The 237,828-nt window shown below is 45.7% G+C and overlaps 3 protein-coding genes across 12 annotated transcripts; 2 read left to right on the top strand and 1 right to left on the bottom strand.

Annotated features, from left to right (window-relative positions):
* The first annotated feature begins 5,543 nt into the window (after positions 1–5,543).
* On the top strand, positions 5,544–164,325 carry LOC146551794 (AT-rich interactive domain-containing protein 1B-like). 6 transcript variants are annotated; one of them, XM_085258303.1, is made up of 22 exons: positions 5,544–7,482; positions 29,311–29,514; positions 48,061–48,237; positions 61,784–61,888; positions 113,576–113,873; positions 125,115–125,201; positions 129,006–129,179; positions 137,926–138,247; positions 139,158–139,298; positions 145,719–145,843; positions 147,323–147,426; positions 149,249–149,443; positions 149,991–150,206; positions 151,260–151,482; positions 155,231–155,372; positions 157,510–157,679; positions 158,510–158,642; positions 158,752–158,871; positions 158,982–159,057; positions 159,795–160,521; positions 160,814–160,944; positions 161,171–164,325. In XM_085258303.1, the coding sequence occupies exons 1-22, from the start codon at positions 6,238–6,240 to the stop codon at positions 162,953–162,955; spliced, it is 6,900 nt and encodes a 2,299-aa protein (XP_085114429.1). In that variant the 5' UTR covers positions 5,544–6,237; the 3' UTR covers positions 162,956–164,325. The 6 variants fall into 6 exon arrangements, with proteins under 6 accessions (XP_085114429.1, XP_085114428.1, XP_085114427.1 ...); XM_085258302.1 differs by having other exon boundaries at positions 48,058–48,237; positions 159,798–160,521; XM_085258301.1 differs by having other exon boundaries at positions 48,058–48,237.
* Positions 164,326–171,884: 7,559 nt separating this feature from the next.
* Positions 171,885–228,230, top strand: LOC146551793 (palmitoyltransferase ZDHHC14-like). 4 transcript variants are annotated; one of them, XM_085258241.1, is made up of 10 exons: positions 171,885–172,536; positions 173,123–173,417; positions 191,895–192,055; positions 207,365–207,517; positions 213,289–213,426; positions 217,111–217,159; positions 219,128–219,230; positions 221,046–221,155; positions 222,948–223,053; positions 227,238–228,230. In XM_085258241.1, exons 2-10 carry the CDS (start codon positions 173,176–173,178, stop codon positions 227,706–227,708), a joined length of 1,533 nt encoding a protein of 510 aa, XP_085114367.1. In that variant the 5' UTR covers positions 171,885–172,536; positions 173,123–173,175; the 3' UTR covers positions 227,709–228,230. The 4 variants fall into 4 exon arrangements, with proteins under 4 accessions (XP_085114367.1, XP_085114371.1, XP_085114368.1 ...); XM_085258245.1 differs by having other exon boundaries at positions 171,886–172,536; positions 227,283–228,230; XM_085258242.1 differs by having other exon boundaries at positions 172,535–172,662.
* Positions 228,231–229,801: 1,571 nt separating this feature from the next.
* On the bottom strand, positions 229,802–233,883 carry lgals8b (galectin 8b). 2 transcript variants are annotated; one of them, XM_085258247.1, is made up of 8 exons: positions 233,651–233,881; positions 233,378–233,466; positions 231,040–231,250; positions 230,844–230,963; positions 230,745–230,771; positions 230,574–230,662; positions 230,320–230,485; positions 229,802–230,237 (listed from the first exon to the last, which is right to left on the bottom strand). In XM_085258247.1, the coding sequence occupies exons 1-8, from the start codon at positions 233,687–233,689 to the stop codon at positions 230,088–230,090; spliced, it is 891 nt and encodes a 296-aa protein (XP_085114373.1). In that variant the 5' UTR covers positions 233,690–233,881; the 3' UTR covers positions 229,802–230,087. The 2 variants fall into 2 exon arrangements, with proteins under 2 accessions (XP_085114373.1, XP_085114372.1); XM_085258246.1 differs by having other exon boundaries at positions 230,745–230,963; positions 233,651–233,883.
* Positions 233,884–237,828: the final 3,945 nt, after the last annotated feature.

The raw sequence follows: 237,828 nt of genomic DNA, 5'->3' as shown, positions 1-237,828 counted from the left end.
TCCCAGGCTATTGAGAGAGCGCGCTCAGTATTCTGAGCCGGGGCCCCGTCTGATCTCCGTCATTGCCCCTCTAAGACATCATTGTGTAACAGTGTAAAAGCGGACGGCTTCATGGAGTGAAGGAAATATCAAGGAAGTTATTCATAAATATTAGATAAGATCAAAACAGCCGGTTGCTCTCAGACTTTGAGCTCCTGGGTCAAGTCATCCATATCTCTTTGATTTTTCTTCTTCCCCTCAGACTGAGCACGGAGGATTTGGCATGCATTGAAACTGTGACACCCCCTCCTTTTAGGGGCTGGAAACAGGAAAATGGGGAAAATGGTAGAGTCCAATTTTCTTATAATAAAGCACAAATCTACAGTTTTGTTTCATTTTCTGATCAACGCTTTTCATTATTCATAATTCTCTTGTTTTGATTACCGTCCCTAACTCACCGAGCGCCGAACCTGAGGAGATTAATAGGCAGAATTCTCCAAACTCTTCCCCCCCTTCTCCCGAGCTGACACAAATTGCTGAAATATCACTTTGATCATGCCTCCTGAACAACAAACAAAACACAAACCTAATTAGCCTAATTCAAAATCGTTCCAAATGCCTTTGTTTGTTATGAAAGCCTTCCTTCTCTCTGCCGTTGTTAAAGGTAAAACTAAGTTGGATGAGCATCTGTGTTTTACCTTTGGATATTTGCTGCTGTGTGCATGTGTGTGCAATTGTGGTTAACTCAGCAAACGAGGCCCCAAAAGTGTCACATGGCCTTTAAACTTTCAATTAGCAGAAGGAGGCAGAAACATTTCTACCACCTCGGTAAAAATCATCATCTTCTTCATCTTTTGCCTGCTCCCGATCCCGCCAACCCTCTGCATGTCCCCCTTCTCTACATCCATGAACCTCTGAGGTCTTCCTCTTTTCCTCCTGCCTGGCAGCTCCGTCCTCATCCTCCTTTGTCCTCTGTGCATGTCCAAACCGCTCAGCCTGATCTGTCCCTCTGAAATACTCATTTCCAATCCAGTCCTTGTCTCTCCAAACGATATCACATCATATCAAACAGAACATGAGCGTAGCCAGCAGGATGTCGACCACTGTTTTATGGTCAGCCGTGTTTTTGAGTTGTTCCTTTGGTCATTTTCACTATTGCCGGTGCACAGTCATACAGTAGAAAGTGTCAGTCACAGGGGAGCTGTGCCATTTGGGTCACAGGGACAGCAGTCTCACCAGAGAAGCACAGATTTCCTTTTCCCAGTGATCTCTTCCAGCTCATCCGAGTGGACACCGAGTCCACACCCACTGTCCTATTGTCACGGACGTGGCTTGCAGTGAACACAGAGTACGCTCTCAGTCTCCCCGCTTGAACCCGTGTGACCCAAGGCATCAACTATGTACATGTAGAAGAATATGATCATCACTGTGCCTGTAGTCAGATCACCTCCACCGTCAGCAGCATCCCGAACGTCCCCACATTTGGACACTGAGTCACTGCCAAGCTAGCCGAGAGATAAAATCTGTCCACTGAGTCCCGTGTCTGCCCCAGCGCCTCCTCCCGGCAAGACGTGTCCAAAACACCTCACCTAGGAGCTACTCGGGAGGCGTCCTAGTCGGACGCCCGCACATCTCGGTCGTCTCCTTTCAGTGTGGCTCTGCTCGGAGTCCATCTCTGAGTCTCTAGAGCTCATGAGCATAAAGGAGGGAAGTCTGTGAGTCTCCCCCCAGCTCATCCTGGACCCTTGTCTGGCTGAGAAATCATACGCTTCTTTGTGGTTTAAATGTTTTACCCTACATGCTACCAAAACATCATTCTTGAAATGAGAAAATGAGATGCACTTCTTTACAGTCAACCACATGAGTCGCCCCCTGCTGGCCATTAGAGAAAGCACATGTACACACTTTGATACAAATACCAAATGGAGGTGACTCAAACAGCGTAAAGTTTAACTGTAGGCCGTGCTAGTGAAATTACAATAACCTTGTACATTTATCCTCGAGTCAGGATGTGCTAAACGCACTATGAAGAGGCAAAGTGTTTGCCTTTTGCTCCTTCTTTAAAAGCTCACACATCCTGTCAGGGTCTGTTTGCCAGTGGAGATTTTTCTTTTTTCGGGGCAGCAATGCACCAAAACTATACAGCATTCAGCGTTACTACAAGCAGCTTGAAATCTACCTTGCAATGCTAGCGGATTAGCTCACTTTGCCTCGCTAACATATGCAATGACTGCCGGCAAGCTCTTCCCCATTAGGTTGGCACATCAAAGGCGGCGGGAGAAGTTCTTCACAGGCAGTTAAAAGTGGGCTCAGTGTGGATCTTGTAAATACCGTCTTTGAGTCGGTGCCTCTCGGGGGACACTTCACACACTCCTCCAGTCAGAAGAAGGGAGGGAGAGAGTAGCAGTGACAGGCATCAGAGGGGGGGAGTGGGGGATAGAGGTACTGGAGGGGGAGAAAGTGGGGGTGTGTTTCTGAGAGCCCAGTCCCCTGTCACCATCAGGATAGGATCTGCGGATGAAGAAAATCACTCTCTTCTACTCTCCTTTCCCCGTCTCTATCTCGCTCTCATCCGCTTCCTCCTCTTCACACTTCACATGATAGCTGACAGTGAAAGTAGAGCATGGCTGTTTTCCGTTTTCTTTTGAGTCATGTTTTTCATAACACATAAATAGAGCATGCGGTGTCCTGGGAATTCTATGATTCTGTGTTTCAGTATACAGGCGGACACAATAGCATCCACTCCTCTGAAGTGTTGTTGAAAACATTTTATCCATCATAGCTGTTTGTAGGGCTCTGGTGAGGCCCTCGACTCCGCAAGGAGCTGAAAGGAATAAGAGATGTGTTTTGTTAGCGGCCACACCAACACACACTCACACACACACACACACATGCCGTACGCTCCCAAGCCCGTCGTTGCCTGGTTTTGCAGAATGATCAATGCAAATTCTGTTATTTACCCAAGCCTGAAATGAAAAGGCTATGGATCAATTTGATGCACTTCCATAGGGTGTGCTCACAATGGCTGGCTGGCTTTTTGTCTCAGCTGCACCCCCCACCCCCCTTTACTCCTTAGCCATCTACCCCTCGTCTTAAACGCGGCGCCCATCTCCACATCGCTAATGCAAAATATACCACAGCGGTCGCTCTGATCTGCACAAACATTATGTGTGCATTCTCTCTCTGCACTCTGTTTCTTTCAAATACACCCACAGCGTGACACCAGGGCTGCATCTATCTTAGCCGTGCGTGTGTGTTTGTGTGTCTGTGCATACGTGCATGCGTGCGTTTCGGGCTGACCCACTTTCTGTGCTTGGCCAGGCTTGTGCTGCTGTGCTGTGCTGCTCTGTGCTGCTAAGGGGGAGATCCCTGCAGACTCGCCCAGAACAGGCTCCAGCTCTCCTCCTGACAGACACTCACCGTGGCATGTTATCCCCCCGTGGATTGGAGACCTCTGTCTCTCTGTCAGAGAGCCTGAGTGTGTGTGCGATGCAGATGCACCAACGAATACTTGCAAAAATGTATGCATATCGTGCAGAGACAGCAGCAGCATCCTTCTCCACCCACACACACACACACACACATGCTCAAACACACACATTCAAAGCACATACCATCCCAGATCTGTATATTTTTAATTCCATCCACCCTCCTCCAGCTCCTCCTCCTCTCTTCCCCGTGTTTGTCTGGAGTTATTGTTTCAATCTTGCTGCATCAGGGGGCCCCTGAAGGTTATAAATTAAACATAAATGCAAATGCGCTGAGCCATTGCCCTCCTCCACCTCCCTCCTCCTACACACACACACACACCCATCCTAGCCATTCAAACAGATCAGTGTGTCTGCGAATTAATAGGAGAACAGTGGGCTTTTTTTAATGAGTGAGAGAGGGAAATTACAGTTGCAAAGCCACAGCGCGGCACACCCAGAGCTGCAGCCGAGGCAACGGCTTGAAAAGCCGGGCGCCATCATAGAATATGCTAATGCCCCAGGTCCCCTCACTGTCAGTGGTGCTGTTGCTCTAGATGAGATCAGTGCTTTGATCTGGGACACTGATGGGAGCCACAAACGTCATGTGTGCAAAGTACGGCAAGCGGGAAGGATGGGGATGAGGCTCGTTCTAATCACACAAGGTTTCCAAGTCTGCATTTTTTTCTCCTAATACAAACTGGTACAGGTCCTTCCTGTCACCTGCACACAGGATGTAAACATGGCATCGTCTTTGTGCCTGTAGGTGCTATAGGCTGGGCCTGACCATACTGAATAGTGAAGACTCTAGAGGCTCGGAGTTGTAGCTTTTAGGCCCTGGGTATGGGCTCATAAAGGCAAGTGGCTGGTGAAGGTTTCCAGGGATGTCACTCGGTTTAAATTGCCTCCGTGAGCGAGCATCCAGGTGTAAAAGTGGGATTGGGCCTCTTGCTGTCGCACGCTATATTTATCGTGCGTGCATCGTGAGGGTGGAACCACAAATGTACACTTTTATGTGTTTTTTTCTTGTATCTTTAAACGTTTATATTTTTAACCTACAGCTTGTACTGACGCTGTACCTCCAGCAGGGGTCTTCCCATTGTCATGGACATGGCTGGTAGTGAATTATCCCACTCTGAACACAGAGTACACTCTCAGGCGGAGCAAACTGTGTCTCCTCGCTTGAACCCGTGTGACCCAAGGCATCAATTATGTGTTAGAAAAATACGAGCATCGCCGCGCCTGTAAGTCAGTCACCTCCACCGTCAGCATCATCCTCGGCTTCCTCACATTTGTTCCCACCACCAGCAGTCATTATCATTACCGCGGCCATCCTCAGCACAACTCTCATCTCCAAATCTCCCCCCCCCCCCCCCCCCCCACCTCTCTTTCATCCGCAGCTCCCTCTGTTGATCAAATGCATCTGATCTCATCAAAGCAGACCCTCTGCTCATTCAAGTCCCAGCAGACACCCTGGCTTCTTTACTAAGCACTATTTTACATTCATGTTTGACTACCATTGATGGGGTAGCATATCTTGTAGACTTTGGTTTCGTGTGGTCTTACATTGCAACCGGGGTTGCCCCCCCTCCTCTTTTTTTTGTTTTATTTCATTCAAATTTCAGACAAGTTTTTTCTGACAAAGTAAATCCATTAAAGGAAATTAAACAATGTAGACTTGTATTCAAATAAGACCCTGATGAGGAAGAGCTTTAATCTACACTTATATTCCATTCCATCCATATAGTTACCTAATCCTGTTTAATGCGGTTTCTATCTGCTGTCGCATCAGTTAGTCCTATAGATTAATAGTTATTACAGATTTCCTGGGTTTCCTGTTATTACGGGATTACCGTGTGTCTTTGTTGGAGAGGTAGTAGATCATTTAGGGTTGAAAACAAGACTGTGATGGGAACCGTGGTGGAGGTGTTGGGGCGTTAAAGCTGTTATAAAGTGAGCTTACGTTCTTATTCGGATGGCAACATTATTGCGCACCGCTTGCGGTTGCGTGTCCGACTGCTGTCAGAGCTGCAGAGAACTGGCTTGAGCCGAGGGACAGGGAGGGAGGGTGGGAAGAGGGAAAATCTGATCTGGATAATGGCGCAGAAACTCGCAAAGCCTAACTTCATGTTTCGTTAGCGCGCTCGTCTGGAGGGTCGCCGTGGAGTGGAGCAGCACGCGAGGACGTGATTTGTAAATTCATCCAAAAACGAAACAAACTTTGAAGTTAAAGGTCGGCTTTTCCGTCTTGGTTTCCTGATGTGCTGATAAATTAAAGCTAGGCGTTGTGATGACTCCGGGGGCATGTTGTGTATTGCGAGCACCGTTTTGGCACCGCGCGGGTCGTTTTTTATCCTGAAATCGATTCGCAAATTATTGTAAACGTGGAAAGACCGTTACGCGGCGTGCCTAATGGCTCGCTACTCCAGTCCGGATTTTCCATGTGAGGCACGCCGGAGCCCTGGAGGTGGATAAGCTGGTAGAGCCCGCTCTCTCTCATGCCATGCTGGGCCACAGGGGCTCCAGGAGACGCTGCTACACATTACTGAGAACCGGGATGGAGGAGAGGCGGAGGGGGGAAGGCAAAAAGTTTCTTTAAACCTGCCAGAGAAACTTTGAAGATGAAGCCTCGCTGACGCCACCGCAGCAGCAGCGCGACAGACAGGCGAAGCTTTTTCCGCGGGTTTTATTTTTGACCCCTGAGCTCGTGTTTTCTCCCCTCTGTGTTATTTTGTGCGCGCGCGGCTGGTCGGGGCTCGCTGTCACTGCGCGCTGAGATGTTGGAGTGACCATGGCTGCGCAAGTGGCATCGGCTCCGACCAGAACCAACAGCAAAAATAAGAAACTAGCCGGCGGTCTGGGTCCCGAGCTCAATTCGGGGAAATCCGGAGGAGGAGGTACAGGACAGCGAACGGGACCGATGCTGGCTGCTGGAGATGGGACTCTGAATAATGTAGATCATCACCGCCGGAACGAGCTCAGCATGGTCCATTCAACTTCCACGAGTCACGGCGCTCCGGACGGACACGACAAGGCTGGGAATAACCTCGCGTCCGCCACGGCGTCGACTAATTCGAGCCCTTCCTCGATGGAGTCGAGTTTGATCGCGAACCACAAGCTGAAATGTGCGGGGAGCGGAGATCCCCCTCAGTCTCAGCCACCGCAGCAGCCGCCGCCGCAATTCGGCCAGTTTGCGCCACATCAGCAGCGGCAGATCCAAAGTAACAACAGCGCCAATAACAACGGCCAGGTTCCCCGCGGGGACAGGAGCGCGGATCACCAACACCACAGCGGCAAAGAGAACCTGTTGGGGGGCCAGGAGGAGCCACAGCAGCAGCACATGACAGGGAAAGGTGAAGGGGAGCTCACCTGTAAGCCCTCCGAGAGGATGATGGCCGCCAGGTACGAGCACTCGAACTTGGGGCCACCGAGTAACAACTCCGAGTTCAATAACAACTATTACACTCCGAGGCCCTGCTACGAGCAACATGGCGGGCAGCAGCAACAAAGCAGCGGGATGGGGATAACGCACTCCTCGGCACATAACAGCATGGAGAACTCCCACGAAGCAGGGTACCACAACAGCCAGTACGGCCAGTATCCCGCCTACCGAGCGGGCTACGGCGGCGGGGGCTACGGGATGATGGGCCCCTCTGGATGTCGGCAACCTGGGAACATGATGATGGGCAGCAACTCCTCTGCGAGCCACGGCAAGTCTCCTCTGGGAGCTGCTTCGGCTGGCTTCCAGAGGTTCCCGGGACAAACCCAGCCGCAGCCACAGCAGCAGCAGCATCCCTCGGGGGCGACCCCGACCCTCAACCAACTGCTGACGTCCCCCAGCCCGATGATGCGGGGCTACGGGGGTGCCTATCAGGACTACAGCGGCCCTACGGCTCAGCAGCAAGCCGGCATGGGCCCGGGAAAAGACGTGGGGTCCCAGTATGGAGCCACTTCGGCCCACTGGGGAGGGCAGCAGAGGAGCCATCCACACGCAATGAACCCTGGCAACGCAACGCAGGGCCTCGGCAGGACGCAGGTGAGTTTAAGAAACTTGTGTGAGCCCCCCCGGTGTCCTCATGATGCTGTGTGTGTGTGTGAGTGACCTTTAAAATCGTGTTACATTGTTACATACACACACATACGCACAGACCTCTGACTGAGGCTTTAATATGAACAGTGGGAAGAAATCTGCGCGCATGTATTTCTTTCATGTATTCTTTTTTTTTTTTTTTGAAGACGCATTGGAGTTGCTTTTTTAAAAATTCACATGGGCTCATTAATAGCCCGCGTTCTGTCACCACAGCTTACATGTCCACACTGCAGTTGTGTACTCCTCAGTTTTGCAGTTTCATGCGCCAAACTAAAACCCGGCCGCGCTGGAAGGTTCACCTCTGTGCCGACGTGGTGCCAAATGCCCTGTTTTGAAGTGGTGCTGTGTTCGAAGCACCCGTGAAAAATTCACGTAGAAGATAACATGCTAACAAACTACAGCATTCGTCTGTTAGCTCAGTTGAAATGGCATCGGCCGTTGCGCCCATGGAAAAGGCGCCTGTCCTCCTCTGCGCGCTCTGCGTGGAGCTGGAGCGCTCCTGCGCGTCTTGTTTATTCCCTGTTCGGAATTTGAATAGTGGAGGTAAAGTAGCTAAAAGCTTTGTGTACTCCAGGCGTACAGTTGACACCCAGTCAGCCATCTGATTGGCTCCCTGTGGCCCCGCTGGGCAGAAGGCATTCAGGAAAAATCCGGAGGATTTCTTGCAGGGGTGTTTTTCCTGGAGTGGTGATGCGTTCGCGTCTTTTGGGAACATTGTGGCGTTGGAGACCTTCCAGTGTAATATTTGAAGTTTTTTGAAGGTTAGCTTGCTCTTGATCATTTCCATTATTTTTCTCCTTGCTGAGCAGACATGCAAAAGGCTGCAGTGTCTGCCACAACAGAAGAAAACACACGCTGAATTCAGTGTGGAACATTTTAAAAAATGAATTATTGGGCTAAATTTTTTCTGATTAAACAGAATTGTCAAAAATTGTACAACACTTTTATTTATTTTATTTAATTGCCATGTAATATATAATGCAGTATAATAATAGATATATTTAGAAATAAAAGGCTTTGCAGAAGCCCTCCTTCAGCTTTTACCCTGTAGCCCCTGAAGCTGTTGGATGCTCTTGCAGCTGAGGCTGAATGCTTTCCTCCTGGGGACATGAGCAGTGACAGTGTTGGAGACGGAGCAAGTGCCCCCCGCCCCCCAACATTTCTGCTGCCTGCAGACCTGCAGCCAGGCGAGGGAGTAGCTGCCAGTCGAGAACCCCGAACCTAAACATCATAGAGTTTCTCCAGAAGAGCCGTTATCGTGAGGTTGTTTTCGACGCACTAAATTATGCGCACTGCTGGATGGCACATCTGGACGACTGGAGGGCAAGGTGGCTGAGCACAGCTTATAGTGTCTGCCTCTCACAAAACAAAAGCAGTTCATTAGCCTACATTGTTTCAATCAAAGGCAATTTGTGTTAGATGCTGAGGAAATGAAGTGAATGTTTTAGCGTGGGAGGGATTGCTGTTGTGTTGATCGTAGCAAATTATGCACTGATAAGATGGTCACCAGAAAACTAGAGCAATTTAACTCTGTAACACAATAGCTAATTATTAGTGGCTGTTTGCATGACTTCTATTTATTAAATCGCAGACAGACAGATCAGTCAGGCGCATGAGCTTCATTCCTTCTGCATTTTTGTTCATTCTGACACACCACGCATCGAAACTCCTCTCACATTTACCAGTTTTATGTCGCAGTTTTCCACTCTGGGAGTAAGTGAGTGTGCTACTCTGTTTTTTCTTGACTCTACCAACATTTCAGCAGCGGTATATTCACGCTACAAAAGGCCTATGTTTAATTCATATTTGGAGTGGCAGCGGTGCTCTCCTGCGCGCTGTGACAGGCTGTGTGAAAAACGCAGAGCGGTGTAGTGCATAATACTGCCTCCAAATTGGCCCCGTGATATGACTGCGCCTCACTTCAGAGTGCGTTTGGTCGAAGCACGCCTCTGTCACCTGTTGGCACAGCTTCCCCTCTTTCAAATTCAATTTCCCTCCCCACTGCCTCTCTTCAGGAGCAAGCTGTGAACAAAACGAGTGCACCTCATTTACACTGCTGCCCCCCCCCCCCCACAACAACATCCCACTACAGTGGCCATTCACCAAACTGAAGGCTGTGTGTGTGTACAGGTGCGTGTCGACACTCCTGAAAATGACATTGAACCTTCTTTTCTAATTCCCGGGTTGCGTTTGATTGGAGGGCAGCTGAGCATTGTTGTGGCTGTAGTTTGAGATTTTCTGCTGGGATGTCTCCTCCTGTGTTTCTCTGCTGCCTGTGGTTCCTCCTCACACACACCGTGCAACTATTGCACCGCTACAACACCACATGCAATTTTAACGACTTATTTAAGTTTACGTCGCAAATAAAATTCTTTCTATCTCGTCCTATATGTGACGAGCATCCGTCTGTTGTCTCCTAATCAGAACACACACAACACACACAGAAGGAAAAAAGCAATTAGCAGATAATAATGAGGGCCTAGTAAGAGGGAGATAGTGTTGCTGAGATAATTACAGCAGTGACTCTTTTAAAATCTGACCTAATAAAACAAAAATTAATGGATATTTACAGTTTCCACTAATTTGTCACTATTATGCTCAGTGTTTTCCTTTGTGTGTGTTTTTCTTCTTCTTCTTCGAATTGAAATCAAAGCTCGGTAGCTCTGCGTTATCAAAGGCTCGACCGAATCCCATCCTTGGGTAATGTGCTTACCTTGAAATGATCCCTGCTCGCAGTGCTCTCCAGTGCATACTGTTTACATTTCTCTCTTATGAATTATTAGTGTGATACGAACAAAGACTTTATAATGGGAGCAATGCATCAATGTCACTTTGTATTATGCGGCTATCTCGGGGAGCCTTGTGCATAGTGATGGGCCTGAGTATGGCTGCTGGAATTTAATTTATGGTACATGTTCTGCATCAGATGGACAGCCCACGGGGTCTGGTCAGGAAATGGACACGCAGGTGTGTGTGTGTGTGTGTGTGGGCTTTGTGCTTTTAGATGTTTCTGTGTGTGTGGGTGTCCTTGAGTGTTTGTGTTTCTTTCCTCTGTTTGTATGTGCTGGCCGTGGCAGGCTGAAGTCCTTTCGTCAGCAGTAAGCAGTCCAACCTCAGCCCCCCCCCCGCCTGCCGTTTGTTTATGTTGTTTTGTTTACATCTGTCTCGGCCAGCCAGCGCGATGCTGATTAGCAACACTAGAGTGAAATTTTAATTTGCTCTGTTGCGTCCGATAAGGGCCTGCGCAGCATTTTTCATCTTCCTTGGATGAAACGTGGAGCCGGCGTAGGTAATTGGCAGGCCGGGGTTCTCCCTGGTCTACATGCGGTTTCCACAAAACACCAATTAATTCTGATCCTGAAAAATAATAAGAATAAAAAAAAAAACTGCCCAGTTGCATCACTGGATGTAAAGCCTGTGTATTATTAACCGGCTAATAAAATGATTGTACTTGTTTTTTTTCCCCTTCCGGCCCTGCTATGCATTCACAGCATCTCCTGGAGTCAAAGGTTGGTGAGTAAATGCCCTGAAGAAAGGATTTAATTACTGTGAGCGGGTGTTGATTTTGTGTCAGCTGTTTCTCAGCTCCGTCTTCCCCGAGCTGCCGGCGTCAGGGGGCGGCCGTGAAATAAAAAACAAAGCAGTTTTGGGGAAGACGGCTAATTGTTCATATGGGAGATTTGACACTTCGAGGTGGATGAAGTAGTCAGAAGTTCTGGATTTCTTTCTGAGGACTTGTTATTTGTTAGGCTTCACCTCAGGTTTGATGGACCAGACGCAGACGTATTAATGCCACTTGAACCATTTTCATTGTTTAATAATCGCAGAATTAAACACAGAGCTGCTGCAGGAGGCGTGAGGTCCTTTGGCACTGACATAAACACAGAGTCTGCTGCTGTCCTGTCTGCGTGTGAGGAGGCAGACGGCCCATAGGAAGGCTGCACGTGTAGAAATGTAGGCGATATCTGCTGTGAGTCACACGGAGGCCCGCCGACCTCTGTGGAGTTGGCCTGGCCGAGTTTACCGAGAGAATGAGTGTGTGAACTCTGGGAAATGTCAGCACGGTTCCAGTCGCCTCCCGACTTCAGCTTTATGAAAATGTGAAGAAAAAGAACTATTTCTGACTCGAACACACAGACACTGGGCTTCCTCTTTTCCTTCTTTTTTACTGTTGTGTATGTGAGGGGGGGCGTGGCGCCCCAGCTTCCCCCAACCCCGCTGCTCTGACTTTCAAATATGCTAATTAGCCACGTGCGGCTCTTGAATGGACGGACCCCCCGAGCACCACAGGAGGGGGGCTTCCTTCTTTCTCTTTCTTTCTTGCTCAGGAACATAAATGTAACTACGGGTAAACAGATACGTTGATGCACTTATTGCTTAGAGAGATGCTTCGTTTTGTATTTTCTCCTCTGTTGCTTTTCTGTGCCTCGCTCTCAGTAGCTCTGCAGGTCTCCCGGGGGACCAGCGGTCAGGCCAGAGGTATTTAGAGAGTAAGCGTGTCCTATCGAATATTTATACACAATCCTGAGCAGATCTGTGGGCTGCACACTCCTCTTCCCTTCTCCCCTCTGTGGGCAGCAGAAGAGGAAACGGGAAGCGTAGCCGCCGGTCCCTTCGGAAATGAGCAATTCTGTGATTGCTGCAATTAATGAAAATTTTAAGATACCAGCGTGACATTTTAAGATTCAAGTCTCCCTCACTTCCTTCTGTACAATAGAGCTAATGGCCCAACATTTCAGTGCAACAAAAGCAGAGGAGAGGAGGTTAATTGGCAGATTATCTTCAGTGTTTTCAGGAATTCAGAAGATTTTTGGTGCACATTATTTTCCCACTGTATCATGAGAATCCCCCTTTTTTTCTTTACCTTGAGGTTTGTCTTCAGCCCTGCTCATAGATACTCTGTTTATAATAATGTGAAGGTGAGAGTAGTGGATGCAGGCCTGCGTTTATTTACTGCTCAGGAAAAATGATTGGTTCACACACACAGTCTGCGCGTGTGTGTGTGTGACTTCATGTATGAATAGCGTGCTGCCACCATCCTCTTACCAGCCTGCGAGAAAATCATTATCATCAAAATTATCATCGCCGTCATCTGTCACTTTCCACATCAAAGCCTCTGCACTTCTCACTGTTTCCACCACACTGTAGGCTCTGCTCTCCAGTCACACATCTTGCTGTTTGGCTTGAGTTGATCCTAATCAGCTCTGGCATGGTGGGACCATTTGTTCAGCTAAAAAAACCAAAAAGCAAACACGGCCAGCACGGTGCTGCGTGTCGTTTGTGAAGGAAGACAGAAATAGGAAAACGATGCAACGCAGAGATGCTCCGAGTTTCTGGTTTTCCTCTCTTCCACACATGCGCTCGGCCTTAAACGTGCACTCAACCACGCGGATATATTTTTCAGAGCCACAGCATAATCTTGTCATCTTTTACCTCTCCAAACCCCAAATTGTGGGACTTTATAGACACTGGTCACAACAGGATGCTCTCGGTCACTCCTGGCTGAACTCTGCTTCATTTAGATCAATTTTCTCTCAATAATTTAGGAAGTCATTCACACCACATCCTCTTCTGTGCAGAGATGCATGCTCAGTGGCTGCACAACACAGATGCATACTTCGCACTGCTTGGAGCTGGTGTCTGTGGGATGAGAGGTTGTGTTGAAAATGTAGTTTGTTGTTGTGAGCGTGATGCAGCCGGACGTGTGCGCTCTACATTCCAGCCACTCCTTTGACACAAACCGGATGAACTGGATTAGATATCGACAACATGAGTGAACTTTATTTTGGTGTTTAAATGTCTTATTTCTTTAAGATGTTAATTCCTTCAAAGAATATCAATACGGATGGCGAGAGCATTTGTTTGCTGTGTGGAGTTAATCTCCCCGTGCTGCTGTGCCTGCATGTCTGTGCGTTTCTGAGCGTGTGCACACGCGTGCACGCCGCCCAGCTCGATGAACATCCGTAGTTACTGTTGGCTAAACATGCAAAGGTTACTGTAATGTCAGACACATGCCAGAGGGGAGCGTGGAATACCACATTAACATAATCCATAGAAGAGCGTCCCATCTATAAACACTGACGCGCCGGGCTGATCGCCACGCTGGAGCACGTGACCGCTCGCGCTTCTGCTGCGCTGCACGAGGCTGAAAGGAGAAACCGCAACACGGCCATTCTTCTCTGAGGGAAAGACCAAAGGTCTGAAAAGAAATTGCTGGCTGTCAGGCAAAGACTGGCATCTTCCCGGCTCACGCAGGCGGCGGCATAAAGATATTTTCCTCCCGTCTGACCCGCTGACCCCGCGCTGCACATGTGAAACATGCTGTACCATAAAATCTTCTTCTCATTCATTGAGTTATAACTTTATTTCCAGGTAATTTATCAGCATCAGACAAATATAGACGTGCAGAGTTTTATCTTTCCTTAGGAAGACCTGAATTGAGTTTCACTCGAGTGTCTTTAAGGGAATTTAAATACAGCTTTCCTGGGCATCATTATCCAGATATTCATAACTCTGTGTGGTTATTTCCTCCCCAGCAATAACTTGCCTTCTTTTAGAATCTCCCGAGATACGATTGCAACACAACCCCTTGACTAATATTTGAGGCGTTGAGTATTAATTAGGTGTTTTATGGTGGCTGAGACGTCCTAACGTGCTGCCCTCTCACCTGCCGGGGCGGGGTCCTGCACTGGGGGGGGGGGTTGTTTTGATAATTATGTGTGCTAAAGCCAGAGAGAAGGCTCTTAATTTATTTGGAAAATGCATTTTTATATTTACGGCTTTGGTCGGCGCTTTTAGAGAGCTATTGTTTTCATTCACATAACCCCGTTTTAATTAGTCTGTCTTTGGAAATCCCCTCTCTGTGTTGTGGTTTTAGTCGGACGCTGCAGACTCCCACAGCTCCCAGACGTTTCTCAACTTTTTCTTACACGCTGGCTTCGTTCCAAAGAGCCAAGTCATGTATGCAAACTGGTGCAAGTTCACGTTTTGTGTTTGAAACAGCCCGTTTATCTCTTTCTGCTCTTTTGTCTCTCGTCTTTTTCCCCCACAGTTGTTTCCAAAGTCTCTTTCTGTCGTTTGGATGCGAGTTGTGAGTGACCTTGGCTGGTGACTACACTGCCTACTCATTAAGTAGTAAAGATGAATGGTTTCATTATAGTGGGGGGAAAAAACGAGCAGGGCCAATTAGTGGTAATTAACAGCGGAGAGGGCGAGGTGCTCTGGAGGGCTCCCTGACCCAGACAGAAGGGGCAGAGGGCTGTGTGTGTGTGAAGGAAATGCAGGTATGCATTTGAGGAAGGCGATCATAGGCATGTGTGTGGACAGCAGGGACACAGAGTGTTTAAATGAGTGTATGTATGTGCAGTGCTGTGGGGACGGGCTTCTTTATGCCACGATTAGGAGCGTGAAAGCTAAAAGTGGAGTTTGGGGGTGTTGGAGAAGTGTGTGTGCTCCATTTACATCACAAGGCAAGGCTGGACATGCTTGCAGACATTCCTGCATGCTGACAAATGGGAAAATCACAGCACGTTTCAGCAATTAGAGGTGACGAGGTCAAGAGCCGGCAACACCTCTCCTTGACTTCTGACTCCCGATGTGATGTCACTGTCCCCCCTGCAGCCCTTCGGTGTGGCCGGGGAGCTTGTTAGGCAAAGGTCTGAGAATAAAAGGCCCTAAAATGCCAAACCAATACACCATCGGCACTAATGAACATTTTGCTGTGATTTCTTTCTTCTTAATTGGAGATCTTTTCTTTTTTGTGCTGATCTGCAGTATTTGAGTATCTCAGCATCAAGGAGAAACTCAAGGTTGTTCACAGTACACCATCAGAGCCTCTCCCTCTCTCTCAGCGCTGCGCTTGATGCGTTCACCCCGCCTACCTCTCGTTTTTTATCAGTTCCTGGGTGAAATTGTCACAGACATGTAATCCTTCGGGTGCCACTAGCTGGGAGACGTACACGTGAGCGTGCACGAAATGGTATTGGCGGACGAGGTGTCTAAACAGCAGGTAGCGTGGGGTCTTGTGTCCAACATGAAAATTCTGGCGAGTCGATAAAGCGGCGTTCAATATCCCCAGGAACGCGGCTGTGTTGTCACTTTAAGAGACATGTTCGAGTTGGCAGTTATTGTGAGAGCGCGTTTGTAAAGGCTGCAGATTTTTTAAGGTATTTTGCAAAGTGCTGGCAAAGTGCTGCTTTCAGGGCCCCTGAAATTGCAATGCCTGGCAAATGGATGGTTTGAGGAGTATACAATGTATTAGAAGTCAATTGTGCATGGGAGGGCCTATTTTCCATATCGCTAGTCGAACAAGTGCGTGTGTGAGTGTGTGTGTGCAGCTGTTGTGTCTATGCTTTTGTGATGCACACACAAACACACACACTCAGACTGCTCAGGCCCCGTCTCCCTGTTGTTGTATTCCCCTGTTGCTTCAGCGACTGCAGGCTCTGTCATGTGGAGGTTTGCGTGTGGTGGGGTTGAGGGGTGGGGGTGTTAGACTGTGGGGGTGACGAGCATCAGAAACCATTACCCGTAATGGCCTCATTCCCCACATATCCATTCCCTTCCCCTCTCTGACATTTATTTTATGACTGCTTACATATCAAATATTTAAATAAACAGAATCGGGGGCTTCGGCTGAGGTTTGCCCGGGGGTGACGGGTGGGAGTCGTGGCGGCGGGAGTAAAGGGATGGATGATGACTTTCATTTCCGAAACGAGGAAAGAAAAAAAACAGGTTTGGGGGGTGGTGTTGGTGGTGAAGGGTGGGAGAAAAAAGCAGCGGCGGCAGTGAAGAGGAAGGGGGAGGAAAAATGCTTCGCTTGGCTCCAATCAAAGCGTGGCGGAGGGCGGCGTGTTTTTTCGCTTACGCCTGGCAGCAGCAGTGACAGACGGCTGTGCGTGAGCCTTCGGGCGCGAGTGCTGACGTGCGTGCGCGCATTACTGCGGGGCTCATCCGTCAACGTTTCCCGGGGACGCGGGAGGATGTGGGAGAAGGCCCCGGTGGCTCGTGAAAAGCAGTCCGCTGTGCCGAAGCAACATGAGCTGTGTGACACAACGCAAAGAAACAAAGTGAAACGCAACTGTGAGGCCAGGTAGAAGGAAAGAAGGCAGGTAGAGGTGAGAAGGGGGAGGATTCGTCCGTTTCCTCGGAAGAAGAGGACGGAGAATGAAAGAGTAAAGGCACATGTGTGTGTAGACGTGTGTGTAGTGAATGAAGAGACAGCAGTCCTGGGTGCAGGCGGGCAGTCGTACGCTGCCTGGCGTCGGTGGGAGGCCCATTACTGTCAGGCTAATCTTAAAATAATTAATTGCGAAGTCGACGCTTTTTAAAGAGTATTGTAATTGAATCCTAAATTAGGCTTGGGAAAGGGGACGCGTCCTGCTTTGCTGCAAGGCTGTTCCCGTTCTGCAGTCATGTACACACACACACACACACACACACGAGTGGGTCGTGTGCAGGCGGGCAGAATAGGGGGAAAAAGACAACAGGCGAAGGAAATGCTAATGAAATGCATATTTGGGGAGAAAGGGGCCATCTATAATTTAGCTGTGCTCTTTGAATGTGAATGATGTGTGTGCAAGCGCTGTGATTTATTTTTGTTGTGCAGAGGGATAATTCTGTCAGAGTAGGCTTTTATTCTTGTAAACAAATGTGGGGAAAAGAGCAGAATAAAAGTGGAGTAATAAAGTAAACAGAATGGTATGAATACATTTAGCTGCTGGCATGAATAATTTGTATACGGGACGGAGGAGTTTGATGAAAGAGAGATGACAGATATGAGAGCCTCGATATCGCCTGATAAAATTTCAGGACGCTCTCTGATACGCTGTTTTCCGCCACTTGTTTTTATCTTTGCGTGATTTTGCGTGCCACTTCCGCACACGTGCAGATGCAGCTTGCGACGCCTCGAATCCTCCGAGACTCGAGGCCGCTCTTAAAACGGGCGGCTCGGCGTGCTCTCGCCTCCACACGCGGCTGCTCCTCTCGGATGACCCTCGCAAAACTGTCGGCTGTAGAACTTGAAAGCTCCCAGAAAAGGGTCTGCCCTCCATAAATGTCGGCTCTGCTTCATAAGTCTGGCACAGGGGTCAGGGGTCAGGGAAGGGGTTTTTGCCTGACAGTCGTAGAAATGAAGCAGCAGAGGAGCTTCCTGTTGTCACGTCACCTTCTTTGTTGCAGTGTAGTTCAGAATCAGAATCAGAATACTTTATTGATCCCTGGGGGAAATTATTTTTTGTTAGTTGTCTGCAGTGCTGTATTCCTTCAGCTTTGTTTTGCACGCCGGCCTCGCGAGCACACTGAAATTATCAGATTAAGTGTTGCAGTCAGTCAAGGAAAAACCGAGGAACCAGTCCAACCGCTCTGCAAACATGTTGGTCCTTGCTGCCGTTCACCCCGATGTGCACTTCAGGTTCAGCCGTATTTCTACCTGCATTAACAACACGTGTGTCAGAACTGAAACACAATGAAATTCTTTTGCTCTACATTCGAGAAATTGGCTGCGTGCGTGTGACAAATCAAACGCTCCTCGTGCTGTTTTCCAAATGTTTGAAACCCGTTCAACTCTTATTTGGCCCAGATCTGACAGCTCCAAACTTGGCTCAGAACATCCCATTTTCTCCTGGCTGACTGGGATGAATAACAGCAGAGAGGACAATATTGTGGTCTAGCTGAGCACGGCTGACTCTTCTGTCTCTGTGATCCCTCTATCAATAAGGAACACAGGCCTGTCAGAAGGCCTGCCAACTGTTTGGCTGTCCATGCAGGCTGCTCTCTACTCAACATCTGGACACAGATGGTACACACTGCTCGCACACATGCAAAATGCTTGCACACATTTTCTCGCTCATACTGGCAGACACTCGCCAGCATGCTGTGCACTTAGAGTTATACTGATTTGTGTGTGAATTCCTGCCTTTCCACACACACTCAAACATGGTTAGCACACGGCCATTTTCAGAATCCTTTTAAGTTGCATCCACAGTGTGTAAAGTCATATATATGGCGTGCAGCTCAGTACAAAGAACAGACAAACGCACACTTTCTTTCACAGATTTGGTCACATGGTGGAGTCCGTGTGTCGCAGCCAAGGATCCGCAGCCTCTCTTGGGAAATATGTACGCGTTCCTTTAATATGTCTGGCTCTTAATAAAAACCTGAGAGTTAAAGGTCGGTCAGGGTTTGGTGTGTAAAACAAGTCGCAATCGGGGTAGTTATTCTGGCTCGATCTGCTGCGCTCTTACAAATGTCCAACTTGACACAACAAGTGCAATTCAGCGGCTTTTTCCCCGTTTTTCATTCCTCGTGCAGCAAAAACAAAATGAAAACTCATTCTGTGCACACTCAGGAGTGCTGGAGACTTCACGTTGAAATCTAATTAAGGTCATTTAACTGCAAATATCGCTCAGTTTTACCAGTCACATGGTATTCATATGGTGCAGCCAGGCCATCGTAAACACAACTGCCCTGGGGCTTAGCAATGATGGGAGTAAATGGTGGAGTTCAGCTGGAGTCAGAGGTGTGTGTGTGTGTGCAGTCGGGCCATGCATCAGGGCTCCCACAGGCCTGGAGCCTCTCATTGATCGATCCAGCTCCCCCGCCTCATGTTCCCAGCCAACTTCAGTGATTGATTCCCAGTCAGAGCCCCGGAGATGGGAGGCCTGGCCTGGACTGACAAAGCCTCGGCCTCCCAGAGGGTGACCCGGAGGGGCCACAGGGAGGGGAGCCTATTTCCAGACTCGAGGAGATGTTTGGGAGAAGTCTTCCCAGCGAGGAGGAAGCACAGAGACTCGCATTCATCACGGGAGAAAATGAAGGCCACATCTGCTGGTGCTGCCTTGACCGCCGTGTGGGGAGCGAGATGGGGTCGTGCTGGAGAGTAGACATGCTGTAGGTGAAGGGGTTAAGAGGTACTGGTGTGGGGGGGGCTAGAACATTACCTTAGCACGCTAGTACACAATCTGTCATAGCTACACACACACACATTACCTCTGCAGACATAAACACGCCATGTTCCCATCCACGCTGAATATCGCCGCAGCTCCATCAGCGCGTCTCTCTCCACGTCACTTCACGGCGTTTGAGCAGAGGGAAAAAAATGATATGAAAATCAATTTTTTTCTAATTAACTTTGCACATTTCCAGCTGAGCTATCAGACGTGGGGACCTTGTGCGTCGTGCAGAGTCCGATAATGAAATCAATTAGGTTCAAATGGTTTCAGGTGACTTTTAATGAGTATTTAATATCTGCCTGAGGAAGGAAGGTCAGGATATCTGTTTGTTGTTTGTATTTGTGTTTTCTTGGGGGGGGGGCTTAAGTGATGGATCACCCGCAGGAGAAATATGGATGCTTCCACCCTGGGAGGACTGGGCAGTCCTCCAAAACAAACTGGCTGAATGTAAATCCTTGTTTTTAGTTGGGCAGCTCTTTAACTGCACCACAGGGATGACCTAGTTTCTGTCAACTTCCTTTTTTAGACGCTGTCGAATTGTTATCGCTATTAATTCCTTCACGAAGACGTTTTTGAGGCGCTACACCTGTGTGTCAGAAATCGACGAGGAAGCATCAGACAAGAACTCAATAATGTGAAGGGGGGACTTATTGTGGCCTTGCTTCACATGCTTTCATATTCATAATTTACGCTGCTCCCTCTCCTTCAGTGGCCAGCTTCCCAGCCTGTAGGAGCTCGTTAAGCTTTGCCTTACAGGGAAGACTAATGGATGGCAAAGAATGCCCCCTCAGGACCCTTTAGCATCATTTCTGTCGGTCCGCTCGCTTAGTATTCGCTTATGTAGTTTCACCCTACTCTGAGCACAATATCATGAATAACCATTGCTAATTCATAAACACACTTTGTGATACGGGGCCTCGTTCGTAATTATCCGAGCTGCAGAAAAGCAGTTTCTCTCCAACAGCATTCCATTAAAAAGGTGGTGATTTCCTTGAATAAGGGGGATTCTGGCCTGCATATTTAATGCCAGCATTTCCTTTGGGCACCGGGAGACGTGGGAAGCAAAAGGGCAGCACATTTACTCTAATAGCCAGGTCCTTTTTGAGAGGGGGGCGGATAGAGTTATTGTTATTTTGCTCCCTCCTGCCCATTTTTCCTCTCTTTCATTCGGTCGTGTCACAGCAGCTCTCCGTGGGGTTCTGCAGCCCGGCGAAGTTAGAGCAGCGCATTCCTCTCGTTCCACTGTGGCCCTGAGATGAAATGGGCTTTTTCAGCAGCCCTCCTCCTTCCCGGGGTCGCGCCAGGCACCGGCCAAAGACGTCAGTCCCGCCTGGCGATGAGAAAAGACTGGAAATATAGCAGACCTCCTAGTAATGCGAAAATAGGCAAGCAGCCCTGTTGGAGGTGCTCTTTCCTGAAAGCATTTGCATTGGGTCCAAAGCAGTAGCTGTACATGGTCTTACCTCGAGGCTTTTCAGTGCGCTCTGTGCCCGGTGAGAAGCTTTTTTTAAGGTGGTACGATGCTGATTTGTAGCATTTGAGCTTGCAAGCTGATAAAAACATGCTCAACACGTGAGGAGAAAAGGAATCTTGACCTTTGACTTGTGCTCTCAGCATAGTTGGTTATGGGCTGGCTCGTTTTTATGGGCCGATGGGTTTTTTCGTTTTTTTTTCCGTAACGGTATAAACACTGAAAGGCGGTGGATTGGCCAGATGCTAGGAGATGTGTAAAAATAACTCAGTTGTTTGGTGCTGGCTATTGTGGAGCTTCCACAGATTCAGTAACATTAGCAAGTGGTGGAGGCCAGCAGATGCAACACGTTGGCGGGTGGATGACGGAAAGGCAGGAGGAGCAGAGACCCGAGGCGGTGAACTGAACTTCAGGTAAGAAGTTATGACCTGCAGTAGGCCTGCACAATAAATCGAAAATTTATTGTCATCGCGATATCAGCCTGCGCGATGGGCCCATCGCAAAAGACGACGTAAACTGCGGTAATTGGGTACCTTAAAATGTTTACACACGTGCTTTAAAGAATTTACAAATCAAAGAAACCCCTTTATACATTTGACCAGTCGAATAGAGCCCTTCACGGCATTAACCAATCAAATGGATTAGAGGCCCGCCTCCTACGCAGGCGGGGAGCGAACAACGCTGCAGCAACGAGTCAGGCTGAAAAATAGTACCTCGCTTATTTGGAGGTACTTTGGATTTGATAAAGACGACATTCTCCAAACACAGGTGCTCTGCAAAACTTGCCGAACACTCGTGGCAACCACCAGAGGAAACACGACTAATCTCCACCATCATCTTCAACACAACCACAGAGAGCTGTTTGAAGAGTTGAAATGTTTTTTTATGGGAGCAATGTTTCAATGTTAAAGTGCACTTTGTTCTTACACTGCTAATACAGCAGCTTTCATTAAATAAAACTGTTGCAGTAAAACGGAAATTATGTATTTGTTTGTTTGTTTTTTGCTATTTATTTTATTGCAAGTCATATCGTTATCGCAGTATTGATCACAGTTATCGCACATCGTAGGTTTTCCTAATATCGTGCAGCCCTACCCTGCAGTCTATCTGGGTCAGATATGAACCAAGTTTAGGTGGAGTTTATTTTCGTTATGCTGACTTTTTACAGTCAGTTACAATAACTCGTACTGCGTGCTAGCTAGCATGACGGAGTTTCTATACAGCTGGGCGGGTGCTATGATGTTACTGATGTTGAACTTGTTTTATCTTATTTTATTTATAAGGTTAGTTATTAGAGTTTCCAACCGTCCCGTCTCGTATTCAGAGAAAAAATTACGCGTTTGGTGTTGAGGTGAAAAGAAACACAGTTTGTCCCGGACTTCAGCTACAATGAAAAAGACAAAGCTGGAGTTATTCTGTCTTTGCTGCACAGCTGCCTCTTCTTCTCTCATCCTCTCACCCTCCCTCTCCTGTTGCTACTTCAGTCATGAAACTGATCAATGATCAGCTGATCGGCTTTTCTCTCTCGTTTGTTTATCACTTTGCGCCAGAAAGAAGAAACCGGCAGATGTCGCATTAAACAACAGCAGCACGTTTGATCAGCTGTTGTTAGAATTTATTTAATATTACTTTCTAGTTTTAGCTGATGTTTGCTGGAGCCACAGCTGTAAAGCTGCTGGTCATGATGTCGGTTTGGTTATGTGATGAGAGGGAAACATGAAGATGAAACCAGGAGATGTCCTTACTGAACCATCAGAGCTGAGCAGGTGATGGAGAAACAGGTTTACATTTTAGGTGACATGAATGAGTTGAAGGGAAGTTATGAACTGTTTCTGAGCGACAAATAACACCAGGATCCTTTTTTATGTAGCTGACAGCTGGTAACTGTGCAGGGGCGGGTCTAGCAAAGTGTTGCCAGGGGGCCAGGTAGGGCATTAACAGGGAAAGGGGGGCACAAAGAAATACTTTCTTATTCTCATTTCAAATGTCTCGCTTTTAATAAATAATTATCCGAGTCTTACAACAAACGATTGATGCATATATACCATCAGAACAGTGAGCATCACTGTCACATCAGCGTTTGTTTTCATTCAAAGGCTTTATGATTTTTCCTATAATGGCGGCCGGTCTCTAGTCAAAACGCCCGGGACTATTTTATGTCCCAGTCCGGCCCTGGCTCTCAGCAGAACCCGCCCGTGTTCGCGTCTTTTTTCTCCTCGTTATGCAGTGAAAACCTGAATGATTCAGTCTGGGAAAACTGCACGCTGGCAGCAGACGCGGCTGGCAAATTTGCAGCGTGTGTTCTTTCACACATGCTTCCTTGACTGTTTGCAGACGATGGCATTTTATTTGTTTTCCTTCTGTAATGGCGTGTCGCTGGCATGTCGGCCGCGTCTCGTTTTGTCATCGAGGCTTTCTCTGTTTTCTTTCTCTCACCGCCGCTTCTTCAGCTCCCAGTCTCAGCAAAGGAAAAGGGCTCCGGCGACCCCGCGACCTCAATCTCACTTGAGACAGATGAAGCAGCCGCTCGCCTCCTCCTCCTCCCTTTCCTCTCTTCTCTTCTCCTCCATTCCCCTCCTCCCCCTTCTGTTAATGACGTCTTTGTGCCGGCCGTGACAAACACAACACTCTGCAACTTTTCCCGAAGCACGCGGGAGGGGGTGGGTTTGTTTTGAGCACTCTAACGCGTGCGTGCGAGCGCGTGCGTGTGCGTGGTGTAAATATTGGTGTCAATCGTGGAGGGCGCACCGATCGCTGGCTCCGAGGAGAGAGAGCTATTATGCGCGCTGCCCCAAACACAAAAGCCCGCCGGTCGGCCTCATAACAACAACCTCTTATCTGGCTTCTCTTTGTCTGCTTTTCTTCCTCGACTCACGGCACCATTGGGAAACATCCGCCGTGCGTGTATACGTTTCCCTCGCCTCCTCTACGGCTGTCGCGCCCTGCACCTCTCTCTCCTCAGACAATTTCATGCCTCTCATCGCTAGCCAGCCTTCACGCCTAGCTGCCTGTGCCGTACAGGCATATTGGGCTGAGGAAACGCAATTTGGCTCTACCTAGCTCCCCGCGGACCAGTACTGCTCTTCACACTGTCATTCGTTATGAGACTTTTTACTAACAAGGCGTGCGTGCTGAGATGCAGGATGAGATTGTGTTTCAGGACATAATTCAGTGAATTTCTAAGCGATGCGACACACACACGGGAATGCCAACGCGCACGCCGCTCAGCCGCAGTTCTGCTTTCAGGATGAGATGAATTGATAAGAAAGAAATGTCAGGGCTAAGTGTGGCGTTTTTTTGTCAGTGTTTCCTTCGATCTGGCATCGAAACGAGGCGATAAACTGATATTAAAGGCTGATGTGCTCCTCGTGGAGCCCGGGCAGGGAGGAGTTAACGGCGTGCTGCTCCTCTCCTCTCCGCTTGATGACATCAGTATTGTCTCTGCATCCATGAAATTAATTTTTCTAATCTTAGTCAGCAGGAGCGGGGGAATTTGCACACATTAATATGGAACTCGATCTGCACTCGCCCACTGCTGCAGTCTCTCTTCTTGTCTTTCCGCCTCCATCTTTTCTTTTTCCACCCTTTCCATTTTATTTTCTGTGTGCAGCAGTAGGCCCAAAGCGCGCTGGGTTTCAAGCCTGAAATGTGGAGCTTTGTTCTGGAGGCCTGGGCAACGCCGGGCCCCGCAGTGTAATAGGAGCTGGAGAGCGCTCTGCTGCACGGTGCAAATAAATAACATAAAAGACGAGGCTGATTGTCCCAGCAGACCAACCGGCTCTGGCTGCAGCGCGTTGATTCTCCGGAGGCCGGCGCGGCGCAGAGGATAAAGAGGATCCGTTGACAATAATTATCCTTATTTGTTTCTCCTCACAAATACACACAAGCTAAAACGCTTTCATTACGCAGGAATTAAAGCTGCTGCTCTGCACAAGTCCTCCCAACACAAACAGACGATAATCAATGATTTTCATACAGGTGCAATTTTTTTACAGTTTTCACATGGCACTGATTTTCCAGCCAAATAGGCCTTTACCCCGACAGCACCCACTGCAGCCCCCAGTGCACTGGGCCTGAAATGAAACGCTCCCATCCAACCTGCAGGAATGTGTTGCTCGAGAAAACGTTAAACCGCCAGATGATACGAGGATCGTAATAGTTCAGCGAATTGCTCTTTGATGGTCAGATAATTTCACAAGTTGCTGTGTCTCAATAAAGCAGCTTGTAGACCATAAAGAACATCATAAGAGGGAACACATTCTGCTCCACTGTTGCTTGGATGGAAACTGCCTTAGTGGAGATATTAGTGGAAACTCTGCAGCCCTGAAGGCGAGCGTCAGGAGCGTTCCTGCACCTGCTGAATAGGAAAGCGTATTTTTCCCTCTGTAGTTTGTTTTTCAGGTGAGGACGAGCCACGGCAGCGTGGACCTGTTCGGGCGTGCGTGCGCATTCCCTCACCGCGGCGGATAAATGGGCCAGTTTTCCCCAATAATTCCTCCATTTGAAATGGGACTGGAATAATAACCGTTTACTAATATTGTTTTATGTTCGTTTGATCCCAGTGTGTGTCTCATAATCCACATATCCGAGGCTTTTGTGTCGAGCGTTTTGTCTCTTTCTGATTAACAACTTAGCACATTAAAGCAAGAAGGAGTAAAATCATTTTCGCAACATAAAAATGTTGTCGATTGAGCTCAGAAAAGCAATTTAGCAGGTTTCACCCCACAGTAATTTCACCCATGTTCTGTTTTAATGGCTTTGTTTTGCAAAATAAAAAAATAAAAATAAAAAAAAACTAAAAAGCTCACGAGAGTCGCAGCGCTGGAGAGGAGTTCATAAATTGAATTTTAAATTTAGCAGTTGAATTACTATTGTCTCCCGTGCCGCCTCCCCCTCCTCCGTTGAATGGCATGCCCAGATGAACAAAGTGAAAAACACATTTGAAGAAAATAAAAAACAATTTCTGTGTATTCCCTCTAGTTTTTTATCTGCTGTCCCTCCTGGCACAAACAAGATTCACTTCGTGTCATTTTCATAATTTTTTTCCTAAGTACAGTCATTTCTCTCCGGGAAGGGAAAAAAATAACGTTTCAATTTGTCAGGAATGGTTGTCGTTTTTTGTGCCTGGTGCTGTGAGGGGAATCGTGGGCATATCTCTAGGAAAAGGCTGCAGTGGGCTGAAATCTCATTTAGTGGAACCTGTCATGAGAGCAGATTTGAGGCTCCGTTTGGGGAGGCGGAAAATACTCTTTCTTTTCTTTGCCCGTGGTAACGCCGTGCGTCGAAGGTGGACCGAGGTACCTGATATAATTTGATTGTGGCTGTTTTATTTAAGATCTCCCCCAAAGTGTGTGAGGAAGTTGGAGAGAGATGAGAGCGATGCAGCGAGAACACAAAGAGCCATCAGCAGAATCTGCCACTGTGTCTGTGTGAGTCTGTGTGTGTCTGTGTATGCCTGTGTGAGTCTGTGCTCCCAGCCCTGCTCACAGGGAGGCCTAACTCTTACGGAGACGTGTCGTCCTTATAACGAGGTGAGGAGGGCTCAGTCAGTAATCAGATTTTAATTTCACGTCTGATTTTTGGCCTCATGGGAAACAAAAATCAGGTAAAAAAAGAATTTTTTACTTAATTCTGGCTATAAAATGCAGACTCACTCCCCTTTTGGTTCACAAGCCAAGATGGCAGAAAGTGAAAGCGTTTGCAAGATCCGGCGAGTGGAAGTGGGTCTCCTGAGTCCACTGTCGCCCTGGCCTCTCTTCAAGGACCTGCAGTGGGCTTGCGAGGCAGGAATTAGACCCTAATCAGGACTAACGTCTGCACCCGTCATCATCACCTCTTTTACTATTTAAAAAATACAAATAATTGTAAAAAGACACATTTTGAAGGTGCAGAGCTGCACAGTGTTTATGTCCACAGTTATGAGCAGATATGAAGGTGCAAACCAGCGCAGTGTCCTCTGAAGCCGTGGATTATGTGCACGTGTGTGTAAAATCGAGTGTCCACTTCTCCGCTTCCAAAAACTCTGAGGTTATTTTCCGTCCTCAGTACCTTTGTAAGTGCAGCGTTTAATGTTTTTTGTACGCGTGCACACTTGGCAGCGGCGTGTGGGGGATTTATTTGTGTTGCGCTCAGCGTTTTTGGCAAACCGAGGACCTCTTGAGCTGGATTGGTGAACTGGATGGAGTTGGGGAGGGTGTGTGTGTGTGTGTGTCCCATATCACGGGTGGCACAGTGCCCTGGATTTTTCAGAAACTCGAGGACGTTTCATCGCTTAGTGCTGTCTGTGTGCTGTGGGTGTGCAAACATTCGAGCGGGTCATGCGCTGCCCTCCGCTCCATTATTTGAAACATATGACCGGCATCAGTTTGAGCATATCAACAAAATACTCGCAACAAATCTCCCCTTTGATGTTCAACTGGTTTAACTCTGTATATTACTGCGCTGATGCACTTAGAGCTAACTCTGCTTTAGCTGTATTGTAGTATTCTGAGCAGCTCACTCAGTCATGCTCTTTATTGTCTCTTTGAGCAATAAGAAGAAAAAGCATACAATACGATGAGTCAAACTTTTCTCTGAAAATGCTCCGTCTGTCAGTAAAAAAAAGATTTTTCTATCAGAAACATCTTAAAACTTGTTCTCCTCACAATGGTTCATAACTTTATTCTTCCCTAATGTTCTTCAGTTTAATGCTGGCAATCATTTTGTCAGATTAGATGTCGCGTTTCCTCTTCTGCTTAAATGTTTCATTGTCGATCCTTTCTGCTGGTGCACTCGGTGACTTCCTCCTCCCTCACACGGGGGATGATTCACTTAGTTTTTTCATGCACGGAGGAAGAAAAGCGAAGGGCAGCGAGTGTCTGCAGTTCATTATTATACTGTTACAAATCCGGCGATGCAGACCTTTGCAGGAAAGCCCCCCCTCCTCACACACCTGCTGTGAAATTACTTTAAGAGCGCTAACTTTCTCGCTCCCTCTTTCCCCGCCCAAACACAGTTTTATCACCCTCTCTCTCTCCCCTCCAAACTATTCCACGTGCACGCCTCAGTAGGCGCGAACGCTTTAACGCTGGACCGCCATAACTGTCCACGTAACCTGCTGAATAAAGTGCTCCCATCCCCTGACATGTCTTCTTGATATTAGCCTGGCAATATGAGGCAGCGGCAATTTCTCCTCCGCTCTAGACGAGGTGATATTGAGTTGGGGAGAAGGGAGGGAACTGAGGAGGGAGTTGGTGGTGGAAGAGAAAGAAGAGGCGGTGCGGGGGGGTCGGTGGCGGTTAGTTGGAAATGAGAGAGGAGAAGTGTGTGTGTGTGTGTGTGTGTGTGTGTGTGTGTGTGAGTGTGAGAGAGAGAGAGAGAGAGAGAGAGAGAGACACAGTAGGAACAAAGTGTCATAAATCACTCATGATCCTACGCGGCACAGACAAAAGAGAAGAAGAGGGAAGATAGAAGAAGTCTGCATTATCTGCCCAGCAGACAGACAAACACGCCGCTGCGGGTGACGGATTAGCATTAGCCTGATGCACTGTACCGGAATTTTCCAATGGCTCACTGGGACCCCAAACAACCCGTAAAAGGGCTCTGAAGTACTTACAATGGAATAAATTACCCTTGACATATTCTCTGTCCTGGCTTTGGTTTTCCTCTGTGCTCGTACGGGAAGCGAGCTCTCCAGGTGTGGCTTTGGAGAGCAGGGATTCAAGCTCGCGAGTTTGAAATGACCCGTCACAAAAGCTTGGATCCACGCCCCTGCACCCACAACCTTTACTTAAACTCGGAAGTACATAAACTCGACTGCAGTAATAGAATAACTATCGCTTTATCTGCCAGTTTGCTGTAAGCAGCCGTATAGCACGAGTCGTACGGTGGTTATTGGCACCGCGGGGCTCTGGTTGCAGGAACGCGGCCATAGGTTTTTATTGCCGTTGCCTCCTGTTGCTTTAAACAACATTTACAACACTTGTAAAAGCCTCAGAGACATTAAAACAAAGATACGAGCTTTTAGGTTTTAATTCAATCATTTTATTTTGGCTCTTTTCCAGCAGAGTTTTGCTCCAAATAGCTACTCAATACACATCTTTGCTTATTTAATTCCATTTGTTGTTCATTTATGATCTGTTGACATTAATTTAAAGCTTTCACTTGTTGTGCAATTATGAAATAAATCAGCGATGGCTGTGGTTTGGAGTGGTGCACTAAGTGGACTTCAGTTAGGGGTTCCAACTTGGCAGATAGCAGATGAATTAATTTGAACGCCTCTCGGGCAATTACAATGCACTGTCATGAATGAAGTATTAGCCAAAAACCAAATGCTGACTATGCATTAATAACCCCTCTTCTTCTCCCCTGCAGGTTTCCTCCATGGACTTCATGGCTATGAAGCGCTCGCAGCTGTACGGCATGGCCAACAATCCCTACTCCGCCCCGCAGCAGCCGGGGGCCGGACCCTATCCCCCCAGCCAGCCCTACGCATCGCCTCCCCCGCATCGATACCCGATGAGCCTACAGGGGAGGGGTCAAATGGGCATGGGTGGGATGCAGTATCCTCAGCAGCAGGTACGCAAACAAACCGGAGCACTGCATCTTTGCACCCGCGTTCGTCCTCCGGCGTGCATCGCGGATAGGTCGGCCCTCTCTGCAGTGCCGTTCCAGATATCACAGCTGCCTTTATAAGCGATATTGCAATGGGACATTTGCTTCTCGCACGAACATTATCCAACGATTTCCCCCTGAAGGCTTGGCATGTTCAATTTGAGACGCAGCCTAAAATACCAGGCAGCGCATCTCACACCCTGGCATGTGGTGGTGTCACTCCTGTTCATCACTCAGTTCCCGTTAGACTCCCACTGGAGCGAGATGGGTTTGATGCTGTGTGTGTGAGCGTGTGCGTGCAAGCCAGTTCTTTCTTAATGCTTGTTTGATGGTGCATTTGTGCACTTTGTTGTGCATCTCTATTTACTTTTGGAGGCATGTACGTGTGTGTGTGTGTGTGTGTGTGGAATGCTCTCTGTGTAGTAAACAGACGCAGCGCGGTCGGCCCACGTCACAGTCTCTGTGCAGCACAATAGGTCTGTGTTGGAGACAATAGTGCTTCTGTCTGCTTTATTGAGTCTTAAGTAAATCCCATTTGGACTGGTATGGTGTGTGTGTGTGTATTAATCTGCGTCCCTTTTATCTTTGCGTTTGTGTGAATGATACGTGTGTGCCACAGTTTTGGCAGAAAGTGAACTTCTTCGGTGCGTGTGTGTGCGTGCGTGCAGATAGCAGTTTAAATTCACCAGTGTAGTTTGCAGTGAAGCAGCAGTGCCGAGCACCACAGCGAGAGAGGGGGGAGCACAGTGTTCCCTGCTGTCACTGCCGGCTATATTTAGTCTGCCTGGTCTGTTGGTCTGGACTTGAACACCTCTCACTGGGCGAGCGAGCTTCCACACATAGCAAGAGAGTATAAAAAGAGAGAGAGAGAGAGAAGGGGAGAAACACATATTGACTAAAAATATTGTGCAATGTGCGTACAGGCAGCAGCAGAGGAGATGGTCCTGCACACACACGTTCACACACATTCTCCGACCGATCTTTCCTATTATGCAATGAAAATGTGTCATTTGAAAACATAAAAAATGTCTGTTTACTGTTGATCCACTCAGGTTGTGGGAGCTGCTCTCATTTGTCTAAATCCAGAGAAAGGCGGTCAGGGGTAATAAATTCTGATAAAACGATACATCGAGGCATCGATTTATATCTTTTTTATTATGTTTTGGGAGCTCTCGCACTGAGGCGGTGCTGTCCTGGGAGGTTAGCGTCAGCACTGCGAGACTTGGTCTCATCAAGGCCCGGGAGGAGTTTTGTAGCATGAAATGCAAACAGCTATGAGGGAGCGGGGGTGTGATGCCAATGCGTAATAACATACAGCCAATGACACACAGAAAAATACATCCCCGGTTGTGTTTTGTGATGAAATCCTCTGCTGGATTACATATGGGAGGCTGTGGTTGGGGTAGCAATCACTGCCTAGCATTATGGAATGTAATTAGTTCAAATAGAATTAGTTGTTCGCTCTGGCTATAGCCATGGGAACTGTGCTTCTAAAGTTTCTAATTATCTGGCTCTGGCTTTAAAAGCAGCACCGCTGCATTGCCTATCTGCTGCTGGTGAAATCTAGCTCACAGTAATGAGTTTGGAGGAGGAGGTTTAATTCCACTCTCTCAGATGAGCGTAATGAGCCTTACCTACAGAAAGGCGGTCAGGGGTTTGATCAGGGAGGAGCAGGGAGGGGTAAAAAAAAATGTGTACTGGAACATATACAGTGAATCTGTTCCTGAAGCGAGTGGTAATTAAAAATCAAAAGATGCGTGAATTGCACTGATGATGGACGTGATTGCATCTCTCAGCACGCCCTCTTTCCTAACCTCGGGATCAGCTGCAAACAGCAGTCCTGACTACAGCTGCGTCAGCGAGGGGGATTGTGGGTGATGTAAGACGTAGCGCACACAATCCCCCATGATGCATCGCACTTCGGGGCTGAGACCTCGGCTTGTCACAGCCAAGCTGCTGGGTTGTTGCCAGGCAACGTGACGTCAACAAAGACCTGCGTTGGTCTATCTCTGTGATTTCCCTGGGACTTGAGCGAGTGTGTGTGTGTGTGTGTGTGTGTGTGTGTGTGTGTGTGTCTGTGTCGGGGGTTTTAACACCAGACTAAAAGGTCTTCTTTGACTTTCTTTCATTATTATGATTAAACTCTGCAAAAAAATTAAGCCCCATTCGTCTTAAATATGAACTCCACAGTAATATGTATATTTCATCCTGTGCAGTTATTGGATATGTGTAAGGGCTCACCTCTATCCTTTGCATAAGGCTCACGTAATTAACCATTTTGTCATAATTTGACACATAATGGTTTGATTACTGGTGATGTTACTGGAATCTAATCTGTGGTACTGGCAGCGTGAAAGCACAGGTCGCTCTTGGACAGTTCAAGTCCCCCCATCTTCCCCCAAATTCATTAATTCACATGTCAATGAGTGAAAACAGTGTCCTCCTGTGCACGGTTAGATTTCCACTAATTACGGCGATAATTTTGTTTCATCATAGTTTTCTTTTTCTGACAAAAACAATCAATGCTTGAATAAAAACTAAGGCACGAGGACAAAAACCGTAATGAAATTTATTGACGCTGAATAAAAACGAGATGAAAACGTTTTACAGAGACGAGCTCCAATCACATCTAATGAAGCTGTGCAGAGGGCGGGGTGAATTTGGAAGTGATCCAATCAGAAGTAAGCTCCTGGTGTAGGAAGGTCGATGAGCACATTTGATGTTCCCCAGGAAACGCTTCCTGTTTCTCATGAAGACGCGTGTTGGGAAGAGAGGAGTTGATATGTTTGTAAACAAACTTTAGAATTTATTTTTTAGCTACTGAATCAACTTTAGTCTGCGATAATCTAATTATTATAAATCTAATAAATGTGAAAGAATTTAGAAGCCGAAATTATGACAAAAATGAAAAATTTGCTGTTAAAATTAAAGCTGATTAATAAGTCGGTGTTATTATTTCTGTTACTAGTAGTAATTTTGATAGAAATGTAACTATGTTTATGTGTGTTTGCATTTGCTATACAGATGCAATTAAAAAGGTGTCATATTTGCACAGCGACATTTAAACACACTTACACCTACACGCTGCACACACACACACACATTAAAAGCTTATGTGGAGACAGAGGTGAGAAGCTAAAAGCATATACAAACCCTTCTCTGAACATTCATGTAAACATCTCGACTCATCTTTAATCTGTTTTTTCACTGATGGAAGGTTATCAGTGCAAACCCACTCGGTGCGTTTTGAGACGAGTCGGTGTTTCCGTGTGACCTCGATTACCTGTTCAGGCCACGAAGCCTGATGTCAGGAGTTACCTCCGGCTCTGATATGTGCAGGCATGCCGATGCAATTGTGCGTGCACGTACACACACCAACACGTTGTTAACAATGCATTTCACCAAATTAAATTCTCCTCTCGTGGCTTCCTTCCTTAATCCAGCCACGGGAGGCGCGCACAGACGCCAGTCTCGATGTTGATGTCTCAGAGAGAAGGAAAAAACATCCTCTCCACCCCGACGAGCCTCCAGCAAATAAGCCTAGAACTTGCATTAGGTGTAGTTAGTGTCATGCTGTGTCTGCATGCGTGTGAGACAGTTTGAGTGTGTTAGAGAGGCCGAGAGACGGAGCGCGCATGTAAAGCAGCGAAGGACGTTTGCGTGGAGTGATGGGAGCCAGGACAAATATATCAGCAGAAGAAGGAGGGGAGGAAGGAGGAAGTAGAAGAAGGGGGCGGGTGTCTTGGGGATGACAGGAAAAAAATACGTCCGCTTGGTGGAAGTGGAATGAAGTCGAAACGAGGAAAGGAACGGAAAAAGAAAACTGTGCCGCCAATTCTAAGCGTAATTTCCTGTGATGTCAAAGTTGGCAGATGGAGAGGAAAAGGAATTTGAAGGAAACATTAGTGTTTGATGTGAAAAGAGGGGAGGAGTGATGTGGTGGGAGAACGAGCAGGAGAAAAAAATATCCTGGGAAATGAAAGAGAGTGAAAGAGAAGAAGGCAGGAGCGCGTGCGGGGGGTGAAAGTGTCAGCAGGTCAGGCAGAAACCATTACCAGTGCTGGCTGTTTGTTCCTTACACACTGGGCCAACTTAATAGAAGCCAAGCATTTAAAGTCAAGTGGAAATGTGGCTGACCCGCAACCTGTTCAGCACGCACACACCACAGCAGCTCCACACAAACAGTCTGTCTTTCAGGGCTTTTTATAGCTTTTATCACCACGCTCACTTTGCAGAGATTATTTTTTGGGCCTCGTCTTTGCACAGTAATCATCAGAGGGAAGAAGGAGAACAATAATGCATCAGTGTTCTTTAAAAAGCTTGGCTGCATTTCTTTCATCTGGGCAACAGCTGTGCACATTCCTAAATATTAAGCAACATCCAGAGACGGCGCGTCTCCGCTTTAGTTCGCTTCATTTGTCACGTTTATACAGCAGTGTGTCCTACAGCGCTTCTAAAAACAGCTGAAACCACAAAGCTAATGTGAAGCAACTGCATTTAATTTCATTTTATAAATACTTGTAGACATTCGAGCATTTATTGGAATTAAATCGCTGCACTGTAAACCCATAAAATAAAAAAAAGCCTTCCTGCAGTATGAAGTCAACTCAGATATTTTCATTTAATACGACATATTTCTTCATTTGCATCCTCCATTTGATTAAGTTAATGTAAATGAGAAATAATTAAAACGCACACTGTTTTATGTTAAAGAAAGGCAGCATTTATTACTCTCTTTTTAAATTAAAAAATAAGAACTCCCACACTCTGCCAGCATGACTTTTATAAAAGTTCACATGGCTCTCTGTGCTCTCCTGTGTGTGCTACGATGACGGTCGTCAAATCTCATTTCACATACAGTTGAAATACAGCCTGATGAGTTTAACAGAACAAACACACATCGAGCTAATATGACACAATGTGTTATAATAATGACAACACACCCCAACAAGTGTTGGATGCAGCTCTTTACAAAGGTGCCTGCACACTCGTGCTGCAGGCCTGACTTCAGTTCACGTGCACGAAGGAGGAAAACGGCTGAAGAGTTTGCAGAGGATGTGAAGACGGTTTTTAATTTTACTGCTTAAAAGAGCCAACTGAGCACGGGCCAGAGGCGATTATCCACTGCTGCTAACGCATCAGGTCTTTGCAAGCGTCTGCAAACACAGCATGCTAAGACAAAGCTTTGTGTTCATACTGGATCGATCACGTGGCGTTCGAGTCCTCGTTAGGACGAGGGGTCCTGCGTGGGGCCTTCAGTTGTGGTACTGCAGCTTACTCCCACTGTCCGAGGACGCGCTCGTGGAGAGTGAGTGGTTGCTCGCCTCTCGGTGCCCCCCACCTCAGACCTGGATGGGCTCCAGCCCCCTGCGAGCCTGATGCATCCATTATAATTAATGAGAAAATATTTATTTTCTATGTTTTGTCCTCAACGCTCACTCAAGCTTATGCTCATTTGTCTTCTATATACATTAATGTAACACAGAAGAGCAAACACTGTAATCATCTGTGAAAAGTGAAACCAACAGTAATAACTGCACGTTTACAGAATTACACTGCTGAACGGCATGCTGGGTAATGGCAGCTAGTCAAGTAGCTAGCCAGGTAGCATCCTCCATCGCTCAGCAGTGATGAAGAACAAAATAATAATCTGTGAGCTGCAGATTTGGAGGTTTTATGGCTTTAAATGATTCGTATGTTTTGTGATAACGTTGCCTCGCACAGTGACACCACAGTGACACGCACAGATGACGCTGAAACATGTAAACAGAGACGAAGACGTCTGAGCTGCAGACTTTGGAAGAATAGGCCCGAGAAGACTTTAATTCAACGCAGGAAAAAGTGTCAGCATGAAGGCCGACTCTGATTTTATTTCAAGGCCTCAGAGTCGATTATTTATCGTTTGTTTCATGTTTTTTGGTTTAAACTACTCAATTTACTGAACTTATTCAGGTTTTCCTGCTTAATGTGAGGCGAGATGCTGGACTTGTCTGAGAAGTCAGAAATTCATTTCAACAACGAAACAATTTTTTTTCTGTTCAGGAAGCAAATAACTGTAATTTGTTATCTTAATCAAAAAATAATAAAGTGTTTTACTGTTTATTTGTGCTTTTTTAAAATACTCTATTATCATAATTCACAGACAACAACAATAATTATGTTTTAACATTAGAAATATCATTTAGATTAAAGAGCTTGGACATGCTGGGGATGAAACATTAGCAGAAACGTGCTAAATATTTGTGGAATTTCCTGAACTGTTCATTTCAAGTGAAATCAGTTGAAGTTTCCGCAGCTTAGTTTATTTCTTTACTGTGAGTTTATTGACGTTCTTCACGTATCAAACTCACCTGTGTGTAATTAATCAAAGAAACGTCGGCAGCTTCTGTTTCAGGGTGGCTTTGTGCTCGCTTTCCAACTGCTGGAAACGGGAGGAAAATCCAGGATTGTCATTAATAACGCCTGTCCTCGTATGACAAGTCAGAAAGTCTGCTGTGAAAACGACCTAACACAGATAATACTTTAAGCGATCCATTAGTGCCAGGGTGAAAAAAGATTTTTTGGCTAATACATTCATACTTACACCCCCCGCTGCTTTAGTATTTTTGACTGAAAACATCTCAAACTGATGAAAGAGCTGAAGAACTGCAAGTTCTCACGTCGTGACGGGAATCTCAACTAGCAATTTATTAAGCGCGGACGTGCTCAGAGGTCAGTCAGTTAAAGTGACGTGCACGTGGACAACACAGGCGGTAACTGTGAGCCAAATACTCCACAGGTGTCGCATCAGAGTTAGCCAGTCTGAACTGAAGGCAGAACTATCGTTGTAAGGACTCCATCCAGTCACTGTTTCCTTCTGTCTCCATGTAGAGGCACAGACAGAGGGGGAAGGAGCGAGTTCATCGGTTACCCTCAGCCCTCCGTATGTCTTTTGCTTTCCCTCACCATGTTGCCGTCAAGTTCCACACAGACGCACTTTCTTTAACCAAAAGCTGCCGATGTCATTAACCGTTCACGTCCTGATGTGGAGAAGTCATCTGTCCGTGGCCTCACCGACGTCGAGAGAGAGGGCCACTCGGAAGCACTTAGGGGCCCCGGGTGTCTCTGGGGTTAATGCAGCCTGTGGTGCCGGCTCTGACGGATGGCTGGGAAGCCCCACTAAATCAGCCCCTCTGCCAGGAAAGATGGAGCGAGAGGAGGGGTGGGGTGCAAAGGGGACCACTCCAGCTTCATCACAGCCCTCCCTCTTTTGAAAAGCTCTTGAAATGTCGCAGGCTCCCCGCTAATGTCATCCACGCCGGTGCACATGACGCGCACTGTCTTTGTTCCAGCTCCTCCACCTTCAGACCAGCTCTCCACACCAACCCACAGGACCCCGAGCATTCTCACCTCACAATTAAAACAGGCATTAGGAGAGAGGGAACGAGGAGGAAGGGGCGTAAAGAACAGCGAGCCGGATTGAAAGAACAGGAAGACAACGATATGGAAAGGCTGATTAATTAAGGGTTCCTCTCTGGCTACAGAACAGATGAAGTTTCAGGATCAATTAATTAGCAAGCTAGCCTACGCACGTCAATGGCTCTAATAGCCTGCTCTCATTTGTAACTTTTATTACCCCGCTGCTGTGGAGTGGCTCTCAGCCAATCAAATGCCGCGTGGAGCCCATGCTACATGGTCATTAACTGGAAGGGGGTGGGGGAAAACCCCTCCCATCCAGAGTGGTTTAAGTGATGTTATCAGTTATGTCACTGTAAAGCTTCTATATGCTCTGTAGCACAAGAAAGATGGACTTGTGTCTACGCTCAAACACATAGCAACATGTTTTATCCACAGTTATTAGTGTATTTATATTTGAGCCTGTGGATTATACTTTTTCACAAACGCAGCTGTCAGTTATTTCTCGCTGTTGCATTAGTCCTCCATTGCTCTTGCTCAGAGAGGTGAAGCAATGTTGGGATTTGATATTATTTTGTGCTGAACGCGGCGAGCGGGTGTAAAACGTCACAAACGGTGTGTTTTTGAAAGATCCGGGCTCGGCGCTCTGAGTCTGCGGCGCTCTATACGTGCCTGCTGATAAGATAAAAGAGCCGGGAGATGAAAGCAGAGTGAAACGGAGGGAGCGCGAAAGAGAGGGAAAAGAAAGGGGATGCTTTACGTCTTTGCCGAGTTACAGAGGGATTAGTGGCTGCTCTAATTGGCTCACGGAGAATTCATCTCAGTTTCCATCCAGATTAGATAGATTCTTACGCAGGTCAAGTCTGGCATCTCACTTTCTGGGCTTCATTTGTACTGCGGAGTGCGGAAGTGCTGAGATGTGACACGCCGTCAACATCTGAGACAGCACAGCATAATAACGCTGTTACCTGGATTCGGCTGCTGCTTTGTAACAGGAGCAGCCGAAGATGGGGCCTGTTTGTACAGCCTGGATGTTAAACAAGCGAATAAACGTCCATCTAAGTTTGAATGTTTTCAAGAGAGCAGCTTTTAAAAATATATTTACTTATGTAAACGGTCAGTTTACCTCCAAACAAACTCAAACTCTCGGCCTGCTCATCCATCTCATGCTTTTGCTGCCTTCACTTAAATAGGATGTAACCAGAGGGCACAAATTAGCAGCAGCATTTCCAGGAATCATAACCTGGTTAGCCCCAAATAAGGAAGAGCTACAAAACTGGGATGGAGGAACTATTTTCTGTCTACATCCACCAAACAGAAATTACAGCTCAGCTCAGGGCCCCCACCAACACACGCACAGACACACACCATCAAAAGAGGTCAGCATCATGGAAACAGCTAACCCAGCGGCCCCCAACCCCTGGGCCACAGAGTGGTTTGGTCCCGGGCCGCGAGAGTTGAGGCTCAGGCGTGAAATGTATGGTTTTCAGGGTTTTTATCGGTTTTATCGTTAACTCTGTTTCCCTGGTGTGTTATGGATAAATCTTCTTTTTTTTGGTACCATTACCGGTTTTATTTTGTTGTATTTATCCGCGACACCTTAAAGGCCGGTCCGTGAAAATATTGTCGGACACAAACCGGTCCGTCTCACAAAAAAGGTTGGGGACCGCTGACTTAACTCATATATAACTTGGCCAGCATTTCACTTGATCCCTGGATGAGGCTGCTCGAAACGTTTGGTCTCTGAACATTTTTTCTGCTCTTGGATCTCTATGATGTCATAGAGAGGGGATATCCCTAATATGGTAGTTGTAGGCACACAACTATGGAATCCCGCAGAGTCCAAGAACAGCAGAGCAGGTGTCCTGTATTTGTAGTCTTTACACATTTTAAATAACAAATCACGCACCGTGAACTATGGCAGCAGGGAGACGGCGGCGTGCCTACGAGTGCGTTAGCGTGGATCGACTTCAGCGACATAAGTTATTAAAGGCACTGCGTGCTCGTCCTCTGAAGAGCCAATCCTTCCAAAAATGTCTACCTGCCCTTAACCCCTTAACCCCATCATCATCACGCCGCCAGTTCCTGATTGATCTGCGGCGCACAGAAGCGGCTCAGCCATCCATTGTGTCGCTGTCATTTAACAAGGCGGCGCCTCGTCGTGTCAGCATCCCGGAAAGACAGCCTCGCAGCAGGGGATGTAAAATACGAGTATAATCTCCTGAGCTCACGGTGACCGCTAATGGCGAAAAAGCGTTTTTTTCCCCCCAACTCAAAGCAACCCCTCCCCTTCCCCTCCACCTTCTCCTCGTTCAGATGTAATTGACATGACTCCTACACAAGTTCAAGCCTGTCATCACAGCAAGCGGTGAAAAATGAGCCGAGCCGGCGTGCGTCGGAATGATTGATCTGAAAGACGTTTCGGGGCTATTTTGCGCTCAGTTGTGATGTTTACATGTGTCGTGAGTCTTCTTTTCTTGGTAATTTCATGATGATTATTTTCTATCTGTCAGGACGGAGTCGAGTTTGAGTCTGAGCTGGTGTTATTTGGCGTTCCTTCTGAATTTCCAGTATAATCATTGAGAAATTCTGTGTCAAGACATCGCACCGATCTGCTTTTTATTTTGGGATAACTGGCTGCACCTCCCTCATTATCAGCACTTGAATCCTTTTCACTTCACCCACTCTTCGCCCTCCTCCTCCTCCTCCCTCGCTTATTTAGGTCCATGTTTGACCCTCGCTGAATCACATTTGCTTTTTTCTCACTGCCTCTTTCTCAATTTCCCCTCGCGTTTCTGTCTGTCTTGGCGTCAGATTGGGGTCAGGAGTTTAGTAGGTGAAAAACATTTGGAGCCGGTGGCGCAGGGCCCAGAGCCTCTCGCAAAAAAAAGAAAAAATGAAATAAATAAACGGCTGTTCACACACACATTACGGAGAGCATTAACCTCACCTGCTCTGCCTCTCCAAATGTCTCCATTACCACTCTGCCTAGAACAACAGAGCCACTGCTAGTCAGCCAGCAATAAAACGCCAGCGACGAGCGCTCCCTTTGTGCATGTTTTTTTTCCCCCATCAATTGATGCGAGCAGAAACTGAGAATTAGAGAGAGGGAAAAATAAAGAGGGGCAGAGAGCAGCCTTCAGAAAAGGATCCAAGATGGAAATATAAAAAAGCTCGCCGTGCGTCTATCAGTTGATGGCTACACTGTCTGCTCGCGTTCTCTCGCCCGTCAGAGCGATTTGATGCTATCAGCGGGTCAAGAAGTCACACTCCTTCAAAAGACGGGCTTATGTTTTCATTTGGGAAGAGAAAAATCTTGCACTATATGAAGTGCACTGTGCAGAAAAATGCCGGCGAATTCACGTGCCTTTTTTAAAATGAATTTATTTTTTGTATCTTTAATATTTGCTGGCATGGGAGTGCTGCATATCCCTCCTCTCCCTCAGTTTTTTCTCCCCCGGCACCCGAGGAATGAGCTTAGGTGTCAAGGGCCTCCCAGTGTATGAGGAGGGGGAGGAGCCAAAGACAGAGATCAAAGAGAAGTATGGAGAGAGAGAGATGGAGAGCGGCGTCACCTTGGGGGGAGAGAGATAGGAGAGCGATGACGAGAGCCATGATGCGTCCCCTCTCCTTCTCCCTTATGTTTAATCATGAGCCCGTTGGTGCTGATCCTCGCCTCCGACACTTTGCATTTCATTAAGGGACTCACCTTCGTTTGCAATTCACCGCTGGATGTGGTATTGACTCCGAGTGGCTGATCTTATCACCACACAAAGCTGGAGACACCGGTTGATTTGTTTTGGTCCGGAGTGGAATAATAAGCTCCTGACGGCTGCAGCCCGGTGCTGTTCTTTGCACGTCAGCCTTTTGCATTGCAGAGATGGCAGGAGGCGATATTCACGTCCTTGTGCCGCAGCAGAACGTGTGCACGGTTACGGCGCTTTAGACGTCGGCGCATCTTGAAAATGAGAGAAAAAGTCAAATTCCCGCAAAAGATCAGAGCCGAGTTTGAGTCGAAAGCATCAGCTGCACAACATGAAACAAAAGCATCTTTAGCTCGAGCCACAGGCAGCAACGAGCCGAGCGTTTCCAAAAATGACGAGATAGAGTCAAACAATTAGGAAATGGTGATTTTTCCTAAAAGTGTAGCATTTTCTGGAGGATTTCAACAACAAATAACGGCCTCTGAATTCTAATTTGGCTTTGTGATTCTGTGTGAGCATTTAAATGATGTTGAAATGTTTTTATTTCCACGTTAGAGAAAGCAGTCCTGAGAGTTATCCTGATACCGCTGCACGTTTTCATTGTTTTGACTGACAGATCTGTCAGCACTGCCATTTCTCTCGTACCTTTTCCCCGCTGTGCTCCCTCGCTGAAATTTCCTTTGATTATCTGCCATTAAGTTCGCTTTAAGACCTGCCGACCTGCTGGAGAATGTAAATATGGAAAAGGAAATATCCAATGTTTCATTTTGCGCTGTGTTTACAAATGTCATTATTGTAATGCAGCCAGCTTTTGCATAGTCACATTCAGTCTTTGAATGATGCTATGATTAACCAGCGTGACTGTAATTCAGCTGTGAAAAGGCCGTCGATCGTTAGAAGGTGCCAAGCATGCAGATACACTGTAGCGACTCGGAGGTGTTACAGAAGGGATTTGGAGCTCCGTGGAGTCGTTAAAGAAGACTTTTGTCATTTAAAAAAGGAAAAACGATGACCGCTGGAAACGCAGTTACTGCAGTTTTCATGCGTTTTCGTAGCCGGTCAGCCAGCTCAGAGTTGCAGGGCGTCTGTAGTCGATCCCAGTCACTCACAGACACAGACCATCACTCACTGTCACACCTGTGGTCAGTTTAGAATCACCAGTTAAACGTACAGGCCTGTCTCTGGACTGTTGTATGCTCACTTCAACACCGTGCTGACCTAAAGTGTCTAAAGTAATTTAGTTTATATTTGTATTTCAGACCAAACTGGGAACATTTCCTCCATATTTTACTTTCATTTTTATTCATTTTATACCTTTGAATTTTTGCTCTTTTATTTCAGTTACCAAACAGTTTTTTTTATTATTATTATAACACCTAGTTTTAGTTTATGTAGGTTAATATTATTAACTCTGTCTGGGACCAACCTTGATCAGCAGCTTTCATTATAGGATTAGGTTATGGTCAAATCAGTTTTATTGATAAATGATGTCCTGATTGGATGATGTGAGGCTGGTGCTGTGATGCATGTATAGATCGGAGGCCTCAGAGGGACAGCAGCCTGTTTGGTGACTATTCAGAATATTTATGCTGAATCCACTTGATTTTTTAGTTGATGGACACAATGCGTCATGCAGAGGAAATTAAGGAGTTTTTCATCCCAGAATGAAAAAATTAAAATTGGAGGCTGATGATGAAACGGCGCCAAAAACAACATTAAATATTTGGGAAACTGTTTTTTTTCTGTGGTATTTTTTATAGTTAAACTAATGTGATAAAGCATTTTCATACACTGATAGCATACTGGTGATACTTCACGTTTGCTCTTTGGTCACTTTATGATGATAGCAGCGCCTCGTTGAGCTGCCGCCCTGTCCAGCCTGTTGACTTCTTGCTGCTGTGCATCACATCCATCCTTAAAGCGTGCGCAGGCCTCGTATCCAGAGCTGTTCTTGTATCTGCCGTCTTGCTGCCCTTCCTCTCTCATACGGTTTTATCTTTATTGCTATTTTGCATTATCCCTATCCCTGCTCTCAGGCTCATCTTCCTTCCTGTGCTTTACTTTTTCTCTCCACATATCTGTGCGTCTGCATCGCTTTCTCTATCTGTCCCTCTCCGTCTTTATCACGTGAACCATCGCTTTATCTGTGGCTTTAAGTATGGCAGAGTGTAACACCCGTCCTCTATCTCCCCTCCGACTATCTATCCATCTCTGTCTCTAAACATCTTCCTTTGCCACTTTGTATCTGCTTTTTTTTCTTGCCGTTTCAGCCTCTGGTTCAGTCTTTTGTCAGCTCATCAAACTTCCCGCTTCTTGCAACACTTTTTAACTTTTCCATTTTAAGCAGCAGCTTCTTGGCCGACGAGCACAATGGCACGTGAATGTTAATGGCGAGCCTGTGATGTGCGGGCCTGTCAGGCCTGTCAGTGCGTGCGTATGAGTGCGTTTAGGGGTTGGGGTGGTGGCACCGCTTAGCGCTCTGGTTGGCTGAGTCCATCTGTCACTCAAAAATGGGCAACCTGTGGTCCCGGCCAGCAGCCACCCGTAGCGGCGCTTTGACAGTGTTATGAAAATTCCTGTCTATTGCTCATTGGCCCAATTGAATTACAAGCAGCGCCTTGTTCCGTGCAAGGTTTTTAAACGGCTGATTTAAGGCACATGTGCACGTACACACACACACACACACAGCCGCCTTGAATGAGGGTTAGCGCAGCTATTTATTCCCACCATTTGCAGAGCAGGAAGATATTGTCTGCCTTTTCATACGAGTCTTGTTTTGATAGATTTTTGATTGAGTTATTCTCAGTGTTTGCGCTCGTGTTTGTGTCTTTGTATCTTAATATGCCGCCAAGGCTTTTGTTTTCATCACACTGTTTCTGCAGTTTATGGTGAATTATTTGCTTCACAGGACGTCTATTCTGCGTCATTTCTCCCTACAGCACTTCACATCTGTTGTCATTTCATTACAGACATTTATTTGACACTGTGTGCCTGCCAAGACTCTGGATAAAGCACACTGTTATTTTGTCGGCTTCCACACACCTGAGTGGAGGGAAAAGGCAGAAAATGGTCTTATTTTCTACTTCCAGCAGTTATTTTTATTGTTGTAACCGGCAGCACAGCGAGTCTGTTTATCACCGAGCATATTCTCAGTCAAAGAGAATCAGGTTTCAGACAGCTGGTGTGTACTCAGCAGGTACAGTACATTCATACAGTCGAGCCCAGCAATCAAACAGAAGCTGCATTTGAATGACTCTCTCTTCCCTCCCAAAGCCACAGTGACAGGTTGCTACTTGTTAGACCTCCAGTCAGCCTGCTGCCTCTGTGTACTCATTTGACTGACTGTCGGCATTTCTGCCTCCTTCTCGTTTGGCTCTTCTGCTGCCTTCCCCGACTGTCTGTGTACCTGCTTGTGTTTTTGGCAGCAGCTATTCTCAAATGTTCATTTAACTACAGAAAATCTGTTTTTCAGAATAACCACCTTTGATGGCCCCATCTTATCTTAATGACCTTGTAGTACCACATCACCCTATTAGAGCACTTCGCTCTCACACTGCAGGCCTACTTGTTGTTCCTAGAGTATTTAAAAGTAGAATGGGAGGCAGAGCCTTCAGTTTTCAGGCCCCTCTTCTGTGGAACCAGCTTCCAGTTTGGATTCGGGAGACAGACACTATCTCTACTTTTAAGATTAGGCTTCAAACTTTCCTTTTTGCTAAAGCATATAGTTAGGGCTGGACCAGGTGACCCTGAATCCTCCCTTAGTTATGCTGCAATAGATGTAGGCTGCCGGGGATTCCCATGATGCACTGGGTGTTTCTTCTTCATTCAGTATGTATTAGTAGACCTCTCTGCACTGAATAATACTTGTTATTTTGTCTTTATCCCATCTTCCTTCTCACCCCAACCAATCACAGCAGATGGCCCCGCCCCTCCCTCAGCCTGGTTCTGCCGGAGGTTTCTTCCTGTTAAGAGGGAGTTTTTCCTTCCCACTGTCACCAAAGTGCTTGTTCATAGGGGGGTCATGTGACTGTTGGGTTTTTCTCTGTGTTTTTATTGTAGGGTCTACTTTACAGTATAAAGCACCTTCAGGTGACTGTTGTTGTGATTTGGCGCTGTATAAATAAAATAAAATTGAATTGATGGCGCTATAAACTCCTTGGCTGTACATTTAAACAGTGGGCTGATGTAGGAGCGGCCCATGCAGACGGCAGTGCTGCTGGTTAATGGGCGATCAGCTGGGAGAGCGGTGTTGTTGAAAGTAGCACATATTCTGCATTCGGTGATGAAAGAGGATGAAGAAACTCAGCCACAGCCATCCATCCATTCACAGCAATTAAAGCCTCTTACACTTCCTGTCAATGAAAGTCCACTGCTCGCTTTGCTAATGCTTGTGATACGATGATGATGATGTTGAATGAAGCACTTCTTGTGGAGTCTAATTCAGTCTTAATTCCTCTACAGACTGTCCAAGTGGCTCGCTGTGGACAGAGTGTGTGTTTCTGTGAACCACATGATACGTATCTGAAAAACATTTGTGTTAGTATTGATGTTAGCGACGTGCTTACGAAGGCTGCCTTAATAACTGTCACACTGTCCCAAATATTTCCAACATTGTTCAAACCTGTAAAATCTGCCACTTGTGTCGATTTGTTTCATCTATGAATCGATTGGTATCATTTCTCACACATGAATGTACGTTTGATTGTTCTGATCAGGATCGCAGGGACACCATACAGCTGACCTGAGCACATATATAACTATCTATCACATTATTAAACATCGTTCATTTACATATAAATGAAAAGAATGAATATGCATTCATATCAATTCTTGTGCATTCTCGTGTTTTTATGAACCTGATTCCTACCTGAGAGCACCACACAGGTGATCCCACACTTTTCCACGACATCATCCGTGTCCACACTTCATAATCAGTGCAGTGGAGGACAGTGGGCTATCCAAGTACTCAGCAGTACAATAAGAGCCACACTAAAAATGAACCATCGCTTTAAAAAATAAAATGTGCAGTTATTTAATCAGTTTGTTCACAGCACACATTTTGACCAGTCCTAGCAGGAGAAGCTGTAATAGCACTAATTACATTAACAGTGGTTTTGATCCATGTAAGGGTCTCTGTGAGCACAATACAAGGCCTCTAAATGATATGCAGCCACTGTTAGTGCTGTAATCAGCCGGGTAGCCTCAGATAAAAAGGAATGCACCTCGTAAAGCCTCACAGGACTCAAACTGTAAGTGTATTTACACCCTTACAGCAGCTTCCTTCTAATAGAAAACAAAGAGAGTTAGCAGTTGTGACACTGATGGGTCCAAACTGCATTTTTATATCCAAATTCAAAGACCAGACCGAATCCGGTGTAGTTTATTATCTGCTCCTTAGCTTTCCATCCTTTGTAAGGAGGGTATTTGTAGCACTAAGAGGATCTTTTCTGGAGGTGCGAACTGAAACACGCTCTCTCTGTTGGACCTGTTTTTCTGTGATTTGTCTGTCACGCTGCCCACGTCTGTCTGCTCCTCCGTCTATCTGTCACTGTCTGTCCGTATCCGTCGGCCTGCCTGTCATCGTATTTGTCTGAGGAGGAAAGAAACCCACCCGTGGTTGTCTGGTCTCGATCTCCATGGCGACCCGATCCTGACCAATCCCGGAACAGCAGCATTCCAGTCGAGACCCACAGTGTTACGGCGGCCTGTCATCACCGATCGCGGGATAGAGTTGCTTCTGCTAAGTCGGAGTGGCTTTGATCCACAGCTAATGGCGTGTGTGACAGACAGAGGGAGAGAGTTTGTTTGTATTTCTTACTTTAGCAAATCCCTGCGAACAGACGACTGTGCATTCACTTGAGTATGTTGGAATCAGATACTGTGTGTGTGTGTGTGTGTGTGTGTGTGTGTGTGTGTGTGTGTGTGTTTCCCCGGCTTGCAGTAATGAATCCAGTGGTGCTGTTGGCATGAGCGGGGCCATGCTATTAACCTCTCTGCCAGCTAGACTGATCTCACCCTGTCTGTCTGTCTCATCGGCCTAATGACACACTCACACACACTCGTGCGCAGAAACCTGTCCATCCTAATCAAATTTCCACTGAAGTGAATGGTATTCCACATTGTCCAATCATCTCCATTCAGAGAGTCAAAAAGCTTCTGCCGGTGCGGCGAGAATATTTCTTTTTTTACGACCCACTCAAAGGAAGGTACTCTTCAAAAGTGTTTGAAATGTAATAATCTCAACTGTTCCTCTGCAGCCAGATCAGATTTTAATATTTTTGCACCAGCCATCAGTTTTACGAGTGGGTTTCCTCGCTCACGAGAGTCACAGTAAAACTCCAGCCTTGCTTTTAATCTGACGAGGCAGCAGTGCGGCGGTTACGTCACGGTGGAGTCCCCTCTAACGCCATCCTCTATAAATCACTGTGAGTTTGAGTTTTACTTTGCCAAGCCTGCCACAGGAGATTTAAAGGGACATTTTAAACTTTAGGACTCGGGGCGCACGGCTTCGCTCGCGCCCCAAATTACAGCCTGTGTGCGCGTTTAATGAGTTTGCGGCAGAGCTCCTGGCGGAATAAAAATAAGCCACATGACATAATGGGGAAGAAATATGACATGAAACGTGCTGTCATATTGCTTCACCCGTGGTCGTAAATGTTGTTTAATAATGTGTGTTTATGTGCATGCGTGTGTGCACGTGATGAGAAAACCCCAGCCTCCATAGGAAATCCGCAGAGGAGCGAGGAGCACCTGGCGCTGTCTGCAGTCATAACAAATGACAAGAAGGGATTAAGGCTAGATTTGTATTTGTGCCAGCTTGTTACATGCATCCCCTGTTCACATTCTCTCTCATAACCACCATGTAATGCAGCATTGGCACTTGGCATGGCTTCGCCCTCCTGAGTTAGTTTTTTAACCGCTCTTGCTCTGGAACGCCGTGGCTCATCCGCGTGGCCCTCATTAAGGTCACGGCCTGGGACGGGGACTACAGTAATATCCGGCGCACTTCATCCCATCTGCGAGCTGTCCGAGTCGGAGTTAATGTAGAGAGCAGGATGCTTTGGCAAGGCAGAGGACATAAAGTTAGTGTTTTCTGCAGCGTGAGTTCATTAGGCAGAGCGCTGCTGGGAGGCGCGTGTCAGCCTGCTCGGAGCTAAATTAAGAGCCTCTCGCTGAGGGACAATCACATGAATTGGAAAAAAAGATAAGGGACAGTTTGTGTGGGATGCTTTTGCTTTTGGCAAATGTATGATTGACTACTGCAGTATGTTACCTGCCACCTGCTTTGATATCCTACTAATTGCACCTGGCACCCTCTCTGCATTGCTTTTAATTTAAAGTGAAAGTCTTGCTCTCAGTCCTGACCTTAATACCTCCCTTCTAACTGTCATGTGGTTGGTTGTTTCAGCAGGTGGTGCCATATGGCCAACAGGGGATGGTTGGGTACAGCCAGCAGCAGCAACAGCAGCAGCAGCAGCAGCAGCAAGGGGGGCAGCAGGGAACCCCTCCGTACTTCAGCCCCCCTCATCAGACTCCTCCAGGACCAACCCCGAGCTCCTACCTGCAGCCTCGGCCGCCACTGCAACAGGTACCAGCACACGGGCCCTAAACTGAGACCAGTGGTGCTTCCTGCAGGAAACAGCTGTGCACACGTTCACGTTTACATGAGGAAAAAATAAATAGTAGCCATAATTAATCAATACCACAAGGTTTCATCCAAATCTTTTTAATGTTTGAGTTGTGCTGAGATTGGAAAAAGCATCTTAACAGAGAAACCGTGTGTGTGCACATGTATTCATGTCTTTGTGGGGACCAAAAATGCTGGTCCCCACATGTTTGAAGATACAGTTGGGTTAGGATTAGGGAAAGCATTATGTCAATTAGATGTCCCACAAGATATGAAAACCCGAGTTGTGTGTGTGTATGCATGTGTGTGTTTGTGTGTGTGTGGTCCAGGCCCATTACTCTTTCTGTCACGATCCTGGGTCTTAGGACCCAGTGTTTTGAGTTTTAGTTCATTTTGATGTTCATAGTATGTTTAGCTCATTAGGCCTCCTATGTTGATTTGCTTATTAGTTCCCCCTTGTGTTTCAACCCATGTTAAGTCTCCCCTGCCCTTCATGTCTCTCTGTGCCCCCTCTGTTCTGTTTATGGTGTGTCTTTGCATGTTGGAGTTTCTTGTTTTCTGTCACCCTGCATTGTGCATTATGTTCTCATGGTTGGTCTTTTGTTACTCCCTCTAGTCTAGTCTCTTGTGTTCAAAGCTGAGTATTTCCCTCTGTGTATTTTGGTTCTTAGACCTCTGCCTTATGGTTTGTCTCTGTTTCTTAGTTGCTGTCTCCACTGTGTCTAGTTCGCGTCTCTGTGTGATACTTCCTGTTTTACTTTGAAGGTCCATGCCTCATGTGAGTGTTTCTAGTTTTGCGTCTCTGTCTCGTCCAGTCCTGATTTCTCCCAGCTGTGCCCTCCTTCTGTGTCTCATTCCCTCGTTATCCCTCTGTGTATTTAAGCCCTGTGTTTCTCTTTGTCAGTGTCGTAGTCTCCATCATAGCTGTGTGATTTTTCCCTGTGGCTCCTTGTGCTTTAGTTTTTCCAGTTTAGTTTATTTTGTATTGTTTTTCGTGTCCCACTCCACGCCAGCAATAAAGCTGTGTTTTTTGAGTTTACCTTTTGTCTCTGTGAGTTTGCGTTTGGGTCCTCTCCTGCCTGCCACACAGCCGTACTGTGACACTTTCGCATTATTCATGAGACATATTTTAGGTAGAGCTCACTCTCTGCGTTTTCAAATATTTAACTGTTTTCTCGAAGCACGCACACTGTGCAGAGACATTTGCATGCAATGCGTGTTTCGGAGATTGGACAATCATAGCTTATAAACACATATTGTATATTTTCAATGAGCACAGGCCTGCCAGTGCAAACCGAATTCTCAGAACAACAAAGGGCCTGTTCTGCAGATATGGATCGAGACGCGTCCTGCCAAGTTTTAGCGTGATGTTCTGTAGAAGATTTCCACTGGGAAGCTGGCTTCAAGCAGTTGTTTTTTCAGATTTGAGTGAAGTCTGCCCATGTGTTTCCCATCCACTCTGCAGCCAGAGGGATCTATCTATCAGCCCGCATGGAGTGACTCTGGCTCGCAGTGTTGCCCTGGATCATTACAGAGAGAGCAAAACAGACCAAAGGAAAGAAAATAAAACGGGACAAGACGGGAGAGATTACAGAAGAAGTGGACGGGAAAGGACAGACTGAAGAGGAGGAAAGAAGATCAGTTTGAACTGGATATGTCAGATTATGGAAACGGTGGTGCTGCGAGCCCTTCCGCAGGATCGTAGCTGATAAAGGCATTTAGTTGAATTCAGTCAGGATTGCCTAAAAAAAGAGCACTTCAGTGTGAGGTAAAAGGCTGAAGTGGCAACTAAAAAAGTACATAAAAAAGCGTGCATTAATATGGATTGAGCATTTCCAGTAACATCACAGTGCAGCTGCAGATATGTGGTGATGATATGCATGCAGCCAGTGCATGACTGAGCACTGCACACTGCAACACGGATCAGGATGCTTTCCCTCTATAATGATGCATGTTATCCTTCATTACAGAGAACATCCACGCAAAGAGACGTCATCCAGCACATGCACTGGATAGGCCGTTAGTAGTTGTTCAGTATCTGCGCAGGCTGACTGCCGTTTGGCGGCGGCGGTTAGCTGTTATACTGTCATTTACCGAAACGTAATTAAAACTTTCTTCGGCAGACTTGAACACCGAGCGCACCGAGACAGAATGCTGAGCAAAAAGCCATCGTTGGCACAAAAGCAGGTTGTCAAAAAAGGAAATCATCAGTGTTAGCATATAGTAATTTTCATGCTGAGTGAATGTTTCAGCCAGCGCGCCTTTTGTCTCACGCTGAAAACGCTCTTACTCTTGTTTCCTCACTTAACATGCTCACACACACAGACCGTGCAGCCTGCTGAGCAAACGTTAGTCACTCTAACTGGGAGCGGCTGAGATCCATGGCCGCGTTGACATTTGGTGACAGTAATGGTGTGTTTTCATCATTGCTGATCACACGGCGGCAATTGACCCACGCTACCAGGTAGTTCTGCTCGAGTCCTCCCATTGGCCAAAGCCATTTCACCTGTGCTGATAAGTCCCGTATTGGTTGCTATGCCAACTTCTGCGCTGACCGGGGAGCTGGTCTCCCTCTGTTTTTCATTGTTATGCAAGTGTGCTCCTTTAAGGGCAGGCGCACAAGCTTGTTACGGCTACATGAAAGCCTCGATACCTTCGGCAGCTTCCCACCATCTTTACCTGTAATCACGGCGCCCTTCCTGCGTGTTGAAACAACGGTGCAGCATTTAATGTTGCTTTAGCACAGCAGGCAGTGAGTCACCACCTCCTGGTTCCTGCCTGTCTGTCACACTAAAGACCCGGCTAAATTTATTCTTTCCATCTTCTAATAAGCTCCTGGCTTGGATGCAGTTATGTTGCAGCCATTTACAGACAGACTTTACATATTATTAGGAACAAAGTGGGCCTTTAGCATGTACAGGCATACATGTGCAAGTGGCCAAACATTTCCATTATTTCAGCAGTTTGTGCCGCAGTAATTACTGAAAATTCATAATATTGATCATTAAAAAACATGACATTTTAAACATAACAAAACCAAGCAAGCGCGGTGGCATTAAGACAAAGTTAATTGGTCATCGATTGAGCGAGAGAGGATTTTCGAGAGGGAAACAAAATACCAGGAAACACCAGAATAAATTTAAAGAACAAAGAAAGGCGGTCGCCGGCTTTGATTTTGGATCCGAGAGGTAAACACGTTTGGAAAATTGAACGTACGCCGCGAGCTCGGCCAAGATTACAAATAGGTTTTGCGTGCCTTCAGCTCAGCGCTGCATCGCTTTCATTTTTCTGTTCTGAGCGAGCGTGTGGCTTCCTGTCACTTTTGTACACTGTGTCTGCGTGTACACTAATCAGCCGAGTGCGCCGCGGCAATTCGGAGCTGCGAAAAGGTCAAATGGTGACCTTTGTCTGTGATTCTGGGCTGAAATGAGACATGATGCGAGCCGCACAGAGCGGATTACACGCATACGCGCCATCGCCAGCGCACGCCAGATTAGGATGTCATTGTGGTATTGACCCCTGTTTTTTGACCCCGCATTACTCTGAGAAATCCAAGCTGAAAAGTTCTTTATTTTGTTCTTCTGGCACTCTCCGCAGTTCCTTTCCCCCACTCCACTCCCATTAACCCTAGCCAGAGGACATCCTCCAGTTGATGGAACCATTCCAGCTGCCTTTGACACAGAATTTGCTCTGCAACCGACCGCTATTAGCTGGTTTTGTAACAAATCGAAGTGAAAACGCTGCCTTTCTTTGAGTCTATTGCACTGCTGTGACCTCATCTGATTGCTAGGAGCAAAGAAGGCTAAAAAGGCATTTCGAAGACATCAAGGCTCATACAAAAAGTAAAAATATATATATATTTTCCACCAGGGAAGGAGTGCGCTTTGAAAAAATAAAAGTGCATGTGCTGGTAGATTTTGAATGGCTGTTTGAGAAAGGCAGATATTTTTAAAGCCATGATTATGAGTAACAGTGAAGTTTGTCCTTTATTTGACCCTTGTTTTTACCACATGAACTTCTCGATTGTTCCTATATGAGCGTGTCAATTTCCACCAAATCCTGTGGGATTAATCCTCTTTAAAAAATCTAATTGTAACAAGAATTACTCCTGCTATGTGGAAAAATATTCAAAAGCCCGTTTTTCTGGAAGTAAAGTTTAAAGACGCCCTATAAATATGGCGAACCCGAGTGTTAGCGCCAGCTCCGTTGTGAGACAAATCACTTAAAGGAGGAAACGTGTGCCCTTTCTTTCTCTTGATGGCTGTATTACGCTTGACGCACGGCAGATTAAGCGAGTGATATTTTGTTACCGTGTTACACACTCTGCCTCATAAAAACGAAAATGAGAGCGCTATAATTTCAAGAATTTGGAGATAATTTTTTATGGCGTGTTTGCTTTATTGGGTAGTATACAGCACAGTGTGACAGGATAGACTGGAGGGGGTGAAATGCAACGTTGGCCAACTGCCAGACTTAAACTCCATAACGTTGTAAGGACACGGTGCAGGCTCTGATCAGCCACACTATTTAATGTTTCACTGAGGAACAGTGTGTTAAATTGATGTTTGCAGAGTAATTACATGCAACAGAATATAGGCTTGTTTAAACTCTATGCTGCATGTTCTATTCAGCAGTTTGTGGGTGACTGCTGGAGTCATCTGGATTTGACTGCTAGCCTTTGGAAAAGGAAGTGAGTGGAAAAAAAATACTACCCATCCCACTCTCTTTTGTGAAACTGATTCCAATTTCTCTGTTGACTGTTTCCCCTTCCTGCCTGAGAGTAGCCCCTGGGGAGGGATGCTTTAGTATAGATGAACTCTCAGCTGATTGGAGGAGACGCGGCCTCTTTGCAGGGACCTACATGGGAGGAAGCTGATTCATTGGGTTAGATGCTTTCTAGTGACTTGAGCACAACGGTTTTCCATCCGTGTCAGCTGTCAGAGCAAAGAAGAAAAACACGACCAGGCTTGCAGGTCTCCCTTTTAACGCACTTTCCTTCAGCTTTACCTTGAATTGGATAGTAACTGCTGCGTGTGTGCCTGCTGTGCAGCGTTGCGTCACTCATCAAAACTCTGAAAAGGTGAACAGCAAAACCTTGCGAGAGACGTGTATGCATCTGTAAAATATCAGAAGTAGCACAGAAAACTGGGAGACAGCCAGGTGGATGCAGATGTTATATTCTGACACCAAACTATATTTAAATTATATCTAAAGAACTCCCTGAGTGATTCTGCGTGTTAAGCAGTGCATTTACTTTCTTTTACCGGTTATTTTGAGCGTTGCAGAGTGTTTCTGTGTTTCCCAAAATACATTCAAAACAGGCAAGTCCAGCTTTACTGCTTCCATGGGAATTCAGAGAGTCGTAGCAGCCCGGTGCTGCTAATCCAGGTGCTGCACTGGATGAATTCGTTATCAGAGAGCGTGAGCACATCTGTAAAAGCAGACGTTTTGCCAGTTTGTTGCACTGAAGAAGTGCACATTCCAGCAAATTCCCCCCAAGGTCAGATTGTGCAACGCTCAGAGAAACTGCAAAAACCCAAGAGCGTGTTCGGGGTTAAAGTTCATGTCAGTACAATTAGAGCCTGAGCAGGTGTGACTTGTTTGGTAGGGTTGCTGGAGAAAGCAAGTTTTATCTGAAAGAACCACAAGACTGCAGGAACAACGACGACACCAGAGTGCAGATGTTTGTCTGTGATGAGGAAACCCAGCACCTCACACCAGCTGTCAGCACGGTGCAGGAGGGATGAAGATTTGAGTGGACCAGGACCTCCTCTGTATACCAAAGTGAGGCCATCAGTGTGACTAAAGCTTGGCTCAAACTGGGTCATCGACAGGACAAAGATCCCAGCACGGCAGCAAAGCTCCAACAGAACGACCAAAGAACAAAAGAGTCGAGGTTGAGAAAATAAGGACGAAGGAAATGTGTAAACATTTATTTGAAAAAGTAAAAACTGCATCTCGAGCAGAAAAACTAACCTTACAACCGCAAAGGAATCAGATTACTTTAATGCACCGTTTTGTAACACATTACACTAGATTTGCATACATGTCAAATTCCCACATACGGGTTCATCGATTGGGCCCACTTCCAGTTTGTCATTTCCTATTTCCTGTCTGTCACCTCTCTGCCCCCACCCGGCTACAGCAGCAGGCCCTTTCCCCCACCCTCCGCCACCCCCGCTTTTAATCACACCAGGTTAATTAAAAGGCCACGGTGCCTTTCTGTGGCCCCCCCGCCCCTCTGACTTTATTACCCCCTCGCTGTATACTTGCTCAGCTGCCTCACGAAACTCTTTCAATCACACGGAAATGGGAGCTCACCTTGGTGATGGCGGAGAGGTTGAGGGGAAGGAGAGGAGGAAATGAGAGCCGTGAAGCTGTGTGTGTGTGTGTGTGTGTGTGTGTGTGTGTGAGAGATTCAATAGGAAGTGACAGGAAAAGGTGTGCGTGGCATGGTGTGTGGGTGTGTGGGTGGGTGGGGCACCTAAAGTTCAATGTCATTAATTGGTCACCATTTGAATATTAAGTGAAGAACTCTGTTAATTAACGGGATATTAAAAGTGCTGCTGGCTGGAAGGGGGGGCGGGCGGAGGGAGGGGTGGGGTAGGCTGCGGAAATGGAGGGCATATGGCGAGATAGAGAGGAGGAGGAGAGAGAGAGAGAGAGCGAGCGAGGCTGGGCGCAAGGTGATAAGAGGGAGAGAGAGACGTCCGTGGGTAAAGGTCTGGCAGTGGTAATTTGCGGAGAGCTGCGTTAATTGTCATAACCTTTTAAATGGCAGAGTTTATCGGAGTCCTCTAAATGTCCCCGCATATCGCCACGGCAACCCTGGGCCTGCCACACTGTGATTGGCCACCGCTGACGAGCACTTAAGCTTGATGAGTTTTCAGCACGAAACTAAATGATAAATTTGAAAATATATATTTAAAGCACATACAGTATGTCAGCTCGCGTTCTTCTGTGTACGAGCATGTGTGACAGTGCGTCCGCGTGTGTTTGAGACAATGTTTTTAATTTAGTGTGCGTGCGTGCGGGCGTGTGGTTTTTTTCTTTTACCTCCACATTGACTGACACTCGCTAATTGCTCGGCCAGAATCCGCCAATGTTTTTTTCTCCCTTTTTTCCCTCTTTTTTTTTGATTTATGTTTGTTTTTGTACAGCCGGAGCTGCAATTCAAATGCAAATGAACGAGAACAGGAGAGGTGTTTTTGGAACGGTTAGGACAATCATAATGGCTCAGAAAGAAAGGGGGCCGGTAGTTAGCGGCACAGCACCCTAGGGGCCTCATTTAGCTGCCATTTGTTAGGAAATGCCGCTACATTTGTTCCTGGATACAGACTTCACAGACAGGGAGAAAAAGAGAAAACACCAAAAAAGAATGTCACAGTCAAAGTCGAGCTCGCCAACACGGTGGCGTTCCTCCGCGCTTCAGCAAAAGTCATGTGGGTGTACACCGGTTTGGGTGGATGTCCTCTTTTAAATGTGAGCCAAAGCAATTGAAGTGAATGGGCGGCCGGGGGTGGCGGTGACAGGGACTTGCAAAGACTGTATGAAGTGAAGATGGTTAAAAAGACTGGCTTTTATTTGATTAGCCTGTGTAGAGGAATAAAACATGAAAGCCCTGGCTGTGGCAGCTAGTGCTGTTAGCTGTGACATCACTCCTGGGGGAAGGCCTGTACACAAGCCGCGTGTGTGTCTGTGTTTGTATAAGTGAAACAGGAAAGCTTACTTGAGGCTGTGTGTGCACACGTGTGTGTCCGCGTGTGTGGTCCTCTCTTGTCGTCTCTTTGTGCTAAAGGTCAGGGGGATTGCTGAGATAGAATCCAATCTGAAGGACACAGCACTAGAACAGGTCCTGCTACAAATGGACCTATTAAGATAGACTTGTGAGCAGAGCGTGTGTGTTTGCATCAAGTATATAGGCGAGCGCACACACGTCGTCGCGAACGCAGCTATTTCCATTCAAATGGTCACCTTTTCCCTGATGATAATAACAGGCTGTATGTTGGAATAAACGTTCATCATTTACATGGACTGACAGTGACAAAAGCAGCAATGCATTTGAACTGCACGTGTAACAGCAGTGTCTTTCAAATATTCTAAAATGGATCAAAACATCCAAGTGTCAAGAAAATATGAAAGGCAAGAACATGATAACCGGCAGTGATTTGTCCCATTTTGTAGCACAGAGTTTGCTCTCACTGCTGATTGTTGCTTCAATTATAGTTCAGTCAGCCTGATTGGTGCGAGCGCGTGTGTGTGTGTGTGTGTGTGTGCGAACGCGGGGTGTTGAATATGGATGTCCTGCCTCCCTCCCCCACCTCCCCCGCCCCGCCTCTCCCGGGTGTGTGTTATGTTTTTTTTTTTTAAACCAACGTTTCCTTTGTTAACAGCTCAGACAAATGAATAAAAAAAATACTGTATTCAACTGTAATTACTGACATTCAAGACATTCGCGGACCAGCACGTCCTTAAACCTGAACAGCACAACAGTTTGATTGTCAGTGACTCGCAAAACAACACGAGTGCGGCTCAGTCCACGGCTGGAGGCCAGCTGGGTGATTGTGATGGTGTATAAATGACACACACAACTTTTACTCCGGGGACCAGTGAGGTGGTGGGTTTTCTCTCGTTTTGTGACTTGTTCTGTTCCGTTTATGTCTTTATTATTATTATAATTCATTTCTTTTTTATGTTAAGCCACAGGAACCACTTGGTTGGGTTTTATGAAGCTTCTCCCAGGTGATTTTTCTGCTGAGGGTTAGCGTGACCTTTGCATCACATGGTCTCACAGACTGACACAGTATGTGGGTGTGCATGTGGACAACAGAGATGCCCTGTCCTTGCTGTAATTTGGCTAGAGGTGGTGGCCAAATGCATGTGTGTGTGTGTGTGTGTGTGTGTGTGTGCGCGTGTGCGTGTGCGTGCAGAAATAGGGCCTCTCTCCTAAAGACATGCAATTAAGCTTAATTTTTAATGAATATTAATGGCATTAGCGTCAGATTTTGTGGAGATGTGCATTTGCTAAGGTGCAGGGGAATTGGGGGGGTAACTAATTTATTTGGTAGTCATGAGCAGAGGAGACGGGAAGAAGAGAAACAGGAGGTGTGGAGGTGATGTTGATGAAAGGAATCAGAGTGGAGGAAGGGGTGGTGATGGAGACGTGTCAGTGGGATGGAAAGATGGAAGCAGGAAGAGCGACGGATGAAGCACGAAGCAAGAGGAGGGTTGCAAATATAAACAGAGAGGAGGGTAGATTCTGAGTGAAGGTTAGCAGAAAAAGTAGAAATAAATAGAATATATTAGGGGAGGAAAGCAGAGTGGAAATAAAATGCTGGTGAGAAATCATTTTCCTCCCGTATTGAGCAGGCAGGGTTGGATTTGAGCAGGACACTGTGCTGCCCCCACAGCGGGCACGGCTGGCCCCACAGCGGGCACGGCTGGCCCCACAGCGGGCACAGCTGCACAGATGTTCACATCCATGTTATGTACAGCGTAGATTAAGTAAGCCACATATTTTCATCACGGCTCAAGAACGAATAAAAAGAAACAACGATCAAGACGGCTGTCAGTCAAAATCAGCTTCACTTAAACGCTTTGAATTTGGCTCTGCTCGCTCTCTGTTGTTTCCGCCGTGCCATCAAATAGCTTTTGCTTGCTGTCATACGAGCTTCATTGCTTTTTATTTTATTTCTTTCTTTCCCAAGACAGACAATCAAACTCATACAAGCAAAGCGAGGCAACATTTCACCTTGCTCCCTGCTGGAATAGAGAGTCGGAAAGTGTGCGGTGCAACCAACCAAAAAGGCCCGATACAACCTTCTTAAATGAGCTGTGAGCCGAAAAGAAAAGAAAGCGTAAGATGCGTGTCGTGATTACCGTTTGAGTGCGGCCTCCGTATGAGGCGGCATTTCGATATAGAAACAGAATAAATCCCAGGCTGGAATTTTTGCGAGTTACTTTTAAAAGCGCTCGAAAGTCTGGAAAACAAGTCGACGGCGCGCAACAGCCACGCGTTTCCCCGCTCGCCGGCTGACTCGCGCTCCTGAGTGGCTGGGATTAAGGTGGTGCTGCAATATTGATTTACGTCTGCATAAAGCCTCTCCGGCTCTATATATTACACCACATTCAGCAGTCATCTATTCAATCAAATCTAATATTACACTGCCTCTCCACACAGCTGTCTAATAGCATTTAACTCACAGTTTGATTCCTGCATTCCCTCATGTACTTCAAACGCTTGCCTTCAATATCCTTCGTTCGTGTCTACTATGCCAAGATGAAGTCTTTTCAAAAGCACGGAGGATGAATGAGCGTGTCTGCGTGTGCGTGTGTGAAGACAGGATTAGCTGTGGCCTTAGGCTTAAGGTATGGAGTTGAGTGTATTTTAGAAGCTTCTAAATTAGCTGGGAAATGGGATTTTGAGACAATGGACTGGAAAAAACTCAAATGAAAGGATGCACTCGCAGCACTCCTTCATTTGCCTCTGATGTTGTTCCGCTCTCACTTTTTTCCAGCCTTCATCTTTTTTCCTTTTCCACTTCTTTTGCGTCTCCTTTCCCCGTCCCTCCCTCCCTCCCTCTCGGTCCATATTACAGTTGACAGTAATGATGTAAGAACATGAGTGTAAACAGTAGTATGAACCTCACTTTGACCCACTTAAAACAGAAATCCCCCCGAGTATGCGCGCACACACTAGAGACTCATGCCTGAGTAAATATTGGAGTTGGGTCAGCAGCCGCTCTTCTGTTCAGTGTGTGAGCGTCTGTATCTGTGCACGTGTCCACCTCTCCCAAACCCCCGCTCCTCCTCCTCCCTCCTTCCCCGGGCCGTTATTTACCTGTGGAGGTGCGCTTGTGTCTAAGCTGGGTCTCTGTGTAATAAAAGCCTGACGTTTGGCGTGCATCCAGCCCTCCCTCCCCCTCGTGACAAACACGGGGGGGTCGTGCACAAACACATGGTTTGCCGAGGGCCCTGACAAGGAAACTAGCATGGCTTTCTTTTTAAAATAGCACCTCCATTCTTCGCTGTGAGCCTGTTGTTAACGTCTCCGTGCACACACCCACATCTGGGAGGACGCGTGACCCAGTGATTGGTCCCATCGTGCTGTTCAGGGGTTTCCCCTCCAGCTAAGGAGGGGTGCTGGTATGAAGCGATGAGCTGGTGGGGCGTGATCATTGCTCCGTGTTTGATTTATTTCGGGGACTGATTTCATTTTGTTTTTATTATTCCAGATGAAAAAAGCGACATCAGCCGCAGAGCATAGTGCTGTTGGATACTTTAGACTGTTTAAATGTGTTTTAGATGAAAAATAAAATGGACGCGACAGTTCAAAGATTTTGTTTCTACATTTAAAAGAACTAATTTATTTAAAGCTACATTCTGAAACAAAATATCCAATACCAGCACCGGTATCGATGCTATTGATGTTTGGATGGATCCAGTCACCTCTGACTGCAGAGTTGCCACATGCAGAGACACAATAATAAAAAACAACAACACAAGTTATCCATTAAAATTCTTGAAATAATCAGTCTCCTTTGTTTTGTCACCTACACAAAGTGTGAACATGTGAACTGAAACATATTGTTTAAAAATGTCACTTTGTGACGTTCTTATTTCGAGTTTCCTGTTTCCATAAGAAGCAATCAGTTACTTCATAATGCATCGCTTTTTTCAGTTGGACCGTTTCCAGTTTCGATTTTGAGAAAGTGAAATATGTAAAACTGTGAAATCAGAGGACAATCACAATCACAGCCTGTCAGCTGTGGAGAGGATTAGGTGATGAAATATTAACAACATGTGAAGCAGTTTGAGGGACATGAAGCAAAGCGACGCTTCAGGACCAGCTTCAGGAGCCGTACTTTAAATGTCTGTGGAGTTTATTCAGGAAACATCGGGGTGTTTAAAAAGCATTCGGCTGTTTTTGATTTGGTGCATTAGTGAAGAACTTAATCATTTAAATATGTATTTAAACGTGAGGCGAGCTGAGTTTAATTGTGTTCCACGTAGAATAAAAGGAAAAATGAAAGTGCTTCACTTTATATATAAAAGGCATCAAGGTAAAATAAGTAAGCATCAATAAGCAATGTATAAAAAGTCATTTAGGCAAACGGTAGAAGTTGCAGTGAGTGTGTCACCTTCCCTGTGTGCTGTTAAAGCAGCCTCCACACAGAAGCTTAAGAAACCAACTCCATATCAGATTTTCTTAAGGATCTCCAGACGTGCCGTATTATTCCTACATCATTTCTAGCCTGGATCCACAAGCGATTACACATTTAATGCTCTAATAATAGATCAATTTTCACATGATACATCTCTCGCTGTGGAGGATAATCTCCAGCTACAAAATCATATCACCTTTCTGACAGGAATATTGCCCACCTACTACAATATAATCACACAACAGATAAGAAATCAAACTGTGGGGAAAAATGGATTTTCAAAGTAAAATACCCAAAGACGTGTGTTTGCGTGCGGCGTGCGTGTACTGTATATTACGCGGGACTGTGCACGCGGGCACTTGTGCGTGATCTCTCGCTGTGTCTCGCCGATCAGTTATCATTAATCCTTCCACTCGGAGCTCTTTAACAAGTTGCTATTGTGCCGCAGACGCTTAACGTGATGGAGGAACGACCGTCGTGGTGAATGAAAAGAAGAGTGAGAGTGAAGGAGGGAGAGATGCAGAGGGAGGGAGAGGGCAACACCTCCGACAATGGCGAGAAAATTGGTTTACACTAGATAGGCTCGTGATTACAGAGGGAAAGAAAATGACTTGGATTGAACAATAGGAGTGTGTGCACGGGTGTGTGTTTGTGCGAGCGTGCGTATGTCTGGAGGATTAGTGGGTGGTTAGGCGAGGATTTGGTTGAAATGAATTGGTGGCTATGGCGTGCTGATGGGTGTGTGTTTGGATGCTTTTCCAGCCGCCTGTACTGTAACGCTCGCGCTCCCTGTGAAACGGCCTCTTTGTGTTCAGACTTGATCTAACTGGGAATGTTTGTTGCGGTCCTGCAAACCCAACGCTCTGCACACTCTCGCTTGCAGACTCTTGTCATCACGGCTGAAGACGCTCAATCTGTGATGTAACTGATACTTCAGCTCCAGGATACTCAGCGGTTTAGCTCGTGCCACCAGTATTAATGAGGAGAACAAAGATGTGTTGACTCAGTTTTTTCTCGTGTGCATTTAAGCAGGAATCCTATTTTCAACAAGAATCCACATTTGAATATCAGAGCGTGGTGGAGAGCGTCTCCCAAAGGCACGGTGTTTTGCACCTGTTGTAACAAGACTGCTCTGAAACGAGCACCTTTATGTGGCAACGTCCATCACCACCATCGGGCAAAGCGGGTGTTGAGTTTGTGCGATTCCGGTTTAGAAAAGCGGGTGGATACTTTGTGACAGTGCCCGAAAAGTAACGTCAACAAACGCAGAAAAAAATCTGTTATTTTTGAACCTTTTCCTCAGTGACACTGCGTTCCCTTCTTTCTTCTTTCTTTCTCTTTAGGAGGCCCAGCAGGAGAACTACAGCATCAGGGGTCCTACCCCAGGGAATTCTGGGAAGGCTAACAATGAGGATAACGTCTCCCACGACCGCCCCTCTAGTCTGCCGGTGAGTGATTGACAGTCGTGTGGACCAAAGTGCAAAAAGGCGCTGCTGCACAAAAGTCTCATCGTTCAGTCAAACCTCAAAGATGCATGGTCATTTTTGACTGCACGTCCAATCAGATTCTTCCACTCACCCTGTGACCTGCCCCTCTCTCTGGTGTCTCAGGGGGTTTGCTCATTTCAGAGCTCACGTCTGTGTTTTGACTGGCGTCCACGCCAAAGGCGTAAAGGCCCAGATGTGTCGCGTCCTGGTCTGTAGTGCCGTCCCCTCGCTCGCACATACGGCCACGAGCGCAGAAAAGCATATGCACCGACGCAGACGTTGCTTCTACGTGCACGACGCAGTCACACATGCAAACCCACAAGCGCTGCCTGCTGGCGTATGGGCGAGCTGAAAAGCATGGAGCAGGTTGGCCGGAGGAGTAATTGAGAAGAAATGGTGAGACCAGGCTGATCCACGGAGGGAGAGATGTGGGCTGCTCTAGTTTTTTTTTTTTTTTTTTTTTGGCCAACCTAATCGCTTTTTACTCCATCATCTCTCTCTGCTTGCAGCTCTGCAGCATTTTCAAGAATAGAATAAATAGACATTTGCAAATGGTTGCAAATATTGGCACTGCTTGAGGTGTGTGCAGTTTAATTTACTCGATACTTTGGAACAGCCCCAGGAACGGCAGAATAAACTGCAAGAAAAGCTAAATTAAGTGTCTGAACTTGAGTTGAGCCGTAATATTCTTGGTGCACGGACACTTCTGAAGTCTGTGTGTGCTGACGGTCTGCCCGGCCCTTTATTTGTCATCCTCCTCGTGCACACGTGTCCATAATGTGCTAACAGTATGTGGCCCGTTTTGTCTTTTTTCCTTCATTTTCACTCTCCCACACTCTTTAGCCTCCTTCCCTTTCGCTCTCTGTCTTTCTCTCTAAAGCAGCATCATGAAAGCGCTTTCTCCCCCCTTGTGCTATAATGAGAAATGGCCTTGATGTATCGGTGTGTGAATCCGAAGCGAGAGAGCGAGACGAGGCGAGGAGCCACTGCAGTCGCGGGGGCCGATCTATTTGAACCAGCACCACCATCACCCGGCGTTCCCTCACCACTTTAATCCTGGCGTTTTACCCCTCGGGTTCTCCGTGTGTTTTCACATCCCATCCAAAGCGTGTGGCTCGCCCAGATCCTAATCGGCGGCAAGTTTTGATGAGAGACACAGAGAGGGAGAGATGGATAGATAGAAGAGGAGAGAGAAATTGCTCGGCTCTTCCAGCAAGCTGTCACGGCAGAGATGGAACCGCTTTTTTCCCCTTTCCTCCCCTCTCTTTCTCACTCTCTCACCGGCATTTGATGTCAGATCTAAAGCTGCTGTCATCTTTTCCCCCCTTTCTCTCCGTCAGGAGGGAGGGAGCGCGGGTCGGCAGAGTGTCATGTTGTTGTTTTGGGACGAGGCTGCTGTGTGATGTGGCGGGATTTTTGAAGGAAGACCAAAGGGAGAAGTGCTTTAGTGACTTATCACAAATGCAAGTCACACTTCCCCTCGGGACTCGGAAAATGTATTGGAGATATGGAGCGCCTTGTATTCTGTATCGCTGTATAGTATCTGTATTGTTAATGTGAAATCACCGTCCCTTTAATGTTTCTGGTAGGTTGGGGAAGAAAGGGGAGCTTGCATCCTGCAGCTGGTCGTATGTGTGCGCTTCCACGTAGCTTCAGTCCTGATATTGAGTCACGCCTGAATGTGGGTCTCTGATTTCAGCCTTTTTGGTGTATTTAGAATAACACATTTAGCATTATTGCGTGTACCCGTTTGTATTTGCGAGGCAGACACTATCTCTACTTTTAAGATTAGTCTTAAAACTTTCCTTTCCTGACCCTGAATCCTCCCTCAGTCATGCTGGGGGGGGGGGGGGGGGGGGGTCCCATGATGCTGTGTGTTTATACACATCTCTGTATTTAATCATCAGTTATTATTAATCTCTGCTTCTCTTCCACAGCGTGTGAACCAGTCTGGTTCTGCTGGATGTTTCTTCCTGTTAAAAGGAAGTTTTTCCTTCCTACTGTCACCAAGTGCTTGGGCATAGGGGGACGTCAGATTGTCGTCTGTACCTCAGTGTATAAAGTGCCTTGAGGCGACTGTTTGTTGTGATTTGGCGCCGTATAATTAAAACTAGCCTTTTCACATTAGCTTTGGTTAAACTCAACCTGGTGAAATCAGAGCAAAGAGCATCCTGTGACCAGATGAACTTGGCCCATAATTCAGTGACCAGGAGCTGTGACTTGACTTTATGTGAAAGTAATTTAGTGCTCTTGTCTTTGGGTTTTTTTCTCCTATGTGTTGATGCAGCAGACGCCGCCGCCGAGCCTGCACAGAAACTTGATGAAATCGTGCTTCTCTCGGTTGAGTGTTGTCTTCTTCCAGAATTGTTCTGATTTCTGCAGGATGTGCGGGGCAATTACAGGTCAATAAATCGTGACATGTTTTTGGCTGACAACGTGTTAGAGGCGGCCCGCGTGATTGGCACAGGATGACATGTCATCTGCTGCCTTGTTATTTCCAGCTATGTGCAGCAGTCGAGGTTTTTTATTTTTTGCTATTGAGGGGGGGGGTCTGCATCTGTGTCAGCAGCCCTCTGCATCTTTCGCCTAACATTGCTAAGTCAAGCTGCTCTTTCCACAGTGGGCTGCCCCCACCCCAAATCCTCCCCATCCCTGTTCCAGTCACTTCATGTTCCCTGCTCTCTGGCGTTCCCCTGACAGCCTGCCAAGCTGCCGCGCAGCCTCCCATCCTCTGGGACATGGGAGAGGATGGCCACCCATGTGGAAAGACAGAGTGAGAGCTGGGGGTGGGAGGGTGAGGTGAGGAAGTGGGGTGAAGAGAATGCAAGAGAGAGAGAGAGGGAGGGCGTGAAGCGATGAAGTGAAACGTGGTTATCTTTTTGTCACTTGTTCGAGGTGAGGGATGTTGAATTCAGGCTATGAGGTTCCGGCAGCGGTGTGTTATTCACACTAGCGCGCGCGCACAAACACACACACGCACACAGAGAAACATTCTTGTAAGTCTTTCAGTGCTCATTTGCCCCTCCTTGACTTATTTTCCATCAGACAAAAGGGAAAATTCAGAAACACTATCTCTCCCTCTCAGTGCTGTCCACCTCGCCCTGCTCTGCTTTTCCGAGCGTTAGGTCATAAATGATTGACAGGGCACAGCTGGAGACGCCTGCACGCCTCCCCTCACTACACACACACACACACACACACACACACACACACACACACAAGTCTTTACTCGCAAACACACATTCGGCACATACTTTGATGCACGCTCTGTCCTCTGCGAGCCGTTTTCTGTGCGTGCTCTATCGGAGCATGTCAGTCAGGCAGCCTATACAGTATGTGCTCTCACTCTGGCTCTCCCTACTGCTGTGTTTTATTTTAGAGTCCCCAGGCAGGCAGACAGGCCAGCAGGCAGCGCACAGTAATGTCATCCAGCAGGGTTAGATTCAGCCTCCACATTAGTGCACGCAGGGGGGAGGAGAGGAGGAAAGGAGGCAGGAAAGCAACGAAATACAAGGGAGGTGAAGAAGAAAGGAGCACGGGGATGGGGGGAGAGGAAAAGAAAGGTGGCGCTTATGTGGAATAAAAAGCACATCTCTTATATTATGGCTTTAGATGTGAGGTTAAACGTGATGACGATGCAAATTATTCAGCATAAATCGATTGTATTTTATGGAGGAAGGTCTCGTTTTTATATGTTTACATGAGAACAGTGTGTGGGGAGGGGGAGGCAGGCAGACGCAGAGATGTTCCCTGGACCCTGCAGCCTATTCTTAGAACAGACAGCAGCACTGAAGGCCAGAGCAGCTCCCTGCCACTGCTGTGAGCACATAGCTGCTCTGAGAATAGGACAGCTAATCTGAAGCAGGTTTCACACTCTGAGGTACAGGAGATGGCTGAGGTCACACCAGCCTTCAACCTTTAGACCTAGTGTGAGTAGGAGTGATTGATAAGGTGTCGCCGTATGTGCCGCTCGTCCAACACTGCTGGCTCGTCCTATACGCTCCATAGGATGCCTACATGCCGCCGCGCACACGTACACAACCGTTGCTTTCACCTCGGACCCTGACTTCATCTAAAATGCAGACAGGCTATTTTTCCGCTTGTATGCCAACCTGTTTTCGTTTGCTCCTCATGAATCATTTAGCACGCACACACAGTTTCATGTACACGCCTGGTGTTTTTGATCCTCAGGAGCCGGGAACACGTGTTTTTCCCGGGGTTTACCATTCGTTCCCCTACGGCTCGAAAACACAGATGCACAGGAAGCGGAATTGATCGGTGGGGAGATTTCTGGAGGTCTTTCATCTTTGTACATCACCAGTATCGTGTTTAACCTACAGAGGACGCACCTGCAGTGGCATCTGAAGTCGGACTCACAGGCGTGTTCTTCATTTTTACTGTAAAGTAAAAGATAGAGAGGAGCCAATCGGCTTGCAACATCCATTTCAAATCTCCTCTGTGTCAAGCACGGAGACTGCTGAAGTGTCCTTTAGCAGGACACTGCATCCCAAGCAGCTCTCCTCAGCAGCTGACACTGCACTCTCATCCTCCTGCAGAGGACAGACACACTGAAAGACAATTTCCCTTTGGGGATCAACAAAGCATTTCTGCCTGCAGGATTTCACTTGTTTCTTATGGCAAAATTTGATGGCTGCACACTGCTCCACCTACGGGGAACTATGTTGGCCAGTGCAGGTTGTTAAACAAACTGGTAACACAAGGCTGAGCAGCAGTGGTGGTGGGGGGAGCTTCAGCTGCAGAGGAGGGCATGTTTATACCCAGCCACCCTTAACAGACTGGCTCACAGAAGCCCTGCACAGCAGAGTGAAGGGCAGATAGCAAACCTGTGCGCGCACACACACACACACACATGCTCACCTACCCCTATGCTCACACATACGTGCACTCCAAGTGCGTCAGGCTTTGTGATTTGAGAGTGAGAGGGAAATGGAGAGGGATGAACTTGGTTAAGAAAACAGCAGAGCGACTCGGCTGGCGCCTCTCCACCAACCTCTCCTACAGAGGAGGAGAGACAGGCAGAGGGGGAGATAAGTGAGGAGGAGGAGGGTGAGCGTGGACTGACCCTAGAAGGAGAGAAATGTTCCCCAACTGCATCTTTTTTTTAATCCTTTGCCCGTCAGTTTCCCCTCTGGCTGGTGGCTTTTGTCAAAGCTGATTTCCTCTAACAGATTTGGCAGAATAGTTCAAATTCAGGACGAAGAGGACGGAGAACAAGCAGCAGTTTGTTGTTTGGTCTCACACACAGTTCTGCGTAAATACTAAATACTACTATCTGCATGTTGTTAACGTCTGGAGCCCTCGCCGTTTGTCGTGCGTGATTTTCTCGAGCGTTAACACCTTCCAAACTGTCCTCCCCGTTCGTCCGCGGTACGGTCTGCGGCGTGACAGTGTGCGAAAGCAGACGCCGCTATATCAGCATGTCGACTGTAAGCCAACGTGACACTCTGCGTGCTTTATCGGTTTTGCTTGTCCTTTTTAGGTGTTACCTCCGACGTTGTTTTCTCAAATGCGAAGCGAAGCTCTCGTCCCAAACCGTCGACCGGACGTCACCTCGCTTCGGTCGTTCGCTCTGCGCTTGATTAAACACTTTTTCATACCGACGTCAGAGCACCAAACACTTCTCCTCAAGTGATGTATAGATTTCATTTTCGTGAGCCATTATGGCCAGATACACCCTTCTGGCACCGAGCCCTCCATTATAAATGGTGATTTTCTGTTACCACATTAATATTTAAATTAACTGTTAAAATGGCTTATTGAGCCAATCTGAACCGAAGATTGGAAACATCTATTTTATATTCATTAATAGTTCGGACATCTCCTGCCAAATGATATTTCAGTGAATGAATCTGGAAGAATCTCCCTCCCTCGGTGGATAGTGATGAGGCCTGAAATAAAAAATGTTGGGAGCTCACTGACTTTTGCCTCTTTTGAGCATCTTTGTTCTCACGTCCACCTCAGCAGAGGAAAAAGGGCAGAAAGTGAAATGAGTGTCTGTACTTGGAAAGAACAAGTAAAGGATGAAATCTTCTTTATTCCTTCCTTCCACCCTCATCTTCATCTATCGCCACATCTCCTCTCTCTAGCCTTCTGTCTGTCTGTGCTCCTCTTCTCCTTTCACTCCCTGTTTCCCCAGCCTCAGACGTCCGCTTCTGACATTTCTGGGTTTATTTTTACGTCGGGTCCTGGATGCCTGGACTCCCAGCAGGCTAACTAGGCAGGAGGGGGAGGAGGGAGCCAGCTGAGGAATGGAAGAGAGGCAAAGTGGAAGAACTGAAGGGGAGGGAGGGAGGGAGGGAGGAAGGAGCCATCAGAGGGGGAATAGTCTGTCATCACCATGGCTCCCTCTGGCTGTTGGGAGGCTGAAATTACATCTGACTTTGAAGTTTGGGGCAGCAGCATCGCCAGTGTTGCTATAGTGACGGGAAGAGTGAGTGCGTGCGGGTTTGTGTGTGTGTGTAAACTCCTCAGGAGGTTTATTATGCATGATCCACACTGTGACTAGTCCTGATGGCATTACAGTGCTGTTATTAATCTACTCTCATAAGATATGTGTACTTTAAACACATCCCCGTGCACACACAAACATATCTGCGAATTCATGCTAAGACGCATTCAGACGCGCACACACAACCCATTTCACAGCTGGATTCAAACTTCATGTCGTGCCTTTTAAAGATTAAGATAAAGTTTTTTCCTCTTATTATCTTTGAGAAGGTTTAGCTGGCTGCACACTGTGCTCACAGGCAAATGCACGCAAACACACACTCGCGCGCACACACACACATGCAGAGTTGTTAAGATTTGCAGATAGCAGTGTTTGGGTTGTTTAAGATGCTAATATTCTACTAAGATGTGGAATATTTATGAACTTCGTTTGGTCAAACTCGGTAAGAGAAGCGAAAAAGCAAAGATAGATGGATAGATGTATGAACAGGGTGCAAAATAATGTTCCATTAATGCAGAGCTCGGCTCTTGCTGAGGGCCCAGCGCCAATCTGCATCTCCCTACAGTCAGCCTGCTATACATTTTTCATGAACTCTGAGTGAGAATTAGCGACGGATTGCCTCTGCAAATTGCTTCTCCTTGGTCGGGGGCTGGTGGAAAGCACAAGTAAGAGGTAAGAGAGAAGCAACAACGGTGCAGGAACGAGAAGAGGTGGAAAACCAAAGGAGAATGAGATAATTGCGAGGAACGTGAGGAATAAAGCCGAGCTACTCCTCAGAGCCGAGCCGTCTGTGCCTGATTTCAGCACTTGTTGTGACCGGCGTATGCACGTCTGAGTCACCCTCAGCGTCCGTGTGGTAATGTGTACAAATCCAGAGCATAATACTAAATGCTTCTCAGTGGGACATGATGTGTAAAGGTTCCATTTCCAGGTTGTTTCTGGGCTTTCTTTTGGCCTGTGCACCTTATAGTGCATTGAGAGTATTGCCCACTTTCATTTCCCACTGGTGACTTTAGCTGCTAATGCCCCCAAACACTCGTGTGTGAGTCATCTCGTGATAAGCTTAGCTCTGTCATTTCCAGCAGAGTTGTTATTTATCACGATGACACCAGTAAATAATTGTGTTGAAAGAATAACTCGTGATTTTTAGGATTTAGTCTCAAATATTTTCAAATGTACAGTTTCCTGCACACAGACTGTGCAGGTGTGTCGGTCATATTCCTCTAACAGTGTCAGTATTATCACTTCACACAGTACAGCACGGACCTGGAAATGTGTGTGTCTGTGTTGGTTGATGAAAAGAAACACTGGACAACACCAGAAGGTGTGTGCGTGTGTGTGTGTGTGTGTGGTGCGTGCTCGGGGCCTATGATTGCTACTGTAATCTGCTGTCTCCTGCCAGCCACAGTTATTACAGTTGTCGATATGGTGCTCAGGGCTTTATGGACACAAGCAACGAGACTCAGCCTGGACGCTTGCCAGAGTGTGTGTCTGTGTGTGTGTGTGTGTGCTTCATATTTGCACCCTTGTGTGTGCGTGCGCGTGTGATCTTTTGCTCTGTGTGTTTGTAATTGAGCTCTCTGCTCATGTCAAGGCCAGTTCAACAGCGTGTTAATTGCTTATGTTGCAAAGCGTTAGTCCCAGCAGTATGTGCATGAGATCACGCATGTATGTATTTACTGTATGTGCAGAATGGGTAGACCAGCTTTGCTCGGACAGATTTTCTGTAACGAATGATGGAAAAGAAAGAAACACCACAGGAGACGTACGATTCAGTGTGTGGAAGGTTCAGGAAGAAAGAAGGCAGAATGTGGGAGAAAGATGGAGGTGGCGAGGAAAGGCGGGAATGAAGAGAGCACTGGGGTGTGGAGGGTTTTTTCCTCGTGGCATTGAGGCCTGTCTGATGTCTGTTCTTCAGCCCACTTCTGCTGTTTACTATCCTGCCAGCCTATTACTATCAGAGCTTGGCAGTGGGCTACAGTAGGGCTGAAACAATGCTTGTGCAACATTTGCTTTTGTAACACTGTCATACATTCGTAAGCGCGCTCACACTAAGGCGCACCACGAGGGTCACCGATGGCCCATTTTCCAGTCGCACTGCTCTTTTGCAAATGTACGACCATCTGTCAGAGTTGGCCAGACGATTAAACAAATCCTAGCTCTGTTTTTTTTCCTCCCCGAGTGTGTGCGACTGGGTTCTCTGCACATACCGGCAACCTGTGACCTCGGAGAAGCATGAAAATCCCCTCTGCCGGCGTGCTCGGGGCTTTTTAAGGCACGAGCCTCGTGCCCATCGCCCGTGTCTATTCTTGTGCTTTGCTGAGATGAAGCTCCCCTCTCAACAATGTGGAGCGCTTGAAATTAAGAAACATTATCCATTCTGTTCAGAGAAAACATCGTCTTTTTAATCGCTTCATTATGAGCTCCAATTCTTGGAAATTATTCTGTGAGTTCTGAGTAATGTTGGTTTTAATTGATTTTTATCAAAGTTTTAATTGATGCTTCTCTGTGGACTGAGTAATTGTTTTGGTTGTTTCATTATGTATTAAGTCCTCCGAGTCCACTTCTCCCATGTGACCTGCTGTGTTAATGAAGGACTGTGTACAAAAATGCCAAACGCAGTGGCAGATGGTAACTAAGACAACTAGCCGAAGCCTGAAACAATCGTCTTTCACTTGAGCGTTTACATTATACTGTATTCTGCTCCACCCTGTGAAAACTGCATATTCATAGCAGCTATATTCATAGTTTCCTTGCGCCGGCTCTGTTTTTGGAGTCGGCCTGTTGCAGATATGCGACTCTTGCATGTTGCTTTGTGTGCTGTTTGGTGTTTGGCAGTTGTGCAGGAAACTCCTGAGCAATAGAGTTTTGTGCTGAGGCGAATGGCAGAGTAGCATTTGTTACCACTTTACACCATCTTTAAATGCAGTTTTGTGAATCATTAGTAATATAATATTATAAAGAGTATGTGCAGCAGTATGGAGAAGGGTTAGGCTTCTGACAGCGCAGCTCTCAGTTTGGTTAAACAAGGACCTGACAGGTTTAAGGAGTCTGCAAACGTGAGATTCTTCAGAAGTTATGGTGACCAGGAGGTGGACCGTCAGCAGCATCAGCAGTAATGTGGCTGTTGTACCGGACTTATCAGTCGATCTCTGTTTGTGGTATCTGTATGTTAAAAGGAGCTAGCTGAACATCTTACTGGGAGGCCTCCTGGGAGTTATTTTTAAACCTGGGAACGCCTCAGTGTGCCACCAAATCCAAATTTTTATGTCCATTTACACAAAAAACTGCTGCGACCAACAAAGTTTACTGTAGTAAAATTACCTTGAGCACATTTTGCTGTCACAACAAAATACAATCAGCAGGTTCTGTTCTGCATCATTGCCACCCCTCCTGTTACATGTGGCCTAGTCATGGAAGTCCTAGCGTGACCTCTTGCGTGTCTCCCGAGGTGCTGAAGTGTTGATCCCGGAACAAAGAGAACCGGAGCGTCGGTGTGAGCGATGCCTGTGAGGCTTAAAAACGTCGCAACACGAAAGTGTGATCGGTTTGATGTTTGCTCTCTGCACAGTTTAAGGTCCGAGGGCTCTCATGTACGTGCAAGTTGTAGAAACATGCGATTCAAACATTGCTCAAGGAGCGTGCAGCATTTAAACCGGGCATCTTTTTAAATTTAGGATTTCCTGCACGGCGTTGAGTCTCGTGCTTTTGTCGATAGCGTCCTGTCGTCGTGTTGTCGCTCCTCGATTTGAAAGCGATCTGACCAACGCAAATGTCAGTTTATTCAACAAAACAATAAACGCATGAGAAGAACTCCAAGAAGATTAGGCGTCTCGCACATAAATCAGCACGCACATGCAAACACACACACACACATACTCAGTCTGAGTAATTTTGAAAGTCTTGTGATAGCTTTGCATAGCATTTGGGCTAATGGCGTGCTGCGTGCTTCCTCCCAGGTCGGTGCATCCATTAGCAACCATATTACTGCCACATAATGGCTTATTGGTTGTTGGGAAAAATTGCCAAGAAGCTGGGATGGGGAGAGAGGGAGCGAGTGAGAGATTAAAAGATGAAGAGAGAGAGAGCGAAAGACATAAAGGAAGCCTTCTCTAGCAGGGCCTCCGAATTGAGTTACAGCTGTTATGATTTGTCGTCTCTCAAGTCTTTTCCCCTCTCTTCTTTTTCATTTCTTGTTTCCACCCCCTTCTCTTTCACCCTCTGGGCTTTGGAAGGTTTTTATCTTTCTAATGAGCCGTTGATTCTTTTTTTTCCTGTCATTACCTCATTCGTTCTGGATGGAAGGCAATATTTGTCATACTGTCAAGCCAGTGTTTGCACCTAACCTGTGTTCCTCTGCGTGTGCGTGGACTGCGGCGGAGCGAAGTGGCGTAAAGTGTTTACGCTGCGGTTTTGGTTAGCGCGGGTGGCAGAAGTGGACGCAGGGATCGGAGGATTTTGGCACGGTGGCCCCGGCCCCCATGTTGAACTCCCAGCCTGGTGGGTGGATTGCACTCGACTTGATTGCTTTAATTGGCTGGACACAGTTGCAAAACACACACTCACACACAGGTGAAAGCAGTCTTTGCCGTGCACCGTATTGTTGTGATGTTTTGTCCTGGGAACGTGGGACTGTGCAGTGTTCAACTTTACATGAGTCATTCTGCTCCTACACGCTCAATATGCATATTATGTACACAGACACACACCTCGATCTCGCACATATGCATATACAAACAGACAGTTTGGAGTACGGAGAAGTTTAAAGGTGATCCTCGGTTATGAGATAATCTCATAAATATGCATTGCACTCACACACACACACACACACACACACTCACACACACTCCGGCGTGCGTGTCAGTCGTTGCATGAATGTATTCGGGCGGCTGCGCAGTGGTATCTCTGCACTTCCTCGCCAGCGTGGCTTGGGTAGCACGTGTGTTTGTATGCGTGTGTTGGGCGCGCGTGCGGCGGTTAAAACGGAGTGGAAATCAAATTCACCTTGAAGTGTCCTTCTCGCTCCCCTCGCCGCCCCCGTATTTTTGCCGTCGTCTTTGCTTTGAACACGCTGCAGCACTCAGTTCAAAGAGAAATGCCTTCTTGTGCGTGCGTGCGTGCGTGTGTGTTAGGAATGACGGCAGGGTTTGAGATGGAAAGAGGGAAAAGAGAGGAGGATCTGCTGCTGCACTCTTCTAACATCGCCCTCCCCGCCATCCTTCCATCATCAAAGAGCAGCCAGGCTTAGAGGAGCGCTCGTCCTTCTCCCGTCGCCCCCATTCCCAATTAAAAACAACCTGGGACAGAGGAGAAGGTCGACGGTGTGAGTCAACTCAGGATGGAGAAATCAGCATTCATTTGGGCCTCGGTGACCTTTGACCTCAGAATAAGCAGCAGGGTGGACACTGTGAGCGGTGCTCTGTTTTAGGAGTGGGGATTTTTAATCTAGTGATGCTCATTATCTCCCACTTTCAGCTAAAATGGAGCATTTTGTCATTTTAATTTAGCATTTTTATCTGCATTACTGTTGTGTTAGCACTTGCATGTTGGTATTAATGTATGCACCTCTGTGGGGGCTATACTTCTGCACGTGTATGCAGCTTGAGCTCAGACAGACACACACAGAATCCTGCAGCAGCAGTCTGTGGATCCTATTGGTGCATTTGACCTAAAGGTCACCCACTGGAAGCAATGACAGTTTCACATTAGCGCTCAATATGTGATATTCACTGTTGACTTTTGCAGGAGGATAATCAAACATGATTAATGTCTCCCGCGCTCCGTGTTCGACTGTCAGTTTCTGACAAGACGGATGGAGGGAAATCACAAGAAGTTGGAAGGATGTAATGACAGGGGGATAAAATACTGTTAGATGTTAGCAGACTTTAGAGATCTCAGGGTGTAAAGAGAAGGATTAGAACCAAGACACATTAGTTCGACAAAAGAATTATTCACATCAGCACCAGGCCAGATGGAGAGCGCGTTCCCCCATCTCTCCCGCTCTCTTTCATTCTCACTCCTTCTGGGTCCACAGAGGCTGGCTGAAGATGAGGAAGCAGCAGGGCAGGAGACAATAAAGGTCACCTCGTCATTTTCTTCCTCCTTCTTTCCATCTCTAAAATGATTTCCACTCAAACTCTTCGGCCAACTTAATTCTGGCTCCGTTATTGGAAGAAATGCTTAGTGTCAGAATAAAGACAGATTGGCACAGACACACGGGAAAAGTCATGAATCCGGAAGTGCTTCATTTGGTGGACCACAGCTTTGGTCTGAAATCAGACTCGGTGTTTCGTTTCAATCATGCACATTTAAGATCCAGGAAAATGTGAATAAAATGACAGTGAAACACAGGCACGCTGTATGCTTTCTGTACTTGTAAACAATCATTACTCTTGGCTTCATCCTTCCGTCTGGTGTTCTCATTTTCTTCCTCCTCTGTCCTGCTCTCCTCCTCTCTGACTCAGGATGGCTCATAAAGGTCAGTCCCAGCTGACCTTTTTAATGGAACGTCATTGATTTCTTTTTGGTGCGCTGTGGTTGGCTAACCAGAGCTGCCTCCATTTCCCACCAATCCCCTTCAACCAGGAAACCGGCCAGCCGGCTGACCCCGAGGTCATCCAGCTCCAAATAGCTTTTTCTGGAGTGCCACGGTGTGCTCCGCTCTATATTTCTCTCCTCTGTGGCTGCACGCCTCCCTGCAGGCTGCAGGAGGAGGTGAGAGAGGAGACGAAGGCAGACAAAGAAAAGGCAAAAGTCTTAAAAACACAAGTTTTCAGGACTGCTTTACGTACTCATGGACGTCCCACAGGGCTGATGTGCCTCTAGGGGCCTTCTGGCAAAACCAGGAGTCGTGTCAGTTCGTTTTATTTCTCTAGAAGATTTTATAAGAACGCCACGCATGCATGAAGGTGCATGCGCTCTCTCTCCATGCAGTGCTGCAAGTGTTTCAATAAATATTAAAGATCTCCATATGGAATCTAGTGACAATATAATATCAGGTTGTGGTCTGTCGTCCCTCTGGCAGAGAAACGCTACACTGTGCCTGGACCCATGATTTTATTAGACTATAAAGTTAATTGGCTTTTATGTGCATTGCATTACAGTATTCATTACGGTTCATATTTGTCCTGCCAGATGATATCAGCAACGAGGCTTAAGTAAGCAACATTTAGAGCGGCGTACATACCTGTACAAGTCACGGCACAGTCGGAGCACACCGATCAATGAACAGGTTGGACCTGTGGTTCTCCTGCAGTGTGATGTGACTGGAATCAATTTGCATTTGCTTTTTTCCTCCAGTCTCCTGATTAGAATTGATGCGCCTCTCTTTTTCAAGCATGCATGAGTATCTAGTATGAGTACAATCTAAAGGGGCTGCAGTGCTGCTTAAGGACCTTTTGGCAGAGTTGACCTTGGAGCCTTGACTCCCCGGTCGAAAAGCCGGTCTTGCTGCTGGATGATGAAAGAATTAAACAACCAAAGAAACCTTGGGTCAGATTCTGCTTATCATCTACATTGCGTAGCCACCGCAAGACATAAATTTCATCACGTGTCTGTGAGGGTCAGCCCAAAGCTTGTGAACATGCAGACCGAGAGGCAGCCTGAGGAGTGCCAGAAGCTGCAGTTCCTCACATGGCCACCTGAAGCTGGCAAAGACGTAAATCTGTCACCACAGACGCCCCGAAGTGCCCAGAAAATCAAACATCCTGGAGCACAAATCAGTTTTAGTCTCTATAAACTCACCGTGTCAGTGGAATATCTGTGATTTGAGCCCTTTGGAGCTTTTTAATGCAAATATCTGACAAATAGCTGTTAATAATTGTACTAACACCTGATCAAAGGAGTCTCTGCTCCTGCTTAGATGAGTGAAATTCAACTGTGTACTAGTATTGAAGTGATTAGCAGCTGTGTGTATCTGTGGATTCTTCCAGCCTGTGGATGGTTGGGATAACTTTGTGCTCCACCTGTTTGTACAAATATTGGTTGATGTCCATAACGTGATTGGCTGTTGCTTTATTTTGCACAGCGATGGAGGCTTTCATTTCCTTTGTATTTGATAAGCAAGTTTCAGTCCAAAGAAGAAAATACTTGTGCAAAATAACTGGAATATTCACTCCACGGCGGATGCATACTCTTGGTTTTGCATAACACAAATGAGAGTAATATACCTCGGTCTCTGTTTGCTTCTTTGCCCGCCAGTGTTTTCTTGCTCCCGCCCCTCCCAGCTCTGCTGCTGCTTCCTCCTGCAGAAAACGCTATCCTCGTGAGACGGCAGTGGCAACGCTGGCAGAAAATGTCCGAATGCAACAGCGTAAACAAACGGGCAGACAGCTCTCGGTCTTTCTCTGTGAAGTGATAATGTGTTCCCCACACTGTTTTTGTTCTCATGCTAATGAAGTGGACCGCATCGGTAATCACTTTCAAACCCTCAGCCAGGGAAAAAGTAGAAACAGCAAAACAAAGGCTCAAACAAAAGGATGCCGTGCACAAGTGGAAGTGCAAACACAAGTGGATGTGTGCGTGCAGGAGGGCTCTTGTGCGTGTTGTATTTTTACAAACCCACTGTTACTACACCGAGCACAATGGCTGGCTGCAGGGGGAGGTCAGAGGTCACCGGATTCAAGCTGCTGAGAAAAGGAACGGTAAAAGACGTGAATCAGCTGCAGAACTGATTCAATCTGATAATGTATGCATGCAAAACTGTCCAAACGATCCACTTCTCACTTTGTTGTTTTAGCATCGTGTTTCCCAGGAGGCATTTCGCCCTGCCGCCGTGGACGTCCACATAAAACCATCTTCACAAAAACTTTTTCTTTGATCTCATATGTGCTGATCGATGTAGCCAGTCAGGCTGTGTTTACAGCAATCACTTCTCTGAAAAATGTGCTCAAGTTTGTCTTTTCCGCTGTAAGTCCTCATCCGAGCGGCGGACAGCTGCTGCAGACGCAGACTCGCTTTACCTCGTTTACTGCGAAGAAATGAATTTAAAAGGCCGGTTAGAGCAGAGCGGTCGCTTAGCATCTGCTGTTATGGACCCCAAACTCACTTTAACTTCTCCTAAAAACAACCCATGGTTTTGTGTCAGTCTGGAGTGGGGATGCTTTGTCTCGGCAGCGTTGTCTTACTTTATCGTTCATGATCACAGCAATATCGTAAACCCCAGACAGCCTGACCTTTGACCTTTTTCACAAGCAGCCATCAAAACAATAAACTGAAGCTTTTCCTCTTCTTGTGCTTTCTGTAAATGTTGAACACTTAGAGGTGAAATAACAAAAGAAAAGCACCATCTCCTCTTGACTATATAAATGAAAGGACAGGTCCAATGGTGTTAGCCAGCAGGCCCATCTCAGCAGATGAGGGCACAATCTAAACTTTCATTTCCTGCTTGGGTTCTCTCTGGATACTTCCGTCATATCTCTGCTCGTGTTTTTCTTTCCCTGCTCTCGTTCTCCTCCGGGCTCACAGAGTTTAGGCTCTAAAGCTGAAACGCTGCCTCTCGAGAGCTTTTGTTTACTGCAGACCTTGGAAATTAGCATGTTTCACAAGGCGAAAAACATCGCTTTAAACAGTTAAATGTGTGCATGTGCATTACTCTCGCATGTGTTTCCCCACTTACATTTTGATCCTAAGTACATGTTGATGTATGCCCGTGTGGGTGTGTGGAAGGCATTATGCTGCAGTAACAAGTTATTGATTGGACTGAGCAGGAAATGCTGAAGCAGAGATGGAGACACACATGGAGTAATGAAAACACAATAAATGAATCAGTAGATGAAGCTGCAGCGGTTGTGCGTTTTGTTTTGTGCACGTTTGTGTGGTCGTGCTGTAGCTCTGCACTTTGTGAGGAGAGTCAGAGATCTTGTCATTGTTTGTTCGGCCATGTTGGCTCCCACCGGTCTTGCCGCTGTGTCCTTCGGTGTACACAGTTACATAGTTACTCTGTGGACAGAGTAGTTTGTTACACTACTCGTTTCTCGTTACTCATGTTACCAGTTAACCATATAAACCTGAGGCTGAGTGAAACACCCCCCGTTCCAATCAGGAGACACAAAGTGTTTAGTATTTATTTATATGAACCTTTTGTAACACAAGGTAATGTTGTGATGTGATTACATGAGTACCACTGGTCCATGTTGCAGCTGATCAGCTCTGCATCAGTGATTAGTGACAAAGGATCACAGCAGACATGTATTTGTAGTAAAATGTCAGTGTGGAGGGATTCAGTTAAAAATATTCATAACATTTTTACCTGTGAGGACCTGTTAGCAAGAAAATCAGCGGTGGTTTGTGAAATATTGATCAAGGCTGCTATTAACATTTCTCTCCTCAAATACATTTCAATTTGGAGTGACTTCAGAAAGAAATACAGAGTCATGACTCTCACTTCCTCTCACACGTGCACACACACACACACACACACCTGCTTTTGCTACTGGCGTGATGTTGTCGTCCCAGAGGTAATTAGACTGAAGCTGTTGCTGGCTGTGCTACAGCAGCTCAAATACCTGGACTGACTCTGCTACACCTGTCTGGAGGGAAAAACCGCGTGCGTGCACGTGAGTGTGTGTGCGCTTCCTACAGATGTAAAGAGTGTGTGTGTGCGTGCTGTTGACACGTGGTCGTGTTTGTCACCGCGGCGTGTGAACATGTGAACCCTTTCAACGATAACATGCCCGTGCGTGTGCGTTTGTGCGTACGCGTCGTCACCTGCCAGCACGCAGCTGTTTTGACATCACTCTGATCCCAGAGATAAGCCTTAACAACAGGAGCATATATGATCATCTTCTCTCTGACACACACACACGCGCACACGCACACACACACACGCGCACACACACACACGCACTGGTGTAGATGAAAGGCTAGACGTCTGGATTATAGAGAAGCTAACATGACAAGGCTGTTATCTGCTATGCTCTTTATGAATATCACTCGATGGTCTTTAGGATAGCTAGCACGGCTTTGATGATCGTTGTGTTACGGGAATGACATTTTGGCAGTTGTGTACACTGAAAAACACACCGCAACATAATGCACTAGGCTCCAGTACACACACAGGCACAATCACAAATGTAGGGATTTTCATGCAAGCTGTCGACTTTGCTCTCTCACACACACACACACACACACACACACACACACACACACACACACACACACACACACACACACACACACACTCTTTTGGGAGAGCATGCTGTTACATCTCTTGCTCTTTTCTCTTTTTTCTGCACACACACACACTCACACACACAGTACTCAGCTCAGGATTGTGCATTGTGAGCCGTGTGAAGCCTACAAAGGTTAGTTAGCTCGACCTCTGCGTGCTGTATTAAACCTGTATTTTTTATATCTGTTGGAAAGGTAGAAACACCAACGCTCACCAACTGGAGGCTAAAATTAGATCTGTAATTGGGTGATTTTTGGAAGGGAGTAATAAAGATATTCAGAGGAAGCAATGAAAGTGAGAGTGAATGCCCCCCCCCCTCGAGCGTTCTCCTTTCTGTTTATATCTGATGGACACGTGCTGATAGGATCTTCACCTATAAATGAACTCGCTCCGCTGTAGGACTGTTTCTGCTCTTTGACCACTCACTCCTCTGTTATTAGAGTTTATTTGTTTTACGACTTATTTGCAGTTAAAATATTTTTGATTTTCTACCAAAGCTTCCCTACTTTGCCCAGAATAAAATTCTGCTGAAGTTATATCAAACATAATACATATATATGTATGTTTGAAATCCATCCCATGTTCTTGGTTTAAAAAGTCAGATTTGAAAGCTTCTTCTGTATTTTTGTAGTAATGCAAACTCTAGCGCAAGCAGTGCAGTGACAGCAGGCTTCTCCTGACCTTCAAATGTACTCTGTCTCACTTTGCTGTTTCCACATCAGCTGCAGTGTGTATGGTTGCAAACAGAGAGGTGCAGCTTGGAGTTCATGCAAATGAGGCCATCCAAGGCAACGAGTGTGTAACGTGTTGAAAACTGAATGTTTGACATTGCAGTGAAAGAAAACCAAGGACCAGGTGCAACCTCACAACATTAAAGGTTTTACCATTAAAAAGGAGCAGAAACATTTTTCTGTGTAGATGCACCAATATAGCTTTGAAGCTAGCATGCTAACTAGCTAGCATGGCCCATACCACCTTAAGAGGTAAAAGTGAATATATGTAGTGTTAGTGCTCCTCAGAGGTCCTCCTCTAACCTTTAATCAGTAATATTGAAGGTGAGGGTCACTGCTACAGCTCAGCTGGCAGAGCATCAGCCCAACCTGACCAATGAAATTAAACACAGCCTCTTAGATGTTCTTTTATACCTAATCTGTGACTAACTTGTTGCCAATTAACCTAATTAGTTGCAAAATGTTCCTCCAGCTGTTTCTTTTTAGTGCCACTTACTTTTCCAGCCTTTTGTTGTCCCCATTCCAGCTTTTCTGAGACGTGTTGCTGCCGTCAAATTCAAAATGACACGTTTTCATGAAATAATAAAAAGTCTCAGTTTTAACGTTTGTCTTGTGCTGTGAACAAAATATCAGATTTGCTAGTCATTGTGCTCTTTGCAAATTTTGAGCATCCCTGCTCTTGGAGAATTATATTTTATACATCTTCCTTCTTTTTTCTGTCGGAAATATTTAGATTTTTATTTATTTTAATTGTATTTTATTTTTAGAAATTTCGATCCATTCATTTTCTTCTGCTCATCCAGTTAAGCGTCGCAGAGGGCAACCTATCACAGGGCGGTGTCTGTGTGACTGTGAAATAAGACAAAATAAAATCCAGTCAGAGGGACTGCAGGGTGGGCCCCACCTGTAGAATCCCCATACTGTATTTTCAAAGTAAAAGCCATCTAGAGCATCACACATTAAATAAAGCAAATTTTTAGTTTTGTTTTGAAATAAAATTGAACTTTTAGCCTTTGTGACCTCGTAGCTCGTTGCGGCAGTGCTGCACAGATAAATCATACAAATTAGCCCTTTAATATGAACCTGTGACTAAAATGATCCAGCTGAGCTCGGTCGTAATTACAGTACAGTTAAAAAAATTAGAGCTAACGAACCAAAGTTGTCTTTTACTGTAATTATAGTGCGATTGCTTTAAAAAAAATGTTCCGAGTGTAAAATTACTGTTCATACTGTCTGAATCATCCATCATCAAATATTACATCCAGTATATAGACAGTCAGAAAGAAGCAGGATGGATATGTGTGCACCTGCATGTTCTAATAAAAATGGAAAGCACACACATTTGGATGCACTTCTTATCACATCAACAAGTATTTCACACTTAATTGGTTTGGTTTAATTGGTTTAAATTATTCTTATTATTTTTTAAAAGAATCATATTATTTCAGATATTTTTCTAATACAACATCACGAACACACTAACGGGCCCGGCGTCACTGTGTTCAGATGTTTGTGTGGCTCTCATATCGTTAGCTTCATAGCATAAGTGCCTAAGTCATTGACTTAGTCAAATGACTTAGGCAATTATGCTATGAAGCTAACGATATTCAACATGTGTGTCGTTGGTTTGTGTGCAGGAGGCCTGATGCACAGCTCTCTGATTCAGCCTGGCTTAATCTCATTGTTTGTTTATGGTGCTGGAGTGTCTGTGTACATATAGTAGACCAACCCCCCGTGTGTGTGTGTAAAAATACACCAAGACTGACTTACCTCCTTCAAAATGCTAGATCAAGGATTTCTCTCAGTTCAATTTGGAGAAGACAGAAAGATGGAGAGAGCAGCCACGGAGAGAAAGCAAGAAAGCAGATAAAAAGGAGAAACTGCCAGGCTGTTTGCTCCCACCTGTCTCGACTTGAAAGAGTGAGAAGACAAAGCCTGGTAGACGCCTGGGAAGACTTGAAAAGGGGAACAAAAAGCAGGGAAGGAGAGGAAGAGGAGGAGAGGAAGAGGAAGAGAGCAGATTTGCGCGCAGCCCCAAAAGGCACGTTGGCGTTTGAAGCTGAAGCGCTGGAACAAGCAGTAGCATTGACTTCATAGAGAATCAGTCCCCGGGTAAACGACTGGAGTGGAAGGAGACGTTTCATACTGGGAGCGCTGGAAGGAAAGGATCGCTCATTAGACGCATCCGCCAGCACGGAGACACACACCCAGCCGGCTACATCTCAGGGATTAGAATATGTAAACAAGGCGGAAAGTTATTTTTCCCCAAAAAATCTATTGGAATAAATTAAGGTCAGATAATGAAATCAGAAATGGATTCTGATGTATCCGGTAAACTTTAGAATCATCTATACGAATTAGTCCCCGGTGCATTTCCATGTATTTATACACACTCAAAAAACATGTATTTTACTCTACATCTGTGTGTTTACACTGCAGACAGCTCTGCACTAATCATAATCATTTAATAGAATAAATAAAAGCCTCTCACAGCTTTCCCAGCTTGTTTTGTCGCTCGACTGAAGACGACAGCGTTCAACGTTTGGGTCTCTCAGGCCGTCACAGTGACTCCAGCCGCTCGGGTCTGTAGGTGAAAGTCGTCTATAGGAGATAAAGGAAGGAGGTGGAGTGTTATAATAGCGCTCCGTTTATTATAGAGGACAGCTTTCAGTGTTTGCAAGAAGTGAAGCAGGCGCAGTGTTACCAACGTGCCTGCAGGAAGTAAACAGTGTCAGCAGCAGGTCCAGTCAGAGGTCGTCGTCTGTTGAGTGTTGAGGCGTGAGCTGTTAAAGACGCTCTGGGTCTCCATCAGTGAGCGAGTCATGTTCTGTCTTCTGTTTTTATTGGTTCTTCTCTGCAGATGTGAGTTTGAGATCTTTAGATTTGAGAGCCAGCTTCATGACTCTCGCTCGGTCGTGGTACTTATCAAATGACTGTACGGCCTTCCTGCTTCCATAGGAATTAAGCGGGTCAGCACTGATCAGCAGCAGAGTCTGTAAAAGCAGGTGTTTGGGCAGATTGCTGAGCTGGAGCGGTCACGTGTGTTCATACAATACTGAGATCCAGTCAGGAGTGGGCGTCCCAGCAAAGGTCAGAGCTCGGACCCTACAGGCCTCAGTTGGCAGGTTAAAGTTCATGACAGTGCAGTTAGAAGAAGACTGAAGTATGACTTTCTAGGAAAGGACAGAGCGCAGAGAAAAGTTTCATTTTGCACAGAGAACATGATGCATGTTGGATAATACGTTATATGACATATCAGAGAAATGTCTTGTATGCATCTGGACTTCCTGCACATGCACAGACCTGCACGCTTGGCGTATGTTGGCCGTCATGCTTGCATTATTATCAGCATGAGCATGTTTGTTAGCATAGCACGGGTGTCCATTTGTTCCTCATCTCACTGAAAGCTTCTTGGGAAATGAGCTGTGAATTTAAAGACACAAAGATCCGTCGCTGCTGAAGGAGAAACAGCCCACACTCAGATGTAAACATCCTAAGAAGAACTGCGATGATGATCCAGTGTTTGCACTGCGCTGTAATCCCTCCTCGTAACGTCGCAGCTTTCCTATGCAGTCCAGCTTTTACATGTGCGAGTCATTCTTCCTCTTTTTCTTCTTCTTTTTTGACTTTTAATTAAAGAAACAAAGAATGAGCGAAAGCGTATCGGTGACGCCGCCGCCGGTTTTATTTGTGCATGGCCGCGTGTGCTCTCGTTCATCAGCAGATGTAAACACACTGCGAGCGCTTCTGTTTGCATTAAAGACAGTAACCTCTGTGTGTGTGTGTGTGTGTGTGTGTGTGTGTGAGGCAGTGTGTCACAAGTCAGCTATGCATTTTGGTTCAGCTGTTTAAGCAGGCAGCTCCTCAGTCAGCCGTGCCTGGGCTGCATAATGAAGGACCCCAGTCCATTGAGTTTCCTGCTGCGTTCAGACAGCGCGCCACGCTGCAGTCTGCGCATACATGCTGCCCCTCGTTCCATCACGCCGCGTGTCTGCGCCTTTCTTCCTGTTTGTCTTTCAATCTGTGGCCGTCATTTTCCCCTCTCTCGCTCTCTATATATATAATTGCTTTTAATGCTCTAAATTCAATAATTGTTACTTCTTTCTCCGTCGCCCTGATAATCAGACCGAATTGCCATTTGGTTTTCACCCCATTATTCAGTCTGACATAGCTGACACCAAACCAGGCTGGAACGCTCAGAAGCAGAATAACAGTGTTCGTGTTTACTGTTTGCTGTCTGTTGTTGCGCCGTAGATTGACAGATCTGCCCCCGTCGACGTCAGAGTGAGTTAGCGGCGTCTAGGAGCACTTAAGGAATATATAGGTTTATGACTCATTTTATTACAAGCCACATTTTGGCCTGGATTTTATGACGCAGGAAGATGATGTCTCTGCTCTTCCTCCTGCAAACACAACTCTGATTGGCTCAATGACATGTGGAGATCTGCAGCCAGGCTACTTTCACTCCCTCTCTCTTTGTTCTTACGCATCTCTGTGATTTAGCCGTCTCTCTTTTTTATATCTCCCTCCTCGTTCACTCCCTCATTCTCATCTCTGTGCACATTTCTGCCGGTTGTCTGTCACCTTCCTCCTTTTGCTCGGCGTCTGATTTATCTCACTGTCCAGCAGCTTTTATTCATCACCGCTCGAGCCTTTTTTTCTCTTCATTTAACACTCATTATCTCTCTCTCCCTCTGTCTGAGCCTCTCTCGCTCTCCAGAAGACAAGGAAAAGGCAGGTTGGGTGAAAACGAGAGGAAGCGGGGCAAAGAGAATGCGGCCGTAATAACTTTGTCCTTGCACTTGAGAAAGGCAAAATATTTAAATTACAAGCGAGTGAAGGAGGAAGCCAGGAGGGTGGAAGAAATGACGAGGCTGAGGAGAAAGAGAGTGAATGGCAAGTGAGAGAATTATTAAAATGTCTGTAGGGGGATGAGAGCGGCGAATCATTTTCCAACACAAGACTAAGAGGACCGGCTGGAAAAAAAGTATTACCCGAACAGAGATTTCAAACGCACAACTGATGGCGGAGTTTTTACCTTCCGTAAAACGAAAGCACAGCGATGTTTTGTGTGTTAGAGGAGCTCAGAGAGAGAGTGACTGCACTTTCATCTCTTTCTTTTTTTAGTGTTTCTGTGATCTCAACTCTGGAGGATTTCGTTTCAGCGCTTTTGAAATCATGTCCCCGTTCCGTGCTCCGCTTTGCTTCCTTCCTTTCACTGAGTGTGTGTGTGTGCTCGTGTGTTACACGCCTGGCTAACAGTGGCAGCAACACAGATGTGCTGATAGAAATCCAGAGGCTAGCAGCAAAGCTCGGAGGGAGGCGCACACATGTACGTGCACTGCGTGACAGCAGGGGCACATTCACCCTGGGAGACTGAAGGACACGTTACAGCGTCCCTGTGAGACACATGCACTTGTATAACACACGCACAAACACACACACTCACACACACACTCCACAGAAATAGATCTTTAGAAGGAAATGTCAAAATGTATCTCTGTGGTTTCTCAACACCCATAAGGGGTGTGTGTGTGCGTGTGAGTGTGTGTGTGTGTGTCACAGAATTAACACTACACCGACTGCTCCATCCCACTTCAGTCTTTTCACCTTCAGTGACCTCACTGTTCTTCCTTTTTTCTTTCGCTGCCATCATGATAAAAATCTCCCTCCATCCTCATCCATCCCCCCCCCCCCCCCATCTTCTTCCCCGACTCCGATTCTAATTCACTTAAAGCGATGGATTGTTTATCATCCCATCTGAAGCTACAAAACCTCCCCCCTCCTTCCATTCTTTACCTTTCACTCCCCTCCCTCCCTCACTGCTCTCCATTTTCCTTTTTAATTTCTCGCGAAGGCTTCTCGCCGTCGTTCTGGGTAATTAAAATGAGAGCACAGAGATTGAAAATAGGAAGAGGGGAAGAGGAGGGGCGGCAGAGGGAGGCGAGGAGAGAAACGGGGGAGTTTGAGAGGCTGCGTGGCAGGCGCGTATCATATGTAATGGTGGATGGTTTCTTTCGCGCTATTGGCCAGAATCGGTGACTGTCATCCCAGCAGCCAATCGGTGCCCTGGACATGTCTTCCTTTCATTATAGTTTAAGTTCTTCGTATGTATTTGTGCATGACTCCAGCCATCCCTCCATGTCTGTGGTAATAACACTAATTCTGACCCCCCCTCTCGGGCTCTGTCATGTGCAAACACAGTCATTATAAGACTGTGAAATCTACTGTGATTCTCAATAGCACTAATGATCCCACAACCTCTTAAATAGAGCACATCTCTCACACACACACACACACACTATCGCACACTAAAGTGTCGCCAGTGTTGGGACACATTGCTGGGAATATATGTAATTAAAAGCCAAACGCCGGCTGTAACGCAGCCATGTAAAATTAATGAATTGCATGTTTTTGCATGGAAATAATTACATGTAAATGCTATGGAATATATGAGTAATTACACTGATATCACAGTACTGATCGCATTCTAATTATGGCCTTTTCCTTTTTTCTCTCCGTGTCTTTGTCGCCGTTGGATGCGCTGCACCTTCATCATGTAGGTAAGTGATTTTTAATGTGCTTTATTGCTGTTTTTCCCCAAAGTCTACTAAATTGATTAAAACAGCCAAGAGAGTCACTTTAACGTCTTCTAAAGCGGCTCAAAAACAGGAAAATAGTCCGTCCTAATTACATCTGCAAATAGAAGCTTAATGTTGTTTTTATGCTCTCAGCTGTACAAACAGCAGACACAGGAGGAAATCATGCACAGCAACCTTAGGTCATGCAATATGTCTTCATACATGGACAGAAAGACACCACAGAGGGATTTCCCCCTGAAGGAGAATAAGAAGAATATGTAAGCTGTGTGTGTGTGTGTGTGGGGGGGGATAAAGAGAGTGAGAGAGCTGCTGTGTGAGTGAGGGATTCTCTGATTGCCTTTCCCTCGCTCTGCTTGTCCCTCTCAGGACTCCGTAGCGGGCCTTATCTAAGAGCCTGCATGGCTACTCATCTCTGACACACACACACAGTTGCTTAAGTGCGTCTCCACATTATTCACACTAAATGCATAAACGCTTCCCTCCCTGCTCTTCAGCTGCGCGGTCGGATGGCGCTGCGGTTTGAGATTGAGAAAGCATCGTGAGGATGTGCGAGTGGCTGTGAGGGACAGATGTGGGGCTGCGGGTAAAGAATGTGTGGGCTTCTGGCCACTTGTGGAGGAGCAAGTGGATGTGTCACAGATCCTGGATTTATCTGTTGCGATGGCTTCAGAGCTGCACAGCTGTGGAGAGAAAGGTCGCTGTGACGTTTGCAGCTACATTGATCATATAATAAAAATAACAGCCAGATATGCAAAATCCTGCTACATATGTAAAAACCAGTCGTGCGAGCTGAGCTTTGCTGATAACCCCGTCAGAAAGAAGCCTAACATGTCCTCACTTAGTTCTCTTAAAGACCCAAGCTGTGCTGCTGAAACAATGGAAATATTTGCACATGCAGTTTTTTCTGTGTTCGTCCTCGTGCTCACTGCGTCTGTATTTGATGAGTGACTCCAACGCAGAGCGCTCTTCTTGTGTTTGAAGTCAGCACCGTGAGAAGCTGTTTGTTTGCTTGTTTGTACCTCTGAAAATGTGCAGATTAGCTGCAGCAGTTTTTTAAAAAACAAAAAACCAGGGGGACCTTTATTTCAGATCTGTTTTTGTTCTGTTAAATAACAAAAATCATTTATTCTAAAACTTCTATATGAAGCATTTTGAGGAATTTGGGCCTTAATGACAAAGCTTTCCTTCTCACCGTCTACAGATAAACAGTTATAAACATTTTGTGCTGCATTGCTGACCTTGCCTTTTAAGCCATCGCCCAGAGAGAGATCTCACCCTAAACCCTTTCTCCCTCCCAAAATCAATAAGCTAATGGAGAATGAAGGACCATGACTGTGTGTGTGCATCAGTTTGGTAGGTATTAGTGTCTCAAAGCAGGGGCCAGCCATACTGGATATTGCCCCAGGGTGAAAAGGAGGATTTGGGAAGTCTTAATAGCGGAATATCCCCCATTGCTTCCGAGTCTTCTTGTACCCTGTGAACTGTGAAAAGAGCAAATAGCTAACCTTAGCTTTGCCAAACAGGACCAGACCGCTGCTCTTTCAGACGGGCTCACATATTTTTCGCCTCACAGTCAGCATGTTCCCACGGCGGTGTGAAAAATTTGTGATTCGGTGCTTCTCTGAGGAGCCCTCGTCCTTTGGTGCCAGCGCGCTCGTGTTCGTTGACACCTTCCGAGGATTTACTGCGCCATATTAGATATTTGCTTTGTCCAACATCCCGGCAATAATACACAAGCTTTGGGAATATCTCTCTCCCGTTTCTGGAATTGGCTCTATCGGTCTTTTTTCACCAGAGCTGACACGTTATTGTGCCCCTCTCCCTCGCTCTGCTTCCATCTTCCTCCTCCAGTTCCTCTCCCTCCTTGGTTCATCTCCCTCAGGCGAGTGGAGAAGTTAGGTGCCCTTTCCCTCCGTCTGGGGTCCTGGTTTAGGACAGAGAATCAGTCACAGTTACACATATTAGATTAGAGGAGAGTGGAAACCAAATTGCCCTCTCCTCCTCTTCTTCTTCTCCTTCCCAATCTCCTGTCCTCATCCTCGCCTCCTCTGCACACCCTCATTCCCAAAGGAGGTTAAGTGTCAATGTCCTCTGCTTTTATTTTATTATTTTTTCCTCCCTGTGTCCTTTGCCTTATCACCACGTGCTCGGTTTCCAGGGACACGCGCATCAGTGTTGGTTGAGGCATTTTAAGGTCAACGAGCTGCAACCTTCGCTCTTTCTCACTATCTGTTCCTCTAAAATCCCCTTAAAGTGTTAAACAAGAGCTAAATAATGAAGCTGTTTCCTGTACATGACTAACAGCTGATTTACTGGCTGCCAATATAAAACATCAAAGTACAATATTAGAGATATTTAAAAGTATTTAAATATCTCTGTTACGCGTCTGGAGCAAACGTAACACTTTCACAAGCTTTGCATAGGAGGTCTTCTGCAGTTATACGCATGCATTTAAAACTTAACTGCTGCTGTTCTCCCAGGTCTGTTTAACTGCTGTTAATGACTCTGCGTGCAGGTCTGTGAAACAGCGGCTCGTTGCTGTTTCTGGGTGTATGAGTCTTGCTGTAGATTCCCTCCTTTCTGAGGTTTGTACCTTAAACGTGTTTCGTCTTCTGCCGTGTGGCGCGCTGAGTTTACCTGAGAGGCTCCAGTGTTGTTCTAATGTTTAAATGTGTGTTTTCTCCCTTTGTCATTACAGTCATACAGCTTCTGTTGCACGCCGATGATATATGCGACTTGATTGTGCATTCGAGAGCTGAGATCATGCAACCAAAAGCAGGAAGTAGTCGAGTATAAATCAGGCGTGATTTTGTTTTTCACGTGGCTTCAAATTTAGTTCCAGTTTTACAATAAATGACCTTTAAATGTCTGACTTTTACCTTTTGGTTGTTGTGCTGCTGAGCCTCCCACTCTGCTTCCTTCTGCTAATCACGCCGCCTCACCGTGGAGATGGGAAGCTTGACTTTGACTTTTACCTTTGGATGTCTGTACCTGACACGAGGGCAGTGAGCCAGGATATTAACTTGTATAGAAGTGCTTTTTCTTTGATCTATTGCCTACGCGCCTGTTTTATCTGGCTCACTTTTGTGTTGTCAATCTGTCATATTCAGAGCACTTCCTTTGAAATCTAGTTTTGATTAAAGTCGTATTTTAACCTAATAAACTATAAATATCCGAAACAACAGCGAGAGAGCGAACAGCAAGTCCTCCAGATGACTCCCGGTGCTCTTTTTCCTCCACAAAGGCAGCTAATCCCATCATTAACCTATCACAGGGATAAGAAGGGGAATCCCACCCCACACGCGCACACACACACACACAGCTGATGACCTGTGTTTTGCCTTTCACCTCTCTAATCATCTGCAGTGCACATTCAGGCGCTGACACAGACCTTTATTTAAACAGAACGTTCTAATGTCGTGATGTTGACCTGAATGTCATGCAGAGCTACATCTAACCAGCATATCCTTTCAGCGCGGCACGCGTTGGTCTTTATTGTTAATCTGAAGTGCTGCTACGGAGGAGTAAGAGCCCGAAATCCTGTGAGATTAAGAAAAAACTGAAGAATCGGGCCGTAGTGCAGTTTTTTATTCTTACAGGTTTAACATGCAGCATTTATTACACATCAGCTGCAATAAACAGCTGCATCAGAGATTAGGTGCATTCAGTGGAGCACACCTAATCACCCCGAACCCGAGCATCTCATTGTTTTAATGGAGGCTGCGCTCCACAGCGCCCTCTAGATGAACTGCACCGAGTCCTTAGATGTTCTCCGGTGCTGTTCACAGTTATCGTGCCGGTCTGTGCGTGTCAGTGGCTTGAGGTCGTTACCCTGTTTAATTTTAAACACGTGTACCATCACCTGCAGAGGAGGCTTACCGCCACACCTCCCTGACCACGCCCAGTCTCGTGGTCATCTTCCATTTTCCACCTGGAAAAAAACATTTGTGTTACTGAAGTATTAAATCACATCAACCTGACTTAAATGTTTAAATCTGTGTAGTGAAATCAGCTGTTAGCAGGTCGTCACCGTGGAGAGACGTTCTGCCTCAGCATCCACGTGTGTGTCAGCTCCCCACTCTCACGACTTGTTATTTTCTCCTGTGGAATCGAATCTGTGGCCCATGCAGGCTGTCCCCGTGTTACAGTTTGGACCAGTCGTCGGGTTTCCTCTGACGCAGTATCCTGTGGTAAACGCTGGGCTTCGGCTGCCGGCGTGAAGCTTGCACGTTTTTGTATTTGTGGTTATTCAGGGAGGTCGGGTTCAGGGCGGGAAGACGTGTGGCCGTCACTTTGTGAGAACACAGCGTGTGCGCTCTCCCAGACTGTTTGTTGCTCTGTTTCTCTGTTTAGTGTCTCGCTAAGTTTCCAGTTTTCCCTGCTGTCATGTAATCTAACACAGTATCATCTTCACTTAGGATGCTGAAAGCGTCAAAACGGGCTTTTTGTTGTGCTTTTCCTTCCAGGTAGTGTGTGTTTTCTTTTTTGTGTAGTTCTAATTTGTTAGGCCGAGGGCAGCGTTGTATCATCTGAGGGCTGTCCTGAGGCGATCTGGGCTGCGGCCCGAGGATTTCTGCTGTTTACTGTATTTCCTCTTGCTGATTCAAAGCTTTGTGTTGAGAGGATCCGCAGGGCGGTCAGTGGATTTCAGGTGATCATGGAATTGATTGCATTCTTTATTTGAATGTGAGATTTCTGAAAGCGTGCTTTAATTCTTGTGTATCTTGCTAATACTTTTGGTTCCATCTGCCTGTTTCTCAGTATTTACACTGTTTTGCTTCATGTCAGCTGAACGTGTGCTTCGTTCAGTTTGTTTAACACGTTTTGTGTGCCTGTGAATCAGAGAGAGAGAGATTTATTCTGAATGGGACAACCCGGCTCGGAGCCACGACAGCGGCCTCCAGAGAAGTAAACACCATAAGAGGGGTACGCCGCCCCGCTCGGCTGCACACTGTGCTTTATTGATCACAAGGAGACGGAGAGAAAAAAGAAGGAGCGGAATATGAGAGGCCTAATTATGGGGTCTGATCATTTGCATCAAAGATAATGAAAGTCTTGGACAGACTCCCAAATCTCTCCCGAGTATTTGTGCTCCTTTCTTTTTCATTTCATCTGCAGTGTTCTCTCAAACTCGCCGCACGGCCGTCGCGTCAGCACCAAAATGCCAATACATCATTTTAGAATAACACCTCGAAATTAAGTCATATTTCAGCATTTAGCCTCAGCTATGAAGAGTGAACTTCTCAAATGTCCTTCCCTGGCCTAATGGACCTAGAAATCATTCAGCCGTGAGCATTATGCTAATACTCGCTAAGCTCGCTCTCTCTGCCTCCTTTTGTGAGTGTCTGTCATTCTGTTTAACCTGATAAACAAGTCTGATTTTCAATTATCTCCATTCAAATTAGGCCTGCGGCACTGTTTGCTTAGAGGCGCCCAGTTTGTGCGTGCCCGCCGGTGTGCACACATGTGCACGAGTGCAAGCCTACGTAACTGACAGAAGGGCTTCTCGGCTCTCTCCTTCCAAATTACTTGCTGTGTGTGTGTGTGTGTGTGTGTGTGTGTGTGTGTGTGTGTGTGTGTGTGTGTCCAGCGATGTGTTTAAGTTGAGTCATTTCTGTGTAAACACTGTTCCTACCTGTGAGAGGATGCATCCAGGGCTTCCCTCCCTCATCTTTATGGAGATGCCGTAAAGCTAAGCGATGCCCCGTTTTTTCTTTTACGGCCCCTCGCGCCCGCGGGGTTTCTCTCTTTGACACACACATGCACACACACACACATGCACACACACACACATGCACACACTGGCACGAGGAGTCCAACTGCAACTACGAGCAGCCGTGGCGCTGGCACAGTCAGACAAACACACTAATAAACCGGTTATTGATCATGTGTCATTACCGTGAGCCGGTCAGACAGCCAGTCTGACCCAAACCAAACAGTAAGATAAAGGAAGGGCAATTAAAGCCGACTGATTCATGTCCCTTCCGCTCTCTCTCTCTCTCTCTTCCTCATTCCCATTTCTGAGAACCTCTCTCTCTCATCTGCCCTCCTTTACCTCCCCCACCCCTCTTCGCTGCCTCGCTTTCTCCGTCCTCTACTTATGAATTCCCCTTGCTTGGCGAGGCGGCCGATGGAGAAGTTTTTAGTATGCAGGCTCTCTCAAGGACAGAGCCTTGTTAGAAAGCCTATTGAGCTGTGGCACAATAGCTTGCTATAGCCTGGCAGTGGACTCGGTTCGTCTGTGTTTCTCTGCATCCGTCCCTCCCTGCTCATTAATGATGTATTAGTTTATTAGGCGTTGGATATTGGGTCGGGGACCCTGCGACGGACTTCATCGTGACGGAGAGGAAACGCTGAGAGGAGGAATAGGAGCGGGGAGGTAGAGGTGCATACAGATGTTCAACAATTCCGTCGCGCACAGCACATGCTACACACACACACGCATAAAATAAACATGCTCAAACATAATAACTCTGCACGCTCTGTCAATATTCATGAACACGAACTACTTACTCCGGTGATTTAGCTCGAGTGGCTGGATTAGTAACTGTGCTCGTGTTACTGTCGATGACGCCGTAAACACAAAACGCCGGCGTCCATACGTGACGGCCCCCGGTGACCCAGAGACACGCTGAGATTTCCCACAATGCATTTGCCGCCTGTACGGGCCATCTGTCATGCAAAAGCGATACGTTTGGAGCGCTGAGCAGCAGCGATTGTGCTTTTGTTGCATTTGTTTGTGAATGCATTATGGAGCAGGCGCTTGTATAATTTATACAGCGAGATATTGAATTGTTACTAGCCTTTAGTGTTTCTCGCCGTCCTTCCTTCTTTGTAACAGTGAATCTTTTCTGGTTTCCATACATCCCAGTGAAGCCACTCACTTCACTTTCCTCTATTTAAAATCTTCCATCAGTTTCCCTGCTGTTGGTTCTTGCATTAAGTCTGTCCTCATATTCTCCTCCTCCCAGTCTTCCCGTGTTATCCCTCCATTTCTATCTTTCTTCGCGCTTCCATCCCAGTTATCTTCCCTCTTTAGGGGTCCATCTCGGTCTCTCTTTTTTCTGCACGGATGATTTTGTTTACCTACTTGTCATTGCTGAAGTGCTCGCTCTCTCCATTCTGCTGTGAGGTTATACCCCCCCACCACACACACACACACAAAAATGTATGATGTATACAGAAAAACACATCCACATTAACACACAGCCTCAGCTCCCTGGCTACAAAGTATAGGCCTTGAAAGGCAGCCAGCCCATCACATCTTACCATCTTTAACCTGTGCACTTCCTGTCTCTTACACACACACACACACACACACACACACACACACACACACACACACACACACACACACACACACACACACACAGACTACATCACCAGAATTTTCTCTTAGTGCACTCATCATTGCTACAGCGCTGGCCTCCCTCGCTGGAGGAAGAAGAGTCGTATTTTAGACCTAAATGGAAAGCTGTGCACTTAGAGTTTGGCTTTGGCCTTCAACGGGATGCCAAGAGACAAGAGAAGCACTCACTAAGTGTGTGTGTTTGTGTGTGTCCAGACAATGCTGAGCAGTTTGCAGATATTTGCAACATCAAAAGATCTCTCCTTTTCATATCTGAAGCGTCTGATTTTACCCTTCTGCATGATAAGCTAATTCATTTCTCGCTGAATTCTAGTCATACTTTCCGAGTGGATTGAGAGACAACAGTTTTCTGTAGCTGTAGCAGGAAGGTCACAAATTTAAAACCTGGAATATGCGAGGAGAGAAAGTGAATAAATAACACTCAGCTTTGAGTAAGGTCTCTACAAAGTGTTTGCTTTATTCACCGCATTACTTGCTGTAAATGAAAGACACACAAAGGCAATGTGCTGGTAATAGCAGAGAAAATAGAAATGACATCGCAGACGAGGACGGATTCAAAGTTTCGTGATCATCTCATCACGTCCAAACAAACTGACCAAAATGTTCTTGACCTGTTTGTACGGCAGAGGGCCGCTGAGCGAAAAACAGCTCCAGCCATGCAGATTTCTACCTTTGTGCAGAAGAAATAGTCCCTGTGTGTTGGCACCACAACACCTTTCATTCATATTCATTGCCTCGGAGCTATTGGAAATTCTTCGAGGCAAAGCTGGCAGAGTAAATAATAAGTTGTCCTGCTCTAAGAGGTGAAAAATAAAAGCTGTCAGTCACAGTTTGCACACAAACCACAGGGCGAACCGTCACCCAGCAGTTTGTGGAGTTTTGAAGCTTCGTTTGCAGCATTAAGGGCCCCATCCTGCACTTCTGGAGCCAAAGTCACTACACATACATGGGTGGAGGGTGGACTGCAGAAACCTGCTAGTTAGTGTCCAGTAACATCCAAATAAAATCCTCGAGTGACGACTTTTTGTTAGCACAGTTTACAGCACAGCAGCCACGTTATTGTTCAGATAATTCCATTAAAAATGCTTTAAAAGGCGCCGACGGCACAAAAATGGTGGACAGGTTCAGTTCAGGGGCTCGAATCAGAGGAGGTGAAGCCTAGCAGACACTTAGCGGTCTAATCAGCACCGGCCTGATCGTCCTATTAATGCCAGCTTTAAGCTTTTAAGCTAAAAATGTAACAGCTTACGTAATTATTTAAAAAAAATCAACCCCATAAAGGTGTTACAAAAGGTCAAATTAGCGACATTTGCAGTGAAACTTTCATTTAAACACCTGGTTCTCATTCTTATTGTACCATAACTAGGGCTGCCACGATTAGTTGACTATCAAAATTGTCGACGACTGATTTAATAGTCGACGTGTCGTTTGAAGCTTTGTAAGATCCCAAAAGACGCAGGAATAAGTAGTAGGATTTAAGAGTGTAATACCGGACTGAAACAGAAGATGGCAGCACTGCGTGTACAAGGATGCCAGCTGCCGTTAAACCCCGAAGAAGAAGTAGCTCTGAATTCATAGCTCAGTTTCCAACAATGGCGGCAGCTAGTTAGTTTTAATATTATTCTTTCTGGGTCACAAAATAAACGTTTAATGTGTTTTCAGGCGAGAATGTAGCTGTGTAAACCTCAAATATCTGCTCAGTTTATCAAGACACCACATATTTTCAAAAGCGCTCCGACGTTTTCGGAGACGTCTGTTACTCACTAGCTCGATAGCGAGCCGGGGCAAGGCTCACTAGAGCCCGTGAGAACACCAGGCTCCCGGCTTCAAACCCACCGCCGTCTTTCGCTACTCAGGTTAAACATATATAAGTCACTTAGATAACTTAAAAATGTTATTGTTTGGCTTTTTTCAGTATTTTATTTGTTCCTGAGTAAATCGGTTTGGCTGAGATTAAAGTTTTTACACAGCTGAATAAATGTCAAGCAGACAGCTGATTATCAGAAGTGTGAGATGCTGGAGAATATACTATCATCTTGGCTTTATTTTTAGTTAGCACATACCGTAAACACTTAAAGCTGTAAGCTAATGATAGTTATACAAGAGCAGATGCTGCTGGTGCAATAAGCTGTATGGATGATGATCTGATTAGTCGACTAATCGCAAAAATAATCGGTGACTAGTCGACTATCAAAATAATCGTTTGTGGCAGCCCTAACCATAACAACATATTAAAGTTTTTCAGCAGTTTAGTGGCGGCTGAGGTCTAACCTTAAATGCGATGCCACCCGCTCTACCTGCTGCTGTGGGCGCTGTGCACCTGAGCCTGTATCTGCCAATCTGCTGGCAACCTTTACTTCCCAACAGCTCCAACCTGCTATTTAGCTCACAATATGCATCACAGAGCATTCAAGAAAGGTTTAGTTTCACCTGAGCCGTGTGCAGTCAGTCAGGTGGTCACTCAGTCAGACCGAGTTTGAAAAGAAATGTCTTCAGAAATGATGTGTTACTGTGACGCCTGCTGCTGTCAGCTCTTCTTTTTCACTTTCTGTCTCAGCACCTTTTCCTTTCACTCTCTCTCCCCCCCCTCCAACCCTCTTGCTCGCTCGCGCTGACATTCACACAGAAACTGTCCGTTCAACCCTTGTGCAGCAGTGTAAAGCCCTCCCTCTCTGCTGTCTGGAGTGAGTGTTTTTACAGCAGCACGCCTCATGTTTGCCAATGAGCCACCGTAGCTAGCTACCCTGTGGTACGCCCCGGAGATGCTACAGATGTCTCGCTGACAACAGACATAAAGCGTTGCAGAAAGAGCGTGCACACGCAAGCCCGCTCTCCGAATCTTACGTGCAGGCTCAGATTGACTCCTGGGAAAATGGGACAGCCACGCAGTACTTGACACGTTAGCTTATGCAAGTGTATATGTGTGAGGTGCGTTAGCCGTGCACTGGAACAGTGAGCTTGTTATGCTGCAGCTGAGCGTTCCACCTCTGCTGTTAGATTTGCACACATTGCTCTCATCAAGTATTTCCCACCTGTTCTTTGGAGAGGATGAACAGTAAAAATCATCTGGTATCAAGTCGACGGCGTCTCACTTTTGGACCGTTCTCCACCTTCTCAGGGTGAAGGTGTGAGCGGCACCAGAGTGTGTCATCTTAAATCGTCCATTCTGGCCTCTCTCTCGCTCTTATTTTATTTATAAGTATCCAGAGTGTGTCATTGCCCCCCCTCCTTGAATATGCAATGAAAGCTGTGGGGTCACTGGCGCATTTTCATAATCTGGAGTAGAGAGGCAAGTAGGGAGAGAAGGCCAAAGAGGGGAGATTGTCCTCTCTTTTTATTTCCAGGCGTTTGTTGTCCCTGCCAGAGAGGAGGTCGGAGTAAGAGAAGAAAATGGCTTCCCTTTCTGCTCGTCTGTTTTCCTCTCACATCCTTCTTCCCCTGCTTTCCCCTCTCACGCTGATAAGTCGAATACTTGTGCTGATATTGTGCACAGATGCACCAGGTTAACAGGAACAGGCGGACTGAATCTAGACAGTGGAATCTGATCCCGGCGGTATCAATAAGCTTTCTTACCATCTCGAGCATCTCGACACTAACGGCTAAAAAAACGTCTCTGCTGAGCTGAGAGCGAGCGCACGATCAGGTGATCATTTTCTACGGCTTTATCACTGCAAGCAGCTCCTTTCACATTAAGCTGAGTCATTTAATCCATATTAATATAAAAATATCGACTGCAGCAGCTTTCAGAACTGTTGCATTCGCACCTGCTGATCCGATATCGATATGCGGCCTGCATAGATTCACGTTGCATTAATCCCTGCGCAGGTGCGACAGGTGTAAATGGGGTCAGCGTGCATGCAGAGACGAGCCTTTCAGCTTAAAAACACGAAGCGTCTGACAAATCAGAAGTGTGAAAAATGCAGCGATGTGAGTCTGCAGGCAGCGAGTAGCCTACAGTTAATCATCCGAACCGTAATGGTCATGAGCTGAACTCTGCTGAAATGCCCTATTTATTCATGCATGCTCCAACTTTTGTTTCATTACTGCTGCTGTTTACTTGCATAGCCAGAGGTAGCAAACGATAAAGATCTTTTAAGAGAGTGTAACCTCCACACACACACACACACACACACACACACACCTCGGACTATCTACCATCTCTAATTCTTTCATTCCCTCAGTCTCCTCTTCTCCCGTCTCTGTTTCACCATCTTTATCACATTTTCTCTGCTTCTTTTTCTCATTCTTTTTACTTTCTCTCCCCCCTCCCTCCTCGGCTTCATCCATTCTCTTCCAATCTATCTCGCGCCTCTATTGTGTCCTTCCCTGGGAGACCATGAAGGCAATAACCAGAGAGCCTTGAGAGGGTCAGTCTGCGTAACCCGTGCAGGTGTGTGTTGGCGTGCACGCGCACTTCGAGTGCAGAAATCTGAAACGTAAGCGGCCCGCGCGGCGAACCTCGGTAACGGCTGGCGACGGGTCTGAGCAGGTTTCGTACGTTCCAGGGTCAGAAAATTAACTTGAGCCACCGAAGGCTCATAAAACGTCGATGCAAATAAAAAACTGGCGGATTGAGAAAAATAGTCACACACCTGTTAGCCAATGCCACTCGCGTTCTTTGTATTCATGCTTTGCAGCGGCCTTGGATTCCACTTAAAGTCTAAGTACTAAATCAGTAATGGTATGTAGAATTGGTATTCGCCTGACTGTGGAAAGGGGTTTGGGGAAAAACAGCCTGAGATTGAAAATGAATGTGAACTGCATGATAGTCTGCCTCCTTCCTCTCTCCCATTGTTCCGTATTCTCTTTCTGCCTCCCAATGTCTTCCCGTGTCACCGTCTCTCTTCCTCCTCTCTCCTTCCTTCCCCCTCTCCCTCCAGAGGGATTTGACTCTAACTGGCCTTGGCGCCCGTAATGAAACCAAATCTATTTAAAGCCAAAAGCGATGCAAGTTTTAATTTCCTATTCCAGACTTAACCTTTTTGGCTGCGCTGCATTTTCACATCCACTTAATAACTTTTTACCCTCCACTCCCCCTCCTTCATTCTCCCCATCACTCTCACTCTCTGTGGCTTCCTCTCCTCCATCACCCCCCTTCAATTCTCCTCTTCCCACCTCCCCAACAACCCTCAACCCCCCATTGCTCTCAATGGCGAGGCACAGGCTGCCTCTTCAAGGGCAATATCTGTCAAATGATTCCCCTGTGAAATTAAGACAGAGGCCATGAGAGAAAAACGGGGGAGGGGGGGGGAGCGGGGACGCTGTGAGTGTGTGTGTGTGTGTGTGTGTGGGCGGAGGAGGAGGAGGAGGAGGGGGGTTATATAGTCAGGTGGAAGCTTTCTTCTCCTTTCTCCTCTCGTCCAACTGAATCTTATCTGACAGCAAAAAATGAAAGCAGTTTAAAGATGGACCTGGCAGCGAGTCCCTTTGTTGCATTAAAAAAGTAACGACGTGGGGAAGAAAACCTCAGGAGGGAGACACGAGCACATTTCTGCTGTTCACTGACTGCAGACTCACGCTGTGTGAAGATGCATTTCTTTATGATGTGCAGAGCTATGTTTGTACAAATGAAATCATCTTAAGTGATTTACTATAAGCGTCGCATAATCCCTGAAACACACACGCTCACACACAGATAATAAAATGTTGGATGCATGCTGCAAGCATCTGCCAGCTCCAAGTGTGTCTGAGAGTGTTTTAGGAACGTTGCAATGGCGTCGTGAACCATCAAACATCCATAAACCCATCAGAGATGGCGCTCGTGTTCATGGGAAAGGATCACATTGTGACTTTTGTTGTTGCTAATAACCGAGCGCGTCAGCAGAGCCGATCGCCTCGTGAAGCAGTCAGTAATGTTGCCTGATCCTGAACGCACCCCTCCTCTGCTCTCCTGAATCTGATCACATGCTCGTCTGTGCTCGCAGCGAGCGCGGCGCCATCTCCTGTCGAGCTCCGACGTTGCACCCGGGAAACAATGGTTGAAAACTCGCCTCGCTGTTTTCTTCTTCTCCCCTCACCTGCTTTGCATTTATGCGCATAATAAATTGCTTACATCTAATTATTCAATATCTCAATTATCAGAGCTGATAGCCTCACGGTGCACCTCCAGAGCTTAAATTTACAGCCCTATTCTGCAAATGTCTAAAATGAAATTAACTTTTTACAAGGTGTCATCTGTGGCTTTTAAGTAGTGAAATTGAAGCCCCCCCCCCCCCCCCCCCCCACACACACACACACACACACACACACACACACCTCGTAATGAGAAGCCATTATTAGGCCGTGATTGGAGCCAGGGCGCTGATATTAAAAGTGGCAGGAGAGGCAATATCGCCGCAGTTTCTAATACCCTCGTAGATATGTCATATATTTTAAGACAGCTGCTCCGCTATTTATAATTAATAGCAATTTAGTCCCAGCAAAAATTGGAAGACAGCTAACAGAAGGATCTCGTTCCATTAAGTGCAGATTCAGAATCAATGTCAAAGTGACACTGTGCAGTTTTTGAGTGGGTGGTCCAGACTCCACGGAGCTTATATAAATACCACAAAGCCCATATGGTGCTCAGTGCGTTTCGCACAGAGGACCGTTTCCCTTTGATTCGGTGTAAAAATAAGTGCAGTACAAACAAAAGAGGAATGAAGTTGGCCTCTAAAGACACATGAATAAAAATAATCTGTCTTTATTCTCCTGCCTCACAGTCATAAATCACTCCTTTCCAAACGACAGTCTTACACACGGCACATCGCTGTGGCAAATGGCTCTATCTTATAATAGCGACGTAGCACATGGCAATATTATCTGCTGCCGAGTATTGTAGTGCATGTGTCTGAGCGCCGTGCCCCGGAGCGCTAGCCAGATTACACTGGCCCAGCGACAGTCTTATAATAAGACTCGCCCATTAAATCATATCAGCACTGCTTTTTATAGGCCAACACCTCAGCGACGACACTATGAAACTGTCTATCATGCCGAAACGTGTGTGTCAGAATGTGTGCGTGCGTGTGTGAGCAGCCAGTCTGGAGGAGACGCGTGTGTGTTTTACCAAACGTTGCTGGCTTCTGAGCTGCTCGCCGCAGCATCTGACAGCGTTTCATCTTCTCCCTTTATTAGATCAGCCTCGCGCCGCTGTCACCTCTGCTTTCCCCGCGCTTACATCACACGCGCGCTCACGCCCTCGCGCGCACGCAGCCGGGCAGCCATTGGCTCGTCGGCTCCGTGAGGACGTTCTGGTTGGCTGGCCGGTGTCTGTTCCGGGTAGAGCGCGAGCATCTGGGATGGCTTTCCGTCTCCGACCAGAGTGCGAATATGCAACCTGGGAGCTCGACTCGTATGAATTGTAAATAGGAATCAGTGTGGTGCCGGCGTATTTATAGATTGTGTATTATTTCGCAGGTCAGTCCGGCCTCCCGCGTCCTTATCACCGGCGCCGCTTCATGTTGGAAATGTTGGAACAGTGAACCAATCACTGACGAGCTTTTTGCTTTCTACTCTGAGACAAAGACTAAAACAAGTATGCAGCACAAGCACGATGCTATCTGCACAAAAATGTTTTGTGTTTCTAAAAATCCAATTATTGCAGATGTCCTGAGGGCCTGCTGTGTGAATTTACCAATTTGTCAAATGAGTTCAAATGAAAATATTAAATTAAAAATGACAACTTTGGCATACTTCTAAGATTAAGAGCGTCCTTTAGGGCGGGCTCTGTGGGTTCTTGGCAAAATTGAGCACTAAAAACAAATAAAGCCAGAGCGGTTAATTTCCAGAGTTGCCCTCGTTCGACCTTTTTTCAGGAAAAAGTGAGATTAGCAGATTGAAGCACGTGGCGCGCCGCTCTCGCCGCGGCCTCGCCGTCGTCTCCTGTCTAAGCAGAGCTGTCATGTCACGTTTGTCGTTCCTGATGGATGACGTCGGTCGATGTCTAACAGGGAAGAGTTAAAGAAACAATCCTGCAGAAGACGCAGCAGCTCGGATTCTTTTGGACAAAGCAGATTGACGTGTTTTTGTTCCTCTCACTTTACCCGCTGCCTTCTGAGGGACGGCTTTCTGTACGGTTGCATGTTTGACGTGGCGGCGCAACACTGAAGTTAATTCGGAGGGTGCGTGTGTACGCTCTTTTGTCTCTGACAGCTTTGTGATTTCTTTCCATATCCTCAAATTTTTGATTTGCTTGTGTTGTCACTATTCGTTCCGTTTCTCCGTGTCTGTGTTTGTCGTGTCTTTTAAACGTAGAGCCACAGCGCTGAGCGTGCTCTTTAAAATTGTCTGTAGCTGTTAAGATGCTGCTTAAATCAAATATTAATATCGATCAGCCTTTGAAGATGAAAAAAGAAAAATCAGTTGATTATATGTTTGCAGATTCTGGCCAAAAAAAAAAACCCTCCAAGTGATCCACACTGTGGGATTTAATTGAAATGCATAATTGCATTGTGATTCATGCTAATGCAGCAGTGCAGATATGTACAAGCCCACACTGCAAATATCTAAGCAACAATCACCTGATAGACAGGCAGAGACACAAACGCAGAAGCTGGCACATCAATCCTGACGGCGGAGCATGCCGCACATACAAAACAATACAGGATGCAGGCAGAGACGGACAGGAAGGGCTGCTGACAGGCACAGACGCATGCAAACACACACAGCATCCCAAGGCCTCGCCGCATCTCGGTTAATCCAAGCCGTCAGTCGGTGCTCGGGGGGGGCGGGATGCTGTCTTTTGATTGTAATTGCAAAAACCGGAGGCAGACGAGGGAGAGCCGCAGATGTCGATAGGCAGGTGGAGGGACGAAGGGATGGATTCCTCCTGCCTACCCACAATCCCCCGCTCAGCACGCCGTGTGACTTTGTGTCAGCAGTTTGTCTCGTGCATAGCTAATGACGGCTCGAGTCTGCCGCCGCCGCTCTCGTTCGATCTCTGTCTCTCCATCCTCCGGTCTTCAGCCGAATCCCCGACAAATGAGATTTTGCCCGAGGTAGATGGGAAGGCGGTATGCGCGGCGAGGCCTCGTTCTGCCCGCCTGTCTGTTTGTTAAGAAATCTCACAAGCCGTATAGCACCCAGAGGTTTCTCTGCTTCTCAACCATCCCTTTTCTTCCCGGCCCGTTTTTCTTTAGCCTCCTCTCCCTTAATTCTTTCTCCCTCTTCCTGCTGTCTGGCTTCTAATTTGAGTCGGAGGCCAGAATAACTCACAGCTGTTTTAATGAAGAAACGGGGGAAAAGGGAGGGGAAGGAAAAAAGAAGGAGATTGGGGAGGAGGCGTAGAGGGTGAGGACGGACTGAGCAGCGCGAAATTGGATGGAGAGAAAAAAGCAAAGATGGAGAGGCTTTGGAATGAAAAAAACGACGGCTTCTCCAATTAAGGAGAAGTTTTTTTGTTTTGTTTTGTTTCTTTGGTCATGGACAGTCAGTCACACTTGCTTTTGTTGAGCGTGTGATGAATTACACCCCTCCACTCCTTCTCCCCGCGCCTTTGTTGTGGTGCAGCTCCAGCCGTTTGGACCTCCTGCAATATTTGCGCTGTGAATTCTCCATGCCTGTTTACCAACCGGGCTTCTTTTGAACTGGCATAGAGAAATGGCTTTTTGAAAAGTCTCTTTGATGGTGAGCCCAATTTGTTTTCACCGCTAAAAAGTTTGTTTGAACGCTCTGAAATGTGGGCTGACGAGGAGGGCCTGTCCCGAGAGGGCCGCTGTCTGTCTGTCTGTCTGCCGTAATAACCTCATATGACTTGATCGACCTGAGAATCCTCCTTTATTCCTCTGTCAGCAGCCAAAGTGAGCGGCGGTCATTTAGAAAGCTCCTCGTGAGGATGCACGGATACTACAACAGGAAAGATGGAGTCATCCGCCTGCGTGCGGACGTAACGACAAACGGCCACAAACTCGTGAACGCAGACTCACAAACATTCACTCAAATGATCAAACTCAATTTATACTTTTAGCACAATTATTTTTATATTTTGTTTTGCTCTTTCCAAATTACAGATTTATGCAGATGAGTGCATAATTAATGAGACGATACATTTACATATTTAAACGTCCCGCAAAAGTTTAAATATTCAAATAATTCTCTTAATTTTTGTGGCGACAATTTTCACCTGCTCGGTCTCCTTATGAATATGGAGACAGTGTAGAAACCACATAAGAGATCAAACGTGTGCCCTCAGGACCTCGCTTTACTTTATTTTTCATTCTCATAATGAGCAAAAGTAAAACTGTGTATACATTTTTGATTTTTGAAGTTTTTGGGGTCAGTTTCAGTTAGAAATAAGCTCTGTGAACAAATCATGGATGTACGTTCCTCAATCTGAGCTGCAGAATAATCCCAGCTGAAGGTCAAACAGAGCAAATATTGTTCCTCAGAATAATCAGTGGTTGCTGTGATTTTCTGCCTTGATGCTGCAGCAAATGATGAATTTACAGCACAGAAATTCTTAGTGTGCACAGATCACGATAAGACATGTCTCCAAATTCCACCGTTCCCGTTATTGATCGGCAGCTCGGGCTGATAGATTTCCGAGGCAGACGCGCCGACAGGCGGAACGTCCAATGGGGGAAGAGTTTAGCCATGCACCAATCAAGCCAGACTCTTAAACCAGATCCCCCTCCCTTGCCCCTGTTTCGATCAGAGTCATTTTGACAGTGATGCAGCGCAGGGCTGGCTGGCTGGCAGGAAATGCCACAGATCCCCCGAGAGTAGAGGAATGGTGGATTAAACAGAAAAAGACACCCCCTTAAAAAAGAGAGAGCGAGCGAAAAGGAAATCGATGTTTCCTCCTCCTGTGGACGGCGAGAGCCGGTAAAGGACGCTGCCACTCTTGTGTTTTCTGTGGTCTCTTCACAAACGTCTTTTTTGTCTCTGTTTGAACTGCTTTGTCTCACAGATCGTCTGCTCTGCCCCGTCTGTGGAGGTTAAATTGCACCAAATCATCACCGCCGTCATTCCCCGCACTGTCCCTCTCCATCCCCTCCCCCCAGGCTCCAACTTCCTGTCTTTATTTCTTGCAACTTCTATCAAGGAGAAGTGTTTCATCTCTCCAAAGCAGCAGTAGACCTGAAAAGCCACAGAGGCGGCGCTGGCTAGCATTGAACTGGATTGGGTAGAGTAAACACAAAGGCACGGGGTAAAAGAAAGCAGCTGGGGAAACACAAAGGATGGAGCTGCAGACGGCAACTAACCTTGCCTGGGTTTCTCTGATGTTCTTTTGCACGTGCACGCACACTCTGCACACGCACACACACACACACTCTGCACCCATTACTGTCAACCCCTCGTTCTCCCTCTCTCTCTCCAGTCATCCTTTTGTTTGTCATGTTCAGAGGACAGCACCAAAGCATCTGAGGAAAGGGAGGTTACAGTGTATTAAAGGAAACGTTGTTTGACAAAAATGGTCATTCCCCTTTCAGCAGGAAATACACAGGCGATGAAGCTGCTGCACTTCAAAGCTGCCCAGAAAACTTCCATGAAACGACTCTGTCTGCATCTAAAGGGGACAGGCGAGGGATTTTCCTCCCAGTGTCTCAGCGGTCTTTCTCACAATGTTCTGGGCTGGTCCTTGTTCTGCTTTGTTGCCATATAAAAGGAAAAGGGTGTGAATTTAAAAGCTTTCACTGAAGACTCACAGGCAGGCAGAAACATGTCGCTCCGCGTTACCTTGGGCAGATCCGTGCACCGAATCGCTGGCACGGAAATAAAACATATTACTGACGTCAGCGATCGCGAAGCGTCGAATCCCGCTTGGACGCCAGCAGAGCTTTGATGTAGAAATGACATCTGGAACGAAACCTGTGTTTTGATGCTATTAAAGTTCCTTACTGGCCCATTTTGATGAAAGATATCGCTTAGAAATAATGTGGCCGAGTCTGAGAGATCGAGGCAGCTGCTACGTGCAAATTAGCGAAGAGCGAGGACGAGAGCATTACAGGGAGAAGTTGGGCTCGTTGTTTGGACGTGTTAGTTTGAAGTGAAGAGTCTGCAGTCGGGTGGACTGTCTCCCCGACACACACACACACACACACACACACACCCAACCTCTCCCCCCTCACTCCTCCAATGGCCCTGTCGGTGTGCCAGGGCGGGTGATTACCGACGCTCTCCCCCAATTATGGGCTGATTATTCCGCCGCGCTCTAATTGACTGGGGAGATATGCAAATGGCTGTCATTTGGGATGATAAAGGATGCGGGTGCTGGATGCCCCCTGCATTATTTAGCCTCGGCTGTACGCAGCGTGAAGGATGTGGCGTGCGCTTTAATTGCTGAGGAGAGAGAGGTTAAGCTGAACGAGCAGTTGAATTAGAAATGAGGAATTTGGGCCCCTTTATTTATTTCTTTATTTCACTCCTCTCCTTCCATCTCTCTCTCTCACACACACACACACATGCACACTGTGTGTCATGCGTTGTTTTTCAGTTCTCTCTTGGGTGAGTGGAGAGGTGAGGAGGGGGAGGGTGGATGGCAGGATGTCATGCTGGAATGCCATAAATAAAAACATTAGCAGAACCAATACGTGCAGAACAAATAGGGTGTGTGTGTGTGTGTGTGTGTGTGTGTGTGTGTGTGTGTGTGTGTGTGTGTGTGTGTGTGTGTGTGCGCGTGGTCGACTTGTGCACTAAGAACTAAAGTGTGAAGAACCTTTGCGGACTAATGAAAAAAACTTTCAGCAGCTCTGACAGTGAGCGGGCTCGGCCGCCGTTAAACCGCCGCAGCATACCGATGACCAAGCGTGGCGTGAAAGGTGTCGGTGTTTGCGGCGTCTTCCACTTTGTACCTGAGCAAAGATGGCCGGCCTCTGTGTGCATTTAGCCACTTAAAGGATGATGTCGCTCGTTCGAATCGCTTTCCTGTCATTACGCCCGGTGCTGGGAACCGTGGGGGGCGTTAAGTGAATACGACCCAGTGGCTAAGCACTTCTAGCTGCCACAGCTTGGCATATTATCAGGGGAATCGGAATGAAACTCAACACTAATCCCTCTGGTTTGGAGACAAGCGGTGCTAGATTTGGAGCGTCTTTAGCAGCTTAGGGGTAATAGGGCCTCAAATGTCCCTTTCAAAGTGGCCCTCCCTGTATCTCCACAGTATGAGAAGCTTAAGAGCCGGGCAGTTATCACTCAGCGAGCCCCCATCCTATCTTACGACAAGCAGTAATTGTTAATTCGGTGAAATCGATGTCAGCGTCGACCCCCAGCCCGGCGACTCTGCTGGTATCCTGTATCGGGCGTCCGCACGACTCTTTGACCCCTTAACTCCAGGACCGCTCTGGGGTTTTCATCCCGGCGCCGGTGCTGAAAAACAAAGAGAGCTTTCGTTCGCTCTTATCAAGATGCAGCGGTATCATCAAGAGATTGTCGAGGCTTTGTGAAGTGTGCGGGAGCAGGAGTGAAAAGAAAAGCACAATTTCTTTTTAGTGCTGCTGTGGCTCTCCTCTGCACAACTTTGGGAAGCCTTGAACGGTTTGTTCTTAGGCGTCTTTTGTTCCGGATAACAAAAACAGACAGAGAGCAAAGGGACTGTCTTTAACAATGTAGACTTCCAAATAGTGCAGGCTGCTCTTTAAACCACAAAATAGTTCCTCTGTATTCACAAATTGTGGTTCAAACTAGTGTTTTGCTCAGTAATACAGGCCTGTGTCCTGTGAACAACGTGCAGAGTTGCTTCTGCATATATTTACATTAGAGCCGGGAATCATCGCTCCACCTTACAAATGCAGCATTATGACTGCTTAGAAAACCTAATTACACCTAAAACAGCTCCACAGCATGCTGCCCAGCAGGCCAGGTGTGCAAAGAAACACCTGTACACCTGTAAATGTTTGTGCATCAATCTTACCATCACATCCTCACTGACTTTAAGTGTCCTGATCGTTGACTGTATAGAAAAGATGAACCGCCAGCAGGAAAAGTTGTTGGAATAATAATTCTTGTGTAATTTGTGACCTCGACGAACGATGAAGGCGCAGCCTCGGTCACAGATTACAGTAGGAGTGAAATACATGACAAAGTAGGATTTAAGCGACTCGGTGTTTCCAAATCAGATCGGCTCGCCTGTGACATCTGGTTGGTTTTACTGAACCGGGAGCTTAGGGCTAAAATGCACTACTGGAATCCACAGAGCTGATTCATGCACGATTCTTGGCATAAAACCATTCAAGCCACAGCTGGGAGATCAAAGAAACAAAGAAACTCAGGTCACTATCCTGATAAAACCTCCGTGCAAACCAACATGGAGGACTTTATGCAGAGTATCCTAATGTGCTTTAGCATAACACCCTAAATACCGTGCTGTGGTCTGACTGTTGCCAAGTCATGGTCAGTGGACAAATGAAAGGCGCCGTGGCGGTCCAGGGCAGGCGTAAATGACTGGCAGTTTGAAACTCGAGGCGCTCGAGACTCATCCTCGAAGCTCGTGGCACCAGGCAGAGGTCTGTGGGCTGGCACGCTAACATATTTCACTGCCTGCTGGGTGCTAGCCTAAAGCCCACATGGGTTTTTGGCAAGCCTGAAGCATGGCAAACATCTCTGCAAAGAGTTCCCCCGAGTGTATTTGGAGTCTCCGTGTCTGCCTCTCGTCCTCACAGAAGGTTTTACTTTGATACCCTCGGGAAGTGGCAGAGACTCTTCACAAACACGCACATAAATACATCAGCACACCCACGTGCACGTATCCTGCACAGGCTTGTTTGCACAGTCCTGCGTGAACGAAAGAAAAATATTAAAACGGTGGCACGATGTATGATAATGCGCAGCTAGCAAGTGTCTAAATAATCTTCATTTCTATCAATTCTCATCATCGTCACCAATTACCATCATCGCCGCAGCCTCGGTACACATTCCAGCTGATTGACATCAGAGAGGGAAATTATGGAGTGGGTGTTATGTTAAATCTTCCTCCACAAAGTGTCTCTCTTCTTCTCATTTCTCTTCTTATTTCTGTGCTTAATAGCACTTATTGAAGGGTATTACGGTTTGGTGCTCTACATGGGGCATCGCATTAAAACCCTCTTTCAAACACACACGAGCGCAGACATTCAGCAGTCCATTTGGATTCATTTGCATGGCATTTCATTTGGATTTTGCCTCAATCTACGGTTTGGGGAGAGGATAAAAAAGCATCTTTGTGTAATAGCGTTTCCTCTTCGTCTCCAGTGCACCATAAAGATAGAAAGTACTGCGGCCGGAGCCGATAAACGAGCGCGGCGCTGCCGTGAGAAGACCTGTCCCTCAGGCCTGCAAACGATAACTATTGGAGTTAATTACAGTTTACATCATCGTATTTACCCAGAGAAGAGAAACTGAGAATAAAACCGGCCTCCGAGCCCACCGAGGTGTTATTTCAGTGCACGCTGCAGCACGGCGAAGCCGAGCGCGCATTTTTTCAAGGTTTAACATCATAATGGATTTCACTCTTGACCTGTGAAAGCGAGTCCTGTATGGATGTATAGTCACACCGGTAAAAAACATCAGCGCTGTAATGAAATGCACACTGAAAAGAATTCAAGGTAATGTTCACATTTCACATTGAAATGATACTCCCGGGTTTGCGCGCACGCTGAAAAAGGTTTGATCGGTTCTCTTTAGTCTTTTACACGTCTGTGAAGAGAGATGTTCACAGCACAAAAGTCCGCGGAAAGAACTGAGGGACCAAATAGGAAGTATTCCCACAGCCTCCCCCAGTGCAGTGAAGGGCTTTCGATCTGTGGTGCCAACAGCATTAAGAAGTGACATTTAAATAATTCAAAAACATCATTTCCAGAAACAGAGTCCCCGTGAACACTGCTGACAGCTGTTCTCTGATTATCTATAGTAATAGGAAGCCTGTTTCAAGAGATGTTGCTGCTGAATTTTTAAAAATGTAATCCTTCATTTGTGCAGATATTTCACAACCTGTGCGCCCAGAGACTCTCGCAGCGAGATCAAATATTTATGTGTAGTAATTTGACGGAGCTGACCGCTAACGACAACGAGTCCGTATTGGACCAAAGGAAAATATTAGGAGCCGTGTTCTTATATTTGGTGCCGAGGTATAAAAGTCCATATGAGGGAGGTTGTTTTCGAAGGCTCGGTTGCTGTGTTTGAGTGTGTTTCAGGCTCGGGTTAGCTGGAGAGCCAGCTGGTGGAGAGCCCTGAGCCATGCTGCACCTCTGACTGGGGCAGACAGAAAAAACAGGCTTTATGTGTAGACGGGAAAGAGAGGAGAGAGGCTAGTTTCTTCACTGCTCTGTTTTCCTGTAGCCCACAGGAAGCTGCAGCCATTGGCTCCTCCCTGTCTAGACAGACAAGCACATTTACACACACACACACACTCGGTGCCTTCCTCCATAGCAACTTTGATTAATTCCCAGTGTGTGGTGAGAGGAGACAACATCAGCACCATGGTCAGGGGAAAAGGCCTGCAGTCTGCTGGATGTGACAGCTCCCTGCTTCACACTGATGCCTTATCCCCTCCCAGGGTGTGTGTGCGAGTGTGTGAGAGTGAGAGCAGGTCAATAGTATGAGTGAGGAATGGGGGAGTGTGTATGTGTGTGTGTGTGTGTGTGTGTGCGCGTTGCCTCATCTGTCCCCTCGGCCGCATCAGTGCTCAAGCATGTCTTGCTGTGACAGCCCGGCAGCCTGTGTTCCTGTCACGCACACACAAACAGAGGAGCGCTAAACGAGAGCGCAGGCAGGCACCGACACCAGCGAGGTGAAGGGTCATGAGCGACTGCCTCTCCAATGTTGTGTGAAATGTGTAGATGGCGGTCTCGGCCCATTATGTGTGCGTATATGCGACCGCATTTACGCGAGCGTGCGTGCGTGTGTGTGTGTCTCGAGGCCGGGCGGGGGGGCATCTCAAAGTAACTGGTTATTATCACCTCAATATTTTTCTTATTATGACAATTACATGCTCCAGGAGCGAATTAAGCGATACAGGACGCCAAGCGGGAGTGGTTGACAGCTATTTGGAGACTCAATGCACAGAGCAATTTGCAGCCCTGAGCCAAACAAATTGGATTTGGGCCACTTTGGATTGGGGCCCCAGATTGTTGGGCGTTTGGATCCCCCGACCGCGTGCCTGCCTGGCTAGTTAACTCGCTGGCTGCCTTTGATTCTTTGCACATGCCAGTTAGCCAGGTAGCACGCAGCCCCGTGAACGCTGACGGTGAGGACGTCGATTAAAGCGTCCCTTAAAATGCGCGTTTCTATAGTAAAGCGCACCCGGCTTTTTGGGCTGCATAGTGCTTCTTCCTTTTTGGTCTCAGGCCACACAGCTGTGCTCAAGTGTGTGTATAATCCAAATGAGCCTAACAGTCTTTAAACGAATTACTGGTACGCATTTTCCCACCCCGAAACTGCCACTGGAAAAGCTGGCAACAGCTCCCAATTAGGTGAAATGCAATTATTCCCATCCATTCACACAATTAGCCTGTGGGTTAACAACATAGCTGTACGACCGACTAGCTCTCAGTGTTTTGGAAAAGCCATCACCATGGTTACATCAACTCTCACGGTAACCCCTCCGTGTCAAACGGCATGGACCCGAGGCAGCCGGTCAGCCAAAAAATAACACTCGGTCCCATTGGCGGAGGCGGCGCGTTACATCACTGCGCTCAGAACACTGGCTGACGTGATTGGCCGGGACACAGAGTGGTACCATGGGCGAGGAAAAGAAAAGGGAAGGAGAGAGAGCATGAGAGAGGAAAGCAAGTGCCCCGTGTGCTCAGTTGAGCGGGGGTAGATAATGCCAGGCGACAGACTGGCAGGCTGGCAGAGCGGGTGGGCACTCGCAGCAGCATGATGGAAAACAAAGGCTTTGTGTGTCAGCGCCGAGATCGCATTAACCAAAACAAGCAGCCGTGGACAGACTGCCACACTGACTTGGTTGTCAGTTCCACAGGCTAAGCCACGCTTGATGGATGGAGAGAGATGGGGGACGCCTGTCTCGGTTTTTGAGATTTTACACGCTGGTAGAGGAAGGAGAAAAAAGTCGTTTCGCTGTGACACAAAGAGCCTCTGCTGCAGATAAACTCCAAGCACGCGTGCTGGTTTCAGCCCACGTTTCTCGAGTTCGCTCTGACATATGTAGAAAAACAAGCTTCGTGCTTTCTTTAAGTGAACACAATCTGAAAATACGTGTGCAAATGAGCTGATGACTAGCCTAGGAGAAAGTGCCGTTTCAACACCTTGTGTTAGATTTTCCACAGTCAACATGTCAGCACATCTTAACCATCGCCAGTGTCAGTAGGAAGGCTGTAAAACTTTCCTAACAACTTCCAAAACGGTGCGTGCTGGTGTGAAAAACAGCAAAACCCCTAAAAATCATCGAGTGGCTCGACTGGAACCGCCGAACCATTTTCACATGATTTGAAGCCACTTTAAGTAGAATGGACCACATTACAGCAAACATGTCAGATATGACAGCCTCTCTGCTCGTAGGCATAGATCTGGGTTTATTCACCGTCTGTGTGCGGTGACAGGCGTGGCTGTGCACGCAGGGCTCAGGTGGTTCACGAGTACATTGGTCAACAGGCCGGGCGCTGCAGGTAGGATCAGCTGGCATACACCCTTCCCCTTCTCCGAGCAGGCACCAGCCAGAAAACCGAGGTCATTCAGGTGACTTCCCCCACAGATATCTACAGCTGGGACAGAGCCGGCGTCCTCCGAGTGTGTGTGGCAGCCATCACATTCCATCACAGCTCATCACTTCACATCACATCCGGTCTTCTCTCTACTTCCTTCTCTCCCGGTCTGCTGTCCTTCCCGCTTCCTGCACACCTTTGTGTTGTCAGGATCCTGTCAGCGATATTCCCGGGGATTCCCTGGAATTGTTTTGGGGGGGTATCTGCTAAGTGCACACACACACACTCGCTCTACTCACCACAGGGAATGCAAACTGTAATATGAACTCACCCTTGGTCTGAACCAAAGCCCATTACAATTCATTTTCACCGCAGCAGCCGGTGTAGCGGTTTCTTCTGTGGGATTTTTTTCTCTGCCGTGTTAACCGCCGTCGTTAAGACTGCAGTGACTTTTTCTCAGGGATAAAGTAGCTCCCAGAAAAGCCACCAGCTCTTGTTCGTGCACACGCAAACTAAACCTTTAATCTTTTAACCTCTGCCACCTTATGAAATCCTGTGAAATATGTTGCATTGTTAACTTTTTGTTGTAAAGGAGGATTTCGCAGCACAGTTGTGCGTTTCTGACACGCAGGTGGAAACTTTTGCGCTTGCTGAAGCTTACATTTACATTTGCCACCTGCTGCACGTCAGCTCTCATCAAATGCTCGAGCGAGCTTTGTAAATACTCACTGGAAGTCTTTTCTTCTGTTCCAGGATCTTTCCGGCTCCATCGACGACCTCCCCACCGGGGAGGCTGGCCTGGGCTCGGCCATTGGCGCCGGGGGCTCCTCCAGCAGCAGCAGCAGTAGCCAAGGGGAGCAGGGAAGCACCGGTAACCAGGGACAGTCCCCCTTCTCCCCTCACGCCTCCCCCCACCTCCCCAGCCAGAGGAGCGGGCCCTCTCCATCCCCTGTCGGCTCTCCGGCCGGCTCCACTCAGTCCCAGCAGTCCCGCTCGGGCTCGGGCCCCATCTCACCTGCCAGCGGACCCTCTGCCAACACCTCTGCACCAGGTAGGGTTCCCATTAGAGCAGAAAGTACGCGCATCCGTATCCTGATAATCTAATCTCGTCTTGATGAAATGTGCAACTTAGAGTTGATAATTGTATTAGTTTAATCACTGCAAACAAACAAAACTGTCACTGACAGGATTTGCAGCTGAAAGCAGACGCTACGCCGCGTTTTACATCTTGTACCTCTGTCTTGGATTCCCTGGGAAATTTCCTAAAATTGCTTTACAGCTTAAAGGGAAATTGCTTTGTGCCACCAAACGAGGCTGTTGTTGGAAAGCAAATTTAAAAAAACTGTCAAAACACGACCCGGGCCATGCGCACTTTGACAGCTGATGAAGACGAGCAGCTGTGACATCACTGATTGGGGCGTGGCTAGGATCGTGTTTAGATGTTTCCGTTTGAGTTTTTTCTGTGCAGCATCTTTACAGCAGCTCCGTCACTGCACTTGTTGCTTCTTGGAGAAAATCCCAGTCATCACGCCCACCTCTCTGCTTGACCTTTACATTGATGCTGCTGTTTTCATTTGTTTTTAAATAGGATTTTAAAAAGGTCATGTAGAAAACTGACCCCGAAGCGGAACCGCGATTTCACAAATAACAGCGTGCCATTTGGAGGTGAGGATAAAGCTTTCGCATCAAAAACTTGAACCTAATCAGCGTCTTCGTTTAAGATGGTTATCAGGTGTTTGAAGAGCAGTTTCACCCCTTTCTTTCTCAGAGTGGCGCCGATAACCCGTCGCATAAATCTGCCAACATCTTTGTTTAATAGCATCTCTTTCTTCCCCTCGTCTCCAACTCGGCATGTAATCCATCCAGATCAATTTTCATTCTGCCGGGTAGAAGTCGGGATGAAGCTGCAGCAGAAGACTAAATAATATCAATCCCACACGTCTAGACTTTGATATCTCGGGCCCATTTGAACTCATAATTCACAGTGCTGAGGAATATTATGGCACAGGAATATGTCCTGTTCATTTCCTGCACAGTTTTTGTCCTAGCACACTAGACATTTGTTAAGTCTTTGATCACAGCGTTGTAGAAACGCGTCCCTACATGGCGGGGGAATTTTAATCACGTCCGTCTTCCTTCCACCTGTGGATCCGACATCCACGTCCGGGCGATATTTCCCATCCACTCGGAACCTTAATGAATTGAGAGCGACTGGTAGTGGAGGACCTCCCATCTGATTTGTAGCCTTATCTGAGATATGGCAGGCTAAACAAGGCACCAACAGGATTATCAGACAATGCACGGTGTGCCTGTCTGTCTCCCGAGGCCATAGTGGAGCACATAACCATTTAGATAAACACAGAGTGTGGATTTGATTTGCCTGGAACAGGCGCGCGAGCGTGCGCGCGGCCTCGCTGTCATTCCGCCTCCTCTCCTCACAGCTGAGCGGCTGACCGGCACATCGGCATGTCTCGGACCCGTCAGTCACTCTGACGAGGCGGGGCGAAATGTCTTGAGCGAGATCCCGCCGCCACCTCCTCCTCCCCCTGCTGTTCCCCTCACAGCCGCTTACCGGAGTGATTGACGCTAATGAAAAACTGGGACAGTGGTTTTCCAGGCGCGCGTGCCAAGAATCATGACGAGAATCCGGAGTGAAGCGGCAAAGATGGGAAGCGAAACCGATCGCTGGGACGTGATTAATAAGAAAATATTCAAAAATATTCCCTGTGCCAAATAAATGGCGATAAAGCGTGGAGCAGTGAGCAACATCTGGCGTGTTTTAGAGGCTGTACTACAATCAGTTCGGATTAGATCAAGGAGCAGCCAGCCTCGCAGAGACACGGGAGAACTAATGTGGTTAGCACACATCTGATTACCAACGCCCGGTTTTCTAACACTTTGTCACAAGTTGGGACGTTTTAGCGAACGTTGTCTCTTTATTTCGGAGCAAGTCGGCGAGGAGAGATGGGAGCGCTGTTCCCAGAGTGTTGCTCCGGTGCCATCAAATCGTGCTCTTTAATATTCAAAGTAGTGCCCTTTAAAAAACAACAAAACACAAGCATTAATAAACGCTTTAATTAGTGTGAAAAACCTGTCTGCAGTAGTTTCAGCTCCACTCAAGAAGTCACAACACAACATGACTTGTTTCTCTGCTCCATTCTGCTCCATTAGGGCCGCTGTCAGCGGAAACATCGCAGCCGCTTATAAATTGCATCCCTCGGCTGACGTCAGTGTGCGCTGCTGGCATTGATGGTTTCGTCCTATTAAATTATTTACAGGCGTGCTGTATATGTCAGCACATTGTGTCATGATGCTAGGTGGACGTAGCTACCCTGACATCACACGAGAGAACTTTGGTCGTCACATCTGAAACTGCAGGAAGGAGGACTCAGGGACTCAGCTGATAGTTCCTACTGATCAGCTGATGGTCAGCTGATGCACATCCTCAGCTCCGTCTATCATGACCCTGCTCTCTGCTGTGTGACGTCCCAACACAATCAAATACAGATTACTGCAGACAGAATGAGCAGCTCTCTTTCTGACTGAAATTAGCGACATGTTGCAGCGAGTAAGGCGTAAAAGCAGCCAAACAGCTGGACTTGTGCTGACGCCAGCTGCTGGCCATTAGGAAGAATGCAGGTCTGGAATACACTCATCTTTCTACGTGGTCTATATAGTGTGTGCAGTTATTCACAAAAATATAAAAAAGTAGGTTCAAGTGTGCGTGCGCGCATGCACACATGCATGTGCGTGTGCCCCGTGTTTATTTGTCACCTGTCGGCCCCACTCGGTGGACTGATGCGACACGTCACATGGATGAGCACACACGTTACCCCTGACAACGGTCGGAGGAGAGCAACTTCATTATGTCATCCTTTCACCTGGCTGCCAAACACACACACCAGCAGAATAACACCGGAGTGAGCGCGCACAGCTGCACATAAGAACACGAATACCTATAAAAACTTGATTTCATGGTTTGACTTTACATATATTGTTGAACACATAAATCACCTCTGTATATACGCTCGCTCGGATGACTGACGGTGTCATCTGCACACGCGTGTGTGTGTGAGAGAAAATAAGAAGGAGTCGGGGTGAAAAGAGGTGGAGACTGACAGATTGCCAGCCTATCATACACCCATACACTTGCACAAATCTATCTTGTCGAAGCTCCGCAACACGCCTGTGATTCCCTCGTCTCCTCGCTTCTCCTGTTCTTTGTCCTCTCTCTCCCTCTCTCCCTCTCGCTGTCTCTCCATGAAGCAAATCCAATACACTGTAACATTATCCGGGCCTCGCCTTGCTATTTGGATTCTCTCCCGGAGCCAAAAAGGCACACACAGGGATAAATTGATTTTCCTGTTGCGCTAGATTTGTGACAGTCAAGCAGAAATCACATTGCTCAACCGCCAACCTCCACCTCCTCTTCCTCTACCTTGTATGCACACACACACACACACACACACACATCTCCTTGCTCCCAGTGTCTCAGAAGCAATTCAGAGCATCTTCAGAATATTTTTCTCCCTATATGAGACTTTGGGGACGAGGCGGGCAGACATTTTTCTCTCATCCGGATGGATGGTGTGGCGGAATGGGAACGCCAGTGTTAAAGCTTCCAAAGCTGATTCTTAGCTGTGGGAAGGAGAGCCGAGTTCATCCAGTAGAAGAGCAGAGTTTTTAAAAAGCTCGCTGACTAGTCTCTATGTTAATAAAACCCCAGCAGCCCCAGAATCCATCAGACATGCTGCATCGTTTATGTGCATGTTTAAAGCTCTAAAAACTTGCATTTGCTGCAGATTTCGAGTTGTGGGTAACGCAGCGGCTGCTTTTAGGCTTGTGTGCATGCACAGGTTGGTGTGACAGGTTGTCTCCAGGTTGGCAGCCTGTCAGTGTGGCGTCACTTCCTGTCAGGATGAGGCTGACTGTCGTGTTTCCCAAACAACGAGCTGAAGACATGTTCATTACCAGACTGCATCTGATACGTATCAAACTTCACACAAACACAGCCCCGATTCCTCTTTGCTTTCCTTTGGTGTGCAGACAGTGAGTGAAGGGAAGGGAACATTTCTTCAATCACCACATATGCAAACAATACACTGTTCTTCTGCCTTTGGACCTGATTGGAAGGAGACTGTAAAAATCATGTGTGTACACCAGGGGTCCCCAATCCCAGTCCACGAGGGCCGGTGTTAGATGTTCCTTGATCCAACACAGCGGATTTACATGGATAAATTACCTCCTCAACATGTCTTCAGTTCTCCAGAGGCCTGATGATGAACTAATCATGTGATTCAGGTGTGTTGACCCAGGGTGAGATCTAAAACCTGCAGGGACACCGGCCCTCGTGGACTGGGATTGGGGACCCCTGGTGTACAACCTCAATTCCAAAAAAGCTGCAACACTATAAAATGCAAAATCCCCAGGATGCATTAAAGTGCAAAAATGAACTATATTAAGAAAATATGAATTTGATGGCAACAGCATGTCTGTAAAGGTCTGCAGCTTCCTACAGTCTGTGACAGAGGAGAGCAGCTGCTGCACTTTAACAGAGGAATGTTGTCCCATTGTCTGATGTGGGATTCGAGCTGCTCAGGCTTCCTGGATCTTCTTTGTCTGGTTTTGGTTTCACGATGCTGCAGATGTTCTGGAGGTTTAGCATCGTCCTGCTGAAATATGAAGGGCCTCCCTGAAAGATGTCTGGATGAAGCAGATGTTGCTCTAAAATCTGTATCTACCTTTTAGCACTGATGGAGCATTTCCAGATGTGTCAGAGATGCAGCTGTTACCTTGGAGTTGGGGATGTAAATGTGTGGCTGTCTTCTTTAGTAAGATCACTGAAGAGGCAACACAGAATCTGACATAGAAATATTTGATATCCACTGTAGGTGATCAGAGATGAGCACATATGTTTCAGCACGCACGTTTATTATTCCTTCCCCACACTCTGTCCTTGAGGCCTCCACAGATTGAAACCAAAAGATGCCCGGCAGAAGATTGTCAGGTCACCGTGTTCCAGAAAACGTTCAGACAGGCCTGACCTTTTAAATCCGCCACAAAATAGCAAAACCTCACAGAACCGAGAGGGTCTGCTCCGATGAATCCCTCACAGTAACTCTGAAGGTCTTGTATTCTGCAGTGAATGTGCACTTCTAATAATTCATTCAGGTGTCAGAGAAACTTTGGATGAATCTTTCATGCTGCTGAAAAAGAAGGTGATGATGTGTTATTAAAGCTTTGTCTTGTTGGGATAATTGTTGGAAAAAAAGTGATGCAAAAAAACTACAGTGGCTGTAAGTATGCACACTGTGTCTGTGTGCCCGGCTGCTTTTGAAGGCCAAACTGCAATATTTTTCACTTTGTGCAGCTACTAATTGACACAGAGCACATCCACACTCCTGCACAGGCCGGCTCGCTCTGTCTGCTGCACAAAATCACAAATACTCTTTGTGCTTCCACCGAGGTCCTCCGAGGTCCCGCTAACAGTGTCTGCCTGCTCTCCCTCCTCCCTCTTCCATCTCTCCTCAGCCCCTCCAAGTTTTTATTTTCTTCTAATAAGGTGATTGGAGCTTGCGGGCGAGCGCTCAGGAGAGTTTAAGCTGTTTATCTGCGCTTCGCTTCAAGAGCTTCCGGGGCCCAGAAAAGGACAGAGAGGTCAGGGCGAGGGGAGGCGAGAGGGGAAGGGGGGATAGACAGAGGGAAGGCCAGATCTGTCCAGTATGTTACCTCGAGCGTCCTTTCATATGTGAATCTCCTGAAAAATGCTTTATATCCACTCCTGCCTTTACATCATCGCGCGGCCTAGTCTGTGGTTATTTTTTTAAATCTGTAATTATGGCAGTGACCACAGATGGTTGTTTTTTTTTTCCCTGTTCTGGGGTCAGAGGTTAAGCAGCGATGCCCCAAAGGTACCTGAGCGCTTACTTGCATGCAAAAAGGTGGACGTGCGGTTAAATGACTTCCCCAAAAAGCTGCAAACCATGAGCCCAGAGCAGGCTCTGCAGGTGCTCAGCCATAGCTCGATTTCCCCTCTGCTTGTGGTGCACGTTATTAGAAGAAAGCATGGGTAAAAGGGTGGGGGCGAGTTTTTGTGCAAGTGTGTTTTGCTGGGCAACTTTTCCAGTCACACCACTCCCTGAGAGGCTGCGTGGTGGGAACACCGCCGCTGGCTGTCCCTGTCCCTCTCTCTTTCTCTCATTATTTTCATCGTGCTCGCCTTCTCTCATGTTCCCTCTTGTGTCTCGCGTTCCCTCGTCCCCACCCTTTCCTCCCCAGCTCTGTTTGTCTCTGCTTTCTTGGCTCAGAGCGCTGCTGTGGTACAGGACTCCCACCGAGGAACAAGGCTGAATTTTCCATCCTTATTTCTGCCTCGGTTCCTCTCTCTTATTTCTCCACATCTCTCCTCCAGCTCTTTCTCTCTGAATTTGTCCTCCTTTTATTCTTCTTCATCCATCACCACTAGCAGCACAACCGCTGCCATCTAGCCAACTATTCCCTGTCTGCCTGTTGTCGTCCTGAAGGCTGCTCGTGTTCGCAGTGAAACGGCTAAACGCGCTCCCTGCAAGCATTATATTCACAAAGCACAGCGTCGGCCAAAACAGGGGAAAAACAGCACCTGCTTGCTGCGTTAGCCATTTAGAGAAATCCCATTCTAACTCTGTCCGACTGGAAAACCCTAACCGGAGCACAGTGTGCAATTATTTTCCCTCCCCAACACCTATTTTCTTGCTTTCTCTCCACTCCTTCGCGCTCTCTCTCCCCCCGCATCCCGCTCGCTATGTTTTTAGCTTAAGCTGCACTTTTGCTTTACTTACAGTTGCTGCTCAGCGTTGGAAGTAATGAGGATCTTGGGAGAGGGCTTGTTTTGCGAGCCACTGCAGGCCTGCGTTTGTCCCCTACAGGGAGTGTTAACTGACATTAGCCCCCGGCTCGGAGAGGCATTGACTCGCACCCATTGAGATCTAAACCACCATTATTGGAGCCCGCTGTTTATCTGCCTCTTTCCCCTAAAGACACGGCAAATAGGGGATATTACCTGGGTGTGTGTGTGTGTTTGCAGGGCGGTGCAGGTGTGTGTGCATTTATAGCCTGAGGGTTGTATTAAGAGATGGTGCTGAAGCAGCCGTTTCTCTGTATTCTGTGTCAGTCTATTAGTGCTCAACACAGTTACCTCACTTTAGCAAAAATAGCCCTCGTTGCTCCGGGGGTCGGCTATTTGTAAGAAACAGTTTGGACGTTTGTGTGTGTTTGTGTGTGTTCACGCACCGAGCGGCCACAACCTCAAATCCACCAGCGGTGAATAACAGTCATGGTCTCAGTGCCACTCGGCGGGTGCTTCTCTGACACGTGCACCTTAAAATTGTAGCAGGCCAAGCAGCACCCCCCTATCCCCCCACCCCCAGATGGAGATGGATGGCAAAAAGCCCAAGCTATTGACTCAGCTCCCAATCCACTCGAGCGTTTGCAGGATGTGCACAAGTCCGATCTACACCAGTAACCCCCACCTCAAAGGTGCTGCAGGTCTGAGCTCCTTCCTTTTAGTATTACACAGTTTTAATGTCGTGGCTGATACGTGCAAGCGTGCACACACGTCTGCTAATGCACCGGCTCTTTCTCTGGCAATTATTAAAAGCTTTTTCATTGAATCTCAGGTTGACTTCATTAGCACGCACGCACACACATGCAGAATAACTCCTAAGCTTTATATTTCCAGGGCCCTGAAAACAAAACAGAAATATGGCCACAAGTGCTCTCCCTCAGCTTTGAACTTCAACAGCATTTGTGTTTGAAACCCTGATGAAAAAAGCTTCAAAGACCACACTCCCTCTCTTCAAAGGAGACTCGGGATTGCCTCAACAGTCCTCGTGGAAGAGAAATTTAAAATGTGGATTGGGTTTTAGCGAGGAGCATTATCTCCAAAAACGCACTGAACTCCCATTACTCTTGGCTCGGCTGCCTTGTATCATGAGGAAAGAGTCAAAAATGGATGTGTTTGCTAAGTGGCTTTTTACAGAAAAAGGAAATTACAGTTATTCGACTTTTCCGCCGCATTCCAAAGAGCATTCCCGTGTTAGAGATCTCCTGGTTCTTCCTGCCGCAGGTTCAGTGTTTTCTCCGTCGGCACAATCGGCGTGAAGTCCTTAAAGCCCCGAGGGTCAGAGTTAAAGACAAACAGTGGCACAGGTGCAGTCAGATCTCTTATGAATGAGTCGTGTTTGAAGGCAGCAATCAAAGAAGAGTCTAAAAGAATTAAAGTACAGAGAATTAAAAATAAGAGCCCGATCCATCTTTGATACTCTCAACCTTTAAAGGGAATATGCATGGATTTGATAAACAAGCCTTTTTTTATTCATTGGAGCTGATTTCTTTGTGAGAGTGTAATTTGCAGATGAGTGGGTGAAAGTGGAGGATGAGAGCAGAGATATTCCTGCACCAGAAACATCCAGACTGTTGGAGCACATGCAGATGAACACATGAATTCTGCTCTTCTTCAAAATCACCGTCTCTCCCACCGAAGAGGAAACAACGTTGTTAAATCACACACACGTGTACCAGGATCGCCTGAACTCGGCATCATTTCTTCATCGTTTCATTCGTTTTACATTTTCATCCACAGCTGGAGGACTGCGGACACGGAGAAGCTATACTTTGAGCTCCTGCTGACATTTAGCTTTCTCTTCCGTCTCTCGGCAGCACACGGGGAAGAGCTGCACGTCAAAGATTGAGCATATGAATTATTAATGGCGTGGATTAAAAGTGCCAGGACTCGCCGTGGCGCCTGTTTGTTTTATTTGGACGTAATTATTTAATGGCACCTTGTTAAAAATGATGGTGAGGAGGGGAGAGACGAGAGCCGAGACAGGAGGGGAAGAGGGGGGAAAAAATGTGAGAAGAGACGAGAGGAGCTTTGTTTGGACATTAATTGGTAGTGAAATAATTATAAAGTGCACAAAGTTTAGTCTTTGCTGCAGAGCGGGCGGAGCTGAGGCCTCGTGTTCAGCAGTTTGCTTTTGTCGGTAATCTTCTTTTATTTTTCGGTCTTCCTCTCTCACGCACACATTTGTCTTCGCATTAATTTATCTCTGGTGACAGTTTACATGAGTATGTGGAGAGAGTAGTGGAGCATGCAGGGCAGCGTTCCCTGGGTCTACCTTGGTAGTGGTGCACACACACACACACACACACACACACACACACACACACACACAGGCTCTGCCATCCAAACAAACAGAGGCTGACAGCAAAGCTGGTGCCTGGCATGCATCCCTACACACACACGCACAGTGAGGCCGGCCTCCATCGTTGGGTCGACTTCCGTAGTTTAGGGGTTCACTAAACTCCTGCTGACTACCTCGTCTTCCCCACCAGCCAATCTAAAGCGAGGAAACCAGAACTGCAGCTGAACATGCTCCTCCGGCTCTAACCTGCAGTGACCCTTCACGTTACTACATAAACTGTACACTGATGCACACGGAGAGTAGAACATGCAGTCTGCTCTATCTGCACTCCCTTTATTCCAACCACTATATAAATACAATAGGCAGTGATTTATTGAGCCGTATGAATCACTGTGAGATGATGGCGGTCGAGTTGCTGTACAGAGAAACGTTGTTGTTAGATGCACTTAGATTATGACAGCATCCTGTTATTAGACTGTTACAAGTGCTGCTGCTGTAATATTGCACATAATGACTTCTTTTGCGTACATTTAGCTGTGAATGGATCGAGTGTTTCTACACTGTCTTTTTCTGCCGGCACATAAAAGCGTGCAGCTGGTGTTTTTAGCGTTATCTCCGAGTCGCCTCAACACTCGCGTGCTAACTTTTCCCCCTCTCTCCTGCAACACGGTGACAGACTAACTAATCGAATATTCTCTCTTTGAAGCAGCGCCGCTGGATCTATTCATGCGTGAGGCAGGGGGTCTTTGTGTGCGAGTGTGCGCGAACGTTTCGCTGCGTACCCTATGTGGCTTTGTGCACTCACGTGCATGTCTTTGTGCACTTCACTCTGTTTATTTACACTTGTTTGTGGAAGTATTTCTGTGTGTGTGTGTGTGTGTGTGTGTGTGTGTGTGTGTGTGTGTGTGTGTGTGTGTGTGTGTGTAGGCGGGGGTTGGATGGAAATGTTGTTTATGTATTTTTATGCAAAGCAATTATGTTGACTTAATTGGGTTTGTTTATGTGGAGAGAGTGTCACCTCCAGTCATGTATTACCGCAGCTATGGACAGACATATAACACACACACACACACTTGTGGAAAGAGCACTTTTCTACTGAGTGATTGAATAATGGGAAGTGTTTCCTCTATAATAAGGGATTTATATTCAATGTGAGTTTTCGGGAGCAGCGACAGAATTGTTTGTACTTCATCATGTGTCATCCTGAGGAAACACTTAGTTTCTTCATATATTCCCACTGAGACGGGTCAGCCCGTACTCTGTAATCTTGAAAACACGCACCGATAGTCATCACAGAACATATGTTTCCCTCATGATTGCACTCGCTGCCTGTCACTCGCTGCACATCGTATCCACAGAAAGACAGAAGCGGCGAGTTTCCCTCGCCTTTCTCCCCGTCATCGTCGCCAGCCTGAATTCGAAGATAAAAGGTTAATTTGCCATCTCTCTCCTTCCTCTGGGCCAAATCAATCCGCCGTAGTCTCTGTCTGCCATTGTCCTAATCAGACCCTCAACTCGCTATTGGATTTCAATGGAACAGGCGCAGCCCAAAGACCCGCACAACCACCTGATCGATGCTCCTGGAATGGTTCCGGTTTTCTATAGGGGATCGCTGCAGCTTTAATGCTTACACAAGGAAGTGGCACGGGGTCCAATGACTTGATATGTCTCCTGGAAGTGCATTTGTCATTTAGCTGATAGTGAATCACAAACAGCTTCATGTGTAGTAATTGTGCTGAGCCCGCTGTGCGTCTGCAAAGGCTAAATTTGGCATCAGACCCTCTGACCCGATCAATCGCTGCTCAAGAAACAAAGGCAGTCAAAAAATAACCTTCAGCTTGATACGCAGCCCTTATTGTTTTCCTTTTTTTATTCGTCAATCAAGCGGGAGAAAACTTTTTGAGAACTTTGTCCGTCTGAGACAAAAGCGGACCTTCGGGGCTTAATTGTTGCATCGCTTTTGAAGCAGACAGAAAACAAATATGAATCCGTTTCTGTTTCCTTCAGTTTTTGTGCAGAAAGCGGAATTTAAATGACACTAAACATTTTCTTTGAATGTCAAAGCTTTTCTTAAAACAACAACGTCAAAGATGTCACATCCATGTCCGCAGGTTCAGCCATGGCCCCGCAGAGCTCTGGAAACGGACCCGATGGAGGTCACCTGCCAATCACACGCTCACCTATGGCTCAGGAGAGAGGTATGTCTGTGTGTGTTAGCCCGTAAGTCAGCCTACCAGGGGCACAGCTACCCCAGGCTTAGGGGTTAAAGGACTGGAATCGTTGTTTTACCCAATGTTTAAGGATGTTTTACAGAAACATTTAGTGGCTAGCACACATGCTCTGTACAGTACAGAAATATATATTACAGAAAATCCACATTGTGCATCGGGCTCAGATGAAGAGCTTGTATACTTACAAAGCGGACGATGAAATAGAAATAATTTCTTTCTTTACATGAAACACAGGCGAGCGGTGCAGGAGGATTAGAGGCCGTAACAAACAGAAGACCAAAACGATATCTTAGTGCACCACGGACGAAACCAGCGACTGTAATGAAAGATTTTCTTAGGAAATATGAAGACTTGGAGTTTAAGATGTTAGCAAAGAGATGTAAACAAGTCATTTGACACAGCTACAAAGAAAGACAAAGACAGAGAAAGAACTGTGGGAATTTCCCACTCGCCACAATAGTGAGTGCTTCTCTCTAAGAAGATCATTCCTTCAGCAGTGATTTGTGGTTCTGTTCTAGGAGACCTCGTCGCTCTTCCATGGGCATAACTGAGAAGCTGTAGGCAGGTAGAGCAGCAGGAAGACCTCCAGACCTGAGCAGGCATCCGTGACAACAAGCATCACGCTGCACGACACTAAGGTGGTTTGCAAAGCAGCTTGCAGGCACTGAGCACAGTAGGCTGGCTCAAGCTTATTAAATACTGCCTTAACCTTCTATGATAGGCGACAACCCAGTGGATGCATAGGATGGTATCAGCTAAGACAAATGTGAACAGGGCCAACTGTCCAAACTGGGAGGGGCCTGAAAGCTGAAGGCTCCGCCTCCCATTCTACTGTTAGGCTATGTCTACACTAATCCGGATACATTTGAAAACGGCGTTTCCTCTGAAAACCGCGTCCACACTGTCGTTTTCAGTCGTTTTCACAGAGTTGTGCGTCCACATTGAAACGGTCGAAAACACTTACGTTCCAGATTCGACCTGCCTCATTTCTGTCTGCCACTTATTTACTTTCCACTGAGTTTTTTAAACGGACTCACAATGAGGTGGAGTTGTTGCTGCGAGTAACACAAAAGTACAAAGTTGCAAAAGCGAGTGAGAATTAAAGAATTTGAAGAAAAGCTCTGTGGAGCATGTACAGACTGATATTAGTCTTTAATAGGGCTGTCAAACAGCTGCTGTATAACGCCCTCCGCTGTCTTAGTTTAATTGGTCACATGTCTGCATCACATGACTAAAATGTGTCATCGATTCCAAAAGCCTGCGGTTACGCTGTCCACACTGCAACAAGAAAACGGCGTTTTCAAATGTATCCGCTTTGGAGAGCGTTTTCAAAGAGCTCAGTTTTCCTTGACCAAAAACGCTTAGTGTGGGCGTGGCCTTGAATACTCCAGAAACAACAAGTGAGCCTGCAGTGTGAGAGTGACGATACGAAACACCGAGGTCTTTATGTCGTGATTATTTAAGAAGAAATCTGGATTTGACAGGGAGCCAGTGAAGAGAAGATAATGTGGGAGGAAACCTTCATGTTCCTCTTTCTAGTCCCTGCTGGTTTATCAGGTTTTTAATATTATATGCAAATAAAACAACAAACACTTGTTTGTATATGTTTAAAATATTCTGCACTTCATGTAGTTTACACACACGCAGCATCATGTTTTAACTTCACTCTTATGGTAAAATTGCGGTTGTGTAAAAATGTCACAGTAAACATTGAGATAAGTCTTTCATTCAGACCCGAGCGTGCGCTCTGCCGATGGAGCCACTTCAGCTTTGGCCCCGACTCGCTGCCAAAGGCTCGTAATACGAACGCTCACCCACAAGCCACATGTGTTGGCCAAACTGCAAAATTGTTTCCAGCAATTATGGCCACTTCTCAACTATTACTAAAAACAGCAAAATTGCTCATGTGAAAAAAAATCTGCATCCACACAACACTGAAAAACCCCTGAAAGAGTGGGATGCAACCTTAATGGAATTACTGCGATGCTCCCTCTCTATCACCCACCAAAGAGCAGTTAACATCACAGAGAGACAGAGGGAGTGGATAGATGAAGACGGAGAGAGCGGGAGCGGCACTGTAAAAGGTTATTTCCCAACATGATGAAATCAAATCGGAAATTTAGTGCTGCTCTCTAATGCCTGTAAACCTCACGCCCTCCCCAGCCCAGTCCAGGAAAACACGGCGAGGTTAACAGGGTTGGCTGTTGTTTTTGCTGTTTCCCTAGCTAGGATTAAACCTCCCACCGCCCCCCCTCGTCCTCCTCTACACGCACGCCCCACTTTGCTCAAGTGGCTGCCTCCCTAAGAGCCTCTCTCCACTCTTCATTTCCATAAATCCGCTGAATGTCCCTTTTCCCCCCCGCTTTCTCTCGCGTGCTCCGCCGCTCGCCTGTTGTTGTCCGGCTGAGAGCTTCATTCACTTTGCCCGAAAGAGAGAAAGGTTTGTGTGCGTGTTGTGTGTTTGTGTGTGAGTGTGGAGAGCGAACGAAGCAGAGAGACAGAAAAATCCTTGAATGTGTTATTTGCTTTTAGCACTGTCTGCACAATGTTCCTCTCCCCATCCATTTTCCAGGCAATTTAAAGTGCGGTATTACACACTGTATTTTTCTCCTGCTCTCCCAGAATCCCCTTACCCTAATGGAAGCAAAACATTACAATAATGTCCTCGCTCCTTAAACCCAGCACTCGCAGCCTAAGCACTTTCAGGCCCCGATCGCTCTTTCCCTCTGTTACACTGTCTTTCCTCCCACACACACTTTCTCTCTCACTGCCTCTCTTTCTGTCTTGGCCTTCATCTCTTCGCTGCACACACACACACACACACACACTCTTTTATTGCTCTCTTTCTCTGTTATCTCCCCCACACACCGAGAAACACAAACACATGTGTGTGTGCGCACACAGCCATCATGCAGTGAAACTTCCATCTCCCTCTCCTCATATTTTCTCATGCTCTCTTAGCAGAAACAAGGAATTAAACAAGTGTCAACTTGCACTTTTCCAACTCTATCGTTTTTCCCTAAACCCCAAACTCGCTAAAGAGTCGGCGCCCATTCAGCAAAGCGGATCGCTATCACAGTTTACAGTCGAGCGGGCCCGATCCATTTACGCCCTAATCTGCAATCCCCCTACCGCACGCGCTCGTTTCCACACCCACGCAACCTCTCTTTTCTCTGAATGGCCGCCCAGCGACCTTTCCGCATTCGCGGTGGATCGGGAGACCTTTCTGTGGGTTTAAAAACCAACGGCGCAGCTTGAAAGAGCGAAGCCCAGGCGAGGATCTCTCCAAATGTCAATTTGAATGGTGCGGGCGAGTTTGGGCCTGAGAGGCTCTGCCACATCTATTGACAAAACGGTTTAGAAAAACATAGTAGCTGCGGTCAAATCGCCGGCTATTCTGTGAAGAGTCGAGCAAACGGTTGGCTTTTTTCAACCCTGCGCACAGACTGGGCTGCGTGCGTCTTTCAGAACATGCGTACACTTGACCCTCTGCTTCTGCCCGTGCTAAAATTCTCTGAGCGAGCGAGCCTGTGTCAGCCTGCCGCTTTCTTTATGCGCCGTCTAACACCTGGACCGCGCCGTATTACTCCACAAAGTGTATCTGCGAGTAACAGGAGCCAGCGCTGAGGTAAAAGATTAGGGTCGTTATCAGAACACGGCTCTTTTTACACAAGGAAATTGAATAAATGTCCCACTTTGTTGACTTACACAACCGCTTCAGACAAATCCTCCGCTGGTTCTGCTGCTTTCATGCCTGTTTTTGTGTTTCAGGGTTCAACATGCAGAGGAACCAGGCTGCCTCTCAGTTTGCTTCTCCACAGACCGGACCTCCCATGTCCCCCCACCCATCGCCAGGGGGCCCCCTCTACTCTGGAGTGGGTCCGTACTCCCAGGGTGGCCCCGCGGGCCCTTACGGACCACACGCACCTCAGTATGGACACCAAGGTTGGTGCCTGCTATAATGTGATCGTCTGAAAACATTTAAATGAACAGAAGATTTTGGAATATTTGTTTGTCCTTTATTATTACAGGAAACAAGGATCTCACATAGTTTTCTCACAAGGTGAGAAATTGTAAAGCAGGATGTCGGGCTCAGCTGTGGAAAAGCCTTGAAATCATGATTGTTTAATGTTTTCTAAAACTGGCAATTTCGCGTTACTCTGAGCTCCTAATCTGCCGAAGACATAAGAGCTGATTCACGAGTCTATATTTAGCACGTGTCAGTTTACCAGAAACTCTGTTAAAAGTCGAGCGAGCACGAACGCCTCAAACGCGAGAGTCTAACTTTCAGGCGATAGTTTAAAAAAGCAGAGAAAACTGCGACTGCTGTCAGGCTTCGTGCTGAATTATAATCACGAGAAGCATTAACAGGCCCCACGCTGACTTTAACGGACATCACATTTGTGCAGCAGCCTCTGCTTCCTGACTGGTCCGCTGGGAGGGCGAGTCCAGCCTATCATCCATTCAGAGGGGTTACGCAGGAGTTTGGCCCCAGATTGGAGAGTCACATTTGTCATTTTTGATTACCGCTGGCCTCGCGCTCACCGTCACACCGGGCTTGACTTCGGTGTCACTGGTGTCAAAGACAGTCTGCTAATGAGGAATACAAAAAGAGTCCTTTTGAAAGACATTTCCATTGGCTGTTTCCTACAATCTCGACGCACACAGCTGTTACAGTCCTCTATCATCCTGTGTGGCAGGTCTCATCGTGGGCATTCAAAGCCAGACTATATTCATGAGACACTTGAACCCTGGACACACCTCTTGGCCCTCCTCGTGATAAGATTATGAGCTCCAGACTGACACGTCACGAGCTTCATCCACTGAATCATGATCTGGAGAAATATCGGCCTTAAAGAAAAATGAGTCGTTTTTTAAAAGAATTGAACATAATGAATCTGTTTTAGCTTCATTTCTTTCAAATACATACAGTCCAGTGTCACACCTGCAGTAGGTTATCATGTCCATAGAGAGAAGCTGAACGTGTTCCTTTAACCGATCGCAACGATGGCTTCCCTCGTTCTGATGGGGGCCGGCCTGTCTTCTAATGAGACACATGCTGTGCATAAAATGAACCAGTTCATTCATGTTTACTGGAGATCTTAGTTTAGAACAAGACTGCTGCAAGAATGAGTCACAAAAACCAGAGGAAGAAGCTTTTTGGAGCAAAATGCACAGCATGCAAACATGAGAGGGCAAATGCTAACAGCTGAAATATTCATCTAGAAACATCTCAAGAGTTAAAAGAATACATAAAGTCGAGTTGCAGATGGACTCTGCAGAGTGCAGCGTGTCTGTCTGAGAGTCTGCAGTCAGCCTCAGTTGGACCACGATTGTTGCCTCCTACCAGGTGACCTGTGCAATCAATTTGCAACCTACAGGCAACCAGTAGGTGATGGGAACTAGTTGCCATCAGTCACCAAATGCAAAAAAAGTTACAATCTGCGGTTTTTTCCTAGTCAAGCAGAGGACTTACTATTACTGTAGTTTTACTAATGATCAAGATCCTGATAACATATTAGATCACGAGACCGGCTTTCTTATCTCTTTTTGTGCTGTGTGTGTACATATGTCGTCCTGAGGTCACATAAATGTGCAGTGATCAGTGCAGGAAATCCACATCCATCTCTTCCTGAGTATTTATTGTTTCTTTGGCCTCTGAGCAGTAATCAGATCTTCCGCCACGTTCTCTCGGCCTGTCTGACGAGCCTTGTGGCGTTCCAGTTGCACTGACCATCAGTCTAAGCTTTTTCAGATTTTTCTCAGGAGAAAAAAAACTTGGAAAAATGACGAGTCTCAGATTCCAGGAAAACTGGAAAAAAAAAGAAGTTTGGATCGCTTTGTGTAATTAAACGTTCTGCGCTCGCTTGTTTCTCCAACATGAAACTCCCAGCCAGCCGGCAAACGTCGACATCTGCTGTTGTAGTTCGTTTTCTGCCTTTGGCGCCACACCAGACCAAACATTATGGTATTTTTTTGGTAAATGTGTGTTTTAATGTGTCACCTTGATAAATGCACCCATCCGCGCGTGTGTTTTTCCAAATTTGCGGCGTCTCCCTCGCATTTGTTAATCTTGATTAATAGCCCTAATGCGTTTGGTATTTGGTCCTCCTTCTCCACCCACTCTTATCTCCTAATGTGACTTTGGCTGCGCTGACAGCCCAGTAAGCAGAGAGGAGAAAGAGAAATGAAGTAAGCAGAGAGCAACAGCGAGGCGGTCTAGCCTGCGAGAAGCTCTGGAGGCAGATGAGCGTGAAATCTCACTTGGACGTCAGGAGAGATGTTCCATCAAAATCAGAAGGAGCTGCTCAGACCTGCACATGTGTGCTTCATGCATGCAGATATAGCAAACGTGCAGGTATCCTGGTGTTTTCTTTATGCAAACTTGCTGGAGAGCCAAAGCCAACACCCTTAATTCACCCTTGTCCTGTAATTCTTCAGCTTCCCCCTAATTTACTCCTTTTGTGGCCGTCTGTGGTTATTTTTACAGGTAAACAGCCGAGTTCAGATTACCACTTACGTGCACTTTCACATCATAATGTTTCATATTACTTATTTTTACTTTGATGTAAACTCGTCTTAAGCTTCATATTGAGTCCAGGACATAGCCAGGGCCCCGGTCCTTAGCAGAGCGAACAGGCCAGACAGCTGCTGGTCATTGTTCTTAATGACAGCTCCATCTGCTTCCCTTCCCTCTCCCGAGCGAACCAGCAAATTAGCCAACACAGAAACTAGCTCCAAGTTCCTGAACTCTGCTCTGCTGTTTCTCTTGGCCTGTCTGTGCTGGGAGAGGTTGTTTCCATGTGTAATGGGTAACAGCATTTTGTCTTTCAGCCATTTCTCACACACACACACTAAAGCAGTTTGTAGCTCAGCAAAATACATAAAACAGTCTGGTGTCTGTAACTTTAAAGGCTACAAGACTGCTTTTGTTGTCCGCGGGTAAACGACTGTAGCTGGACTCGTGTAATCAGCTACATAAGCTCCATCCTGCACACAGTTAATGTGATACATGAGTCTGCCGGAGGACACGGCCTCTCTGCAAATAGTACTTACATATTTTTCTGCTTTTTCAAGCGATCTTTGATCAGATAACACTAACCAGAGGTTTGCTGTTTGTGACTGTGTGTTAGAGCTGTTGCAGTGAGGCGGTCCAAACATTTAAGCTGCTCCGTGTTTATCGTGGTGCTTTGAAAGGCCGCTATATCCCAAGTTTACCTGATCTCAGCTGATATCAGGCTCTCCTCGAGACTCACATGTCCTCAGCAGCTGTTTCCAAGACCTGCACTTGGACACGGTGCAGAGCAGCATGTTGAGAACAGCACACACACACACACACGGGGGAGGAGGATATTATGCTATTACAGGAAAAAGATTCAGAGACTGTCTCAGCTCTGCTTTCTCTCCCACCCATCGCATAGTTCCCTCCACCACATACCCCCCTCCAGGGGTTAAGCACTCCACTGGTAATGACCGTGCTTCAGACAGGACTTTTAAGCCTTGGTGCCTTGCCGGAGCCACAGAGTAATTCAGCCCAAAAAAAAAAGAAGAAGAAGAAAGAAAAAAGCCATGACTCAAGCCAATGCCTAAGGGAGCGAGTGGATGTTTTTGGAGGAAATTGACAGTATGTGGAGCTCAGCAGCCCCAAGGCGCACCCCAGCCCGGCTCAGGCTCAGAAACCCTGCCGGGGAAGGTGCTGAGGTGGCTGGTAGAAGATGTGGGGGCCTCAGGCAAGAGGGGATGCTGCAAAAAAAAGAAATATATATATCCATCCCACCAAGCTGTACATGAAAGCTGCAGTGTAACAGTGAGCTGTGTGAAGCAAGGAAGGAATCTGTTTTTTGTGTCTGTATTGACCCGTCTGATGTCAAACATTGGAAGTGCTAAAGCTGATTAAACAGCTTTAAACAGACTTACAGTTATTTTATTAAGTAAAGCAGTTTCATAACGATTCGAGGAGGAAACAGAGACATCCTTGCTTCCTAAAGTATGATTACCGGCTTGATTATACTTGACACACTCCCCGACTAAGCCCCACTCTCCCAGCTCACTCCCACCACATTCACAGAAAGGAAAAGAGGAAAAATGCTATTGAATTTTTGTATTTGTGTTCAGCCACATGTGCACAGCCTGCCCACGCTCCCGTCCTTGGCAGCTCAAGCATGTAGCCATGTAATCTGCATTCCACTCCTCACTGATGGAGTTCACAGGTCCAGAGGGTGCACCACCACACCTCGCTCCGCCGCAGACGGCAGAGCGACCGCCTCGGCCGTTAGCGTCGGCGGGTCCGGCCTGCTGAGGAAGCAGTCGACGGTAATCTGCTCGGTCACGCTCCAGCTCTCCCGCGGGACTGCGGGGATTAAACCCGGCGGAGGATATAGCGTCCAACAAATGCGTGACCGTGCCGGGAATTTCCATGTAATTGTGAACGAAGCACCACGAGCGCTTCTCCTCCCCTCTATCGCGCTATAAATACCACCAAGACTCCCCAAAGGCACAAGTGCTGAGAAGCAGGCGAGAAACCAAGACTGAGCTACAAGGACACGAGAAGGTGCAAATAAGAAATGGCATCCTCCTCGTCCTCCTTGTCCTCCTTTTAGTTTCCAGAGCAGCAGGAGTAACAGTCAGAGTAGGCAGAGCCACGTCTGTGAATGCATTTTAATGCTAACATCGTATGCATGTGCATAATGAAAGCTAGCCCTGCACATTTTGAACCTGGTTTCTCGTGCATAAAACCAGAGTCAGAAAAGATGCACATTTTTATATGAATTTCCTGACAGGATGTGCTTTTTTCTGGAAGCATTTGGAAGTTAACATTAAGTTGTACTTTTTTTCTCTTTTCCCCCTGAAGCGTTTTAAATATATCAGCACAGAGTCATTATTGCTTCTCTTTTTTCTAAATTGGACAAAATTTTACCTCAGCAATAATCCATCTTCCCCTTTTAATGTAATCTTACAGCACTTCCAAAGTCATTGAAAGCCCGAATGTCTCTTATGAAAACACCTACTATAGGATTTTGAGGTTGAGCTCTCAGTCATTTTAAAAAGTGGGTTAGCGTGCTATCTGTCCTTGAAGAAGCATTCTGGCTCGGCACCAATCCTTCAGGAAGTGAATCATTCTTGTCAGGACAGAGCAAGGCTCTCATAGGAAAGCTTTACATTAACCCCATCCCGCAGTTACTCTGTCTTTCTGCTGTCAGCCGAGGCGACTGAGCCCACATCACTTTGAATGGTAGTACATCAAAACTGATAAGTTCCCTCAGTGCGGCGTGCCGACTTAATGACACAGTTTTTCAAAACAGATTTAGCTTAGCACCTCGCAAAAAGAAGAAATACTAAGACAGCGAGTGAACACGCTGAGATGGAAAATTCCAGACGCTTCCTCGTTTTTAGGACTTCAGGCAGAAGAATTCAGAGTCCAGATGCTATAAACGAACCCCTGGAATAGATGGCGGGCGGCCATGACGTGGGTCCCATCAGCCGTCCAGAGAGGGTGAGAGAGGTTGCTGACCGGGGCCTTGTTCATCCAGCTGAGCAGTCGGGCTGCAGGGCACCGCTCCCAGGATTTTCCACAGCGTCTCCGCTTCATTATGAGTGGAAGAAACGTGGAAATGCGTGTTTCAGTGCTTGCAAGGTCTCCAAAGTATTACACATGCATTCACACAATCAAGCAGATGCACGCACGCACACACACACACAGAGCGCACCATACATATCCTCCTGTGTTCGTTAGCAGGCATCCTTTCTTCCTGAACGCTTCCCTATTATAGCCCCAAAACCCTTGACAGGTGTCAGCTGTACTCAGCTCACCGACTCACCAGAGCCTCCCCACAAATAATCCGCTTTTTCTTTTCCCATCTCCCACAGTAGATTTCATCACAATTTCTGGACAAATTCAGGCGGAGTTGCTGACTTTTATGGGAAAGACTTTTATTTTGATTCAGTATAAATCCTATCTCGGGGGTTGGCGGGTGGGAGCGTTTCCCCCTCCCTCGCAGTCTGTCTGTCTTCCTCTCTTTCCGCCCCCTCGTGCTCCCTCCATCTCTGTTGGACAAACGGTCTTATGTCGTGTGGAAAGTGTCTTTGCCGAAGCAGCTCGAGGACACTGTGAAGCCATTACCATATTCAGTATCGCTCTTCCCCCCCCCCGTGGAACATTGTCATCTAACTTTCCCTCGTTTGAGCGCACAGAAAAGCCTTCAGGTTTTAAAGAGACTTGATCCCCTTTTCCAGACATATTCTCAGGGGATTACGCAGTGAGGCCCAACTAAAGCACCCTTAATCAAATCAAAATAAATAGCCCCCTTCACAATGGAAGATGCCACTTTTCTATTTTGCGGGGGATTTGTCCCCTGTGGAAAAATCTCAGTGCCCAAATAGGGAATACGCTGTTATGCGCGCTGCGTGCCGTGGGTGTGGACGGCTCTCACATGTATAGGTGCCTGCTGCTGTGTCTGCTGCATGCGCGTGTTGTCTTTCAGCTGTTATTGAGGCTGGAGTCGAGCGAGGCTTTTAAAGCCAAAATGGAGGGGTTTAAGTGTGCCTTAGGAAAGCTCCTGGCATCGTGGCTGCGTGGCACTCCAGGGCAGCAAGAAAGCATTTACTGCAGATTAGAGCTCCTCTCAAGTGTTTCACAAAGTCAGCCTTAAGCTCGCCAATTGTTCCCAGGGCCACACAACTCACCGGGCCACACCTCAGAGAGGGTCTCCTCGCATACACAGGTTGGCGGCGGCCGTGAATCACGGTGTAATCCCGCTCTTTACGCTCCGCGGCTGTCGCGGCATTATTTTCTTGATGGATGAAATTGCTGTATGTGTCACTGTGGTAGGTATATGAGTACCAGCTGACAAGCACACCCCATTTGTCTCAAATGAGGTGATTGATAAGACCCATCTGCAGCTCCAGTTTGTCATCATCATCATCATCATCATCAACTTTATTTATAAAGCACTTTAAAACAACCACAGCTGACACAAAGTGCTGTACACTGGAACTGTAAAATAAAATTACATGAGATATAAATAAAAAACAAATAAAAAAAGAGTGAAATCATTAATTAAATAACTACTTCAATTAAAAGAGAAACTAAGTCTCACTGAGGTTAAAAGCCAAGGAATAAAAGTGGGTTTTAAGATGTGATTTAAAAGTGGACAGTGAAGGGGCCTCTCTAACATGCAAGGGCAAATTATTCCATAATTTTGGAGCCACAATAGAGAAGGCCCCGCCCCCTCTGAGCTTCCTCCTGGATCTCGGTACCTCCAGGAGCAGCTGGTCAGCTGACCTGAGAGACCGACAGGGTATGTGGGGATGAAGAAGCTCAGAGACGTAAGGCGGGGCAAGACTGTGAAGGCATTTAAAAACAAACATAAGAATTTTAAAATGAACTCTAAAAGACACAGGCAGCCAGTGCAGAGAGGCTAGCACGGGGGTTATATGCTCTCTTTTTCGAGTTCCTGTTAGGAGTCGTGCAGCCGCATTTTGAACCAGCTGCAGACATGAGAGCAACGACTGACTGACCCCCACATAAAGTGAGTTACAGTAGTCCAGGCGGGAAGAAATAAAAGCATGGATCACTGTTTCAAGGTGCTGCCTCGAAAGAAAAGATTTTACTCTTGCCAGTCGCCTTAAATGATAAAAACAGGACTTCACTGCTCTGATTTGGTTGTCCAATTTAAAATCACTGTCCAACTTAAAACCAAGGTCAGTAACAACAAGTTTAAAATAGACTTCCAGGGATCCTAAATCAACAGAGGTGGACTCACAGGGACCACTGGATCCAAACACCAACACTTCTGTTTTCTTTTCATTAAAATTTAAAAAGTTTAGAGCCAACCAAGCTTTAATGTCATCTAGACATGTCAAGAGAGGTTTTATGGAGATGCCATTCTTGTGTTTTAGTGACAAATAAATTTGGCAGTCATCGGCATAACAATGAAATGAGATCCCATGCCTTCTAAGGATAGAACCCAGAGGCAGTAGATACAGTGAAAAGAGCAGTGGCCCTAAAATTGAGCCCTGTGGGACGCCGCATGACAGAGGAACAGAAGACGATTCGTAACCGAGAAGGCTGACAGAGAAAGTTCTATCTGATAAATAAGACCTAAACCAATTAAGTGCAGTGCCACCAATACCCACTACATCATGTAATCGAGAAATTTGAATATTGTGGTCTACGGTCTCAAAGGCAGCAGTTAGGTCAAGCAAGACAAGAACAACATGGTTACCAGAATCACATGCCAGAAGGATGTCATTAAAAACCCTTAATAATGCAGATTCTGTGCTGTGAAGGGTTTTAAAACCTGATTGAAAAACCTCAAAGATTCCATTTTCATCTAGAAAATCTTTCAGTTGACTAAAAACGATTTTCTCTAAAACCTTGGAGACTAAAGGCAGATTGGAAATAGGCCTATAGTTCGCTAAAACTGTGTGATCAAGGCCAGGTTTCTTAAGCAGTGGCTGTACTACTGCATGTCTGAAATTTGCAGGAACCATACCAGAAGACAGACTGCTGTTAATAATGTCACTGAAGCTATTTTGTGCCGTTCTCATAGCTAAATCGTGGAATTTAGGAGGACGTCTGAAACGACAGCGAGCCATGTTTTACGTTTCAGGGACACCGTCTGTGTAGCTTCTGATTTTCTGTGATCTTAATGAGCTTTTGTTGGCTGATTCACATGTCGTCTTCTTCCAGGCAACTACCCACGGCCCTCCAACTACAGCGGCACAGCCAGCACCGGCTACAGTGGCCCCGGCCCTGGCATAACCAACAGCCTGGGCATGAACGCTACCAGCCCCATGCACGGTCAGGGGCCCGGCCAGCCCATGCCCGGAGGACGCGGCCACGGCCCAGGCAGCCAGAACAGGGTGTACCCGGCCATCGGTCCCACTTCTCCCAGCGTACCCCAGCCAGCTGGGCCCGGGATGGGTCCCCCTTCTTTGGGTAGCTCTAACCGCAAGATCCAGGAGGCAGCAGCGGCTGCCGTGCCAGGATCTGCCAACTCAGTGCACAACAGGTAAGAGCGCGGCAAGGGCTCCGGCTGCAAACTCAGCACATTAGTTGTGCATATGCTGCATGTGAGTTAGTGAATGTGCATGCGAGCTAACATATCCCAGCTGTAGCTGTAAGTGGTCTTGATGGTGAAAAATGTATTTTAGTGCGAATTGTGCCGTATGGTTACTGTACGCTACAATTCTGGGCCGTCGAGCTTCTCTGCCGTGCGTTAGCGTCTAACGAGAGGCATCGATCTGCCGGTCGTCTGTGTGCTGAAAAGCCCCGCAGAGGCTTTCTGAGCCAAACACTTTCTTTTTCTCTGAGACTCTTTTCAGACGTGCAGGCAAGAGTTGTTCTCAGGGGTTCCGCTCTTCTATGAGCCACTTGTGCAACTGTCCCTATTTTCACACATCTCATAAAGTACCTGACATTTTGATATCTGGCTCTGTGCACCGAGTGCCATTTCCTTGCAAAAAGAGATATATTGGCACGAGAGCAGGCAGCGCGGTCTCGACGCAGCACCGTCGAAACATAAGAGAAGAAAAATGCAAACTGACTGTAAAAACACCAGAGACCGCAGTGACACCGAGCACCTTAACGCACATGCACAGCTCTTTGAAGCTCTAACAGCGTGTGAGTTCAGGGTATTATTTTCCATCAGGGCGGGAGCTCTGACTGTACGAGCGCTCGCAGTGTTGGAGGCAGAGGGGTTGTTGTGGGATTGTGTGGGCAGTAAACTTTCGCTGAACCCTGCCGGGGGAACTTGTGAAAACATCGCAGTCTTCTGAGAGGAAAGATGGCTTTCTGCATTCGCGCCATTCTGGGTGCGCTTTTCCTAACAAATGCATCATGGGAGCAGCCTCGGCGGCGCTCAGATTAGCGTTTGCCAGTGTTCATCGTGTGGGTTTCTCTTTTCTGTCGGCGGTCTGCAGGACGCCTCTGTGCGCGAGGCCCCCGGCCCAGACGCAGCCCACCTCCACCCGCTGGCCCACACTCCACCATTCCTCCACCTGTCCACCGCCTTCACCCCCACCCCGACCTCATCCTCCATGCATCCATTCGCATCAACATAGGTAGGTCCACGTCCATCACCACACTTGTGTGTGTGCGTGCCTTAAAATCAGTTTGTGTGTGGAAGTCGGTGTGTCATGTGACCGAGCCGCGCTAAAACGACCATGGTGGCTTTTCTCGGCGCTGCGTCTGACAGCAAAACAAGAAGAGTCATCATCATTACCATTGTAATTGCTATCATCACCTTCATCATCATCATCACTGTAGTCATCACAGGCTTCTCTTAGTCACTCTAATGGCAACAACAAGTGAGCGCCCCAGTATCTCACACACACACACACACACACACACACACACACACACTGAGATACTCGGGGCTGCGTGCACTGTAACAGCATCGTGGGGGGAAAGGCAGGGGAGGGGAGGAGTCTGACAGGGGGGTGATTAATTGCGTGCATCCGGGAGGCCCAATGCTGTCCACACACACACACACACACACACACACACACACTCACTCACTTGCAGCAATGCAAATGCTACTCGAGCCGTTAAGAGATGGCTGAGTTGTCAATAAGAAGTGGCACGACATGATCCCCACTGCTGGGACCAATCAGACGGCCTGTCAGTCTCCCCTCAGACAGCAGCAAGGTGTCGCTGGCTGCGGTGGGCCTCTCTCGCTCTCTCGCAGCGTGTTTACAAATCTGCCTGTAAAGTCTGTTCACGTCTTCATCTGTGTCTCAACCTATTTTGATTTATTGTCAGCTGTGCGAGTATCCGCGGGCTCCTTCGTTTGCCGTTTCATCTCCATCTCCAGCATTAAGCCATCGTTAATGTGTGTTTTTCCTTCTTTCGCTGCACTGCAAAGATCACACTGGAAGCAAAGAGTCCGGTGCAGTGACAGCCGTCTCCTTTTGATTCTGCTCTTTGAAACGTGTGCCGGCTCGCCAGTCGTTAGCGTTTATTTAAACCGCAGCATCACTTCCACGGCGCTGGAGAAAATAATGGAGCAGACGCCGGATGCTTAGAACAACAAAAGACTTTTATGAACTAGCTAGTGTTAAAAAAGAGAAATGTGCCAACAAATGAAACTATTGGTTTCCAAAGCAGATCGGTGTTCACAAATGTGAATAATCTGCCGCCTTCTTTATTTAGAATACCGAGTTGTTCGGATAAAAACGTAAATTAGTCTCCTCTGCTGGCAGAAGTGTGTTTTTGACTTATTTCAGACTAAAATGTGCCAGAATGTTTTGTCGTGATGGACATTTTTGCAGAGCGCCTGGCGCCTGTCTCACCTTCGCTGTTGTTCTCATCTGCTGTCGATCATTCCGATCCTTTCATCCCTCTTCGTCTGCTCCTCTTCCCTCTCCTCCCACCTGTTTCGCTCTTTTTTACCAACTGTATCGCCCTCTTTGTCTCCGTGCAGCTCTGTTCTCCTACCCAGACTGTTTTATCTCGCTCAGTCTTTCTTCCTCCCAATTTGCTTTTTCTTCTCCGCTGTCTCCAGCACAGCCTTGTTATGTTTTTCTTCCTCAGATCCCACTTTAGAACATCTGAGGGAGAACAGGAGAAAATTGGCCTCCGAAAAACCTGCAGTTAAAGGCTCCAGCACCCTGTTTGCGCTCCAGAGCTCAGTGCAACATTGTGAAACATTGTCAAACCCGGTTCTTCTCTGTCTGAGAAACAAGTTGTTAGTCGTACCGCGTGTCTAGTTTTGCTCTTTGATGCATTAACCGGGACTGCCACAGTCACCCGCTTCCAACCTTCCAAATCAGGGGCTAGTCGAGCAGTGAGATCACTGACTGGTCTCTGCTTCCTTTCCTCTTTTCCTTTAACACATGCCTTCACTACATCTCCACTAATAATCCTCCACATTTCTGCCTCTCATGCCTCATCTTCGTCCTCTGCTGGCTCACGCACTCTGGCTTCATTACACCAACCAACAGAATTTTGAAGAGAGGGCCGCGTGCAGCTGCAGGTTGGAGCTGCGTTTAAATCTTTGCAAAGTGTACAATAGGGAGCGTTCCCCCCCCCCCCCCCCCCCCCCGAGCCTTCCACGAATCAGAAACAAATGTTGCACTTTTGTGGGTCTGAGTCAGAGTCGAGGGATGTTCCTGTTGAACCTCATAATAAAGTTTGGTGACGATGCAGTTCAGTGGGTCTCATGGAGAACGCTGAGGTGAAAAGTTTACGTTCAAATAAGGCGAGTGAGGTCGGAGTGTGTTTGGAAAAATGCACCAGTACACTTTTTTTGGGGGGGGGGGAGAGATTGATGTTAGGGATTTTTCGTTTTTGGAAAAGAGGCAAACACAAAGTATTAAAAGGTATAAGCTTTTCTTGGCAGCAGCTTCTGAGGACAGAATTGGGTTTTCAAATGACTTTCCAACGCTGCTGGCGACACTCTACAAAAAGTTCCCGGAGCTATAGGAACGGCGAACTGTCGGAAAAATAAGCACTTAGCAGAAGAAGAGCAAAGCTCGGGAAAAAAAAGGAGCCGTAAATAAAAAGGAAATTGAAGGGAGAAAAATGTTGGAAGAGGGAAGAAGAGAAGAGAGGAGAGTGCTCCCAGGCAAATCCTCGCCAAATAATTCATTTCTGACCTCCTTAGTAAGTAAATTTGCTAAATAAATAAGAGCAGCGCTTGAATGTCAAGAACGGGGGATGCTGCCTGTGGCGCTTTGTCGCTCGCAGTCTTGGCAGCGCTGCGGAGCGCTCTGCTTTCATTAGATGGGTAAAATAAATGGCTTCTCCTCCATCCATCCATCCTGAGCCGTTTGATGTTTGGGAAGGAGGGGCGGGAGAAGGGAAGAGTAGCTTTTTTTCTGGATTTAATATGTTAAAAGCTGTCCTTTTATTTTTTGTTGGGGGTTTATTCTGGTTTACCCTGTGAGTGTGTGTGTGTGTGTGTGTGTGTGTGTGTATGTGTGTGTGTGTGTGTGTGTGTGTGTGTGAGAGAGAGGGGGAGTTGAGTCAGGAGTTTGGAGGAGCAATGAGCCCAAGCTGCCCTGACAACAGATTGGGTCCATATATAATTCATAGCCTCCAGTCGATCCACTCCATCCTTCCATCCAGCAGCCTCTCCGGCTCTTTCTTTCGCCTCCTCCTGCACACACACACGCAGCGAGCTCAGGGATCGATGGAGAGGGCCGCTCAGTCGTCACACGGTCCTGCAGTCCGGCCGCCACCGCCGCTGTCTTGTCCGGTTAGCCGAGCCGAGACGGCGTCAGCGCGGCCTGTCACTGCAAATGAAGGACAAAGGCGCCGCCACTTCTAGAGAGACACCGTCAGCTGGTTGGCTGGCACCTCGTAACCATGGCATCCCCTTGGCAACGGCACCCACCCGAACACAAGGACACGCTCAAACACACTTCGGCACACACACTCACCCATGGTGTGAAAGTGGCCTTCTCCGATGCCCTTCACACATGTAGACTGAATAGACGAGAGCTCTCTCTGCGCGCGTGTGTGTGTTTGTGTGTGTGTGTGTGTGTGTGTGCGTGTGTGTGTGTGTGTGTGTGTGTAATTAGGGAATAAACGGGGGGTTAGTGAAGGACAGTGATGGTAGAGCATCAATCCAGTCGTTAAGTGATACTTCCGGGCCTAAAGTAGTCTGCGTTTAATATGGCTTTTGTGTTGTTAACATGTTTAATGTTTTGTATTTTCTTCTATTTGATCTCAAAAAGCTCCTAAAACAGTCAATGATCACTGTTGACCTCCCTCGGCTTTTATTACCGCTAATCATTTATTTAAGCTCAGTTTTTAAAACCTTAGGATGTAACTACAGCCCAGCCCATGCAACAGTATATGAATGACTAACCTCGTATTGTGGATGGATTATCTCAGTTGTTCTCCTGGCTGAAGTTTGGTCCTTTTACAGCATCCTGCCATGCGATTGCATTTGTTCCTGACCACCGAGAACACTCACGTTAACTTTTATCAAGTGGAAAAAAAGTTATATTATGCTAACATAGCTGTGTCGCTAGCGGTCACGTAGCACATCATTATATACCAGCTAGCCAAACTTCAGTAACCATACAAACGTCACTGCTGTTTAGTTTTCTGTCTTCATTTATGCTGGAAGTGATAGCAGAGCTGTACGTTTGAATTTGTTTCCCAAACCCCGCAGTCAGGACATGCTATATTGTATTTAGATAGAAGCTAGCGAGCTAACTCCCTGCTAACTTCTAACTCCGTTAAATGTCATAAATTCCGTTTTCATGGATGCCTGGATGTTAAACTCAATTGTTACACCTGGTAGAGCAGAACGCTGATCATTTTATTAAAGATGAAAGACTTTAGACAGTTTTTCAACTCTCAGTAATGCCATAGTGATCGTTTGATATATGGACCTGCAGCAGAGTTTAGGCCCAGACACGGCTAGTGACGTCAGACTTAACCAGATAGGATTCTTGCTGCTCTTAAAGTGACAGGAGTCATTCTTTTTAAAATCTGGAGACCCAAACAAAAGCTTGAGTGAAAAATCTGCATTTTCATGTGTTTCCCTTTTAGCACGAGAACGCTCCAACTTAGCCAGCACTCGTCGAGTAAACTCATACTTTCCCTTCACTGTTTCACTACTTTTTTCCTCAGGCCACTCCTCGACAACAAACTGCGAGTGCAGTGGACTGATGGTGCTAGGATGGATGTTTCCGTGTGTGCGTTCCCTCAGTTTAGTCTCATGGAACAGCGATTACCTCCAGCTCTGGGGCCCTGAGCTGAAAATACGCCCCCCATCGGTCCACCGGGGACACACACACACACACACACACACACACACACACACTCTGGCTTCTTCTTCCCTAATTTCCTCCTGCCTCCTTTCTTCTCTCCTTCCTCTCCATCCCTCCTTTCTTCCCCCTCTCGCTCTCTCTGCGGCAACAGGATGCTTTTTTTTCACCCGGCACAAAGGTGCCCAAGAGCAAGATGAATGCGCCGTGCTTGCCCCCACCCCCCAACCCCCGATGGCGGCACATGCATATATTAAGTGTGATTAAACGCTGTACGGTGCCTCCATCAAGTGCTTTCTAATGGGCTTTTTTATGACATGAATTAGTCATAATGGGAGAGCGCCACAGTCGAAAACCACCAACCACTGTTGTTGTTGTTGTAGTTGATTTGGATTTTTCACCGTTCACACGAGATAGCTTAAGTTCTGGTGAGGGGCGTTTTTACAGTATGCGGATAAATGAGCTTCGGAGGCTTTTGGCGCGTTTAAACTCATTTCTCGTCGCCTGCTCTGCTTTGTGGGAGTTTGCATGCAGAATACATTTTTGCTTGCTTGAGAAGGTGCAGCGATCAAAAGGTACATTTATTTCTGTGACTCGACTCACGCGGAGCTTTTTAGGGAACACGTAGGCAGCGAACGAAGGAGTCTATGCCCCCACCCCATTATAGGGAAATGGGGCCAGATAAGCGTGGATTTGGTGTGCTTGTTTCTTTGCCACGGAGCTCCCCTGTGCACCTCAGCCCCCATAGAGGGATTACATATGTATCATCAGCCGTGCTCTATGACTAATTACATCTGTGAGATGAGATTATGGGGAGGTTTACCAAGCCAATCCCTCCTCTCAGGCAATGTGTATCGGTTCCAACACGAGGTATTACATTATGTGTCTGTGTGGAAGAGAGAACGATGCCAGTTAAGGGGGATTGAGTGACAGAAATCCGCACAAACATTTTTCCTTCTTTACGTTTTCCGGCCTTTTACGTGTGGCTTCCTTCCTTCCTTTCCTCCTCTGCTCACCTCTCTTCCTCCCGCAACTCTTCCTCCCGTGTTTGAGGCCTCTCCTCACCTCACGTCCCTTTTCTCCCTCTTCATACAGTTGTCCGGGAGATAATCTCGAGTCAGCAGGAGATTGTTCCAAACACGGTGTTCCCTTTCAGCCTCTGTGTCACCGGCCTGGCATGCAATGATAGACGCCGCCTTCAATCAAACGCACATGGATGGCTGGTGTTCAGCAGGTTGCAGATAAGCCCCTCTGATGTCACTCGCGACACCATGTGATGAGCGCCCGAGAGAGACGGGGGAGGCTGAGCGGCATTGATTTTTGCTGTCACTATGGCAACAAATAACATGATCCTCTCCAAAAGCACACCTTAATTAGTTAAATTATGACTTGTGTGATGGAGAGGAAGGAAGAGAGAGAGGGAGGGAGGCTGTGGAGGAGACGGAGGATAGGAGAGCTTTTCCTTTTCTGATGTTCGGTGCTCATCTTCAATCTTTTGGAAGAGCTGTGTGTTTGATCAGGGATCTGTTGCGCTCTTTGCTTTTTATCGTGACTCTCAGATATACATGCAGCTCAGTTTTCACTGCAACAATAAAGCAGCGCAGCAGTGACAGGCTGCCAAATATCATCCCTGTATGATTATGTGACTTCTGTTCCTCTGCAGCTTTCACTGTTACTCGCTTATTTCTCCACATCGTGAATCCAGCTGGAGTCATCCCGACTAAATCTCCCAATGTCGTTTTTTTCTTTCTATTGTAGGCAGAGCAACTATCAAGGCCCGGGCATGAGCCAAGCCAGCGCTGTCCCCTACAGTCAGGTGGCGGGCAGCAACGCCGCAGCCACAGGCAACGCACAAGGTCCGGGCTACAACATGCCTCCTTCAGGTATTTCACTAATGCCAGCGTGCTGTAGAGGTAAAAGCTCGTAAACACAGGCCCACAAACATTGCCATCCCCTGCAGGACATTCTCTTCAACGTCTTCTTCAGGACAGAACGCAGCTGAGCTGCAGTTTTAAATCTTTGCACTATTTGCATGCAGTTGTGTTTCTGCAGCATGAAACCTTGAAATCCCCACATGGCTCTCGTAACGCTTCCCGGGCTTCTGTGCTTTGCTGTTTTGGCCCAAAACATGTAAAATGAGCCTTTTGTATCCACACGTGTACCCCCGCCTACAGGCCGCCTTCAACACATATCCAAGGGTTGGGATCGCTCCTTCTTCCCTCCTAGCTTTACTTTAGCTTAAATTAAGTTGATACTTAGATGAAGTTACAGCTGATCTAATCTGGCTCGTCTTGAATCAGCAGAAAACATGTTGATACAATAATGTCGAACCTTTACGGCAGCATCGAAGTGACGTTTCTATCAGTGCACCTACTCAGAGACACAGCGTAGGTCACATGACAGAGTCAAAGACTAAAGAGTTTCGTTATGACGCTCTTCTGAAGAGCTGGCCCTTCGGCGAGGAGAGCGTAACGCGGTGCCTCGGTTTTTCTTTCCTGCCCGGCTGCATTGCTGCTAAACACACATCAGAGATTTTCCAAAATGAAGCTCTTATTTAAAGCCATACATCAGAACGCATGACAAATTAGAGCGCCAAGGTTCCTCAAAGCTCATCTGGTTTGCCCCTGGGCACGTAAAAAGCCTTCGGTTTGCCCGCCGCGGCACAGCGTACACCGGAGGAAATACAGAGGGGAGCCTTGCACCCAAGGACCTCTCCTTTCTGCTAATAAGAAATATGCAGCTCGCACTTTGAAAAGAAGTCTTAAGGATCTCAACTCTTCTTCACTTATAAACCTAATGAAGGCACACAAACATCTTAGAAAACAGAAACACGTCTTGTCAGCCAACATCTCGTCAACACTAACCTTTACATTCTCTCCGCACTTTGAATATGTGAGAACATGAATAACTTCTTCCAAGTTGACACCGGCTTGCTTTTAGTGGATTCTTATCTTATTCTCTCTCTACGTCTTCCTTAAGAAACAGTCTTTTTATACGGCTGTCTTCCATTCAGGATAAATGGGCGGACAGGCTTTAGGGAGGCCTTGAGAGCACAAAAGCAAAGAAGCTCAGCAGCCGAAAGACATTAAAGCATTTTCCATTGTCTGACTGTGCCTGTGACATTATACAGACCATTGTGCAGCAGCTTTCAGTCCACACGGTGAAGGCACCATTCATTTAAGGAGTTAAACCCAATTGAATGTAGCAGAATACACAAACATGCCTGAAATCTCTCTTTACTCTTTATTCTGCTCCGTCGTGGAAAAACTTTTAAAAAAATGTGCAAATTCAGAGCATATTTTATGTTTGTGAGAAGTTTGGTGCAACTGCTTCGAGTCAGCGTTTGCTCGTTGCTGTTGAAGGATCCACGGGAATGTCAGGAGACGGGATAATGAGCCCAGATGCCAAACCGAAAACGGAGGTGAAAGATGACGGCGGCCCCGCCAACGAGCCCCACAAACCAAAGGTAACTCCTTGACAGTCTTCCCCATTCTCCCACTTCCTCTCCCCTCTCTTTCGTTTGTAAATGTTCTTTCTAATCTTCCTCCGCTAACGAAGCAGACCAGTCCCGATCAGCGGATGCTGCCTCAGCGCAGAGGGCCGTCTCGCTGTTGTTTTCTCACCATATTTAATGATTTGTTTAACATTTACCATTCCTAATGTTTTCCTCGCTTTGTTTTTGCCCTCAGCACTCTCTTCTTGCTGATGTTTTGGCAGCCAAAGCTGCACAGACAGAGGGGGCTTGGCATCTGCAGCACACACATGTACATACACGCAAGCAAACACAGCGCCGACACACACAACATGCACGCAAAGATGGAAAACACGCACTCTAACTAGCCTTCTCCGTCTGTGTCACACACACACTGCTGACTTCTCATTTTGCCCGACAATAGCGGCTCAGCAACAGCAGAACTCTGCTCTTTGCTCTTTTCTACCCCCTCCTCTTGTTTTTCCTTAACAACAACAACACACACTGCCTCCATCACATCCACTACACATCTTTTCCCTCAAAAATCTGTCTTTTCTTTTGCTGATTATGGTAGTAGGTCTTCTGAATTATTTAAGGCAGTCAGAGCAGCCAGAAAGACCCCCGGTGCTCCCGAAAGAGATGATCTGTCTGCCAAGAGAGGGAAGAGGAGGGAGAACGATAAGGTTTTGCTGACATGAGCGTTCTGCACACAGTCCAGAAGCACTTGTCAAGCTGTTGTTCCCTCTTTTACACACTCTCCCTCTCACACACACAGACACACATTTAAACTGGGGAGACTAAATGCATGTTAAATTCATTATAGAGTCTTTTACATACAGACGTCTTACACATGCATGAAGCCTTGCTGTTCCTCTGCCACACACTGCACAGACTTATGGTTTCAGTAAAGCAGAAGAGGTCCAGCTTGGGTGTGTGAGGTTTTGCAGGCTGGCCCCGTGTAAACTGTTTGATTGCAGCTCGGCTCTCGGAATGAGAAGAATTCCTTTCAGCTCGTTTTTGTGAAATATTTCCGTTTCTGTGGGCCTGCTGTAACCTCAGTCCTGTTTTTGGAATTCCAGAGGAACTATTCTTGGAAATTCCTATAATATTTTTCATTAAAAACAACCAATCCCTAATGCCGCTGGAAGCTCGGGGTGTCTTTAAACAGCGCGCTTGGTGCTGTCACAGACTAGCGCTGATATTTCGTTATTCGTCAGGATCAGTTTGGCCGATCTGGCTTCAGGATATGAAACAAACTCGGGGGGATGCAGACTGGTTGCATCTGTGGTATCCTGTTACAGCACCACGCTCTGATTCATCCGGTGAGATCGACCTGTTCTTTCACAGATGTTTGTAAAGGCTGAATGGCTCTGTGCTTGATTGATGTCTGCAAACAGCTGAATTCAAAGATGGGGAGGTCTGACCCAATGCTTTTGTCCGAGTAGCGACACTCATAAAGTCAGGAAAACACTCAAAATCAAATTCTCTGATGTTGTAAAGGTCTTCCCTTTAATCAGTGCACCTCTGTACTAATGATCTCCTATTTCATAAATATCCTTGAGTAGTTTTTGTATCCACAGTCCAGAAACCCAGCGGCTATCATCTGACCTCTGAGGCCTCTGTTCTGTCAGTGTGCACGGTCCACTGAGGAATGAGGATCAGTTATAATACAAAGCTAAAGCATCGTCAGGCGATAGCTGATGGTTTTGAATTGCCTTCTTTTGTTGCCTTCCACAGTGACTGTTATCCTGCATTCAGCCAATCAGATGTTTCTGTGCAGTGCTGAGCAGTAATCCCGCTGCTCTCTCTTTAACAGCTCCCGGACGTTTACGTCAACAATAACAGCAGCGGCGGCTCCCAGCAGTGCGTGTCCCAGCCACCCACTCCGGGCGGCGCCCTACCCGTGCCCTCGCCCCTCTCACCCAGCCCCGCCAGCCTCTCCTCCTACCACGGAGATGACAGCGACAGCATCAGCAGCCCCCCCTGGCCTCTCAAGACTCCCTCCAGCCCCGTAAGAACCAGACACCATCCTGCATGGATGCATTTATGCACTAAAAGCGTGTTTCCGTGTAGTCACTGGAAACCTGCTTGTTAGAGCACGGGCAACCTCCTGAAGCAGGATTAAAGTTTGGTGCAATTAACTCCACCGGTTTGAACTTGAATGCTCTGTGCAGGAAGTCTGTAAAGGCTCCGGCTGCACACGCTAAACCAAATGCTTTCGACAAGTATTTATTTTTACTTGGTCATTCAACCAGCAGCCGACTCAGAATGTGTAAATAAGGAATGAATTTTTAATGATGCCCGTGGGAAGAGTGGCTTACTGTGGAAAAGAACACTATCCTGTAGAACAGAGCATGTACTGTATATCACATATAACATACACGGACACGGAGTTTTCCTAATTAGCACGTCTTTATTTACATTATGCATCTGCATGAGAAGGCAGAAAAACTACCTGACGTAGTGCTTTTATACATCTTGTATTCAAATAAAATGTCACATATTCAGATTCAGAGTTTAATCAGGTACTTTTCTCCTCTGCTTATGTGCATCTCCAGAAAGCCAACCCTAACGCCTCTCCCTTCAGCGGCGACCGAATCGCACGGCTGTACGAGCTCGGTGGAGAGCCGGAGAGGCGAGGCTGGGTGGAGCGATACCTGAACTTCATGGAGGAGCGGGGCACACCTGTTAGTCAGCTTCCCACTGTGGGCAAGAAGCCGCTGGACCTGTGGAAGCTCTACATGGCTGTTCGGGAAATAGGAGGCCTCGCCATGGTAAGGCGCAGGAAGCGTTAGACACAGACTTGAATGTGGAGGAGCTCGTATTCTCACACAGCCAAATCATTTCGCTCCGCTCGCTCTTTGGCTGCTTAGTATTCTTCATAAATCTCCACGGCATATGGCGAGCTTGTAAATGTTGAGAAATGTTCTCAGGAGAATGAGATACATCAAATTAACCTCAGAGAAAGCTGCCTACGTCCTGAAACCAGCTCCAAGCATGTCATTCCTCATGTGATAAAAATGTGAAATTAATATACCGGCAAGGTCAGGTTGGGCAGAAGGACGGAAAACAGGAAGCAAAAGTATACGGACACCTGACGGATACTCGTGTTACACAGCGGCCGGCGTTTTCTGCTCTTTGATGGACCTGAGAGGCAGATTCTCTGCAGACGTTCAACAACACAAAATTAGGAAAAATGTTTCGTTGCTTTGGAGAAACATAAAATTTAACATGTTTTTTTTTCTTTATGTGTACAAAGATGCCGTCTAAGTGCAAATCTGTAGTTGTTTTACACCTAAAACCTGTCAGACAGTCTTCAGATGTGTTTTCCTGTCAGCTAGAATCAGCTTTTCATAGTTTTAGCAGGTTCACCACTTTAGTAAACCAGTAATATTTTTGCCCTTTTGACCTTAACCCATCACCTTTGCATTCCTCAGTTTCTACTGCTGACTTTCAGTTTGTTTAATTCTCAGCTAAAATCAGGTCCTTAGTCGAGCAAATCTTTCTACACCGTGAAAAACAGGCTGTGTGTTCAGGTCAGGCCCACATACTCTTCTCTTGTGTAACACAGTGCATTTTTTCGCTTTTACATTAAAACGTACAACGTGAAAATTATCTGCAAGTGACCTGCGACTCCTGCAAACACGGAGCGCTGAGCCGCGGGGTTGATTATTCTGATTAGATTAGCAGGATGTGATCGCCCATTCTCCAGGCGAAATTATAAGTGTGCAGCTGATACTACCAGGATGGCGCCGAGAAATTATCTCAGTTGTTACGATCTGTGCCAATCATTTCGCTTCCTAACATCGTGTTGTTCTCTGACTCAGGTAAACAAGAACAAGAAGTGGCGTGAGCTGTCCAGCACCCTGAACGTGGGTACATCCAGCAGCACCGCCAGCTCGCTGAAGAAGCAGTACATCCAGTATCTGTTTGCCTACGAGTGCAAGATGGAGAGGGGAGAAGACCCGCCAGCGGACAACAGCAGCAGTAGCAGCAGCATGGCTGGAGGGGACAACAGGAAGCAGGTCAAGATCCAGCCGCCTTCACCTGGTAAGTCCTGATAACACACTGCCTCAGCCTCCAGTCTGTCAGCATGGGGGGTGCAGAGACTCAGACCTTCCTCTGTAGCCGTGCTGAATGGCAGAAATCTGAAGTATACATTTAGAAGATTGGATGCTTTTATAAGTCTAAGAATCTGACTCCTTAACGACCCTCCGATAGCAGTGAATATTAGATTACAGTTAGGATTACATTTAAAATTAGAAATAGCGCTCAACATTACGCCCTGATTACACGTACACAACTGGAACCCCGCAGAGATGAGTGAACATTAACACTGCTTTGGTGAGATGAGTCTTGGTTTAATAGAGGTGAGCGAGATATGATCGCCACTTGTGCCTCCACGCGGAGCCTCGCCTTTATTTGATTACCCTGCGTCGGAAGGTTAAGTAATATTGTTTTGGTGCACTAGCACAACACAAAAGGTTGCTTTTTGTTTGTGCGAATTACCTGTTGGAGCCATGTGCCTCTGCGCACAATTACAACGGGAGGACGAGGACGGGAGAGAGAAGGAGTCACGTCTCTAATTTGCAGCGGAGATGAGAAAAGTGACCCTTGCTTTTAAATAGAACATTGGAGCACTTCACCCGCCTGCGACGCCACAGATTGCTTTTCCTGGTGGGCGGAAAAGAGCACCAGCCATCATTTGCATACACACACACACACACGCATGCATGCATGCACATGCGAGAAGTTCACGTAAAAGTTTTACAATTCATAATTCAGTACCTTCTCATCTATTCGAGGGGATTTAAACATCTCAGTTTTTACACAAACTCATTTTGCCAGCTGATGGTGCACATCATCTGAGATGCAGTCTGTAAGGTAAAACGCGAAGAGGTCGACGCTCGTGACGTTTAGGTTGGCTTTTGGGTATGCAGCACTCGACTGTGGACTGCTCACGCTACGACACTCCTGCACCACCATCAGAGTGGGTGGAGAGCAGCATCTGCAGCTAGCACTGCGATTCTGAAGACCAAGAGACGTGTCTGTGCAGCAGTGTGCCCACAGTGCACTCAGACTACAGTAAAGCATGTGTTTCTAATTTGAGTTTCACTTTTACAATCGTGTTGCTGAGTCTGATTCTGTCGTTGCATTTTTTTCTCTCCTCGGTGTTTCCCTGTTTTCCTTCACCTCTGTCTTTATATCATGTCCATCCGTGTTCCTCCTGAATCATCTCCTTCATGGTTAGGATTTGATTTTTATGTTTCATTTTCAGTATTGGTCATTTGTTCATGTCCTGTTTTACTTTGATAGTCAGTTTTCTTTTGTTCATGCTTTGTTTTTTTTACTTTGACCTAATGTGTTATGAACCATAAGCAACAACATGAAACAAAGAGTGACGCAAGAGTTTTTGGATACATTGTTTCTAAATATCAAGATAAAAACAGCAGCCAGTAGAGCAAAAGGAGCCAACCACAGATGACCTTTACCCCAAACCTGTCAGGTGTAGGTAACGCCCAAAGACTGTTGCACTCCAACCAGCAGCAGAGAGGCAGAACACATCCAGGACTCAGGACCTCTCATATACCAAGCCAGACTCATACCCCTGAAACTGCAGTGATCATAGGACCGTGAGACCCACACGCAGGATAACAGACGAGCAAAACAAGCACAGCCACACACTGCAGAGAGTTTGTGAACACCTGTCGTCAGCCATCGTTCATCCTCGAAAAAACTCCCAGAAAGGAGCCCGGACGAGCCCCCAATTTATGTTACAATCCAGCTCATATCTGTGTATTTAATGAACAACTTTACTATTAGAAAAGAAAGAAAATGAAAGAGATTTTTTTTAGCATTTAATTCTGTTTTTATCTGTTTTATTTCATTAAATGTGGCAGTGGGCAAGCTTGCCCTCTGATTAGCTTTACCTTTAAAAAACAGAGTGATCTCCTGTAGACACTAACTTTGCGGTTCGTCTTTGCCCTGCAGGGCTCACTTTGGTTGTTTTATGATTAAATATCCACTCAGTGATGCACTCAAGGCATTTTTCATTTTTCCCTGTTTTGAAAACTATGAATAGAATGAAATGTTTGCAGTTTGTAATATAGACAAAGTTTAATTTAAGTGAAAGAAACGTAATAAATTTAACCATCGTGCAATAATGTTTGATGTTTAAGAAGCAGACTGAATATGCATAATTACCTTTGTATTTATAAATTTGCAAAAAGACTTTTTAATTACTGCACTTGCACATAAAAAGGGAAAATTGTGTTATGAAAAGAAGTGCGTATCGCGCATGCACACGCCAGGAAAACCTCCCGTTTTTGTCCTTCATGTTGCTCGGTGTTAATGCGCTCTCTGCCTCTGTGCGCTTTGAACTGCCCCACTGACTCCCTGCCAGCCTATATATAGACTGACAGCCCAGTGATGTCACTGAGGGAGCGTGTCCAGCAGGGCGGGTGGGGGTGAGTGGCGGTGGGGTGTGGGGAGTGATTAATGAGGGCTGGAATGTAGAACGTAAACAAACCCGACCTCGCCGTCACCTTTCATTCACAAAACAGCTCAGCTGACTGACTTTTTTCCCCCCTTCTCCACCCCACCCCCACCCTCCCCCTTAACCGCTGCCACCCCTCTGGATTATGTCACCCGCTGACACACACGCTTTTGTGTGCGCACACATCAAACAGCCACACACACTTTTTCCCCCCTTACGTCTCGCTCTAAAAGACGAGCAGAGGGCACTTAAGTTCACGCTGTCCTCCGTCCTCATACCGCCACCACCCCCACCGCTGCCGCTCTTAGAATGGTAAACCTCTTAGCCCCGACTGACCCCGCAATTGTTTGCACTTCCCCACGCGTGCTTTCCGTTTGACGCCGGGATATCCCAGGAAGTGAAGAATCCCTAATGCTCGCTGACCCCTCTTTGCCCCCTCCTACCTCCTGCTCATAATCATGGGATAACCATCTCTCCCTGTCTCGCTCTCCTTCTCTCCGTCTCCTGTGATGTAGAGGCAGAGGGTATCATTGAATAATTCAGAATTAGCATGAATTTTTAAAGCTTAAGTCTTTCTATGGAAACGTGTGGTGCAGGGAAAGGCCACTCAGGATATTCGAGAGAAAGGCTTCTTACACTAAATGCTCATTAGGACACTTTCATATTCTCTCTGTCTCCGTCTTTGTCATGATTTCACTGGAACGGTCCACGTCTTCTTTTAAACCTGCTCCTGGGAATTTGGATCCGTTGCTTTTATCGGGCTGGGGGTTCAAATTTCTTCTGATTTCCTCATCATCAGGAGTTTAGGTGTCATAACAAAAGTTTGCACTAACCCGCTCTTAACCCCAGAGTTTCTGTGTGAAACCTCAAGCTTTCTGAAGCGTTAGCTTGAACATGTCATGATTCCATCACATTGGCTGTTTAATTTTACATCTGATACATCTGTGGCCTCGAGCTTAGCTCGCCACTTGAAGTCGATGGCACACAAAGACAAAAAAATCCAGCTAAACCGTCTTCAGACAGCTTTCACATTAAGAACAGGTCTGTGAGTGGAGGCATCCTTCCCTCTTCCTCCTGCCTCCTCTTCCTCCGCTCGCCTCCTGTAGGCTCATGTCTCGTGTAGGGCATCGCTGCGAGTGCTTTGGCCTTAAACACAAAGGTATCTCCCTATTACGGCACATCGCTGCAGTAAAACCAGCTCTAACTCAACCTTCAGATCGTATCTGAAGACTTGTGGAAGACCAACAGTGTCCCAACGTGTTCTTATGATACAGAACTAATACTCCTACTTGTGTCTCCCAGCTCATTCAGGCGGCTCCCTCCAGGGCCCACAGACACCTCAGTCCTCTGGCAGCAGCTCTACAGCAGAGGCAGCGGGGGACCTGAAGCCCCCCACACCTGCCACCACCCCCCTGGGACAGGTCACACCACTGCCCCCCAACAGGTACACACAGACGCATGCATGATGCTCCTGGTGCTGCATTTACTGACGTGTGCTGCTGACTCATTTTCTCTAAATAAGTTGTGTGTTTGTGTGATATCGTTTGTGTGTCAGCAGTCTGTTTGTTGATGTGTGGTATCCAAAAGTGTGAACATTGTCTCTAAAATTAAACAACAGCGTAGTGGAGCGAGCTTGAAATAAAAGGGGATGCTCTCAGTGTGCTGCTATGTTTAGGTGAGACTGGGATGTGTGATTTGGTTCTTTCTGCTCTTTATGTGACGATTCGAGTCGCACGCCTTCATCTCTGCTGGTTTTAATTAGAAACAGCAACAATCACGTTTGCTGAGCCTGAGAGAAGCACTGTTTAATCGGTGATGGGAGAGTGTGTGTTTGAGCTCTTTACCTGGATGTCATTATTATGCTTCCTATTTTAGATTAAAGGTTTTATTTTGCACACAGTTGACTGACGGCCTCTTGTCACATTTAAATTTAAGGTTTTTTCGTGCGCATCACAGCGGGGCTGTCAAACTCCGTTTCCTTCAGGGCCACACTGGGACACGCTGGACAGTTAATTAATGTGTTTTAATCTAATATAAAAAGCATGCCTCCTCACAGGCCTCCCAGTCAAGTCAACAAAAGCCAACAAAAAGTAATCGACTCGATTTATTCACACAAAATAAAACAGTTTTGTTGTTGAGTCTCCGAGTTCCTGTTTCACAGTCCTGAATGTGACACATCGATGGCTGCGTGCGACCTACCTGTCCTTGTTTCCACATTAAAAACCTAAAAAAAGTTTTTTCAAATTAAATGTTGATTTTGTGTTGTTCTGTGTCCTGAGCCGCCCATTATTTCTTTCTGCTTCGTTTCCATGGAGCAGACTTTCTTGTCATTTGTAACGTGGTCCTGAGTTCTCTGAAGGTCTTTCAGATTGTTTTTATTTTTTTGACATTGGCGGCTTTTTCACTCGTTTTCAATCCAGGCCTCGTACCTGTTTGTTTTTAAAGCAATGTTTTTGTTAGTTCAGCTGCATAACTCTGACCTCTGAGTCATTCATGCATAAAAAAGCTCCTTGCAGATGAAACTGTGTTGTCTCTACACATAACAGACAACCTAGCAAAGAGACTATTTTAGATGATCTCTTCATGTCACAAAAACATTTGGTCTCATTTCTTTACTGTCCTCACTTGAATCTGTGAAAAGTACCCAAGATAACACACTTTGACATGAAATAGTATTTTTGTACCAACAAAATAGCTCAATAGCTGTGAGCTGAAGAGCTGGCTTATCTCAGAAAAAAATTTGAGGAAACTGAACAAGAATCAGGAAAAAAGTAAAGACCTGATTCAGGACCTGAAAGATGTATTTGGACCTTCAGCTGATCCATCTGCTGTTCACTGAAGCTTCAGCAGAAATGATCTCAGTCGAAGGACAGCTGTCAAGAAGCCAAGACTGAGGTATTAAATTACACAAGAACTGGACTGAAAATCAGAGCAATGGGTGTGACGGTGTGAGGAATATAAATTTGAAAAGGTTTGGTTCAAATCATGGTCAGTATGTACAAGGAGGTCAGGGGGAGGTCCAACAGTGAGTCTGCAGCCATCTGTGAAGCAGGGTGGGGGGTTGAGCTGCATTTCAGCCAGCCAGCCAGCATTTCAGCCACCATGGAGTAACATGTGGAGAGCATGGCAGTGAGGCACACAGGGGAACACCATCAGTGTCCCCAGAGCCCAGACCTCAGCATTACTTGGGCAGTGTGGGATCATCCTGATAGAGAACAAAAGGCAGAAACATCCAAAGAAGAGCTTAAAACATCCTGGAGAACCCACCTGAGAGAGAGTTGAGTCTGTGCTGAAGGATAAAAGCGCTCACACCAAATGATGACCGTTAGAAATGTGCAAACTGTTTCATATTCTGCATTTCTGTGTATGTCTGCACGTTTCAGTACATCTCTGCACCTTTTTCCTGTTTTCAAAGGAAAAATTAAAAAATACACGAGGAGCGGCTCAAATAATAAAATGACCAAATAGTATATGTCATGATTGACTCCCGCTCTTAAAAAATGAAACTGACAACTTTATTATTTTTGTATCCAAGCATTCAGTGTGTTGTGTCGGTGCCTCTCATCCCCCCTCACTTCCAGGAGCAGTGTGAGCGTGCAGGACCCCTTCTCAGAGGTGAGCGACCCGGCCTTCCAGAAGCGGACTCCCGCCCTGCCCCCCTCGGCTACGTACCAGCAGGGCCTCAGCATGCCTGACATGATGATGAGGATGCAGTACGATGCCAAGGACCCCTTCGCCGGGATGAGGAAGAGTGAGTGAGACACATGCAGTAATAAACCTTCACCCAAACCCGATTCTCCATTTTTATTGTCCTTAATTGAACTTTGAGGGAACAGCGTTGTTCTGAGATTCATTTAATCCACAGGTACGACAAATTAGGGGGGTCGTTCTCAACTTCATCTTTAAACTGTGCAAAAGCTTTCATTTCAGTGAATCGTGTATCCCAAAGACATTGGGCTTTCATCTGTTTCAGTGGTCTAATTCATTATCTTGTCACTGTGTCATCTCACATCAGGACAGATGTGTGTGTTTGTGTGTGTGTGTGTGTGTGTGTGTGTGTTTTCCTACTAGAAGTATGAATCGAAATGAGAACTGTTTGTCGCTTTATCCAAAACACACCAGCTCGTTTTAAGTTCTTGTAGCTTAGTCTGCGTCTCATCCTAACTTTGTTCCTCCTTTTCATCCTCTTGTTTCCAACCTTTCATCCTTCCCCCCGCTGTGAAGCACCTGCTTCGACCAACTCGTGCGGTTTGGTTTTCAGAACAAACGGGAGTTTTAGAAAGAATGGCGGCTCCTCTGAAGGCTGGCAAGAATGGAGTCTGAATGAATAATATGGTGGATGATATCTGCATAACAACTCAGAACAATAGGTTTAATCATGCAAAGTGCAGAATATTCATAGAGGCATGCTGCCACCTGCTGGTCAGCAGAAACATGGTTCGTGCATTCAGAAATGCACATTTAGATGCTGTTGGATATTTCCAGGAGAATGAAACCATTTCCCCTCCTTGTTCTTTAACGCGTTCATACAATTTAGATTATTAGGTCCAGTCTAAGGTCTTTGCTTTCCTTCCTCCACAGTGGCAGGAGCCGATCCTTATATTCCAGCCCAGATGCCCGGAAGCGGTATGCAGGACATGTATGGTCGACCCCCATCAGCCCTGAGCATGAGCCAAAGGTCACAGTACCCGTACGGGCCGGGCTACGACAGGAGGTAAAAAAACACAAAGTGGGGGAATCAGTTTCCTCTTATTTATTCTGTCCTGAACGTCGAGGCGTGGTGTACTGCACAGCATCAGTAAAGCATGTCCTGCTGTCTTTAGGCCGGACCATATGATGGGGATGGAGGGGACCATGGGCCCCCCTGGGAGTCAGACCAACATGGGACCTTCCAACAGTGAGGGCAGCATGTACTCGCCCAGCAGATACTCCTCACAGCACAGGTCAGCGCTCTCGTACGTGTCTCCAGCAGAGTGTGCGTGCCTCTCTGGAGGCCTGTGCTCTGTAACAATCAGTGAGTGATACTCTCTTTCCCCTCTGTCCTCTGCTTCAGACACGACGGCTACGGTCAGCAGTATTCCAGCATGCCGTACGGGATGCATCCATCTGGGATGTACCCACAGCAGCAGGTGAGACAGCTCGTCACGGCGCTCTCAGTCAGAGCTTTACCGTAATCATACCTGCTGTAAACAAGACGTTTGATTAGAGTGTCAAATCTCAGCCCAGAGATAATAAATTAATAAGATAACAGCACAGTGGGTGGGATGTGTTTTGTGACTGTGGTTGTTTCTTGTCATTGTGATCACAATCAATTTCTGCTTTTTTGAACCATCAGAATGAAGTAAAGCAGAGCGATGATTGCTTGTTTTGAGTCCTAATAATGACCCTCATGAATGGGCCAATCAATGGTCCTCTCTCGCACGTCATTTGTCAAACTGAAGATTATTAGCCACGTAATTATGGTATCGAGTAGAACTGTTTCTTTGTGTCTCGGAGGAAAATAGTGTGAGGTAATTGGCCATTAGGTGACCGCTCTGAGCAGAAGCCATCGCGTGTTTTTGCAGCGTCCTGCTGCGTTTCTGCCACACGAGCGTGGTTTCAGATTTAGTTCACAACTCAGAATATTTCTGAGTCTTTGATAGATCGGCGGAGCTCCCGGCTGGAGGTGTAATGGAGCATTGCGGTAAAATAATTATGGTAATGGAAGTACGAGCCACGCGCCTCACCTCTCGCCCACTGACAGGTGGATGTGAAGAAAAATGGATGCTCTCGTGAGCTTTGTGTGCACGTCTCATGGAAGCATGTTTTCATCGTGTGATTGCTTTTTGTTAAGCGTCGTCGCTAACGATCTCCCCCGTTGCTTCAGCAGGGCTACAAGCGTCCGCTGGATGGAATGTACGGCCCCCCGCCCAAGAGACACGAGGGCGACATGTACGCCATGCAGTACACCAACCAGCAGCCGGACATGTACAACCACTACGGCAGCGGTTACTCTGAACACAGACCGCTCCAGGGACAGTTCCCCTACCCGTACCCCCGCGACCGTATGGCCCCCTCGGGCCAGAGCCAGCACAGTATGCTGGGTGGGGGGCCCCCTCCTAATCACGCTGCCGACGGGCCCAACATGTGGCCTTCGAGGACAGACCTCGGCTACCCCTACCCCAGCAGGCCGGGATCACAAATGCCCCCGTACGGCTCGATAGGCAGAGACGACATGGACGGGCGGCCCGGGCCGGAGCAGTGGCACCGTCAGTCTCCGTACATGTCATCATCAGGCGGCATGCCCCCCCTGTCCTCGCGTCAGCCGTCGTCTTATTCCAACTCCCCGTCCATGGCCAACCACCTGCCCAGAGCGCCGAGCCCAGGGGCCTTCCAGCGCTCCATGGACTCTCGAATGTCGCCCAGCAAAGCGCCATTCATGTCCCCCATGAAGATGCCTAAACCCGGCCTGGCCATGATGGGATCGCAGGGCGGTGGACCCATCGGGCAGTTTCCTCCTAATCTGAGGAGGGACCTCAACTACCCACCGGGTTCAGTGGAGGGCACCCTGCCGATTCTCAAGCCTCGACGCAAGCTAACATCCAAGGACAGTGGTAAGATCGTTTTTTAGGTTCTCAGCAGCAGCATATTTGCAGCTTGTTTAAACCTGGTTCTTCTCCGGTGGAAGTTTTCCGTGTTTTCCAGCTGTAAAAGAAACGGTGTTTTAGCTCCCCTATCGCTGCACTGGTGCAGCTCATTGTCAGCTAACGGTAGCACAACATGAGCCAAATTTTATCAAAGAAATTACAACCATCTACTTTGGTTAGCGTCCCTCTCATCTTCAGGACGTTTGATTGCCAGTTTTTTTTCTTCCTGGTTCCAAAAATCCCACTGTTTTAATCCCAGGAACGCCTGAGGCCTGGCGCGTGATGATGTCTCTGAAGTCTGGCCTGCTGGCAGAGAGCACGTGGGCGCTAGATACCATCAATATCCTGCTGTACGATGACAGCACAGTGGCCTCCTTTAACCTCTCCCAGGTAAAACCAACCCACAGAACAGAACCTGTCTTTATCATCATCTAGATCCTGTTTTTCTTTTGCAATAAAACTCCACGAGAGTCAAGTTAGTTATGCACCTCTGAGGTTTTGCAGTATTATATCTACTTAAAAATTCTTGGCTCGTATTCAGAGTCTGGGACTACTTGATAGCTCGTCTGACTTCTTTCTGCTCAGCATTGATCACGTTTTATTTTTCTCTGTCCAGTTGCCTGGATTCCTCGAGCTCATCGTCGAGTACTTCCGCCGTTGCTTGATTGAGATCTTTGGCATCCTGGAAGAGTTTGAGGTGGGGACTAAGAAACTGTCCTCAAGTCCAGCGTCTGCACAGAACGAAAGACCTGAGCGGGATTCTGGCTCTCCTGTCCAGCCTGAGCTCTCTAAAGCCGAGGAGACCCAGGTGGAGCGTGCCGAGGGCGTCACCGAGGAAGTGACACCTGTTGCTGCAGAGCCGGCCGAGGTGAACGGCGAAACAGAGGAGTCCAACATGAGCGTTAACAGGGAGGACAAGAGTGGAGAAGATGGTGAAAAGGAGGGAAAAGAAGAAGAAGAGGAGGCAGCAGAGTGTGAAGCAGAGACCGTGGATCGGCCCGTAGCAGAGGCGGAGCATAAACCCAAACAAGCCAGCAAATACGACAAGTTCCCCATCAAGATTGTTCACAAAGAGAACCTGACCGATGACATGTCCGGTTACCTCACAGAGTTTACCAGCGGGCTGCTGCACTGGCAGGCGGGTGGAGGCGACTCCACGGCACACATTCAGACACACTTCGAACCCCGGAGCGAAGCGCCCGAGGATGAAGGCAGGAGAAACGAGAGCAAACAGGAGAGCAAGATGGACCACGAAAAGAAGCAACCTCTGAAACACATCACCGCGACTATCGACGACGTTCTGTGCGCCCGCGTTGACGCCCTCGCTTACGGCCATCCCGCGCGCTCTCTGCCCTCTTACCCCTTCAGGGTGCACCCAGATGGGGAGGAGGACCACATCACCTTGCTGGAGGATGAGCCACGCTGCCTGGACGAGGCTCCGCTCACCACCACATCTGCCTGGCAGGACTCGCTGTCCAAGCGGTGCACCTGCGTCTCCAACATCGTCCGGAGTCTGTCCTTTATCCCGGGGAATGACTTGGACATGTCCCGCCACCCTGCTCTGGTTCTTCTGCTGGGCAGGCTGCTTCTGCTGCACCACGTGCACCCTGAGAGGAACAGGTTACCTCCCAGCTTCCAAAGAGACGAGCAGCAGGAGCGGGGGCTGTCGAGCAGTAAGGACGAGTGGTGGTGGGAGTGTCTGAGTCTGCTCAGGGAGAACGCCATGGTCACTCTGGCCAACATCGCTGGCCAGTTGGATCTCTCCACTTACCCAGATACCATCTGCCTTCCCATCCTGGACGGCCTCCTCCACTGGATGGTTTGCCCCTCAACCGAAGCCCAGGACCCCTTTCCGTCGGCAGGACCTCATTCCCAGCTCACCCCCCAGAGGCTGGTGCTGGAATGCCTCTGCAAGCTGAGCATCCAGGAGGGCAACTTGGACCTCCTGCTGGCGACGCCGCCGTTCAGCCGACAGGAGAAACTGTTCACGGTCCTGGTGCGCTACGTGGGTCAGAGGAAGGCCCAGGTGTACAGGGAGATGGCGGTGGCTGTGCTCTCCCACCTGGCACAGGGAGACCCCACAGCGGCGCGTGCCATAGCCATGCAGAAGGGCAGCGTGGGTAACCTGGTAGTTTTCTTGGAGGACGGCGTTAGCATGGCACAGTATCAGCAGAACCCTCACAGCCTGCTGCACATGGGCCATCCTCCCATGGACCTGCCCAGTATAAACATGATGTGCAGAGCAGCTAAAGGCCTGCTGGCTATGGCCAAAGTGCAAGAGAACAAGAAAGAGTTTGTACTGTATGAAAGCAGATTATTAGACATCTCCATCTCCTCGGTGCTCAATGTGGGAGTGGTCGCCATTATTTGCCAAGTCCTGTTTCACTTGGGGAAGTTATGACATGAGGAGAGGCGGGACTGGCGCGGCACACGCTGAGGCTATTTCTGTGGTTTTTCTATTTTTATTTATTAAAATGACAGAAAATGTTTGTGTTTTTTTAAAAGAAGTATCTGCATAAACAAAATGTCTCTATCTATATACATATATATGTATGTATGTATGTATAGCTTCTGGGCGATGTCGGGATTTGAAAGCTCGTTTTAATACAAATATTTAATACCTGCTGGTGTCGGATTGCTGCGTTTGGTTTGGCATTATTTTCTTTTCTTCCTTTGTTTACTTTTTCAGCCAAAGCTGCCACCAGATCTTGGTGCTCGATTCTGTGGTTCCTTTAGAGTCGATGAGATGTTTTTCAGTTTTATAAACGCCAATATGCTCATCAACTTTTTGTTAATGGAGAGTATTTATTTAAAATGTGACACTGTACAGTAGTTTGAACTTTTTGCCAACAGCGGTGGAGGAAAAAAACACAGAGAAAACACAGAGTTTTTAAACTGAAACGTCTCCATCGCTGGAACATACGTTGTGCAATAGGACTTGGAGCAAGTTGTCCCTTTGAAAACCAGAGGATGTAAAAGCTTCTGACACCTGCAGTGTGCGCTCATGGCCACGAGGAGGCAGCATTGCACCAGCCAATCGACATCAGAGAAGAGCATCCGTCAGAGAAGCGTCTAATTTATCAATCATAGCCTCAATGACTTTCACAGATGAACTTTGTGTTTCCTGATCACTTGTGTTATGTCTGTATTTTTTCATCACCGTGTATATAAACTGTTGTACACACGATTCTTTCGGTCTTTATCTAGCATAGCAGGAGACGGGACTTTCTGACTATTATAACAAATGCTTTTATTGTTGGTAAATTTGGTATTGTTATTATACATATTTTGTTAATGGGGTCAAATATTTGAACATGGCAGATGTATCTGATGTTTCACCGTTCAAAAAAAACACACAAAAACAACAAAAAAAGAAGAAAAAAATCCTGTATGCGTTGTATTATAGCTGAGAAAACAATCGCTTTGGTAATGAAACGTGGAAGTGCCAGGGTGAGGGGGTGACTGTGGAGACGCCATGCGAGGGAACCGAACATCTTTCTGTTTGTTCACGTCCTGCGTTCATGTCAGTGGGCATATTTTTGAATCTACACGATGCTCGAAAACAAAACACGTGAAAAGATCAAAACATCCTGAAAGCTCATTGTAAAAAATGCCTTTTTTCATATGACTCCTGTCTTTTATTCAGTATACACATTTATACTCTGTGCTGCACATGTCACGAATAAATGTACGATGAACATCGTTAAGCACTGGAGACGTTACATTATGTCCAGACAATCTTAGGCCAATAAAACAAACATCAACTGCTTACGTGGGCTGTCTTTTATTGGCTGCATCCGGATCCTTCGTGGCACAGGTTCAAAAAGGTGCTGAAAACATCTGAGAGTTTGGTCCAAGCTGAGATGGTAGCGTCTCACAGTTCCTGCAGATTTGTCATTTGCATCCGTAGCGAGAATCCCCCGTTGATTCTGTTGGATTGAGATCTGGACGCTGTGGAGGCCGTTTGAGTGCAGTGAACTCAACAAACCAGTTCGAGAGGATTTGAGCTTCATGACTTGGTGTGTAGAAGATGGTAGACTGGTCTAAAGGGACGGACGTTGCTCGGGTAGGCTGTAGAGCTTTAATGATGCTCAGCTGGTGCTCAGGGGCCCAAACTGTGCCGAGAAAATATCCCCACATCGTCACACCCCCACCATCCTATCCTTGTAATGATCAGCTGTTGGTACGAGGCAGGATGGATCCATGCTTCTGGTTGTTTACACCGAACTCTGACTCTAATCCAAATGTTGCAGCAGAGAAAGACTCATCGGATCCCGAAACGTTGTTCCATCGTCTGTTGTCCAGTTTTGGCGAGCCTGTGTGAATTGTAGCTCCAGTTCTCCTCTGACATCAACAAGGATTTTCTCCTGGAGAGCTGCTGCTCACTGGATTTTAACCATAGTTGTTTGGGAAAGTCCAGCAGATCAGCCCGCCTGGCACCAAAAACCTCACCACATTCAAAACACCTCAGCAGCTCACCACCACCCAAAAGCATCTGTGAAGTGCAGCCATATGATTGGCTGATTACATCTTTGTGTTAATGCAAAAATATCCAATGTTTCCCTAATAAAGTGTATAAGTGAGCACGGTGATAAGTTGCTGTTGGGAAGAGTAAACAGCAGAATGTGATGATTCTCCTGAAAGCTGACTGTTCCTTGGACAACGTTACAAACTGTACATCACAGCAGCTCTCGGGCTGTGTGTCTAACGCAGGTCTTGGCATCAGTCCCGCCCTTCAGTTAGAGTCAGATTTTATTGTGTCATGGATCATCTCACTCTTCAGGCGCTGCAGAAACACCAGCTCTCAGATTCACTGGACTCAAAGCCAAACTAATGTCCTCCAAAGACTTCATCTCACAGCCTTGATCCGGTAAACATACAAGTATTTATAAGTATTAATATCAAGGAGAAAGTGTACTACTGGGTGCCATGAGAACAGTTGTATTACTCCGTCTGGACGTTTCCTCATAGCCGTGGAGAAAAGACAGCTGTTTGTCTTTATTCTTTATTGTGGTTTGTTTTCCACTACACACACAATGCTAAGTTCTCATATTTGTCCTGGCATTATGTGTTGTCACGTTGTTGTTTAGCACAACTGAGGTCCTGGATGAAGGTGTTATAGCCCAAACAGATCTATCGAGCAGTGGCTGCACGGCCACTGAAAATCAGGCCTGTTGACACCATGCAGGGTTTAGCTCAGTTATTTACACCCATTTTCTTAGTTAACTCTGCTAATTGTGATTAAAAATATTCTGTTTTTGTGCTGCACACTTAGATCAATGGAACATGGGAGGTACAGCTACCCCGTCTCTTTGCTGCTGCTTCCCATCTGTTATACACATTACTCCCTCGCTTTCAGAAAGCCTCCATAATTACCAGTTTCACTCATTTTGGTTTCATTTATTTTACAGTTCGCTTTGGAATTAGTTCATTAAAATGTGCAAAATTAACCAGCACAAATCAAAGAACTAAGCTGGATTTAGATTTGTAGCATCTGAAAAAGTATTTTTAGAGATGGAATTATATTCATTCTAATCTGCTCTCAGAGGAGGAACACTGAGCTCATAAAACCTTACATATGTGCATATCATCATCATAGTTTAGTCCGACAATATAAGGAACAGTCACTCTGTGCTTCCCCCTGTTTTCAAGCTTTTCACATTAAAACACTCACAGTTTGTGTTTGACCTTAAACAACTTGAGCTTTACAAGCTTTTACTTTACGAGTCCACAGAAACGTCTCAAGCTTACATCAAAGATGATAATGTTGTGACGAATGATGGAAAGCTAATTTCTTATTCTCTGCAGAAATCTGCTAATCTGCTGTGTTTCATTAATTATCACAGGTTATAAAGGTTCCTCTGTTAATGAAGACATGCACATGTGCAAACACGATCATCAGAAGTGCTTTTAGGAGCAGAAACTCATGACTGATGCACTCTGTGTACCCCCTGACTTTAATGCGTCCTCTTGCAGCGTTTCCAAGAAGGACACAAACCATCAGCCACTCATCTATCCAAGGGTGTTTGAGTTTTTACTGAATAGAGTCTACAGTTTGTTTGGTGTTTTCTCTTTTTTGTGTCTCCCCAGTGTCGTTACTTCCTCTTTAGTTGGAATTTGACGTCTCTCTCTCGTCTTCCTTTGCCAGGGGAAACATGGGTATGAAATCAAGTCCTATTTTAGGCTGATTTTAATAATAACATTCCTGAGGTTAAGAACACAGCCGATAAGTGGTCCCATCACAAGTTTGGCTTCAAAGAATGAGAGCGAGTCTGGCTGCTTGGCAGCAGAGAAGCGTGATCACTCATCTTCGTCTTATTTAACTCTTACTGACACTTTGAAATTAATTACAGCCTGCCTGAGACATGGTTAACAGTTTGGTTGATCTCTAACTGAAGCCAGTTTCTGCAGAGAAGGAAATGACTGATATGCTTCTGAGCGCATCTTACAGGTACACACCTGCACATTATAAATAGCGCCCACATACTTCAGAGTGTTTTTGATTTCAGCCCGTCATTCAGAGTTTGGAGGGAAAGTGGGCTGCTGTACTTTTTTGGTGATGGAGGATGTGTTTCACGTAGGCAGCCAAGCGCAGGAGAAAACCTCCCACTCTCCCGTGCCTCTGAAAAGCTGAGTCACTGAGCTCTGACAGGATGGATGTGGTGGCCGGGAGGAAACCGAGCCTGTCATTGGCTACCGCTGGCTGGGGTCCGCTGCCTTGCTGCCTCTCACTGCTCTTGTAGGTAAATTAATGAGCACTGGGTGGAAACAAAACAGACAGGACTGACCTTTCTAGTGATGTGCTACAGTACACGTAAGGCAGCAGCGATGAGTCAGGTTTGACTTCATCCGGTAATTTTGACTATAGAGAGTATATTAGCCCCCTGATGAGGCTTTGATCTCGCCGTGTTCTTTCATCCAGTCCAGCTTTTTAAACTAAACAATACTGTCAGCACGAGGCCTTGGCAGGATGTAAGTCAAGCCTATGTTGTTCTTGGACTCTGACTCAAGGGGCCTATCATGTCCACCCGTTTGCCAACACAAACACGGCTCCTGCCATATGTCATCGGGCTGCTTAACGAGCTCCATGGTTAAAGAATTAGTCTGGAGGCCTTACAGATCATTAGCAGCCATTACAAACATCCACAGCTTTGCAGCAGATCAAGTGTGGCATGTGCCACTTGGTGGATTCACATGGCCGGTGGTGGAAGCTTTGCAGATGCATGACGGAAGCATGTCGCAGCAGGGTAAAAGACCACTTCCTCGGAAAGCACACCGTGGCTGCTCACTCTGCACTCACACGGGGGGGAGCGTGTTAAACCTACAGCCTGAGACCGGGCGCGGCATGGCTAACACGACACCCAGCTTTCACATCAAAAATGCATTTGCAGGCTAGAAAAGTGCAACGAGAACACACAGTTTCCCTCTTTGCATGGTGTTTGATTCTGGCCAATTAAGTCTTCTCACATTAGAGGAAAAGCAGCAGAGCTCCTTTCAGAGAAAGTGGATAATTGCAGCCAGTGACTGATGATGAGGAGGTGTGTGTGTGTGTGTGAGGGGAGCATGGATGGCAGAAGAACTGTGGGCTGATGATGAAATCATCTGTACTAATCTAGCTGAACAGGAAATTGCATCACTGCTGAACTGCACTTGGCATCTCAGCAAGCACGAGTTATGTGCAGCATGGCTGCCTGTTTTCAGTAGAAACAGTAAATATGAGCAGTGGTGGCTCCATTTAACAAACAATTTACTCTCAGCAAATGTTTGTTGTCTTCAGCGCTCTTCCTTCCTGGTTAACCTGCGTGTTAGGACGTTTCTGAGGACATGCTGTGGGACATTTTTGAAGGTTGATGTCACTTTGCAGGTGAGGACTATAAAGACAACCTACTATATGGAGTTTGCTGGAGGACACTTAAACCTGTGACACACAATATTTCACTGACTTACTGACCACTTTATTAGAGTTGGCTGAAATCATCAGTGTAATATGAGAACCTTAATATCAATGGTCTGTGTTATATGCACTGCGTATATGAATTATTGTCTCACCCTGCAGCTGCGCAAAAGACCAGTACACATTTAACTGACTGGAACTGCAGCAAAGTAACAACACAGTGAATATGAAGTGACTATATATAAATGCTGCTTCAGCTGTGCTGTCATCAGTTTTAAAGAAACAGTCATGATAGAAATCTATGGTGAAACTTTCCTTTATTCAGTTTCTTTGCTTGTTGCAGTACCACAGCAGGCCACTTGGATCTGCTTCTCTGGGTCCACCTTGAGCTGTGTATACACTCACACTGCACGTAGTCATCACAGCCGTAGGAACATAAATAAACCTGCACTCTTTTCAGTGGCCACCAAAAACTAAACAATTGTGCTCATTGGCTAACAATGTTCGACTGACATTTGAATTTATTTCAGTTAAATTCAGTTTTATTTATAAAGTTGCAAACAACTAATGACTAAATGCAAAAAATGAATTTCATATCTGAACACAGACATGAGAGTGAAGGTGAGAGGTGAGTGAAGAGGAAACAATGCATCATGGGAATCCCCGGCAGCCTACGTCTATTGCAGCATAACTAAGGGAGGATTCAGGGTCACCTGGTCCAGCCCTAACTATATGCTTTAGCAAAAAGGAAAGTTTGAAGCCTAATCTTAAAAGTAGAGATAGTGTCTGTCTCCTGAATCCAAACTGGAAGCTGGTTCCACAGAAGAGGGGCCTGAAAACTGAAGGCTCTGCCTCCCATTCTACTTTTAAATACTCTAGGAACAACAAGTAGGCCTGCAGAGCGAGAGCGAAATGCTCTAATAGGGTGATATGGTACTACAAGGTCATTAAGATAAGATGGGGCCTGATTATTTAAGACCTTGTATGTGAGGAGCAGGATTTTGAATGTGTGTTTTAGAGCCAAAAGCTCCCATCATAGGACAAGTGGGTGGATCGCTACATTAAATTAGCAAGCTCTGTACGGGTGCATTGCTCAGGCACAGATACTTTCTAATTAGTGCTCAGTAACACACTCATTTAGAACGAGACTGGAGGAAGAGAAGTTTTTGGCACTTTGGCTTCATTCCTCAGCAGTGGAGTTTGCTGTTTGGGTACTCACTGTGGAAAAAACTAAAACAAACCCTAGTGGCACAAGTGAAGGTAAAAGGTTGAGATGCCAACAAAGAAAAAAATTGAGTTGAGTTGGTGCAGCAGAAGCTTGTTTGTTCGATGTCTGACTCCTATCACAACAGCTGCAAAGGAGCTGCAGCGCAGAAATGAACGTCAGAGGAAACAGTCATGCCTCTTGGCCCCGATTCACTGGAGGAACCTGTAAAACTGCTAAAGTCTCACAGTGTGTAGGCACCTTTAATCGGATTTCCTCAGCCCACTTGTGGTTTGTATCACCATTCAATTCTAGCAATGTACTAATCTTCAAAAATAGATCCTATCAGTCCAATTAGCCATTCAGATATAGTTTTTAAGCAGAGTCTGAATAACTGAGGCTGTCTGTATTCACACCTTTAAAGGATTATTCTGCCCGGTGGCTTTTGGTGTGTTATGGTGGAGCTGTGCACAAAGAAATATAGTTAATGAGGCCTTGGCTAGAGCCTACACTGCCAGTGCTTATTAAAAGGATCAAAACTATAGCTGTCTTTATTTGTTATCTTTCTACTGTATTGGAAATACAGCAAGGTGTTCAAAGTACAACTTATCCCCAACATTAGGTTGGGTTTTTAAAGTCTGGCAACATTTGAGCTATCATCTGATAACAGAAGGAAAACCAGCGTCTGTGTTTGAAAAGTTAAACCAGGATTTTTCTAATGGCCAGCACGGGGCAGCGTTTTGTGTTACAAATAAAAAGTCGGATTCTGTACACATGCATGAGATATTAGCCTGTGCTCCTGTAATCTATGACTTCAGTAAGACGTTTTCCATGACTTTATGGTCTGACTTGCTAGTTTAAGGTCTCATTTAAGGTTTAAGGTCACATTAGTATCAAGAAGGAGAATACAGCAGGCTATGCAATAAGATGGGCCTACTTTAACGGAACAATCCGGTTGTTCAGTGATGACGCGACGAATCCTACTTCCGGGTCTAAAGTAGTCTGCGTTTAATATGGCTTTTGTGTTGTTAACATGTTTAATGTTATGTATTTTCTTCTATTTTATCTCAAAAAGCTCCTAAAACAGTCAGTGATCACTGTTGACCTCCCTCGGCTTTTATTACCGCTAATCATTTATTTAAGCTCAGTTTTTAAAACCTTAGGATGTAGCTACAGCCCAGCCCATGCAGCAGTATATGAATGACTAACCTCGTATTGTGGATGGATTATCTCAGTTGTTCTCCTGGCTGAAGTTTGGTCCTTTTACAGCATCCTGCCATGCGATTACATTTGTTCCTGACCACCGAGAACACTCACGTTAACTTTTATCGAGTGGAAAACAAGTTAGCTTGTTTATATTATGCTAACATAGCTGTGTCGCTAGCGGTCACGTAGCACATCATTATATACCAGCTAGCCCAACTTCAGTAACCCTACAAACGTCACTGCTGTTTAGTTTTCTGTCTTCATTTATGCTGGAAGTGATAGCAGAGCTTTACGTTTGAATTTGTTTCCAAAACCCCGCAGTCAGGACATGCTATATTGTATTTAGATAGAAGCTAGCGAGCTAACTCCCTGCTAACTTCTAACTCCGTTAAATGTCATAAATTCCGTTTTCATGGATGCCTGGATGTTAAACTCAATTGTTACACCTGGTAGAGCAGAACGCTGATCATTTTATTAAAGATGAAGGACTTTAGACAGTTTTTCAACTCTCAGTAATGCCACAGTGATCGTTTGATATATGGAGCTGCAGCGGAGTTTAGACCCAGACACGGCTAGTGACGTCAGACTGAACAATCGGAAAGACAATAACATTTCAATTCAACTTTATTTATACAGCACCAAATCACAACAACCCTGAGCTCAGTGTCTTTGGTTTTGCCATGTCTGGTGTTTTGTGATTGGGAAGAGAGGTGAACTGGATCACTGAGCATAGCCTGAATCATCCTCCTTTCTGATACCTTCAATGATGATAATTTATTGAATAAGTTGCGTTTTTCGGAGCCTTCAGTTCATCAGGTAAATGTTTACAGAGGTGAGGGACAGAGGGTCATTTCCCCATAGACTTTTATAGAATCTGTCTAATTTGCAACCACAAGTATCGCCCCCTGGTGACCACTAAAGAGAATGCAGAGTTGGGTTTTACTCTTCCTGAAGCCAACTCCACCTTTTTATACAGTCTATTGACACAGCGCAACGGTGGGGTTCAAACTGCACCCACGGTCACTTCCCCTCTGGACACACCCCTGCTCTCGGGGATTCATTATTCCGCACCTTTCGCGAAACAACCACCCGGAGGATTACGGAGCCCGTTTTGGGAAGCCCCACTTCATCGGCTCCTCCTCCCTGTGCATCTCATCAGTGTGGTGACTCGGGCTCCAGCCTGGGTGGAAGGGGAGGAGCAGGCTGAGGCTGTGTGCTCTGCTCCCATGTTGATATTTGTTGTTTGCGAGGGTGGCAGCGACGTGCGTGGACAGGAACACAATGTGAGCGGAGGGCTGTCGACTGGCCTGGCAGCGCGTTTACCGGGAAAAGCTGTAACTTTTCTTCCAAATCCCTGGCTGGATGTTGACGGTATCCGCGGATGGTTGCTGTAGAAACAGTTGGCCATATGGCTGCTCGGTCGGTGTTGAGCGCAGGGACTCGTTGAGGATGCTGGAGCTCGTCTGAGAGCACCCCACCGTGTCTGGATTTCCCTTCGCTTCCACAACCAACTTATTTTTTTCTTTTCTTAAACCGACGAGCCAAATTAAAAACTCATTTGTTTAAACTTATTTTTTTAAAAAGATGGTGTCATTCGCTTTGTCCTCGGCTCGTAACAAACCCGGGTAACGAGAGGAGAAGCTACGCGACAGCACACCGACACGACGACTTTCCCTCGGTGAGTCGGCTCGGCGGCGGGCGGAGCAGACATACACCACCCGGGATGTCTGTGACCGTTAAGCCGAAGAGTGCCCTCAAAGGTTCCCAGGGACCATGCAGGACAGTTAGGAGTAAAAACATCGAAGTCAGTACTTGTAACTGTGTGTGGGTGAGATGACTGGCCAGAGGGCTAGTCGTTAATTGCCAGAGTTGGCCAACGTGTATAACGAGAACTTATCTCAGCAACTTGCTAGCCATGTTAGCTCCTTAGCGACACTTTGGATTCGGTTGCCGTGTCGTAGCTAGCCAGGTTGCTTGCTAACAGAGGGGCTGTTAACGTTAAGCTGTGAAATATGAGCGTAAGTTAGCTAACTTTTTTTAATAGCTAAATTTGCATTTTTTACGAACCCGGCTCCATAGCCAGGACCTGGGGCGCTACACAGGTGTAAAGTGAGCTTTAGCCGAGGTTTTATTAATAACAGGAAGTGTGTGCTGCACCCCTCACAAACTTTTTTTTTTTCTTCACCCCCACCCTGTGTTTCTGTGTCGGATAAGTTGCTCTCCTAGCCTGAATGCTAAACTGAACTGGTGTATTTCCTCCACAGAGGCTGCTCTGCCCCGGGATTTGTTCAGCTCTGGGGATTTTAATCAGCTGTTGATGCATCTCGGGGTGTCAGAGTCCATGAGAGAGTGCGAGTACAGCCAGATCAGTACTCGCAGCTCGACACCGATGGAGACCCCGTACAAGAAAAGGACCCCAAAGAAGAGGAAGTGGGAGATCTTCCCGGGGCGGAATAAGTTTTACTGCGATGGCAGGATTATGATGGCCAAGCAGACGGGGGTTTTCTACCTCACCCTTATCCTCATTCTAGTCACTTGTGGACTTTTCTTCAGCTTTGAGTAAGTACTGAGCATGTGCGGTCTCCCATTTGCTCCCATCTGCTTTCTATTTGTGCAAAGCAACATTCAGGATTACATTTCATAAGAGCAGGTGCCAGAGAAACGTCTAAGACACAATTCAGTTATGTCACCGGCATCGCCGTGGAGTGGGTGTATCAGGAAAATGTTACTATAAGCCGATGGGAGAGGTGGAGGCATCCATGTTGGGTTTTTTTTGTTGTTGTTTTTTTTTTTATCTATTTATGTGGGAGGTGTAGCTCGCCAAGTACAGGGTGTGGGTTTCCTTGGTCTTAATCTGTTTACAGGTTATAGTTTACGTGGTTTGCGTGATGATTTCAGCCTAAAGGGGTGAAAGGCAGTGCTCAGTGTCGGCGTCACTATTTTCATGTAACTCTACAGCTAGAGTTCTTCAGGTCGTTGTGTGCAGGCATTCATTTAGCTGGAATGACCTGATCATCTTAGAGTTGCCCGATGAAATTCCAGTGATAAGTTACCCTTCTCAAAGGGAATTGTGCAAAAAATCAGGTCCCTGCTGTCGCTAGTCTTCATTTTAAAATTCCATTATGAACAACACTCCTTGAGCTGTCATTGCAGTGTTTCAGGGTAAATATCTGGAGCTATGGCTCTTTGATTATGGACACTCAGGAGGGGACCTCGGGGTAACAGGTTGAAGTCTCTAAATTGTCTGGACGTCCAGTCTCTGTCAGCAGATTTGGAGACCTGTAGAAACAGCACTTTTGCAGTTAGGGGACTGATGTCTGATCTATAGATATGTAAAACTCATAATATTCTTTACACGGTTCAAATCAGGTGAATGTGGAGTCTGGCACCTTTCTGTCATGAACTTTTTCTGCAGTTTGAGCTACAGCAGCTCATGTAAGACCAGCCTTTGCTCCCCATTGCTGCCTGTGACTCTGTCGCTGGTTCACTACTGTTTCTTTCTTGCATCGCTTTTGATACATACTGCCCACTTCACACCCCACAAGAGCTGTGGTTCTGGAGAGGCTCTGACCCATTTGTATAGGCATCACAGTTTGGCTCTTATCAGAGTCGCTCAGATCCTTAAGTTTCCCATTTTTCCTGCTTCTAACAGATCGTCTTTGAGGCTGAAATGTTCACTTGTTCTCTAATATATCCCACCCACTAACAGGTGCCACGATGATCGGTGTTATTCACTTCACGTGCCACTGGTCATAGTGATGATTGGTGTGTCATTTCTATACAGCAGCCAAAGATTGTTTTGGAAACAGAACAAGCGGTTATGATAACCAAAATGTTTAAAAACACGTATTTGATCAACTATCAAGGAACAACTCATCATTCAACTTTTGCTGCCGGCAACCTCACCACTGATAGCTTAAAGGTGAAGGTTCTCAGTCTAACCGCTAATCGACCGCAGTGTCTGTCTCGAATTACAGCCCGACTATCCTAAAATAAGTCCTCTCTTTTTACTGTTTGTATAAAACTTGTAATCAACCGTCAGCATATTCTCCATTCAACCCTTCATCTTCACCTCATCACTGACTAAACCCGCTGTGGTGGAAGTGCACAATGCAGCACATACACAGACTCTGACCTCAGCTGTCTCATTAGCCCTTAACAGTCCCTGTGTCGTCTGCCATCTCTGAAACACATCTATGCTAGATAATAGTCCTGCTCTAACGTTTGCTGTTCAGTCCAAAAATAGTCTTCCTCAGGGTAAAGTGCTTCACAGCTAAAGAATGCTCTATAGGCAAAATGCAGAGGTTAATGTTATCTACACTATAGTGTTCCTAATATTGTGTCCACTGTGTGTGTAAATGGAGTTTTGAAATCTTAAAAACAGTTTTCACTGTAATACAATATCCACTTATTACGATAAACTGCATTAAAAAAAAACATAAAGGAAGCATTGCATTAGAGTAGATGAATTGCAAGACATTTAAAAATATCCCCATCTGCTCCGGAAAACAAGTGTTTTTAAGAATTTATAGTACTAACGATTTAATTGAAAAGCAATTAATGTTATCTGTTGAAAACTGAAGCGACTCTAATTTTCAGCTCTAATATTTGGCTAAACGAATGGTTGAAATGGATTTTTATGTGTGCCCTTTATTGGAACTCCTTCCCTTGCAGTGCTACACATCTGTAACCTCTGGACCACTTCATCTTTCAATAAATTGTCACTTCAGCAGATACAGACTTAACCCAAGACCAAAGGGCAGACAGCTGGAGGTCTGGACTTAAAACACCCAGCTCCCTGTACAGTGACACAGTTGATAAAATACCATAATGAGAGGTTAACTCGCCGGAGTGTCCGTTTGAACCTGGATTTCCCTCGGCACCCACATGTAGGATGCAAGGTGCTTCCTGATGATACCGCTCCCTCCCACCGGACAGCTTTGCTTCCTACGCGGTGCAGTAAGTGGAGCCGGGTGCCGGGCACTGTCCTGTTTGTTATGACGAGAGGGGGCAGTTTTCAGGGACGGTATCAGGGTTTTTCCTGCCTCAAAGTGAGCCTTTGGGGGATGACTACACAGGAAAGTAAGTAGGAAGTGAGTCCTTGATTTTAGAATCTGTATTAAATATGAACCATGCAGATAAAACAAACAACGTGTTTAGCTCTTTATTTGTAAAGCAGTTTTTAAAACTTACAGTTGCAAAGTGAAAGTTTTCAGTAAACTGACCTGATGTAAGGAGGACGGTTAAAGGGCTACAACTGCGAAGGCTGTGGATTTGAAATAAGCTGGTGGAACATCTGAAAGTCTCTGATCTGATGGGTGAAAAAGTCACAGTAAACTAGAATTGGGGGGAGAATTAAAAGGTGTAATGTGCTGTGGGGTGATGTGCATATAAGGAAAACAGAAGTGGCCCAAGGATTGAAGCCTGAGGGACGCCACATTGGAGTAGCAGATGAAAACATGTAGTGCAGATCTTAATACTATCGCTGAAGTTTATGTGGGATAAGTATAAAAACCATTCGAGAGCAGTGCCAGAGATGCAATCAATCTGTCGGCTAGAAGGACATGGTTAATGGGAGCAGCGCCTTGAGATGGTAGGCTCTTCAGTTTAGTCCAAAACATATCAGTTCATACTCATTTGATGTGTCAGACATCAACGCTCAGTGCGCTCCTGCACAAACATTCTTAATCTCACGAGTTTCACTTCCATAAAAAGATGAATGAATAAATAAAAATGAGCAAAGCAATCAAATGTTTCAGTCTGACCAAAAAACAAACTTCAGTGTGTAACCGCGAGGCCACGTTGAGCTTCACACTGTCCACCCTGTCTAACTGTCCCTGCCTGCAGGCCGGCCGAGTCCTCCTGCCTCCCCTCCTCCAGCTTTCTCCCATCAGCTGAAAGGAGACATTTATCAGACAGGGTGATAGTCAGCAGACCTGCACATTGGCTTCTGTTGTCATTAACTGTAATGCATTTCGATTAGTTGTGTTTTCCTTCCCTCGCTCCCGGTTGTCAGCATAGAGAGGAACATCTACTCACTTACTTTCTAGTGGCTTTTGCTGTCTTTGTTGCTTCGTGTGCTATTAGTTCTTTCTTGTTTTTTCATTTTAGCCTTGGGTTTGATAACACGGGCTTTACATGTATTTAAAGATGTTCTTATTTCGGGGGCCCAGAAAGAGTCAGCAGATGGTCAGTGAGGGCTGCAGACGTGTACACTACATTAACCATATTTCCTTTTTCCTGCTTGTTTTCTTAGTGTCTGTCTGAGGGGTGCTCAGCCATGCACAATAAACCCTGTTAGTTACCGGCAGACTTTGCTCTGTTTATTGTTCTGTTGCTGGCTCCCCCAGACGTACATGTGGGCTGTTGTTCCACATGTTGCCTTCTCTCCTTTATGTCTCGTAAAAGTTCACTCAGGCAGATGTTTGAAGGGTTGTTCTGAAGCACAGTTTGGGGCTTTAATAGAGGACAACAAATTGGCTTCAGTACTGTTTGCAGCTGAAAAACTATAGACTGTTGCAATGTAGGTACTAACACAGGACTGGGTTGTGACACTGAGCAATCTGTTGAATACTGAATGACCTTTAAAGATAAATCCATTATGTAGGGTGCTGTGCATGAGGAATCAAACCAACATCTCTGTGGCTGCAGGACAGCTGCTCTACTATCCGAGCCACCAGAAATATAGTCTTGGTGACATTAGAGCTAAAAATCTAACGGGCAATTCTTCAACAGCAAAGGTGGCTATTGTCCTCCCTCTGCCCAAAGAACCAATCAAAGCATGCAGGTCATTTGTGTTGGTCGCAGGCATATCTGCTGTTATCATAGTACACATGTAGGGTAGTGGACTTAGTCTGTATTTTTATTGCTGCTGTAGTGTAACAGTGTGAAAATCGTTTAAAAATATTGAGGTCTAAAGTAGGGCAGGGTGATATGACCAAAAATATCTATCATGATATACATATGAAAATTTGCGATAACGATATTACTGACGATATAATTGACACGAGACAAAATACTTTGCAACTCCACAACTTTATTAGTGCAAAAAACCCCCCATCAATGTATTTTCACTTAAATAAGCAGCTGTTTTTTATGTGCATTACAGTAATATACAAATGTAACAGTGCAAATGCAAATTCCTCGCTGACAGTTTAACCAAAAGGCATTTCCAGTGGAAACTGGCTGACATATCCTCAGCATAACCATGTATAATATCCACAACACTTAAAAAGAGCTTATACCCACACAATACGGTAATATTACGGTATGTTGAAGCACAGCACGTATCACTCCGCGAGGCTCCGCCTACGATAGCCGTAATGCTCCGACAATCCATCAAGCGGTGCGGCTTCGTAGCTTAGGATTATAAGGGGCACTGTCGATTTTCAGAAAAATCAAAGGATTGATTTTAAGTGTGCCGTATTTTCCAAACAACACGGTAATAACGACGGCCCGCTAGCACGCTCTACCAAAAATAGTGCTTTGTTGTGTATCTGGCGGAGGAAAGCTAAACCAGTTCCACACCACTGAAGTTGCGGCATTTTTACAAACCAGTTCTGGTTCATCGATTCATTCAACGATCCGCTTTCGCTCTTCTCATTCTCCGTCGCCGCCATGCTTTTTCTGCCATGTGCGTATGAAAACAAAGGCTCTGCGCATGCGCGTTTTACCCATATTCTATCGCTATATTTCATTTTCTTATCGTTGCCCAACATTAAACTGATGTTACTGCGAACAGTATGATATGGCCCAGCACTAGTCCAAAGTCACAAAAATGTTGTTGTTGTTGTTGTAGTAAAATCAGATTTGAATGTTACAGCTCTGCTTCCATTCATTCACAAAGAAATCATCCTGGACAATGACGCCAAGTTGGCGAGTTAATTCAAGACAGATTACAGTTTGAAGCAGATGGTGATTTAAAAAGACAAATCAGAAACATCCACATTGGACAGACTTAAAAAAAATCCTGTGCAGCACAATAAAGCGTGGAAGACATTTGTTGCCTCTGTATTTATATTGCTGCTGAATGATGGTGATATTGTTTATATGCAGTGGAGGCTTATTACAACCCTTAAAACTAATGCTCGCCATTGTATGTTTGAATGGTCGGCTGTGTCTTTTCCTGGACTGTTTAAGGCTGTTCTTGTGTTCCATTGAAATGATTGATTTGCATTTATCTGTCATGTATGGGAAGTTACTGTTGTCAGTACAGAGGCCCTGTCTGTCTTGAAACTCGTGCTGATTTTGGTGAAAGAGTCAGGTTGTTTTTGTACTTTTTTTTTTATCACCTGTCCATCAGGTGTGTTGGTTAAATAAATGTATGTACTGTGTTTAGTACCTATGAGCAGTAAGGCTGAGGCATACAAGCTTCACCAGGGGTGAAAATGATTTAGTGAAAATCAGTGAAACAGTTTGATTTTGTTATTACAGGAATGTGAACCTGCAGCAGTTTGCATAGCTGCTGTTGTCTGATTTCCATACATTCAAACTGACTTTGTAATTTCACTTTAAGCAAAACAATGTGGAAAACAGCTTTCACGTACCCGTCTTCTTTAATCCTTTCTTTCGAGTGGTGTTATTGCTGTCTTACAGTGAGAACATTGGACACGGCTCACTTGTTACCATGTGGAAATGCTTAGAAAAAGGTAATCGCCAAAACACAAGTATGTGGTCAGGAAAATGAGGCGGCACATTTACTTGATATTGGCATATGCAGGCTGCTGCTCTTTTCAGCGATACAGCTATTCGTTTGGCTCTGATTTAGCTGTTTGACATGTTTAGTCACATCTAATTTAGATCTTAAAGAAAAGAGCGGATGCTCTCAGGGAAGCAAAAAATTACAGTGTGCAGCAGGAGTGCTGTGTAACTCTACTCAGATCAGACAGGTCCCTGTACAACATACAAGAACTAAATCCCTGGATCCAGATGGACTGGTTTGATTTTTAAATGTTTTTCCCCTGATCATCGCGATGTCTCTGAAGTTTCCGTTTCATTTAATGTGTGTTTTTAAAGGCCGAGGTGAAACATTTCATTCTGCTCCATCTTGTAATTGTAAAGAATCCTTTTCAAAATTCCTGGATTGACTCCAAAGTTTAGCCAAGTCACACCTCGAATTTCATGTAAATTCATCATTAAAGTGAGTCAGCTGAGAAATCCACAAACAGGTAAACTGAGCCGATCACATGACCCGTGGAAGAAACAAGTCCAGCTGCCTCTGAGCAGCCGTCCAGCCTGCTTTGTGGCTGTCACAGCATCTTACTCACAGAAATCCTTCATTTATTTACAGCTAAGCACTACTTTACTGTAAACTAAACACTGTAACAATAATGTTAGCTAAGCACCAGCCTGGAGACCTGCTGTCAGCTGAATCTGTGATACTGGACCAAAATTACAATCTCAGATTTGCAAAGGTTTATTTATAGCTGGTACTGAAACACACAGCTCTTATTGTTGTGATTAAAATACTCTTTAAGAAAAGAATCTAAGGACACAAAAACACTGATTCTTAAATACACACAGATGTGTACACGACACAAATATGTCCTTTTTAAATTGGTGGCACATAAGTGGGATCTTGTACAGAGACCTGAAACATTTAATCCAAAATAATCGTTCTCTCTTAATGGGTTTATACAACGACCTATTAAGAGCTGAACAAACACACAGGCTGGGATCTGGTTCCGTTCGGGCATTTCTGCCATTTCATGAATCCACCAGTGCTTGTATGACTGCTCATACATGTATATACACCAGACTTGTTAGCAAAAGCCATGTTGGTGCCCTGTAGCTACAAATCTAATGTAGTGAGAACTAGGGCTGCACGATTAATCGTTAGAAAATCGCGATCTCATTTCCAAATGACAACGATTTAAAAAAAAAAAAAAAAAAAAAAAAAAAAAGACGACGACGATTGTACCGCATTTTGATCCGGGACGTACTCTGCATGAAAACAAGCGCTCACTCTTCCTGCTCAACAAATGACAAGGGCGGAGCCTTATACCACGTGATACAGAAGCTGTGCCGTGTGATGCTAAAATTAGCAGGGAAAAAACAACGGAGAGCACGTCTGGGATGACGAGAGAGTGACAGGAGAAAATCCGTCCCGGTCAACCACCCAAACATCAATAACGGGAACTTTATACAGCGCTTCCCTATACCCGTCGAACTCCCGCAGGCACAAAGAAATTACGGAGGCTATCACTTATCACCTGACCAAAGATATGGCTCCCATCAACACGGTGCAAAACGAGGGATTTAGGAAAATGATCAACACCCTAGACAAACGCTACACAGTGCCGTCCTGCAACTATTTTTCTATTGTTGCACTACCTGCTCTATACACGCAGCGTCGAGCAACGGTGGAGACGGAATTTCAAGCAGTACAACAACAAAACGTGAGACATTTGTTGTTTTTATGTTTATTTATTGTTTTTATGTTCAGTCTCAACTGTTACGAAGTTGATGTGCAATTAATAAATGCAATAAATATTTATACTGGAAAAGAGAATCGTGAGAGAATCGTGAGAGAATCGTGATCTCAATTCAAAGCCAAAAAATCGTGATTCTCATTTTATGCAAAATCGTGCAGCCCTAGTGAGAACGATGAAATGCTAACGGTCTGTTTCTACGCTGTTGATTCTGAGTAATACCCTAGAAGAATAGTAAGTGTTTGTTGCATTCTGGGCCATAATGAAAAGTCATTTTTTGGAGTGTCACAAGACGAGCTGTTGCACAACAGTCTTTGTCCACAGTCACACCCAGTGTAGACAAGCTTTCCCAGGAAAAGCATTCCTTAAACTGAGCTGTCAGCAGTGCGCTGCCATTCTAGATTTACCCTCCCTGGCTTCCACTCAGCTCATTGGCAGAAATGAAACGGTTCACTTGGCGGCACGATACTCTGGTTTTACAACACAGACACTGGGCAGGTCGTACTGGACTGTTTTAGTGATGAGTAAAACTTTTTCCATCTTAGCCCCGATTCAGATACCTCATCCTCAGGCGTCTGCCAGTGCTGAATATTGATTTGATACCAGAGTTAAATGAATCAGCTGGGTTCATCAATGTTCGGAAGAGACTGGGAATAAATCCTTATGTATAAGGCAAATGAAATGCGACAGACAGTGGGACAAAAATACATTAGAAACAAAAGGCTTATTCAGGTTATTTCTTTGGGTTGTTTCAGCTCAGTGTGAGAATGCAGAGTTTATGCAGCGAGGTGACCTGATGGGCTTGCGTTTCAACTTCAGCTTTAAAATTTTGTTCAGACTTCATTGTAAAAACTTATCAGCTGGGACTCTCATGACACCACCAAAAATGGAGGAGCTCTCTGAAACTATTGAGTGTGGCTGGAGAAAATGGTAAGTTCATGCAAGTAACTCCTGTCACTCCACGTACACTCTTTGGCTATCACTAAAAAACTTCGTAGGTTCCGATTTAATCCACAGGCAGCAATTTGCCGCTCACCGCCCGGGTGGGGAATACACATCTTTCCCTGGTGACCTGTGGTTGCCAGATGACCGCTAACCTGTCTCTAGTCCCGTGTGCCTAGTGTTTCAGCTCTCTTGCTAGCAACGCTGCTGCTGATGTATGTTTAGTAAATGGATCAGCAATAGATCGTCTCATTGACACGGATCAGCTGCTCCGGCTTTCAGAGCCAGGATGGGAACGATATCCGATCCAGTTATCAGGTTGCCGCTGCCCAATGAAAAACCCGACAGTCTGATGTGGGTCATTTAGAAGTAAATGTGTTCTGCATACGTTTTAATCATAGCTGTCTCTTCTGCCTTTCTCCTGCGCTCAAACCACCAAGTCTGTCCAGGCTTTGCTTTGAATTCTGTCAAGCCTTTAGTCGTCGCTGCACCCACTGTTTTTCATGCCACTCTTCTGAGCTGGCACCAGCTCCCTGTGCCAGAGGTAACTGACGGGACCTCTGGCACATGTTTAAAGGTTATTCTTGTAGATGTTTCTCTAAAGCACGACTGACCGAAGCTGTGCCGCTCACTGCTGACATTTTTCTGGCGTGTAGCAGAAAGTGGTGAATGCACGAAGCAGTCTGGGCAAAAATGTAAGCATTTGCAGAAGCTTGTCATGTTCAGTTGTTTCATTGACAAATGACTTGGCCTGCAGCTAAGTGGAGGTTCACGTTCTGCCCTTGCCTCCATCCAAAGCAATCAAAATGTAATAAAAAAACAAAGCTGACAAAGCCTTGTATCCATGTAGCCCAGATGAGTAATGAGACTTTAGAATGAAAGGCCACAAAGCCAAGTGCTCCAAGTGCATTATTAACACATTGTTAAGCACATTACTGGACACTTTGGTGCTGCGATATCATGGAGGATATCTCGGGGCACAGCAGTACCATATAGTCTCCTTTCGTGAAAGCACAGATTTAAAAACAAAAAATGTCCAGGTATCGTATGTGCAGGAGGATGTCCGTGTTTTTTTTTTTTTTTTTTTTTTTTTTTTTTTTTTAAATAGATCACAGGATATAGATTTCCTTCAAAGCTGCATGACAGAAGAAGAAATAAAAAAGGGGTTTATCTCAGGTGACAGTGAAAGGACGGCGAGGGAACAGTGCTGAGTCACATGGTCACATCAAGCAGAGATGAAAGTCCCCCAAGCTTAACTCTCAGCTGAGTTTTGAAAAACTGGTCGGCATCATAAGAGGATTTAATGGGAAATGTGATAACGGTAAATCTGGATTGGATTATTGTTAAGATTAGTACACCCATTGAGAGGCAAATGAGTAGAAAAAGCTCTGTTGAGGTACAAGGCCCAAAAGTATTTGGACAGTTTGCCTTTATATTTTTGCCCGTGAGCACAGCGATTCTAAATCCCATCAGTTAAAATGAGATTGAAGTGCAGACTTTCAGCTTGAATTCCTGGGGTTTAATGAAAGAATTGCATAAATTGTTTAGGGATCCCCTGTAGTTTGTGGTTAACACGTGAAAGAGCCCCAGTTTGAAACTGGGAGGAGGCATACATCTCTGGGAGGGCATCAGTAAAAATCTGGCGAATCAAACATGCAGATCCATCTGCTGTGGTAACCTCTTGCAATTAAGGGAGCAGCTGTGAAAAGCTATTAACTGTTTAGGAATTACAGCCCCAACTTTCAGGGATCAAAAGGAGTTCAGATCATTTTAAATAGAGTGGCAGTTTTAATACTTGGATGAAAAACTGTTGTGTGCTTCCTCCCTTGAGAAGCTCTTCCTTCAGTGTTGTCTTCAGTAACTGAAAAGCTGCTCTGTTGGGTTGAGATCAGGTGACTGAATCTGAGCACAGACCTGCTCCACTGGCAGCCATACATGTTCCTCCCATAAGATTGTGTCCCTCATGTTTTACATGTGGCGTGCTTGATATACCTGATTGTAGCTTTGGCATGCTGTGGAAATAATAACTGCACAGAGGAGCCTTTAATTCAGTGGTGCTACACAGAGCATCGCAGCTAAAACGAGAGCTGTTTGTTTGCAGACCAACTGTTTGTTTAGTTTGGAGAAATCTTATAATTGTATGAATCTGACAGCAGCTGTCGACTGTCTCTACAAGTGATGTTTGCAGCATGCAGAGCTGAGTTTCAGCTGCTAATCATGATTTATTATTTATTTATTATCAATACAAAAAATATGCTGTGTCATAGATTAAACTGGGAGTATTTAAAGTAATTAGTTAACTGGTTTTCCCCGTCCAGTATGTGTGTATGTGAAGGACAACGTGAGAGCATTTTAGGGACAAAGGTCAAAAAGTTGAGCGTCCGTGTTTAATGTGAAACAGATATTGTGTGTTTGTAACAATCTTCTGATTCAACTCATTACTAGTTACTGTGTGATGTGGCTGTTTGCCTGTCATGTCATTACAGTGTTTGCCTGAGGAGTTGCCTGTTAGTTTTATTGCCGGCAAAATATAGAGATGGAGAAATCAAGCTGTACACTCACTCACCGACAGTCCCTATAAATAATTATCAGTATAAGCTGGAAAGAGAGCAGTCATCTGTCACCTTTGCAGATGGTGCGTAGGCTGTATCTAAACCACCATGACATCACCTGGTAGTTTGTCAAGTCCTCTTTTGAGGTCCTAACTTCTGCGTTTTAGCCATCATATTCATGGCTCAGTCACAGCGAAGTAAAGCTTCCCTGCATTTATTATCTAGTTTATTTTTAAAAGGAAGCATAACTAACAAAATGAGCATCATTTTATAACATCAGTGAGCTCACAGTAGAGGCATTGCTGGAAATCAGTGACATGTCGGATTTTCACATACACTTTGTGCAGTGAGAGGATTTACTCCCTGCTGCCTGTTAGGAGCACACTGCTCTTACTTCAGTGATGTTAGTAAATTAGAAATGAGGTTCAGGAAGACTGTTTTTCTTTCCCTATATTTGTACCTCTGCCTCTTTAGTTGTATGTACATGAATGCTGGAGGGGCCTGCAGAAATGTTAGCGGGCCTCTAGCAGCTGCTGAACCACAGTGGAACCGACTGGGTCGGATCATTTGTTGTTAAAACGTATCATTTCTACCTTCGTATGGGTGACAGTTAGGGCTGCCACAAACGATTATTTTGATAGTCGACCAGTCACCGATTAATTTTGCGATTAGCCGACTAATCAGATCATCATCCATTGGAAGTAAAACGTACAGCTTATTGCACCAGCAGCATCTGCTCTTATATAACTATTATTAGCTTACAGCTTTAAGTGTTTAAGGTATGTGCTAACTAAAAATAAAGACAAGATGGTAGTTTATTAAATTTTAATGAAATTTGCAGATTGTTTCGGTGAAGTTTAATAAACTCCTTGCTATCTAAAATATAACAGGACACCGGAGTATATTCTCCAGCATCTCACACTTCTGATAATCAGCTGTCTGCTTGACATTTATTCAGCTGTGTAAAAACGTTAATCTCAGCCAAACCGATTTACTCAGGAACAAATAAAATACTGAAAAAAAAAAAGCCAAACAATAACATTTTTAAGTTATCTAAGTGCCTTGAGTAGCGAACGAGGGCGGTGGGTTTGAAGCCAGGAGTCCGGTGTTCTCACGGGCTCTAGTGAGCCTTGCCCTGGCTAGCTATCAAGCTAGTGAGTAACAGACGTCTCCGAAAACGTCGGAGCGCTTTTGAAAATATGTGGTGTCCTGATAAACTGAGCAGATATTTGAGATTTACACAGCTACATTCTCGCCTGAAAACATATTAAACGTTTATTTTGTGACCCAGAAAGAATAATAAGAGTAATATTAAAACTAACTAGCTGCTGCCATTGTTGGAAACTGAGCTGGGCTGCGCTATGAATTCTGGGACACAGCTTCTTCTTCTTCTTCTTCAGGGTTTAACGGCAGCTGGCATCCTTGTACATGCAATGCTGCCATCTTCTGTTTCAGTCCGTTATTACACTCTTAAATCCTACTACTTATTCCTGCGTCTTTTGTGATCTTACAAAGCTTCAAACGACGCGTCGACTATTAAATCAGTCGTTGACGATTGTGATAGTCGACTAATCGTGGCAGCCCTAGTTGACAGCACTGATGTGTCGGAGTGGACACAGCCGACTTTCTGTAAACAGGAGCTGAAACTGAGCTTTGATTTTTACATTCACATATGAAACTCTGCTGTACAGTTCACTAGACGCCAGCTTACAAAGGTCCTCTTTGGTGTGGAAACCTTTTAAATGTTTAAACAAACAGGGCAGCTGTTCATTTTAACTTGCGTTTAATAGTGAAAGTTAATTCCCCCCCCCCCCCCCCCCCCCCCCCCCCCCCCGTACTGCTCACCGTCTTTTATCAGGATTAGTCTTTTTTAGTATAGATGACAAACGAGGAAATGAACAGGTTTTGTAAAATAACACAACAGACTCACTGCGAGCTGGGTGAACTCACAGCATTGAGTTCACTCTGCTCATAAACTTCGTCAAAGGCCCATAAACTCGTAGGTTGTAATAAATAACAGGCATTTTTTCTGTTTCACTGTCACTGCGATGATACCAACATCAGATAAGTCACTGTTTGTTCCTATTTAGGCACATGTATTGAGATTTCACCTGTGGTCTTTGTGGATCACATCAACAGCAGTTCTTTGTCTTTATTAATCAAACGATTTCTTGAGACACCTAAAAGGGCTGTATCGAAGCAATCGTGCTGTCTTGTCTCATTTTTTTTTTTTTTTTTAATGTATTTTTGTGGGGGTTTTTTCTTGTTCCTTGGAAGCTTCAGCCTCACTCCTGTGGCTGTTTCCAGGGTAACCACATCCCCCTTCGAAATTTACCATGTCTGACATTGGATACTGTCCGTCTCCATGGCAACAAAGGCCCAGTTAAATATAAGATTTTGTGTCAAGTAAAGAGAAGTAAAGATGCAAATTTGAATTTCCTTGTGAATTTCTGCTCGTTTCAAAGCTTGAAGGCAGTGAGAGTGGCCTGTAGGCTTTACGCTCCGTGTTCGGTGGCTGATAAAGGTTTTTTTAAAGACTTTGTCAGGAAGATCTTAAACCAGGCGAGATGTTGGTTGCCTAGAGCATGTCCGTGTTTTTCTATCGATCCATGTGGATAGAAGAGGCAGGCTTCATGTCGCTCCTGTCCTGCTCCTCTAATGGCTTTAGTGCTTAATCTCTGCCCAGCTCTACCCACCTGTCACTTTCTATCACACATGACTGCCTTTTCATTATGTTCCCCATGTCTGACACATTGAGACACAGCACCTGAGGACACAGGCAGCAGGTTTTCGCTCTGCTCTCTCAGACTTCTCTGTAGGCATTCGCTGAATGACAAGTTTTGAAATGTAAGACATGTTTTTGTTTGCCACAGAGCGCACATTCACGTGCACTTTGTTGGTCAGCAGAAAGAGAACCTTCCCCGCAGTCCATCATGTATTCATTTCTAAATGATCGTTTCAGCTTGATTTTGATTACTTCAGAATTGTGCAGATCTCAGCTTTGGGTTAATTGTTACAGATGCAGCACCCTCACACGAGGTCTGCCAAGCTTTTTACAACTGTAACGATTTCCCATTAGCACTTCTAATTAGAGGATTCATTAATGTGGTGTGTGACCAATCATAGTGAATAGAGGCAAGATTGAGCAGGCGGATGAAAAGATGCTCTGTAATGACACAAGACTTTGAAATTGTGTGTTTCCATGGGACAGATGTAGACTGACAGAGGCAGGCTGTGGGTCTCTGTCAGCTGCTGTGATTCACCCTCCAGCATCAAGCTGCAGGCTCATTTATTAATGGCTAAAACAATCCCCCTGTATGCTATGCTATTGTTTTATTAGCTTAACTTATTGCTTATTGAAGTTATACAGACAGAATATCAGCTGATAATCAGATGCCCTTGATTATCTTATCATTAAGTGTAAGCAGATGTTGTAGCAGTTTGCAGATCTGGAGGATTCACGTGTGTGACGTCCACTCCTGGGTGGATGTCACAGCAAATTCCCCTCAGTCTGCAAAGCTCAGAGAAATACAAAAAAGACGGTCCTAAGTTGGCATGTTAAAGACTACAATTCACGTCAGTGCTGTTGTTTACAAGCATGAACAAGTATGGCTGGTTTGGAAGGGAAACCCTTCCCAGAACGAACAGCAGCACCTTTGGAGAAAACCCAACACCTCATACCAGCTGTCAGCACGGTGGTGGAGGGCTGATGATTTAAGCACCTGACAGACCATGAACTCCTCTCTAGAGTCAGATGTGAGGCCAGCTGTCTGGCAGCTGGAGCTCGGCCTACACTGGTTGTAAAATGCCACTACAATAAATAAAATGCACAACAATAATGCAGTAAAATATAGAAAAATAAATAAAATGTCAATAACAAAAACAACAACGACTGTTAAAACCAAAATGTTTAGGTCAATGTGTGTTTAAAGCTAGACTATAAAAATGTGTCTTTAGTAACGATTTATGATGTTTGAGCGTTTGTGCAAATCTGATATCCAGAGTCTGGGACCTGCCACAGAGAGGGTCTGTCACCATGAGACTGAAGTTTAGACCAGGGTTAGTTAAGGTTAGTTTAACCTAAAGAGAGCTGCATGTAAATAACTGCTGGGTCGCCTCCACAGTTATATGAGAGAGCGATAAAGTCACTGATTGCTCCAGCTCGCTGCTGCTACACGTGGTTATACACCCTACTGAATTATGGGAAGTACATGGCTTAGAGTCCTGAATAAACTGCCAGGATGTGTTTGAAATGAGCTTAGAGTAGATTACTAGTTTGTGCATTTTAGGTTAAAGAAAGTGAAAAAGTTACTTAGACACCACAAGGTTAAACAAACCATCAAGAGAAAAAAGCAGTTTGGACGGCATGGGAAAGTTCTGAATGTCAACACAAGAACGAGCTCGATGGAAACATTTTTTACGTTTAATGTTCTTTGCTAAAAATGTGTTTTTGGCACCAGCACAGTCCTCTCGGTGCAGTTTGATTTGTTTCCAGTCTTTCAGTTACAGCTAAGTTTCTAAAAACACACATTTTGCAGCTTCTTAGCAGTAGAGCAACTTAGAGCAGTTTCCCAGTCAGCTTGTGTCTCCCAGCTCAGAGGGATCAATGGCAGGGCCGGCTCCATAGTCCAGTTCTCCTGTCCCCGCCCCTCATGCTCCCCTCTGTCAGTTTAGCTGCACATTTAATCACTGTGCTGCTCAATATAAGAAAAGAATTTAACTGCACGTGTGTTTCACTACACGAGGAAAAAATGCTGCTCGATTTAATGAAAGAAATCTGTCGGCACAACTCTGTGAGCTTAAACTGTAAAAAGATCTGTAGATTTACAGGAACCCTTCTCAGTGCTCATTTTTCACTGTCCTGGAATTATAAAGCAGAAAGGTTTCGGTAATTCACCAAAAATACCCTGTTTTGTTTTTTTTTATTTACATTCATGGATTTTACTGTGGACACGCTATTAAAAACAAACCAAAACATAAATTTCTATTGGGGGGGGTGGACAACTTCTGTCATTTGTTTTTCTGTCATTGTAGTGTGAAAGACTGTGGGGACGTCCTCATCAGCAGGACGAGCAGTAAAACCTAAACTGAGAATACAGTTAGAAGACCAAAATCTGTGTCCTCCTTCACGTGTTGCAGAGATGTCCTGTGGGCCTCTTTGCCTCTTGGCCTTATGTTTAAAACCTGCAATTTATAGCATAGGCCCTAGTTGGGTTTTTATAGAAAAAAATATTATACTACTCATACATATCTATGTGATAAATACAGCACAATGAGCAATATGTGACGAGAACATGCTCTGTTTGATTGGTGTTAGAGGATGATATCTCTGCTGTGGTGAGTGTAGAAGCAGGAGGTGTGAAGCACACAGAGTGTCCACGTCCTAAAAAGAGAAGGCAGCGTTTTTAAATCATTCAAAACTTATATTGACGTAAAAGAAATGAGATTCAAATTTGAAGCAATGAATTACCAAGGAGAGCAGGAGAAACGGCATCCTGCTGGGAGCCGTGCCGTCTGCAGCCTCCCACTGACAGTCGAGAGTTTTCTGCTGAGCTCTGTGTCGCTGTGGATGCAGAGAGCAGCAGGACTGGACTGTCTGCACTCAGCCAGGGTACAGCTCAGGTCAGCTTCAGTCTTTCTGAGTCATAAAATCTTTTACTTGGTATTCATCTCACAGAGCCTCTTATCTAGATTTTATTTTTAACTTCACACCAAAATGAACTGATGGCGGCAGGATGTGTAACTTCTACACTCTTTTCTTATGAGAGGACAGAAGACGCTGGATCCCAGTTCAAATGTGCGTCTACTCAGACCACTATCGTTAGAAGAACCCAGCATGGCAAATCTAAATATGGCCCAGTTCAGCAGATTAATAATAATAATAATAATAATGGATTGGATTTATATAGCGCTTTTCAAGGCACCCAAAGCGCTTTACAATACCACTATTCATTCACTCTCACATTCATACACTGGTGGAGGCAGCTACAGTTGTAGCCACAGCTGCCCTGGGGCAGACTGACAGAAGCGAGGCTGCCATATTGCGCCATCGGCCCCTCTGGCCAACACCAGTAGGCAAGTAGGGTAAAGTGTCTTGCCCAAGGACACAATGACCAGGACAGAGAGCCCAGGGATCGAACCAGCGACCTTCTGGTTACAGATGCGATTCCCAACCCCCTGAGCCACGGTCGCCCTTCTTCCAGATTAACTGGTGTTGGCACATATCATACCCCTAAGGTGCTTCATCTGAAGACCAGCGTGATAAAACCAACCTGAGCTGGAAAAAGAAGCCGATGCTAAACATCTGCACTTTCTCTGCTGGCCGCTCGAGGCTGGTTCCAAGACGAGTCGAGCTGCATAGTACAGCATGAAAAACCATGTTTACTGATTCGCTGGTGTGTGTGCTTACTTAGTGGCCCATGAAGTTTATGGGTACAGCTCAGTTACCCAAAAATGTGTTCAAAATACAGAGCACAAAACTGGTGAGTGACATCACACAGCGAGTAAAAGATAACGGGGGAAAAAACATGCACGCTGCATGGTTTGCTGTTTCCATAAACTGCATAACATGTCGGCGGCATGTGCTCAGTCCTGCCAGTGTGGCAGTGCTGCTCTGCATTCCTCAGCAACATCCCTCACAGCATACGGCTGCCACATGTTCCTTCAGCCGTCCTTGTCTGGAGTAGTTCCTCTTTGCGGACCTCAAATCTGATCCAGCAGACCACAGTGTAACAGATGAAATGGGATGCAGCAGCCTGTGTCCTGCCTCTGTGGGACCTAAATGTGATTACTGTAATAACCACCTGCGCTGTTGGATGTTTAATGGGATTATGTGAGTTTGTCTCATTAAAGCAGATTAAAACACAGGGGACTGACTCTTACATGTGTGTCGGTCTATTAAGCGGTCATATCCACTTACTGGTCATTAAGCAGCGAGAGTTTGGTGTTTCCACTTCATCAGTTTCCGCGCTCGTCTCCGCTGGTGTCCGTTATGTGCTAACGATTAAATCGAGCTAGGCAGCCTGCCGGCGTTTGTCCAGTGTTACACCAAGACTGCGTTTCTGCCGTCATTGTTGCTCATCTTTTCCTCATCGCCTCTCCTTGTCCTACAGTTGTCCGTTCCTGGCGCAGCAGTTGACTCCAGTCATCCCGGTCATAGGAGGTGTGCTGTTTCTGTTTGTGCTGGGGACGCTCCTGAGAACAAGCTTCAGTGACCCCGGAGTGCTGCCCAGGGCCAGCCCAGACGAGGCCGCCGACCTGGAGAGGCAGATAGGTAAACCCCCAAAACACTGGGATCAAAACCTGTTACTGAACTGAAGTTTGCATTTTTGTGCTACAATAAAGGGAGACCTATATTGATCACATCACACTGTTTAGTTATTATTTGATTAGATTATAGGTACATGAGCACGTGGCTCATGAGCATTCTGTGTGTGTAGTGTTTGTTTTCGGGAATCCAGCTCCGACTGACTGTAACAGCACTTTACATCCAGGATGAGATGAGTTCTTGGCGCTACTTTAACCAAATGGGCTTTGATGTAACGCTTACTCATAAATTATCTTTTGATAAGTTCCAAATCTAATTTGTCATATGAAAGATAAGACTGTTGATGCATTAGGAGATACTTGATATGAGGTAAGTGAATTACTGGCAGCAGAGCACAAGCATGAGTCAAAAAACAGCCAAGATTATTTTGAGATGTGGACCTGTTAATGAAATTTGTTGCTGTGTCACTGAGTGTTTTTTTTCCCTGCTGTTTGATTCTATTTTGTCACCAAAGCAAACTGCAAAATCAGCTGATATGCGGGAAAAAAACCCCGCGTGCGTAATGTCGTATCGGTGCACAGATACTGAGGCGATGCATGTACGAGTGCATTACTACAAGCTAGTGCTAGGAGGCTGCTGGCAATGTTGAGAAACGTGGACAGCAGTTAAAAATGAAGGCCCACTTCGCTGTGAGCACGCCTAAAAGTGCTGCTTCTCCCATCTGAGAGACTTGGTGGCAGTAGCAAACGTTTGATTACACATCAAAGGTGATGGCAAGCTCTGAAGTCACTGAAATTAATTCTTTTTATTTAAATTAGAGCTGCTGAAGTTGTGCTTTGTAGCTTGATCCAAGCAAAATGTAAAGGGAGGCAACTGACCTGATCAGAAGTGAATTAGACAAAGATTGATGGAAGTCACTAAACTTGTCCAACGATGGTGGGAGTGTAGTCTGCTTCCTGAGGCTTCATTCAGAGAAGGAAAGGAAACAATCAAGGGTCCTCCAGACTGGAATTTGCACTGGAAACTGTATCCATTTTAGTCACTGACTCACTGATCTGTAAATGTGTCCAGCTGCTCTGTAGCTAAATGGATTACCACCACTTAACTGATGGTTTAACTTTGCAAAGCCTATTTTTAAAGCCTTCTTTAAAGTTCTGCTGTTTTTCTTTTCTTTTTTTGTTTTGTATTTGGAATGCAAAGCTCCCGTTTCCCAGCCATGGGTCTTTTTCCGTGCTTCAGGCCACTAGGGCCTCATTAAACAAACTCTGGACCGGCTTAATTAATCTCATTAGGAGACTTAAAAGCTTTTGGAGGGAAGGTACAGTACAGAGAGCTCGGAGCGGCGGGGCTGAGAAAGAGTTGTGCAGAAGTATGTTATGTTGGTATTCCAGAGGATAAACAAATGAAAGGCCGAAAATATGAAAAATGTTGACCCAAATACCTCTTTACCCCCTCTACCCCCACCCAACTGGCTTTTGTGCTGTGCATTTCCAAGCAGGCGGTCTCCAAACTGGAACCTCTTACTCACAGACTGATGATTGATGTCTGGCTGATTCTTTGTGCACAGGTTGTGAAATGATTAGAGGCATGAAGCAGCATACGATAATTTTTTTTGTTTTGGTATTCATTCCCATCATATTTAACTCTTCTTTGTAACCTGTAGATGCAGGATTTGCATGAATTAGGATAGGTTCAAACAATATTACAGTCAAATCTCTACGCGGGTCCCAAGTGAAAAAACGACAGACATGAGAATCATTAGCCGAAATGTCTTTCGGTCATTCACTAAGGTAACCTATGGGTGTATATTAAGATTGCTGTGCCACGAGAGTGTTCACCTTAATTTTTACGTTCCAGGATTGTAGTCTATATTCCATCCAATCCTCTGCATGACAGTAGATTAATAGGCTGCCTAATTATTGGTACCATTGTAGATCTTATTATGTGCAATTTGAAAGAACCTCACCTGTAATGGCATGAGGGTCTCACACACATGCACACGCTTCATACGTGGTAAAAACTTTGTTCAAATGTGTTTTCCATAGAGCTCCTGTCTCTTCTCACGCCTCCTGTTACTTTTTCCATTCAAACACTATCATCTCCTCCTTCTGGGTGCATGCTCTCACAGTTCTTTTTTTGGTTCTGGCGATGGCGTGGAAGCTTGATATGCAAGACATTAGCAGCCACATGTGTTAGCTCTTAACTTGATCATCCCTTTCAAGTCCCAGCAACAACTAGCCCAGCATGTGCCCGTCTCTTTCAGGCACTCTCATCTTCACAGCTGGGATTTAAAAGAGAGATTTAAAAAGCAAAAAAACAAAACCATTTTTGTCTAGTTTTCAGGTGTCAGTGAATTTCCACAGCCATGCTTTTGTCGTGCGCTCCTTCTTCAGTTCCTCCTCTCTTACTTGCAACACGACTCACTCCTGGCAGCTATATCTTCTGATTCAGACGGCTCTCATCTCTCTTCTTTTTTTTTTATTTTTTATTTCAAACCTAATATGTGCTTATGTAACTGTGCAGATATTCATAATAGCGAAGCAGCTTTGTGAGCAGGGGGAACTTCACATGCGCTGCCATAATGTAATGTCTCTGCTCCGCTCCAGGCCTGTTTCCCATGTGCTCAGGTGCTGCTTTGGTTTCTTTTTTTTCCTATAGCATTACTACAGCCAACTCTACATCCACCCTTATTTCTTTTTTTAACCATTTACTACATTTATGTTCAGTATCCACAGTACTACGCTGCTTTAGGATACATGAAATCAAACCTCTGCAAACGGCGCTGACTCAGTTTTATGAATGAGCAGAAATTGAGATGTTTTTGGAAATGGACACCTGTGTTTGTATATTGACCGAGTCGTGTGTGTGTGTGTGTGTGTGTGTGTGTGAGAGAGAGAGAATCCCAGGTAAAACAAGGTGATGGTGTTGAGCACTAAAGTAACCAAAGCTAAAACGAATTGTGTTAACGGAAATATAAATCAGAACTAGATATTTCAGGAAATTTTGAATGCATTGCATGTTTTGTGTTCTGAGTGCATATAGCGCCATAAATCCCTTACCTCATACATAAATAATGATGTTTTCAGGTTAAAGTACTGCAAGGGTCAAAAATGACACCGCTCTTATTGATCGGTTGGCTCAACACCAGAGGGGCAGATGTGTGTACGGTACGAGGCCTCTCAGCATCCCTGCATTCACGATGCTGATGCTCGACCTGTGATGCCATCGTCGTGAGCGGATATTCAGAGTGGTCGGCCTGGAGTTTTGCCTAAATTCCTGAATCAAATATGCGGCATGTTTGGACAAGCAGACATTTGAGAGTTATGAGACATAATGCAGTTTTTGTGATCCACATTCTCACTGTCCTGTCACTCTGCTTAGTGCAGTTAATCATTGGAGGAGGACGTCTGAGGTCAGGAAAGGCAGCACAGCTTGTTGTTTATCTCAACCTGAACTTGAGACAAGAGCTGATTTCTCTTCAGTTTGCTACATTTGACGTGTGTGCATGTCTGCCTGCCTGCCCAATATGTCAGGACTAGACGGGCTGGCATCAGTTCAGCTATCACATGCCAAATCCGAAAGACTCTCTGAAGCATTAATCAGAGGGAAGGATGGTCAGAGCTGCCGGTTTCCTTTTTCCCACTTAATGTGGTCCAGGCCAGTTGGTGAATGTCAGGACAGCCTCGCTGTTTTTCCAAAGCTACCAGCCAGACTCAAGGCCAGCAGAGGAAATAGATTTTGGAAGGCTTAAAGCGTGGACTGCTGGAGGAAGGATGGGGACATCAGTAGGGGATACAGCCACATTTAGTCTTTTCATCGCTGGGTGTTTGAAGGTAGAACCACATGAAATACATGATTTATTTTCCTTATCGCTGTACATATATCTCTCTGTGTATGGTCCTGTGATGTTCCTCGTGTCTGATTGACTAATTGATTATACAGGAGAAGAAAAAAGTTTGAAAGCACTCAGAAAACCGAATTGTGCTCAGTTTAATGGATGAAGTTATAAATGTTCCACTAAAGGCGGGATCCCTCAAGGATCCATTCTAGGTCCTTTTGTTCTTGATTAGGGATGGGTATCGTATAGGTTTATCCGATACCGGTGCCAAACCGGTACTTTTGAAACGGTGCCGGTGCTTAAACGGTGCTCAAACCGGTGCTTAAAGAATGGAGAACATAAAATTGATCCAAAAACCTCTCATGTTCAGCTGTTTTTTGTGAAAAGATAACAATGTTAGCCTTTTCTGCAGCTATGGGGCATATATGGTATCACTCTTGGCTGGAAGCAGTGCTTAAACAATGGAAAAAACACAAACTTTGTCCAAAAACCTCTCATGTTTAGCTGTTTTCCACTTTTTCTTTGGTCATTTTAGCCTTTTTGGCCAGGGTGAAGGGAGTATCTGCCATCAAACAAGAAGACAGCCGCATGTAACTATGATGATGTTTGCTAGTTCACCTTACATGCATTAATGTAATAACGTGGTTAGCCTACTCAATGTAAATTACACACGAACAACATTAAGCTACTCACGCAGAGAAGAACGGCTGCTACTGCTGCCATCATCATCAGTCATCATTTCTGCTACACTGGCAGGGCTAGGGGCCAGGACTCTACTCTTCGTGTTTTTGGGGGATGTTGCTAACTCCGGGTCCGATAACAGGCACCACACCCGCAGTAGATGCGCTCGGTGTGAGGTCTCGCAGCAAGCTATCAAATACGCCGCATTTCTCGGCTTTAAAAAAAAAAAACAAAACGCTATGCGTCGCCAGGTGTTTCATCGGATTTGAGGTGTTGCCTCCTTTGACAGTATCACAGTATCAGCTTAAAGCACTTGTTGCAGGCTGCTGAGTTTGCATCTTTTGCAGTGAAGTACAGCCAGACTTTGTAATCTGTAGCTCTGCTCTAAATAGGGCTGGGCGATATGGCCTAAAATCAATATCACGATAAATTGAGCAGTTAACCTCGATAACGATAAATGGACGATAACCACCCCAAGTGCCAAAAAAAAAAAACAAACGTTTTTTTTTTCTTTTTCTTTTGATGGGGCTGTGGCAGGCAGCATAGTTCCTCCAGTTATTTTGATAATATTATTCCCCCTAGACCTATTCATTGCAATTATATTATTACCACTTTAAAGGACTGTAAAATGTCACTGAAAATAAATGAAGACAATAGTAGTAAGTACTTTTAGTGGTTAAGATTTATTAACTGAACTGAACTTGTGTTACCTTGACTTGACGCAACAGTCTTTTTGCAGAGTTTACATTTAACAATTTTTTGATCAATATCATCCTTGTTGAATCCAAAATGTTGCCAAACGATTGATGATGCATTTTTTTTGTTAACAACCATGTCCTCTTTTTTTTTTTTTTTTTTTTTTATTATGTTGCTCTTTGTTGTTTGCTTTCTCTTCTGTTTTTTTTTTCTCCATACAGGTGACCCAGGTGTTTTTTTTTTTTTTCTTTTTTCTTTCTTCTCTTTCTTCCCCCCCCCCTTCTCACTGTCTCTTCTCCCCTTTGGTTTTCTTTCTCTCCCTCTCTTTCTTTCATTCTTTCTCCCTGTCCTATCCCCCAGTCATGTCTGTCCCGTTTGTAGCAACTGAAAATAAAATAAATTCATAATTATAATAAAGGTCAATCAAATGGACCAATATGGCAAGGCCATGATGATCCACTTGGTAAAATAAATCCGCTTGGCATCTTTCTTGGCCTTAAGACAACAATTCTGATGGCTAAAGATCCAAACGGGACACAAAAAAAACAAAAAACAACCATCTCCTCTTCCTCCTCCACCAGCTCTACCTCCGTCGCTGCTGCTTCAACATTTAAATCGTCCTCCATTTGTTCACCCGTGTCTCGTCTTGTTACAGGTAGTAGAGTCATGTGACTCCACCCCGTTAAGTCTGTAATGTAGCACAGCGTCTTAAAGGGACATGAACATCGCCAACCTGCACATGCCTTTTCTTTTTTTTTTAAATACCGAATTTACCGACATGGGCAAAATGACGTCGATGAGAGTCATAAATTTCGGTAACGATAAATTTTTGATATATCGCCCAGCCCTAGCTCTAAAAGAACGTACGTACCTGGGCCCGCCTACTATCCTGTTATCCTACGGAAACGTAAAATGATTGGCTAGAATCTAAAGTGTATCACAGCTCAGGAAAAAAAAAAAAAAGCACCGAAATGTGCGCTGCTTTTTGGTCTGGTTACTACCGTTTATGTCAGAACCGATACCCATCCCTATTCTTGATACACATTTCACAGCTCGTTTTATCCTTCAGTAGTCAGTGTCGCTGTTATGCAGATGACACAGTTTTATCCGCCCGCGATCCTTCATAGGGAAATATCCAACACTTATCATTTCAAATTGGTTCACTCGATTTTAGTCAAAGCTGAGGTGCCTCCTGTTTCTCCACTGTGCTGTGTTGTTTCTATTTTTACACTTTATGTTCTTAGGTTGAAGCTTTATGCTTTGAGGTTGACGGCTCACACCCTGTAGTAGTCCACTACGACTGTTTGTAATAGCACAACAGGCCTAAAGTGTTCTGCAGTTATTAAACACATTTCCTGTAATCTTATCACCAAACCCACATTATACTCTGCTCTCAAGTCTCTTCTGACTTGCACCCTGCTTTTAATTACTTTGTGTTTATTCTTTGCCTGCGCCTTTGGCAAAACCTTGATTTAGATGGCAAGCTCAAACACACACCCCATTACCAGAGAGAGACTAACTCGAGCCGTTCTCTATGAAGAGAGCCAGCTTAATCACATTAGATACAGCTTCCTTTGCCTGCAGTGATAAGACACTGCAAACATGCTCGTCGGATTTTTAACACCTCTTAGGTCTGCTGAGAGCATTTCATGTATTTTGGCTGGTAGCAAATTTTGAGACTGCACCACAAATAAGAGCTTTTATCCCTGAAATGATTTTTATGATCACGAGCTGCTTCTTGAGCATCATAAGATGTCTGACACGGCTCGTCTCTTCCCTTCTGGCGTATTTGGCCCTTCAATCCTGGCCATTGCACCGTTAAATGCCACTAAAAGCTGGAACTGATTTGAATTTGTTTGGTCATAGATGGTGAAGTCCACAGAGCAGTGTCGATGCTGACCCAGTCTTGACCGCTAACTCGCCAAATGTAAAAAGTGGGGATAAATGAGCCAGAATACACCAGAGGCTTTAGGAAGAGATCAGAGATGCTCTCGCAGTGACCTGCTGTATTGGGAGCTAGTTTAATTCATCCCAAAGCCTGGTTGGCTCTTTGAATTTCAAAATACCCCACGTCTGCCTGCAGTATTGCTGACACGTCTGCCCCGTCTCAAGGATGAATGAATAATACCTTGTTTTAAATTACGGTCTTCTCATCATTCACGCTCAGACTTAAGCTGCCGCACGCTTCACCTCCCTCTGCTCACTGGTGGCGAGCGCCCTCGATCACATTTGTGTTTGACTTCATTGTTATTGGCCTCATAAGTAATAAGGTTTGCAGCTAGTGGAAAGAGGCTCTGTTACAAAGCTTCACTTCAGCATCTGTGAATTACTTTTACATGGATCTCCTGATAAAGGAGGGACGTCATCAAAGAAAGAAAAGCTCAACAGGGTTCATCATCACGCCGAGACACAGAGAAACTGTTCCGAGGCATGGGAAGGTGTGCAGACGGCTAATTGGGAAGAAACAGAACTGACCAAAGGTGTGAGCCACAGGTGCTGCCTGTGTTTAAATGTCGTCTGAAGTGACGGTTTCTACATGTGGCATCTGCGTGCAAAGACCCAGGGCAGTGTTATGTAACAAACACACAGGTTCATCCAAACCCTTGACAGTTTGTGTCATGATCAAGTGTGCTGTGGAGTCGTTTCACTGGGGCTGATGTAAAACCGCCATCTTCTCTAGTCTTTGTCTCCTCTGTGTCGAGGCTGCTGATGGCTCGTTCGCAGATCTACAGTGACGTGGACGTGAGGAGAAAGAGATGAGTCGATGACAGAGCTGCAGGGGACTCTAACAAAGGAGTGCACACAAATAGAGCCGTCACTGTAGAGCTGTTTCACTGAAGCTCACAGGAGAAAAGAGAAATAACAGACAGTGACAAACAAACTTGGCGTGGAGCCGTTACACTGGCCTGGATTGACCCTGTCCCCTTAGATACACGGTGCAGGCCGGACCACGTGCCTAAGAATGACTTTAGCACTAGTCTTTGCCTGGTCTTTCCCGGTGGTCTCGTTGTTCTCCGGTCAGGAGTCCTCGGTGAAGCAGCAGCAGTCTCCTTCCTAGTTGTCATATCTCACACAGGCAGAGGTCACATCTCTGCAGAATCGAGTCTTCATGGTCTTTCTTAGTTTACCTCGGAGACACAGTACATAGTCTAGAAGACTAACAGTCTTAGACCCACACAAGTATGCTCTCCACGGGTCTGTGTAGGTGGTCTCTGTTCCTCCCAGATTAGCTAAGATATCATAGGTGTGACTGTGAAAGGCTGCATGCACGTCAACCTCTCATTCTGGCAAACAGTTTGGATTGTTCTAGACCGAGCTTTGACGAAAGAATCCACTCTGAAAAGTTGTTAAAGAACATGGAACATGGAGTTCAGTCCCCTGAACAGAGACCACAGCAGTTGTATTACACACACACATACAGGGAGTGCAGAATTATTAGGCAAGTTGTATTTTTGAGGAATAATTTTATTATTGAACAACCATGTTCTCAATGAACCCAAAAAACTCATTAATATCAAAGCTGAATGTTTTTGGAAGTAGTTTTTAGTTTGTTTTTTTTTTTAGTTTTAGCTATTTTAGGGGGATATCTGTGTGTGCAGGTGACTATTACTGTGCAGAATTATTAGGCAACTTCCTTTCCTTTGGCAAAAAGGAAAGGAAGTTGCCTAATGCACACCTGATGCACACCTGATATAGGGTGTTGATGTCATTAGACCACCCCCCTTCTCATTACAGAGATGCACATCACCTAATATGCTTAATTGGTAGTAGGCTTTCGAGCCTATACAGCTTGGAGTAAGACAACATGCATGAAGAGGATGATGTGGGCAAAATACTCATTTGCCTAAGAATTCTGCACTCCCTGTATGAAGCCTGAGTAAAAGCAGATTGGTGTGGCAAACAAAAATAAGCAGATGTTCCAGGAAAGGAGCTGGATGTTAGGTTTGAAATGCACTCGACAAACTTTGTGTCATTTTGTCAGTCCTGAACTGACGCTTTGCTGCTTTGGATGAAGGTGGAAAGTGTAATTACTAAATTATTATGTGTGAGGCTGTTTTTAAAGGAGTTCCATTTTGAAAAATATCCACTCGGTTTTAACTGTCTGACATGACAGTTTGACTTGATGTGCAGAAGGTGAACTTCACAAAGTCCAGAGTAGCTGCACTGAAGAGTCTTTTTATAACTGACTGAAGTACAGAGACTGTGTGAAAATAAATCATCAAAGCTTCATAAAAGCAAAAATGTCAAACTTGGATATTACATACACAAAAAATCTTAACCGTTACTATTATCATTATTTAGCTCGATGAAGTCAAACCAGGATCACCACAGCGTGCTTGAATGTTCCAGAACTGCTTTTTGGTTAAATGGAAACAAAGCGCTGGTCCTGCCTCAGTGTGCGCGGTGACCACAACAATGGCAGCGGCCATCATACCAGCAGCTGTTTCATATTAAAATCAAGTGTTAGGCTGTAGTTAGACCAAATATTTAACACCAGCTGATACTGATCCTTTAGAAACTGATCACAGACTCTGTTCTGCACTGGATTGTTGTTTTTAACTCGTTTGCTATAAAACTCATAGCAAACAGATGCAAATGTTTTTAAAAAGAGCTTTGTGTTTTAATACTGCTGAGACAAGCCTGTTTTTGCTATTTGAACGGGTTATATCATTGTTTTATTTGCACCTTTGTATTTCTTAGTTCTGTGCTGCACCTGGTTTTAGTTTTAAATTTTGGCTTTCAGATAAAGAGGTGTGTGTGTGTGTGTGTGTGTGTGTGTGTGTGTGTGTGTGTGTGTGTGTGTGTTTTGTTTTGTTTTTTGTTTTGTTTTGTTTTGTTTTGTTTTGTACCGGAGTTGTTTTCCAGCAGACCTTGTGCAGATTCCTCTTGCGTGTACACAACACGATGGCGATTAGATTCTCTTTATACCTCAGCAGGCAGCACCAAGCCCAGTTTGGCTGACATTGAATCCTCATTTAACTTTGAGTGTGAGGGTGTAAGTGGGCACACACTGTGTACGTGTGCATGCTTGTGTGTTGTGTTACATCACTTTCCAGTCTGCCTTATTATCTCGCTTCAAGCTCTTGGACCCGGCCTATCTCTCTGAGGGATCTCCCACTAGACACTGATGTAAGGCTAAGCTTCGGCTGCCCCGTCGGCCGAGTGTAAGAACGGCTTTGTTCAGCAGAAAAGCTGCTTTGAGTGTAGCGTGCACTGAATGTTGATGGGCTGCTTAAGGTGTGCATGCTGTCGATTTGCAGTAATAGTGGCGATTAAGGCCGGGCGGTGAGTAGATTGGCATCTGTGTGAAAACATGAAGAAGGATAAAACTTTATTTTATGGCACTTTTCAAAACTGTCACAGTAGCTGACAGTACTTTACAGAGCACAGGAAATCACATCAGGAAACCTGAGCAAGAAAATAATTAAAGAAAAAACTGTAAACTTGGAGTATTTCTTAGTGCCTGATGTTCCAGGTTCAGGGGTCAGAATAGATTTTGCCGGGGGTGTCGACTGCTGAGCTAGGTGCTGTGCCAGGTAGAGCAGAGCGATATGGCCAAAAATATTTATCACGATACATTTTTGAAAATTTGCGATAACAATATAATTGACACAAGACAAAATACTTTACTCCACAACTTTATTAGTGCAATAAACCTCTTTCAATATATTTTCACTTCAACAAGCAGCTGTATTATGTGCATTACAGTAATATACAAATGTAACAGTGCAAATGCAAATTCCTTGCTGACAGTTTAACCAAAAGACATTTCCAGTGGAAACTGGCCGACATATCCTCAGCATAACAATGTATAATATCCACAACACTTAAAAAGAGCTTATACACACACAATACGGTAATATTACGGTATGTTGAAGCACAGCACGTATCGCTCCGCCTACGATAGCCGTAATGCTCCGACAATCCATCAAGCGGTGCGGCTTCGTAGCTTAGCAAAGTCGGACTAAAACATTTTGACAGATTTTCGAGCGCCGTGTACATAAAACCATTTCGAGGTCAGTAAACACAACCAGAATTCATACATAAGGCACACGGGATTATAAGGGGCACTGTCGACTTTACAGAAAATCAAAGGATTGATTTTTAAGTGTGCCGTATTTTCTGAAAAGCACGGTAATAACGACGGCCCGCTAGCATGCTCTACCAAAAATAGTGCTTTGTTGTGTATCTGACGGACGAAAGCTAAACCAGTTCCACACCACTGAAGCTGCAGCATTTTTACAAACCAGTTCTGGTTCATCAGTTTCATTCAACGATCCGGTTTCGCCCTTGTCATTCTCCGTCGCCGCCATGCTTTTCCGCCATGTGTGTATGAAAACAAAGGCACTGCACATACGCGTTTTACCCATATTCTATCGTAGTGATGGGATTTCTGGCTCTTTTTAGAGAACCGGCTCTTTCGGCTCCGAACCGGCTCTTCAGGTTGTTTTGTTGCTCTAATTAATTTATTATTAACAATAATATACAATTATGCACAAAAGGAATTACTAATGTTAAAAAAAGTGGTTTTATTTATATATGTTTATATAAAAATATATGTGGTGGCCCCTAGAGACAAAGCACGTACAAACTCCAAAACACATTTCTAGTGTTAACTGAACTTCAAAACAGAGCTACCTACATCACTTAAATACACAGTTGAAAGCATGTGTGTATTGTTTGTGTATTTATACACAAGCACTCATATATATATATATATATTCAAATAATTTTTAAAAAAAAAGTTCATTTACCGGTTACTACCACACACCAAATCCGGTCGTTGGTACTTGCTGGCTTGTGTAGCCACTAGGTAACAAAAGCTCAACACTGCGCCCAGCATCCTGGAGCACTTCTGTTGTGTTTTTATGTGTTTTGGAGTTTTTGCGTGCTGCTTTGTCTGTAGGGGCCACTGTAAATATACTTTTATTTATGCACTCCACATAAAATGAAATAAATAAATCGTATAATGCAAAAACCAACTAGTCACAGTTCAACTTTTAACTATTTAAATTTTCAGCTTTTTCCTTTTAAAACAAATTAAAAATGAAATAACACAAAACGCTGCAAACCACAACACAATTAAATATAAATTATAATATGAAAACAAAAAGAACATGCATATTCTCTGTCATATGGACCTGCATGAATAAACTTTCTGAATCCTTTATCATCTGCAACTGAAAATAGTTGTGGATGATTACTATACCTTTCTAATGTGACGATGTTGTCTCTGGCTCTCTTTCTTTCTCCCTCCCTCCCGCTCTGTTCCTGTGCTACTGCGAGTGTAACTACCGCCCCTCCCCCCTCTGTTCAGCCCAAAGCACAAGGCTCGCGTGCGGAGTGAAGCGGGAAAAAAGTGCGAGAGAGAGAGAGAGAGAACCCCACGGCTTGCGATAAGGAGCCGGCTCTAAGAGCCATTTCGTTCGCGACCGACACATCACTATTCTATCGTGATTAGGGATGGTATCGTTTAGGTTTTATCCGATACCGGTGCCAAATCGGTACTTTTGAAACGGTGCCGGTGCTCAAACCGGTGCTTAAAGAATGGAGAACACAAAATTGGTCCGAAAACCTCTCATGTTCAGCTGTTTTTTGTAAAAAGATAACAATGTTAGCCTTTTCTGCAGCTATGGGGCATATATGGTATCACTCTTGGCTGGAAGCAGTGCTTAAACAATGGAAAAAACACAAACTTTGTCCAAAAACCTCTTATGTTTAGCTGTTTCCCTCTTTTTCTTTGGTCATTTTAGCCTTTTTGGCCAGGGTGAAGGGAGTATCTGCCATCAAACAAGAAGACAGCCGCATGTAGCTATGATGATGTTTGCTAGTTCACCTTACATGCATTAATGTAATAACGTGGTTAGCCTATTCAACGTAAATTACACACGAACAACATTAAGCTACTCACGCAGAGAAGAACGGCTGCTGCTGCCATCAAATACGGCGCATTTCTCGGCTTTTAAAAAAAAAACCCGCTATGCGTCGCCAGGTGTTTCATCGGATTCGAGGTGTTACTTCCTTTGACAGTATCACAGTATCAGCTTAAAGCACTTGTTGCAGGCTGCTGAGTTTGCATATTTTGCTGTGAAGTACAGCCAGACTTTTGACCGCTTCGCCTTGGGCATTTTTAATCTGTAGCTCTGCATAAAAGAACGTACGTACCTGGCCCCGCCTACTATCCTCGGAAACGTAAAATGATTGGCTAGAAGTGTATCACAGCTCAGGAAAAAGAAGCACCGAAATGTGCGCTGCTTTTCGGTCTGGTTACTACCATTTATGTCAGAACCGGTGCCATCATGGCACCGGACACCAGTACCCATCCCTAATCGCGATATCTCATTTTCTTATCGTTGCCCAACATTATACCGGTGTTACTGTGAACAGTATGATATGGCCCAGCTCTAGCGGTAGGTGTGTGGTGGCAGCTAACATACTCTCCAACCTGGCTCTATGGTGAAGAGCAGGCGACTGACAATGTGAGCCACGCTAGCGCCCGATGACCAAGGTGTTAGCTTGCTCGAGTGGACCGTCAAGCTAGCTCTCAGGTTAGCAGTCAGGAGAGACGGGGTTTCTAAGAAGGAAGGAGGGTGGCCCCTCTGTGACACAAGCGTCACAACTGCCAGCCGATCCTGGTTGGAGCAATGATGTAGAAACTTCAGAGGATGACGCTGAGAGAGTGCTCCCCGTAGTGAGACACCGAAGTGAATGTTTGAAAGAGAACTCACAATATTCAGATTTAAAAATGTGTGCTTGACTTTCTGATTCTGCCTCTCTGCTGCTAAAAATTACTGTATGACGTGACACGAGTCTGTCAGTATGTGCCTTTCTCTTCTTTCCAGCGTTACAGAGATCAGAGAATGTGCTTGACAAAGATTTTACTCTGATGCTTCAGAAACACCCTCCGCTTATCATCGTTCTTTATTTGGCTTGATAGGAGCTAATTTAAATATAGATTTTACTGTGCAAAGAATACCTAAACGATGCAGCATTAACGCCGTGGAAGGTGAACAGAGCTCTGAGTTGTTCTCACCCTCATTTGTTTGAGTCGGCAGAGAAACGGGACGAGTGTGAGTATGAGACTGGGATGGCGCTCTGTAGGCAGCGACCACAATGAGACAAATTCAATAGAAGAGAACTTTGTGGCTGCATTTCCTCTGCTTGCCTTTAGAAATGTCAAACACCCACATAAGCCTGTCAGCCCGTACCCCCTGCGCGCGCGCGCGCGCGCGCGCACGCGCACGCACACACACACACACACACACACACACACACACACCACTCTGTTGGCAATGCTACAGGCTTCTGTGTAAATGATCACAAAATTATCTTCCCACTCACACAATCTCCTGCTCTCAGCATGTGTAAGAGTGCTCAAAGCAAGCAGAGCAATAATGGGATCCAGTCTATACCTTTTCACGACCGCCATCGCGCTCATCTTTACCGTTTAGCCTGTCATCTCCGCTGTCTTCCGCCACCAGAAGCCATTCAGAGCAGCTTGGCAGCGGTTTTCTTTTTTCTTTTCATAATGGAATCTGAGCATTGTTGTATTAATTCCACTTAGTAGTGCCTGACCTGGGTGCAGTTTTACAGTCAGGTTCGTTAGTATTTGAACAGCGACACACGGTGTGTAGTTTTGCCTCTGTTAACCACACAGGATCAAGACGTGATTATAGTGCAGACTTTCAGCTTTGATTCAGCAAGTGTTGCTTTAACTGTTTAGGAATTACAACCATTTCCATCTATAGTTACTCATATTCAGGCACTCAAAAGCAAACTGGATCATTTTAAATGTAAAGACCAGGATTATCAATGGATTTATCAGTTCAGTAGTGGACAGGATCACCTTTCATAACATGCATCATGCACTAGATTTTCTGTCTAATATTGAGTTAAATTTTGGCACTTCAGTAGTAATCCTGTGACAAGTATTCTCCTTGTTTTTAATGTATTTGAATCTGGTGTCACCCTACCAGTGCAGTAGTGATAACACGCCCACAGCAATAACGCCACGTGCACGCTGCAGCGTATGTGGGAGCTTTGACATCAGGTGTCTTTTCTCTTTGATCTTTATGTCTCTCTCCTTTATTTTCCCCAAGATGTGGCTAATGGCGGTACCGGCTACAGGCCCCCTCCCAGGACTAAGGAGGTGGTCATCAACGGCCAGACAGTCAAACTGAAGTATTGCTTCACCTGCAAGATCTTCAGACCACCGCGTGCCTCCCATTGCAGCCTCTGTGACAACTGTGTGGGTGAGTGGCAGTTATGCTGTTTGCAGATTAGGAATTTGGGATTTGGAGTGTCGAGACCAAGCCTGGGGCATCTATTCGCTCTCTATCCACTTCCTGGGTTATATGTATTTTAATTAAAGGTCAGTGAGGTCAGAAACAAGCTTTTATTCATCCAAGAATCAGGAAAGTCTTATGTTAAAGCAGCCAAAACATAAAATCCAGGCATGGTCAATAGACAAATTCAGGATCACAAAATAAGCTCAAATAGAAAAATCAAATCGGGCTTCATCGGGTGAGGGCCTCCAGCTCGCACTGGAACGGTTCGCAGCAGAGTGTGAAGCAGCGGGAATGAGGATCAGCACCTCCAAATCTGAGGCCATGGTTCTCAGCCGGAAAAGGGTGGAGTGCCCACTCCGGGTCGGGGATGAGCTCTTGCCCCAAGTGGAGGAGTTCAAGTATCTCGGGGTCTTGTTCGCGAGTGATGGGAGAAGGGAGCCGGAGATCGACAGACGGATTGGGGCTGCAGCTGCAGTAATGCGGACGCTGCACCGGTCCGTCGTGGTGAAGAGGGAGCTGAGTGTAAAAGCGAAGCTCTCAATTTACCGGTCGATCTACGTCCCTACCCTCACCTATGGCCACGAGCTGTGGGTAGTGACCGAAAGAACGAGATCGCGGATACAAGCGGCAGAAATGAGCTTCCTCCGAAGGGTGGCTGGCCTCTCCCTTAGAGATAGGGTGAGAAGTTCGGCCATCCGGGAGGGGCTCAGAGTAGAGCAGCTGCTGCTCCACATCGAAAGGAGCCAGCTGAGGTGGTTTAGGGCATCTGACGAGGATGCCTCCTGGGCGCCTCCTGGGTGAGGTGTTCCAGGCATGTCCCACCGGGAGGAGGCCCCGGGGCAGACCCAGGACACGCTGGAGAGATTATATCTCTCGGCTGGCCTGGGAACGCCTTGGTATTCCCCCGGATAAGCTGGAGGAGGTGGCTGGGGAGAGGGAGGTCTGGGCCTCTTTGCTTAGGCTGCTGCCCGCGCGACCCGGCCTCGGATAAAGCGGATGAAGATGGATGGATGGAGAAAAATCAAATCTAAATACGTTTCAGTGAGAAGCTTAATAAGTAGGATCTATTGAAATAAAAATATTAAAACATAATAGCAGAACAGATCAGCAACATAGGCTGTATAAAAAGATGGAGAGAGCCAATAAGACCGGCATGCCCCCTGGTGGCTATTAGTAGAAATGTAGGTTTAAAGTGAGATGTGGAAGCTAGCTGTCTCTGGGCAGCAATGTGTGAAAAGGTCAAATCATCACTTTGTAAAAAATGTTATTACCCCAACAAAACTAGATCGGGTTTCATTAAAGTGTTTTTGGGAGTTTTACAACCTGCAGAGAAGAAATAATAGTTTACGAAGGTAAAGATGTTTCATTAAAGCCAAAGTGTTTCATCAGAGAGCTGTAAAACAGCTGTTCTGTGCTGTGTGCCTGTGTGGGATTGAAAGCAATAGGTCTTTGGTATATTCTTTTAAATTTAACTCAAGTCACTTCCAACTGCCTTTTGTCTCACGTCATTATAGACGATACTTAGAAGCAGTGGAAGTCCGGCTCTTCCTTTTTTGTTGTTGTTGTTTTAGTGTTTTTGTCCCCAATCCTCATTATTTTTTCTCTCTGTATAGAAAACCAGGCTATTTTAGTTCCTGGTGAACTGAAGAGACACAGAAACATGGAAAAGGAGAGGCTTAACACGCGAGGATAAAAGCAAACTGTTCAGCTTCTGCTGTCCTCTGACTCAGACCAAACCTGTTTTTTCCAACAGGAAACTACATCCTGGAAATTGTTTGGTTCAAAATGATTTTACAATCAGTTTAGTTTTGCACCTGTACATATGAACATATATGAACCTGTATATATAAATGTTTAGCTAGTGATGCAGGCCTTCTGGGAATATACAGCAGACACTGTGTGGTTGGAGGTGTTTGGCATCCACAGAGTAGACGGGAATTAGAAACCAACCGTCTGAGATGGTTTTGCTGCTCTATAAAACCACATGCTGCGTCTCCTGAGAGAACCGAGGCACAGCAAGGTAATTATTAAAAGATGGAGACAGAGATGCAGAGACCTTTGTGTCTGTATCTGTCTCATCTGGGTTTTTGTGCGCCTCACTCTTCAGAGACAGCTCAGTCTTTGAATTGTCTGTTTCCTTGTCAGAAGAGGAACTGAAAACCTGGGAGACAAAGAAGAGGAAGTAGTAAACACGGGAAAAAGATGTGGCGGTAAGCAGATGTGACAGATGCACGCTGACAGGAAGGAAGATTGGAAGCTGAGCGCAGATATAAAAGGGCAGGTATCCTGGCAAACAGAGGGGCACGTTTTAATGAATGTGTGCACTTTATATGCACGCAATCACATTGTGAAACGTAGCAGAAAAGGCCCAAAAACACACAGCGAAGTAAATGAGCGGAAAATGGAATCAAAAAGCTTTCCCCAAACCAAACATGGTCACAGAGCAGGGCGGCTCATAAAGATCCTTGGTTATGAATTCTAAACACGCCGTTTAGATTCCAGCTGTGAGTCACAGATGGAGGGAAGTGAAACGGGACAAAGAGTTGGGCTCCACGCTGCAGGTGGGTGTGGGTGATAAACTCGACTCTCCAGGCTGCTCTCTAAGCTCTCGGCCTCCACCCGACTAATGATGAAAAATGGTTTGGGAGCTGGATGACTGATAAGACTTTTTCTGGGACCTCTTCTCTCGACTGGCGTTTATTCTTAAACTGTAAATGGGGATTACTCTGGCAGTGTTTCCCTGCCTCTCGACTCTCTCGCTCCCCGCCGCTGCTGCTCTAAAAGCCAGGGGGATAACAAGCTCTTAAATAAGTAAGGAGCCAGAATGGATAGGCCCTCCCTGGTGCAAGCGGAGGATAGGAGGATGGCAGAGTCACTTCCTTTTAAGAGGGCTATCCCCTCGGGAGTCATAGAGGAAGCTTATAAAAGTGAAGCACACAGATGCCACCTCCTTTTCCCTGTAGTCGTATTCTGTTGTTTTCTGTACAGTGTGTACAGTGGGGTCTGTGATTGAGCTGTGAGTGGATGCTGTGGAAGGTGGACTTCAGGATCGTTTGCTGTGATTCATTTTTTTCTGATGCTTATTTTGTTAGATGAAGTTTTAATGACCCCATTAGGGAAATGACATTACTACGTAAGCAAAACAAACAAGAGGGCGATAGTTTTCGTTAGAGATGGCAAGATACCACTTTATAATGTCAGATACCGATATCATAAATTTGGATATCTGCCGATACCGATATAAATCCGATATAGTGTGTTTTATAATGAATAAAGCGGTTTTTAAAAAAATATCTTGCTGCATTTTGTATAAGTTGATACTCAAGTTTTAAAAAAACAAAAAAAAACAAACAAGCAAAACTAAAGCTAGTCTATGCAAAAAAATACACTGCACCCAAAATATTTCATAGTTCAGCAACACTGATCAATCTAATAAACCTGCTCCATCCTCCCTATTCTGGTATGTTAAAGAGTACTTAGTGGAAATATTAAATAACCTACCTAATGGGGTTGCCAACTCCCCAGCAAAAAAAAGAAAAGTAAACACCCCCCACCCTCCGCCTCGTGATGCTTAATTGACGTAATCAACTTTAATTTAATGCACGAAAAAACAAACAAACCCCATAATGCACAGAAATCAATAATTTTTCTACAATAATTAAATAGATTCAACATCTTTCTTCAACAGAACTGCAGACTGCACAGATGGCATCTTCCCAAAGGAAAAAGTACTATAGCTTACTAGGGTATATTAGACTTAACAGTTACTATATACAGTAATGGACTTCTATACATTTTACATCAGATTAAAACTTTGGGTGTAAGATTCAGATAATTATTTATTAAAAGCTCGACATTTTATCTGAGAATAAGAAAGAAAAGTATGTCTTTGTGCCCCCTTTTCCCTGTTAATGCCCTATCGGCCCCCCTGGCTAAACTTTGCTAGATCGGCCCCTGCACAGTTACCAGCCGTCAGCTACTTAGAAAAGATCCTGGTGTAGAAAGTAATATTAAATAAATTCTTACAACAGCTTATCAAAGTTAATAGTGCTGCTGTTGTTCAGCCGCTGGTTTCCTCTTTCTGGCGCGAAGTGGGCCAAAAACAAAGAAGAGAGACGGAGTCACGACAGAAAAGCCGATCAGCTGATCATTAAGCAGTTTCACGATTGAAGTAGCGGCAGGATAGGGAGGGAGAGGCAGTCGCTCCATATATCAGTTGTTAAGCTTAATGTGGGAATGCTTTACAAACATTCAGAGATGGACTTACACACTTGCTTTACTTCTCTCTGGGATCACTTTCTTGGAGATGAAATGATTTGGTAGCGAGGCTACAAATGCTCAACCAGACCGCTGACAGGTCTCGCACGCCACAGCCGCTCTATCACGTGAGCACACTGCTCCGACGTGCTAAGGTTATGAGCTGAGTTATGCCATGTCGCAAGTTTTGTGAGGTGCTTTTGTGATATTTAATGAATCGGATTAAATTTTTTATTTTTCTCCGATATCCGATCCAGTAATTTAGGTCAGTATTGGACCGATGCGTAATATCGGCTCGGTCCATCTCTAGTTTTCGTTATAGGTTAATATCACTGCCGTCTCATCTTGTGTTAGCCGTAGTCTCCACCTGATCCATAAAGTGTAAAGGTAACGAGATGAAACGGGTCTATTTTACACTTCATCCTTTAATCGCTGCAGAATATTGTTTCGTGCGCTGGGATCTGCATTTCTGCAGATTCTTTGAATTTTTAAGTTCTAAATTTGATTTTCAAAGATGATAAAGAGAGTCAAGTCGTGTATCGAGGATGGATTTTAACTTTTGTTTTTATGTTATTTAGATCTGAAAACACTCTTGAAAAAGCAGTGTCGCGACCCTGTGGTATCCCTTGAGCCAAAGAGCCCACAATTACCATATAAAACATGTTTTTCCTTCTTCCACAATCATCGGTCACCTAACGGTAACGATCGGGGGCAGACTTTGTGATCGGCAGCTTTTACTGTTAGTGTTTACAGTGTTTGTCTAAAGGGAGGCACCGGTTTAACCAGGCGTTGATTCATGGAGACAAATCGAGGTCATGTCATCTCACTAAACCAATAATGGCTCTGATTAATTAGTTAAGGGGCTACCACTGTGCACAGCTAGTGTTCCACATTCAGACATGGGACTGTGGAGTGAGACTGATGAAGTAACAGCTCTAACAGCAATCAGTGACATGATTGGTGCCCTGGAGCTGCTTTCAGTTTGGCTGAATAAAATGTCACCGGCTGACTTTTAATGGTAAGGATTTCACAAGCAGCTGAAGGTTTCAAACTACATCAAGAATTACAGAGCAGTTTATCAAAAATTACCAGCAATTTTATTCAAGCAGTCGATTTCAAACATTCTTGGCTTTAACCTCGTCCCACTGTGGCAGGGAGAGTTTTACTCAGTCATGTAAGAAACACATCATTTCTCTATTAGCTCGTTATATAAATAGGAAGGTTGTCCTTTGTGAAAATGTTTTATATTATTATGCCAAGACCCAGAGGGACACTTCCCCTTTCCCCCAGTTTCCCACAGTTCAGGATTTGTGCTGTTTATCTGCACTGAAGTGACCTGGTTCTGTTTGTGAACATCTGTGCTTTATGAGAAACGTGATGTCTCAGCCAGTTTTACCGAAGCGTTGGAGGATCGCCACGTTAGGTGCGCTTGTCCTTGAAACCGGAATAAACTTGTTCGTCTCTCCCTCTCCACACAGAGCGCTTCGACCACCACTGTCCCTGGGTGGGGAACTGCGTGGGGAGGAGGAACTACCGCTTCTTCTACATGTTCATCCTCTCGCTCTCCTTCCTCACCATCTTCATCTTCGCCTTCGTCATCACGCACATCATTTTAAGTAAGTATCCACAAGGACGCGTGCTCTCAGGCGTAGTGCAGACGCACAGTCCTCCGGGCTGTTTCCAGTCAGCAGGTTGTAAGTGGGCGTCGTGAAAAGCTGCAGCTTTCTGGCTCTTTACCATATTTCCAGCTGGGAGCAGGCAGCGGGTTGTTGGGCTCCGTGTGTGTGTCTTCAGGTATTGCTCATGTTGTGGGGAGCGAGACATATCACAGAGCCTTTCTTATGGGGACACAAAACAGATTATTGTATCCTTTGCAGTTTTGGTCTTTTTCTTTGACCAAAATGTGGACGTTAAGTAGGATCGTAGATGTGTAGTCGAGCTTCTCATACAGCTAATCCTTACCAAATTATCGAAGTTTACTGTTTTCATCTCGTGTAATCAGGTGGATAAAATCATGTCTTAAAGACAGAAAATGAATACATATTAGCAGTACAACAATAACATTGTTGGTGAACCTCAAGGTTGAGCTGTAGGTCCTCTGATGTTTAGTTAATGACTGATGTGGACATACTGGAACTTTGCTCTCTTTTAAATAGGGCTGACACGATTAGTTGACTAGTCACGATTACGTCGACTATCAAAATCGTCAACGACTGATTTAATAGTCGACATGTCGTTTGAAGCTTTGTAAGATCCCAAAAGATGCAGGAATAAGTAGTAGGATTTAAGAGTGTAATAACGGACTGAAACAGAAGATGGCAGCACTGCATTTACAAGGATGCCAGCTGCCGTTAAACCCCGAAGAAGAAGAAGCTGTCCCAGAATTAGAGCTGGGCGATAGAACGATAACGATATGTATTGCGAAATAACTTTTTCTCGATAGAAAAATTAAACTATTGCGATAGGCCTCACTGCTCTTGTCCTCTTTAAAAAAAAAAAAAAAAAAAAAAAGGAACAGCCAATCCAAATTAAGTAGTGCACAATCACAGCTGCAGCGTCACGTCACGTGACTTCTTACGTACAGCACAAGCGCCAAGCCGCACATGTGTATTTGTTTTGGAAAGCAGCCAGTCGCCGTGCCGCCCGGTAATGGAGGAAATGAGTGTGCCGACTAGAGAAAAATCAACTGAGAGCGTGACCGAAGGTTACCGAAGATAAAACAGATGATGGTTCCAATGCCGGAGAGATTGTCGAACGGAAGAGCCATAGAAGTTCCGTAGTGTGAAGGTATTTCGGCTATTTCAAGTCTGACAAAAATAGAGTAGCGTGCACTGTAAATTGTGTCGAAAGCAAGCCTGGAAATACAATAAAGCGGTGCATGCTCAATCTCTGACTGGAAGCACTAATTCGTCATTCGGCTTTTGTCAGATTAAAGTAACTGTTAAAACAGTTTGAAAAGCTCAGCTATACAACAAGGAGAGATTGAGAATTTCCTTTTAGTTCTCAGTTTATTTGATATTGACAAAAGTTAGTCAATTTTGTCTGTTCTTCTGTAAAACAAACTAAGATTTATTTTTATAATTAATAATTTCTAAGTGGAATTGACAATTTATTAGTCTTTTGTTTGTTCTATTTTGAAACTTAAACGCTTTAGCGGCTGCCTTTTGTGTAGTTTGCAATATTTGCCTTTATTTATCTGAAAAAGTCTCATTTTTTAAGTACATCTCCCCTGTTGAACTTATTATGGGAAATAAATATTTCAATCAAAATAAGCTGCTGATTATTTCACATTTTACTTGTGAGCAACGGCACATTTAAATCTTACAAATATAGTTATTTGGCTTATATCGTGATAGATATCGTTATCGCCTGAAATGAAAAAAACATATCGTGATATGAAAAAATCTCATATCGCCCAGCTCTACCCAGAATTCATAGTGCGGCCCAGCTCTGCTCAGTTTCCAACAATGGCAGCAGCTAGTTAGTTTTAATATTACTCTTTCTGGGTCACAAAATAAACGTTTAACATATTTTCAGGTGAGAATGTAACTGTGTAAACCTCAAATACCTGCTCAGGTTATCAAGACACCACATATTTTCAAAAGCGCTCCGACGTTTTCGGAGACGTCTGTTACCCACTAGCTCGATAGCTAGCCGGGGTCAAGGCTCACTAGAGCCCGTGAGAACACCGGACTCCTGGCAAATCGTTTTCAAACCCACCGCTGTCTTTCGCTACTCAGGTTAAACATGATATATAAGTCATTTAGATAACTTAAAAATGTTATTGTTTGGCTTTTTTTTTCAGTATTTTATTTGTTCCTGAGTAAATCTGTTTGGCTGAGATTAAAGTTATAGTTTTTACACAGCTGAATAAACAGCTGATTATCAGAAGTGTGAGATGCTGGAGAATATAGGTGTCCTGTTATATTTTAGATAGCAAGGAGTTTATTAAACTTCACCGAAACAATCTGCAAATTTCATTAAAGTTTAATAAACTACCATCTTGTCTTTATTTTTAGTTAGCACATACCTTAAACACTTAAAGCTGTAAGCTAATGATAGTTATATAAGAGCAGATGCTGCTGGTGCAATAAGCTGTTCGTTTTACGTCCAATGGATGATGATCTGATTAGTCGACTAATCGCAAAAATAATCGGTGACTGGTCAACTGTCAAAATAATCGTTTGTGGCAGCCCTACTTTTAAAACACAAGTTAGAAAAGTTGTGTCAAATTTTGTTGAGCAAATTTTAGACATTAGTAACATTGTAACTAGCAAGGCCTAAAAAGTTGCACATCAACATTGTGTCTCACCAGTTTGGACAACATTACAATCAACAGACTGAATCTGTAAGCAACAGATTCATATCAGTGTAAAATTATATCTGCATGTGTTTCTTAATTTGGGAGAATAGTTGTGTTTGAGTTTTCATATCGTGGCATCCACCTGCTCTAGATGAGTTTGTTAAAGCGAATCACAACATGCCCACATCTACCAGACAGGACTGTAAAATAGATTTGAGAAAAATACTGAACCCACACAGCTGACGACATATCTCTGACATCTTTCTCCCAGACTGTCAAACAATAGAGGAAAATTAAATCTGTCTTAATGTGAAACAGCATCCTGTAAGTCACTGTTTCTACAGATCATCTGTGGTTTAGTGATCGTGTCTTTGTGGTATTCGTATGATTCTGACCTCACCAGCCTTCAGGGACTGCAGCAAATTTACAAGATGGACCTACGTGCTCATGTTAACGTGCAATCTCCCTTTTATTTAAAAGGCTACATGCAGTTAGCTTAAGGTTGAGTTACAGTTAGACGAAGTTTGGACTAATGTCCTCTGAAGCCATGGATACATGACTGCGAGTGCTGGGAACAGCAGCGTGGGTCAGGATTAGCTTGTAGGGATGATTAAAAATGTTCCTGGCTCAGAGTGGGTATACAGGTGGCTGCAGTCCTTCATAGATACTGATTGTAACCTTTAATCCACTTTGTAAGTCTGAATGAATGAAGAACACAGTAGGTAGAGATGCTCCCTATAACCACTTATTGGGGGCCAGCTCCTTCATCTGGCTCTGTGCCGCTTCTCTACACACTTGGAAGCTAAATTGGAAAGCCAATTAAAGCGGCACACTCGGCTGAGCTCAGTTCTTCTTGTCAACTCTTAACCTTTACTCAGGACAGTGTTTGCAGCAGGTAATGGCGTAGTGCTCAGTATCTCATACAAGTCCCACATTCTGCAAACAGCAAACACGAGCTGCGTGCTGCTCTAACAGAAACTGTTTTTCCCTTTCACAGGCTCTCATCAAAACGGCTTCCTCAGCGCGCTCAAAAACAGTCCTGCCAGATATCCTTTCACTGTTCCACGTCGGTGTCGACTTAAACCTGGATATTTCTTTAAGCAGTCACGTTAATCACACATGTATCGTTGCTGTCCTTCATCTCATCAGCGTTGTTAAAAATGGCAACATCTGCCTGAGTGATGCTGGAGAACTGCTGATTATTGTCGTGGGGGTTATTGTAATTCATCATCAGACTAGAAAAACCTTCATGTGATCTTAAACACTAACTGGGACTAGAGAACATGAGACATCATATTTATCCCAAATTAGCTTCTCTGCATTGGCTGAATTTAGTTGAATAATCAGGCCCCGTCATATCTTTAGGACCTCAGTAACTCGTAGCTGTTATCCTAACAGAGCGTGTTGCTCTCGCTCTGCAGGCCTACTTGTTGTTCCTAGAGTATTTAAAAGTAGAATGGGAGGCAGAGCCTTCAGTTTTCAGGCCCCTCTTCTGTGGACCCAGCTTCCAGTTTGGATTCAGGAAGCAGACACTATCTCTACTTTTAAGATTCAAACTCTGTTTTAAAGCTTATGGATCAGGTGACTCCGTTGGTTGTCTTTCTGAGGCTCAGGTTGCTCTGGGACTTCCCAGGATGCCGAGCGCTGCTCTGGTTGTTGGATCTGTTCTATATAAAATTCCTTGAGGTGAACGCTGTGGTGAACTGGCTCTGTATAAACCTGAATTTCGGCCAGCGTTCTCACAAACATTTATATTCCCAATGATTACTCTGATGTTACACATGCAGATTATTCCATAGGTCAGATTTATCTGCATGCCTTCCATCGCTCTGCTATTTTCTCCAGCTGTGTCTCTTGCATGACTTACATGCATCTGATTAGTCTTGTACTGCGGGGCTTACGCGGCACGCAGGACAGCGAAATTTTTATGGCTCTGACTCGTCTCTGCGTCGCTCTTCAGCTGTGTCATGTGACTCAGACGGTGTGTGTGGGTGTTGTTACAATTATTGTGTTTATTGTAGCCACGTCTGGACTGTTGTAAGTCAGATAAAGTTGAGCAAAGAGGTTCATCGCAGCCTTTTAGCTGTGAACTGTTCACATGATGATTTGGAGTTAATGTGGCCTCTACTGCAGAAGGTTAGGTGGAGGCAGCAGAGCCTCGCTTTTATTCGCTTTTAATCATGAAGCAGCTCGTGACTATTTTGGCAGCCCTTTAATGCATTTTCTTCTGCTTTAAACATTTTGATGTCTTCTCTCACTTAAATACGGCGTGGGGTCGTGCGAGGTCAGGACTGATAAGCCCGTTCAGAGGTAGAAATGAAGAGCGGCTCTAAATGATCCCAGTGCTCGGTGTACAACACAAATCCGGTTCAGAGCACGGGCTGCCACACCGCCGCTCTCTCGCTGCCCTTCTCTCTGTGCCTGAGTGCGATAACTTTCTGAGGCAGAGAAATGTGCCAAGCCACGCTGATAAAGTCTGCTGTCCTACAGGGCTTTAATAAAGCTGAATTGCAGTCGATACTATCGCAGCAGGCCTTTGTGCTCGAAGAATGATGACATGTTTTGTCCTTGCTGAGGAGGAAGAGATTGGAGGAGAGAGAAGAAGAGCGTGAGGGCATTATGTAAAGTTTCTGAGAGGATGCAGTATGATGCTAACCTACTGAGCATTTTCCAGCAGCCCTTCAGGCACTTAGTTATGGTGTCTGGGTATTTGTATGTGTCATCCTTGGAGGTAGTGCACATTAAGAGTCAGCGGTGTTTGTTTGTGTAGAGGATTCATCTCGAACAGTGCGTGTATGTGGAGTAGAGAAAATGAGCAGTACGAGCCAAACGAACTGGTAACTGGGAAGTACTGGCGAGAGGAGGGCGGCCCTCAGGCTGTGGGTCAGTGTGCTCGCTGCTACGGCAGCACCTCGGTGTTCGGGCTGGCTCCGTGGGTTGTATGAGCTTTCATATTATCATCTGTCACTGCATGAACACCACAGCAGAGTTATTCCTTGACTTCTTTGTGTCACTGTGCTGGAAGTGGTGGTGTGTTTCTTCTCTGTGTGGTCCATCGTGGGCCTCTCAGGCTTCCATACCTACCTGATCAGCTCCAACCAGACCACCAATGAAGACGTGAGTATGGACACAAAGTGCATTACACCACACGCTGCAGAAACGAGGCAGAATGTTCACATGTGTCGTGTGCTAACAGACTCCATTTAAAGGGCAGGAACGCCATAAAATGTTATTTTAAATTGAAACGGCACTAAAACCATTTGATCTTTTTATTGGTTCATTCACTCATTTTCAATTCGGTGCCAGCAACTGGAAAGTAGCGGGCACACGACACGAGAAAAGTTGTGTGATACTAAAGCATCACACCTGCTGCAGCGTCGAACTGCTCGTTAGTTTTAATATTAACGTGATTAGACTAAGTGGGGGAGGGGCTCCCCACAGGAAGCCCGAGGCAGCGGATCAGAGCTTTACTGGCCCGAGAGAAGAAAACGAGCCCATTTTTGTAATAGTACAACAACACAGCGTCTTTATTCATCGTCATATTCTACATCTGCCAAATCATTTCAATCGAAAGATTTTAAGTAGATTTAGCGGAGGGCTCGCAGGGTTAGGCTTGATTTTAATTTATGCGTGAAAGACTTTTTCTTCATGTTGAAGCTGACTGAGCAGCTGCTTTGAATTTTAGCCCAGGATGGTAACAGAGGCTCCGTCTCCATGTTAAAGTACACATGTGATCGCCTTTTCACTGTGGAGAAACAGAAGCCAAGTCTTTGAAAAGTTGTTATTCACAGAGAACACTTTTCTATTTGTTGTCACAAATGTGAGGGGAAACGCTCGTTCTCACATCCTGCAGCACACGCGGTGCCTTCCTGCAGTTTCCTCAACACTAAGCAACGTTTCTTTATTTCATTTTCCTGAAACGGTTTCTTCAATTTTAAATTCTGATAGAAATGATCAAAAATATTGATGAGTTGTTTAAGCCGGTTTGCTTCACAAGTAACATAAGGCCAGTAGCTGGCCCTGAGCCATCGGGTCACTGAGTACACTGACCTCTGGACCAAATATTTATGGGTAACAAAATTGGACCATTTGGGAGAGAGGAGAGCGAACAGTTCAGGAGCCGACACCGTGAGTGTGCGTTGGTGCAGCTTGAATCAAACGTGTAATGGCCTCATTAATGCTGAAGTGTGGGTGTGGCTTATTTCACATTCTGCAAAAAAACAACATAAACACGTCCGCGTCCCAACTTTTTTCAGAAGCATATTCCCAGCATACAATTCAAAATTAGCTTCTAAAATTCCAGCTCATCACATGTAGTTGTTATTTTTTACTGTTTCAATGATTTTCAGGTTTTAATCTGAAAGATGGCGCCGGTGCACTTGGCTTGCCGTCCGTCTCGCCGCTTTTTACCCTCCCTTTTTCCCTTACCTTCCCTTATGGACCTCGGCACTGTGTTTTTTATCTTTATTTTTCTAGTCTTATGTTTATCTAGTGGTTGTGGACTGATTACATATGACAGGCAAATACTTTTAAATATTCGTTCTTTAAAGTTCTCAGTGACGTTGGTTCCTTGCTAGCCTGAAAATCTGGGAACTACAAACACGCTGATGTGTGCATTTTAATCCTTTTAAAAGAAGCGTTTTTAATGGAGTTTCTGATTATTTGCTCATCTGTATGGTGTGTGTTCATTAGCTGCACAGAAGCATGGACTCACAGCTGTAACTCCTTTTCACCTCAGACTGTGAGTGAGTGGTGCTCGAGCTTCGCTGGTGAGCTCAGCTGATTCGAGAATGGCGATGATAATTTTCAAGGTCACGGGACAGAAGTGCGCACGGCCCGCTTGAGCTCCAGACTAGACACAAACAGCAGCGTCTGTTTATCGATGACACTTTGGATATTTATCTGTCTCACTGAAGCTTTGCATCTCTGCAGATAAAAGGTTCATGGTCATCTAAAAGAGGGAAGGACAACTATAACCCCTACAGCTATGGAAACATATTCACCAACTGCTGCGCAGCGCTGTGTGGACCCCTGCCACCGAGGTAGGCTGGGTGTGGGTGTTTGTGTTTCTGTGAGGCGATGTACGCATTCCTCGTTCCTCGATGGTCAGATGAGGACAAAGAGCCCATCGTTCCCTGCTCTGGGGGGAAAAAGCCATCTCGGTGTCATCGTAGTTTCCCATTTTCTCCAGAGGCAAAAATAAAACTGTTACTCAGAAGTGTTTGATGTGAGGAGCTGCTGTGAAATGAGCCTGCCTGCAGCCTTTTCTCTAAACATAGCAAAGATACTGCAAAGCATTTCAGGCCTATTTGAACCAAATCCGAGATCAAAGTTTCCCACATTGATTAGATTTTTATACTTTTCTGCCCATGTGATTGAACAAAAACACAGCAGCTGTCAGCTCGTGTCTGTGCGACTGCACGTTGCCCCCCGGCATTGTTCTTATGTGAGTCCTCGGCTCACAGGTGGCTGCCGTGTGTGTGTGTGTGTGTGTGTGTGTGTGTGTGTGGCGCCACAGGTGTCGCACAGCTGGCCTCACCTGCCTCTTGGACTGAGCGAGCTCAGACCCACAGAGACAAAAGCCTTTTGTGTTTTACTCCCTGCACAGATTCTCCACTCAGACTTTCAAATGCATCAAACTGCAGGTTTCTGCTTCATTCCAGCTCAGTCCTGCTGGAGCTCACCGTCAGCACTTTGTGTTAAATTCTTATCGAGCTTGATGCCTCAGCTGTGTCCGATCGGCCTGTGTTTGGCTGATAAACAGCCCCTATCATCACACGGAGGCATCACTGTGCAAAGTTCAGCAGGTTCTTCTCTAACCAGCAGAGCTGTGCAGCATTAACCTTGGGTTGGAAATGATGGTTCACTCCACAGATGAGCGACTGTACAGTCACACTTAACAGAAAGTACGCCCTCATTCACTTCCAAGGTGCTGCATATCAGGACATAATAAGATTAGCTGCTCTTAAAATGAGGTAAATACAACCTCAGGTGACATAGTACGGTCTCAGTAATTATTTAACAAAAACTAAAACCATCCCTTCTGTAAGTAACAGCCAGCAGTGTGAGCACTTTGATAAAAGCAGAAGTTTTGGTGGTTTGTTGATCTGAAGCATCCGAGCATGACCGATTGTCAGTAGGGTGTCAGAGGGCAATGTGCCCAGAGCCACAGGGTATTGGCACGAGGTCATCAACAGGACAGTGATCCCACACACGGCAGCAACGGTCCAGTGAAAGTCCAACCTCAACCCTGACTGAATGCTGTAGTGGCACCTTCAGAGAGATGTCTGCACAACTGACTGAGAGCAACGCTGCAAAGAAAGAGGACAACACTGTCACAGAAAATCATTACTGTAAATTACTGCAGCCAAAGGTGTCGCCACAAGCTACTGAATCATGGGGCGGGCTCAGTTTTTCACAGGGCCGTTTGTTAAATGATGACATGCTGGAACGGGTCATGTGTTGTACATCTGAGACTGTATTTAAATCATTTTAGAAGCTGGTATTTCCTGACCTGCAGCAGTGGTATCAGAAAATAGTTCACACCGCACACAGTAGTTATCTTTGCTTTTATTGTCAACAGTAAAACCACAGGGTCAGAGTTTAATAAAAGTCTCTCTGTTAGAGCGACAAAGCTCTTTTGTTCATTTGTTTCATTCCGTTTCTTTCTTTGGTCGTCTGCTGACCCACAACGAGATCAACTCGACCTTTTCCTTTCTGGTTAAAGCAGGACGGGCCTGTCGGAGCTGTGTGTTGTGTTATTGTGCTGCTGAGTGACCTTTGCTGTGTAATGTTTGCTGACGGTAACGATGTTCTCGGCTTTTCTCCCATTAGTCTCATTGACAGACGCGGCTTCGTCGAGGCAGACGTGCCACAGTTGGCACCACCAACCAATGGTATCACTATATATGGCTCCACCCAGTCTCAGCAGAGCCACACGGTAAGACTGTTGACCGACGCCGCCACCACCCCCCTCCCACCTCCCTCTCCCCTCCCACCTCCCTCTCCCCTCCAAATGCAGCTTTATGCATCACTTTGTCAGAAATGGCACAGAACAGTGTTTCATCTCTTTTCATGGTGAAACGATAACCAAATAAACTAAACCACGAAATTCATGTTTTTTGTCAGTCATGTTGTTTAGACGTGTATACCTGTAACTGCTTCACAATAAGAGCCACCCTGTGCAAAGAGCAGGATAATAAAGCACGCAGGATTTCAGCAACTATGAGCTAAAATACTTTAAAGAGTCTGCCTTCAGGTTCATTTTATCCTCAAGCTGCTTCCTAACGTTAGAGTTTATATAAAGTTGCAGTGAGTGTTGAAATCTGCACCTGATTTGTTCTGCACGTGTGAAAAGGCCTTCTTCCTGTTCCTTCCTTTCACAGTAAAAGCCCTTAGCATTTACACACTGACTGCTGTAAGGTGAAATGGCTTGTTTAAGCATTACATACAATTTTAACTTTGATTTCACTGGTTATGAAATAGAATATTTATTATTGTTATAAATAAAAAATTAATTACTTTTTCTTACTTCTCATATATGGAACTAATTAAACAAACTAAATTCTCCTTTTCAAGTGAACTTTTTGATCCATGTACACAAATTGTGAAGTTTATAATTATAATAATTATTATTATTATTGTAGAGGTCTAGCATAGATTATTTTATCAGTGTGTATGGCTGGAGAATTAGACCAACGAAGATCAAATGTTGCTTTATTTGTAAAATCTGAAACGTCCTAATAAACTGACTCGGAGAGGGGAGACGTGCTTCAGTAATATAAAGTTACAGCTGTCAGGTAGAAACAGTTTTAATAGTTTTAATCCGACTCTTGCATGAAAAAAAAAAAAATTTATGAGTTAATTATTTTTGTAATTTTAGCATTGACAGGAAGTACGTCTGTTTTCGCACACGTGTAGAACAAATCTGGTTTCCTGGCGTGGATCAGGTTGTCCTGCCCTCGTGCGGCTGCCGTGAACGATGCCGACGGTCGACTCTCTAATGATGATCTCAGATTTAAGAATGTAGAGGCATCCCGCGCTGGCCCGGATAACTGAGCCCAGGCACGGAGGCTGGACGCCGCTGAATCACACACAGCTTGGTTTTTTTCTGGTCTGGGAAAGTAAATCCAGTTAGTGTCTCTCATCGCTAGATTGAGATGGATGAAGCTGGTCTAGATTACAGCAGGCGAGTTCTCAGAGTCTGCACGAACCACGTCGTGTTTCTTTAAATCAGGTCGGCAGGTGGGGGTTATGTTGATGTGGTGGCCTGGAGTCTCTGATTTCTGGTCAGCTGCTCATAAGACGCTCACTCTGAAATCTTACGGAAACTCCTGGAATCGGCACATTTGGAGGATGCTTGTTCAACTTTTTCACTTTGCAGTTGTTTTTATTAAATACACCTGAACATTCTGGCTGTCAGATTATTTTGAATAATGCTATTTATTCCAAATTAAGTGAAGGAAAAATGATGATTTCCTTTATTCGAATGGATTTTGTTGTGCTGAATCTAAATATGATAAAAAAAAAACTAAAACAGCTGATTGATTACAGTTTAATTGTTGCACATTATGTGCTTATAAGCTCATGCCTTGTCACCTGTTTATGTTATGTTACAGATTACCCAACGCTTTGTGCACAAACTAACACAAAATACTGTCAGTATTGAGGACAAACACAGAGCCAAGATTCCACAGGAGGCAGGGACGCGGTCTTTGGAGTTTCCTTTGCACAAAATATAGAGAAGAAAATATTTAAATCAAGTGTTTAAACAGTTACAAAGTTTGAGATGCAGTTTACTGCAAATTGCACCAGCAGGTGCAAAAAAAAGCACGTCTTATTTTTTGTGCTTGATATTGACATGAAGATCATCTGTGTTTAGAAAACTAACTTCTGTATGTCACCCAAACTAACCACACCTAACCGACCCGCTGAGTAAATCTGGCCCTTGATATGAAACATTACATCATCAGGGAACAAAGAAACATTATTTTGGCTCTGCAGACTTCTTTCATATTCAGGTTTGTGCAGATAGAAATGAAAACCGCAAAGTGATTCCAACATTATTTTTCTTCTACTGCCCAAAAAAAGAAAAGTGTTGAATGTGTTTGAGGCTGAATGAACATCATCCAAATGTGTTGATTCGCTGACTTTTGCCAGGGGTTGTCATCTGTCACTGCAGCAGGCTCATGAAAAGATGAGAATCGAAATCACGCCGCAGGCCGTGAACAGGTTTTTGTGCAGTGTCAGGCTGAGTCCCGACACACTCGTGGCGTCCAGTTTACCTCCTCGCACACAGCTACTGAACACCTTTCCCTCTGCCGTGTCCTTGTTGGCACAGAGGCTCGACCTCGTCCTGGTTATTCTCACCGAGATGTTAAACGCTGACGTCATCAGTCATGATCTCTTGAATGGACCGTTGGGCTGAAAGCCACGGGAACATTCCCCAATGTTAGCACGTCCACAAATAACCACCATCTGTCTCCTGTAGCGGTCATGATGAGCAGCCGCAGTCGTCCTGGCTGTTTGCCTGGACGCCGTCAGTGCTTAACGTGTAGCTGTCCAGGTCTGGGACCTGTGTGTGTGTGTGTGTGTGTGTGTGTGTGAACGAGTATTTAAATCAGATTTTTGATTAAAAGCAAACAGTTGTTGGTGTGTGTCCCACGTTAAGCCGGGCATTTTTAGCTCCGTGTTGGCAAAGGCGCGTTTGTTTCTTTGTGATGCAGCTTTAAATCGACGGAGACTTTTTAAGCTGTTGCCACGGTAACTGCGTGTGAAACGATGTCATTGCACTTTGATGAACAAACCCTGCTTTCTGGATTTGACTCAGTAAAAGGAGAGAGACTGACTGCAGTCATCACAGGCCTCCCTGAGAGGCTCACATCAGTTCCCACTTTAAGGAGGGGAGATCTCACAAAGCATCTCCGGACTTTAAAGCGCTCGGGTCAGATGTTCGAATGTCCCAGACCACTGTGTGACTTATTATCCGTTAATGTTGTCGGGAATAACACGCGTCACTCTAATCTCTCCAGTCCTCTTCAGATTTGTTTAAATATGAAACACAAGTAGAATCAGCTTTGTACAGCACGCTGCGAGAGCTGACACAAAAACTGTTTACCTAGCAGTGCGTCTCCTGACGACGTCTCAGGAACAGAGAAATGACTGTCTTCCTGTCATAGTATCCTTCTACTGAGGCAAAACCAGAGTAAATGTGGGCTGAATGTTGGGATTACAGGAATGTGAAAGCCCAACACGGCCTGTGGTCAGCAGCCCGTCTAGGTATTGTTTCTGCCTTGCTGCTAATGAGTCAGTCGGTGTTCACAAAGCCTGACAGCACTCTATTTTCCATCAAACACCGATGACGTAGCCTGGCGCTAACGTGGAGGTGAGCGTGTTTCCTGTCGTTGCAGTGCAACAACCTGAGCCTAGCTTCCATAAGTCGATACATGGAGGACTGATAACACTTAAAAGCACATCTGTTCTGCTGTCAAAGGTCGCTCGGCCTGTGTTTACATCATGTCTGTAATCTGCTCTTTTCAGGTCAGTGAGATTGAGGCAGAAAGGTGAGATGTGGAGGACGAACCTCTGTGCTTCCCATTTCCTCCCCGTGAGGCTTTGGGGTGGTGTGGGGCGGGAGGCTGCGTCACGGGGCTCTTCCTGATTATTACGCTTTTAATTTCTAGTACCTCTCACACCCTGTGGGCTTTTCATCTGCAGCTGCTCTGTAATATTGATGACTTTGTGGTGACAAACGGCTAACAGGGTTAAAGCTAACCTCTCTGTGGCTGATGTGTGTTATCGCCGACTCGGCGTCCTAACCCAGTTACCGCTCGTTATTGACACATCCACAGCGAGGCGATCAATAGGCCATGAAGCAGGGACTTAATAGCAGCTCTGTGTATTGAGCTGAGCGGCTGTGGCTCTGCATCCTAACGGGACACTAACACCTTCTCTTTCTTTCTCTCCCTTCCCTCCTTTGTCGTCTTCACGCCTTCCTTTCGTTTGTGTTTTCTTCTTTGCACTTTTCAAATTCTGCGTCACTGCCATCTCTCCCCCCCAATGTCTGTTGCTTTGACCCGCACACCCCCTCCCTCCTCCCTTCTCCTCGTTGGCGCTTTCTCTCAGTGTGACCAAGACCAGTGCATTCAGAGCACCAAATTCGTTTTGCAGGCCGCCGCCACCCCGCTACTCCAGCACCAGAGCAGCGAGCCTGTCATCCTAACCACATCCCCCGAAAACGGAGGGACGCTACCTGGCCGCGCCTCCCTCGCCCTGACGGGGCCCTGCACCTCACTGCCCCTCGGCCAGCCCACCCCTCCGACCTCCACCTCCAGCTTAAGCTGCCACGAGGCCGCCGACAAACTGCCGGTCCATGGACACACCCTCACACACAACCACAGCAACCCCCTGCAGGAGTCGTTGTTCCAGCACCACTTCCTTACGCCAGAGGAAGTGCCGTCGCCGCCCGGCATGCTTCACTGCGGCAGCCCCATGGGCCACAGCCACACCACGCAGGCCGGCTTCTACGACCCAGCCAGCCAGGACTCGCTGCACGAGGACTCCGTCAGAGGGCTGGTGAAGCTCAGCTCCGTCTGACGCCCCCAATGAAAACACTGAGATCACCGAAGTCTGCTGACCCCCACCCACGCTCACAGGTGGTGGTTTAAACTCAGCTGTTGGAACCTGTGGACCTAAATCAGATTTGTCTTCTGACGTTTTTCTTCCCAAACGTTGCAGCTGGAGCTGGAAGATCCTTCCTGTTATTTTTGTTTGAAACTCCGGGGAAGTTTAATCCGTTAACTCTTTGGAAACTTCACAGGAGACGTTTCAGGTTTTTGTTCCACTTCAATCCAAAATAAAAGTTTGGGTGAGAAGGCTGAGCGTCGCAGCTCTGACTCACTTCTTTTCTAAAACCTTCTCCTGTGTGCCCGTTGCTGATTGGACGGTGTCTTCTTGCCTTCTTTTCTTGGACATGGTCAGCAGTGCGATGGTTGATGTCTTCATGTTGCATATCATCAGGCTTTTCTATGTAAAAGAGACTGTTGTATTGTACTATGGTTATTACAACTTACAGATTATATTTCCTGTGGATATTAATAAAACCATCTTTTTATCACATTCGGCTGCGTTTCTATCGAAGGCGTTTGTGTGACAGTCATGTGATGCTGACGTTTTAACATTTATGGATGATTTTGAGCTCTTAGCTGGACGCACAGAAAAGGCCTGAAACAGAAGAGCTGTGGGTCCACACCTCAGAGGGTCAGTCTGTGGCCAAAGACGCTGATGGTTTGGTAGAAACTGACACTCCCACTTTAATGCTCTTCCACCCCCTTGTGGTCGAGCAGAAACACTGCAGCTAAGATTTAAATTTACATACTCTTATGAAACCAAGAGGAAAGGATATCAGCCTCATCTTTACTAACATTAGTGTGATGTCACACCAGCTGTAGGCTGACTTTAAAGGCTAAAAGACGGCGTGATGACTCACAGTTCTCTGTTGGTCTGCTGAGACGAACAAAAATCACATTATTATTTAAGGATCCCTGAATTTCAGTTTTTGACCAACAAAAGCCACAAAAATATCTGAGCCTTGTCATCAGTCTGTGACCCCTCTGTGGGCGGTTACAGTAAAACCATGTTTGTGTTTGGGAAGTTAAAGAATTGCAAACACAATTCCTGAAAGTTGGGAGGAATTAAAATGTAAATAATAAGATTTAAGGATATTCTTCTTAAACCCATAATTTATTCATAATAGAACATAAACAAAAAAACATTTCAAATATTCAAACTGAGAAGATGAAGCGCATTGGCTAATTTTGATTTTGAGGGCAGCAACATGTTTCTAAAAGTCTGCACACGTTTGAAATCTTCACATTTGTGTCAGGAACATTTTATAAACTGTTTTTTGTGAACCTCTATTTTTTTTTTAGTACCCAGTCACATGACTGCGCTGCTGAAAAATGTTCCTCCAGCTGCTTTTTAACCTTTTTCTCTTTGACGTTTTGCTGTCATCAAATTCAAAATGAGCTTTACATTTGATGTTTTCCTTTCTGTTATGAATGAAATTCAGGTTTATTTTGTTTTTATTTACGTGTTTTATTACTGGCGAGACAATTATGGAGAGCACACTTTTAAATCTTTGCTATGGGGGTCCAAATCCACGGAGGCCGGCGAACATGTGAGGCTATAAAATTTAAAAAAGGCTCCCGATGATGGATCTGAGGAGGTGAAGAATCGCTGAAGGCTGCTGATCATCCTCAGGTTTGAATGATAACAGCAGGATAACAGGAACACGTTTGTCATTAAATAATGTGTGACACATGCAGCCTGACTGGGTTACATTTTTAACCACAGGTGATTATAAAGGAGACGAGAGGGAACCTCAGATTACTGGAGCAGGACTCGCTCCTCTGACGGACCTGTCAGTTATTTAAATCTTATTATCTCGCGCTGCACAGAGTGCTGCCTGTCAGGTGTGTGGGACATTTTCATGTATTTCAAATATTATTTTAAAGTGATTAAAAACTAATGCAAATGAAAGCTGTGACTTCAATGATGCAGTAAAAACTGCACTTCCTGGATTTTGTTTTCTATGTGAGCTGTACAGAAGAATGCAGTCCTTGTATTTATTTCACTGTTTTGCTGACAGTCTTATAATTAACACGTAAGCAGAGCCAGGTGTCGAGAGCTTCTTAACATTCACATTTATTTCCGGGTTTAGTTACACAGGCTGTATCACAGCAGAGATGCACTAGAGACAAGAAAAGAAACGGTCCAGGGACACCACAGTCAGCTGCAGCACGGCTTACTGTCATGCATCATCCAGTCTCAGCTGGAAACCGTTCATTTAAGACCCGTCCACGGCCTCCGTGCCAGACTAGCTTAGAACCATCCACGCCCAGGTTGCTGTGGCTAAGCTAATTTAGCACGATAACCAGAACCCAGGAGCATCGGTGACGCCGGTTTCCGTGCGAGTCACCACAGCTTGACGTCGGTGAGCTCCAGGTCTCCCATGATCTCCAGCTGGTCGATGCTGCTCAGGTCCTGCACCCGGTGTCTGAACTCGAACAGGTGCGAGCCGTTCACCGCCAGCTTGAACCGATGTGGCTGACAGAGGAGAAGGATCTGAGGAAGAAATTTTAAAAAAAGAGTCTCTGAAGAAGCAGAAGGCCTTTAAAAGCGTTGAGAAGCTGCAGGTGGTCCTTACCTCAAAGTATTCTCCTGAGGAGAATGGAAAGAAGGGCAGCTCCCGCTCCTCCTGACCCCAGGACTCACCCAGGTACGAGTTCCTGATGAACACGCTGGACTTCATGCGGGGGTTCAGGTGGAGAGCGATGTTCTCCGTCCGGCTGTTCCGGAGGTTCACGGTAAAACTGGAGCAACGTATGAGCGTGCATCACTGTGAGATGGGCGGTCCTGGATAACTCGCACACAGATTCATATACGTGTCTGAATGTTTACCTGTGAGGATACATGCTGACCTGCCCTTTGATTGTGATGTGCTGTCCTGGGCTCAGGCCTTTGAGGATGCTGCCTTTGTAAGGGAGGCTCTGAAACAGCAGTGAAACCTAAACGTCTGATAAGAGTTTGGACATGTGATCGAGTTTTAGCAGTTTAAAGGTAAAAACTCACCAGGTCCCCTGATTCTGAGAATATTGCCTGAGAGGGAGAAAACACACATTTAGACACGAGCGGCAAAAAACCTGAAATATGAGAAAGACATGTACTCACTGAGTTTGGGATGTAGCCGATAGCGTTCACCCTGACTTTCCCACAGATGGAGAAGGTGTCAACCCTGTTCAGAGGAATTCTGTGCTTGTATTCCAGCAGGTGCGCTCCATTTACCGCCACCTGCAGGTGAACAAGGAGCGTTATCTTTCGGTTCCACATGCAGGCCTACCATCTCCACCAGCTCGGGCTCACAGACCTTGAAGGCGTCTTCATGCACCAGGATGATCGTCTCGAAGGGGGCGCCGCGCTTGTAGGGCAGCTGGTGGAGCGTCTCCTCTCTGCCCCAGCTCTCCTGCAGCAGGGAGTTGCACACCACACAGGGCGAGCCCTTGAAGCGAGGGCTGAAGTGGAGGGCGACGTCAGAGCGTGGTTTGGTGCTGCAGCCACTCGACAGGTCGATCTGAAACCTGCACAAAGTTTAACTGCCCATTAAATCATGTCGTGCATCAACGTTTAACTTAAACTCCACGTGGATGTAACTCCATCCTTTTATTCTGAACCCAGTTGGCAGAACAGCTGAGCTCTCAGATGTGATTTAAAGAAAAGAGAGAGAGACTTTGAGTGGTCTGACTGTAGCAGAGCTGGGAGCGATGCATGATCACCGAAGAGAATAACAACCTCATTGATATCAGCCAAACTGATCCTGGACCTGTTCTCTGCAACTGGAATTGAATGTGCACAGATCAGCACATCCAGGGTAACTTCTCAGCGATCCCAGTAAACCCAGCAGGAGGCGGGGTTTCAGCATCTGACCAATCAGGTTTACTGACAGTGAAGTGGCTGAGTGTACAGATGAAGACAAAGCTGACGAGTTAAATACAGACTGAGTGTGTGTGAGCATCCAGAGCTTTGCTCAGTCAGTCTGTGTTCATAAAGTTTATTTGAATCAGGAAGGAAAGAGTTGGCAGTGAACGGATCTTCATTAACCTCCTAAGACCTGAACTCTTCCACAGCAGCATTTTTAATTTCTCTTTGATATTTGGGCTCATTGGGGCCCGATGAATGTAAAAACAAAGAATTACCAGATTTTTTTTTTTACCTTATTTTTGTTTTTAAGAAAAATCAGAGCCACATATGAGGATATTCATTTAAAATTCTGATAGAACAGTGGCAGCATAATGTCCTCGTAAGTGGATATCAGGCCCTCGTAGAGCAAAATTGAGTATTTTGGTCTAAATAACCCAAAATGTGATGTCCACATATGTGGATGGAGGTCCTAGGAGGTTAAAGGAACATTTAGATGTGAGTGAGACATTTGATTGAGCTGCAGTGTCGGAGCTGTTTAAGGAAAGAGGAAATGTAAATAAATCAGGAATTAAGTTTCTATAGTTCTCACTGATGCTCATGACATAAAGACTTTGGATGGTAAAAACCGTCAGACCCTGTGAGGGTCCAGGAACAGCGGCACTTTTCTGATTGGCCAGCAGACGATGATTTCAAACCTGCTGATCTCTAATCTAGAAACAGAACTGAGCAGATTGGGTCTCCAGCATGAGTGAGAAGTGAACAGCTCTGTGAGAGGCTCCGGAGTTTTTGGGTCCTTGCTGCTACATCGTACCTAAACAGACACACAACCCCCCACGCACACTGTACACACCAAAATAATATCACATATCAATAACCAGTAACCTCAACATCGTTTCACCTTTTGATCAGAACCACGGACAGCACCTGCAGTCAGAGACGTTTGTGCTACAAACTCACAGCAGAAAGATTTAAGTTTCGTTTTATCAGCGAACATAAAACAGCTGTAACATCTGGAAACAACAAACCACAGGAGGCCTCGCTGTGTGTGGAAACACTATTTCAATAAAAACAAACTATTCACCATCACTTCCTCTTTTCAGCTTCACTCATTTGCTTCACATGTAATGCTGCTGCTTTCACCAAAATATGAATTACTGAATATTTCACGTCAGCAGGTTCTCGAGCATTTCCCCTCTGTGACAGAGCAGCATCGGTAACATGTGACAGCACACCTGCACAGATACAAGCTACCCTGCAATATAAAAATCATCTCAATCAGCAGCAGCTAGAACATTAAAGTTCAAACATTACAAAGATCAATAATTATGGTTCAATAATATAATCTATATGATTGTGAAAGGTGCCACAGTTTATAATAAGCACTTTAAATATCCTTTGATTATACAACTTGTGAAACTATTAAGTATAAATAATTTTACAAATCAACACAAAATGAAGTTTTTGAATCTGCAGCAAAATCCATAAACCAAACTTGACAGGTGAGGGGCAGCCAATCAGAACAAAGGGGGCTTGTTTCAGGCAGGATGGACTGAGATGCTGCACTTAGTCCCAGAATAATATACAGAAGGATTATTGTGGACTTTAAATCAAGCAAAGCAGGTATGGAAGAGTTCAGTAATACAGTAAATATCACACACACCTGAAAACAGCGTCATGGGTCAACTTTCATTCTCTTTTAGCTGAAAATGTCTGCAGGGGGAGATTTTTTCTTTGTTAGTTTTCCTGCATGAACAGAACAAACTGCTGCTGTTTGATTTGAATCTTACCTGTCAGCATCGGGGGGGACGGTGCCCTGGACGATGATGATCTCCCCGGGGTGCAGGCCACCAGGTATGGGTCCAGTGTATGGGATCACCTGCAGAGCGGACATGGAAACCTCAGAGAGCCTCGTGTCTTCATTCGAGTGTGGTCAGACAGACAGATGTGGACAGGTGTGTGGGCAGATGTGCGGACAGCGCTAGAAACTGCATGCGTGCAGACAGCAGAGCATGCAGCCATCAGAGGGCTGATGGAGATGATGATAATAATAATCCGCTTACCGGATTCAGAACCGTGTGTTTAGCGTTAGCCACGGACATCGGGCCTCTCGTGTCGGACTGCGGCCTGCAGCTGTGCGGAAAAACGGCAGTCTGCGCAATGCGCGCCAAACGGGAGCGGGCTGGAGCTCTCCTGCGCTACACGGGGATGGAGGCAGTGGGCATCTTCTCTCCATCAGCCATTAACAGCTCGCGCATGCGCAAAATCCTACCATGTGATCGGCACCCGATCAACAACAACACGGATGAAGCCCACCCACGTGACCGTGAGAGCGTCACGTGAACCTGCAGGAAGTACATGACGTCAGTCATAATCTATCTGAGAACCTGGGAACATAACCCACGTAAAAATGTTAATAACTTATTTGTTAACTTTGTATGGAAGAATAAACACCATCATCTAAAAAAATCATTGTTTGTGGACCTAAAGATAAAGGTGGTTTTGGCCTTCTGGACTTCATGGGTCCTGGACTATACATTTAAGGTGAAATGGCTAAAAGAACGCTTAAAATCTCCTGGATCATTATGGCATTCATAACATTTTTAGAAATGTTGGAGGTTTACACTTCCTATTGTCTTGTAGTTACAGTATATCAAAGTTACCAGTTAAAATGTCTGCATTTTATCAGCAGGCATTGTTGGCTTGGAAATTATGTTATTCACATAACTTTTCTCCACATAGATCTATTATCTGGAATAACGAATGTATTACTAAGAGGAACAAATCACTATATTTGCAGAATTGGATTGATAAAAATATAATCTATTTAAAAGACTTATTTGACTCTGAAGGCCAGCTACTTAGTTACAATGACTTTATTACAGAAAAAACATTCCCTATCAAATTTAAAGATTTTAGCTCTGTAATAAAGTCCGTTCCCAGCGGACTGACTGAGTTGATGAAAAGCTACAAAAACAGAACACACCACATGCATCCGTTAACACTCTTTATATAAATGGTATTGATTTCTTAAGCAACAAATGCACCAATAAACATATTAGAGAATGTTTGTATAATGCAAAGAAAATAACTCCAAGAGGGAAGTTTTTTTGGAATGCTATTTTTGATAATATCAACTGGGATAAAGTGTGGCTTGTTCCTTTTAGATTTTGTATTACAAACAAAGTTAGAGAATTACATTTGGAAATATTACATAACATATATCCATCCAACATGTACATTTCAAGATTCTGTGACATTGATAGAAAATGTACCTTTTGTAAAACTGAACTTGAAAGTGTTACTCATTTGTTTTATGGCTGTTCATATAGTGCTACATTTTGGAGAGAGCTTGAAAATTATATACTGTGCAAGACAACATACGAAATCAAAATTGAAGGGAAGAACATTATCACTTATTTTGAAACTAAAGAAAAAAAATATGTGCCATTGTCAATGTTTATATCTTATTAGGGAAATTCCATATACATAAATGTACATTTCAAAAATCAACCCCATCATTTAATTTGTTTTTGATTGAAATTGAATATTATTTAAACTCTCTTAAATTAACTTCCAATAAAAAAGGTTTATCATTGATTGAAATTCATTCAGAAATGTTTAACAAATGAGCTGTCACGACTTTCAAGTACTAAATTATGAAGTCTGTCACATCCCCCCCCTTTTTTTTTTCACTTCTTTTTTTTCTTTTTTTCCTTTATTTATTTATCCTTCTTATTTCATTGTACTGTATATTGTTACTTTTATTTGCCTTGTATGTCTACTGTTCAGGCTGAACTGGAATGACTGGCTGTTCACTTTGTAATTTCAATAAAGTTTGAAAAAAAAAGAGAACATAACCCACGTGATCTCCGGTGTTTTAATTAAATATCAGGATTCATTCAAAGGATTTAAAGAGTCTAATTAATTAATTGAACACCTGGTCCTCACCTGCAGGCAAGACGAGCAGCGGGAAGTATTTGAAACAATAATAATAATAATGCTGATGATGATGATGTTCAGGCTGTATAAAGTTTTCAAACCAAATATTAAAACGTGTGTTTGAGCGAACATTAGTACAACATTAGTACAACAAACCTTCGTTAATAATTTTATAACTTTTGTTAGTTTAAAAAATATTAACGTGAAGTTTAAACGTCTCGTGTTTTTAAACTAAACAAGATTTCTGAGTTTTTATTCTTTTTGTATGAAGCTGCCGGTTCGTCCCGATGACATGTGGAAGCAAAACTACGGAATCCCGGCAGGATCATGCATGAAGCATTAACACGTTTGCAGCAGTTACAGCAAGTGACCGTTAGAGGGCGCCATTTATTCATGATAGGTCAATATAATATAATATAATATAATATAATATAATATAATATAATATAATATAATATAATATAATATAATATAAATATAATGCAAATCTAAGATTGGACGATTGTGTGTCAAACACAAAGAAACATCATCTACCCGAGCAGCTTCTCAGGTGTCTAAGACCAAAACAATATCATTCATAATATTTGTGATAAAATCAACGAGAGATCAAATTCAAAAAACACAATCAAGAGCCATCAGTGAAGCTCTCATCTCAGTCTTCAAGGAGACGGTGAAGCTGATGAAAAGATAACAGAGCTGCAGAATAAATGAATGAGTTCCTCAGGCTCTGTTGAGACCATCAAAGAGGAGTGGAGGAGATCTGGTCCCTCAGGCCAATCGCAGCACCTCAGCTGTGCTGGACGTGGCACATCATCAGGAGAAACCACGACCTGTGATCACAGGATTCACCTCTTCTCCCCACACAGAGCCTTAGTATGGAACAATAAGGACATCTCATATAAACACCAGGTTCTCCTTTATCACATGTGGTTTGGTGACGGAGATGTGACGGTGGGTCAGATGTTTAATCAAAATGATTTTCTGTCTCATGCAGAGCAGTTCACACCGTATCGCCTCCTGTCAGTCGTTTCTTATTTAAAGACACACAGTCATCACTCATCATGTCCTACTGAACCAAACCAGCCTACACTTTATTAATGAGCTCAAACAGCACTGAGAAGACCCAACCTGGTCAAATCAAGACAATATGTTCGTGACACCCTCAACATATGAGACTTTTGTTAAATTATATCCAACTTTTTTTTTGCCATGCTTTGTTTTGGAGGATAGAAAAATCTGTCTCCGAAGCCACCAGGCTCCTGACAGGTGGAAGGCTCATCCTGATTGGACAAAGCAGACATCCTTCATGGAGATGAACTCACGCAGGTGCCAACGGCTGTGTCCCAACTCAGGGGCTGTGTCCCAATGAAGTACGCATTTTAAGTGCGGTTACGTCACCGCCACGCGACGACGGCTGTCCCAATTCGAAGTGTGCTTCAAATGCATACTCCAAATGCGCCGTCGATTTCCCCAAATATCAAGCGTGGTCCGGTGCACGCTTCGTGGTCCCATATATCCCACAATTCATAGCGTGGCGGTGGGTGTGGATAATTTTGCTGCAAATTACGGCAGAAGGGAGCGGCCGAAGAGGGGTTTTCTTTTCAAAACTTTATTGAAATTATAAAGCGAACAGTCAGTCATTCCAGTTCAGCCTGAACAGTAGACATACAAGGCAAATAAGAGTAACAATATACAGTACAATGAAATAAGAAGGATAAATAAATAAATGATAAAAAAAAAAGAAAAAAGGGGGGGAATGTGACAGACTTCATAACAACTTTGTACTTGAAAGTTGTGACAGCTCATTCCTTAAACATTTCTGAATGAATTTCAATCAATGATAAATTAACTTCCAATAAAAAAAGTTTAAGAGTTTAAGTAATATTCAATTTCAATCAAAAACAAATTAAATGATGGGGTTTAGTTTTGAAATTGACATTTATGTATGTGGAATTTCCCTAATAAGTTGGAGCGGCCGAAGAGTGAACTGTCAAAAGTACTGAATATGACGACACTTATGTGCTAATGTTTAATAATTAAAGTCAGTCATATGTCCACAAACACACAACAAGCTGAAAGTCAGTGATATATGGACACACACACACACACACACACACACACACACACACACACACGGAGTGCAGAATTATTAGGCAAGTTGTATTTTTGAGGAATAATTTTATTATTGAACAACAACCATGTTCTCAATGAACCCAAAAAACTCATTAATATCAAAGCTGAATGTTTTTGGAAGTAGTTTTTAGTTTGTTTTTAGTTTTAGCTATTTTAGGGGGATATC

The sequence above is a fragment of the Mchenga conophoros genome, linkage group LG19 (assembly GCF_057382185.1).
Source record: "Mchenga conophoros isolate Kocher_MC1m ecotype Shallow Benthic linkage group LG19, M_conophoros_male_GT1.1, whole genome shotgun sequence".
NCBI lineage: Eukaryota > Metazoa > Chordata > Actinopteri > Cichliformes > Cichlidae > Mchenga > Mchenga conophoros.
This window is presented reverse-complemented; position numbering and strand designations above follow the sequence as displayed.

What these genes read in the sequence shown, in the direction of transcription:
- LOC146551793 (XM_085258241.1), top strand. Translation starts at nt 173,176, where the DNA reads ATGCATCTCGGGGTGTCAGAGTCCATGAGAGAGTGCGAGTACAGCCAG. An exon ending in CATCACGCACATCATTTTAA is followed by an intron (nt 213,427 to 217,110) that starts GTAAGTATCCAC and finishes TCCCTTTCACAG; the next exon opens with GCTCTCATCAAAACGGCTTC. An exon ending in AGTCTCAGCAGAGCCACACG is followed by an intron (nt 223,054 to 227,237) that starts GTAAGACTGTTG and finishes GCTTTCTCTCAG; the next exon opens with TGTGACCAAGACCAGTGCAT.
- LOC146551794 (XM_085258301.1), top strand. Translation starts at nt 6,238, where the DNA reads ATGGCTGCGCAAGTGGCATCGGCTCCGACCAGAACCAACAGCAAAAAT. An exon ending in TCAAGACTCCCTCCAGCCCC is followed by an intron (nt 149,444 to 149,990) that starts GTAAGAACCAGA and finishes GTGCATCTCCAG; the next exon opens with AAAGCCAACCCTAACGCCTC. An exon ending in GCTAACATCCAAGGACAGTG is followed by an intron (nt 160,522 to 160,813) that starts GTAAGATCGTTT and finishes TTTTAATCCCAG; the next exon opens with GAACGCCTGAGGCCTGGCGC.
- lgals8b (XM_085258246.1), bottom strand. Translation starts at nt 233,689, where the DNA reads ATGTCCGTGGCTAACGCTAAACACACGGTTCTGAATCCG. An exon ending in GTCAGCATGTATCCTCACAG is followed by an intron (nt 230,486 to 230,573) that starts GTAAACATTCAG and finishes ACGTTGCTCCAG; the next exon opens with TTTTACCGTGAACCTCCGGA. An exon ending in CCTCAGGAGAATACTTTGAG is followed by an intron (nt 230,238 to 230,319) that starts GTAAGGACCACC and finishes TTTCTTCCTCAG; the next exon opens with ATCCTTCTCCTCTGTCAGCC.